Raw genomic sequence first — 215722 nt, 5'->3', positions numbered from 1 at the left:
ACCTTAGTTCCCTTAATATAGCCTAAAACACCTTGATTTACCTAGCTTTTCCTTTAAGATCTTTCACAACAGAATTCTACTTCCTTTTAACACTCTACAATTCTCATTGCCTCTCATCCAATCTACTTTATTAGCTAACACCCACAGAATCAACATTTGAATATCACATAACAATTTACTCATACATGCACTTTATCAAACTTCAATTCAAAATAGCAATATTTCCCCCAAATCACTTCGAATTACACTCTTCAACAAAACTTCACAAATCATGCAACCAAAGATTTATCACAAAAGAAAAGAAATATAGCTCCCCTTACCTCTAAACGGAACGCCAAGCTCACGAAAACCCCAATTGCTCACTTACACCTCAAGAAAGACTAGGATTACCTACAAATCATAAATTTGTGGTAGGANNCAGAATTAGGGACCTAGACAGACTTGGAAATTACAAAGAAGAAGTATAATGCTCATGCAAATAAAAATCTGGTGCATGTCGCACATCCTTGAGATGCATGGAAAAGGGAGGACTACTTACCGGCGACGGAACAAGAAATTGACCGGTCGGATTTGAAGCCCACAACTTCGAGATTACCTAAGCGGTCTCTGATGGTGGAATAGATGGATCAATGGAGGATAAATCTAGAGAGATGGTGGAGAAAGTTTGAGAAACAAAACTTTAGAGAGAGATGGAAATTTTTGGATTCTTACAAAAATCCTTTAAACGAAAATAAGATTGAAATTAGACTTTCTTTTTCATCCAAACAGTAAGTAATGCAAAGAAAAATTCTATTTTCTTGAATAGAGGAAATAGTTCAATGAATAGATATTAATATACATTAAATTTTCACTTATTATTTATATTTATATTTATATACAGAGATTTTATTTATTTTTTAATTTAATTTTCAATATTATTCTTTAAATATATTTTTTAAAATTAAAACAATTATTTTAATAATTTTATATTTTAAGTAAATGTTTTCTTAAATTTAACCGTTTTTTCGTTTTGAGATTTTCTTAAACTTAATAATTTTTTAATTATAAAATTACTTATAAAATAAATAAAAAATATTTATATTTAATTTTAAAATTATAACGATAATAATTTATTATTATAAAAAATAATACTCACGTCAGTAATATCCCTAATTTAAATAATTCACTTTTTCTTATTATCGAATAAGTTTATAATAATTGAAAATACTTATAATGTAACAATGATATCGCTTTGAAGTTTGAATAGAAAATGGAAAGAATCTTGGGAAGTTCAGAATACATTACTAGAAAACGATCAACGTTAAAAATATACTCTTACCAACCAAAAGCGTGTTCAAAACACGACAAAAGAGTTAGGTTTAAGTCTGTTCGAGTAACCAATAAAACCTTTCCAATTTTGAAAATCTCAATTTCGAATTTTATTTTTACTCTTTTAAAATTCACATAATAATATTTTTATATGAAAAAATTTCAAGATATGCTTTCATAGGATATATAACTGGAATATTTTTTTTAGTTTGTTACTGACAATGTAAACATTTTACATAATTATCAAATTATAATTACATGTTTGATGAATCTGTTAGCATTTATCGGAATTGCTTAAAAAGTTACATATAATTTTTATTGATTGATAATACATAAATATGTATACACGATGTATAAATTAAACTTTAACTGTATCAACCTATAGAAAATAAATAAATGTTTTAAAATAATAAGATAGAGTATTATATTTTAAAATAATTTGATAATATAAAAAAAATTAAATTCATTTCATTATTTATAACAGTACTATTTTTTTAAAAATTTTTCTTTCAGTGTTTTTACTCTTTTCTATAATTTTTCTAATTCTTAAATAATCTATTTAATGTCTTAAAAACTTTTTTATTACAATTTGGTGATTCGTAGATATTTTTAAAAGTTCATTGCAATAGATGTAAAAGGAGTATGTTTTTAGAGCTTTGAATCTTCGATGTGAGATAAGGGAAGCTAGACGTTTGATATTTAATTTTAATTGTCTTGTAATTTTAGGAGTTGTATATGTCTTAACTTGATTGAGTACTAATTTATAATATTTATGTTATGTCGGTTTAATTAAATGTGTATGTTTTAGCATTGGATGATCTGATTCTGATGTGATGAAATTTGAATGTCAATGTTGTCATGAATTGTGTGATATGAAGTTGTATTGATGTTTGAAATTGAATGCAAAGTGTTTAAAGTAATGATTGATCAAATCTTTGAGTTTTAAGTCTAAGAAGGAGGTTTTAATGGGCGATTTTGAGAGATAGGTGTTGGCGTGAGGAAACAACTAGTCCAGGTCTGTTATGGAGTCATTTTAGGTGTTTTCTCATGATTTGTTGGGTTGTTTATGACTCTTTGATTATGATCGGTGGTTTTATGTATTGGTATTCTATGTGAAAGTAAAGTGACATTCATGGTTTCAAAGTTGTGAATATGAGTTCCAAGAAGAAACTTCTTGGTATTGATTTCAAGTATTATTAGTAGAATGTAGAGAGTTCAATATTCAAAGTTACTGTGACACTCCAATGGTCATTCATTCTCAGATAGAGAAGATTTACACATGTGGTGAGAGTAGTAGGGGGTCTTAGTCTAGATGCTTCCAGAATGGCCTAAGATGCGTTATAGACTAACATTGTGAGCATGGTAAGGTGAAACCTGTTGGCAATAGTTTTGCAAAGCAATAAAGGTCACCACAAGTGCACAACTCGTCATAGCTCAACATTCATTTTAAAGTCCAGTCCAAGTCTTGACATGTTTATGATGTTTTGATTTAATTGTTATATTTGAACTAGGTGTGATGCTTGAAATGTTAATGTATTATATGAATTGTTTTTGTATCTAGCTTACCCTTTTGTTTGTGTATTGTTTGTATGTTTGGGTGTTTCTTTTCTTAGCTATGATTATCTGGTGGATGTAAGCAGAGAGAACAACAAAGTATTTTTGGAGTAGATTCTAAAAGGAGAGACGTCTCCTGTTTAGTTTTCTATAAATGATGTATATAGTTTTGTTTAGCTATCTTGTAAATAAAATTTTAATTTATAATTATTGATAAATAATTCTAAATAACTTTATTATTCCTCTCATTATCGATTCTTCCTGTTTTATTAAATATGTTATGACTCTTATATAATTTTATACTATATTTTATGATGTTACATTAATAATTACATGATAAAATAAAAAATATAAAATTTGATATCAAAATGTATCAAAATAAAAAATGTAGGTGGAATCTTATTAAGGAGACCCTACAAATAGCTCGTAATCCAGTAGCGGATGTGGTTGCAAGTAAGTGAGAGATAATCATCTTCATTTGAGTAAGAAGTTATGTATATTTTGTTTACTTTTACTATTTATATAATATTTTGTTTACGTCGACTATTTATGAATTATTTTAATTTACTTATTTACAACTGCAATATATATATATATATATATATATATATATATATATATATATATATATAACCGTGTTAGGTTGAAAAAACTAAATTAGACCGTTTTAAAAATTTTGAACACTAAATTGAATTAAAAAAATTAAGGATATAAAATTAACTAACTGAACAAATACGAAAACCAAATTATTTATATTTTTTAAGAATTTAAATACAAAACTAAGTAATTTTATTAAAAAATAATAAAAATTACTTACAATAAAAGAATAAATTAATACATTACAAAATTAGTTACAATAATAAGTTAATAATAAATTAAAAAATAAATAAAAACATTATATTCATAAAAATAACAAATAATTGTCAAATCACATAATGTCAAGAGTCTTCCAACTTAAAAGGTTTTTTTGAGGAAAAAATGATATTTGAATTTAAAAACTAAAAATTTTTTGTTGTATTTAAGCCTTGAAAAAAATATAAAAAAGTTTAGGTTCTTGACCTGGCCCGTGAATCAGTGTTGGGCCCAGTCCATACGATGAAGGTTAAAACCCTCCCTACTGCTCATACTGAGAACCATCCACGATGAACGTCCGAAAGCAGTTGCAACGACGATCGATCTGGTTTACAGTGGTAGTCGAAGGAGATCGGCCGGTGCCGGTGGGTGGCGATTGAAGAGTCTGGCGGCTGAATCTAATGGCGATTAGAGATTCTGTTTTTGAACATTGTTTGAATTAGAAGAGTAGAAGTCAGAGTTTGCACATACATTTGGTTATTTTACTAATGCATGTTTTTTTTATTTGATTTGACACCACCGATTGTTAAATAGACAACTAGGGTTGATTCAGTTAGAAATTGGATTACCCTAAGGTTATTTTTATTTATAAAAATTAATCATGAAATTCTACTAATTTCTACAGTCTTTTTTTTTATACATTTAAGTAATTGAAAAATAAATTACCTGCAATGAATATTAAATATCTTGATTTTTTTGTATGATTATGACATTATATATTAAGAAAAAATGTATTTTATAATTTTTTTTGGCATGGACTTTTTTATAACTTAAATATAAATTTTAATGACATTTTTCATTTTAATAATCTTCATAACATTTAATTTTTAACTTCTATTATTTAAAAAAGAAAAGAAAAGTATATATACATAAGAGTCGGTTGTGCTTCCACTGGTAAATAATAATGGGAACTGGGATCTACATTCATAGAAAAATATGCCATTTTTCCCCAACGAAGCTGGTAATATTGATCATTTATTTGCATTGTCTTGTTCATTATAAGGAGTGGTTAGGTGTTACTTTCATCAGCTCCATTCATACTTAATTTTTTCTCTATAATATGTTCAGAAATCACTTTAGAATTTTAGCATTTAGTTTAGCTTTTAACCAAAAAAAAGAAAATCAGATTTTAACATTTTTTTCTATTTGATCTTGCTTTTTTTAATTACATTCTTTTAGTAGTTATATCAAAATGGTATATTATTAATTTCAATAAACCAATTAGCTTTTAAGTTTAACATTTAATTATTATATATTTTCTATTTCTTGTTTACTTTTTATATAAAAATGTTTAATTTTCTTCAAATTTCAAGTCTTCGATCATATAAACATTACGAAATAATGTAATACTTTTTATTCATACTTTCATTTAAAAAATTATTTATTCAGCTCAGACAATTTTAATGATCTTCCAATATTTCAACTAGTTAAATATTGTATCAAATCGTTTCTAAAATACATATTTTTATCATTTTAATTCTTTCTAATATTTTTATTTGTTTTCTTTATAATGTAGAATAATATTTAATGACTTCTATACAATTATATTTATTTTTAAAATCATTATCATAATAAATATAATTTTATCATCACAATTATTATGTAAAAACATTTCATTTACTATAATAATTTTAATATGATTATCATTAATTTTAATAAATGAAAAATCTCTCTAAATTTAAATTACCATTAATTTAATCCTTTTTCTCAGTAAAAATTCATTTTAGTATATTATAATACTCATTAATGTATAAAAAAAATCATTATAATACTTTTCAAAATTAATAGATTATTAAATATTCTTCTATATAATTTTTTAAAGATATTTTTTTTTCATATTTTCAAAATTAATAAATATTTTAGTTATTATAAAATTTTATTTGTATTATTGAATAATATTTTATATAATTTTATTCAATTATTATTCAATACTCCAATTTATAATTTATATAATTATCTTCTAAAAATTTGATGTTAAATGTTTAATACTATCTTGTCATTTTATAAAAATTAAATAATCAATATTGAAATAATATAAAAACATAGATATAGATATATACTCAATTACTGGATAAGGTCGAAAATAGGACAAAGTATCAAATTAGTACGAGGATGAAAAGAGATATGAATTTTTATTTTGGGAATGAAGATCTGGAAATCCCTGCAACCAATGTTTCGGCAGGTTTGCTATAAAAATATCCACAGAAAAGATTGATCGTCTTACATCTTTGAGGGAATAAATCTAGCTAAACATAACGTTATATATATGATATAAATTTCTCCCATCTATTTTGAAAAGCTATTTAGGGAACCAACTAAAATTATGTTTCTTTAATTTGGAGAAAAACTTTAAACAAATAAATTTACATTAATTTTTATATATATATATATATATATATATATATATATATATATATATATATATAATAAATAAAATATATTAATTTTTACAATAACCTATTAATTATCAATGAAAACCGATGCTTCAAAAAAAATTGCCAATATACAAATTCAGCCAATAAGCCTTACGAAACATAATTGAATTTGTTCTCAATGTAAGCTTGGATTGATGGTTCTCTTCCTAAAAAGTCTGATAAGACATCATTAGGATCTTTCATTCCGACCGTGGCCAAAACCTGCAAATGTTTTTAAATCAGTATGGATATAAAATTAGAACAAACTAATAAATTGCTGCATGCTACCGTTATCCCAAGAGCAAAAAATTAGTACATAATATTAGAAATGAAAATTTTATACGAATTTCATATAAATATAATGCTAAATTTTCGGCTCCCAAATCAGGACGTCTATGCCATGACTTACCTTGTTCCTGAATTGAATGCCGGCATGCTGGTTTGAAACATCGTTGCAGAACTTTGAGGCGAATATATCAGCAGCACAAACCTGAAACATTTTAGACTTCAGCTTTAATTTTTCAAATTCAATGATCGGGGAAGACTTTTTTTTTTTCGAGAAACACAATAAGGAAAGTGAGAAAACTATCCATGGATCACTGAAAATTAAAAGATGCTTGCAATGAAACATGATTATCACTATTTTTGACAAGGGTATCACACAATGTAATGAGTAATTCAAACCTCACTCCATATACGACTATAGCAAGCTGCCTCATAACCTATGACAGTAGAAGGAAAATATGACGCTGGATTGGTTCCTTCTGGTATGGGCAAGCCCAACATCTCCTGCAAAATGAATTTAAACAAAACTTCCTCTCACTCTTTTATCACAAAACATTAAACTTATAAATTATAAGTGATGTTAAATATTTACCATGGGATGAAGATGCTTGAATAATTCCTGCACGTCTATGTTATCCGTGGAATGTATGATTTGGTCAAAAAGACCTGATAACAAGCAGATCTTAAAGTTAAATAATGAGACGTACTGATAGAAAGTAGTCAAAAGTAACTAAACAGTCCACGCACAAATAGAGAGTAGTGCTTATAACATTTTACGTACTTATCTAATTTCACTTCTACTATTAACAAAAGCACATTGAGAATACATTCATGCCTATATACGTACACACACACACAATATATATACAGCTATTGACTGAGGTATGTTTGGTTTAGTTTTTAGTAGAATTGATTATGAAGGAAATTATGCTTAAAAATCAATTTATGCTTAGGAATGACATTTTAAAAGTGAGTATAAACGAATCGATTCTATATAGATAGTATAGTTACTTCTGAAGGATAAATATAGATGTTTTAAGAATAATAACCAAACATTAAATCATTTCTAACAACCAGAAACAATTCCATTTACTAGAAAGCTACAAATTGCCACTCCTGTAAAAATCAATTTCACTTGCTGTATAATTCATGATGAAGAATACTAACCAAAACTGAAATCATTGTTCACTTCAAAAATATATATTTTTTTATATAAATTAACAGACTCTAAATCGAAGCCCAGACGATAAGAATTACTCTCTACTTTGTAGAGGTCAAACCATTGTATATGACAATGTAATCTAACTAACTACCATTTAAGAGGAACTACAGATTACAGCTTAAATGACTCTCCATACCAGACTAATATAATGCAAATAAGCATCAAGTAAGATAAGTAAAAGTATAAGAAAATTTAGAAAATATAGAGGTAAACTGAAACAATGAAAATGTATAGCATACAGCATAGAATATCTTGCTTCAATTTAAGTGCAGAAAAAGAAGTTCTCCATCTTTTAATTGAATTGCATATGTCATCCTTCAGCGGTTTTGTAATATCCTGCAAGTGACAGTTAATATATGAATACTTCAAAAAAGTATTTAGTAGTCGTGTCAGATTGAGGTTACCTAAAAAATGACGATATATTAAGAAAAATTTAACCTAGTTTTAGAAGATTGTGGAGGGAACAATTAGTGTAACTCACCTGATGGAATCCCGAAATCAACTTGAGAGAATAGCTTTCATAACACCTACAAGTAGGAAGTTAGAATCTATGTTTGATTAATCTTTTTATAATGTTTATCCTAAATTTGAATTAGAACACCGATGGATATATATTAATTTTGTTACCAGTTTTCTAACAGTAGAGAAGGAATTTCCACAAAGTCTGGATCAACACACAATCCAGAAACTCTGGCAAACGATGCACGGTTACAAATTTGTTGAACCTAAAGTGGTTTCAAAAATAACATCAGAATAAAGGTGAAAGGAAAATAATGTCATGTGCAAACAAAACTACATTTAAACAAGTATTATGCCACACTTGCATGAAAATACTGCACAATTTATACCCAAATTCAAGCTATTACAGAATGAATCTTACTTAATAACTGAGGTAGAGCAATTAGTAATCATAAAAATTGAGTAGATCATAAAAAACAATACACCCAACTCTTTAAATCAAGGGCATAGAGCACAGCATGCAAAGATTAAAAATCCAATTTCACAGCAGTATGCCCATTCAGTGCATTGGTGAAATAACAGACCAAATAAGAAACCCCCAGGATTAAATAATCTGACAGGAACATCTGCAAGACCTATTCACTCCGGGCTACAAGTTCATTGATACAAAACAAAAACCAAAATAAGGCCCCAGTTTGGATTAGTTTCTAGCTTATGGAATCATTTAAATGTAAGCCTTACTGTTGAGACTATTCTAAGGCAAAGAATGATGTTTCATGAAGTTTGCAGCACCCTAAATAGCCAACTAACCCCAAACCCTTTCTTAATCACGACAACGCCTCCTTGCCACACAAATCTAACAAATCTTCAATTTCTATACCCTAATTCTCCCAAAAAATTACAACTGACATTTATAATTGATGCTTTCAACAATAATTCCACCCCAAACTCACTTCTTAGCTTGCAATTTTGTGCACATTTGCACATGTTCACCAAGTCTACTGGACTTCAAAAAGAAATGAGTTTGAAAGCGAGTTAACTCAATGTCTCTCCCTAGAATTGCCAACTCATTAGTCAGTGAGTTCAGTGTTTGATAACAATGCTTGTAACATATTTAAATATCATAAATAAAAGGAAAAGATGTATGTAAAATACTGCCAAAAGAATGTCAATTATAGACAACTTCCATTTATTTTTACCTTTCCCCCAAACCCAAGCTAGCAAATAGAAGAATTATAAGGCATATCATGATACATAAAAATATGGTTCTGATTACGAAATCATGTTTAATGGAAGCAAAAGCAAACATACCACGTGGCCAAACTCATGGAAAAGACTGACCACTTCAGAAAACCGCAATAATCCAGAACTACCATCAGCTTCCTTCTGACACTGAGATATTAGCAATGCAACTGGTATCTGAATAAACAAAAAAGGAACAAAATTTAAGAGAAAGAAGCTCATGATTTTTTGTTCATACAATTCCCAAGGTCCTAATTTTATTAATAAACAGCCATGCATGAAGAGCATGTTGGTCTCTTATTCTCCATACAGATTTAAACAAAACAAAAAATAGATACATCACGGCAAGCCATGCATCAAAGGTCTGAGGTCAAGACTGGAACTACAAGGCCCTTGTTTTTCTCTTGACAACAGCTCTTGATAGAGTTCTGATAGTATCCTTCCAGTTGGTAAAGTTTCTTATAGCAATGACACACTTCAAAGGTTTGGAAAGAAGAAAGATAAAGACCAGAATTGCAAGGTAATGTGATTCATGCTGTTCCCATGGTATATGTGAGTAAAGGTGGACAGATAGCATGAAATTTCATGGAGATTTATGGACCCCTGACATGTTATGAGATAGGGTTGTGTCTACAACACCTCTTTGGTGTTCCTTGCATGGTCTTTTTTTACTTTTAAGCAGGCCCTTCTATCTGATAGTTACGAAGTGTCAACTTCTTAAAAAAAAAACATATTAAACTGAATATAAGAACCGACACATGCACCAAAACAGAGATCGAAACTGTCCCTTACATGGATAAGAAAAGAAATTTCCAAAGCCTACCCAACTACTTAGGAAATGGTGCTCACAATCAGAATAATTATAAACTTTAACTTTAATTCACAAGAAAAAAAATACCTGTTTTGCCCCACTGATTGTTAATGCACTGTTCTGGAGAGCCAACACACAAGTATGACCATATTTTCCTTCCCTGTAATAATAAACAACATGAAACTGTGCCCACCTTTCACTGGCAAACAATTGATGTAGCAGAAGCACAAATAGTTAAAATGTCTGACCTTGCGAACAAATCAAGGTAGCAATAACCTAAGAGTTCGCTAGAACCCAAGTCCAGCACTGTAAAAACACGAACATCACAATGCCAAACATCTCCTGAAATCTCCTCAAACCTTAAGCCTGTGAGAAAAATGCAAGAATAAGTATCAATATACATTATATGACGAAGAAATCAATATTTAGAAAAGTAAAAAAAAATAATGATAAAATATGTTCAGCCCCAGTTAAGCAGTTTAACTGAGTTGACAAATCGTTGCTCGGGAACCACTCTTTATGAACGTTATGTAAGATATATAATTACCAAATAGATCTTGGACAATTTTGAAGATCCCAGATAGAACCACACTAATCGGAAAGTATTGCTTGATTTCTCCAAAATCCAAATCGTAGCTCTGTTCTTCAATCCGTTTTACATAATATAGTAGGTCCTCAATTCCAAATGGAAGCTCTCCTTCTTCTTTTTTCTGATGTCATAATGAAATCAGTAATGAAATCAGTAATGAGATAAATATAAATTAATGTAAAAAGCATACACCAAAAAAATGTAAACCTTCAAATCTTTCAACATATTAAGTTCTTTCGTGGCCAAGTCAGTTAAACTTGCTGATATGTCTTTCAGGAACTCAAACACCTGGATGAAATTCAGAAGAAAAATCCAGAATCAGATATCAGGATCACCGAAAGAGTTTAAAAAACAGTGCAAAATTAAATATAGTAATCTCTCAAATTACAAATTACACTCAGATTATGGCAAAGAAACAAGTTCAACTCTGATTACCATTTCCTTTTTTATTTTCCCAGTATCATCTAGCATGCTGCAGTTATTCCTTATTAGACTAGACTCAGCTAATAAAATTCACAAAACATTTATTTTAATTTTAAATTAGGGTTGTTCTGCACCTGCTGTCATCAAAGAGAAACCCAAATGTAGCATATTTACAATGAATTTCTAATTAATCTCATGTGTGTCATTATCTAAGACATCTTTTGTGTAAACTATAGAACTACACTAGAACTTTGAGATACTCATTTTTAAATATTTTAAGAAAACAACTCATTTTTATTGTACTTTTTTTATAATAATTACTGACTACTGATCCTTGCTGCCTCCAACATTATGCACAGAACAAGGGCTCAAATTGCTCTTAGTACCAAATAACATCTAACAACAACTATCTCAATAACATTCTTATGATTTTACTTTTCAGCATAATTGATGTGTTAAAACCTATTCATATAAGGAAATACCTGATAGAAGAGAAAAGCTTAGTATAGAGGTAGGAAGTATAAACAAGTGAGTAACCAGAGAAGCCTGGTTGCATGATACATTGCCCAGTTTTACTTTCCTTCTTTCAGAAACATTTATCTACTGTGAAAAACTCACAAAAAAAAAATAGTTTCAATGGAATGCTCTTCCACTTATATGCAAACCAACGAAAACTAATTCATGGAATAATCTAACTAGCTTTCTAGTGTTTCTAATAAAAAAAAAGATTATTGCATTCCCATGATGAGATTACCAACCTTTTTTGGAGTCTTTGCCATTCTAACATCGATGACATACTCTGCATAGCATGAAAAACCAAGTAAACGAGCATATTTGTGACGCTGCTGCACCTGAATCAACCCAATGAAATATCAACAAGAACAAACTTTAAAATGATTATACTAATAAACAAGTCTAGAAGTAACAAAATTAAGAACCATAGATAACAATATGAAAGATGTCTTACAAACCTACAATTTATATTTGTCATAATTTGATAGTCTCATACAAATTTAAAACTGAACTATATCCATTCAAATCCAATACGTACCACTGTCTTAATAGTCACTACTATTTATTGGTAAAGTTGCTCACATTAGCAATATAAAACTTCAAAATTACATAGGAAACATACTTTTTCTACAAAACTTTTTGTTAATAAAAACAAAATAACCAGAGGTTTAATGCATGTCAAATTATCAGTGACCTGTAACACACTCCAATCACAAAATAATTTACAATTTACGCCTCTGAATTTGGATAGAAGTATTTGATAGAAAATAAATAAGTGGAATCCTTACTCCTCAATGAGTAATGCCAATGAATGAAAATTACCAGGCTTTCCAAGACAGAAATGTTGGTTTCCCCACACCGCTTCCCATATGCCCCTGCTACCATCTGCCTAGTAGTTCCAACCTTCATGTGCTCAATATAGAATTATAGACCTCGTCAGTATATTTCCCCAAATAAATAAAAATAAACACAAAGATCTACCAAGTTAAAGGAGAAAATACAACATTCTATAGAAATACTAAGATGGTCTAATGTTACAATGTTAGTGTTTTAGCAAAGATGTTCTGAGGTTGTGCTTATGTCTATTGAAATATTCAAATGATCTAACAGCAAAAAAAAAATCGTGTACTAAATCCCTGTACTGTTTAGCTACTGTCTTTTTGTGTCACATTAAGCAACAATTTCAATTAATTAATTTGCCAACCAAATAATGTATTAAAAAAGGAAAACTCAGTGTGAACTATCAATAAAAATAAAAAAACAAGTCGCTGAGGGAAAAAAAAAAAAAGCCTGTAGTCCTTTGTAAAAAGATGTTTAACGCAAAGGGAAGGACGTATACTAGCTTCTTCGTCTGGATGTTTCCCGAATCAAACTCACACGGAAAGCATTAGTCAAATAGTCATTCCTCTAATTTTAAACTTTTACGGATACAAGAACCCGTTTTATTAAACCATATACAAAACTTTTCTGCTTCTTCTCACTAGTAGTTTACATGTAGCGCAAGAGTCAATTTAATATCAATTATTTAGCAAAAAGTATTTAGTTACTGTTTACGTCCATTCCCCATACCTTGCAAAATTGAAGAACAGCTGCAACGTGATGACTTCTCAGGGAAATTTTAAATTTCCCATTTTCCGATTTCTCTAAATCCTGTGGAGAAATGCATTTAATTCAATAATATTACAACCAGAAAAAAAAATAGCAATTGAAGCCGATGCAAAAGCAGAAACAAGTCTCCATAATGCATGATCGCTTGATTAGAGTTAAATTAGATATCTGCATCACACTCGTCTGGAAGAAATATTTAATCAATCTGTGTAAGACATGGAGAGCGAACTAGTGCATTGCGTTATGCATAACCTTAAATAGTGCAGTCACTTAAATATCGTCTTATCTTACAATTTATGTTACTGATATTTCTTTTATACTCTCTTTTTTCAACCTCCGAAAATGGTTCCTTTCAATTCTTCTTTGTTAAGTCGAAAGATCCATACTTCAGAGCTGAATTTTGGATTTTAAATTCACTGTGGAGAGAATCGTTTTCAAAAGGAGATGGAGGGTATCATATTTTGTGGATGTATAATAAGTAAAAACTAAAAATATCACTGTTTACTTAGGAGTAGAAATAGAGTGGAAGTAAATGGAGATCAAATTATTATTGACCTATTTCCGCTGTGGGAAGGAAAGGAAAGGGGGCTGGTTTAGAGATATGCAAACACATCCTTGTAAGTAGAAAACTAAAGGCTCCATGACCCCACCGTTTTTAAATAGGACTCCCAAACCTACATGTGAGTGATATGATTGTCCCTTTCCTTTAGTTGTCCTATTTTGTCCCAATTACAGAAAGTGGAAAGTAGTGTGGTGTTTTAGGATTGAATAGTTCACTGAAGACTGAAGAGCAGCCATTCCAAGTCCAATCACAAATAGTGTTCAACTTAGAAAGACAATTAATACGAAATTTATGGATGAGGAAATAATAGAAGACAGAGGATTAAGAACAATTTAATTTGTCACAGATTTCAAAGCACATAATGCATGAGAGTATTAAAAGTTGACTTTGGGGAAGATGCAAAAAGGGAAAGGAAAAATTTCAGAAACATGCCTTCACCATTTAAGTGGATTGGTGAAAAAACACAACAACAACAACAACCAAGCCTTTTCTCATGAGGTGGAACTGGCTAATTGGATCAAATGAAGTCATAAGGTACTGTAGTAAATCATATCTATAGACAATTTATGAACCTCTAAATCCTTATTGATTGAAGGAAGAATAGTCATACTAAACCTTGAGAAACTCCGGAGGTAATCCAACTAACTCTGATTCACTGAAGAGGAAAATCTTCGTATCGTCATTGAGATTTTGGATATATTTAATGCTTAACTCGTCAATCTGAGCTCTTATACGCTGCAGTTCTTCTCTTTTGCTTGCAGTGAGGTTCAGTCCATTTCGCTCAAAGTCTCTCACCTGTCACTGATTGGGAAAAAATCAAATATGGATTTCATACATTCAAGGAAAAGTATAATAGGACACAGTGCAATCCTACATTCACCTTGTTCATGCTATTACTTTCAAAGAAAATCTTGTATAAAATAAATAAATAAATAAAGCTAGACTGCATTCAAACAACTCCTTGGCTCTTACCAGAGTTTGAACAAAGCGCCTGGCTTCAGCATTTGTCTTCTCGCCCCTTACTGCAAAAGCTTTAATGACAAGGTAGACATCTTCACGTTTGCTGATCCACTTGCATGAACAACAGATATTCAGTTTCATAATTTATGAGATGAAAAGGCATTTGATCTGGAAAAGTCAACCTAATAATATCCATGAAACAATTTTTGGCAGGTGGTGCAAAAAAATTCATAAAACCGACTAAGCCATGCACGCAGCTTAAAGTGTAGTGTGAACTTATCCTCACTCTCCTCATAATTAGATTTCAGTAAAATCTGAAACCACTGACAATAGGCAAGACTTCATCCTTGCCAAATCCATCCTATATTCCTCGATTGGTAGGGCATTTCTGCCCCATCAAAAACTCACGTCCAGCACTTCGTAGAGATCATAAATAGTGTAAGAAACTACAAATTAATGTTAGCAAACCTGCACGCATCAAAATGATCATCTATTCTTCGCTCTGCTTCTGCACTTGCCTTGCGTACATCCTCCCGTGTAGATACCATTTTCTGAAACACACAAGACTGAACCAGTGGAAATTGCTGCGCTTGCAGTTCTGCCAGAGGTTCTATAACATTTGCATATGTAACCTGCAGTAATTGTCAACACAAAACAATAACTGAAAATGAGTAAATGCATATCATATAAAAATATAATTTGACAAAAAAAAAAAAAAAAGAGAGTGAAAATGTAACCAGAAAAATGTAAACGTTATCACTTTACCCCCATAAAAGAATTCAAAATAAATGTCTTTTTTATCACTTTAGCTATGAACTTAGCTACTTATTGTCACTATAGTCCTTAAAACTATATTAACATGGTCACTTAAATCGCATGAATTTTCGAAACTTAAACTAAAGTCAGTGACAAATTAAACTTGTAAAAACCCTTTTTTAATTTTATTATTTTCAAGGACTGAAGTGACAATATCTCATATTTCGGATAACCAAATTGAATATTTACCCAGTAATATTATTACCAAAGTCACACATCTATTTAATAGTTGGTTCAAACATGATTGCACTTCCAGAGGCTTATTTGGAATTTCACTGGTTTCATGACTTGTTCTGCAGCAGTGCAGTATAATTTCCTACTTCCAGTTTAGGCACTAAAAGCGTATTCTACAAAAATAATGATGCAGCTTAACATTAATCTGATTGAAAAATTTGATAACGAACAAAATGCTACTACATCTCAAAGACGATGTCTCGGGTGAAAGAAAGAATACCGACGTTAAGTAACGAATGGGACGACATCTTTAACTAATAATCCAGTAAATCATTGAGATTCGACATAATTGTTAGAATGCGGAAGAGTGAGAAGTTGGAACAGAGATAAAAGCAACAACCGCTTTCCTTAACGCAGAGATAAAAGCAACAGAGAGAGAAAAGAGAAAAGTTAAAGTTCTGTATAGTAATCTGCATTGAAAACTCAAAAAACTGAAAGTGTACAGGTGTGTAGTTATATAGGATGAAAGTGGAAGCTGTCAAACCCTATTAACTATACAGCTGTTTAAACAGAAAGAAAATATATCTGACTTATAATATCTAATAATAATTAGATAGCAAACAGTGAGATCAGTATTCAGTACAGTATGTAGATCGAACCGACAGTACCTTGTCGAGAGGCACCGACGCTACAGAATTATGGACCTTCTTCGAGTTGGCAATGATTTGTTCAGCTAACTTAAGAATCTCAGGCGCAGATAGGTTAACACGCACCTTAGAACCTGCAAGATCTACAAGTTTCCACTAATGGCTTCAGTTAAACGATTTTAAAATTTAACAAGTTATTGACTGAGCACACGTTTCAGGTCGCTGAAAAGCGTAGAGTAAGAGAAAAATGAAGTGTTCGGGAAGAAGAAATACCTTTCTTCTTTGCATTTTTTTCCTTGTGGTGCTTTAATGCAGCGATGGCGAGATTCGCCGCAATCGCGAGCACCGCAGCACCTCCGGTGAAAACGAGGAGGCTTCCACCTTTCTTCTCTTTGAGCATTTTCGCACGCTTTCCTTCACTTTCCGTCATTTTCTCTGCTCTTTTTGTCTTTTCTCTTTCTCCCTTGACGAGCGCCAGGGAACGTTTTGTTTTGGGCGGAAAATGAGATGACGCAATTGAAATTTGACGTGAATTTCGAAACTCAAAATATGAAAGGAAAAAAATTATTATTATTATTATTTTCGAATTTATAATTAACTCTGCACACACATTCTGTGACAATGTGACATAGTGTCGTTTCAACATTTTTTTAATAGTGAATTAATAAATAAACTAAAACGGTATAATTTAAATAATAAGATTGCGATGAAAATTGAAAAACCTCACAAATATAATGACAGAAAAGCCAAAATACAATTAATGAGGTAGAAAAAAAAAAGAGGTTTTCTCTTGTTTGGATAGAACGATCTTTCTATTATAAGGATTTCTATAACTTACTGGATTATATCTGAAAAGGAATTTGTTAGTAAACATTTGAAAAATAGTTACAAGTTCAAATTAACTTTTAGAAAAAAAAAAAGGTTAGAATTCTTTTTATCTTCTATTTTGGTTGAAAATTTCAACTAAAACTCAAATTTTGATTTGATGTAATTAAATCTTCTAATTTTTAAATAATTATATTTTTTGTTAAATTGATATTATCATTACTTTGACATTATTAATTCATAGTTTTTGACTTTTTTTTTTATTTTCTTTTATCACGTGTTATTGTCATGTCACATAATCTATATTATTATATAATAATATCTTATATTTAATTTAGTTCTTTTAGTTAATTAAGTTTATTTTTTTTAAATTATTCCTATTAAAAAAGTATTTAAATTTAATTTATATATATATATATATAATATAACTAGGTTTAATTTGTAATTTAGTTTCATTTTGAATATTTTTTAAATTTAAAATAAAAGAATTAAATTAAATATTGTATATTGCACAATAGTGACATGTTACGTGATAAATGAATTACAAAAGAAATTAATAATATTACGAATCGATACTTGACCATATACAGATAGAACTTAATGTTAATATAACGAAAATAACTTGACTAAATTATTTTTATAAACTGAAAAACTTCTTTACACCAAATAAGAACTAAAAGATTTCTCTGCTCCAAATAACAATTAGGAGTGTGATTGAAATTCTTTGAGATGAATTAGAGGGAAAAAAAGGATTTTAGTCTTAAAAATATAAGTGATTTTACTTCTCCTTTTTTTACTATAGGCTCCTTTGTTTTTATCGGTGCGTTTTTATATCGTATTAATTTTTATCTTTCATCTAAATCAACAATATTTTCGTTTATAATTATATAATTGTCATTTAAACAGGAAATACTAGTTAAATAAAAATGATAATAAATAATTTATTTTTGAAAAGTTATTTTTAAGATTCTTAAAATAATCATAAAGCGTTCATAATTTAATTGATAAATTGCATTTAAAAAACCACTACAGTATTATTCATAGATATTGAGATTATCTGTAAAGGTGTTTTGTGTTGTTTTAAAGAGATTGTTGGGTAGAATGAATCAAAATTAATGGTAGGTTTGAGTCAGTGTCATCTATTATTTTAATTCATATGAAATGATTGAGTTCAATTTTTTTTTGTAAGAAAATATTCTTTATCCCTTTAAATATGGAAATTGCACTTGGTAAATATTATGATATCAAATAATGCCTTTTATATAATTTTAACACGTAACACTTCTAATATGAAAAATGAGTAAAATAATTATTATTTGTTTGTCTTAAAATGAGATATCAAGGATTAAAAATAGTACTTTTAAATTTTGAATAATTCAAATCAAATGAAAATAAAAGTTTTCACAATTTTAAATCAAAAAATATATTCATTTTATAAATACTATAAATAGTAGTTTTAAATTACAAATGAAAAAATGAAGTTCTTATCATAATAATAATATTTGTACAATATTTTGTGAATGAGTAATTAAAGATAAATTGTTTTATTCATTTTCTTATTACATATAATGAAATCTTTAACAAGACCAGGATCATCGTCCATTGTGTTGTAACAAGGAAAAATCTTAAAAGAAACAAAAATCAGATAACTTAAATCTTCAACATAAAAAATAAATAAATAAATAATTTAATTGAACAAGTTATACCGAGTCAAACTCGAATGAATTACATGTTTTAATTTGAACAAGTCACCAAACTTCTGAAACAATAAATGTTTTTTTTTTATGTCTTGGTTGTTTTTTTGCGGAGTTCTTTCACCCATTTAAAGTTCATCACGGTCTTTCCAAATTTGCTCTTACCTGACTCGTCCTTGCTCTTCTTCTTGTCTTTCTCTAATGTCGGGGATGGGTCTGGGTTGTTGTCCCATTGATCAGCCCACGACATACCAGAATCCATATTTTCGATGTCAAATTTCTGATGAGAGAAGAACACGAACATGCATTCAGGAACATTTTATACTTATTATTGTCTTGTAAATCTTATGCCACGTGGATCTTCTTCTTTCCAATGAATTCATGTGTATTTTTGGTATCAAGACAATTTAGGTGAGTCATTCTATTTTAGACACAATATATCTAAATTTAAATTAGTTATTTAAATATCTATTATCATTCTAACAATGTTATTTTCAAAGTTAAGATCCGTAACTATAAAAAGAAAAAAATATTATTTTATTTTTCTACTTAAAATTATATATATAAGTAAAAACTATGTTATTATGTTATTATATTATTAAACTTTATATTTGTTATTTTTATCTGTGATCGATAAATTTTCTCAAAATATATTAATGGGAATATATTTAAGAACATTTCCAATTTAGTATTATTTCTTCTAATGAGGAAATATATCCATATGTTATTTTTTTTTGTTGTTGATAATTTTTTATTCATGTGTACTAAACTTGGTATTTAAACTTAAAGATAGATCAACAACATATATATGTCGTTCAATAAAAAAATTTAATCCTCACATGAAACGTTTATATAAACTAGCTAAGACTTTAGATTATTAGAAGTTCATAAAGATTGTAACATGAAAAAAATTCTCATTAAATAAGACTATAGTCTTGGTATTTTAAATATAGTACTGTTTTAGATATATTTTTCCCAAACATCAAAATAATATTTTATTAGGGTCAAAGCTATAATATTATTTTCGCGTTATAATACTTTTATTTTTAGTACAAATGTATTGTTGTTAGGTTCTTCCATCACGTTATTTGAAATTACGTTAGGGTTTCTACGACTTTTTAAACTTTTTTATCCAAATTTTGTTCTATAAATTTTATTACACGTTATTATCAACTTGTAATTGAAAAATAAGGTTGCCTAAAAAATAGATCTCGATAAATTTCAAAAAACTGTCTTAAAAATTTGTCTTACGTTTATAGGAAATTATCTAATAATTTTATAAAACTCCCATTTTATTACTCGATCAAAATAGAACATAGAAATTAACAACTACTTCAATCTTTCGTATATTAAATTAAATATCCACACATCTTAGAAAAAGAAAAGTTAAAAGTCAGAGATAAATATATCTTTTAGTCTCTTTGATACATAATTCCAAAAAGGGTCTTTTTCTGTGATGAATAGTGTAAAAACATATTAAAATTTACGGCATTTTTGTTGTGATGAATAGTGTAAAACATATTAAAATTTACGGCAACATTATGAATTTGAGTCTGATTAAGTTTTAAAAAGAATTATAGATGTTTACATGAGTCAAAATTCAATTCATTTCGTTAGGAATTCAACTTATCTTATTGTATTTGTGGTAAATTGTGTTGATATCAACTCATTTATAAATTTTAAACTATATTAAAAAATAAAACTTTAAATTTAAACCATTTTATGTAATGAATTTATCTATATTTAAGATTAAAACATTATAGATCCATAAGCGATAACAATTATTTAATGTTAAATAGTAATTTGTTTTATATTTTTGAGTTTTTTCATTACACATAGAGTTTAATTTGATCATGTTATATATTTTTATTATATTTAGAATTTAACATCATTTTTTATTGATCAATAGTCATTGTTTTATTAGATTTGTTCAGAGTGGTTTTCAACTTTTTTCAACGTTTAAAGTAATAATAATTTTTGTAATTTTTATTCAATTCATTCATTTTCCTAATGACATTTAAATTGCTAAAGAACAAAGTATTTATGTCAGTTATCAATGAATGATGTGACCTATTTTTTTTCTGACAATGTTGCCCACCTCGTTTGAATGTTGAAAAAAAGTTGATGACGATTTTAAATAAAACCCACGAAAATAATAACCAGGTATTAAACATATTTTCGATTATATATATATATATATATATATATATATATATATATATGATTGTATGTAGAGTTTAATATAATTTTCGATTCTCTTTATAATGATTTTTTTCATAGATTTTAATTAGAAAAAAATGTTATTTTTTGACTGAACAAAACAAAAATTATAATTAAGTGAATTAATTAGTAAACTTGTTTAAATCACAATTTTGTGATAGTAGTCAGAGTTTAGTTTTTTTAACTTACTAATAAATGAAACGGATTGGATTAACTTGTTAAATAGTTAATCCATAATAAATCGTATTGAATGATCTGTTTAGACCACAGGAATCTTATACTGTATAACATTAGAAAATTTCAATACTTATGTGCGTTTAACATTTACTTTCTACTTCAAATGGAAAATTAATAAAGTTTTTATGCATAATTGTGTCTTGGCCGTATGAATTGATTCTGGATATTGATGAATTAGTTTGATGGATTTTGTGATCTCAATTAAAATGTCTATAAATTTGTGATATGGAAGTGATTTTTGATGGTTGAATTATCTAAATATATTATTTTTGAACTAAAAAACGTTCAAGAGTTGAAAGAAATTGCTTGAAAAAAAAGTATGAAATATATTAGTTAGAGATGACGTAATAATTTATCAAAAAAAAAAACTTGATGAGAAAATACAATAACTTTATAAAGTAATAAGAGTTATAACAAGTACAAGAAGACTTAGGTTTAGAGTCTGTTCACATGAGAGTAAGTTACTGTAGTCGAGTATTAGCGAGTGATGAATTACGCATATTACCGTGTTTACTTTGACTGAATTGAAAGCGATGATTTGAAGCGATCAGTGAGATTGTTACATCACTCGCATGTATGAAAAGATTTGGAGGTAAAAACGTCCCAATATCTGAAATGCCCCTATTCATAAAATAAATTTGCAGTTTTATATAATAAATTAAAACTGTAGATATTTGTCTGAGTTTCTTTGGTGGCCCTAAACAGTGGAGATTCCTCCCTTCACCCATAGCATTGCACACAAAAAAAAATGCTTGCACCATTGACAACACACTGAATGGTTTGTTTGTGTAATGTTTGCAGGCACCGTGGTGTATGAAGAAGCTCACGTTGGTGGTAGATGAAGAAAGGAGGTGATTGATGATATGAAAACAGTGGAGAAGAGGATGAAGGAGGTTACTGGAATGCTGTATTCGGTTACAACAGTACGCGTAACCGGTTACAGCGCCTGGAAGAAAAACAAGGAGAGGTGTATTCGGTTACACCATCCGCGTAACCGTTTACAGCGCCTAGAAGAAAATCAACCAAAGGTGTATTCGGTTACACCACCATTGTATCCGGTTACAGCGACTGAAAAAGGAGCTTTGACGGCCATGATGCAGCGTTCCATGATAATGTCCACGGCGCAGCGTTGGGATGGAAGGCTGAAGGTGGAGGATGCAGCGACCATGATGAAAGTGGTTGAAGCAGTCGATGATGCTGTCGTTGATGATGGAGAATGCTTCGTCGAAGATCACATGGACAGGGTGTTGGTGATGATGGAGGATGCATAGTCGATGATGAAGAAAAAGAAGGTGTCCGTCATGGTTGAGGATGAGCGATGATCCTTGAAGCATTCGAGCAGTGTTCGAAGGTGGAGGTCTTCAAGTGGAGGTCGTCGGAGTCTTCCGGCTGATGCTAAATGACACTTTAGAGGTTGAATGTAGAAGTCTTCCGGCTGATGCTAAAACCAAATATGGTGTGAAATCTTAAAGTGGAGGTCGTCGGAGTTCAAATACCAAAAATAGATGCAAGGGCTGCAGAAGTTATAGTTTGGTTCTAATCTATATACCTTTCGTTTTAGTAGTTCTGTTTTTATTTTACTTTATGCAACGTATGTGTATTTTGTGATTTTTTTTTCTTTTATCGTTAGTCAAACGTAGACTTTTCTTGCATAGCTTAGTTTACTGATATTAGTATGTTTTATATTATGTAACTATTATTTTGGCATAAAATATAAAAAGGACAAAATTAAAAATTACAAAAAAATAGATTTCATAGTTTTTATTGTTTATTTTATTTTATTATTTTATTTAATAACTAAATGAACCCTTATTTCATTTTAAACAATTATTTATATATATATATATATGATGAAAATTACATAAAAAGGACAAAAAAAATTATAAATATATAAAAATGATAAAATTAAAAGTTTAAAAAATGATTTTCGAGTATTTAATAATTATTTTCAATTTTTTACTCTTAATAAACATTTTTACAATCAAATATAACATTAACAAATATCATTTTATATTACTTTAATATTTAAGGGCATTTTAGTAATTTTCAATTTTTATCAATTAAACAAATTTTTTAAAACTGTCACATCAATCAAATCCTACACTAATTCTCACAAATTTCATATCCAAATCCACGCTCAATCACCTTCAAATCCACTCAAATAAAGACACAAAAAAATTACCCTAAATCTTCTCAAATCCACTCAATCACTCTCTCCCAATTACTCCCAAATAAACACACCCTTAAAAAAATTAAACTTAATAATATATATATATATATATATATATATATATATTATATTTCGGAAATAGAGTATAAAATATATATCTGTTTTAGAATGAGATATATTGATGATTTATTAAGCTAACGATGTATTAAACTTTCACCACAGCACTAAAATTATAGAGTTAATGAAAGTAAATGATATATAATATATATATATATATATATATATATATATATATATATATATATATATATAATCTTAATCATATTAAATCTTACTTTGTTAATCATGTGATGATCAAATTTTAAGATGGTCTAATTAATACACGTGACAAAATTTGTTAATAAGCGATAGTTTTTATTTAAAATTTAAGAGATGAGCAGGTAAATTTAATATTTATATAACTTTTTTAATCATATATATATATTTGGATATACCGATAAAAATTTAACCTCCTGAAAAGTAATTTCACTTAATTTTATTTTTCTGAAAATTTATTGTTTGCAGAAAAAAAAAAATTGAAACCACAGCAGTATATCATTAATTAAGATATAATAATAGTTAATAATAATGATGATGATGATAATAATAATGATAATATTGTCAAGAAAAGACAGACACGTCCCTCTTCCTCATCCCCTTGCTTTCCACCGCATCCAAAAAAGCTTTTACTTCACGCTGACACACACAACGCAAAACCCCTAACCTTCTTCACTGCTTCACCACTTCAAAATTTCACCCAAAAACCCAATCCCTAACTTTTACAATTACAATTACCATCGTCATCACTCTCTCTTTCTCAATTTTCCTTCTGCGATAGAATCCCTCAAACCAACAATTCACACTCTCACACATACAGCAACCAACTTACCGAACCATGTATTTGTCGGAGAAGCCGCGTCCGATCGATTTCTACAAGGAGGAAGGCGCGCGCGACATGATGATCGAGGTGGTCTCCAACGGTGAACTCGCGCCTCCGCCGCCGCACCACCCGCCGCCGATGATCCTCGGCGAGAGCAGCGGAGAAGACCCCGAGGTGGAGATCAAGGCCCCCAAGAAACGGGCCGAGACGTGGGTACAGGACGAGACGCGCTCGCTCATTGGCCTCCGCCGCGAGATGGACGCGCTCTTCAATACCTCCAAGTCCAACAAGCACCTGTGGGAACAGATATCCGCCAAGATGAGGGAGAAGGGTTTTGATCGCTCTCCCACCATGTGCACCGATAAGTGGCGCAACCTCCTGAAGGAGTTCAAGAAGGCCAAGCACCAGGACCGGGGAGGGAGCGGCTCTGCTAAGATGTCGTATTACAAGGAGATTGACGAGATCCTCAGAGAGAGGAACAAGAACGTGCAGTACAAGAGCCCCACTCCTCCGCCAAAGGTTGATTCTTTCATGCAGTTTGCTGATAAAGGTAGTAGTTCACTCGTTGTAATTCATCACTTCTGTGAACCGTTAGGTTAGATTAGGGAATCCTTCAATTGAATTGTGTTATGTTTGATTTTGTTGCACCAGGTTCAGATCACTCTAGGAATCTGACTTTTGAGGTGAATTAGTGTGAGAGTTAAACTTGTTCTTACAATGTTGATTCAGTGATAATTCTGTTGTCTAAAATTGTAGGGATTAAAAGGAGTAGTTTCTAGTTGTAAGTTCTAAAACGTTCTAAAATGAATTAGAAAGCTCACGGGGAGGGACTACACTGAATAGTTTCTAGGTGCAAGAACTAAACTGTACTAACCATGCACTGCTGTTGGGGCTAAAAGGAGGCCTGAAATAAGTTAGTCTGAAGATTCTTTCGGAATATTGATCACACAATCTCTGTAAGCAAATTACTTGTGAAGCTGCATCTCTAAGTTTGGCGGGAGTGGGGATGTTTGATATCTGATGTGGATACTTTTTTGACGGTTTGTTTAAAACAGATGGTGTAAGTGACATTGGTTAAAGCTGAACATTCTGGAGTTTCCCAAATCTGACAAATTTTGTCTGGAAACCGAGATACTTCATTATCTCTTTCAAACATTCTTGTTCGGGAATATTAGTTTGTGTGGGGAAAAACGTAACCGGGGAAACCCAAGGTAACTGCTTAATGGATTGCATTTTCAAAAGTCCAACAAATTTAATCCAAAATAATGGCATTTTGGTCTAAAATTGCTGGCACGAGGTGATTGATTTTTATGTTTCTTGTGAAGCACAGATTTCAAGGAGTAAAGAAGCTTTCAGTTTCCTTGTATAAGTTTAGTAAGCGTGATTGGAAATCACGTTTATTTCTTGGTTGAAAAGCCTTACCCTTAAGTCGAATATCTCTGTTTCACATAGGACAGTATAAATCTCGACAATTTGATAGTGGGGTTTAATTCCTGTGCAGTGCTGTTAAACTATCACTTTGGATATCTGTTGAGGTTATAATTTCACTCATCTCATCTTTAGGAACAATAATTTAATTGGTTGTCTTGCTCTACAGGTATTGATGATACTAGCATCTCTTTTGGACCTGTAGAAGGTATGTCATTGTAATCCAGCTTTCAGCTGCCTACGTACTCTGTATTGTTGTTTACTCGTGTCCTTCATCATTTTAAATTTCGAACACCCAAAATGAATCATGTGAGGTTTTAATTCCTCGAGGCATTTTGGTTTTGACTTGATTCTTATACTGGTAAGAGCTAATACACACCACATCCGAGTAACATAATAATGGTGGAATTTTAAACCAGTGTAAGAAAAAACCATGCTAATGTACGTACATAGTCACATGTATTGCATGGAAATTTAACGAACACTATAGACAACTTTTCAGCATTTTAATGCTTCTTTTTCAGGTAAATATTTAAAAAAAATGATAGGAAGAGCAACATCAAGGGTGGAATTTTACCTTAAACAGTTTGTTGAAATGATAATTCGAATGCTGTACTCTTCAGTATAGTTCTAGTTATCTTAATTTATTAGGAACTCTTTCTGCTAACGTGTGGCCATATAATTATTTCTTCACAATATGGGAAAAATTATTCTTGTTGCTTAATGCTTATCGTTTATCAGTTTCACTTAATTATAATGTCTAGTACAGTACCCAAATAATGCGCTGAAGTACTCATACTACTTCTTGCTATGCATGACCACATAAGGATGCAATTATATTGGTGGGAGGAATTATTCAGGGGCATATCGCCTAGCGTTATCATTTTTTGTATCATCTGGTGTCTACATTTTGCAGAATTTCAATGCCCAAAACTAGTTCTCTCAACATTGTAGAATGAAGATTTTAGGGTCTGTTCTCTGAGTAAAGAATGTTGCTTTGAGTGAAAACAATTTTGTTTTGTTTTGTTTTATCTGTTTCCTGTACAACTCTTTGAAACCAGGAAACAAGTTGAAAACAAGGTGACAACTTTGTTACTAGAGATGAAAACGGGAAATGAAAATAGAAGTAAACAAGCCCTTAACATTTCAGGAGAGGGAGTCTCTTTGAAAAATAATTTGGACATGCATTTTATCTCCTTTACCATAATTTTTGCTATTTCATTTACCATAATTCTTAAATACTTGCCATATAGCTACTGGAAGACCAACACTCAATCTTGAGAGAAGTCTGGATCATGATGGACATCCTCTTGCCATTACCACAGCTGATGCTGTTGCAGCTGGCGGAGTCCCTCCTTGGAATTGGAGAGAGACTTCTGGAAATGGTAAGTTATGTAGGGCTTCATAGTTTGATGCATGTTTGCTTTCTCACCAATGAAAGAGAAGATGACTGCAAAAATAAGAAGTTAATCATCGAGTCTTGGTGAATGTACATTGTGACAGCAGTTTTGATTAATTTTTGGAAAGTATTGTAGAACCTGAAAAACATGGTAAAATAAATTGTTATTTCATACCGCAAAATATGGAATCAGTTATATTTAGCGCCCCCGCCTCTTTAGCTTAATTGCTATCTTATTTGTGCAACCAATTCTCCTACTTTGGCAGGTGGAGAAAGTCAGTCATGTTGTGGAAGGGTTATATCAGTTAAATGGTGTGATTATACAAGACGAATAGGTATTGACGGCACACCAGAAGCCATCAAAGAGGCAATCAGGGCTGCTTTTAGGTTGAGAACTAAACGCACATTTTGGTTGGAGGATGAGGACCAGATTATCCGAAGTATTGACCGTGAAATGCCTATTGGAAGTTACACTCTTCACCTTGATGAAGGTTAGATTCACTGTATTCGTCTAATTACTGTTGTGATATGTACACATTTAATGGTTTTATTTAATTTTAACGTCTAGGAGCTTTACTCGTATGATGCAGTGCAATTTTGAAGTTCACATGTTGGTTTTGCTATGTGTGAAAACCGGACTGGTCAAACCGGTAAACTAGTTTAATATCTGGAATACTAAAACCACAAAAGTGGTTTGCAATTGAACCAGTAAATAATCGCTTCACAGCTGGACAACAATTTTTTTGAAAGGAAAAAATCTTTCTGAATGTTTTTTTTTCCCTTAGAAATAACATATATAAAATATTTGTCATTTTATTTTGCTTGTTACTTTTAAAGAATATAGAATCTTACAAAGTATTTTTTTAGGTTTTAGTATTAATAAGTTACGATGTTATATTTATCTAATTATAATTGCAGGAATGGCCATTAAATTATGTCTCTATGACGAGTCTGAGCACCTTCCTGTGCATACTGAAGATAAGGTATTTTACACTGAAAATGATTACCGTGATTTTCTGACCCGGCGGGGTTGGGTATGTCTAAGAGAATTTGACGGATATAGAAATATTGACAATTTGGATGATCTTCGACCTGGTGCTATATATCGTGGTGTGAGTTGAAACTTGAAAGTAGATGGTATGATTAAAATATTTGGAGAACTATGGTGGGTCTGTTCAGGTTTTTGATATATGTGCGACACTAACCTGAAATTGTATTAGTTTTACATTTGATAACGCTGTTTATAGTTTTTTGATAGGTAAATTAACTAGCCCTTCTGCACAAAATCCGTTTCAATCAATGCCGTTTACATGTCTGTAAATATGCATTTGCAGTGACAACATATTATTATTGTCTAGATTTTTTAATGGATCATTTTCGTCAAATATTGCTATATACTTCTAGTTCTGTGTAGGAACTTTGACAGTTGCTCGAGTTTATAACGTGTTTGCCTGTGCACAATCGAAGCTATTAACTTCGAACTTAAATCAGATGAATTTTTTTTTTTTTTGGAAATTATTACTTGCCAGTAGTATCCAAATCTTGACTGATATTGCATTTGAAGGGACGCAAGATGTGAAATAAATGTAATTAGCACATGAAGGGATGGAAGAAAGTGTTTTGCACCAGTGTTGTGAAAATCGGTTAATTCAGTTAATGGTCAGACTTTAATGTTTTCATGTATATCTAATAGATCTATTTTTAATTTAAATTTTCATAATAATTAACATATGCATATCATATGAAGTATTCATATAAATGTTCAAAACATTCTAGTAAATTAACTAATATCTAAAATGATAACTTTACCGATACGAATTTATAAATAAAAAATAAACAATAAAATGTTATAGTCTATTTCACTTTTAATGTATTTTACATGTTTGATACTCTTCAAAATTTATATATATATAAATATATATATATATATATATATATATATATAATACCGACTATAACCCTCGTTAATGATGACGTAGCTTTTTCCTTCAACTTTTTAAAGGGTATTTTTAATCTGGGTAACATATTTTTCGGAGGTTAAAATTTCCATTAATACTGGCGGTTTTTGAAAACTCCCGTTAATACCGGTGGTTTCGGAAAACCTCCGCTAATACCGACGGTTTTAACCTCCTAATGATAATGCAGCTTTTTCTCTCAGTTTTTCCAAGGGTTTTCCTAATTCGGGTAACATACTTTCTGGGGGTTAAAACTCTCGTTAATACCGGTGGTTTTAACCCCCGCAAATGGTGACACAACTTTCCATTCCAACTTTTCCAAGGGTTTTCTTAATTCGGATAACATGCAATCCATGGGTCAAAACCCCCGCTAATACTGCCGGTTTTAACCCCTACTAATGGTGACGCAGCTTTTCCTTCCAGCTTTTCAAGGGTTTTCCTAATCCGGGTAACATACTTTCCGGAGGTTAAAACCTCCGCTAATACCGGCGGTTTTAACCCCCGCTAATGGTGACGTAACTTTTCCCTTTAGCTTTTCCAAGAGTTTTCCTAATCCGGGTAACATACTTTCTAGGGGTTAAAACCCCTGCTAATACCGGCGGTTTTAACTCCCATTAATATCGGCGGTTTTAACCTCCGCTAATGATGACGCAACTTTTCCTTTCAACTTTTTCAAGGGTTTTCCTAATCCGAGTAACATACTTTTCGGGGGTTAAAATCCCTGTTAATACCGGCGGTTTTCGAAAACCCTCGCTAATACCGGCGATTTCGGAAAACCCCGTTAATGATGACGCAACTTTTCCCTTCAGCTTTTCGAAGGATTTTCCTAATCTGGGTAACATATTTTCTGGGAGTTAAAACTCTACTAAGGTTTTAAATATTTTAAATCTCTTGATATTTTAAATATCGTTTAAGATTTTTTTTTTCAAATCAAGATATTCAATCAATTTTAGGTTTAATAGGTTTGGAGGTGCTTATATTTGGAGGTTTGTTTCAATTGAGTCCTCTAATTTTTGAAGTGATCAATTAGGTCCCTAATTTTGTCAATTTGAATCAATAAAAGCCTTTCTGTTAGATGCAGTTAACACCGTGAAGTTTTTAAACATGTGGCACGCTGACGCTTCCAGGTGGCATCATTTCAAGTGCATGGGTGGATTATAAAAGGATGAAATCCCTAAATTAAAATGGTGTATTTGAAGGTGAAATCCCTTTTAGGGATTTCACCCTTTTATAATCCACTTATCCACTTATTCATTTTAGTATTTTTACAATGAATTCATATAAATAAATTAATAAAAAATAAAAATTAGATACAAATAAAATACAAATTAATATTTCTTTGAACTTTGCAAATGAGTGTGTTTTCTTTTTTCAAAAATAAAGAAAACGAAGGAAGTAAATGTTATTTACAGTAACACATCTATTTCACCAAGAAGTATAAAAGCATTTGTATTCCTTAGAGTCGTCAAAATGGGTCACAACCCGCGAGCCAACCCGGCCCGTCACGGGTTCGGGTCGAGTTGGGTTTGAAAAATACAACCCACTTATATGCGGGTCAGATTTCAACCCGGCTCATTTAGACCCGGCTCATGCGGGTTGAACCCGTAGTGAGCCGGGTTGGCCCACCAACCCACCTACCTAATTTTATTTTTTCAATTTATCATTTTATTTATGAAACCCTGAAAAATAAAATACTTTCTTCACTCATTATACCAAAAAAGTAATCCCTGCTCTCACAGTACTTGCTCTCATTTGACGATGCTTCACCCTCACTTCACTAAAATTCTTCAAAGAGCATGTAAAACACCCTTCCTTTTTTCTTCTCTTTTCTCCACATTTTTTTTTTCTCACTTCTCTTTTTTTTTTTTTCAAAAACCCTCTATAATGACAAAAATAGGGGTTTGCGAATTTGTTTTTTGTTCTGGGGGTTTTGAAGACATGGAATGATTTTTTCATGTTCTAACATGCTTGTATCAGATTTTGTTCATTTTATTTAAACAATTTGAGTATACATTATTTGAACAAGCTCTTTTTGATATTTTTCAATTTGAGAAATTATGTTACAGATTAAACTATTAATTTTTTGTTGTTGTTGTTGAGTACGAGTTCTCTTTCTTTTTACTAATATTTTTTTATTGATTGTCGGAATTGTTCTGATATTAGGAAAATCTTTATTAGTGAATTTGGAGACAACAAGAACAAGGGTCAAGGGTTACAACAAGAACAAAAAATCATGAATATAAGAAACTTATTTGTATGTTTTTTGTGTTTGTTTTTCAATGACATTCAGATTATATTGTACTTATTATTATTATTTTTAATTTAAATTACAGAAAGTTTATATTTTTTTATTTAAAAAAAATCTAATTAAATGGGCTAGTGAGCCAACCCGTTTACCACCAACCCGTGGTGGGTTGGGCCGGGTTCAAGTTTTTTTGGCTCGCCAATAAATGAACCGGGCTGGGTTGGCTCACTAAGTGACCAACCCGTGATGGACCGGGCCGGATCGAGTCGGGTTACCCGTTTTGACAGCTCTAGTATTCCTAAAGTAAATTAGATTTATTTAATATTTATATTTTTTTGATTTATTTATTAATCCATACTTATATTAAATTAAAATACAAATAATTAATTTTTTTAAAGGTTTATAATACAGTTCAGCCAAACATATTTTAACTAAATTTCTTATGCTTGATTCACCGTTAATAAAATAGCAATAGTAAGATAAAAGGACGCAATAAAAAAAGAAACAATTTTTTTAAAAATATTAATTGAAAAAGATATAGTGTCATATACTGAAATAATTAAGTGAATTAAGGAGGTAATTAAATTTAATCCGTGAAGAACAGAATAATTGCATATTTAAAAAATTTGGTGTTAGAGGAAAGAAAGTAGAGAGAAAGAAGAAGGCGTATAACAGAGAAAGGATAGCAATGGAGTCAGAGCAAAGGAAAGCAGAAATAGAGATGCTCCTTCTCCCCCATTCTTCATCTCCTCTCCAATCCAACAATGCTACAAACCCAAACCCAAAGCCAAGGCCAAAGCGTTTCGTAAAAAATCAAATTCCAGATTCAATCCTCAACGATCCGCTTCTCAAGGCCGCCATCTCCGTCCTCCCCTCCAACTACAACTTCGAGATTCACAAGTCCGTTTGGCGCGTGCTCTCCTCGGGCGCCAAGCGCGTCGCCCTCCAGTTTCCCGAGGGCCTCCTTATGTACGCTCTTTCCCTCTCTGACATCTTCACCACCTTTGCCGCCGTCACCCATTGCTACATTCTCGGCGACGTAACCTACGGCGCCTGCTGCGTCGACGACTTCGCCGCCGCCGCCCTCGGTGCCGACCTCCTCATCCACTACGGACACAGCTGCCTCGTCCCCATCGACGCCACTACAATCCCCTGCCTCTACGTTTTCGTCGACATCAAAATCGACGTCCCCCACTTCGTCGACACCGTCAGGTTGAACATCGAATCCCGTCCCCAAACACTCGTTGTCGCTGGGACAATTCAATTCGCCTCAGCGATTCGCTCTGCGAAGCCCCAATTAGAGGAGTTAGGGTTTAGGGTTTTGGTTCCTCAGTCGAAGCCGCTCTCCGCGGGTGAGGTTCTGGGTTGCACCGCGCCCAGGGTCTCGGCGAATTCGCTTGGTTGTGGCGTTGGTGAAAGCGTTTTGGTGTTTGTGGCGGATGGAAGGTTTCATTTGGAGGCGTTCATGATTGCGAATCCGGGGATTAGGGCATTCAGGTATGACCCTTACATGGGGAAGTTGTTTCTGGAGGAATACGATCACGTGGGTATGAAGCGGTCGAGGAAAAATGCGATTTTGAAAGCGAGGGAGGCTCGGAGTTGGGGTGTGGTTTTGGGGACTCTTGGGAGACAAGGGAATCCGAGGATTTTGGAGAGGTTGGAGAAGAAGATGAAGGAGAGAGAATTGGATTATACTGTGGTTTTGATGTCGGAGTTAAGTCCTGGGAGGGTTGCTCTGTTTGAGGATTCTGTGGACGCCTGGATTCAGATTGCGTGTCCGAGGTTGTCGATTGACTGGGGTGAGGCATTTGTGAAACCGGTGCTTACTTCTTTTGAAGCAGAGGTTGCTCTGGGAGTGATACCTGGGTGGTGGGAGAAGAATGAGGTTTGTGAAGATGGTCTGGGTTGTTGTAAGAGGAGTGGTTCTTTCTGTGAGGGGGATGCAAAGGGAGGGGAAGATTTTGGTGGAGATTATCCAATGGATTACTATGCTCAAGATGGTGGCGAGTGGAATTCATCTTATGCGAAGAAGTCTACTCGTCCCGCCAGGAGAGTTTCCGTCTCTTCTGATGCTGGTACTGCCATTTCGCAACAGTCCAAGGTTTTTCAAACAAAGTTAGGACTGTGAGTACGTCAAGTTTCTGCAGTTTTTCTGACACCACCAAGCAACCACAACTACGGCAGCATCGACTGTGTTTGATCATATTTTCTTGGAGTATCAAAGATGCAGCAACAACCACAATTGATTATATATGCATTTGGTAGTTGGTCAAGACAATACTGAAACTATATGCATTCTGAAATTTGTAAAACGTGGTAGTGGGTGGTGGAATTAGCAGCATACTTTTCTGATATGTTACATTCAAAATCTGTTAGGCAAGTAATTTACGAGTAATGCTTTTGGGAATGGTTGATGATCCACGTGTTGTGCTCATCAAGCTTGCAGATCGCCTTCACAACATGAGAACAATGTACTTACTCTGGGCTTCTTAACTTCTTTTCTTTTATACTTAATTATCGTTGGTCTTTTTTATTTTCCCTTTTCTGGCCCTTTATTTCAGATCTATTGTTAGTTGAAGATGAAATAAAAATTTATTTTAGTAATGTAGCCTTCTCAATTCTTCATGGTTTTTAGTAGTGAGTTTTTACTTCCTTGCGATAGTAGTTATCTTCAACCAGCAAACTTAAGCCACATGGGGCCTTTTGACTTTTTTTTGCTAAAAGGATTATAAGTTATGTTTCATAGGTCATTTTTATTGTGTGACACTATCTCTCTTTGCAGTCATGCTCTACCATTGCAAAAAGCTCAAGCTGTTGCTGAGGAGACCTTAATCATTTGGTGTTCACTTGCTTCAAGATTGGGTCTATGGGCCTTGAAAGCTGAACTGGAAGATTTATGCTTTGCTGTTCTACAGGTATTCTATCAGTAAATATGTTTCTTTGCTTTGAGAGTGCTCAATTATATTAATGTAATGTTGTAAGAACCTTAGACACACACACACATATGAGTGAGGAACAACTTTTACCTTATAAACCAGTTTTATATGATTAAATTGAACCCAAAATCAAGTTTTAAGGTAAACAACAAAATATCAGCATTATCAAGACTAGTTCCCTATTATAATTTATTGACATTGGCATGCCTATGTTTGTATTTGTTCCTCGATACCAGCCTCAAATATTTCAAAAGATGCGAGCTGATCTGGCTTCCATGTGGAGTCCTACTAGCAGAGCAGGAAACCTGAGAAGATTCTCTGTAAAAGGCAATTTGATACATTTGAATGAGAACAATTCAACTTCTTTTTACAACGGATCCTTGACATTCAATGGGGATGTGTGTACGAAGGTAATAGTTTTTAAGTGCAAGGGTTGATTACTTCATTCTACTTGTTTGTATTGTATGTATGATCATGAGATTTGACTAAATTTTGGTTTATGCTTTCCTTTGTGGTTGCTTTCTGTTTGTGCTGGTGCTTATTGCCATTGTAACGATATACACAAAAATGGTAGTTTTGTCTTTGACCGTGAAATATGAAGGAGTAAAAATAATTCAATGATTATACTGTTTGCTTATATATATTTCTGTTATTTTACAAGCTCCAATTGTTTTCTACTATTATTATAGAGAAAAATGATTGAGGAGAGGAAGTGAGGCTGAAAAGCATGTGAACTATGAAGTATTGTTACCTTCAGTTGCTTAACACCCCGTATGTAGCTCAATAGAAAAAGTATATTTCAAGTTAGAAGAAGCCTGTAAAGCTTTCTTTTGGTCCTTATTATCGAATATATTTTATTCAAAGTATACTATAGTTACATAAAATTCCTGAACATAAAAGCTATATGAAGTGAATTGCATCGTTTTATTTTTATTGTAATTGCATTGCTTTGTTTTTAATTTTACTTTTCAGGATCTTTTGGAAGCTGTAGTACCATTTGATATATTGTTGGATAGGAGAAAAAGGGCTAACTATCTCAATAGTATTGGGAGTAATCTTGGGACATGCACAAAACCAAAGGTTGTACAAGATGCTGGGTTAGCTTTGGCATCATTGGTAATTTGTGAGGAAGCACTTGAGCGAGAAATGATTATATCGTACATGGCAAAAGAATGGTGAACCATATTTTTGTGTTTTATGAAGCACTGTCTATTTGTGACTACTGTCTACTGTTTCATGGTATAAACGATTTTATAGTCCTTAAAGGATGTCTGTATTTGCAGTTATGTTCTGGGAATGGAAATCACCTTATCCAGCCGGTTAAAAAGCCTGTATAGTTTATACAGCAAGGTATTGACAAATTCATGTTTTACCTATGAAATAAAAATACAAGTCCATATGTATTTTTGCTATACCCAGTGTGCAATTGTATAGAATTGTGGCATCATATGTATGGTTAGCGTTATAATTGTAGAAACAAGGAGCATTCTTATATAACCAAGAATATATAGATTATTTATGTATTATTAAGAACATTTTTATTTATTAGCATACCATATCTTTATTATTAGAGGAAATTTTGTCTAGTTTGAATTGTGAATCATGTCAGTTTGAAAAACACATTTATAGTCTTTTCTTGATAATCTTAATAAAAATGTTTCATCTCCTTTTTCTTTAGTTCACTTTGATATTTGGAATCCTTCCAGTTTTAAATATTCTGTTATCTTTAATAATGATTATACTTGATGTACTTATTTAGTTAATGCAGAATCAATCAAAAGTGTTATTTCAAAACCGTTTTAATGAAATCAAAAACACACTTTGGTAGTACATGTTTTTCGTAGGGTGAGAATTTGTCTCACCAATTCCAATAGTTCATGACATCAAATGGTATTCTTTATCAAATTTTTTATTCTCATACCTCTCAACAAAATAGAGCAGNGGGNCCAAAAACAAANNTCTTATAGAAACTACTTGAACATTTCTTCATAATCATTTTCCTCACCGTGTTTGGAGGGATTTTATCCTTATAGTATGTTATCTCATTAATAGGATGTAATCGCTTATAAACCACTCTATCTCATTCCCCTCTATACAGTCTTCCTCCACGTGTTTTTANTACCACATGTTTTTTACGTAACCTCATGTGGTCGAGATAAACTTTCTCTTTAGTTGTTTAAATTGTCTTCATGGGACATTATTGTTCTCAGATACTATACACTTGTTCCTTCTAAAGATGACATATGTAGTCACTTTTCCACCACTATCAATCTTCCATCATTACCGCTATATGACTCTGCCATAACTCGGGATGCTTCTCCAGCACCTTTTCAGGTATATTAAAGTTTTTCACAGTCTATTGAAATTGCAGTGTGAGACCCTCTTTGATGGAGAATGATATAGTGGAGGTTCTGCCTTATTATCTTTCTCGTGTACCCAGTTCGGTCTCTTCTAAAAATGACTGACCTATTGCTATTAAAAAAGATACACGCTCTACATGTATCCCTCTTCCCCACTATATCATCAACTTTCCACCATACATTATATTTGTTTGTGCTTGTTATTTTGCGTTCCTATTCCTAGGTCTTCAGGTGAAGCTTTATCTCTCCTAGACTAGTGAGAAGCGATGGCTGATGAGAAATGTACCCTTCATAGTAGTAATACTTGGGAGTTGATTATTCTTCCAACTGACAAATCAATTCTAGGGTGTCAATGGTTGTACACTCTTAAAACAGGATTGTTATAAGGATACATACAAATCTATAGTCAAAGATTATTATGACACTTTCTCTGTTGTTGCAAGAATATCTGAATTATATATGTATATTAGGAATGTTTTTTATTTCTATATCATATCTTTATTATTAGAGGATATCAAATCTTCTCTATTTATTGCATAGATTCCATTTTCTCAATATAAATAAAGCATCCATGTTGTTTTAGAAACACGTGGTCTCTCTTTTGCATAGTTTAATAGTTAAGATAATTTGAACGGAGCAAGATGCTAGTGAATAATGATACCTTGTTAATGAAAAAAATTGCCATGAGTACTAAGGTGTCCTTCGAATTTTTGTTGCTGTAAATCTTTGTGGACTTAGTTTATTCTGTGGCTAACCACATCTTGTGAGCAAGAATTATTGTTGGAAGGACCGTGGATTTATTAGCATTTTTTTCAGCAGTGTTAACATGGATATCCGTACTTCAAAGTGTCCCCACAAACTATCATCTAGGCTTTTGATGTTTTGTCTTCTTTTTTTTCCTGCTTTGGTGAGTGTGAGTAAAACATTGAATCACATTTTCTTTGGAAAAGATTTGACCACTGTGCATGATGTTCTTATGGTTTGTTGGGAATGACTGAAAGTGGAAGGAAAGATGAAGCACATTGGAAAACATGATCTTTTTTATTTACTTTGTATATATATATATATATATATATATATATATATATATATATATATATATATATATATAAAGCCAAGATCTTCATTAACCCTAATATCTATTTGAATCCTTCGAATTTAAAAATGTAAAGGAGTACTGATGCTCCGTTCTCCCCAGTCCTCCACAATATGTATTTGAATTCTTCTATTCTCTTAACGTATTCCGCTTAAGGCAAGTTCCTCACTCCTCGTCTCCTTGTCTCCTTAGAAAAATTAGTCCCGCCTTGGAAATCTTCGTCTCTCCTACCACCTCCTTATTGTTCACGTTAGGCGTTCCAGAAGAATCCGGTTTGTTTACTCCCCCTAATGGGCTCAGCCACCGTGCCCATTCCCCTTAGTATCGGCTCCATCCCGCATTTGCTTCCACTTCCATCACGTCCAGCAGATTTTTTGGACGGTGCATCCTGACTTTTACGTGTGTCTCCCTGTAACCCGGCAAAAAAATACCCCCTCAACTGTGTATTGTTGGCTAGGTCGAGCATAATTAACTTATTTAGTAGTAAACTATCATAATCTATATACTATTTTTTATTTTATAAAAACTTTCTTCATAAAATCAATCTGAATTGCACACTGTTCTTTTAGTCAGTTTAAAAAAAAATCAAACTGTTTTAAATTAGGAACTGTATTTTAGATTGATTTTTAAAACTTTTATTTGCTGCTCACTTTTTTATTTTTTTATTTTTTTGACAACATAAAAAATTAAAAAATAAAGAAATAAAAATACATGCCCTCCGAGTTAGTTATCTATATATATATATATATATATATATAAATAATTATTAAAATAAAATAATAATATTAAATTATACTAAAATTCATTATATCTTTTAGAAAAACTAAATTTTATTAAAAGATTAAATATGTTTTTTCTCTTAATTTTTAATAAAAATTAAAATTGATCTCAAACTTTTGACTTAATTTAGTTGTAAACTTAATCTAAATTTTGTTAAATTTATTTAATATTTCAGCACAGCATGCATCCGAGTTTAGTTCCAAGGTCCTCCTCGCTAGTACTCGACCACTTTCGTCTTCAGATCTTGGCGAATACCCATATTATCCGCCTTTAGCTCCTCGCCTACACCAGTAAAACCAGAGAGAAGAAAAGAATCGTATATTTCTTCAGTATAATATTCACAAACGTACAAGCCTCCAAATAGGGAATAATTCCCTCCTCCACAGGATAAGACAGTTTGCCCTGTTTGCCCTGACCCAAACTAATAACTAACATACTATAACAGTTTATATTCTCTTTCTCCTCCTGTTTGCCCTGACCCAAAATTATCATTGGAATATTGCAAATAATTGGCTGCGTTTTGGGTTTAGGGATTTCTTCTGCATATGTAATGCTGTTTGACTTTTAACGATTCACTAGATAAAGTCAACCAATATGGCTGCAATCCTCATTTACTATGACAGGATACTTAGATGACGAACAACCATAATACTTACTATCTTATAAAACTGAAATGATTGATGAATCCAGCCTTCTAAAAAACAGGAAGAATTCTTGAGATGGCAATTCTTACCGCCACAACAAGCCAAACATACAGAAGGAAGGATTAAAACTACGTACAAGTTGACACACAGCAGTACACACATATAACGTTGTGAATAGAAAATTCACTGCAAGTTGAGAACGAACAAAAGCTGAAGCTAAGAGATAGGGACTCCTCTACTGTTCATCCCATTCGTCATTCTTGTATGATACGAGTGTGTCAACCTTGTGAATCTGCGCACAGCCAAAACGAAAATATTAGTAATAACCAAATTAAATGTGAGTCCAATAAATTAACCAAACTGTGGATCCAAATTCACCTTAGTGTCGAAGGAATGCAATTTCACCATTTGTGGATTTGCAATAAGTTTTGGATCACTTTCAATCCAAGTGAAAGGAACTGCCACATCTGTGTCAGTGTACGCTAACACATCAAAAACACCTGAAAGAAGATAGTCATGCCCAGCTAGGAGAGATAAAAGAAACTTTGAATGAATAAGAAGATGAAAAACAGAAAGAGATGCACAGGGCGTGACAACTCATTCACATGATTATTGCGTAAAGCATATGTGTCTTACAAGGTTCGTCCAGGCAAGGTAAATAGGTGATACTTGAAGCAATCTGCCTCATAATCGCTTGTATCTCTCTCATTATTTCTTTGTCACTCTTCTCTCGAGAGACACTGAAAGTTTAAACACAAGGAAAAAGCATAAACCAAGGGCCAGTGTAAACACTTGAAGAGTAGAAGTTAAGGCCAAATTTGGCACATTAGTGTTCAAAGAAAAAGAGGCAATGTAAAGATCAAATGAGTTAATTAACCCAGTTTGCTCAGGAGTGTTTTGAGCAATATGAAGTTTATTTACTGAACAAGACTTTAGTTATGAGATTACGCACCCCTTTTCAACAACTTCACCGTCGGTCTCAATGCTGAAGTTCCACCTTTCAAGCACTTCACTGGTGGCCTTGCTCATTATAACAAGGACCACCCTCTGCAACTTGCCAGCCTCAAGCCATTCTTTTCAACATTCAAAAGCAATGGTCAACAAGAATACCACAAATGAACTGCTACTAAAGCAATAAGAAAATAAGTAAATCCCAGCATTGACTCAAAAATCCAAGCTACACCTGATACTATGATCAATTAAATCCAAAAACAACAATCCCCAGTTAATAATGGAATTGTTTCGGTTTCTTCACAGAGGAGAGAACCGCAATGAAAGGAACAAATCAGTAGTTACCAGAGATCTGAGCAGTTAGATTGGCTATAAAGGATTTGACACCCTCGTCTTCAGTGAGCAACATGGGGAGCCCATATTTCTTCACCTTCACAAAACTTTCTTCCGGATAAACTCCGCGATTGTAAAGAATGCTGACCAAATTCCCATGTTAAAAACATCGCAAAACTTCAAGCCACACGCATGAATTGAAATGTGAAAAACAAAGGTTAAAATATTGCGGGACACGAGGATCAAACCTGTTGGCAGCATATCCTGATTTGAAAAATAACCAACAAAAAATTCAGACATGAATTTATCGATTGCAAAATACACTAAATATGCTCAAAAACAAAAAATCAGCGAGTAGGGAATACCGAAGAACTCGCTAACGATTGCTGCGGAACCACGAAGAGTGATTATGTCTTTGGCAACTGTTCTTGCAGCCATTCCCTTTGTTCGGTGTCTAATTTCCAACAAAGAAAAAAACGTTAAAGGTTGAATGGATTTGATGAGAACGATTGGGAATGATTGCGAGGAGAAGAAAAATGAGAACGATTTTATCTGGTGAGCGTAGTGACTGGTTTGGGAAGGGGAAATGGATGGCAATAAATAAGGGATTGGAAGTGGAAAAGAAGCTTGACGGGGAAGATCCATAACGGCTAGTTTTTGTGTTTTTTTTTTGGGAGTGGCTTGTTATTGGGCCTTCGTTGGTCCAATATGCAACGTCAATATTGTTTAAAAATTTCCAATTTAACGGTCATGGGAAAGGAATCGCCTTTTCAGATTCCCGATCCCATTAATTTTAAGTGCAAGTCTACGTGTGAGTGTTATATATATAAAAAAGAGTATTTCTATAAATTTAGTTTTTTTTTTTTTGTAAATACTCTTAGGCTACTGCCTAATATTTGCTTTTCTACAATTTATTTATTTATTTTATATTCAGAAGCTTAAATCATTATAATTAAAATATGTATAAATATTAACAATAATTTATTATACGTATTGATTAATTTATTAACAATTATAGTATATATTTCAATCACAAATAAATCTATTTATTTAATAACTTTATTCTAATTCTTATACTGATTATTTATAAATTATAATGATAATAACTCTTTATTGATAATATAAAATACCGTAATTGTTTATATATATATATATATATATATATATATATATATATATATAAGAAAAGAAACTGTAAATTTTATGCATCGTATGTATAAATATGGGTTAAACCAAAATTTTCTAAAGTTGAAGGACTAAATTGTACCATAGTTTGAAAATGGACTAAAACCAAAATCGCCTAGGGACTAAAAACATATTTAACCCTATAAATATGTGTGTACTGTTTTGATAAAAATCATTTTAAAAGTAATTAATAAAAATTTAATTGACTTGACAATACCTTTTGACATTGGACATTTAACTGTGTACCAAACAAGTAAGCCGACTAACAATGGAACACAAGTAACGCCCAACCTCTACTTTTATAGGCCAATGTTTACCCGGCAAGTTCTTATGTTTATGATAGACTTAAACATTATTAAAACACAATGAAAACTGACGAAGATAACTTGATAATGTGTAAAGTATATAATTTTATTATAATTAGGTTAAATTGAATGTCATCCATCAACAAATTACACGATCATAGTACATGTTGGAAGAAAAATGAAAGATCTGATTAATGTTGTCTCCTACTTCTCGATTCCCAATATCCAAAAAGCCAAAATTTGATATAACTGAAAGGAATATCGAAAATGAAACAGAAAATTTGGCATCTGATTTAGTTTGATGGTTCAGAGAAGAAGTTGTTGACGGATGGCATGATCTGAGGGGTCCTCCCACGAACATACTTCCTCAGACCATGTTGTGAATATTTCTCTCCCTCCTCAAAGTTCTCGAGAACTCCTGCAGCTCTGTTGCTCTTGGTCACCCTGAAATCATCAAACCATAACCAAATTCAACAACACACACCAGAACAAATACTTATGACAGAACAAACATTGAATCTGAACAATGAAAAATGAAACCATAATCAAACAAAAACATGAAACCATACCTGACTTCAGGATTGGTGGTTATGTTCCTCACAAGTTGCATACCGCAGATCCCGACAGCTACACCAACTGCAGCGAAGAGTGGGTATACCTATTCGCACGTAACAAGAACCAATTCAATGTTCAAAAAGTGCACCAGTTTAACCAACTTTATGAGATGCAATTCATGAATATACAAGAAACATAAAAGTACCTCAGGTTTCAACCATCTGTTGGCGGCCATGTTGAGAAGAGAAGCTGCAGAAAAGAGAAAATTGAACGAAGGAGAAACAGAAAACAAGAAACAGGCTCCGCTTCCAAGGAAACTTAACAAGAAGGATGCGGAGCAAAACTGAATGAGGAATGATGAATGTGGTAACTGGTTTATATGTGTGAATGTGATGCGAAAATCATGCCCATTTTATGGTTCATGCAAAAACCCTACAAATTTGGCTACCAAATTCAAAGAATTTGGTCAACGATTGCTTGTTTTTCTTGAATTGTAAGTGAATGAATGGTTGGGTTTCTACTTTCTTGGTTCAATTTGGACCCTTCCTTTTTGGAATATTATTTTTTTTTTCTATTTTTCAAATTTTGTTTCATTTTAGCATTGGCCAAAGTGAAACTTTCTTTGAAGAATACATTTTTTTTTTTCTTTTTTAAAAGCAGAAAAACTAGAGCATTCTAAATATGCATGCAAGGTGGAAGAATCGTAATTGAACACCTTGTCTCTGTGTATGACCATGAACAAGCTGTGAAATATATCAGGCCATGTATTTTTAAATATTTTGATAACTGCCGCGTGACCAAAATGTTTTTTATAATTATTTTATTAGAGGATTAAATTTGGTTTTCTTCATTCTTCCATCTTGAAAATGGAGATATTTGGATTTTGAAAAATATCAAATTTACGTATTTTCTAGACAAAATATTTGATTAAAATTATTTTTTTTAAAAATGAGATAAGATATTTTTATTTTAAAATACGGGGAGCAAAACCATATACTAAACAAAAAATTGTACTTCAGTATTTATTACAAATAAAATATTTTACATGTTGAAGTGCAAACAAAGTCCCACATTGAGTGAAAGAAGGACTTGTCAAAGGTTTATATACACATAGATATCTCCAATGGTAAGAGTCCTTTTGGAGTGGTGCAAAAAGCAAAATCATGAGAGTTTAACTCAAAACAGACAATGTTTTACCATGTGTGGAGTTTTAGGTGTGTGTCGAACCTCCCCCAACAAATCATATAAGATGTATTTTATATTATTAGGCAAGAACAAATTATTATCATTATAATAAATTTTTATTTTTACAATAACTACTATAAAATCATACTTATCATAATTTATAATTAATTGATAATATAAATATTTTTACACTGAAATTGTATAGAAACTAATCTCACGTTTTCATTTTAATATTTGAGATTAAAATTGTGTAATAATAATCCTTTTACGGAAACGGCAAAAACTGCTAGATTTAGTTTTATACCTAATTTTAAATTAATAAACTGAGCAAATATGGTGTCGTGGTGTAGTTGGTTATCACGTCAGTCTAACACACTGAAGGTCTCCGGTTCGAGTCCGGGCGACGCCAAACTGTTATACAATTGATTTTGTTTTATATTTTTTGAATGTAAATGAATTATTTAAAAAAAAGTTACAAAACATATTTCTTTTTAAGTGTAACATTTTGGAACCACCTGTGACGACTTTCATGTTTCATTAATTCTGTTCTAATTTCAAAACCAAATTTTTCTTTGATTTCGACTTTCTGGAAGTTTCTTGATGTTTTGAATACCAACTCTTTGTAGGTATATGAATACAGAAATAACTCATCGCATAATTCACATAGTAGTTTTAGTCACAACACAGTTGTCAAATATTAAGAAATGTAAAATGGAAATTTTTTATAAAGGAAGATCCTTGTTTGACTTTGCTTCCTACTGTATGATAGATCTAGAAAATTGAATTTGTTGACCAAAATTCCTTAATCTATGTTTTACGTTCTCTGCACAATGTTTCAAATTAAAGTTAGTGGCAGTGTTTGAGCTGTGAGTTCATGTTCCATGCCCTCTTAGTAATAAAAGAATTAGCATGACATTCATAATTGAAACATATGATTATTGATTCACAGGACATGAACATGAAGACTGATGTCAAGCATCACGCTCAAGCTTCACCATACATAACACCATGACATCAAATAGGTGAATATAATAGAATTAATGGAAACTAGTCAACCAAACAAGTGAATGATAATTGAAAGAAGAAACATATGATAATTAAGCTCTTTGATTAGTTAGTTATTTTAAATTTGACTAAATAGTTGTTAGCTTTGTATATAAAATATGTCTATGATGATTTAGGGTTTAGAATTTAAAATATAGAAATATTTTTTATCCAATTATGTCATCAACAACTTTAAATTGGATTTTGCTCATTTAACATTAAAAAATAATGAAACTTATGAAATTGAGATCCATAAGTTAGGCGTTGAAATAAATAGTTTATGATAAATTTAGATAGAACGATTATCAAAACCCTTTTATTTAGGCGATTGACCTAAAACAAAATTAAATATTCAGTCATCATTTTTATAATGCTAACAAATACTTTTTTTTAATTAATTTTGTTTTAATTTATACTATTTTCTATTTCTAGAAGACTTGTGTATAGAAATAATATACTAGACAAAAAAAGGAAGGGTTATTTATTTATTTATTTATTTATTTTATTAAGTTTCAAAGTAAATAAATTTCCAACATTGAAACTAGATTGGAAGAGGTTTTGCTTTAATATATCACCATGGTATGAGACGTGTCTTCCTTACCTCTCTATAAAGTGTTTTTTTTTTAAGTTTTATTTCCATATATGATTAGTGTATAAATTGTAAGCTAATTAAAAATAATCCCGAATATAAAGTTTTTCTTTTATTGTCCAATCCACTATTTCACCCATCCCATCATCAACCTCCTCAAAACAATAAAATAAGCTTAAATTTCATTAAATGTTTTCGAAATTGATTAAAATAATTCAATTTGCTCGTATAGAAAATCTAGTTGTGAACTTTTTGTCATATGAAATCATATTATAAATATAATAACAAAAATAAAGACCATGGTAGAAAAAAAAGTTATTATTTTATCTCGTTGTTACTTTTAATTCACACAATATCCATTGAAAGAAAAATTAAGACATGTAAGCATAAGAAAGCGTCATGTAAAATACTTATAAATAAAAATAAATGGTAATTTTTGTCATAAAATCTAAATAAACCGTTTTAGTAAAATATATAATAAATTACAGTGATATAAAAGCAATCTGATGGTAATATATTTCAATTTAATAAGTTATCTTTATTCATAATGTTAATAACGGTTTGAATTGCAAAACATTGTTCTATAATTTTTAAATATTCCTTTACAATATAAAATCTAATGCTACAGTTTTAAACTGTTAAAAATTAAACGTAGTCAAAATGGTAACGTCAATCTCTTGAATTCTTGTGAAATAGGATGTTGTTTTTTCTTTATGCATGGCATCATAAAGTCATAGAACAATCTAGAAATTGCACCGTCCATTTTAAAACTCTTTCCTATTTTCTCCATTACCTTATATTTATTATGGAATATTTCTCTCTTAATTTACTGGTCATCATAAATATTAAATATTTAAATACCACTTTCACACCTCTTATAGGAATGTATTTTTGACAGCAAATAAAATTAACTGTAATTTTAAATGAATATGATTCATAAAATGTTAATGAAGGTTTGAATTGTAAAACATAGGTGTTAAAAAGAAAAACCTTATTTAACTGTGTTCAGGATCAATATAAAGAATCCATTCGAAACTTGACAAGTCTCGGCATAAAAACAGCTCAAACCCCGAATATTCTTTAATCCCAGTTTATAATTCCGGCAACAGCTACCAAACATCATTAAAAAAAGCAAAATAAAGTGTTAAACAACAGACACTATTACTATAAACATTAAATATTTAATAAAAACATTAAACAATTTTTTAATTTCAATATAGATTAAATAGACTTAGTTACATACTTTACCATTTTTTGTTTTACATAATTTATGGATTTAATAAACTTTATCATATGAATTTTAAAATTCTTCACCTTTTACATTTATGATGATTGATTATCAAATAATTAATGAAATCAAACTTTCAATTTCGTAAACTTTACCATTGAATTTGCTATATCTTAAATTTTACCATTAAATTTTAAATTTTCAAAATCTACCACATATAAAGTTGACATATTTGTTATCTAATGTGAACTTCTCCTTTTTTGAAGACATCAAATTAGTTATTTAGTATATATATATATATATATATATATATATATATATATATGTTAAATTTAATATAAAAAAATTGACACACGAAAAATACTCGTATTATGTTAGTTTAATTTCTGATTAAAGCAATGATTATTAGGAAGGTCCAAACCAACATGATGCAGCCAAGTGTCTTATCAGACATTTCTAGATGGTAGTGGCAACCAAGGTTGAACCAGGGGCAACCCTTGGTTTTCATTTTTCAATGCAACTAAATCAGCGGCTCCAAGCTGCCACTTTTTTCTTTTTCCCCAAGCAGAACGGTCACGGTCATCACGTGATCATCACGTGACACACTGCTTCTTCAGACATAACCCTCCTTTAAATACCTCTTCCTAACCTTCTTTTTCTTCACCAAACCACTCTCTAATCACTTTCTATCTGCTTTCAAATCTCATTCCAACTCAAACACTCTCATGGGTAACCACTGGTCTATTCTTCTTTCTTCTTTCCCAGCTTCATATATCTTTGCACACTCTTAATAATCTGTTGTTTTTGATGTTTTTTTTTTCTTCCTTGTATTGAACAGCATCAGACAAGAAAATTAGGATCGGTATCAACGGTAATTGGTTTTGTTTCGTGTGACTTTTGCTATTTTTTTTTTTTTTGTTTTGTTTTGTACTTGGATGTTTTATATGTATCTATATCTATATTTGTATACATGTATATATGTATAAACTAAAGCATATGAATTATTTGCATGTAGGATTCGGAAGGATTGGCCGTTTGGTGGCCAGGGTTGCCCTTCAAAGGAACGATGTTGAACTCGTTGCAATCAACGATCCTTTCATCACCACTGATTACATGGTAAATCTATATTGTTTATTCTGTTGACTTTTTCGAGAGAGAATATTACAATATTGTACATGAGATTAGTAGCTTTTGGTAACAATCTGTGTTGTTGTTTAATTACAGACATATATGTTCAAGTATGACACTGTTCATGGCCAATGGAAGCATTTTGATGTCAAGGTGAAGGACTCTAAGACCCTTCTCTTTGGTGAGAAGCCCGTGACAGTTTTTGGTATCAGGTAACTCGAGCTTTTAATTTTTGTGTTTGATTAAATCATTGATTTCCTACTGTAATTACTAGTAGTATACTCAAGGTTTATTTTATTTTATTTTTATAATTTTTATCGGATTATTTGATTTTGCTCCTCAGGAACCCCGAAGACATTCCATGGGGAGAGGCTGGTGCTGACTATGTTGTTGAGTCAACTGGGGTATTCACTGACAAGGACAAGGCTGCTGCTCACTTGAAGGTTCACTCTGATTTCTGATCCACACAATTTTTCTGTTGTTATTTGATTTTTAGATCTTTTTATTTTATCCTGAATACTAGAAATGAGTGTGATTTGGGGTTTGGTTGCTCTCAGGGTGGTGCCAAGAAGGTTGTGATTTCTGCCCCAAGCAAAGATGCACCCATGTTTGTTGTCGGTGTTAACGAGAAAGAATACAAACCAGAGCTTGACATTGTTTCCAACGCTAGCTGCACCACCAATTGCCTTGCTCCCCTCGCCAAGGTTTTTTGTTTGATACCTTTGTAATGATATATTTCCTGGTGCTTCTCTCTGCATTTTAAAGTTGCATGCGTGTTTTTTAATTCATAGTTTTGATCTTGAATAGGTCATCAATGACCGATTCGGAATTGTTGAGGGTCTCATGACCACTGTTCACGCCATCACAGGTCCGACAATAGCCTCTGTTTGAATAAATCCATGTTCTTGTTCAATGTAAGATGACGATGATGTTCATTACTATCTTCTTTTTGTGATGAATCAGCGACTCAGAAGACTGTTGATGGTCCATCAAGCAAGGATTGGAGGGGTGGAAGAGCTGCTTCCTTCAATATTATTCCCAGCAGCACTGGAGCTGCCAAGGTATCAATTTTCATTATATCTAGAATGATTCATATTACTCTTTTTGTTGGATGATGCTGATTATATTGTTCCTAAGCTTTTTCATTGTTGAATGATGAATTTGGGATAAACAGGCTGTAGGAAAAGTTCTTCCAGCACTGAACGGCAAACTCACCGGAATGTCTTTCCGAGTCCCTACTGTTGATGTTTCAGTTGTTGACCTCACTGTCAGGCTAGAGAAGGCAGCAACCTATGAGCAAATCAAGGCTGCTATCAAGTAAGTTTTAAGGTTTTGAAGAACTTATCATTTGATTTGAATCGTGTTTTTTTTTTTTTGGTTCCTACTGACATCAACTGTTTGTGTTGAAAATCCAGGGAGGAATCAGAGGGCAAATTGAAGGGTATTTTGGGTTACACTGAAGACGATGTTGTGTCTACTGATTTTGTTGGTGACAGCAGGTGAAGTTCTGTTCTGAAGCAATGCTTACTTCTCCGACAATCTTAGTTGGTGGAAAGATGATAAATTACGATGATCAGTTTTTGTTGTCTGAATCTAATTACTTACTATATGCATCGGTGAATGTTAATTTCATTTACAGGTCTAGCATTTTTGACGCCAAGGCCGGAATTTCTTTGAATGAAAACTTTGTAAAGCTTGTTTCGTGGTACGACAACGAATGGGGTTACAGGTAATGGTTCTACACCATGAGAATCCTCTGAACACAAGTTCGAGGAAACATGTTTTTTTTTTTGTTTGTTTATCTAAATCCTTTCTAACGAGGATAATGTTTTTATTTTTTGCAGTACCCGTGTGATTGATTTGATTGTCCACATTGCATCCGTGGCATAAGAATTGAGGCTGAGCTTGGCTGCTACACCGTTCTAAATTTTAATCGAGTTTTAGTGTGAATTCGGAATAAGAACACTTGTGTTGCAGTGAGTAATATCATTGTAATACAGTGATTACAATTTGTATTTACATTTTTGAAGTTAGTAGACGGCCTTAGGGTTTTTCTCCTGTTGTAACGAATGGTTCACTCTTCTGTTTCGTCACCATAATCATCCATGACACAAATCAACATTTTGTTTTCCATGACTCTTTTGTTTTCGTTTACATATTATCAAAATCATCTATCTTGTGGGAAACCAAGTTATAGTTGAATGCTGATTATATTACTGATTTATTAATTTTTATGTAATTTGGTCCTCTTTTTCGATCATTGGGAAGGGTCCAAGCCCAACATCATGAAACTATAATGCTTGGTTTTGAATATTCAAAAATAAATGTCTGTTTTTCACTTTATCTAGAATGCTGATTATATTACTGATTTATTAATTTTTGGAGTGTCAAAATTTAGTTGGGCCAGATTGGAGAGGTTTGGTACGAGATGGAAAGCCCATAAATGAAAACCCAGAAAAAATGAAACGCACACCTAATGTTATGGACACGAATGAAAATGTAGAAATAATGGTCGAATGAACATTTTTGCTTTGATTGGAATTTTTTCTCCTAACTTCCTATTTCCTACTAAAGCATTCTTGTAGGTGAAATTTAAAATGCATGCCTAACTTGCATTTTTATTTATTGATTTTAATTTTTTTTTCTTTCGAGAATTCTTCTAAAAAAAATCACTGTAGAGCAGGCTAAATCATGTTACAAAATGTGATTTTGAAAGTTATTTAAAAATACATAAAAATAATGTTATTATTTAATATAAATTCCACTTAAAAATACTTCTTTAAATTTAAGTAGTTGATGTGAATCACTTATATTATAATTTTTTTTTTATAAATAATTTTATTGATCACATCAAAATGTTCTTAGCAATCATTCGGTCGTAGAAATGTTTGTTTCACACCTTCTGCCCCTTTTTGCTTACCTGTTTCAGTTATCCCTATGACATTTAATTTATATTAATTGTATTAATTTTGTGCAATAACTTAGTCGCCTTAATCACTGTTAATGAAAATATTATTACTTCTTTATCTGTGTGAATCTAAATTGCAAAATTTTAAGGCACAGCCAAAAGAGTAACAAGTAATAAAATTCAATTAGTTTATTTACTAAAAGTAATATTGTAAAACTAACATACACAAAAAAAAAAAAGTAGTTTCTTTTTGTCAGATTAAAAAATTAGTATATTTATGCAAATAGAGTAAGAAATGTATGATGTAATGGTTAATTGGATTCAATCTTTTTCTAATAGGAAGCAGATTTTTGTCTTATGTAATTTGTTTTTAAGAGTTGTTGCTGTATTTATATTATCATATTTGTCGGTGGCACATGGATGTTGCTCGTCTCATTTGACTAAAGATAAGCTAGACAGATCGACATGTTTTGAAATAGTTTTCAACAAATTTTGCATTATGAAATTGATTGAAAATCATAAAGAAATTGTTTTTATTTAATATATTTTTTTTTTAATTTTATAGTTCTCAGTTCACTAGTATGTAAAAAAAAAAATACTCAAAATCTTAAGAACTATTTGTAACATTTATTATTTTTTAATAACACATGTAAACCAAAACAAACCCATTAAATTTGATATCTCTCTCTCTCTCTCTCTCTCTCTATATATATATATATATATATATATATATATATATATATATATATATATATATATATATATATATATATATTACGAACAGATACAGTGATCTTATGATGCAGATTTATCAGAAAAAATGCATAAACAGAGAGCAGAGAGTGGGTGAGTGGTGAAGCCCCACAGTATTCCTCGATTCCTTCGTCAGAGTCACCTTCCACGTGAAAAGAGATGAATGAAGGTGTACCAAATAGGATTATTCATGTGCATAAATTAATTTCTTTTTTCATTTTATTTTCTGTTTTAGATATAACATTAGTATATATTATTATTTTTTTAATTTTAAACTTTTATCATGGTTTTATTTTTGTAAAAGTCTCAAAAATGAAAAAAAAAATGTATTCAAACTATCTTTAGTTTCACGAGATTAATGGATATACTAAACAAGTTTTAAATTAAGGTTAAGATATAATGAAAACGAGGATTCGCTTAACGAACAGCTTTTTCATTCCTTTAAAATTAGTACTAAAAACTAGAGTTCATTTCTTAAATCACTTTTTTTTATCCTCTTGAAGAATATCAATCTGTCTTTAAGGCTATGTTTTTTTATGGAAATGATTTGGAGGAGATAATTTGAATGAATTTAAGTGGATTTGAGGGTATTTTTTTGTTGTTTTTTTGAGTGGAGTTGTGAGTAATTGAGAGTAGATTTAAAGGTAAAGTTTGTGAAAATTAGTGTAAGATTTGATTGATGTGATATATTTAAAAAATTAATTTAATTGGTAGAAATTTAAAATTACCAAAATATCCCTAATTATTAAAGTAATATAAAATGTTATTTTTTAATGTTATATATAAATGTAAAAATGTTTATAAAGAAAGTAAATTTATTAATAATTATTAAAATTAATTTTTAATTATTAAAAAGCTACTCTCCTCATGTGCAGATCGCAAATTTTGGGTATGAAATCCTGTAGTTGTATTATTTTATGATGTAACTTAATTATTTTATGTTATTATATAAATGGTATTTTAAAAATCTACGTGGACAAATATGAAATTTTGATATGAATTCGCGCAAATCATCGCAGTGGAACGAAGAAGTCGAAATTGGAAAATCCCGCAAATCCACTGCTTTCCATCGCCTTCAATCCATGCAAATGAACGCGTATTTAAGCTGAATTCATCGCTCGCAAAACCGTCTAAATAATAAATTATGTGCAAACGAACACACCATAAACCTTTGTTTTTGTTATCACATATTCCAAAACATTTTCCGAAAGAACAAAAAGGAGAGTTATTTTTTTAAGTTAGGAAATGCAGCTTTTTGAAAACACTAAAAAGGATCTAAGCCTTTAATTAAAAACACGTGTTTAAGCTAAATTTTATTAAATGTTAAAAAATATGGCACCAAAATAAATTAGAAGAAATACAATATCAATATTTAGCATGTATATTATGAAAATACAGCAAAATAATCTATAAAATTCAAACCATCCCCAGTAAAATTGGAGATTTGGTATCAGTTTTAATTCAATACAGCTATTTTCATATCATTTATATTCTTTAAACTGCAAAGGACAAGTGTTGGAAGAGTCAACATGTGTGATGTAAAACCTTGGATCTATACAACATGCTGATTTGTATTTTAAGCAAGAGAAACAATGAATGCTACTTTTTCTTGCATTTAATTGTCACTAACTAACAGTTAGAAGGTCCGATTTTCACCAATTCATTTATAATCCTTGAATGTACAACATTGACAATCCTACCAAATGGTTAACCATGATATCGGAGATATTATCTTCAAGATATATATAATTAATTTGTTTTAAATTAAATTAAATATAATATTTTATTATTTAAGTTAAGAAACATATAAATAAAAAGTTAATTAATTGTTCAAATTTTATTTTTAAAAAAATAATTATCTTTTTAAAATACTTTTCCTTTTTTTAAAAGTATTTTTTCATCTATTTATATAAATAATTTAATCTTACAAAATTTGGATTAAAAAGTAATGCTTTTATTAAATATCTTACAAATATGATGTTTCAATTTTTTATTTAAAAAACTTAAATTTGATTAAATTTATAAAGAATAGATACATTATTGAATAAAACAATGTTTTTTATTGAAAATCCGGTATAAAAACTGCATATAATATATAATTCATTAACGTCTATTTGTTATATCATCTCTCACTCAACTCTTTCATTGAAAACAAACAAACAAACTGTACCTGAAGTGGGACAACTTACCTGAAATAACAATGTCACAAAATTAACTTCCTTATATTAAATATTTTTTAGTCTTTATATTCACAGAAATCTACATTAATTTCTCAACGAAAAAATTGCAGTTTAATGAAATTTTTGTTGCAAGTTTATGGGTATATATTCTTATTTTTCAAAGAAAAATGTGTCCTTTAATAGTCCATTTATGAAAATAGAACTATTATTGATACATTTCCATATATAAAAACAAAAATAAATTTATAAATTTTTATGTAATGGTACACTCACACGACATATTTATTATCTAATGAGTGTATAAGGTGGTAGAGTATTTTTTTTTTTTCATTTTTTTTATTTTTTTGAAACATTGAAAAGTTCAGAATCCCAAAGAAAGAAAGAGAAACAAGAATTACTTAAGTTAGCACTTTTCTCAACCAGACAAAAGTCAAACAATGATGTGTAAGTCTCTTTCTTTGTTCTCTCTTTTCTGCTTTCACAATTTTCACATTTACCAGCCTCAAAGATAAGAGTACATGAACTAGGTAGGTTTGTCCCAATCTTAAATGACTGAAGAACAGCTCTATGAAGTTTATATCTTTATGCTTTCAGCACTGCAATAATCTTTATTCTTTGCTGCACAGATAATGCAGACAAATTTGATTTGTCAAAAATAGTCTGTGCCCTCTGTCTTCATTTCTCTGCACACAATTATATGTTGTACCACATCTCCTCTTTCAAGTGAACACAATCCTTGAAATTTCCCAAAGTGAATGGAAACAAAATTTCACAGCAACCTGCTTTTAAAATTACAAGATTTTTCATGATTAAAAATGACAGAACAAATTGACAACCTTCAATACTGTTACAAGGTGGTGCTGATAACATCTAAAAATGGTCGGGCCTAAATTACAGACGATTTTAACAACAGATCAAAAGTTTAAGATGCATTAAACAACACTGTTATAACTGCTTATATAGTATTTTTACAAGCAATTGTTTAAAGTTACAAGTTGGTTACTGGGTCAGATATTCATGAATAAATAAATGTCCTTTGGCCATATGCTCACGGATCAGAGAATCTTAATCTTTCTATGCTCTCTTTCCAACTTTTCTTCTGCACCATTGACAGAAACTCTGTCTCACTCACACACAAACACACTCAAACTCATGTTCATCTAATATCATAATTTATAGTACGGTGTGTGACGTGTGTTTTCACTGTCTCTTTTAACATTTTGCCCTCAATATCAGCAGAAAACGGTAGTTAGATTCATGTTCGCAATTAATTAGGCCACCCCCACCGACCCTTTCCTCCACTTCTTCACACTATCAATCTCACACCAATAATTTTTCATACAATCTATCACACCTTGAGAAACTGAAATAAGGAAATACATTGAATCAGAACTGAAAAAACTACCACTTCCCAACACAAGTTTGATGCATTCTTACACTTACTTTGATTGATACTGGTGTTTTGCACACACAAGTTTGTTTCTTTAAGAGGGTGAAATTGCAAATGTGCAATGTCTCCTTCACACTTGCCTCTTCGCTGGGAGAGCACCGGAGAACAGTGGTGGTACGCTTCTCCGATCGATTGCGCCGCCGCGAACGGCCACTACGATCTGGTGGTGGAACTTCTCCACCTCGACGCCAACCTCCTCATTAAGCTCACTTCCCTCCGCAGAATTCGGCGCCTCGAAACAGTGTGGGACGACGAGGAACACTTCGAGGACGTCGCGAAATGTCGCTCGCAGGTTGCGAGGAGCCTCATGCTGGAATGCGAGACGAGAAGAGGAACCAACTCTCTCATTCGCGCCGGGTACGGCGGGTGGCTCCTCTACACCGCCGCCTCTGCCGGTGACGTGGATTTCGTCCGGGAGCTATTGGGGAGGAACCCTGCGCTTGTGTTGGGAGAAGGAGAGTATGGAGTGACTGATATACTGTATGCTGCTGCGAGGAGCAATAGCTGTGAGGTGTTTGAGGTTGTGCTTCGTTCTGCTCTCTCGCCGGCGGCGCAGATGGAAGAGGTTTACGAGAGGGATATGACGAATAGGGCGGTTCATGCTGCTGCGAGAGGAGGGAACTGGGAGATGCTGAAGCAGCTCGTGGAAGAGGGTTGTGGTGTTTTGGGGTTTAGAGATGCTCAGGGTTGCACCGTTTTGCATACTGCAGCTGCCAGAGGACAGGTTCAGGTGAGGAATTTGGTTACTCTACAAAACTCAGACACAGTACCATAAACTTTTCTATTTTTTGGAGATAATCAGAATTAGAATTTCATCTTAATAATTGTCTTCACATGTTACCGAGGTCAAATTTTAAATCTGATCGAAGAATGGTACTGATACTTTGCTCTTTCAGGTGAATTTATCAAGCATTGTGCTCTTTTTCTTTAAGATTATTCTCATTCCCTTTAGACAAAATTTCGATGCAGATTTGTAGATGTTTTTGTCAAAGAGGAGAGTTAGAGATTTATTTTGGTGATTTGTAAGATAAATGTTTCCAGAAATGTTAATATAAATTAACTAGAAATGTTTTGTGGAACTGTATCTCAGTTTTATCTTCTGTTTAACACCTGAAACAAAAATGTTTTCGGTGACCCTTATTTTGATCATTTTAATGATGCAGGTGGTGAGAAATCTACTTGCATCATTCGATGTTGTAAACTCAACAGATGGTCAAGGGAACACAGCGTTACATGTAGCATCTTACGGGGGTCACTTATCTGTGGTGGAGATTCTGATTCTTGCATCCCCTTCATTAGCATTGTTAACCAACCACTATGGAGATACTTTTCTTCATATGGCAGTGGCTGGTTTCAGAAGTCCTGGTTTCCGTAGACTGGACAAACATGCTGAACTCTTGAAGCAATTGGTTTGTGGAAAGATTGTGAACTTAGAGAACATCATCAATGCCAAGAACAATGATGGAAGAACGGTTCTTCATGTATCAGTGATTGATAATGTTCAATGCGAGCTAGTGGAACTGTTGATGTCTGTGCCATCAATTGATCTGAACATTTGTGATGCTGATGGGATGACCCCTTTGGATCTTCTAAAACAAAGACCAAAATCAGCATCTTCTGATATTTTAATCAAGATGATAATTTCCTCCGGAGGGGTCTCTAATGGTCGAAAAGCTATAGCAGAAAATGCACTTTGCACTCATCACAAAGCTCATGTCATTGGAGGGAGTCCTGGCACTTCGTTTAGAATACCAGATGCTGAGATATTCCTGTACACTGGAATTGAGAATTCATCAGATGCCAATTATGATCAAGCAAGTGTGGAATCATATTCCTGCTCGAACGAACCAAGCAATTCTGACTCGGAAAATTCTCCACACACCAAGAAGTATGATAATTCTGCTAATCGTGCTGTAAGGCGTTCGAAGTTTCGTCTCAGGTGGCCTAAAAGAAAAGAGACAAAAGCAGCTGCATCAGAATTAGAAGATGACGATTCTCTTAATCCTTTTAGTTCAAGTGGAAACTTGGAAGATTTTCCAGTTCCATTGCGGCAAAGATACTCACAACCATGCTCCCTTCCAAACAGCAAAAGAACAACTTCTCTTCCAAGTCCAACCTCCAGAGTGAAATTCAGTGCTGGTCTGATGCAAGGTGTGATTCAAGCAAAACAACATTATTCTCATTCAACTCCAAGTCCTTTCCAAGAATTATCTGTGGCTTCTCTTTCTTCCATCAAGAAACAAAAGGGTACTGATATAAAAGGACCCTCTTGCTCTAATAATCCACCATTGGAGGACAGAGAACTTCTGTTGAACTACAAACATTGCTCCCTCAATAAAAAATTGATGAATGGGTATTTTTCTTTTGGGGCACAAGGCCTGGCTGTTGAAAATTCCAATAGCTGCGCAAAGTCAAACAGGAGTTACAAGCGTTTGAGTTCCATAGTTGCCTGAGGATTATGATCAGTTAATTTTGGTCAGAAGATGAAAATAAGATATTACTATTGATCTTGTAATGACAAGTTTGTAAAGATTAGTGCAAAAATATGCACATAGGTGGTGATGATATCTAAAATGTTTGGCGTACAGTACAAAAATAACCACCACATCCAAATTCCAGCAGCAATACCAGTTGATGCTTGTTTGCTTCTTGTGGGACACATGTTATCTTTTCTGTATCTTCTTACAGCAATTTTTTTGTAATCTGCTATTGTACTCTTCAAGGTCTAACACGTTCAGATTACACGACTGACAATAAAATAAAAGTGTAAAACTGAATATATCCCTATAGTTTCATAGCATAATCTGCCAAAGTGCTGATACTCAAATTTTCATTCAATAATGCTCTGATAATGAAAATGTACAAATTATAGTAAACTATGTTAAGAATTCCCTATAAGTTGGAAGCCCGTTTGTAAGATAAAGACTACATAAATTAAAAAGACTTTATAAATTTATTATTTTGAAATTTTAGATTAGAAGTAGTGTTATAGTTTCTTATACCAATTTGCTTACTCTCAATTAATTAAATTAGTTAGCTTTGACATTTTCGTAGTTTTGCCAACTACACCTATGATTTTATTGACGATGGAGACATTGGTCATTACAGTTTATTTTTTCGTGAAACATAATCTGATTATTACTTGAAAATAATAATAGTTTTGAGTGTTTAGTTTCTTGTATATTGTTAAACTTAAAAATAGTTTATTTTACGTACTTCCACAAGCAGAAAACACGAGAAGTGTTTGTTATACAAGAATTATTGCATGAATAAAAAGCTTTTTGAACAAATTCTACGAATTGTGAAACAAGTCTATGACCCATTGTAAGTTTTTAAGGTTGGATTATAACAGAGAAAACTCGTTGAAATTCTTAAATCTCATGTGACACATAAATATTATAATAGTTAAAGGGAAATTAGGTTGGCAAAACTGTTTTATAATATTAATAGTATTTTATATTTTACTATAGTAAAAAAATACCATCTTGATTTATTTCAATATCATTTAAAAATATTTAACAAAAAAATATAAAACACAAATGAATAGACAGCACAAGTAGTGCTTTCCATAGATTATAACAATTAAAAATAACAATGTTTTTAAATTATATATTATCCATGTGGTAAATTTTACACATGTATTTATTATTAATTTACTGAAAAAATGTAGTTTCAAATTGGAAGACCAGGTAGAATTCATTAAAAGATAAATTTTTCTATTATGCATCAATTATATTCTGTGAATTCATTTTTTTTTGCAAGTACTTTGAAATGTTAACGACAATGATCTAATAATTCATTAAGTAAATATTCAACCATCTGGAGAATTAGTTTTTTTGTTGAAGGAATGACCAAAATTAGATGGTATTGTTTATTTTCTATGTCAATGCAGGTCATCTTTCCGCCAAAATGAAACAGCGTTTCAAAAGAATATGCAACCCAAGAATCTATAGTAAAAGATCAACTTCAGTTTTTTCTAACTATCTTAATTCCCGTTGCCTATATATACAGCCAAATGTAATGTAATTGGCACAGAAACATTAAAAAACAGCGTCAGGGGTTGGAAAAATGAACCACTCTGAGGAAAACAATGATGTTGATGTTGCTGCTGCTGCAGCTGCCAGACAGAAGAAAATTGACGATTGGCTTCCAGTGACTGCTTCACGAAATGCGAAATGGTGGTATTCAACTTTCCACAATCTCACAGCCATGGTTGGTGCAGGTGTTCTCACCCTTCCCTTTGCCATGTCAAATATGGGCTGGTATACCTCCATACTCCACCAAACCATAACATATAATAGATAACACAAGAAACATAGCCCGAGACAACGTTATATATATGCAAGAGTGTTTAATATTTATTGAGATAAGATGTATTAATTGAACATGTTTGTGTTTCTAATAATTATAGGGGTCCTGGAGCTACCGTGCTTTTGTTGTCATGGATTATCACCCTTTATACGCTGTGGCAAATGGTGGAGATGCACGAAATGGTGCCTGGGAAGAGATTCGATAGGTACCATGAATTGGGTCGGCATGCCTTTGGAGACAAGTTGGGTCTCTGGATTGTGATTCCTCAGCAGATCATTGTTGAAGTTGGAACATGCATCGTTTATACAGTCACTGGGGCCAAGTCATTGAAGAAAGTTCATGATACCATTTGCCCTGATTGCAGAGATATTAGAACTTCTTACTGGATTGTTATCTTTGCTTCTGTCAACTTCGTTCTTGCACAATGCCCCAACTTCAACTCCATCTCTGCTATCTCTTTCGGTGCAGCTGCCATGTCTTTGATGTAATTCATGTTAACAAGTTAACTTTAAATCTGAAAAAAAAAAAAAAGCAGATTATAAGATGAAGTTTGTACTATCTTATGCGTGTTTCTTCAATTTAAACAGGTACTCAACCATCTCTTGGTGTGCTTCAATAGCCAAGGGTGTTGAACCAGATGTGAATTATGGTCTCCGAGCCACCAATTCCACTGATGCAGTGTTCAACTTTCTTTCTGCATTGGGCGATGTAGCATTTGCCTACGCAGGCCACAACGTGGTTTTGGAAATTCAAGCAACCATGCCTTCAACTCCAGAGACACCTTCCAAGAAACCCATGTGGAGAGGAGTTATTTTGGCATACATAGGAGTTGCATTCTGCTATTTACCAGTTGCTTTCATTGGATACTATGTCTTTGGAAACTCGGTTGATGATAATATCCTCATCACACTAGAACGCCCCTCTTGGCTCATTGCCACCGCTAACTTGTTTGTTTTTGTTCACGTTGTCGGAGGCTACCAAGTGAGCTTCAATTTCTCTGATTTTTGTTCTGACTATTACTTCTAAAACGAGTTGTCATATGATGATTATTGCTGTCGAATAATTTTTAGTATTATCGGATTGTAATTGTAACTGTTACGTAAACATATATGCAACAGGTGTTTGCCATGCCAGTGTTTGATATGATCGAAACCTACATGGTTACGAAGTTGAATTTTCCACCTTCTGCTGTTCTACGAGTAACAACTCGAAGTGTATATGTTGGTATGTGATTAGTGATTACGTTAGTGGGTAGATATGGCTTGTATGATTGGTTTTTATACATACTTATCTTTGTTTTGATATTGTTTCTTCAGCATTGACTACGCTGGTTGCCATATGTATCCCTTTCTTTGGATCTCTTCTTGGATTTCTTGGAGGCTTTGCCTCTGCTCCAACTTCATTTTTTGTAAGTAGAAAGCATAATTTTCTTATTTTTTTTAACTTTTAAAAATAGTTATTGAATGAAAAAGTCTCGTTTACAATTTTTTTTTACAACTATTTGATAATGTATATTTGATAATGTATACGTGGAAGATTGTGATTAGTCTGTTTCAAATATTTTTTTAAAATAAAGTCAAAGAGATCAATAAAACAGTAACACGTGTCCTATTGTAAAAAAAAAAGTTGTTAAAATATCATTATTTTGTTTAATAATACTGATAATCTATCATGCTAAATTGTGTGCATGTTATCCTTCTTGCAGTTGCCCTGTGTCATATGGCTCAAGCTCATTAAACCGAAGAGATATGGCTTGTCTTGGACAATCAACTGGGTATGTTAATTAACAATTATCACTTTGGTATGTTTTAATTTAGGACAATGAACAATCATATGTACTATAACTTCTTCTTTTTTTATATATATAATTTTGATACATCACACCACGGTGTCCTTCTAGAATACATTAACATAATAATAAATAAACAATGAATCAATAGAAAAATAATTTGTATATTGTGTTAAAATATTGTTAAAAAAATATATGTAAATATTTTTTTTTGTTTAATCTATCTATCAAATTGCTCTTGCTTTGACTACTTTTCTTTTTCATTTCAGATATGCATTGTTTTTGGGGTATTGTTGATGATACTATCTCCTATTGCTGCTATGAGAAATATTGTTATGTCAGCCAAAGACTACAAGTTCTTCTCATAATTATTGATCTGATTTTAAAGTTGATGTGGATGAAACTAAATACAACAAAAACTTACACTCCTGCACTGTACATGGAATATACATTGAGTTACTAGGATTTGCGAAAGAAAAATATAAGCATCCCAGCAGCATCTTATATGTATAAATTATTTGTTAATTAAGGTTTAATTAAGTTTTAACTCTTATTTTATCGTAATTTTATTTTATTAACATAAACGGATATATAAACATTACGATGGAATAAGATACCATCAATTAATTGAATGAAAAATATTAGAATTTTAAATATTTAAAAGACAATAAAATTATTAAGAAATTATTTAAAAATACTCAAATTTATGAGATAGTTAAAAATTTCTTAAACTTTAATTAGTGGAAAAAATTATTTTACATTCCACTTTATTAATTTTTTTAAGAACAACTATGGTCAAATTTATATAAAAAAACTTAAATCAATGATTGAGATACACTTCTAATTTCTAATGTTTTTTTTTTTTGTCAGCCATTATTCTAATTTGCAACTTACACTACTCCTAAAGACAATAAGGGAGCTATATTGAAAAAATAAATAAAATTGAGTTTTGTATGTGATTTAAAATCAATGAATAATGAGTAAAAATTAATTGACTTTTAATGTTTTAATGCGATCGTAATAAATTAATTAATTTAACTCAATTATATAACTTAATTTTGTATTAGAATTTAAGAATTAAAAAATATTTAATTCATTAATAAAATATTTTTAATTTATTACTGATTTATATTAACTTTTGTTCATTTTATATATATATATACATGTGTGTGTATGTATGTATTAATATATATTTAATCATCTTTTTAAAATCATTTAACTTTTATATCATTATTTTTTTATGATTTTTTTATTACGAGATTGAAATAATCAAATATGTCCTATTAATTGTTACCTTCCATTATAATTATTAAAGGTAAGATGGACCGAAAATAAACATTAATTTAAAGAAAGTATTCTTCCAAATTATGATAAAAATAAAACATTTCTATTAAGAATAAAAAATTATAAAAAACACGCATTAATTTTTAAAATTTCTGCTTGCCAACTAAATACCACGCTCAATCAAAGTTCCTTCTATTAAAATTTTTTACAGCTTTTTTCTTCTTTTGACCGACACATATTTTGACCATGCTTATTTATGGTTATTTACCATTGAAATTATATATGTCTGATTTTCTTAAGTAAAGTTTAATATTTATTACCTTTTTTAATGAAAAACTGTAATTCAGAAAATTAGTTTGTTTTGTTCGGAATGACATTTTATGATAGGATAATGATATTTAGACAATATTTTTTTGACAACATTTAAACATTGATTATATGTCAATTTGTGATTAGTCAAAAATTACTCCACAATCAATAATAATAATCATAAACATTATTGTGGAGTAATTTTTGACCAATCACAAATTAACATATAATCAATATTTAAATGTTATCAAAAAAATGTTTTCTAAATATCATTATCCTTATGATATACACCCGTTTATAAAGGGCATATTATAATCTGTGATACACGCGTTATAAAGGGCATAATCAGAATAAAATAAAGACAATTTCTATACACTTAACCGGCAAAGTTCCCGCCATATTTCTATTTCTTTTATTTCTGAAGTGAGAGAAACCCTAGAGAGAGAGAAAGAGCGCAATGGAAGAGGAAATCAAATCCGAATTCAAAAGTAGCGGTTTCGACATCGAAGACGAACAAGAAATTCTCAGAAAATGTAAGTGATTCTTCAATTTTTCTAGTATTCATGCGCAACAGTTTACCGGTTAATCTTCTGAGAATGCGTAGGTGTCACTTTCTGCACCAACTACAGTTTCACTCCTTCTGAACTCGTCTCAGGCTGGGAAGTTCATTACCTCAATAGGTTTGCGTCTTCTTCTGCTGTTTTCATTCAGTATTTTCACTAATTGTTATTTATTCAGTCCTAGTTTGTTGATTGTTTAGTCTACACGAAGGTGTACTCTGTAACGAATATACGGAAACTACGATGCATCTTTTGTTTGATATGAATTTTAAAGAAAAGGTGTATTGCTCGAAACACTTCTGTTCCTCTTATGAAAAATATAAAAGTACAAATGGAAAAAAAAACATCGGAGTTAGTTCATTCCATTTTACGAGAGGAAATGTTGATTTAACGTTTTGGTTCGGAAATAGGTGTTTTGGTTTATTAGATATTTCATAGTTAGTTCAGATTTTTTTTTTTTTTAATTTGAATTTTTCAATGTTTTGATGATTTTAGGTGTTGATTTAATGATTCGGTCTGGAAAATAAGCGTTATCATTTGGTAGATAGTTTATAGTTTGAATTTAGTTGGTTGTTTTTGACAGACAGCTGAATGAAGCAATTGTAGAGAGTGCCGAAATTGATGGCTTTCTGTTGCAGCTGCAAAATGAGAAGAAAGAGGACATTATAAAAGAAAGGGAAGAAGGTGGCTTGCATATGTACTCTATCGGTGATGTAGAAATGTGAGCATCTTCTACGATTTTGTATTGATGTCCATGGTTCTTTGGTGCTTTGTGCTTGAATTGTTTCTATTGGTCTGCCTAAGTGTCTTCTCGATTGAATCAAGGGCAATTTTATTGCCAAACAAGAAATTCCAAGCTCACTGAAAAGAAAAAGTGCACATAAATAAAAAAGATAATCATGTACCTCCATTAATATGTATTTATAAGGGTGCTTGCTCACTTGATTTTGAGTGACTTTTGATTTTTTTTTTTAAATTTAATTTGATTACTATTGAAGTTCAAGATAAGTGATTTATGTTTGAAACTATTGAGTCAAAAGCAAGTTTGAGGCAAGATTCAGTGTAAAATTTTCAACTAAATTCAAGCCACCTATAGTTACCTTTTGTCGTTCTTACTTTTTAAGGCATAATCACGATGTGATTCCTTTTTACAAGTCAAACGTCTATGACTGATTCTCTTTGAACCTTCCCAACCTATTTTCAAGCATAACTCAAATGGTGTTTGAATTTGCCTTCCTGAAGATCACATCATAATTGCAGACGAAAATGATCTTTTGACCGCATATTTTCAAACTTCAATTTCTTGTCAACTAGCCTCCCTTTTTTCCTTGGAATTGTGTTTGATCTTTCTCTCTACCTTTTTTTTTTAATATAAAGGCACATGCATTTTGGAATATAATACCATGTACACTGGTTCAATTGGTGTTTGTTTTTCTCAGTATCCTATATGGTTATGTAATAGTTGACAAGAACTGTTAGTTAAGAAATCATTTTATGCAGGCACTTAAATAATGATGATGATACAAAGGACGATACTCCTGGAACTCCAATAAATCACCATGATCTTTTATCTCCTTCAACTGATCCGACATCTTTAACGTATGAGAATGTTTTATCTTCTGGGAAAGCATCAAAATCAAAACTAATAACACCCTTTTCAAAGCGAACAGATAGATTTTCAGTGAAAGTTAGCATCAACACTCTCCCTAGTGTAGAGAATGGTAAGCAGGAACCTGATCACGAGTATACTGAGAATGATGAAGATGATGTTGTCAGAAGAGTTCCACAACGTGAAAGGTGTTCATTGGTCATTCGTGGATCAGGACTCAAACCAGGATGTAAATTCATGTATGATAGATTGGAGGATAGGGTATGTGATGTATAGTATGACTCCTAATTAAATCATTACCCTTTTACACTATTTTTGTTAAAGTCTGATTATTTTTATTTAGCTTGATGCAATAGAAAACCGAATAAGAAAACATTCAAGGGCATTTGTAGCTTCTGGTCTCTATGAAGAACCAACAGACCCCACATCTGCTTCACAGGTAAATATAATACTTCCTTTTTGTCCCATGCACACACTGAAATTTGAAGGCAAAATTATGTTTTGTCATGTCTATACGACAACATTTTGAAGCACCAAAATTTAATTATGACTCTTGGATAACAAGATTGTTAGGATCTTTTTTTAAACTTGGGCATCAGATTTGATAATCTGATCTGAGACTGCATTGAATTATCTTTGAATGCGTGTAGATTGTCTAATAATTTGAATTTATATTATTTACCAGAGGAGCATTTTTGCTGTTGGCACAATTTTTTGTGATGCCGAAGGACGTTTAAATGAGAAGTCAGTCATGCTGCAGAGCAGGTAATAGTCTCCACGTGCCATCAATACACATGCAACTGTTATCTCATCCGAGTATCAGACTGATATTTCTGTGTGCGGCGTGTTGGATTTCTTTTATAAACATGTAACAAACATTCACAATAACAAAGTCAGACTATTCAACTTGACTAGAGCTTTTGGTAATGAGTGGAATGCTGTGATACAATTCTTAACAATTTGTGATTCATTATTTATAAAGGGAATTAATGGGAGATTGTAGGTTAAATAATGTATGGCATTGACTGTGTTTAAGGGCGACATTATATTATATTTTTGTCTTTTCAATTATATCTATCATACATGGATCTGTTTCTAATAACTTGGCAGTGTTGAGCATTCTGGAGGGGAATGTGTTCGCCTTGACTTGCAACATTTAGACCACTATTCAATTTTTCCTGGCCAGGTTAGTAATGTAAATTTGATGGGTTAAAACCCTGGTTTTAAATGTGTAAATATAGCATATTTACAAGTTATAAATGGAAGATTTTATGTTGATAGGTAGTTGGTATTAGAGGACATAATCCGAGTGGACATTGCTTTATTGCATCTAAATTGGTGGATCCTATACCTATATCCGTTGCTGACGAGAATTTGAATCCTATGAAGAAGCAAGCTATTGATAAGGAGAGTCAGTCTATTGATACGATTCATAAACAGAGAGAGTTATCAATGGTTTGTATAATGCATCTTCTTTATATTGTGCTATAGATTTCATTTTGATGAATTGTCAGAACATTTTTGAACTTTTGCTTTTACAGTTTTAACAATGAAAATGTTTCTAGGAATGGTCATAACTAATACGGCATTCATGTGGCACATGTAATATTGTATCCCTTCCTACAAGTGACAGTTGAGATATAGATTTTGAAAGAAATTACAGTCTCAAATACTTTTGGTATAATGCTATACATCTTGCATTTCTGGTAGTATTTTATGATTTACTCTTGCTTGTGGTGCTTAACAGATTATTGCCGCTGGTCCCTTTACTACAACAGACAATTTATTGTTTGAGCCTCTTACAGAACTGCTGCAATATGCAAAACGAAGACCACCACAGTTGCTTATATTGGTAAAAACACCTCCTATACTGCAATCCGCATATTTTCATCATAAGTATTTTATTTTGCCTTTGACAATATGTGCTAGATCCTATAATCATGAAAACTTGATGTTGACAAGTGGGTTTTGTCTCAGCTGGGACCATTTGTGGATTCTGAGCACCCAGATATTAAGAAAGGAACCGTAGACAGGACTTTTGATGAAATATTTCATTTTGAAATCGTGAGGAAGGTAATTTAGAAGAAATGATCTGTTTTGGAATTTTTTTTATTTTTTTTTCAGTTTTCTTACTCCTGCGGGTTACTTGCCATTTCCAGTTGGAAGATTATGTAGAGCGCGTAGGTTCTGGAACACGTGTTCTTCTTGTTCCATCTATACGGGATGCTAACCATGATTTTGTGTTTCCTCAGGTATTTGATTAATTGGATCAATTAGGATGTAAAGATTTTTGTTTCTCTTAGTGTATTGTTTAACCGGACCTGAAATATTATTTAATAATTTGTTTTTGTAGCCCCCACTGGAAATCAATATATCTGATTTCAAATCTCAGGTATGATCATTAGATAAAAAGAAACGGCATAATGATTTTAAAAACTTAAGAATTAATCTTCAGTAGCTGAATATCGTTCAGCAATGGTTCAGTTTGGCTATGATGCTTACATAATTATTTTTTTCAGATAGTCAGTCTCACTAATCCTGGAATCTTTGAGGCAAATGAGGTATTGTATCGGGGTCTCATTTTTGAATTACCCTTGTTGTTTTCTCTAGTTCTGTAATATACGTCATGGATTTTATGTAAATGAAACCTTTACTTTAAGATTCAGTAACTTCTGGTTTCAACCTAGTGTGACATCTATGTTCAAGAAAGATCTTGTAGGTTTTTTCTTGCCACTTGCTGATTTTCTTTTAAACTTAAACAAGAAAGTTAAGTCACAGGTTGAGCAAGTGGGAGATTATTCATCTAGAATTGGTTTTCAGGTTAAGGTTGGTTGCTGCACGGTGGATGTTCTCAAGCAAATCAGCGGAGAGGAGATATCACGAACTGCAGCAGATGGGAAACCAATTGATCGTATGAGTAGACTTGCAAACCATATCCTCAACCAACAAAGGTAATACTTTTTTTATCTTGTGATTTATTTTGCTTGATGTTGGGTTCAGGAAATATCAGAAACAACTAATGTCCTTGAATTTTTGAGTCAGCTTCTATCCACTTTACCCACCCGCAGAAAGTGTCCCCTTGGACTTTTCGCTTGCTCCAGAAGCCCTTCAACTTTCATTGGTTCCGGACGTACTTATCCTACCTTCAGACATCAAGTACTTTGTCAAGGTAAAAAAATAGTCTTCAACCTCATTAGATGCTTCAGTTTCATGAAACCCCAAATAAGCCGGTAGTTTTGGTTACTATTTTATGTAGAAAGTTTAGAAATAAACTCTCCACCCTGCAGGTGCTTAGCAGCGAAAGTGAAGGCATAAATAACACGAAATGCATAGCTGTCAACCCGGGTAGACTTGCCAAGGGAGAAGGAGGCGGAACTTTTGTCGAGCTTGATTATTGTGGGGATTCCAATCTAATTAATGCGTCAATTGTTGGCATATGATGATGAAGATTCGTTTTGTTAAGGTAACCACTGAATTAACCTGCATGACGTTAGTTATTTTGTTGAATCGAAACAGTAAAAATGTCCTCTACTAACCACACCGGCCTGACCAGCCCTTTAATTAATCAATACATTAATCATATTTATTACTTTATAAAATTTTTATTTTTTTGTATCTACACTAATCATATTTTACTTGTCATTATATTCAGTTTTATACTACAATTTTGATAATTTAATTAGGGAATCTAGTTGCACCTTGTAAAACTTATTTGTCTTTAGATTATATAGATGTCTTAAAACGAGGAACACATAATTTGAATTACCTTCGTTATAAAAATTAAGCAATAAAGTTTAGGTGTTTGTTTTTTACACAATTAGATAATTGATTCATGCGATGAACCAAATAAATATTTAAGATAATATCGTATTGAAACGATAAATGTAAAATAGAAACTGTTAAAAGATATTTTAAAGACAATGCAATATAATATTAAGTTTAAGATATAATAAATTATGTCTTAATTATATTAAATTCTGAATAACTTTCTTGTAATGTAAGCATTAGAACAAATAATTTCATGTGAAAGTTATTATAAATAATGATTCTATTGTATACTTGCACCGTTTTAAATGTAAATTATTTGAAATAATTCAATTTACTCATAATTTTACATATGGATTGTGTAAAATTATATCGTATATACATAAGCAACAAATCACTATATAATATTTTATTATAGGACTTCTGCAGTTAGTCATTTAATATTTTTTTACTATTCATTCCTGTTGAGATTCTCTTGGTCTTAAGTTTCAGTTTTCTTGGAAAATTTTTACGATTCACCATGCAAGCAACTGTGAAGCATTTTTAAAGTTAAATGCTAGTCAAGTCAATTGGAAAATAAATGAATGGGTTGCGTTTAACTTTGTTTAACTTCATAAGCAGATGACCTTCTTTGACAAAAATTTTCGTACTTTTAAAATAAATGAATTTCCCTAGGCAGATATAAGTTCAGACATTTCCAGTGATGAAAATTTTAACTTAATTTTATTTGAAATTTATTTATACTTTTTTATGATCTAAGTAATAAATAATAAAACTCATCACTTTCTATAATCGGTGTCTAACTATTGTACTTAAACCGAAGTATAACTTAATAGCTTTAATTAGTATGGTTTTAACTTTAATGAATAAATCAATGTGTATCAGTATATTGTCATAATTTTAATGACATTTTCACATTTTTTTTTATTTTAAATTTTATGTGAATTGGAAAATACACATTATGCGATAAATGTATTAAAGTTTTAGATGTTATGCGATAATTTTAGTGACATTTCAAGGATGATTACATTTAGGAAGATGTCAGCTATAACAATAAAGTTTTAGATGCCGATCTTAATTTTTACCTTCAATCATCACAAATTTGGAGAATATGCGAATACCTCAATAAACTTGATAACTTGTTAAAGAAATTTAAAATTGTTTTCATAAATAAAAAATACTTTCTTAAATTTGGTATGTTGAGAAGATTTCTAACTTCATACGAAATCTACAAAAAGAATTATAATTCCAATTAAGATCCAACATAACTAAATCTTTTGCTATCAAAGAAAAGAAATCTAACTATTTTTTCCCCTCTAAACTAAAGTTACTTTTGAATATAAACATAAAAATTAAAAATTAAGATATTTAAAAGTGATCAAATATTTATAATTTATAATTTAAAATCTACAATATTTTTAAACAGACTCGCATTATAATTTAGCATGCTTCCGTAATGGGCAGTAACTAGTTAATAAACATTGCAGTTTCCGTAATGAACATCCAAGAAAGAAAGAAAAGCTAGGGCAAAAGCGACAGAGTTGCTTATCAGAATTATGCCTATTCCGCGAACATGACCATAAATCCAAAAACGGAACAAAATATGCAGAACATCTTGAATTTTACCATGAAGTTCAAGTAAGACTCTACTACGGTAAAACTAACTTAAACAAAACTCGGGCAAAGAACAAACTATCACCTCAGCAGGAGTGTGCAAAAGCTCACGTTGCCAGTGTAAACAGATTGTTGGATTACATCACCATGCCTCCATCAATGGTGAAAACCTGCGCCAACCAATTCTAGTCTCTAAATAAATGCTTTATGTGATAAGTGGAAATAGTGTTAACTCCAAAAAAAAAAGGAAATAAACGTAAACGATGTAAGCTATGGAACCCTAATGCATAACTTGATTTTAACTTATAAAAAAAAGGTTTGATTAATTTTACTTCCCTATTTACCTGCCCAGTGATGTAACTAGAAGCTTGATTAAGAGCCAAGAATTCCACCAGTCCGGCAACTTCCTCTGGTTGGCCATATCTTCCTGAATCCAAGTTGAAAACGGCAAGTTAACAAAAAAATTCAACAATTTTGAACCTCCATTAAAGTATTCCCGGTGTTCACCTAATGGGATTGTCTCCAATATCTTTTTCTCAATGTCCTGTCCTAACTTGGCAGTCATGTCAGATGCAATAAACCCGGGAGCAACTGCATTAACCTGGCAAATGAAACCAGGTTCAAGTTAACTCCGTCAACTGACATTGCAAACCTGTGATGCTAGAATGAAAATGCATAGATATTTGGTAAATTACGGTGATGTTTCTGCTAGCGTATTCCTTTGCAACTGTTTTTGTCAGGCCAATTACTCCTGCTTTTGCAGCACTGTAATTGGCTTGCCCAACATTGCCAACCAAACCAACAACTGACGCAATATTGACAATCCTTCCCTGCAAGAAACAATTTACATGAAAGTGAATATCTTAGTTACCATTAGCTGTCATCTTGCAAGCCATAAAATAAGATAGCGGTAGAATGGATGCTAAAAGCACTAAATTTACAAAAAGGAATCGTTGAAAAAATATTTTCACTTTTGAATAATTAATCACTTCACATATTAATGATATTAAAATCATTAATGGGTAAACCGTCATTGAATTAATTAGCCACTAGAACTGTCCACTGAACTTTTTCACCAAAAAGAGAATCATAATAAAAGAACAGTAGTTTAGCGGTATGTCACCTTCTTTTTCTTCATCATAACTTTAGCAGCAGCCTGCAAAAATAAACTAGCTCAGATCCAATTGAAAACAAGAGAAAAAACCAAGCTTTTGGGTTTGAGACAATGCTTTCTTGATTTATTTATTTATTTATTTAAAAAATAATTACAGAAATGCCTCCCTATTTTAAAATTGCTTGTCATTGTTTCCAAAGATTAATACATAACATTTTAAGCAGGGCTTTTTCAAAAAAAAAAATATATTTTACTTACAAATCTTCAAAAACAGAAATAAGGTTTTAAAGAAGTGACATTTTTATAATTATATTATAAAACAGAATATTATTTCTCAAACTAAACATGAATTTCACACAAACTCTGATTGAAAACATATTTACCTGTATGCAAAGAAAAACACCAGTTAGATTTAGATCAATAACCTCCTGCCATTGAGATTTCTTCATTCTCATTAATAAACCATCTCTAGTTATTCCTGAAAGACATTATAATATTTATTTGAGAATGACTGGAGAAGAAGAGAGGGGAAGGAAGGGGCTAGCTCAACCACCGAAGCTTTCCAACTTACCTGCATTGTTTATCAATACATCAACTGTTCCCCACGCATCCACTGCCTGTAGATGTAAAAGTTACGAAGCAGCCAAAGTAGAATAAGGTAAATCTAATGATTCCAGAATATTTGCTCACAGTTTTAATCATAGCCTCCACATCAGCTTCGTTAGAAACATCTCCACCAAATGTAAGAGCTTGCCCACCAAGTTCCTCAATCTAAAAGAAGAGAATCAAACAAATAATACAAAATTAAAACAATGTATAAATGCGTAACCAAACAAATCAATGTAATTCAGGCAATCACTCCTTTCTCCTGAGTAAGAGAAAAAAGTTAGGCATCCATGTGTTATCGGGGCAATCCTCTAGCATGGCACCACCAACTCATAATCATAACAAGCATTTTAGACAACAAAATTGATGATGACTATAATAACAAATATGCTGATATTGTAGGATATCCGAATCTCAAGTATATCGTCAATGAAGAAAATGTATAATAAAATAATGAAAGTAATCTTATAGGTTCGGACCTAGTAAATAACTCTAAATTATGGCCCAAAATATGACATCTGCACGAAAACTATATCACAAACAGCAACTGTGCACACAAAAAACTGTTATCGGGAGGAAAATTTCTACCTCCTTGGAAACCTCCTCGGCTTCCTTCGATGACCTTGCATAGTTGACCAGAACCTGCAATACAAGGCCAAGTTACTAAACATCAGGATCCCAAAGCAAATCACCAGCAATGTAGACAACTTTAAGTTCTTATAGAAAATTCCATGGAATACTCTAAATCCTGTCAAAAATTGAAAAATACAAAAAACAGATTTAACAAGAGAACTGCGTATCCAAAAACCTGGATCTTCAACATTGCGTCACAATCGCCGGAAGCATTTTCTTATGTGTCAAATTTTAAATCTAAAGAAGTTCAACTGACTTAAACTGCACATCATCACTCGTAGTCTCACGCAACTTAAATCGCAAATTCAAAAGCAACAATTTGAAAATGAGATACATATATATACATACGTACACTGTGAAATACACAAAAATAATCAATAGTCAGTTTCATTTTAGTTTTTCTACGACAGTGAATTGTTCGTTATCAGATTACGCTCAACGATTGGCGAAGACGAACCTTGCAACCTGCTTTGCCTAACGATAGTGCAATTGCTCGGCCAATGCCTCTGGAAGCTCCAGTCACCACTACAACAGGCGCTTCCACTTTCTGAGTTGCTCCGGTTCCCGCTTCCTCCAGAGTAGCAACCTGCGCTCTCACACCTGCACTCACACGTATCAAATAATCACCAAAACTGAACACGCAGACATAGTAACGATTGAAAAGCAAAACGCAAACAAAAAAACAAATCGGTACCAGAGAATCTAAACGGAGCATTCGATTGGTGACGAAGACCAGAAACGGAACTGTGATTCGTGAGAACCGGAGACCATTGTCGGATCTGACAGACTTTCCGGTTACCAGAGGCGGCGAAGTTGGCGGTTCGAAGAGCGACACAATTGGATCCGGCAATAGAAGCCATGAGTGTTCTTAAAACGCAACGAGAAGCGAAAATGGAAGAAGAAGCCAGAGAGAAAATAAACGTGAAGGAGAGAAAGAAAGTGTGTTGCAGTTTTTAAAACAGATTTTGGTTGTGGTTGTTAAGATTAGTGTTTGCGTTGGGAGCTCCGCAGAGAGTGAATGTTGCAAAAGAGAGGGCGATGGTAACGAAGGGAGTGTGGTCTGTAAGAGGGGAGGCTGCAATTACCGTGTGGGCCCTTGTATTAAGAGAGACTACACGAGTATGTAGAGGGTAAAAATGTAAATGAAGGTCTACTTTATACTTGGAAGCATCGTTTTCGTTGGTGGCGAATTGATACACCATTCACCTAAACTAAACCCGTGTCTGACTCACCAAAACTATGATTAGAGCATACAACAATTTATTTTTGTTCTTCTTTCTACATCATTTATTACATTACATGTGTCTATTGGTAATAAAATAAAAGAATTTAGAAGTAATTTCCAAATTTGTGTCCAAGCTTATTTTATTCAATATAGTTAATAAAAAAATAATAATGAACACGTCCGTTTTGTATTGGGTATTAGTATCTCCCGCGTTGTGATCCAATAACATGTCTTCAAGGGTTTAAGCAAACAAGATTGTTAATGACACGTTGATGATAGTCTTCAAAATGTGGAACACAAAGAGATGTTTGGGGTATGATCCTGGAAACAAAAATGTCAAAAGTTTTCTATTTCGTAAGTATGATGACGAAGAGCACGATACATTCAACATCTCAGTGTCACTTTTTTTAATGGGTTCACATAACACTTTTTTGTGCATTTAAGGAAAAGGGTTTGTTCATGCTTATGTTGTTTTGGCACAATCTCACTTCGCTTTAAGGAAAGATCGATTACCTATTACCTAAAGTTGGAAAAATAAAATAACATGTCAGAGGAAGTCCCTACATTGGATTGTTTTACTGTAATGACTCAAGGCCGATTGGAAAAGGATAAAACTAATCGAAAGAGAGAAATGGCAAACCATGCTTAGAAGCAGATTATTTTTATAAATTATTATAATTTATAATATCATGCTATCTCATAAGACTTCAAATAATACATTATTTCATTGATTAATTTATAATGTATTGTTACAAAAAGTTATGCAAATACAATAAGTAAATATATATATTATTATTTTAAATTTATTACGAATGCAAGTACAGTTAAACTTACAACTGTAAATTCTAATTTTAAATCGTAAAAGATTAAAAATCTAAAAGAATTTAGGAAAATATTGACAAATTTTAAGACATCAAAGTTCCTAATATACATTAAAAAGAGTATTTAAGAAATAGAATTTCTTGAAAAATTTATTTAAAATTATTTTCTATTAGCTGAAATTTTTTCAAAATAATTTACTTCGACAGAAAAAGAATTCAGAGGTTAGAACCATTTCTCAAGAGAATTATCTGACTGTTAAAAAAAAGTTAAAGTTGATTTCTATATTAAAAAATATACTTTCCTCCGTTGTCATCACTTTAAGTTGAAAATATTTCATTTTTTTAGCCATTTTCCAACTCAAGTAATGTTTGTCACCTAGGATAATGAGATGTATGTTTAATATATATATATATATATATATATATATATATATATATATATATATATATATATATATATATAATATTTTCTGTTTGTAAACAGTTTTTTTAATTCACATATTTATGTAGGTGATGTAAAAGTCCAGGCTCCGGTAACGAGTCATGACTCACCAAAAATAAAAGTGGAGTGCATGATGACGGACAGCTTCAATTTTACCTCTTTTATAACTTTGTCATTGCAGCAAGACAACCCTAGCAAAATTAGTATTCAAAACAACTAAAATAATAGATCAGAAAACCATGATATGTATACAAACTTCTAGATTGTCTACATCAGATGCAGTCAGAAGCTTCAGTTTTAAAAGGTTGTTTACATTGAGACACCAATTAAGCATTCTTTTGTGCAGGTTTCTTCGAATTGTTTTTTCGACGAACCTTCACCAAAGCTTTTTGTAAATCCTACAATCAGTAAAAAGAAAAATGGAGATCATTCGAATCATTCCTCCTACAATATTTATCTCAAGAATACATATTCATCATCATCATCATCATCATCATAATAATAATAATAATAAAGACATATGTCTATGTAATTGCTCAAGCCCAGTTGAACCAAGCCATATACACTAACATAAGCCTAATCAGATAACTCACGCGAGCCCCCAAAAACCGATCAAATGCCTGCTCTAAGACCTCCACCAAGAATAACTTAAGGTACCATTTTGAACTACTTTTGACACAAACTGGTACATGAATTGGCCTCGATCACAACGCCTAATCCATAGGAGGATTTGGTGTGGCAATACCATCATAATATAAATCCAAGTAGTGTATGAAAGTTAAGGTGGCAAGCACAGAAGTAAGAAATAGTGAATTCCACTTAACGGTTTTCAAATTGAGTTTTATTTGGTGCGCTGTTATCTACACTATTAACCAATAAAAAATTTGGTAGGTACGACAGTGTAAATATAAGCTATAAACCAAAAATTGATTAAATAGTAAACCTGTAACAAACCCAAACTATATCTAACTATCTTACAAGTTAAAACAATATAAGCTAGCCTCGTACTTACCCCATCGGGTTCATTTTGAATTGTCCCTCGGGTCCAAAGACCCTCCAAATTGTAGTAAGCTCTGGCCTTTTCATCAAGTGCATGAACTATCACTTTGCCTAAACATAAAAAAAATGAACCAAAAAGGGAAAGCAAGGCATGTTAGAACTATAAATCCAAATGATTGAAAGTTTTTATAACATAAAAAGCAATGTTCACCGGTCTAGCAAATCATACATAACCAAAAAGAATAGATTGATAGAAGGAAAGTGACAGAGAAAAGACCTACTAAACCTAAAAACTAACAAGGCACTTTTTTCCCCGAAGCCTTGTCAAGCGACCGCATGCGCTGAGCAATGAAAAGTTAACATGAAAGAATCATTAAATTGCAACGCCTCCCGAAGTAAATAAAAAGAATTAAACCACAATGTTAGATTAGTTGTAACAGACAAAATTCAGTTAATTCTTCAATAAAAGAGTCAGCTCATGCATGTTGAGGGGCAGGCTCACCGACCCTTTGGCCCATGGGCTGCAGGTTATACTGCCCCATGCAGATTGACGGGCTTAAATGTCCAGCCTACCCACACCTTTTTACAGCAGGTTGTGGGCCGGCTCACGACCCGTCTTACCTTGTCATCCCTAATCACCCAAGAATGGAAATTCGCTGGCTCCAATTACCAGTGAAGAAACTGGAATAAGTGCAAGAAAGAAAATCAGAGGTTGGAGAGTGTAGAAACTGATACCGTGCTGAGACTAAACTCATTATCTTGTTTGATTTAATGAATATCACGCAGAGAAACATATGCTAAGACAATAATGTTGTGGAACCAACAACTTAATTTAACAAATTTCTAGTACTAACGAACTAGTAATTAATTAGTCACATAAGTAGCATAATCAATTAGCTAGGATAGAGTATAAGTCTCCACTTAAACTGCATCAGTAGCTCTCTGATGTGAGTTTCAACCAGTATCTGCATACTGGTTTACTAATTTATAACATCACACAACATCTAACGTGTGGATGGAATAGACGTCTCTGAAAAAGAAGACCCCATTAAAGATAGTAAACTAGTCCTTCGTAAATATTAATTATTGGAAAGTCCTGTGAATACCTAACATTCCTAAAAGAACAGAACATTTAGCAAATGCAGTCAAGATGCTAATTCATGAATTGTATCTGTTATCAGCCATTATCACTACTACAAATTTCTTGACTTGGAATTCTGTTTGGACAAAATTTCTTCAAAATGACTTTAGGTCAGGAAAAAAAAAAGAGAGAGAGAGAGAGAAGAAATGAATTTATTAGTAAGTTAAATTAGCTTATTGCACAAAGTAAAGGATAAAAAAAAAATAGATAAATTATATAAGAACAATTCTACAAATTTGGGTATGTATAAATTAATTTTAACCGAAAAAACTATCTATTGAAGAAGATTATCCAAACGACCCCTGATGGATTTTCTAAAATCAACAAAATGAACACAAAAATGATTACAAAAGCACGATATACCAGAGTCAATGACTATCCACTTTCCTCCCTCTTCCCCTTCTACACTCGGTAGCATCATTCGTTCAGCTCCTCTCTGTTTCTGTTTGGCCTGGTTAATTACAAAAATATACATAAGTCGGAAGAAAAACAAAAATGAAAACCACTTTTGAGTTTCAATCGAAAATCAATGATGAAAATATAGCGACAAAAAGGACGAAGGAAGGAGGGTGTGGTGCCTTATAAATTAGGGCTTGGGCTATGTTCCTGACGTGCCAGGTGGACCTGCCAGTGGCGAGAACCATGAAATCAGCCCAATCGCAGTGCTTGGGAACCGGTATCACCTTAACGTCGTCAGCTTTGATATCCGTCAGAACCTTCTCGATCTCCGGCAGATCCAGGAGGCAATTACGGCCGTCAACGGCGGACAAAGAACAGAACCCCACCTTCTTCTTCCATGGTTGATGAAGAAGAAGGGCTTCTGAATATCGCAAACACGTTCTAGTTCGAAGAAGCCCCCACATTTGAGTTCCACGCTCAAATCAAACCAGAGCAGTACGAGTGAGTCTGTCTGTGAATAACCCCTTGGTAACGCGACGACGCCGTTTTGATTTTTAGGTTTTTTTTTTCGCTGCATTAATCTATCCGCATTTGCAATTTTTCTCTGATTCGGGTTGAATTTGATTAAAAGCGTTATTTAAATCGTTCAATACCATTTTGTTCATATTATCAAATTATGTAAGTAATCTTCTAATTTTTTTTTAATTAAATCGGTAGTAACTTGTTTAGTGGATAATAATCTGATTGAATTATTCAATCTGAAATAGATCTTTTAGCATTATATGTCATTTATATTACCATATTATTTACAGCATGACAATGTGGCAATATAACTGAAGTTAATGTAATTGAGTTATTCAACTTCGTATCAATCTTTCATTTTTACGTATTGTTTCTGCTACCACGTTATTATTAGCACGTTATTATTATTATTTAAATAGTACCAACTTCAATTTAACATAATAAATATAGATTCTTTTTAATAAATATAAGCATTACATTCATCAAAATAAATTAAAAGATTTTATTGAATAATTTCAATAAATATTGAGTTCAAGATAATATTAAACCTATTTAAATTCACTAAAATGTTAATTTTGTTTTCTATTTGTCTACTGTGTATATAGTTTCATAGATGCGATTCTCTCTCACGAAGAAGAACTTAGGTTTCAACATTTCCCATACTTGGTCCTTGATGCAGTAATAAAAAAACTAAAATAAATATAGTTATACTATTATATAAATAGAATTTTCCATTTTTTTATATATTTTTTCTATTTTTTTCATTAAACATCTTTTTTAAATGAACTTTAAGGGTGTGTTCACTTGGGAGTGATTGGGGAAGAGTGATTGAGCGAATTTGAGGGCAATTTTTTTCTTTTTGTTTATTTGAGTGAATTTGGAGATAAACGAAAGTGAATTTTGAAATAAAGTGTGTGAGAATTGGTGTAGGATTTAGTTTATATGACAAATTAAAAAAATTTACTTCAAAATTCATTCTCATTTATCTTCAAATTCATTCAAATAAACAACAAAAAATATTATCCTCAAATTCACTCAATCACTCTCCTCCAATCACTTCCTATCACCCCAAGTGAACACAGTGTAACTATTGTCCACAGTTTTTTTATGAGAAGCACATACATAGAAACGTATAAGAAGAAGGGAATGATGACAAATTGAAAGAGATATTTCTTTTGGAAGATCTATGATGCAACCATGCGACAAAGGTCAAATTTACATTTATTTGCATTCGTGCATAAGCAAAAGAGCTTTATCTTATGTCAACGTCGATGACCATTTTTCAATAGAAATTCTTCTGGCATGGTTTTCTTTTTTGTACTAAATATTTTCCACAACTCCCATGTTTTACTTTGAAAGTTTAGTAATGTTGAACTAGCCCAACTAGGAATCCCCGCGCTACAATTGTAAAATTGAAAAACATGTTTTGTATTGTTTTATTGACTATTACTTAGTTTGATGTTCGTTACCTATTAAACGTGGTTTTGCATCTCAAAAGTGTTTTAACCTATTTTATTAATGTATTTTTAGAAAGAAATGAATCCTGCATTAAGAAATTATTGTTTTTTTTTTCTTTTTCTCTTCCTGTTTTTACTAAGTAACAATATTTTAGTTGTGACTTGAAAACAATTATTGATTAAAATGGAATCTCTTGTTATTCAAAGAAAAAAATTCATTTTCAAACACTCAAATTATTATAAAAGTCTGGGATCTTTATAAATATATAATAAATGTAAATGATTATTATATGAGTTTTTCTTTTTAAATAATACTGTTTATATTTATTTAATTAATATGGATCGTACACTTATATTTTAAATAATACTTATTTTGAACCTATAATAATAACATTATAATTAATAATAATAAAATGATATATACAATATCATAAATAATAATTATAATATGAAATTATTAAAATTAATTATGATATATAAATACATAAGTTTAAATTACTCCATAATAAAGGATTTAACTAACCTTGTTAAATTATGTTATTTAATATATATATTAAATTGGTTGGCAACATAGCAATTTCTTCAAATAGTTAATCATAGCACCGGACTATTTAAGTTACCATAATAGGTTTTGTGGCAAAGAGAGAAAAGATGTAAAGTCTTAATCACATTCACCAAAAGCATATTTCACAGACCTACGATAAAGAAATTTTTACAAACTGAATTTTCGAAAGTTCACCCATTTGCTAGATGTATGATTACATTAATTTATTATATATGTTTTGTCGCATCTTCCACATTTGAAATATTTGTCACGATATTTCGAAAAAAAAAATACAGAATTCATCTGAAACAGCAAATTTTAGTCTTTAAACAAGTACAACAAGTTTACAATATTTAAATTTAGATATTACACTAAAACTCAATTTATAACAAGAAATTCCAATACATTTAAAAAAAGTTATAATTTTATGAGTACCATACACATTTTTCATATTTTTGAGATAAGTAAGGATGAAACGACACATTTTTTGATTCATTTAATATGGGGTATAAAAGTAAAATGATTATAAAAAAATAAATTTTTATATTTTTTGAAAAATAAAAAAAAAGTAAAAAAAAAATAGTAGCAAATGAATAAAAAAATTATATATATCAAAACATGTTTCTTTTATAAAATTTCGCTATCAATATCTAAATTAAATTCAAAAGTATATTTGGTTGAGTAATATGTTTAATTTTTACAGTTGTAAAAAAAAATCAATAAGCCTGTTATGCTAATTTCGGTGGCAATATCCAATTCATTCTAAAGTATATATATTGCTCACGCAAAAAATAAATTGAATGATCAAAATTCTTTTGCATGGTATGTTTAAAATTATAACAAAATAGCTCTGGTTTTGAATGTGTATTTTTTAAATGTTTTTTCATAAAACAAACATGTTTATTTCTTGCGTGTTTAATCTTGAAATTAAACAAGAAAAAAATTTATTTTTTTGAATTTTTACTTTTAATATTTATACACTTTAAAGTTTATCAATAATTTGTTATCACACAAAAAAATCATTAAAAAAGTACAAAGCATAAGACAATACTAAATTTATGATAAAATTTATACTTGATCATACATGGACAAATTATATTTATTACAAAAAAATATAAAAATGGAGGTAAAACATTAAATTACTTTATTGTTTTATATAAATGAAAAATAAAGTGTCTAACTTATTACTACAATCATTTCCTTAAAAAAACATGAGAAATTTTTTAATTACATATACATATAAAAAATGCAAGCATCAACTTCATCTCATTCTAAGAATATGGTGAACCATTTGTTGATTAAAAATATTATTATAAACTAAATAGTAATAACTTTTCAACTAAAGTCTCTTAAAACTTTCCCTCAAAACATGTTATAAAACATAAATGATTCACATAAAGTCAGTATAAATAAAAGTTTGTGTCTAAAAGTCTATTCACATATTCACCTTGATTTACTTTAAAAATATCATCACACGAAGTCAAATTAGGACAACTCTTAATTGTCCAATCAATGTTCACCATAAAAAAATTAATAGATTGAACCTGTCATATTATGTCCATAAATAAAACTACCATAGTTGAACATTGGAAAATTTTCAACACAAAAAAATTAGAGACAATATTAATGACATGCTTCTTAATTTTTTTTTTCTAACCATTAACTCCTTGATTTGAAAAAATATCGTTAGAAAACACGATTGGATCCTTAAATATATTATCACTTCTCATCCTCCAAACCATCTAAATAATAATGACCACAAGAAGATTTATCAAACTAAACAACGAAATCCAAAGAAAATTGCAAGTTTTGAAAAACTTTCTTCGACTATTCCCACAATCGTATAATAATAGAAAATGAAGAGAACAAATGAGAGAAATATTCAACATTATTACCACACAAAGGGCATCAACCACTTCTTTTTTTAACCTCTAAATTAACAGGTAAACAACCATACAACAATTTTCAAAGAACTAGAGTTTTAGGTAGTGGCACATCACCCAATCAAATCAGGCTTTCCTAATCCTGCACATTTCATACTACAAGACCAAAACTGTGTGATAAAGTTCAGTTAAGTATATCATAACCTTCATTAATCATTAACGAAGAAAAATCATATAAACTAAAAATAAAATAAAAGAATTTTTAGTGAGTTCTTATCCGAACTAATAATAAAATATAATCTAACTATATCAAAATAAATAATTATAACCAATTTATATATACAAATATCAAAATATCAACAATTATTAAGAAAAATTAATATAACCACCCTTATGTAGTGTAAAAAAATATTTTTCAAAACATTATGTTCATTTTTAATATCATGTGAAATTAATAATGATTTAAATAACATATTTTTTTACTACATCAAATATACACGTCATTTTATCAATAACAAATTCACAAACTAAACGTAATACATGTTTATTTATTAATTGAATATTAATAATCTATAAATCATTATTCAACTTATAACCAGGCAAAATAAATCATTTAACAATGAACAATTATTATTTCCTTTTATCTTGAATCCAAACAAAACTCGAAATCGATTATTTTACTTCAAAAATTCAATAAAGCATTTGTAAACTTAAAAATTATAAAACAATAAGCAATACTTATTAAATTTATTAACTAAAAAAGATTTCAAATATTACATTATTAAAATATCTTTTCCAAAAAATTAAATCTATCCTCATCATTATTTAAATTTTAAACCAATCGAAAGCGCTTGAATAATTAGCATGTAGCCTTTTGAGTTTCCTACATCACCTAGGAATCATAGAATGGCATAATTGGAAAATCTTGGAGTTAGGAAATTAGGGTGCATACCTAGCTAGCTATATGTCTGGTTAATGATAACAATGTTGTTCTTCCAACTTTATCCCACGTTGTCCCACAAAAATCTATCTACTCTCCAACTTTGCCGCTACATCTGTTTTCGTGTTTAACACCATTTAGGCATTATATAAATATTATTATATAAATATTATTTTAGTTGGGAGAAATTTTAACTTGAAATAATAATTAGGACATGTCACTTCATTATTTGACAAACTCACCATCATGATTCCACTGACTGTGATAGTTCAAATATTTTGGTGGAGCTTTAATTTTGATTAATTGACAAACTTCATTAATTTCGATTAATTATCCTCTGATAGGAAAATAGTTAAAATTAAAAGTGAAAAATATCATGATTAATAATAGTTCTTAAATTTACCAGTGGTCTGGCTGGAAGTGGTACATTGGTATGTCCGAATTGATAATTGGGACATGTTCTGTAAGTAACTTTATTTGATTTGATATTGTCCTTGTTGTTTTGGAAAAAAAAATCGATAATTTTGATTTTTGACTCACACTAATATAACTCAGAACCTATATATTCCTTGTCCAACCAGATTAGTTAAATGGTAAATATATAACAGTCAGAATATTAAATTGAAGTTATTATTCCACAACTATTCTCACTCATAGTTATGTAATACGTCAACCCATACCAATCCAAACAATAGAGTGAGTAACATTCACCACACATTTAATACAGTTTCTTATAGTTTTCATTTTTACGCATGTTTTTTTTTTATCCACTTTCAGATTTTTGGTGTTTTGAACGTGCCAAAATGTGTCATTGCAGCATTTATTGATTTTTGTTAAAATTTTTACATCGACTAAAGGAGACAAATTCAATAATATATATAAAAGTGATTACAAATTTTATTTTAAAAGTTCCGTGAGATTAAATTAAATTTAGATTTGTTTTATAAAATAAAACCAGAGTTATATATTAAAGTTTATACTAATTATTTTTTGTTTGATTGGGTTATTATGTCATTTATTATCAAAATATTTGTTATTTATTAGATATATTATTTTATTTGTTATTGGTTTATCTATTAATATTTAGTCACATGTTGAAAATGTATATATTTTGATATAAAAGATAATACATTAAATAAGTATGAATTTTATTTTATGAATTTTAGAAGTTAAATTAGATTTAAAATATATTTATTAACTATTTTAATTTGTTTTGTAACATTTAGATTTAAATTGTATCTCTTAGCCATTTTAGTTTAGAATCCGATAATTTGTCCCAAACTTCATCCTAATCAATTCAATATCTTATTTTTTGTATGCAGCCACTGTGTCAAGGAGAGGGTCCAAATCTTATTTTTAGATTTGGAATATATAGCAAACATTAATGCAACTTTTCACATCCTACCACTCTATTATTTTAATTTCTAAAAAAAAAACAGTGTCCTTTGAAAATAATCTTTTATTAGTTTTAGTAACTCACCCTCTTACATTGTCCCAACAAAATAAAATACAAGAAAAATGTTCAATCCAATATAATATCAATATCATATTCTACTTTAAATACTTAAATTTTCAAAAGTAAACACTTTTTTCAGCAACTACAAACAAATAAGTTATAACATGTATTTTTAAGAAGTTTGAGATAAATTCATCTTTTATTATGAAAACTAAATTAGTGACATTGGTGTAATATTGCTAAGAAGAAAAAAAAAAGAACTTTATAAAAACTAATTATAGAGTAAAAGGAAGAGAGACACTCGATGATGTTTTTGAAAAGAAAAAAGTTTTTTTAACAATTTTTTTACAATACATACGTGACAGCTTATGATTAGTTCGTTTCAAATAATTTTTTTTTAAATAAATTCAAACAAACGAATGAAATGATAACACGTATTTTATTATAAAAAAAATGATTAAAAAATGTTGTTAAAATAACTCGATCTTTTGAAAAATACTTGATAATAAATACTTGATAATCCTATGGAACCAACTTTAGATCCACTTTATCCAAATATTCACATTGAAAAACTACTCTTAAGCTTACTTGTAATCATAATTGTTACCCATTTTCAGCAAACAAATAATGAATATCACGAAACACACAAAAAAGTGTATGAACAATACCTTTCATCTGCTCTACATATCATCCTTCATTATCTCTCTACGTGAGGAAATGCTTCTTTCTACACGTCACTGTTGAGCCAGATATAAAGCAACTTCAAGATCAAGATATTTTCATACAATTTACCAACAAAAATTGCATGATATTTTCCAAAGTAATAAAAAATACATCTTAATTAGTTTCATACAGTAATTTAGATCGATAATATTTCATTATGATTAATGTTTTAAATGACACGTTATTCGTATTTGTGAGTGTTTAAAGTTTTTTACGGAAATAATTATTATACGAATAAATTAATCATTGACTTTTATTCATAGGGAATAATACAAGTAATATAAGTGATTCTTTTTGTATCGTTTAATATATATTTCATAACTAATTTTATTTGTTTATATTTTGATAAGATGTTTGTTTTTAATCATGGATGATTCTCATAGTTTTATTTTAGTTTTTTTTAATAATTTTTTTATGTGATGTGATAACTATTATTGAATTTTAGGAATGCCAACATAACTAAAATATTAAAGTTCAATAATGCTTAACATAAGTTTATTTTAGATTAAAAAAGTTCTATTTCTTTTTTAATAGATCATTTTATTTAAATTTTTAATTTTTTTATAACCTGTATGGATCAATGTTAGTTTATACGAAAAGTAACTTTATTTTTATTTCATATTTTTCGCTGATCAAAACTGTATGGTAATGAGTGCATAATACCATAAATTGTATTACTTCTCCATATCAATATTGTAGCTGGAAAATTAAATTATATGCTTAGACTAAAAAAACCATGCATGTAATGATTGGTTAGTTTAGTTTGTTTCGGCTCACATTTAATATTGTACCATCCAAAATAAAATATAAAAGACGTGTTTTTTTATATATGTTCCTCAGATATTATTTTATCTTGAGTCAACAAGTATGGTAAGTTCAGTAATATTATATATTGCCAAATTATGACTTCATATTATTATAGTCTATAGTTTTTGTTTTACTATCTTTCGTTGTTTAATTGGTATTACAACTAACGAATGTTGGCTCGTTAATATTAATTGTAAGTATAGTTTTTTATGGCACAATAACATCGTATTTCAACTGTTTTATAAACTTTCCTACCAAATTCTAAGTATGCAAACAGAGAATGTTCGAACTAGTTAACTAACTTTTATACCGAAATCCAGGCATTTTAACCGACTCAAAAAAACATAGTATGTGCTTTTTGACTATTTCCCTATGATCCTATTTCTTCTCCAAATCACTCCCAACTTGATTGTTCGACTATTATATGTGGGTGAAAAAAATAACAAATTGATCATAACGCTGTGATCACCGTCATATTTTGATCTATGCGTCATTTTGCCCCAAACAATTGTTAGAAAATAAAAAAATCATGATGAAACTTTCAAAATAATGATTATAGCAGTTAGCAACGGTAACCTATATAATTACATACGTTTAGTTGCCTAAGTAAAAATGGTGTGTATTTGATTAAGTTCCTAAATTTATACGGTTTATATTGGTCACGTATCTAAGTTGATTTGGGAAGTATCTTTGTATAACGAATAAGGATTAAAGAAAACTAAAAAGAAAAGGAAAAGGGGTAGAGAAAGAACTTGGATGCTTGCTGTTGAGGGAAGCAGCGAAATCCAAGGACAACAAAAACAAAGGTTTTTGGGTATTATTCTTCCACTCTATAATTGTGAGTGTTTTTTAATAGGAAGAGTTAAAGAATTTGGCAGGGGAGAGAATAATGGATCAAAATTTTATTTTTATTTTCACTTTGATTGCTTTTGTTGTAACCGTTGGATCATCCTAGTTTTCGATCTGTACTTTGGTCGCTTGGACATGGCCATGAAGGCTATAGATCCGAGTGTCTAAAACAACATTCTTCGCATTGTAATTGACATTTAAGCTCTGTTTTATCTTCGAACTTGGGATCTTAAGCGCATTCTTCCACATTCCACACTCTTTGCAAGCAATTTTGGCTTGGAAATTTGGTAAGTCAAGCTCAACTGCTGCTACTACTGTTACTCATTACAGTGCTCAATTTTACTACTTTGCTTTCAACTTCAATGGCGGCTTGGTGGGTCCCAAGCTTGAATTTTGAGTTTCAATTAGGTTCCTTTTTAACTCTCAACCCCATAATTGGGATCTGTAACTGGGAAATGTTTTAGGGTTTCTGGGTCAATTTGGTTTTGGATATTTGCTGCATATGAATTGAACGAATGCCGAGGAGGCATTGCATTTTAATGGCACAGTTGTTGCCACCACGAGTCACTATTTTAATGTGCCCAATTTGCTTTCATTCGGATTGACTCTGATGGCAATGTGTATTGGGTATTTAGGGGTGCTACTCATTTAATCTAATGAACCAAGAGAATATAGTAAGTGGGTAATTCTTTTCTGGCTGAATTGATGGTTGGTGCTTAAATTTGTTGTAGGCTTGAGTTTAATTATGGGTTGCTCGATGGGGTGTAGAAGGTTTATTGTTTTGGCTTGTGTGGAGAGCTTGGGGTGACACTGTATTTGGTAGTGGAGATGCCACCTTCTCCAGCATTGAGATTCTCTCCTGGGAGAGAGCCAAGAGCAGATGGTCACAAGCGTGGGCGCAGTCTTGAGAGTGGATTGCTCATCCGGGAGAAGGATGAGGATCTTACTTTGTTCAATGAAATGCAATCCAGAGAGAAGGAGAGCTTTTTGCTTCAGTTGACAGATGATTTGGAGGACTCATTCTGTAATTTTCTTTACTTACATCATACGAAGAGAATGTTCCTATTTTTGGTTGCTGCTTTTGGCTAACATTCATGCATTTTTTTTTCTGGGGTGTTATTATACAGCTACAAAGTTGAAACATATTTCTGATGTCAATCTTGCAATCTCCATTCCTGGCCGAGGAGAGAGCAGCGAGCTGCTTAATGATGGTGACAAGAATGATTACGACTGGTGGGTCATTTTTCATGTTCTAACTTTACTACTAGATTGCATTTGTTTAATGTGCTCAAAATATAAAATTCTGATTCTGACCGTATCCAATTATGTGTATTTCATGCTGTTAGCTATTCAAGTTTCTTGATCACAAAGCTTGAGACTTTGTTCTGAATCAGTTTATTTCTGATCATTACCATTTACCTCACTGATGTCATGTTTGTACCATTCATTTTAAAGGTTATTAACGCCCCCAGACACACCACTGTTTCCTTCGTTAGATGATGAGCCATCGCTGACTAGTTTTGGAAGCAGAGGAAGGCCTCAGAGTAAACCGATTTCCATATCAAGATCTTCTACGGTGTGCTTGAATGCATTTATATTGTTATATTCGTGCATGGTTATGTCTTTAAGGGAAAAGTTCCTCCAATTTTTTTTTTTTCATCTCAAAAAATGTAGCTGTGCTTATACTGATCATTCATCATATGTTCAACGCCTTCCTGTTTTAGATGGATAAAAGTCACAGAAGCAGTAGGGGCAGTGCAAGTCCAAATCGCTTAAGTCCATCCCCTCGATCAGCAGCTAACACATTGCAATCAAGGGGAAGACCTTCATCAGTGCCAAATTCCAGTCCATCCCCAAGTGTGCGATATGCCACTCCTTCCAGAAGACCATCTCCACCTCCAAGTAAGCCCATAACACCTGCTTCCAAGCATTCCACTTATACTCCCCGTAGGATAAGCACTGGCTCCAGTGGTTCTGGTGTCTCATCAGGAGTTAGGGGAACTTCTCCTGTGAAGACAAATCGTGGAAACTCTGCTTCACCAAAGATAAGGGCTTGGCAAACCAATATTCCTGGCTTCTCTTCTGAAGTTCCTCCCAATCTTCGTACTTCATTGGCTGATCGACCAGCATCATATGTGAGGGGTTCATCTCCAGCATCCAGAAATGGTAGGGACTCTGCTTCCAAATTCAATAGGCAATCAATGTCTCCAACTGCTTCTAGGAGCAGTAGCTCTTTTTACAGTCATGACAGAGACCAATTGAGCACACGCAGCAAAGGTTCCATTGCATCATCTGGTGACGACGATCTAGACTCTCTGCAATCGATCACAGTGGGTAGTGTAGACAGATTAAGTTCAAGAAGAGGTGCTTCACTTTCAACCAACAAAAATCCTACCATCTCCAAGAAATCAGCCAGGATTGTGTCCCCAAGTTCAGCTCCTAAAAGATCGTTTGATTCAGTTATCAGGCAAATGGTATTTTTTCATCTCATCACTTAAAACAACTTCCTTGGTTTGTCAGTGTTATAAATGGCCAAAGATGGTGGAATGTGGCAAAAGGCCAAAATTCCGCCATACAAACATGCCATTGCAGCCAATGGCGGCATGGCAATGCCATAGCTGGTCTCCCTTAACAAATTGCTTGTGGTTATTGGCAAAATGTCCGCCATGCATTCAACCATGGTGATTATGGTGTTGCTATCTAACAACATTGGTTGACAGAAATCATGAAGTGTGTTTAATTTTCATGAAATTTGAGATTTAGTTCCTTTTAAAGCATTTTCCCCGTGCTTCTGCCAACCCTCTGTCTCCACCCTCCTATGCACTAGCACACTGTCTCCTTTTCATACGGCTTTTCTGATGTGTACCAGTTTACGACATTGAAAGTTGACTGTTTTAGTTTTCTTTTGGGATTGCCAATCTTCAAAATATTTTCTTTTTTTGGCCGTGCTTGCCATGCTTAATTTCTAGAGCATGCATGTACTATCTGCATAAATTTTTAAATTATATTTGATTACACAAGTATTCCGAAGTAATGGCTTCTTATTAAGTTATCTTCTCTCTTGTTTGAGGATCTGCATACGGAATAACATATTTGCACCAAGCATAATCATTATATCAGGGTTTTTCTGTTGGTTGACACTTTAAAACCTCTGCTGATCTTTGTTGCAAAGAAGTCAAAACTTGGTGAACATTAAGAACGGAAATCTGGATTTCTATTGGGTCTTTTATTTGCACAACTCACCTAATTATCTATTGCCATGATTAATAGTCAAATTTAATAAAAATACTAACTTTTGTTTGTTACCATTAAAATGCTATGCAGGATAGAAAAACTCCTCAGAACATGTTCAGGCCACTTCTATACAGTGTTCCAAGCACAACCTTTTATGCTGGAAAAGCAAATTCTGCACATCGTTCCCTTGTATCCAGGAATTCATCTGTTACAACAACAAGCAGCAATGCAAGCTCTGATCAAGGTACAACCTTTGCACTGGACACTGAAGGAAGTGAACATAATCAAGATGATATGACAAGTGAAGCTGATAAGATACTATATCCTGATATGCATGAAGTGTTTGTCTTTGATAAGGTTGATGCATTAAATGCAAAGATTGAGCAAGAGATTAAAAGGGAATCAGTACGTGTTCTGCAAAATGAAACCACAGACCCAAAGAATGTTTTAGTTCGAATTGGATTTGCGGATTCTATATCCCACATTCACATTGACACTAGAGTTAATGAAAGTTCAGAAATTTCACCAGTTAGAGGTGGTGTTTCGGACGCTGATAGTTTTGAAAATTCTGCTCGCTGTTCTTATTGTGGTTGTCGTTATGAGGTCACTAATCATGCTGAGAAGAATATTGGGCTGTGTCCAGAATGCAGCAGGAAAACCTCATTGTTGCGAGTCATCTTCCCTGAGACACCTTTGACAGTATCTGAAGACCCTCCATTGATTGAAGCCAACATTCCTCAAGAAGAAAAATCATTATCTGAAGCAAACCAATTGGAACTGCATGAAGAGACTAACGTGGGCAACTTAAGGTTTCCCTACGGTGAGCAGGATGCTGAGGAAAGTCAAACTTCTTGCAGTGAACTAAAGCAGGATCACTCACAAAATTCTTTGGGGGAGGGAGGCAGACAGACATCTGGCAACCAGCTAGAGATTAACCAATCAGGAGTTGATTACAATAAGCCTAATTATGAATTTGGGGATAAGCATCACTCAAGTGATCGCCCTAATTTGAATGTGGGCCCCACAGAAGGCACTGGCATTTCTCTATTGCTGAAAAGGACTAACAGCAATAAAGGGCCTGTAGTTCAGAGCAGGAGTTTTACTGCCACAACCTTATCTTACGATGATTTGTCTCTTGCTAGAGACAGTGTAAGCAGTTTTAGAAGCACAACAAGACCTGGTAGTTATTCTGCCTCATCATCAATTGATCTTGGCTCAACTAGGCAAACGGAGTTTCGTGTGCAAAGGCAGTTGAGTGCCAGGAAGCTGGATGTGGACTATGGATATGACTTGAGGATCAAGCCTCTAAGCACTGCTTCATCCTTTTCTGGAACTTCAAACCATTCTCGCCATGAGTTAGGTCTTGCAACTCAAGAGACAGGCAGTACAGAATATGGCTTTGTGGAGGAGGTATCTCAACTTTTTCAAGAAATGCCAGCTTTGGGAAACACGATGTCGGAGATAATTGATGCTTCTTCCATTGATTTAGTTGTTGAGGAAGATGAAGTTGAATGTGATGATAGTACTAGGTTGAATAATGCTTGCAGCTCAGAATTATCAAGTCAGGCTACTGTTGTCCAGTCTGATGAACTAGTCACATCAATTCCAAATCACGGGGATAGTGTGCCACACGAAAATGTTGATGATCGTCCAAATAATGCCAAGGGTGACTCAGACACAGAAACATCAGCTAAGACTCCAGAATTATCCAGTCAAGAGAAACATGATGTGCAGAATTCTGATGTTAATGAATTGGACGCTTTGGTCACAACCAACTGTCCCCCTATTACAGAAGCAGAAATAGAAGGAGAAAACTGTTGTGACAATATGGTTGACATGGTTAATGATGACCTGTCAAAGAGGGCCCTTGATGACTTTAGGGAACCTTCAGCTCAAAATCCTTCCAGTGATTCTTGTCCCGCTTCTGTTTCAGAGGTCAATGTCTCCGAGTCCCATGGCTTTGGTATGATATCTACTGTGTTAAAATTTCAAATGAAAGATATTATTACATTTACTGATAACAACCGAATAATAACTTCTCATGCTTCTCTCAGAGATGGACTTGTTTATGAGTACGCCATACATTGCATAAATTTTGCGCAATTTTCTGAGATATGTTAAAATGTGCAGAATAACAATCTAATGTCAGATAGTCATGATTTTTGGAAATGTTGATTCATGCTGTGCAATGTAAACTCAGTGATGTAATTTTTAGACTTTGTATTCTGATACTCATTCATGTGTTCTGGGCACTTTACAGGCAGTTTATTAGCCTAGTTTCCAACTTCTCGGTCAAGAGTAAGACTTTCTGTGGTCTTTCTGGCTACCTTTTTAAAACAGCATGCAATTTTAATTTAGGGTCATTTTACTGAGGATTCACCGGCAACGTAGCTGAATTTATGTTTTCATTGTTGGGGGGAACCTTAACTGAAATTCATGGAGCAAAAAAGGCCTATTTAGTTTTCTATCGCTTAAGATTCTTCCTCTCTGTGTAAATGGTGCCTGCAATATATTCTATCAGATGAAACTTTCTTTGGAGAAGTATTTGTTCAATATATAATAGTTCTTTAATGCTTTATGCCAGAGGGATCAACAGTTACAGTGGAGTGTCAAGGTGCAGGCAATACTAGGAGCTTGACTCTTGAAGAGGCAACAGACACAATCCTTTTTTGCAGTTCCATTGTGCAGGATCTTGCATATCAGGCTGCGACACTAGCAATGGAAAAGGAATGTTCCGACCCATTTGAGGGTTCTGAACCGACTGTGACCTTTTTGGGAAAATTCAATTCTGATAGAAATAGTCGCAGCCGCCCTGTCAGCAAGCGCACTTCAAAATCCCAGAAGACCAAGACCAAGCAGAGGAGGGTGGAAACTGATGTCAAAACCCCTTCTGGCAAGGCTGAGAATGATGAAAATATTGGTGAGTCTTTCACACACAATGTTGGGCTTCCTAACAAAGTAGATAGTATGAAGCCCCCAAAGCTGGAATCAAGGTGCAATTGCATCATAATGTGAGAGGACAATGTTAAGGTTGTGCCTTGAATGAATTCCTGGCAGCATTTCTGCACTTCCTTTTGGCCACACATGGGAGCTAAACCAAGTGCTTGTGCATTTATGGTTTTAGGTTGGAGGCTGTTTGGGATAATAACCACTGCCAATTGGTTTGTGTTGGTTCTAATATATTTTGTAACAAATGCCAAGTTGTGTTTGACATAATTGTAAAGTTATTTTTTTCCCTCCTTATTTTTGTTGGTAGGCCATAAGCTAAAAGGCATTTTGGAGGACTATGATGTGCCCCCTCCACTTGCTGCATTCTTGTTTGTTATTTCCATCTCAACTAGCCATCCATCAAAGCAAGTGTGAAGTAGAAGCATTCATATTCATTATTACATTGTTGCTTCTCAAAATTCCTATTCTTTCTCACTCAAGTCAGTGAACAAAACTTCACGTGCAGGTTTCTCAGTGAAACAACACTCTGTCACCACATGCAGATAGATTGAAATCCATTCATGTATTTCTTTTTCATTCACCTCTCAACCCTACAGAATTGTAGCATTGACTGTTACACAATTTATCAAATACCTTATTTTGAGAATGAATCAATTAAAAATGAATAAAGGAGAGAAGGAGTACGCTATATTGTGCCCCTAAAATTAGATCAAATGTTAGAAATTATTAAACACAGTAATTAAATGTTAGAAATTATTTTAAAACAACAAACATTGAATTTTTTTTAATATTTATATATAATAGATAAACTTAATAACGGGTATAACATGTGTTAGTTCACATAACAAATTCAAAGACTGTTTCATCTGCACTTCCAATTATTTCAATCTACACCTCTAATTTTTTTTTTTTAATTTTAAAATTATCTTCTGCAATTCAAAAAATTTTACATTTCAATTTTTTGTATTTTATCAGATTTTAAAATCTGATGATTTTTTTTTCTTTATCAATCTTTTGAAATTTTTGAAAAATTCGACAAAATCTTTCATCTGATTTTGAAATCTGACGAAGAAAAATATAACCTTTTAAGACTATAATTTTAATCTTTCATCTTTAAATGTTAGAAATTATTTTAAAACAACAAGCATTGAATGTTTTTTTTTTTATATATATTTATATATAATAGATAATCTTAATAACGGGTATAACATTTATCAGCCAAATTCAAAGCGGCTGTTTTTCACTCTGCACTTCCAATCATTTTATTATATACTTTCAATTTTTCTTTTTAAAATTCAAAATCGTTATCTGCAATTTAAAAAATTCTGTACTTCATTTTTTGTGTTTCATATGATTTTAAAATTCAATAATTTTTTTTTCTTTATTAAATTTTAAAATTCAATAAAGAATTTTTCGTTTTTTTTATTGAATTTCGAAATCAGTTGAAATATTTTAAAAATCTTTCACCAAATTTTGACATTAAACAAAATCTTTTATCAAATTTTGAAATTTAATAAAGAAAAATGTAATTTTAAAATTATTTTCGAAAATTAGAGATGAAGATTAAATGATTGAAAATGCAGGAAGAAACAAAAATCTAAAAATCAGAATCCTATAAACGAAAGTGGAAATGGTACTAGTGAAAACATTTATAAATAAAAATTGCCAATAAAAATTGCCAAAAATGATAGTTTCTGTATTGAAAATCACGGCAGAAATACATTGATAATATTATCCTAAAGTTGAATTTCTTAACCATGTTCAAAGGACATTTGTCAACATTTTTATAGAATAAAATACCAATTTGCACATGAACGCTGTATGTTATTTATCAGTCGTGCTTAATAGTGTCCAAATTACGCAGTGCGGAATATATTTTACTATTTTTCATAATGAAGGAAGGTAGCCACTTGCTATAAGAGAAAGTTAATTCGTTCAAACTATATTTCGTCAAATATTTTCTAGATGGCATTTCGTGGCATGCGAGTTTTCTTTGCCAAGAACTTTCAATTATATGAATTTCCAAATTCCAAATTTTGGGTCAAAGCAGAATAAGTTGCGTTGCCGAAAAGTACTAGCAAGAAGAAAATAAATAAATAAATAAATAAATTGAACAAGACATTTTCGTTAGCATACGAAGGCATATTCTTAACGTAATCGAACAAGGGAAGCATGTTTTGAGAAAGCTAAGCTGAGCTGAGCTAAGAAAATAAACAAGACCGTTACTGTAACAAAAAAACATTTCATAATTCAGAGGATATTCAATTTCTGTTCCTGCTTGCGTTTGCTTGTAACGTTTCTCAAAGGAGAAAAAGGAAAAACTGCAATTAATTTGTTTATTTATAAACAAAACTATTTGACAAATAAGCAGAGAAGGGAGATGGGTGAGGTGGCAGTTACGACGTCGTCAATAATGCACAATTACCCTCTCGTTTCCGCCATTGTTGCTTTTGTCATCGCACAAGCCATCAAGTTTTTCACTACCTGGTTCGTTCGTTTTGTTTTTCTTTCAATTACTGTTTTCTATCGTATTTCACGAATTCAGTGTAGAATACAATAGTTTAGAAAAATGATTTAAGTTTCTGGTTGGTCAATGATGTGTGAATTATATGGATCTCTTTGGAAGAATTAAATTCTAACAGTTGAATTGGAGCTATTTGGCTTATGATGTGTTTAATTGAGGGTTAATAATGATAATTTTTATTCTTATTGTTATGATCATTGTTAATATATAGGTATAAGGAAAAAAGATGGGATCCGAAGCAACTTGTTGGATCTGGTGGAATGCCTTCTTCACATTCAGCTACTGTCGCTGCTCTTGCCGCCGCAATAGGGTTCCATGAAGGCTTTGGAGGACCTCTTTTTGCGACTGCTTTGGTTCTAGCTTGTATTGTATGTCTTTAGTTCTTCAAATCAATCATTTTATGGATATTTCATCAAGAGCTTGGTATTTTCTTCTTTTCAAATTGTGATGTTATGATGGAGATTCAATCTATTATTTTTCTTTTATTTCAAGGATTTGATGTCCTAAAAATTGACTAGATTACACAGCAAGAAACTAATTGTTCATGACTAGCTTATCGTTGGGTGAGTTTCTGATATGGGATATTGCTGGCAGGTGATGTATGATGCTACTGGTGTAAGATTGCAAGCTGGACGCCAAGCAGAGGTACACTCTTCTCCTTCTTTTACTTGTGTGCACCATATTCTGTCATATGTATTTCTTTCTTGCCAAATGTGAGAGTCGAAATGCCACAAAAGCCTTTTCTATTTGCCTGTGATTCCAGCAAAAGAAACATTTATTTTTTGTTTGGTTGGTTTCCATTTATTTCTTTTACTGAGTTTAAATGACTGAATTTTCCCAGATTTTGAATCAAATCGTGTTTGAACTTCCTGCTGAACATCCTCTAGCTGAAAGCAGACCACTCCGGGAACCACTTGGGCATACACCCCCTCAGGTTCACCATTTTTTATATGTTCGCCTGTCATGATTATTTTATGGATCTTGTTCAAAGGAATTTAGTGTGTCATTTACTTGTTTAAACACTTGATAGAATGACATTATTCTTTGGAAAGCTGTTTAGTATAAACATAAGAGATTTTTATGTATACTATGAAGTCTTTTATTGATACGTAAGGAAAGCATTACAATCGTAGATTTAATCAATGGAAATCAATCGGAATCATGTAATTTGATCTGGTGTAATGAGGATCTGATTTTATTTCTTTTTATCTTTAGATTAGCTTTATAAGAAAGAATCTTTCCAGATATTCAATGGGATTCTTCTCTGATATTTAGGCAGATCTTTCCTTGATATTTAAGCCTAGATTAATGTACAGTATTAACTTCCTCTTCCTATTTATTACTCCCCTTTGAATTAATTTGAATAAGGAAAAATATTCACTTCTCTGAATGGTATCAGAGCATGATCTAAACCATCTCCAGTCTCATTGGTGACTCAGCCATGGAAGGAAACAGATGGCCTGCCATAGGTGGAGACAGGTACACTCCTTAACAGCTCCACTGAAGGTCCTCCACTTCTGGCCACAAATTAAGTGGTCAGAACTATATCCAATGCGTCGCAAAAGGAAAAAGGAAGGCTACATTAAAGGAAACTCCAAAATTCCCGAGGAAGGAAACCTAATTTTCAAATGGAAATTAGAGGACAATTTAGTTATGTCATAGCTCCTCAACACCCTTGACAAACAAAATTGGGGAAAACTTAATATACTATGACACCACCAAAGAAATGTGGGATGCAGTTAAGAAAACATATTCCAATGTGGATAACATTTTCTCAATTTTTGAATAAAAGACTACTTCATGAGTTGCAAAAAGGTGAATTTTCAGTCATTGAGTTTCTTTCTGTTGACATTGGTAGAAACTGGATATATATGAGAAAAATAAGTACAGAGTACTGGTGGAGAAGGATAGAATCTATAATTGTTTATTGGGGCTTAATAAGGATAATGATGAAGTACGTGGAATGATTCTGGGAATCAGGCCACTTGCAAAGGACAGGGAAGTATTCTTAGAACTTAGAAGAGAAGAAAGATCATGTTGGGAAAATATATTCCAATCCCATTCCCTAAAATTTCGGAAATGGTGCATTGAAAAAACAGGAAAGAACATCTACTTCAGAAAAACCTTAAAGAGGGGCATTGAATTATACACAAGTTCAGATTTGGTAGGATGTACATTGGATAGGAAGTCAACTAGTGGTTATTTCTTATTTGTACGGGAACGCGTTGGAGAAGCAAGAAACAGCTTGTGGTGGCTAGAAGTAGCATAGAAGCTGAATATAATAGAGTCATGACCTGGGGTATATGTGAAGGAATTTGGTTAAAACAGATGTCGGACAGCATAATTCCTATCCCTTATATAATGACGATATTGTCTGACAATAAACTTGATATCGAAATTTGAAAGAATCTGGTCTTCCATGATATCACAAAGCACGTGGAGATTCACCGACACTTCATAAAGGAGATAATTGACCATGGCATTATAAGTATTTAGCAGGTTCCATTATGCAAACTGAACAGCAGGTATCCTGAGTAAAGCTCTCTCAAGAAATAGTTATGGAAGCATCAGTTGCAATCTAGGAATGATAGATTTCTACCACCCAGTTTAAGGGAGAGTGTTAATAGTCAAGGAAAGAATCAGAATCATAACTTTGATCTACGGAAATCAATCATACTCATAATTTGATTTGGTGTAATTAGGATCTGATTTTATTTCTTTGTTTTTTAGATTAGCTTTATGGGAAAGAATCTTTCCTTATATTCAGTGAGATTCTTCTCCGATATTCAGGCAGATCCTTCCTTGGTATTCTGGCTAGGATTAGTGTACAGAATTAATTTCCTCCTGCTATTTATTATTCCCCTTTGTATCAATTTGAATAGGGAAAAGTTATTCACTTTTTCCGCAACTGTTTTTATTAAATTATAATTGGCGGACACCATGTTATTTACTCAATATGTAACTGCCATTACTTAAAATTAGGTTGTGGTCGTGTTAATTTTTGTCTTTTACGAACATTTGAATCTGTTTTATCATTTTATATTATACCTTTTTTGAAATGTTAAGGGCTGGGGTTTTCTTTGTTTTTAATACACTGTTTCAGTACCATCAGGATTCTATATATTCAAAATATCTGATATAGTAGTATTAAGTGAATGACGAATCACACCATACAGATTAGAATGTGCCAAAACTATGATTTCGAGTTATTACAAAAAAAGATTCATTGACAAGATTATGGCCTTCTCGTTGGTACACATTTTGGACACGCTCTACAATACTTTTGGTTTGAATTATTTTCTGTTCCACTTATCTCACTGAATCTCACCCTCTTATCTCTCTGAATATTAAAAACCCAATTTATAAAATCTTTAGAAGATAAGACAAGTAGTTTAAATTTGTTGTATATTTTATAATTTATTTTGAAACAAAAAGGAAGGTCAACTAGGTAGTCTAGTATTTTAGATTAATGGTTTCCATGATCCGAATGGTTAAGTTGAGTTGAGATTCATTTCTTTTGGACTCTTCAATCGTTGGTTTTCCTTTTTAATATTCTCAATACTTACTGCAGGTTGTTGCTGGTGGGGTACTTGGAATTATAACAGCAGGTATTGGTTATCTAATAACCATGGCTAGTACCTGAAGTTGAGGATTTGTTGTTTCATCTCCAGAGGACCCTTGTATAGGAATCAAAAACACCAGTGTCTTCTAGAGCCTTGTTCCCTCATAAAGTCTGATATGTGCTCCTTCATTCTTATCCCAGCCCGTAATCACTTAATCTTGTTGTGATTTCAACAGTGGCGATAAATTCAATTGTATTGATTACACTTGATAGAATGGAAATATGTCTAATGGGATCATTTTTTAGCCCTATTGTATGCTTCTTAGCATGTTCAGTTTAAGAATTTTTTAATGGATTTATCTCTAAGCATTACATTAAGTCATTTTCTTGCTGTGGTCCTGGTTATATACAACTCTTGCGATATTACATGCTTTTTTTTCTCTTTCCTTAGTCAAAAGTAATCTCATTGGTTATGACATGTGAATATGACGTTCTTTCAACCTATTTACACTATCAATTTAGTGTATTTGTGTTAGAAATTAATATCATGTTGAGAATATTTACTTGATTTTTTTTTTATTTAAATTAGTTTTTACGAAAATCTTCGGTTTTAAAAATATGTTTCAATTTTAAAAATTAATTATCATTTATATTTACATTTTACACTACATGTAAAGTACATTAATAAAATAAAATAATTTTTTCTATATAAAATTATCTCTTATAATCCTCGTATTTCCAAAACTCTTAAAAATCTCAACATTTCAAAATGATTACGAATAACCCTTACTGTTAGAGGATGGTGTTTTTCTAATAATGAAACTCAATTCGGCTTTTATGGTTTTTTCTAGACATGAAACTCAATTAGAAAGTTTGCTTCGGAACCAAAAGAAGTCATTCTAAGTCACTATTACAAAGGGTAAAATTGTCATTATCAAAGTTATGAGGGTACTGGAAGAAAAAACCTCAATTTCTTCCCCTCTAACTTATGCGTCTTGTTAAACGAACTGTGCACATATATTGAGATTGTCTAGGAAAAAAAAAGAAGAGAAACAGGACAGTTTATTCCTGCACCTTCATAAATTTCTTCCCGTACTGTCATAATAAAATTTCATTTTTACTGAATTGTACAATGCAAAATTCATTTTTTAAAGGAAAGAATGATTTTTGGAGTGTGCAACTGAGATGTAAGAAATAGCTTTTGGATTCTGAGATTCATTGCCGAAAGCCAAAATTTACCAAGAGCATGTACAAATGACCATCAAAGAAAAAACACGAGTAATGCTAACATTCAACGAAAATTCCATAAAACACACTGTATCTTGTGCAGTGATATAATTTTTAAAGAGAGGCACTTCAAATTTGGTCTAAATGGTACAGAGGCGAACCAGGCAAGAGCACACAAGAATTGTTCAAATCAAGATAGCTGGGTCCACCAGGCTCCTACCATTGAAGGTAAGAGGAATTGAATGGCCAAATGTATGCTTCTAACCCTTGGAAGCAGAGAGGTTATTCATTAAAGTGTTGAATAACTGTAAAAAGAAAAGTATTCTTGAAAGAATCAATACAAATAATCTATCTGTTTATTTTAACAGTGCACACTCAGTGTAGCAGAAAAAACCCTTTGTATTTTGCTCTAGGATCCCCACCAAGTTCTGAAATGTAGTATGCCATGATATCTACTTGAAAAAATCAGTATAAAATTATCTTGTGTATTTGTTTATTTTAACGGTGTTCTCCGAGTATAGCAGCAAAAACCCTCTGCATTTCAACTCTAGGATCCTCAGCAAGTCCTGAACTTGTACGCCAGGCAATATGTTCATCAGGTCTGACTAAAATGGCCCCTCTGCTCGTCATGTTACACATATCCCACCAATTTGAAGTTGATGACTGAGCTTCAACAACATCTGCATAATTCTTCCAAGGTGATAATGCAGCTTCACTTCCTTTCTCAAGTCCTTCAACAGAATCGGTAGACCATAAAATACACACTTTGAGAGAAATTTCTTGTTCCTCAGCCACCTTGAATGCTTCACGAGCTAGATGATAAGATTCCTCCACAGGTGCGATGATGAGAACGAATTCAACTTTATCCACTGACACAAGATCCAGTGTAGAAATAGTCTCCTACAAAACATCCTTGCACTTTAAGAAAAGAAGAAACTTGGCGTTTTAATCAGTAAACATCCACTATCTGAATAACTATAAAATGAAAATTCAAAATTTTCAGGGAGGAAAAAATTGTATATTTAAGGCGAAAATTACTAATAATTATTTTTTAAATAAAAGTAAATAATGCATACCGGAAGGAAGACAAAAGAACTCTAATAATTTATATCAGGATGAGTAGTCATGGATTATATATGTATATAGTGCCACAAACCTCACATAACGGGTTTACTTTCACAAACATATGAGGCAGTCTTGATCCTGGCTGCGCTGAAGGGGTGTAGTCCCTCCGACGCCCTGTTAGTACTTCTGGAGGACTCTCGGTATCATTACTCTCTGGTACAAGTGCTCCTTGTAGGTACCTAAGTTCAGAAGCTGAGTTATACGTCCCTCAAATAATTGATTCTCTAATAATAAAATTGGTCCAACTGACCAATATGAACAAAACCTTATAAATAAATAAACTGATAGAGTTAGAAGAATATGTGAATGGAGATATATAGCTCAATAATACAAAATGTGGAAAACTAATTATTCACAATGATACCTAAAACCAAGATCTTCAGCAGGGAACTGAAGTTGAAGGCTTTTTCCTTCTTCAAATATATGTTTTAGCTTAGCCAACCTTGAGGATCCAAGAGGGTTACTTTCATTTAGGACAAATTCTGAGAGCTGTGCACGACCTATACCAAATATTCCATCCAAAGCTAACTTCTGCAGCCCGGTTGGTAAGATGGAACCAATCCCATTAACAATAAATTGATGCACTGCAATTAAATAAGGACAAACAGTTCAATTTCAGTTGATTAGCAATTGAAAGTGTTGAGCATCGTTCTCTGTAAGATTAACATATTGATGATGAAGAAAACAACGGAAATCATTAGATATGCTGATTATAAGTACCTGTGTTTGCAATAGTTGGATCAAGACCAAGTGCAGCAGGAACAGACATGGCAGCTTTATAGTTTTCTAGACTTAATCTTGTATTGAATAAAGCAATCTGGAAATAATAGACAGCAATAAATTTCAATCAGTTTATCTAACATCAATATCTATACACATTCAAAAGATGTAACAGGAGATAAAAGCACTACCGGTTTACGTTCAATTTCGTAGGTATTTAGCATTGAAGTTGGGGCAATACCCTTAATCACAGAAGCAATTTTCCAGGCAAGATTATGGGCATCCTGAATGCCTGTATTCATTCCTGGCATATCACATAAATATTATATGTCAAATTGCTTCATCTAAACTGCATCAACAAAAAGGAGTTTAAATCCTAAAGCTGACAACTTTGGGGAGTATTGTTTGTACCAAACCATCAGCCCCTGTGCCACGAGTGCAGACTCTTGTGTACCCAGAAATAGAACAGACAATAAATCTTGGCTTTAAGATCTTCTAAAACCACTTGTTATGGTTAACCACATGTTTGCGAGTGTACTTTATTTAGTAACTTTGAAAATAAAATACAGAACTGCTGCTCCAATTTTTTTTTTTTGAAACAAACATTATAATAAAATACCCACATACTGACTTTAAAGAAGTACCTATGATCTGGTAAATTCATCCTAAGTACATAGATATGCCTTAGCTTCGTTGAAGCCCCAATAGCACACATCTAAGCAGTATTCACTTGAGACACTAGATATTTACAGCATGTTCATTATTCAACATTTCAATTATTGATTTCCTTTTCCATATTGGATTGGATTCCTCTCCTTTTCGTTAGGGTCTTTGAGGTTGGAGGAGTTTGTATGGTAAAGAGAAGAGTTAATTTTTCATTTCTAAATTTAGAGAATTATTAAATATTCATAACAAAAATAAGGTATGTTTAGAAGGGCACGTGAAAATATCTAAATTTAAAAACATTGTGAAATATGGAAAAATGACAATGCCATGCCCATAAAAGAAATTCTTAGAATTTGAACTTAGAGTCTAACTTTATTTCACAAAACCAGTTTGTAAGATGAGAGTTATCCAAGCCTTATAATACTAGTTAAGTCATATCTCTATCCTTTTAAGCCCAAGGCATAAGGAAAGTGTTAGAAAGTTACCTTAATTGTGGTCACTCCTACCTGGCCTCTACAACTAGACATATTACTTAAGTAGAGCTTACAAAGCATGAATAGTCATCACCTTATAAAGCAGTTTTGTACTTTTATGGTTTTGAGTTAAGCCATAAGCCCAAATTCAAAGAAAAAGATACAAGCAAGTTCTGCAAATGAAACATGAATCTGTCTCTTGAAGTGACACTATCATGCTCCCAAGAAAAAAGAGAGTAAAAGTTCAGATTCTGCCCTACTTTGCATGGATCAAAAGTAATATTAATACATATTACTTTTACTTATACCATTAGACATCTACTATCCACAATGAAGATAAAGCAACTAACCAAATCCACCAGCAGGAGGAAATCGATGAGCGGCGTCACCGGCAAGTAATATTCGGCTACCTCTACATATAAACCTCTCGGCAACTTCAGCATGCATGATCCATGGTTTTATATCTATTATATCTACATCTCCAAACTCTCGACCAACAAGTTTGCCGATCAATTTCTCACATGCCTACTATAAATCAAATATTACTTACATAAATGTCTTATGCTTAATCATATCAAAAGGAATGAATAATATCATGCATGCTAGTTTTTTTTCTTTATATGCATACTACAACATATTTCTGTCCTCCCACAAATTCTAAATTTTAATGTCAACACAGAAATTTTATCTATTATATTATGACAAATTTATTGAATAAAGGGTATATAAACCATCTTTGATGGGTGAATGATACCTTTGAACTGAAATCCTCAAATGTTTGCTGAGGTGGATAAAAGGGTATCTGCAATCATATAATTTGATTCACAATAAATCAGTTGAAACCAATACAGTAACATTTTTACAATTACAATAAAGCATATCATACTCATATGGCACAGTATGGATGGATCTTAGTGAAGGCTATAGATGGAAGATTGGGGATAGATCTAACATAAAGGTTTGGGCTGAACCATGGTTGAGGACGAGGATAGGCTTCGAAAGGCTTGATAATCCACTACAAGATAGTGAATACTTGATTGTCAAAGACATGATGAACAGGAAGCAGAAGTATTGGATGAAAATGTGATACAAGTTCTATTTGACAAAGATGAAAAGAAAGGATGTGTTGAACACACACTGTACAATTTGGTCAGGGAGGATGCTAGGATTGGGCTTGTGAGGAGGATGGAAATTACATTGTTAAGAGTGCGTATAACCTGTTCCTGAAAAAAGTGATTGAGGCCACTCATCTGCAAGTGTATGGGAATTGAATGATTATTTGGGATATGAAAATACCGCCTAGAATCAAGGTGTTTCTCTGGAGAGTATCCAGGAATGTTATCCCTACCCGCATGGGCCTTAAAGATAAAGGAGTCAAGATTGATGGAAAAAAAAAAAAAAACTGTCATGAAGGATTGTATCAGTGCTGCTGTGATGCCCAGCAGTCTACAGCAGATATTGTGTTTATCATTTTCTGGATAGATTCAACCTTGAGCAACAAGCTATGTTTAGAAATGAAAATGTGGGAAAGAAAGAACAATGTGGATGTTCAAGTAATCTATATGGGAAATCAACTTCTGCCTGAATGAAATAAAGCACGTGCAGAGGCAGACAACAGAATGGACCTGCAAATTGTGCAATGGTGTCCCCCAGGCCAAGGGATCATAAAATATAATATTGATGAGCCTTCAATGAGAGAGAGGGGATCAGTAGTTGGGGCATGTGCAGTAGAGATGAAAATGGAAGTTTTAGAGGAGCTTAAACAGAATGGCAGCATCCTTGTATTCTGGTGCTAGAAGGGGAAGCAATGGTGCTACTAAAAGTTATATGTTGGTCTGCAGAACAGCAGTATACATAAGTCATTTTTTAGATGGATTGCAAGATGGTGGTGGACAAAGTGTCTGGTAGTATAGCTGATTCTTCATAACTTGGAGCTATTGTTCTTCAGTGTAAGTACTTATCTCCAACATCGAAGCTATGGAGTTTAGTTTGTAAAGAGCCATGCAAATGTTGTGCCCCATTCCTTAGCTTGGGTGGCAATAAGTTATGCAAGGCTCAACATTCATCATCACACTCTTACTTGTGTTTACATTTTGATCATTAACGATATAAGGTGTACAGATTCTGTCAGAAATAAAGCATAGCATACCTGTAATACAAATTCCCCTTGCCTGAGATCATGAGCAACAAGGACCCCGATAGCTTCAGTGTTGAAGATAAAAAAAAGCATACCAGGATTTTCCTCAAGCAAAAACTGGCCAAGGTCTCTGCTAAAGAAATGGACACTGACTAGTTTTTGCAAGTCCTTCTCACCTCTCATTTCTATTCCTACAAGCTTTCTTACAGTACTACCTGCACCATCTGTGCCAATAAGGATGTTACAGTGAATATTCTGTTCTACACGCTTCCCCTTAATGACAGAAGATGCAGTTACTGTTATAAAATCATCACTGGCATCAATAGATACACACTCGTGGCCCATCATTATTTTCTGTTCACAAGACTGTTCATTCCCTTCCAAGATTTCAGGTGTACATATTTGAAAGCCTAGATTTTCAAGTTGCTTGAGTAGTAACATATTTAGCTTGTACTGTGAGAAGTGTGCAACAGAGACTGGGCTGAGAACATGCTCAAGATCTGATAACAAGTACAAGATATATGAACATTCTAAAGCTCAATTTGACCAAAATGAACAAATCATGCAGTCTGTTTGTTGATATACCGCATATTTTGAATGCTATGTATAAACATTGTCAAAACTATACTGAAAATATATATCTCCCTATTGCTATGAGACCAGAAATCGACTCTCAAAGTATGGAATAGCACCTTGAGGTTGAATGTGATCTACAGATCCAAGAATTGAACCAGAGAGGGAAGTACAATATATAAATTTCCTCCATAAGTCTACTGGTGGTTGAGACCTTTGGATCTCTTCAACAAGGCCATCAATTTTGCGGAATATCTAAAATTGCACCACTGATCAAAGTAAATCACAATGCTCTTTTGGAAATAAAATAATTTATCAGAGAAATTTTTTAACCTCCATGGATCGATTGTTAATAAAGTGTGCTTGAGGATGTTTAGAAAATGCCTTGTTTCTCTCCAAAACTGTGCAATTAATACCTATAATGAAAAAGCGATACAAATGTCATGAGCAAATATCAGCTTGAATTAAAGCATAGGAGTAATTCTATAAACAGAGGAATAACTTTATTGAAGCTAATTGTCAAACCTACTATTAATATCTTATGCAAATAAGTAGTCGATACTATTATCACAAACAAACATGTAGTATTTCATGTAAGCAATTAGATAACATGTATACAATGCACGGAAATTGCATAATTTTTAAAAACTCAAGAATCAAATCTGCCATTAAAACTTAATAAGGACCAAAACTGCACACTCATAAGACTACAGGAACTAAAAGTGGATTTAAACGAAAAATATATATGAACAAGAACAGTTTCCTAACACGCACTTTAATGTCAGATTTACCACAACAGAATCCAAAACATGCAGCTGGTATCAATCAATAGGAATGCCTTTACCATTTAGAGTCTACCTAATTTTGTGAGAAGAATAGAGAGAACAAGACCCACAGGTCCAGCGCCAATGATCAGAACTGGATGAACTACATCATTGCCATTAGGAACTCCCTCCTTTGAGAATCCTCTGCTTTGCACATGCTGAAGTGCGTAAAGTCTGATTCGAGTTTTGTCCCTAAGGGGACCATACCGTCTTATAAACCTTAGAAACCCCATGAAACTGCAATTTAAAAGCTGGTCTTAATTGTTCTCCAAGAACAACAAGACTGAAGGCTTAAAAGTAATCTGGATAAAAGAAGAGCAGAAGAATCATGAACAAGCTACAGTAAAAACCTCACTACCATCACAAGCTATCATCATAACAATCAGGACATTAAAAGAAACAACAGTTCATGTCATTATTTGAATTACGAGGGTACTTGTAACAGCCCTGAAAATGAAAGTTAAAAACTGTTGAGCGACTACAGTTTCCAATGAAACATTGTCAACACACAACACTCTGACCTTCTATGATTCAGACATTATATCAAACATGTTGTGGGAGCTATAGAGCCAAGCAATTTGACTACCTCAACCCTTTTCTGTTTTCGCTGCTTGGAAATTGTAGAAGGGTAACCAAAATGTTGAGAAAAGCTGATAACACAGTTTTCCAAACTTGTTTAATAGTTTTCTGACATTTTTAAACAAAAAAATCTGTTAAATTTTACAATAATTAGTTCAAAGTTAAATGAGTAACAATTTATGATTGAATGAATAAAAGTAACCAGAAATGTAGCACAATAAAACCTCTTTGTATTTTGGTTTTGAAATGGCATTTTTATTAATTTATTAGAGGATTTGTTAAGAAAGTGTAATAACAAAATTTAGAATTATGGTAAGGAATGTCTTATTAATACATTTCTTTTTCTTTTAAAAGTGAACACCTTTAATTCTTAAGATTTACATTAAGTTGATTTAATAATCAATTTTTAAAATAAAACTACATGTTATTAACTTTTAGAAAAGTGATTAATGTATTTTAATGCATTATTATTTAATTTTATTTCTTGTTTCTTAAATCTCCAACTTAGTTCTTATATAATAAGTTTTTTTTAATCGTGATAAAATAGATTTTGACGTAGGATTAATTTTTATCTGTCAAATGGTAAGTCTATTGAATTATCAAAATTTGATAAGTCTAATAATTTATCAAAATTTGATAGGTCAGTTTTTAGATTTATCAAAATTTGAAAAGTCCAATTGGTATTTTTAATCGATCAATTTATTTTGATATATTTTTCCTAATCAAGGTAAGAACAGGATGCTAGTCAACTTTTATAAATTAAAAAATTAAAATAAAAAATAGTTTAAAAGATAATTTGTTTTGCATTGTATTATTTAAAGAATACAAATATATAATGATATTGTAAATTAAACCATTAACATCTACAAATTCATTTATAATTTAACATTTAAAAATAACAATGATTTTTATTTATTCTATTAAAAACATTAATTAATTAATTAAAAATATATAAAAAATGTTTATATGATTTGACGTGTTTTTAGTATATGGACAGATAGATAAACACGTGGAAATTGGAGAAAGGCAACCACATGTTATAGGTTGCCCATCAAATGTTATTAAATGAATTGATTGTAAAAGTTCAAGCAATTGTTTCTGCACCTCACAATAAAATACTTAAATATTCTTCATTGAACCGTTACTGCAAAGAAGAAGAATAGAAAAATACTAAAAGAAATCATTTCAAAAAGTATTTTTCCAAAAGATTTAATGTGTTTGGAAATATGCATTCGGGAAATTTGTTTTAGGGATCTATTCTGAAAAACGTGTTCCAAAATTATTTCACGAGTTTCAGGAATTTTTATATGGATAAAATTGTCATTTTCTAAAATTGAAGAGATGCGGGAAGAAAGTGAGGGAGTGCAGGAAGAAATTGCCTTTAAGATTTTTCTACCTAATTTGGTAGTGGACCAGCCCAGGGTATCTCATTTTTAGAGTGTCAGACCAGGTTTAAACTGATCAAAATAACTATCTCTATCAAGTATTGATAGAAGTTTATATATTTAGTAAAACAAAAACTAAATATAATAAAATTTTATTAAAATTTTCCAAGGCTGATTACTTTACACTTATTTACTTATCTTTCTATCTTAGATAAATTCTTCTAAATTTATGAAAAAAATACACGATTCTTACAATGCTAAATAATTCTATATCGCTTAAAAATTAAGTTTAAAATAATTTAAATATTTTTTTTCTACCTTCTAAGATAAATTTTAAAAATAAAACTTTGATAAGTCCTTTATTTTTACAATTACAACAGGAGAAACGGAAGCAACGAAAACAAATCATTATCACAGATCTTTTCGCTTGTCGAAAAATACAACTAAAAATAGTAATTTGATCTGATCTGATATAACCTGACAAGCAAGCTTGATGCCTAATAGGACACACAAACTTCGATCATAAATTACTTATAAAATGAAATATAGTCTAGTAGTAGGATGCAATCATGCAACGTAAGGTGGAAGAAGGAAAAAAAAATTATTGATTTGAATATCTATCAAGATGATAATTTTCATGCTTACTCAATGTTTCTTTCAATAAAATTGTGTATTGCAGACGCAGTTTGAATTCAAAAGAGGAAGTAATTTCTAGAAAGAGGAACAGTCTTGGCTGCTGTGCAGGTGAGAACCTCTCCATCTGCTGTAACTTTGTATGTTTCGGGATCCACAGTGATTTGTGGAAGAGCATCATTCAGTTTCATGTCTAGCTTGGTGAGCTTCCTTACATTTTCCACAGCTTCCACCCTCTTGTTAAGCCCATACGAAGCTTTTACCCCATCGGCCAAAGCTACCTGCGTGTGACAGAACAACATGTAATGTGAATTTTGAAGAGAAACAAACATATGCATGCTGTTAATGCACGAGTCCATGAAAGAGAGAGGGGTTTGATACATGCCTTGTTCACAAAAGCAATGGAGTGTGCACTACCAGCCTTGCCAAATGCACCGAACATAGGTCTCATAAACACCTAGAACAGTTTGTTTCCTAGTTTAGTTGAAGAACTTCTATTTATAGATTGACAAAATTAACTTTTTTTATAACGTTATAGAAGTGTGATTTAACGAAGTTTGACATACAATTGGTAATTGTACATATAGTCAATACTTATGAAAATATTACCGGTTCAGGTGTTGGAATGCTTGCATTTGGGTCACCCATGTTAGAATATGCAACCGCACCACCTTTGATCACCATTTCTGGTTTTGCTCCAAAAAATGACGGCTTCCATAATACAAGATCAGCTAACTTTCCCACCTGCAAAAGTGGACCTAAATGAGGGGGGCAAGATGATACTACTATTATAAGGATCAGGTTTATAGCAGCCAATTTGATATGACAATTGATGTAAATAAATGAGGACAAAAAAAAAAGAGGAGTGTGGTATTTAGATGCACAATAGAAAGCTATATAGGTGACTCAATCTGAATTCCAGAAAGTTGAATTGCACTAGGGAACATTTATACTCCAATATTTCCATGTCTATAACTCACTGTTGAAGTGTTGTGAAATTAGCATTATTAATGCAGCTTTGTTCACATATAGAGCGAACTACTTATCTAAAACAAAATGTTAATTGCTGAGAATCCGCGCCTAGATGGATGAAGTGTCTGATTCACTTAGTCTTGATTATGAGAATTCATTTAGGCTCAGACTCTCAGAAACTAACTTTTTGTTTTTGATATGTAGTTCTCTCCATATTTGAACAAAGCTGCATTAGTAATGCTATTTTTTTTTCCGTATCTTTCGTAGGTAACTGAGTACTGATAGCTGTTGGTCACAGGAAAGATGAACTTCCAATTATCAGTTTTCTTGGAAATTCATGTTCAAATAGACATAGCACCATGCATTCAAACATCATACCTCAACTGAACCAACATACTGCGAGAAACCATTTGCTATGGCTGGGTTTATAGTGTACTTTGCAATATAACGTTTGATCCGAACGTTGTCGTTCTGTTCACCTGGTTGCAGTGGTCCTCTTTGTGACTTCATCTTATCTGCAGTTTGCCAAGTTCTGCATATCACCTAAGCAAGAAAATGATTTAACAATATAATCCTCACTCCCGGTGATAACAAAAATAGTTTATCTATTTTTATGAATATACTAAAAAAATAAATAAAAAGACAACTGTGAAAGTTCGGGGGTGTCATGTCATATTAACAACTGTAAGAAACGAGTGCATTGTTCCACAGACACTTTCTGCACAAAACAATAACAGAGACCTGAAAACAAATTGAGAGAACTTTCACTCGTTTTCTGGATTTAATTTGACAGCACCGATCATTCTATTTCCTTTTTCATAATTAATGAGCACAACTAAGTGGTGTACACATAGGGTAGCTTAAGTTAAGGAAGGACCTCTCCAATTCGACCCATAGCCTGTGAATCAGAAGATATAATGCTAATTGCCCCCATATCATGCAAAATATCTTCAGCAGCAATTGTTTCAGCCCTTATTCTTGAATCTGCAAAAGCTACATCTTCTGGAATATCGTTATTAAGATGATGGCAGACCATCTGTACATCATGAGTGTAAATTAAGGAATGAATAGCACAAGATATGCACTATTAGTTCTTTGATTCGCTATTAGTTCTGTGATTTAGTTCATACCAACATATCATGATGCTCATCTATGGTATTACACGTATAAGGGCGGGTGGGATTTGTCGAAGAGGGCAGGACATTCTTCACACCACATACTTTTATGATATCTGGAGCATGGCCACCACCTGCACCTTCACTGTCCAATAAAATATTGGAGGAAAGTCCAGAATCAGCCAACTTAGACTGGAAAACACATCCAAATTCAGAGAATGAATGGTAGAAGGGGAAGAGAAAATTCCTGGTCTATTTACATCAATATCCTTCAGATGTTAGCAAAAATATAATAAACCACGATCACCTTGAATACCACACAGAACCGGAAAGAAGAACCGGTGATTAAAAAAAGACAAAGAGCAGCGATATGCAAATGCATACTAGGACACCTATTGATGCAGGCATTCTATTGTGGGAAAAGCAAAGGTTTAACCTATTGCCTATTTCACATTACAGAAAAGCCCCGATGTTTCCAAGGTTCATATATACTAGCTCCTTTTCTCAGTGTTAATACTTCTATGTAATGAATTTTACAAATAAAGTTAAGGTGGATATTTTTCCTCAGCAGCTGTTACAAACAGTACTTAACAAATAACAGCCATGTTATGCCTATGCTTTATAAAATATTTTAAAGTTAACACATACCTGTGATAAGCATGAATGGTTCTTCCTTTAAATGCAGCAATCGTATGTTCGACAAAACCAGATTCATTTAAGGTGTCAGTATGTATGTTAACCTGTTATAATACAAGTTCTCGATAAAAGTCATCAAAAAATAACACAATTTAATAAGTAAGCCAGAGAAAGTTGTGCCTGGATATCATATTGTTCTGCAACAGACAAACAATTGTCTATTGCAGCCGGTGTAGTTCCCCAATCCTCATGCAGCTTCAGTCCCATAGCTCCAGCCTTGATTATTTTATGCAGTTCATCAGGTTTGGCACTATTCCCCTGAATCAATAAATGGAGGATTTAATTGACTTCAGTCATATATCAAAGCTTTTTAGAGGTCCAGTACCCAAAGTTAGGCAAAAAAAAAAGGAAAAAAACTAGACAAACAAAAACTCAGAACAAGCATTATATATGAATAAAAGGGAAAGAATAATAACAGACTTTTCCAGTGAAACCAAAGTTTAGAGGCATGTCATCTGTCGCTTGTAGCATCATTTTCATATGATTTGGGGCTGGTGTACAAGTTGTAGCACGTGTTCCCTCAGCGGGTCCTGTTCCTCCTCCCACTAATGTTGTGATACCTATAAACAATGCAATGCAGAAAAGGACTGAATAAAATAGGTTGGATCAAGAAGGATGCTTGTAAAATAAGTAATTTGGTTACTGAAGTTTTAATGCATAAAAATATAGCATAATCACAACCAAACTGTCTCCAACAACTTCCAAAATTTCCATTTATATGCTAGTCATGAATGCAGCATACTACATGCATTAAATGTTTACAAATACATGAAATGCACACTCTTAGAATAAATTGCTTCAAGTTTTGAAACTTACCACTTGTTACGGCATCATTTACTAACTGGGGGCATATAAAATGAACATGACAGTCTATAGCCCCAGCTGTCAAAATCAAGCCCTCTCCAGCAATAACTTCAGTATTAGCCTAGATATGAGGGGTGTATTTGTAAGTGGTATCACGATAATGAGGTAGGAATTCAGCTCATTGCCTTTGATATCTAGAAGGGAACTTACCCCAATTATCATATTAGTTACATCATTCATAATGTCTGGATTTCCTGCTTTTCCAATTGAGAAAATCGATCCATTTTTAATACCGATATCTGCTTTGATAATTCCGGTATAATCAATGATCACAGCATTTGTTATAACAGTATCCAAGGAATGCTCAGGTTTACAACCACATGATTGACCCATTCCATCTCTTATGACTTTGCCACCTCCAAAAACACATTCATCACCATAGACAGCAAAATCTTTTTCAATTTCAGCAAACAAGTCGGTATCACCAAGACGGATTTTGTCACCCCTTGTAGGGCCATACTTGTTGGCATATTCCTCTCGAGGTATGACTGTAGTTAATGAATAATCTTCTCCAGTAATACCTTCCCTGAGAAGTTCATATTTGTGGTGAGAAATCTTCTCAGACATGGAATTGTAACACATCTAAGAGAAGTTATATAATAATCACTTCAAAAAGAAAATCTTAAACCTAGCATTTTCCTCTTCAACATGTCTAAATCCCCTCGTGGTCACAGTCTCCATGGCTGCAATGCAATTGGAATCATTACCTCGACCATCAGCAATGTTATTACCTCCTCTGATGATTTTGCTACCTCCAATGCTGACAAGTACAACACTTTTACATTCCCCTGGCTAAAGGATTAAATATTTTTCAATTAATCATTTGAAATATAATAAATGAATCAGTTCAACTACTGAACATGCGTAGCCTGTCCAATGATATTGACAACCGATAAAAATTGACTATAATGCAAACACTCAATGAACTAAACATTATAAATTAATATGGTAAAATTTGAAAAGTGATTTCAGCAAAGTAGAATTTCACCTCAAAGCGTGTGGCATTCCCAGCAGCTATGTTGAGGCGCATGCCATATGCTTTCCTTCGATCAAAGATCAAGTAAGGATTTACTTCAATAAAATGATAGTGGCTTCCAACCTGAAATTTTCAGAAGTATTATGAAATGGTTGATATTTTTAACTTATTTTTATGTAGGAAAAGGAATCAACTAATAGATTAGCTGGGATATTTAAAACAATTATTTACACTCATATGTGGGAAGCCTATCACACTGAATTCAGAAACAACGGCACTCCATGTAAATAGAACATAATCCAACCATTTTTATATGGAAAAAATGAATTAATCATTTTAAAGCAAAAGAAAAAAAAATGATAAGCTGCAAGGTGCAGCACATAGGCAAACACCTGAATTGGCCTGTCTCCCTTGTTGACAACTCTGAGACTTATTGCACGCCTTCCAGGGTTAAGAATCAGATTTTCACCTCCAAATATTATTTGTCCTGGAATTCTATGATCTTCTTCGTTCTCTGTAAACTTGTCCAGTGAAGGTACTGTAAACACAGTTTCCACCCATAAGAGAAATACAAATGTTAGTAGAGGCTTCAATTTACAATTAGTGCTTCTGTATGTCAACTTCAAAAGTTCTGAAACGGCACGGTAGAAGATTGCAAAATTTCAATCTGAACATTATTTCACCATGGATAAACGATAAATAAAAGATATACTGTAACTGTAAGTCGTGTCAATTGAACAAAAATAATAAGAATTTAGTTACAGAATAGCATTCTTAGAGATGGAAGCACTTCGTAGAGACATGCATTAAGATTTTAAGCTAGTTTCTTCGCAAACATTTTTAAAAGAAGAAAATAAAAAGGTAACCAATCTTCTCTAGTAACTTATCCAAAAATTGATGTACATAAGCTGCTTTTAAAAACTTAATTTATTTTACCTTCTTAGCCTAGAAGTATTTTCAGGAAAGTTTATCCAAATAAGTTTGAAATCATCTACTTTTTTACAACAAAGTAGAGACATACCTGGAAGAAAAGAACCAAATAATGCTAGTTCAAGGTTTCCATTCTCGGAAGCGATTGGGTCATGAATGGTGACTAACTTAGTTCCATCACGAAAGGTGGCTTCAACCTACATTGAATTTTACTTAGAAAAATTATGGCAATAACATGTGGCAAATTCTTTCTTTCTGAGCATGGGTGAGAGAAAGTAATTTATAGCAAAAATTGAGCTATATCTTTTTCCAGATTTAAGATCCAAAACAGAGGTTAAAGAGGCCATAAAATAGTTTTTTTGAAAATGAAAAAATATTTTAAAATTATTCTTCGCACGAAACGTTGAAGACCCTCTTATAGTAACAAATTGAATGATTATCTAACTTCATGCAATATGCAGAAAGCCATTTGGGAAAGTGTTTTGTATGGTATAACTACAATGCCATAATGATACATACCTGAACACTTTCCACGAGATGTCGAACAGCTGGAAGAACTTGTTTCCTGTTAAAGTATCAGATAAATTTAGGTCTGTTCTAAAAAATAAAAAACGACTCCCCGTTTCTTTTCTAGGGTACGAACAACACTATATCAATTTAAAGAGAAAAAACTATAATCCAGAAAGTGCAAAACAAAAATAAAACACCAGAAAGTGAAAATTAACACAATACCTTCCCAGAAGTTCTCTCCCAATGGACATTAACTGTGCAACAGTCTTGTCCCCATCACGCACAAATTCCAAAATCTATGCAACAAAAAAGATAGTAACATACAAACAAATTAAAATAATTTCTAAAGGATTTACAGCAAGTAGAGAAAAGATAAACTGCTTAACAGATAACCCATATTGTAACATGGAATTAAAAACATAGAAGAAGAAAAATTAAAAGGGTTGAAATACACCAAAGAGGAACAGAAGCAAACCTGAGTTGCTATGAGAGCCACAGTTTCAACATAATTGAGTCTTAAACCACGAGCAAGACGCTTCTGGGCAAGGTAGCCAGCATTATGAAGGTCTAGTTTCTCGATCTCCCTTGGACTTAGTTTCATTTTTCAGTCTAAGCAAGGAACAGAAGAAAACAGAGAAATAAAATCAACAAAATTGACTTGTTCATGAATGCTGACTACAATATAAACTCGAAGAAACAAACATGTTTGAGGATAAGAACAGTACGAGATTTATGGTTCTTACGCCGACTTCAAAGTGTAAAACATTACAGTACTAATGTGATCAACAAATTTTTTGTTTGTTTGACGAGGAAGGAGGATAAAATAATATTTGCCATGTTTTGTGCAACGTGACCTGGAGAATCTGAAGACATAAAAGATAAATTTTCTTTTGGAACGACACTGGTTCACCTCTTTCGAAGTTAATTTTCTAGGCATTAAAAATACGATTACCGAATCACCAACTGCCAATAGTTGGTGGGTTATATTATAAGTGCACAGATCTAGTTGCTGGGTTTCTCGGGTGTATAACTGTAATTTCTTTTCATTTTATTTTTTAATAAAAAAATAATTTTTTTAACAATTTATTTTCACAGTTTATGTGATAGCCGTTTATATGATATTTTATGATTAATTTGTTTCAAATATATAAATCAATAAAATAATAACTTAATTTATTTTCAAAAAAAATTATTAACATATATTATATTGCATCTTAACCATAAATATTTAACTGATATAAGGTTATCAATTACTTTATACGTCTCCTTAGTTTTTTTTTACTAAAAATATGATGACAAAAATATAGTATAATTATAATATTATGTAATAAAATATTAGGGAACATTATAATATAAGAAAATAATTATTTTCTTACATGTGTTTGTTGTGTTGATTTGTAATTGTCAGTTAATTAATCATTTAATATTTTTAATTTTTTGTTTTTCTTTTTTTGTTACATGTCTATAGAAAAGTAATTCTATGATTTATATTGAAAGTACTATTTCTTTTATATAATTACTTAATCATTTAACATAATTTTTAATTATTTGACTATTTAATATATTCTACTTTTATTTCATAATATAATATTATTTAAATCAATTAATTAATTTGATTTTGATAGTTGAATTTGTAATACTATGCCTAATTTGTTCCAAAATAATAAAAATATGATTCAATGGAAATATTTTAACTTTTTACTCCTAAAATACGTAACATATTAATATTCATCTTAAGATTTAAACAATTTCAATATATTTAAAAAATAAATATTTTTTACCAAATATTGCCATTACATCACGTTCACATTCCGAACATCTATAATTAGATATCATCAAAACTTAATTAACTTTTCTTATCTATTAAGATTTATTTGTTTCTTAAAGTTTAAGTTTTCAACTTCCTTACTCTAACAAAAAAGCTAAACACTCTAATCAATAGTTAAAAAGTATTGTTATGTTTTCATCTTAAACTTCTTTATCCTTCTATTATTAACTAAAAATTTAAGAGAATAAGTTAGGAAATCAATCATGATAAAAATTAATTCTCTCTTGATTTTCATTTAAGGTATACTTATAAAAACGTTTAAATATATTTTAATGTTATAATAAATAAATAAATATCGATTTCTAGTTATATAGACTTTGTTATTTGTTTTTCATTAATGTAAAATAAAAAAAGTTACCTTTTTTATATCTCCGATATTAATACAATCTTAGCATCTAACATTTTTAAAGATCGAATACATTTTATAAGACAGTGATCACTGACTTTATATACAAGTTTATTTTTGTAAATTCCACCCTTAAATTATAATTTTGTATCATTGTAATAATATATGTAAAATCTCACTTAAAAATAAAGTAATTAAATTATTCATATCTTAAAATATTTTGAAAAATATCAATTGTGATGATTTTGATCTATATAAATATTAACATTAATTTTGTACATAGGTTAAATGATAATTTTCTATGAACTTTGAAAATGAAAACATGATTAAATAAAATATATTAAATGATATAATATTTAATAGAAATTTCACCAATATACTTCATTTGGACATAAGATCTAAATAAATTTGCTTGTTGCTAGTCAATGGTCCGTTAAAATAAAACATAACGGTTAAACTTTCAGGGCATATTTTCTGTAACATCTTTCTACTTTTATTAGGTAAAGCAAGTGATTTAGTTTAAATTCTATTAATGCTGTTTTAAGTATAAAATAAATCATGTTTAACTTTTTCTTTTTTATATTTTAAAACTTTTATTTTAAATTTTAGAATATATGTATTTAAATTTCAGTGAAATAATCTTTTGGATATGTTGGGGTGATTGAGAGGGAGTAATTGAGTGGATTTGAGGGTAATTTTTTTTTTGTTTATTTGAGTGAATTTGGAGGTATTTCAAGAGTGTATTTTGAAATAAATTTTTTTAATCTGTCATATAAACTAAATCTTACACCAATTCTCACAAATTTTACTTCAAAATTCACCCTCATCTACCTCTAAATTCACTCAAATAAACAACAACAAAAAAATTATTTTCAAATCCACTCAATCACTCTCCCCAATGACTCAGTGAACACACCCTTACTGAATATATATATATATATATATATATATTAAAAATGGAGAGGATAATCATAACATTTAATCTAATTTTACTAATGTAAATGCAATCTATTTTTCACTTCCTTTACACTCTAACATTTAGAAAACAAAATCTTTTCTATCATTTTTCACTGATAACATGGCATTACATTATATGTTTAAAGCTGAAATGGATATACATTTAGAACACAGAAGTACATCTACAATACAACCTTCTCCAAGTTTTTCTTTAGCCATGGTCCCTTCAAACCTCAGGAGCTCTTCTACCAGAAATGGCTTCTCTAGTTACTAATTGAATCCCCCTTACCCACAAATCAGCCATTTCAATCCCACCTTCACACACAAAATGTACCTGTTTATCTTTTGTAGTAACAACGTGGAACAATCCTGGTTCCTCAACATCAAACTTCCTCCTACGATTCCATCGAAATTTCACACTAGGCCCAACCTCAGCCTCTTTACAAATCACATTTCTCTTACTTGATTTTCCCCAACGTAAGATTCCAGCAGCACCAATCATCTGTAGGAACTTACCATGAGGTGAACCTTTGCCACACTTCGTATGCTTCTTCACACGATGTCCACCCAAGACCAGTTTTCTAGCTAGCTCATCCAAAATCACACGTTCAGCATCATTTCCTGCACCATTTTCTCTGGAAAGTGAAAGGGCTGTCTCATGTCTCTCATTCTGAATATCACATTCAGCTCCATATGAGATCAAAAGCTCACACATTTCACCACGGCACCCTCTTGCTGCTAACATCAGAGGGGTATATCCTTCACCATCAAAAGCATTTACTTCATAACCCTCTTTTAGTAGTTTGTGAACAATACTTATGTCTCCGTAGCAAGCTGCACGGTGGAGAGGGTTTGCCTCGATTGAACCATCGCCTCCCCCTTTAAGTGCATATTCAAGCATCACCTTGTGGAACGCTTCACTGTTTTGGCTCACATCAACGAGGTTCAGTGCTGTCAAACCATATTTGTTTTTAAGCCTAGTCACGTCAGCTCCTGCATAAAGAAGCAACTTGAAAGCCTCCACGTTACCCACTACAGCAGCTATCATAGCAGCAGAAAATCCGTTTGCATTTTGCTCATTCAGATTTATGTTCCCATTTTCAATGAGTTTCTTCATACCCTCCATGTCATTTGCACGAGTTACAAATAACAATGCGGAGAATCTAGCGGCATTGCTTGATCTAACAATCTTCCCTGCTCTGATTACATCCAATATCACTTTCTGGTAGACTTTAGTCCACTGAACAAAGTTTGCAATTGAAGTTGCACATTGGTCAGATGAATTTACCATTCCCAAATCAGCACCTGCTGATGCTAGGACCCCAAGGCACTTCTCATGTTTGTGCCTTGTGCAGATCATCAGTGCTGTATCTCCACATTTTGTCTGGGAATCCAAGTTACAACCACCATTAATCAGGCACTGAAGAATGTTGCATGATCCAACCCGTGCAACAATGTGAATAGCCCGTTCACTGGTTTCTTCAGTTGTTTGCACGGTCACTTCTGTATCAGCACCATTGTTTAGAAGAATATTTACAGCTCTTTCGTTGTTACAGATGATAGCATGGTGCAAGAGACTCCTCCCAATGTGTAAGATATTAGGTGAGAGATGGCAGAGCAGCATATGCAATATAGCACCAGTGGACTCAAAATACTCCACGGCACACCAGGTGATTGGATAGGCCTCAGCTAGTCCAACACCTACACGAAATTCTTCTCCTGTATCTGTGTCCCAGGACCAAGCCCCCAGTTTGACCTTCATGTCAAGCCTTACTCCAACCTGTTTCCAAAAGTATAAAAATTATCATGATCATACAATAGAAAATAAGTGTACTTGATGCCATAATATGACCAACACAATTAGATTTGTATAAATATCAGTATAATTAACTGAACCAATTGCAGAACAATCATAATATCCCATATTGTAACAATAAAAGATTATGCTTAATTATGCCCTTTTCATTTTCATATGACAGAGCAATTCGGTAAAATTGCCAGTAATGAATACATTTTGATCATACAAGGGTCTCTCGACCCATTTCAAAGTTAACAGACATCAAACATGGATGAAGCTTTCTCACATTGTAACGACACAACCGGTATTAAAAAAATAAAAAAAGACTTGCTAATCAACATCATTATTGCTTTCAAAACCAGACATGTTTTTTTCCATGTGAAGGTTACTTATGCAAGTTAGAGAAGCCCACCTGCAACAGTAATCTAACAACATCAATCTGCCTGCTGACCACAGCAGCAAATAATGCATTGCAATCGACATTAGCATGAAGAAATGGCTTTGAAGATTGAAGCAAAGTCCTATCAATTGCATTGGCATCCACTCCATGCTGACAACATATAGAACAGTGTCATTCAATAATCAAATATAATACTTTGCATACATGAGGAGCTACATTAACACATCCACTGTTCAGAAAAGAGCACACTACACAATCCGTATTATTATCAAGCATAATGGTGTTACCTTGATGAGTACATCAACAACCTCAACGAAGCCTCTGCAACAGGCAGAGACAAGGGCATGAACTGCAACCTGAGGACGAATCATGTTGGATTGCATGAGTAATTCAACAAATCTGGCCCTGCCCAAATAGCTTGCTTCCATTAGAGCCTCCTCGCATGCAAGTTGTGATGCCCCAGCATTGATGAGGACCTCCAACACTTTTAGATGCCCTTCTCTCACTGACGCTGTTGTGGCATAGCCCCGGAACATTCTCATATTTACATTAGCTCCAACGTTCTACCACATGAAAACATCAAAACAAAGTTTATTATGAATGACATAACAAAACATAAACCGTGTCTCTTCTTGTTTCATCCACAAAAAATATCTACCACGTGAGCTACATGAATAAAATACTTTCTACTATTGCTAGCTTCATTTGCTTATCAGGTTTCTAGAAGGAGATTGAACACTCTGAGATGAAACATCTCGTTCCCATTCAGCTTTCTCCAATCTCTATCTCTCGGTGCACCATTCTATTCCATACAGTGCTGATAAGATCTAATTTAAGGGGACAAGAAAAGACTTCAAACTGCATCATCACTAACCAAGATGTCATGGACTAACATAAAAACTATAAGATAAAATTTACTATTAAACACATGACACCACAACTAATATTCTAGAACTTTTCTATGATTAGTGTGTACAAATATTTCAGAGTTCAAAAGCAAATTTATGGAAAATAAATAGACAAATTAATGATATTGTTCCTACATCGCCCTTCGAGTAATGCCAGATAAGATGTACGACATATATTGATGAATATCTCATAACAACATTTCAATATGTTTTGGTTCAAAAAGTTTAAATGGAGTTTAGCGTTAGATAACAAGATCAAATTTGAGAGCTGACCAGTTATCCGAAAGAATAAGGATGAAAGATACTGCCAAAGTAGATAAAAAATGTCAAAATCAACCCACCCCACAGTTTGGATGTGTAAGCTAAATCAAACTATACGCATCACAAATCAGCTTAGTTTTGCATGTCTTTATCAAAAAAATAATGACATTTTGTACAAAAGTTTTAATTTTACTAACCTAATTAAAGTTTCATGCGTAAATTTTACATTTGACATCGCAAATGGCTCCTTCTACTTTGAAATTTTGTGAAAAGCATATTCAACGGGGCGACTCTATGCATTAACACACTAATAGGGCAAAAGAATTTACTCTATCATCATCAGGTAAATTAATACGAATAATAAATTCATTAACTTTTACCATAATTATCTCTAAAATTATACTAATCATATTTTAGTAAATAAATAGTACAAAATTTTCTTCAAGCACAATATATAAAAAGTAAATTTAGATATCCAGACCCTACGGAATAGTCACATGACTCCATGTGACTACAAAAATTAAGAAATGAGGGGAGAATTATATATACATATATAAAATTAAACATACGTTTTAAGTTTTTAACTTAAAAAAAAAACTAAGATAATTAGGTGTACAGTATATTTTTTGAGCCTCATTGAGGAGTAAATGCATTAACCGCTAAAGGGTTTCTTCTTTTACGTTTTTTCAACACATGCAAGAAAACGATTGGTTACTTTCTTATCTAACTTGATTAGTGCAAGCCGAAATTCACTCTAAGAAATTAAATATAATTTTGGTTTCGGGTGAACTTTTTATTTTGGGAATGTGAAAAAAAATTATTATCTAACTATTGAATGCAGTTTTCATCCCAATAAAATAGTATATTTTTATTTTATTTTCTTGTAAAAAAAAAACATCAACTTAAATTAAATCTGAAATATATTTTTTTTTCTTTTGAACATTTATATCCAATTAAATAAATAATAAAATTTAGGAATGTCACGTGATACTGCAAACGCTACTTTGTGTTACCTGGCATTGAGATTTTGCTCAGCACAAAAGTTAACGAGAAAAACATCATAATAAAAAAAAAAAAGAAAACCTATTTGATTTTAGTTCATAATTTCACAAAGAAAATCCAAAAGCTTTTCTAACAAAAGAATCAAAAAATAAAGTTATCTATACTCCTTAATTTGGTTTAATTCTTCAATTTCTTGAAAATGGATTGGTTTTCAAAAATTGAAAAACTGGTAAATCAATCAAACGGAAAGAAAACGAAAACAAATATCGAGCATTATCACTCCCAATCACCCATAACGCAAAAGCAGGCACTGAAGTATCAACAAAAACAACAGCGAATATTTGCAAATAACAAAAGAATAAAACTTCGCCAGGATTCCAGAATCGCGTTTCGAGAAAACAAAACAAAACAAAAGGACTGTCAGAACAGCTTCATTTGGTTGTGTCGAATGCTTCGACGTCGTTTTGAGAAACAAATCACAACAAAACACAATGAAAACAGCATTGAGAAGCGTTACCAGAAGCTTCCGAAGAAGTGTCAAATTCCCTGTGTGCGCGGCCAGGAACAGAGCGGTGAGTTCGGTCTTGAACTCCTCGTACGCCGAGTTAACTCGGTGAGGCGACTCGTCCTGCAGCACGATCTCCGTCGTTTTGAACTTAAACGACACCGTCCCGACGAAGTTAACGTCGACAGAGGGATTGTCAACAAAGTCAAACGCAGATTCGGTGTCGCCGTAATAAGCCGCTTCTACGAGACGCTGCGAAAGCTCCGTTTCATAGTCCACGGGAAAAACCTGTCTCCGAAGGCCCGAACCAGAATTCGCCAGCACCATCATTTCTTTGTTCTTTTCCTCGGAACCTACGAATTTTGGTGCTTTGTTTTGTGAATGAATGTTGTAGCTTGCTGTAACCAGGTGCAGAGCAGGGACTGCATGTTTTTATATGCAAAGAAACGTTTCGTTTTACTTTTAGGGAACTCAGTTTCACTATCTGAATAAATTAATTAATTTTTTATTTAAATAAATAAATAAATAAAGTACAGCTTGGGTTTTGGCTCGGTGTGGTTAAAATATTTTGACGTAGTATGGAAGATTATTTGGTAATTGGTTGTTGGAGCTACAATTACGTGAGATTGGTATACCGGTTTTACTCATTGTGGAGGGTAATCAGAACTTTAAAAAATTATTTATTATTAATTAACGTAGTTTATATATATCTATACATTTTTCACTTAATTTTTAGTGAAATTTAATTGTTATTTTATCAAATTAATAATGTATTAATTTTGTCTAGAACTATCTATGATTTATTCATTAAGACTAAATAATTAATTAGAGAAATTAACTGCATTTCTTAATGCATGTATCCATTTCTTACTTTCACAATTAAGTTTATTATTAATAATCTATGTTCTACAATATATATATATATATATATATATATATATATATATATATTTCGATTTGATATTTTACGTTGGTATTTAGTAAAAATATTTACTATGTTATTAAAGTCAAATTTTTATTCTCAATAAAAAAACACAAATTACATTTATAAAATTGTGTTTAAGTTTTTTCTATAAACTTATTATGAAATTATTTAATTAAAAGAAGTGTAATGAGTTTACATATTCATGGATATTAATAAATAAGAGTATCGGTTTAAAATTATTATTGAAGTAGTTGTAGATATAGACATTTCTTAAAAAGATGTGCATGTAGAACTGAATTTTACCAAAATCCAAACAAAATCATTCCTAATAATATAAACGGTGGGATCTGAGCTTTAATTTTTTATTTAAAAGCTTCATTAAATTCACATACGTATTATTCTCTTACAAACAATAAGCAGTTAAAGTTACTATTAATGATATCTTAAACCTTATTCATTCATATTTTATGAATGCAGAAAAACCAATAAAATATTTATTATTTTCTTTTTCAGTGATCATCTTTCTTTCTTATAACCATTTCAGAACTATATCATATTCTCTTCATTTTTCTTTTATTTATTACATACTTTTATACATCAATTAGAAAATAATTAAAGTATTGAGACTAACATCATCTTGTATTAAACTACGTAGACGATATTGTGTATATAATATCGAAATTAAAAACTAGTAAATTACTAAAATTTTAATGAGGTTGATATACTCCTATTGAGGTAAAATATTCATTAGGAAAAATAGATTGACATTTTCAACTATATTATTTATTTATTATATACTTATTATTCATATAATATTTTTAAAACAGTTAAAGAATAAGAGAAATATCACCATAATAAGATCTATGAAGGTCTCAATCACATCAAAAGAAAAGACATAGTATCGTAAAACCATATCATCTCTTGTGAACATATTTCATCACATGTCACCTATATTTATGTAATTAATATTTTGTTTTTTATGGGAATTTTTCAATTTTCAAATTTACCTTTCTATTTTTTCAATCCAACATATATACTTACTCTTAATTAACATGGGTTAGCCACACGGAAAAAAATAACAAAAGGTATTTTTTAAGAAAATCAATAAAAATGGAGTGAAAGATTTCTTTTGATAAAAAGATTTATTTGAGTAGTATCGTGTTATATAAAGATTTCACATTGTATTTGTAGTATTTCTTTATGTAATAAATGTAAAGTCTTTTTTCTTTTAAAGCAAAATATAAAAATCTTTTTACACACGTATACTTAAGATTCTTTTTATTTGTCATAGTTAAATTCTTTTGTTTACTAAACCAGTTCATAAATACGATATTTTTCTTTTTATGAGTCAATTCTGTCTCACATTTCGACTTTTTCTTTTTCTACATATAAATTTTAAAATTGTCCAAAGTTTTTTATAGTGTGAAATCAACACAACATTTGAATCATTAATACATATTTGGCATTGATTTTTATAGAATTAATTATTAACTTTTGAACGGATTTTTTTTTCTTCTTAAAAGTGTTTATTTTATTATATTTTTATGTTTTTTTTTTATCGAACTTGTAAGCATAAAGTCAAGACAAAATAAAATATTTTTTACTATCAGATGATAAAAAGTCATCATTAATGTCTTTATTTTTCTTCACTATAAAAATCAACTATTTTTTGCAGAATTATTTTCAACTAAAATTTAGTTTATATATTTTAATAAGTATTTTTTTTAATATTGAAATGATAAAAAGGAGAAAGAGATAGGTGAAAGGAGACAAGGAAAATGGATGTTTTTCCAATGCAAAACATTTTTCAACGTATGATAGCACCATTTTACCATCATCACCCTAACCGGATTTAGCCTGCACTTCTTTTCTTACAATGCACAAGTAAATCAAATAATAAAACACACTTAAGACTTTGACAGTGTCATTATTTCTTTTTTAATCTTTCGTACAGTGATTCTGACAGTGATTAACAAATAATCTATCCACATGGCTACCAAAAATTTTGCCAATCACTTCACCCTTATTTTATATGTATCTATGTTTGTATTACTTTGTATAGTTAACATTAATTTTTTGGATTTTTATATTATAATTATTTTTAACTAGTAGAAACTCATGGGTTTTCTTTTGTGCGTGCATTTTTATTTTTTACTGTAAGTAGACAATTTAGTTTAAAAAGATAATTAAATTAAAATAAATGACCACTTAAAAGGGCAAAATATTAAGAAAATTATCTTGGTTTAAAAATGAATAAATTTAAATAGATAATCACTCAGAAAAGTTTGTATACGATCGTCTTACAATAAGATAATTAGCTTAACGATTAAACTTAAATAAATAATAAAAAAATCATTTTACTCAAAAGGTAAAATTTGAAACGTGCGTATCAACAATTTCCTTTATTAATGATGTAAACAATATTTTTTAGTATATTCACAGTTTTATTTCAATTCAACAATTTTAATACATCAATTCCACTATTAAATGTTGGTCTGAATAAATTTGGAGGGACTTTTTTCTTTTTGCACTTTACAGATTTTTTATTTCTACATCTCAATTCTTTTTAAATTTAAAATAATCTTTTGACTTTGATTAGGTAAAAAAGTTATCTAGTCTTTTTTTTTTTATTTGATTAGGATCGTATAAAAGGTTAAATAAATTTGGAACATGTAATGTGTATATTAAGAATTTTGTTATCAATTATTGTTTAATGTATTTGTATAATATTTTTTATAATAATATTAATCTTTATTTAGATGTAAAATAGATAGACATACAATTTTCATATGACCGTCACATTAAATAATATATTGATGTTTCTACATCTCATATAATTTTGTTCAAACATATCTAATGAAATGTTCAGACATATTTTCACTGAGTGTCATGATGTATTAAAATATTAATTGTGTATCGATAAGATTTGTTAAGATTATTTATTATTTACTTATATATTCAATAGAACAAAAATTACACCATGTTTTTGCAAGGAAATTTTAATTGAATAGATGAATAGAATCTGAATTTAGGAAAACAATTGTTAAATGTGTGGAAAGGTTGGATTTTATTCCTTTTTTTCAATTACATTGCTACCATTCTTTCGTATTTAATGGATGTTATGTTTTAATGTTTTAAGGTAAAAATCATCGTGATTTAAAAGCAATCTCAATAATATGCTTATACACATCAATTAGTGATTTTATATAAAATAAAAGTAAATAAAATATTAGTTACTTATTTTATGTTAAAGAAGAAAACATGCTAACTGAATTGGTTTCAAGAAAAAAATTAATTCTTTTAAGGTTTAAAAACATGTTAAAAAGATTCTTATGAATATTTTTTACATAATTGGAATGAGATACAGTATTTTATATCTCTAAATATTAAATATCGTTCTAAAGTATATAATCTATTTTTTTTATATATTTCAAAATATAAAATAGGATTAAATATGTTTTTAGTCCGAGTGATTTTGGTTTTAGTCCATTTTCAAACTATGGTACAATTTAGTCCTTCAACTCTAGAAAATTCTGGTTTTAATATTTTTTACCAATTTTTGTTAACTTTATTTGTTGTTTCAAGCAGGTTTCTTAGTTAACATTGAAACAAAAATGTATCAAACAGTGTAAACAATCCAATTGAAACAACAAATAAAGTTAACAAAACTTGGTAAAAAAAATTAAAACCAGAGTTTTCTAAAATTGAAGGATTAAATTGTATCATAGTTTGAAAATGGACTAAAACCGAAATCGTCCCAAAAGTATAAGAACTAAAAACATATTTAACCTTATATTAATATTTAACGTTATAAATTATATAATCTATAATTTGTTCTAGAATACTAAATCTTGAAATTAAAAATCATAAATTATTATGTAAAATTATGGACGGCAGAAAGAATTGTGGGGTAAATACTTTTTTTATAGCCGCATTTTACTACAATATTTTCAAATTGAGAAATATTTTAGCAAATATTATCGGTAAATAATGAAACTATCTCCATTCCATTTTACTTTCTTTAAGTTCTTCTCCGTATTTCTTTCATTAGAGTCTTTTAAGAACATGTTTTTTTCAATATCTTTTTCCATAATCAATTTAAAAAGACCTTTATATTTAAGGATTAATTTATATATAAGTTTTTTACTTAAAAACCTTATTAAATGATGTAACGTAATTACTCTAATACATACTTAATTGTATTGTTTGGATATTTTTATAAATAGTTACAATAAACTAATAAATTTCAAAAAATATAGTATGGTATAAATTTTTTCTCTATCATTTAATTAAAAATCATCACAAATTTTCTAAAAATCATCATAAGTTTGCGTATATTTGTAGTAATTGTCTTAAAAACCATATCAACAAATATTTTTATTTTTAACAATGAATAAAAGTTAAACTTTTTTTATCTTATTGTAAAATTAAGATAGGAACTAAATTACCCTAAACCCTAAACGGCAAAACATAAAAGCCGTGGGAATTCTCCGAAGAAAAGAAAGCTCTTGTTTTGAGTGCGAAGCGAAGGCATGGGGTTGACGAATTTCGTGCTGACCGTGGCGGGTGTAAGCGCCGTTGTGCTTCTCCTCAGGAGTGACGTCAAGCAATCTGCCTCCATCTTCCGCCGCAACGTCAGGCACATTCGCAACTGGCTTGAAGAAGAATCTGCCGCCTCTTCCAAGTCACTACTTCTACTCTCTTTCTTCTTCTTATTTTTAATTAGAGTTTGAGTTTTTTTCGGGTACTCGTAAAAGAGAGACTGAATTGGAATTTGGGTTTTGGAGAAGTGAAATTTTATCTGAGATCGAACATTGTAAATAATTGAGTAAAACATTTTAGGGGTTTTGTTTTTTAAGCTAACATATTGATTATCTGGATGTGTGTTATGTGTTTTCTTCCTTAATTGATGGCTAAGAGAACCCCTGAGAATTGACAGGAGAAATGAAACTGATATTTGATTTCAATTCTAGAAACATGCTGACATAGTGAGCTCTATGGGATGTAATCCTTCAGATGGGCTGGTGTGGTACTGATCGTTTTGGGCCTTGCATTAGTCAAATGGCCTTTGGTCTGATTTCTAACAATGAGCTTTGGGGTTAGTGTGTTAGCAAGGAGAGAGACCATGGAACTGATGGCAACTGGGAACATTCATTTGTGCTATGCAATGCTGCTGCTGCTGATTTTAGATGCTGAACTAACACGGCATGGTGTCTAGTAAAAGGGATTAAGAAGTGATTGGTCACTGAAATTATAATCTAGTAATTCCAATGCAGAGTGGCTATTTTGGTATGTACGCACTCGTGTGAGATGTAATTCTATCATGAGCAGGTAGGTGCAGTGTGAATAACTAATTTACGAGAGAAAACAGCTGAGATTGAAATACCAAAAGATAGCAGTTCTCTTAAGCAATAACTCCTTTAAAAACCCAATTAGCAGGAATAGGCAAAATGATAAAAATGAGCATGGTTCGTGTCTGTATATATTATTTGAAGTTGTAGGGTAAGTATTAATAGATCCCATAATGCCACACCTTAAGTATTTACAACAATAAGAATACTAATAATGTACTTGCTATAGTATGATGTTTAAATATTAAAGAAAGAACCTGTATGGAATGATTCCTGAAGCATATGCTTGCTTTAATGAGTCATTGATTTGTGGGTAAGATGATAAAAAAATATGTGGAAGCGTAGATTGCCATGTTTGATCATTTCAATGATTATGATATGTCAAGATTTGTTTGATGGGTAATGGGATGAAAATAAGGGTTGAGTCATGCATTGCAAGGATTGCACAGACACATGATTATTTATGCGTATTTTGATCAAGTAGTCCTATTATTTAGGATAATGGTCACTACCTGTAACTAGTGACTCATTCTGTGTGCGCAAAGCTATCCTTGACCAATATCACTGGGTTGGAGAATGTTCTTCGATCATATTCTGCCTCAGACAGATAACAAATCCTTCATGAAGCGGATATGATCAGTTGACTGATCAATGAATTAGTTGAAATTGGCTAGTGAGCACATAGGACGTCATATCTATTGGCCTCTGAAACTGTTGAAATGTGCTGATTATTTAAAAATGAAAATTGAATTCTACAATGACTAAGATGTTTGTGCTGATTGAAATTTATTGCCACTTGGATTATCGAAATGTGTCCATGAAATCTGTTTTGCCAGATTTGGATATTTGAAATTATTCTCTCCTTTATGTGCTTTGTGGGTATTTTTGTTATTTATCTTTTTGAGATTAGAGAATTCATAGAAAAACCCCTACGCTCTTTGCGTAATAAAATAATGCTTTAAACGTGTAATCTTGTTGTACTAGTAAGAGTGTCTCAATGCTTATGTTGTAACAGAATTTGTGTCATCTTTATAGGTCAATGGAGAAGTCCACTCCCAAAGAACTTGATTCAAAGGTTCCTCCTAAAGACATTCATAAGGAGGACAAACATTAATGTTTATGCAGGTGATGCGGATGTTAATGCAGTAATTATGTTTTTGTGTTTCTTACTGTCTTTTAATGGATACATGTTTTTGAGTCTTTACTACATAGTACTCTTGAATTACGTATAGTTGGAAATAATATGGCATGATAATTTTGGTTATTCCTCATTCTACTTACATCTGGCTGTAAGTTCTTCGAAAAAAAAACTCACATATATCTAAATTTACTCTTATTTCCCTCTCTTTTTCTTTTCCTATGTTGGCGTCTATAGTGATATGGTTCAACTCCGGACCAGTTCAAAGCAACCAAGAACAAATGTTGAGTTTGTTTGGATGTGATTTAGATTTGGTCTGATCTGAAATCACTTGACCATTGAGCTTGGGTCAATTTTCAGCATGTCTCAATCCAGTTGAACATTCATATCCAAGTTCTAATCCTGTTCAGGTTATGGGGACTAATTGGGCATATTTAACGAGGGGTTAGGATCCATTTACACCAGTTGTAGGGTCTCTGGAGAAACACTTATGAAATTGTTAGACATCCTAAATTCACTAGAAATATGACAAATTTAAATTATATAACTGTAGAACTTACCTTATTTAAATTAGGTTTAAAATTTATTTTTTAATATGATATCATAAGTATTTAAAACACATTTGAGATTTGTTGTTTGTTGAATCTGTTATGTCTTGCTATTGAATCATTCATTAGTATCTATTATCATACTAAAATGTTTATGTATAATAAATCAATTGTAGTTTATGACAGTTTATTTTATTCTTTTTAAATATTTTTTTTTTCTGAGTTGCTTAATAAATCTATCCAAATGTGCCTAAGTTTAAAGACAAACACTGAATCTCAACTTTTAATTTTATCAAATTTGTGGCTTGGAGTTATTCACTTTGGTGTTTCTGAGTAATCTAAATACACCAAACATACAAACAGCTCACTTAAGTGAATTAATATGAATTGCGCTGTATAAATGATAAATATAGGTAAAGATTAGCATAAAATGTCATACGAAATTAAAAGGAAAGGAAGAACTAAGTAAAAGGAAAGAAAGGATAAAATGTTGAAGAGATACATTCTAAAAAGAGTTTATTTCATTTTTTGTCATTACGTAAGAGAAGTAAATATTTTTATAAATATATTATTGGTTTAGAAAATGTTTATTATGACTTATATATAATGTAAAATATGATGGCTTTGAAAAATAAGAACTTCCACTAACCTCCACTTCATACCTTCAAGTTAATAAATGTCCTCAACATGATTATGGCTATGGAATTTGTTGTGCTTGTAATTGTTCCTTGGTTGTTCATTCTTTTAATAATAATCATTTAATTTTATATTTAATTATTTTAGTTAGTTTACCTCAAAGTATTTGAATTTTTTAGGTCTATTTTTTAACTATGTCTTTTCAAATATCTTTAAAAGTAAGCCTTATTGACTTATCTATCTCAAAGTCTAAAGTTTCAAGAAATACATAAGCATTATTTTAGGCTTTTCAAATTTCATAATTAGTTTTATACTCTCTACGTGATTTTGGAATAAAAATATCTTGGAAAAAATTTCATGAATTATCTACTCAATTTATCCACTTATTTATTTATGAAACGGGTTTGGGACTTATGGTTATTGTTTATTGCCTTATGGGCTAACAATAGTGTTAGGATTGATAATTGGATGGTTTTTCCTTCAAATTTTTAAAAGATTTGAATATATTTTTAATTCTTAAATTTTGATGTAAAGTTAAAATTTATCATGTTGAAAATTTTAATACAGTTTTTTTTTTCTAAAATTTAGAAATATTAACAAATCCAAGTTAACATCATTTTTATAAAATAATTATATTCTTTCATTTTTAAAATTTGAAACATAAATGTATTAAAATTTGGGATAAAGACATATTCAAAGATTGCATATAAACGTAGAGATTAAACATATTTAATCCTATTCAAAATAATCAATTTACGTTTTGTAAAAGTGATTTATGTATTACATGTTTTGAAAATCTTTTGGAATAATATTTCCATAATAAAATATCAGGAACAAAATTTCTAAAATGTGAAATGCATTTTGAACAAACTTTTCGGAATAGAATGTTTTAATCAATGTTCTGAAATACACGAAGTATGTTTTAGGAAGAGTTTCTTAAACTAAGCTTAATTTGTTTTTCTCGTTCTCTCTTTTTCTTTCTCTACAGCGTTCTTCCTCTATAGTAGTAGCAATGATAGAAGCGGACAGCAGTAATAGTGACAACAACGATGGTGTGGGTAGTTTAGTCTTTCTTGTTTGTATGGAGGTGCAATTCATAATTGTGGGCCTGCAGGAAGCAATAGCCGAATTTGATTTATGTAATGCAATTAAAGGATAAATTTATTACGGTATTTACTCTTAAAAGACAAAGACATATTCACCCATTTTAATGTCCATGAATTAACTGATCCAGAATTTTTATTATTTTTAATTGTCTTATAGTAAATCTTTAAAATACACTTATGTTAATATATTAAAAGAAATTATTATATTTTAAAATATCAAAATTAGTATATATTAATATATTTTGAAGACATAATAAAATAATGAAAACTTGAGAATTTCAATTAGCTTCAACAGAGACATTGATGTATAATATAATATGTGCACATTCTGAACAGTTATTGGAAAGCTAAAGCTAGCTAAGACTGCTCTTCAATAATGCATCGTAGTGACCATAACCATCATAAATCACTCCAATAGGGTTGTCCTTCCCATATTCCTCGCCATATTCAGCTATAACTTTAAGGTTACTCGAATTCTTATCCTGCATTACCACTGTTATTGGCATCCTACAACCACAATCATTATCAGACATAAAATAATCATAATTAGCAACTAATTAACTCATACTCATGCCACTTACAACAAATACACTTAACTGTAAAACATGTGAGGACATTAGAAGCTCAGGTTCTCCTCCCCATATGTGGGGCTTTCGCATCTGTATAGTATACGTCTCAAAATCACCTTCTAGAAACCTGTTTTACAAGTTAATAATCACCAAAAGGTCACCATGAAACTTCAAAATTATGCCCTATTATAAGTAAACATACATGCTAGCTACAGTTATTAGTTATTCTAAATTGATGTTATTCATCTTATCTTTAGTCGACGTAAGACTTCCAACAACTAACATTTAAACAAGTAAGAACATGAGGACAAACAATGTCGAAAAATGTTTACCAAGTAGACAAATATAAATACATATTTTTTCAGACAAACAGTAAGATCTACTAAAATACATATGAAATTCATGAAAAGGTTTTCTCGAATAATAATATTTTTTCTTTTTATTTAATATGAAACTTAGAGTTAGCTTTGAATTTTATGAATACGAAACATTTCAAATCAGAAGATTAAGATGAATTATAATCCTTTTTAGATAACTTACCATTCTGTGTCTGCCCTCCTCTTGATGAATTCATCAACAACCTGCAGAAAAACAAGATTTGATGTTTTCCCATAATTTGGAAGATGAAACAATCAATTTTCACGGAGGATATACATGATCATATATTTGAGCAGAAAAATAGTCAGAATCTATTTGCAAATTGTAGGTAGATGAGGGAGAAAACAGTACTTTGGCTCTAAGTTCATCTGCAAGTTCTCTTTGCCTACTAAGACTTGGAGACGGTTCACCTGATCTGAGGCATGCACCGTAGACCACAGCCCTAAACAAACATCTACCGTCTCCTGGAATGCCTGCAATATGGTGCAAGAAGTTAATCATAGCAAATTTTCTATTGTAATCTTGCAACATGCAGTGATGTATATGCATACTTTTCAAGTTGATCTGCAGTTACAGTGTACTAAAAAAACTACATGTAGCAAACAAACACCATAAGCATGCTTTTGTAGGAAAACGGATTCGACTATTGCAGTTCAGAAGCAATTGAAGCAGAATAATATGGTAGCGACAAAATGAAACTAGCAAAACATACGAATTATTGGAAGGTTGTTACCGAGCGATTTTTCTGGCTGTGGCATCACTTGAACGGCAAACTAATGCCAAACCAGCCACTGCATAAATTAAGAAAAAGAAATTCTTGTCTTTTGAGTTTGGAGTTTGGATTATTAGGCATTTCCACCAAACTTTTCATCTATTCTTTTGCTTGATTTGTGGCATAAATTTCAGCACCAGAATCTGGTTCTCTTTTCCTTCTTTTTTCTTTTTACTTTTTCTTTATACCCAATTCATTCTACCGATAATCAAACGTTTCAAAATCAATGGAACAGATGTATTTTTTATTTTCTTGAAAAAATTCTGCATTTTGTTTTCTTTTTGGCCGTGTGTTTAGCTTCACATTAGAATCGTCCAAATGTCTGAGTTGAAGAATAGATTCTCCTTCTGTATTTGATTTTGAATTGAAACAACTTTAGATGAAAAAAAAAATATATATGAACTTTTAAAATTGACTTGTTTATAGAATTAAAACGTCTAAACACTTTTTACTTTATTTAAAATCAATTTTGATATTGCTCCCAGAAATACACATTGAACACTAAGTCTTTTTAGAGGTAAGATCTGTCCTGAAATAAGGATTAGTCTAATGATTTCAGGACTGATTTCTAAAATAGTGTTCGTTCGATAAAAATGAAATCCCACCAAAGCATTAATTGTTGTTTGTAAGATTTTTTTTCTATATAATCATTTTCATGAGAAAAGGAAAATGACACGTTGTTGGTTTGAGCTGTTGCTTATTAGATAAATGCATTTTGAGTTAATATTTGAATGTCACTGTGATGCCCGCCATGTGAAACTTCTTCAGAATGGAGTAATGATTTCAAAATTGGTGGGTGGCTCACACTAAAAGATTGTCAAATAATACAAACTCTGCAGCATGAGATATTGAAGATGTCGCTTTGAAATACACGTTTTGATGCAACTATCAACCAAACTGGTTGGACCCCCCAATAAATTGTGGACAAAGCTCTTCAACAGTGTGAATATTGGAATCCTATTATTCTCTATTGATAAGGAATCGGTTCTTTGGCCTCCACCTTTGTTTCTTGTCTTGTGTGAAGTTGTTGTATTTTGTTCTTTGATAATTTTAATAATTTAGTAATTTGTAACTTTATGGAGAAATAGGCAAACTATAGAAATGTTTCACTGAGTAATATGCCATAAAAGAATTTGCTTTTTCCAAGTATTTTTTTTCTGAAACAGAGTCGAACATTAGTTGTGCGTTTTTCTAAAAACATATATAATTCCCCTCCATAAATGTTTCGTTTGTATTAGGATTTCTGTCAGCATTATGTCTAAACAAACAAAAAGAAAAAAAAAATCATTTTAGTAGTTAGAAAAAAACAAAAATCAAAAGATACCTTGCAGCTGGCACACTACCAGGAGAGTAATGTTTCATGCAACAGCATCTATCCTAAGATACTAGTTAGTTTCTTTGCTTTGGTTTCCTCGTCGTTAAGACATAATTCAAATTTACCTCAAATTTTAGAAGGGAAATGAAAAAACTCCCTTTAATGAGATCGATATAAAAGGATGGATGAGACAAAAAAAAAAAAACATAAATAACACATGCCTGTACATCTCTTCATTGGGAACCAAAAAGTAAGTAGCACCCGTGGAAACGGGTGAGAAGGTGAAAAGCAGGGCCATAAAAGTTAAGAATGGAACAGAAATTTACATGAGACTTAACACTGATAAACAGAATAGCTCTTGCTTTTCCAGAGAAATCTAAAAGCTTTCCCTACCACCTTTCTTCTGGATATTGATTTACATAACGGTTTCGTTTCAGGAGGAGGCATAGAGAAATCACTACTTTCAGGTTCACATTGATTTGTCTCAACAGGTGAATGGTCCCGTTGACGCTGCTCTCGGAAGACCGTCAAAAGTTTTTGAGCCTTTTCTCTTCCTCTCGAGGTTCCATTTACAGATAATGACACCAACGCAGGGATAACGCCTTCTTGCAAGACCATCTCACAGCATTCCTCACTCCTGTTACACAAAATTAGGAGACAAGAGGCAGCTTGCTCCTGCTCTGTGAGCTTACCAGTATCCAGCGTGGACGCCAAGGCACTTATGAGTGCAGGAGCCAAAATCATTTGCTCTCTTCCTGCTGGAGAGACAGCCAAATTTATCAAAACAGCAAGGCATTTTTCTGTAAAACTGCAATCATCCTGGCCTACAAGAAGGGATTGTAGGCTTCCAATGATGCCAGATGAAAGGAGATGTGGAATGTTGGAGGACAATGTAGAAATATTATAGAGTGCATGGAGGGAATCTATCTTGCACTGGACTTCTGTCTTGGCGTGAAGAATCTGGATAAGGAACTGGACAGCTTGACTCGTGCCAATCACGTCCTTGGCTTCTTCAAGGCAAGAAAGATTCAGATACAGGGCGGCTACACAACCATGGGAACTAGTTTTTGATATCATTTCCTCCAACAGCGACAAGATTCCTGCTGATATCATCATTTCCTTATTTCTGTCAAAAAAAGAAAAAATGGGCAACCTTGTGTTATTGATGATTAAAAAAATAAGAGTAGACATTGAGCCAATTACATTAATTCTATTATTTCTCAACAAACTTGATTGCGACATGCTGACTAAAGGGATTATCAATTTTCATCTACACTTGTGCACTGTACACGTCTTCTGTGTTGTTCTACTATGATAACATTTCTTTTGGAAATACATAGTAAAAAGATGCTTCAACAAACCAGAAAAAGGGATTTTTAATTTTCGAAAATAAGTTTAAAAGGCTTTGCTGGACCAATGCCACTGTACTTTACTGATATACAGGAGGTCAACCAAAAATGGCAGCAGCGGATATATGGGGTAAAGGCTATTTGAGAGCGATATGAGGAGCAGATTGTTGTGATACTGAAGATTGTTTAACCACAAGAAAACAAAGCAATTGTATGGAGTAAGTACAAGGTGTCAATTTTGAAATAACATAAGTTTTAATTTTTTAATTGTATTAAAAAGCAGTTTTATTTTACCATTCAATACACACCTGTTGTTATTCACAGCCAGGTTGAACAGAGCCATGGCTCCATTTTCAAGAGCCATCACATTCCCTTCATGCACGGCTGATTGCAGAAACTGCATAAGTGCATCAACAAATCCATTAGCCCCCATAAAAATCCTGGCTTCCTCGTCGTCCCGCAGCAACAGCCTCAACTGTTCAACAACTTTGTACTTCCTCTTCCAATTGTTCCCTTCTGACAAGACTTTAAGAAAACTAAGATACCGTTCATGATCTTCTTCCTCTTGTGCAGAAAGGTCCTCTGCTGCATTCCCCCTCATTTCCTCTGAGATACCACTCTCTTCTACAGGAACAACTTTGATACCCTTCAACTTGCAAGAGCCAACACTGTTTGCAGATCTTGAATTTGTGGATTCAGTATCTGATAACGCCAACCTCCAGTAGTTAAAATCAAGAGATTCAGGAGGGCCTTCAGGAATAGGAACTCCATTCTGTTCACACCAACTAGCCACAAGACCCTTCACACAGTAATTAGGAGTCAAAGAAAGATGTGAAAGTTTCTGTTGTGTCTTTGGGCAGGTCTTGTGCCCATCTCTGAACCATTTCTCAATGCAAACCCTTTCATATGTTTGCCCAGAAGCAATTATAACAGGATCACTCATAAGTTGCAGAGATATTGGGCATCGTAACTCTTCAGGCAAAACGAGCATCTGCCCTGATTCCCTATTACTAGGCTTAAAGTTAAAGGAACTAAGTTTTGAAAGCTGTCTGTCAAAGACATGACAATGACCACCAGTAATGCCATCCTCAAGAGATCTCTGAACAGTGGGAGAACAAGGTTGAGAACCCTGAGAATCATTATCATCAGAGAACTCACTTCTAAATAATTTGGAATATTTCCTCATAAGGTGTAAAAGGTAAGCAATAATTGATTCTTTCCGCTTGTCATCCTCAGCTCGAGCTCTTTCTATGAGTTTTCTAAGAGATCTTCTTTCTGCAAGGGCCGCTCTTGAAGAAGTGATTCCTACAGTAGTAGCAGCTAGATGAAAGCATTCAAGTTCACTACTGTCATTAGAATCATTAAGCTTTCTTCCCTTTTGAAGCAATGCAATTAAATCATCCCCAACTTGCTTCTCTGATGGATCAAGTGCAAATACCGTATTTGCAAGTTCATTCACAATTTCATCAATCTGAACAAGTGCCACTTAAAAAAAGTCAAACTATGAAGATGACTTAAAAGTGTGCCATTGTGCATGTACATGTTTGTTTAGATAAAAGTGTCAGAATGCTAAGAAAGCTGACTTCACAGTATTGCAAATAACATGCCTTTTGAATATCGTGTAAATAATACGTGAAAGCTCATAAATTAGGTTTCCCCTTGCTCGGATAATCAGAAAGCAATTAGCAAGGCGGAATAAAAGTGTTTACTTAATAGAGCCGGATTACAGGATCATGAACCCAGAATGGAGGTTACAAACATAAAAAAGAAAAATATAGAGAGAACCGAATGCCATTTTGTTGAAATTTCTCACCTGACAACCAATAGATTGAGGAACAATATCTTTCACCCCATTAAGACTATCCTCAAGAGCACATTTAGCCTTTTCAAATTTTAGAAGAACAGAATCTGCTGTTATAGCCTGCGTCATAAGTGAAGTTATATATAAGATACTCTGCAAAATGTCTTACACATTAAATAACCTTCTCAACCAACATAAAATAACATGTACGGAGAGCTAAGGTAAATTAAATCTGCTCACACGTCAGGAGACAAAAATCAGAGAATAAAAGTGGAGTTGTACAATAATAATCTTACCAAGTAAAGTTTACTCGACTCTGAGCAGTGTCGAAGAACATTCTTTGTCTTTTCTAAGGCTACATGCAATGAGCATAATGCCTGAATTCCAGATTTGCTCCTAGGCCTAGCTGCTTCTAAAGAAGGGAATAATAACAATATCTTGCAGTGTATTGCCGAAAGAGACTTGCACATTTCTCCATGTAACTTCACAAGGAAAAAATATATATTTGTTAGGTGATATATTACATCTTCACTTAAGTCACACATTAAAAGAAAATTATTCAAATGAGCTTCAAACAGTGCTTGTACCCAAAAAGAAATTGACTAATACAAAGCAATTTGTCTCCTTAGTTATACCTTAGTATAAACACCTCAAACAATCCAAGTACTTGCTTTACAAGGTATTAATTTACAAAATAGCATTAGAATCCAGAACATAACTTGCAATAATCAAAGATATATCATCATACCTTGGCATCGCTTGGTGCAAAAAGATTTTCTTCAACCTCGGGAATATCCATTATCCACATTCACTGTGTAAACTTAGGTGCTAACTAACCTCAACTGTATAAAGTAAGCAGGATCAAGACGATGACAGAAATAAAGTTAGTAAAGTAGGATAAAAAGAATCATAAACCAGTTTAGAATAAAAAAATTTAAAAATCAGCCAAACTGCAGCAGCCAACTAACTGAACATTCTACTACCAAAGTAGGTAGCAAGTTCGAGATATTAACCATAATTCAGTGAATTCAATATTTAATAAGAATTGAGGAGACAAATTCTTCAATCTCTTTTATTATATTCAAAAATCATAAAGTTCACGCTATCTTCCTCACAAACAAATTTTAAAAAATGGTTGTTACGAATGCGCATTCAGTTTATGCAATGAACACGCGCCAAAAAAACTTGTAACCAAAAAGGATAAGGTCAAATCAGTGAGGAATTAGATTTGATAAACACCTCTTAAATTTAAAATAAACAAATAACTGTCACTTTCTTTTTCAGCATTTTCTCTGCATCCAAATAGACCACAAGACTGGTAAAATATAACTAAACAGGAAAAAAGAATGTGTCGACATGACATCACGAAAAACAATACACCAACGGCTAAAATTCCATAATACACTGAATTAACACAAAATAGGAAAACACAACCACATCAACTAAACATTATTCCATCGAAAGGAGAAGCGAAACGTTGATTGAAAACAAATTCAGGACGTGCAAATTTAAAAAATACATTTATGTCTTCATAATTCCCGGAAAAACCACAAACACACAATCACGAGCTAAGATCTTCACTCAAATTGACAACACCGAGGTACCAGATCACCTTCGGCAGTCGAAATCGAAAAACATGTTAATCGTTTATATTCAATCTTCTGAAAGAGAGAGACAGAGAGAGAGAGAGAATCAGAATCAGAGAGAATTAGTTAGGGTTTAGAAGATAAAGACGCACCAGAGGAGAGAAGAGACAGAACAGAATGAAACATGTGAAGGCGAATAAAAAGATGGGTTCTCAGATTAGCAGAAATTGAGGATCTATGAGCTAAGGTGGTTTTCGAGAGAGACAGGTATTGAGGTTGAAACCAAACAGCGAATAGTTGGAAGGAAGCGCACGAGGACAGAGGGGACAAAGGGAAAGAGGAAATGCAAACGCAGAAGAATGTGAGAGAATAGATCACACGTTACATTTCGCTATTTCCTTTCCCTTTGAACCATAACAAACTCTGCCAAATTTTTTCATCAAAAAGATTATACTTTTCGTTCTTTCCTCGCTGACTAATCTCTTCAACCCTAAAGATAACGTCTTGTTTTAAGTTTATTACCAAATTAATTACTTTAACTAATAATTTATTTCTAGTTATAATATTTTTCTAAAAACATATTAAAATTATCGGGACAAACTGTATTTTTATTCGTTTCATTATTCTTCATTTAAATAATTATTAATATATATAAGTATACTCAAAATAGTTTCATGGTTAGGAATCGAGACCAAAAGTATTTAAATATATATTTTTTCTTTTACAATATTTCAAAAGTTATAGTTTTTTTTTTTTAAAATAAATAAAGAGAGACATCTCATACATAAAATATGTTTTTCTCAAAAATTTCATGTTATTTCATACGTTTTAGTTCTTTTGACTGTTTTAGCCTTTGGATTTTAAAAAGTCCACGGTTTTGTTCTAACTTTAAATTTTATATATCTATATTTTTAATTTAAAATAATCAGATCACTTTTATCTTAAATAAACATGCTGTCTCCAATATTCAATCAATACAACTGAAATAAAATAAACAAACAAAACATACATAACCCTAAAGTTAGACTAAAATGATGAGTATCTTAAAATACGGAGATTAAAAACACAAAAACAAAATATAATGATAAAAAACTATAAAGCAAGAACTCATAAAAGAAAAAAAATAACTAATGTCAGTATTTAAGAACCAGTATAATTGAATTATGGAAAGTGATATTTTGACACCAATTTTTGACATCATTTTGACACTGTATACGTGTCAAAATATGGTTAGACGATTTCAAATTAAAGAAGGTTGAGGGAAAATAAAATTTTAACACCATTTTTTGACACCATTTTGACACTGTACACGTGTCAAAATGTGGTTGGACGATTTCAAATTAAAAAAACAAACTTTGGTTTTTTTTTTTTTCAAACATACCCCTGTCTCAACTTTTTTAATTTAAAATCGTCCAATCACATTTTGACACATGTGCAGTGTCAAAATAGTGTCAAAAAATGGTGTTAAAATATCATTTTCCAAAGTTGAGACAAGGACATATTAAGAAAAGAAAAATCATTTTTTTTTTAATTTGAAATTATCCAATCACATTTTGACACGTATGTAATATTAAAATGATGTCAAAAAATTGATGTCAAAATATCATTTTCCTTGAATTATTTAATTAAATATAACTAAGATAAGCATATAAGTTGGGGACAAATTTTGGCTTTTTAGGAATTTAGGAATAAAAATAATGTTGTCTTTCTCTCTCTCTCCCGCTTCACCGGCCGACAGTTGCCGACCTCCATGTTTGTCGCTTAGTAAACCTGTCATTTGTCATTATAGTTGCTCGGTAACAAAATTGTCCCTTTCGTTGCTTTTTTCTTTTCAAAAATAACCAAATCTTCAGGATCTATCCGACAACTACTTTTTTTTATGATGTAGAGTACACAAATAATGGATCAAAAAATATCTCCTTATGTTTATTGTTGTAACATCGTTTAACTGCTTGTAATGTCGATACTATGTTCCTAATTCGTCCTTGTTTTGCAATCTAACGTGATAGGGCGGTGAACAAAATTTGTCTCCACCCTCGCATGGAAACTTGTGAATTCAATTATGTGCTTGTTTTAAATTTCACCCATGATTTTCTTTATTTAATTAAGCAAATTATTCATGTTTTTTAACTTACATCACCCATACAACATAAAAACACACACATGCAAAAGAAATTAAAAAACACAAAACGAGAAATATAATAGAAAATAAAAACGTATTCGAAACAAAAACTTACTCAATTCAAAGTATATTAAGCAATATTATATTACTTTATGGTCCCTTTGTACGTTATAGTCATACATAGGAAAAGAAATGAATAAAAAAATGTTTTTGATAATAAAGATGGAGATATCCTCTTTTAAGATTTTAATGGCTAAGTCAAAAATTAATAAAATAACATGCATGCTTTTATAATTTATTTGGTATTTACGTGCTATAAAGTGATTATTCATAAAATTCAATGAAAAAATTGTTTCTATTGTGTCTAATAATATTACATGGCTTAAAATCGATGTATAAAAAAATTAAATATTTTTTTTACTTTTAGAAAAAAAATTCAAGAAATAAAATTTCATATTCTAAAACTAACTATACTTTAAATATATGATAATTAACTAATTAACCCTGATTCGATTTCTTAAGCCCTGAAAATACTTTTTTATTTTTCATTTTCTAAAACAATTATAAAATTATAATGAAATTTCACGTTTTAAATAAATAATACATTATATATATATATAATTATATATATATATATATAATAATAATAATAATAATAATAATAATAATAAACTCAACTAATAATACTCACATCTTCTGTAAATTTTCCGTTTATTATTTTCTAAAGTAAGGTTTAATGTTCAACCCGTCTCAGGTTTGAAATTTATTTGCGAGGATGTGGTGAAAAAATAAATAAAGAGAATAAACAAAGATGAAAAATAAAATAAAAACAAAGATGGTTTGATAGGTCAGAAGACAAATGAAAAAAAAAATTATTTTTCTAACGCAATATTATTTTATTTATTATTTATTATATTAAGCAGTATAAAAAAGTCTTTATTTTGATTTTGTTTAATTTTTAAATTTTACGCCCTAATTAGATTTTATTTTTGTGTTTCTACTATCTGAAACAGAGAAATGGATCTTTTTAATGGCAGCAAACGTGTCCACGTAAGAGCATGAAAGAGCAAAGTGACCATACATTAGTCTCTATATATTTCAAATGTGGGCACAGACCATACCACATTGCTCTGATTTTAACCACAAATATCACACAAATCATAGTCACAAATCCGTACGGACGGTGCGTTTGTCTTTACATTCTTGAAATCTGAGAGGTGAAACTTTCAAATCATAAAATTTCTTATTCGGTTTAATTTCACATTCATCTTATTATCACATTAGGAAAATTTAAATTTAATTTTATAAAATTAGTTTATTGTAATGATAGTTGCACATATTTAAATAAATTTATATGTTATAATTGATAATATTTTTAATTATATGATTTTTCAAGATATTTCATTTAAACAAAAAATATTATACGTGAAAATAAATTAATTATGATAAGTCCGATTAAGATAAATTTTTAATGATTATGATTTCATGGTAAAATAATAGTAAAATAATAAAATTTAAGTTTAATTCGATTTCATAAGATTAATCAAATAAAATTTACATTTAATTATATATTCTAATTTTACTTTATTTATAATTGACATGAGATGTAACATTTTTATCAAACTTAAAACTTTTATTATCTCAAGTTGAGTGGATTTTAGATCACTGGCATTTTTAATTTTAAACACGTGTAATTTTAGTTTTTTTTTTTAGTTCTTTAATTCTCTATGTAAAAACATATTTTAACATAATTTCCTTTTGAAATCCATAATATTATTTCAATTACATAGTTTAAGTATTCAAATTTAAAATATAAAAAAGTTTAACTCGAAATTGATGTCAAATGCAACACGTTTAATGATTTTTTATTTCAAGTAATCCACGTTGTAATATAGAGAATAACATTTTCAGGAATATAACGTTTTAAGAGATTGATTGTGACAAATTACATTGAATAATTAAGATATAATTTGACCATTCATAAATCTTGAATAAAAGTAGTTTAATAATAATTTATTATATTAATGTGTAACGTAAAAACACCTTAAATGTTATAGATATAAATATCTTTTCTTAATATGTTTATTACGCGAATTAATTCACTTTCTTGTGGTGGGATGACATATTATTATGATTGAATAATGATATTTAGATAATAATTTTTTTTTATAACATTTAAATATTGATTATTGGTCAAAAATTATTTCACAATAATATTTATGATTATTATTATTGATTGTGGAGTAATTTTGACCAATCACAGATTGACACATAATTAATGTTCAAATATTATAAAAAAATATTATCTAAATTTATGATTATAGGATAATATAACTCTTCACATAAGTAACAAGGATAATAAGGGTATAAGATAAAGTTAATAATAATTTCTTCACAATTTATATATATGTATATTCTTTTTCAAGCTTTTAAACTCATAATTATGATGACGTGTAATGTTGACGGTGTTAACTTTAAACATATCATTATGTCACATCTGGATCATATAACTTTCTTTATCTAATCTAACCTTAGATGTGATTTGAATATCCTTTCAATAAGCACATCCAGACACCGGAATCCATGCCTCAGGATATGGTACAAACAACGTGCATGTATTAAAATTTCACAGAAAAATTTCAGATGCACTTAATTTTATAAAAAATAGTTATAGTCATTATACAAATTTTATCGGTGAAGTAATTATTTCAAGAAAACTGTGACATATATACAGTCAAAAAACTATAAATATAAAAAAGTTAACACTTGCTACTAGATAAAATATGTTAAATATTATGATTAATGTTTCTTTAATGAATGCGAATTTGTTAGTATAAAATCTAGAAAAATGTTAACCAATTTTTCTTAAATATATTTTATTAATATTTTTAATGCAAATATTTTTATATTTGTTAAATTAAAATGAATTTGGATATTTGATTAAGTAGGTCATAATAATACGCAGCGTCTAGCCAAATCTTTACTTAAACTGTCTTCCGATGTAGCTCATAGATAATATGAATACCTATTATTATATATATATATATATATATATATATATATATATATATATATATATATATATATATATATATATATATATATATATAGACATTCTTAGTATAAATGTTTGAATGAAGAGATAATATTATAACTAATTAATTTAAATTTACGATAATTTTCTGTTTTTACTATTATATTGCTTAACTTTATATAAGAGTTATCTATCTCTTATATTATTATTGTTGTATGATCAATAATACAAAAATATAATTTGTGTCTATGTTTTTGTGAGATAACCTTTCTTCCTTTTACAAATATTCAACTAAAGAAATTTAGGTTACTTTATTATAAAGTATATATTATTTGATGCGTATAACTTATGTAATTATAGAAAGGGAAGTAAAATTTATGCTAAATCACAATGAGTAATAATTATATTTTTAATTGGTAAATCTACAAAGGAGCTGGTTTGCCCGAGAGGTTAAGGGGGAAGACTTAAGATCTTCTGCAGTCAACTGCGCATGGGTTCGAACCCCATAGCCAGCATTATTTTAATTTTACAGAAATTAATATTCAAAATGGTTCAAATGTCTAACAATACTAAATATAATAATCACTCAATTAACAAGAGTTAAAGTAGTTTAATTAATTAAGTCAAATATTCTCTCTATTTTCTTTACCACCTCTCTATTTTGTGTGGTTTGATGACATTTCTAGAAGTATCAAGTTATAGGTTTAAACCTCATATAAAGAAAATATTTAATTAACATATGCTTGTTATTTATATTGATTTATTATGGCTATTTAGTTATGTTTTATAAAATTTAGTCAACACGCTTTTACCTTTACGAAGTGAAAATAAACCCTTGAAAAAAAAAGAAATGAAGTGGGAAATAAAGAAAATAACTAAAATTAAATTAAGTTTCACTTTACTGTTTTAAAATGATTGTATTACAATAGGATACTTTTTTAAGAAAATAAAAGAAATAAGTAAGCCATAAAAAAAGTGAAGAATGGAATGCATTTTTTGTTCATTCTTTTAATTTTTAGTTTAGATTATGGCTCGTGTTTTATTTATTTTTCTTTATTTCATTAAAATTGTTTTGATAGATTGAATTAGTATTTATATAAAGCAAAAGAAATATGACCAATGAGGCTTAAAAAATTCGACAATGATATTTTGACAACACTTTTTGACAACGGGACACGTGTCATCATTTTATTAGTTTATTTGAATTTATGTTTAAAAAATATTTAAAACGGACCAATCACAAACTGCCATGTATGCGTTGTAAAAAAGTTATTAAAAAAATGTTGTTAAAATAAGTTTTTCCTATAACCAGACATAAATAAGACGAGGAATTAATATTTTATTTTAACCTTGTTTATGCAGTTAAAATACATATTCTCCAACATTTAACTTTACAAGATTAAAATATGATGGGCAAATATGTTTGAAAGAGTCATAATAATATAATTTTATAAATGTAATATTCATTTGATGTATACTTAATATAAAATGATAATAAGATGAATAAACATACATTAAGATCTTGTGGTTTGGACAGTATTCTCTCAAATTCTAAATAACACAACTTCAAACAACACATGTCCTTTAAAAAAGAAGATATTAAAAAATTAATTAAAAGATAGAAAGATTATCACCGAGATAATTTTATTTATTTTAAATTTTTTATAAAAGTTTACTCTTTCACAAAATGAAAATAACCTCTAAAAAAAACTAAGGGAAGCCGTGAAGTAAAGAAAATAACTAAAGACTAACAGAACCGAAAGGGTATTCTTCCGGCGAAGAACCTCGACTTTGTCACCGGAAATTCTAACGCTCACATCTCTTCTGCCACCGGAACTCGCAACTTCGATTCGGGTAATTGATTGATTCGTTTTGTTCTTTCTCTGCTTTTAATGAAAATCACTGGTTTTTCGCTATTTACGCTGCTTCACCGTTTTTTCCATCTATAAACTCATTTTACGTAGATCCATGTTCGATTCAGCTTTGACCTATTGTATCCTAAATTCGCAATCTCACAATCCTTTAGCTATTAAGGATCTACTCGTTTCGTCATTGTTGTTCTTATTTTTAGGGTTGGCTTTTTAATCGTGTTTCGTGATTGAACTTGATTTGGACACTGTTCAGTTACTTGCACTATTGCATATTGTTGTGGATGAGAGGCCTAATGTGATTGTTGATGGAATCTTTTGTAGGGAGGGAAGACGGTGAAGATTGGTAAATTCTAAGAATACGTTGAGATGGTGAGGAAACTGAAAGTTTTGAATCGTTGTCATTTAATCCGTGGAATGTTTGCTCACTGCGTGTGACATCCGTTGTGTTATGTTTCAGTCAGCACTTTTCAATTTCCACTCGTTTCTAACTGTGATACTTCTGGGGATATGTGCCTGCACTTATTTCAAGATGCAGTTTCCGGCCATCCTAGATCAGAAAACTGGGTATATATCTCTTCATCTCTTGCCATGAGTAAATATGAGCTGTCATGTATATTCAATTTATGCGTATGTTGACAATGCTTCATTCGAGTAGCATAGCTGTGTAACAGAGTAGGTCTTATTTTCAATATTGGTTTTGGTGCACTGTTGTTTCTGGTGAGCAATACCATCATATGCCATGTTGTTGTGCATGTTTGGATTGAAGACAATAAAGGGAGATAAAGGGAAGGGAAAGGAAATAAAAGTTTACCACGAAACTGCCTCTTGTTTGGGAGTTTATGAAATGATTAAAAGAAAACGGGGGATTCTCATTTCATCAATGAAAATCCTTGCCCTTGCTAATTTTTATGAACGTTTTAAAGTTCCTCCATAAGTAATTTTGAACATCCAAACAAAGGGATGGAAAATTTCTTGTTAACCATGCATTTTTTTCCCTCTCCGTTCCTTTTTATTATCAAGTGTTCTGGTAATTTGTACATCTGAATTTTACATGTTCAAAATTCAATGTATCATAAGGTTTTTACCCTTGTTCCATTAGACGTGCAGCTCGCAATAGTTTTTTTCATTCTTCATATCAGATTTTTAGAACTTGCTGACAAGACATACATGCTCTTCCTGACAGATTTCGTGGTTTCTTCTGGAAGGCGGCGAGAATAGGTAGATATCCCTTGTTTGATACGCTACTACATTGTTATTGTTTACATATGCTTTTGAATGCACTTTTAAATCTCTCTCTCTCTCTCTCTCTCTCTCTCTTTTTTTTTTTTTTTTTTTATTTATTTAAGCTTTGGAAAAGTAAGAATAGAACCCTAGAAAATTTCGATTGATATCTTCTATGATGATTTTTTGCTTTTGCCCCATATAATACCTTAACGGCATCAGATTTTTCAAGTTTAAAATATTGAATTAATTATCTTGAACCTAAGAACACACTTGTGTTGATGACTTGCCCACTGGCAGCGAAAAACTCGGGGTAAAGGATGAGTGATGCAAATATAAAAAATTTGGGTTACGGTTCTATCCTCAATTTACTTGTATACTACATCGTGATTATGACTTTTACATTCTCAACCTTTTTTGTAAGTATGCTTCATATGTATGTCATTTTTTTTTATCAATCCTTTAGTTATAATGAAACTACTTTCTCAATTCTTATTTCAAAATTCATCATTTTGAATGATGGTACTTGTAATTTTCATAAATCTTCTTTTGGTTGTTATGGAAAACTCATTCTCAATAGTTCTAGATCCTCGATTCCTTGTGAGCTTCAAGATGCTATAGTACAGTGTCATACCAGAGCTGTTTGTGACATGGGCTACTAGATTTCTAGCTTGGCCATGTAGTTCTTGAATTTGTTGCTTCACATTTAGTCCTGTACCAGCATGTTTGGTACGTTGTGGAATAGAATATGCAACAAAGCAAGTGAAAACAGAAACATATTCAAATCAGTTGCTCATAATCACCTACTGGGGAATTTTTACTCCCTGTGTTGTCTACATGTAACACTTTCTGTCTAGGTGTATGTCTCATTTAGAATTATATATTTCATGAGATGTGGAATTTAATCTTGATTGTACACGTGGTTGCTAATACAGGTGAACGGTTAAGCCCGTGGGTAGCTGCGGGTTGCTTTATGATGGGTGTTTCAATAATCTTCTTCTAAGCTTTGTTTACTCAATAGTAAGTTATAATTCTTTTTCATGTGCCCAAATATGATTGCTGTCAGAAGCTAATGATAAGGAACAAATATGCGTAATGACTAATTTTCTGGCGTACATCAAATATTAAGAACAATTTCTAAGCCGTCTATAGGAATGCACCTCCTTTCATTGATGTCAACAATAATTTTGAAATTTGATGCATTGCAGGGGCGTCCATTCTATACCGCAGTTTTATGCGCAAATTGCAGATCTACGAAATGAGAGTTTGTACTTACGATTTCATCGGAGCCCTTGACACAAATTTGTTCCACCATATTGTTAATTATTTTTTCTTTGTTGTTGAAACTAAGTGGAGTTTTTGCCATTAATCCCCGGGGTAACGTCACTACATGAAATTCAAATTGCTACTTGTGATGGGGGATCGTGCTAATGTCCATAGCTTTGTCCAAATTTTATGAACATGATGCCCTCGAATCTGAACCAAGCTGCTGATATACTAACTATATAGATTAATCATATAGCAGCTACAGATATTGATGGCGTGAATGCTTTTAATGATGAATAGTTGAACATTTCCAACAGAACTTGAAATGATGGTGCATTATTTTCTTTCGGAAATTATAGAAATTAGAAAAAAAATGTGGTTGTTTCGAAAATTCTAAATTAGGAATGATTTGATTAGGCTTGATAAATATTATAATCAAAGAATGTTTCATAATCTGGATCAACTCAAATATAAATTTCTTGTTATAACGGCAGGTAAAAGTTTCAATATAAATAATTACTAACTACTTTTTAGAAAAACATAATTTCAGAAATGTCATTTCGAAAATCATGTTTCATTAATTTCAGAAAGTTTGTTCTAGAAAATTTCCAAAACAAGTAGTCTGAAAATCACTTCCATGAAAAATAAAATAGCCTAAGGAAAGGCCCAACCAATTTGGACAACGTTTTCTCCGCCGATGGGAAATTCCATCAGCAGCGGAAGGGAGTACATTATATTTTAATGAGCTGTCGTTACATTAGTTCCCACTAGTAACCAAATCATGATACATTGGAAAAAAAAATACATAATAAAATGTGAATACAGCGCAAGAATGTTCTAGTTTTTCTAAACAAAATTCAAATTAAATTCTCATTTTCAATTCTTCCTGTGTCATCAGTGATCATAATCTCCATATTCCGTATATCTCGTTTCAGAACACTACCAAGTCTTGCAATGGCTTCCATTTGCTGTTGTAAAACCTGTTCGCACAAAATAGGGCATCGTTATATTGAATTCTTTGAATGTATCATGCGCATTATCTCATACAAGAATCAAGATGTTAAATAATAATCTATCACCTCCTGTAGGTCAGCAAGACTTTGATCATGAATTTTGGTTGAACCTGGAAGGTAAACGGAGCCACCAAATCCATTGCTATTAGCTTTAACACGAGATACAGTTAGTAGATTTTGTACCCTTCTAGACAATTCCGCTCCAGATCCTTTAAGCTGAGAACATATTTCCATATAAGTTCCATCTCCAGCAATAGAGAAAAAGGGCAGAAAATGGTCTTGGATAGAAGTTTTACCTGTCTAGTTATTGTGGCTAATTTCTCAGCAAGTTCAGCTTCCCCTTTCGTTAAGGGTATGCGGCAGCCTTTTCCTTCCAATGCCTCCACTACTCTCATTACCTTGAAACACAACATAAGAAGATATACTTAAGCAACAAATCAAAATCCAAAGCTCGAGATAAGCTAATTCATCAATTTGACTTTCAGAACATAGATCCTACAGTCGGGGCAGATAATTGGAGGGGAACACTAAGACAAATTAAGAAATGTAAAAACTTTATATAACTGCTTATTAAAGTAGCTAATTCTGTGCAGGGAGAATCAATTCATTCTACAATCGGGAAAACGGTTTCATTCACAAATACATAGCAGTTGTCCCTACTCTTAAAAGACGTTGCTGGAGAATTTGTTCCTTTTGTTTTAGTCTTTGAATCCATGGAAGAGTATCAGCCTGAAAATGTCTTTGGAGCTGCAACAGCATCAAACAAATGGAAAGAAAAATCAACAACAATGCATGGTAGAAAAACCAGAACCACATTACGACTGCTACGAGTCCAAGCAAAGGGGAGAGCAGTACCATTTTAACATTGCTTTGGGTTATACGCAATCTCTCTGCATCAGAAACAATGACTTCATCTTGTATCTACATGACAATGTCAGCAAAAATGTATCCTCAAGGCTTAGATTATATCCAATCCAGGTAATTCAACAAATTTTATATCAAATATTGAACTATTCTCCCTTTTTCACATCAAATACTGACTTGGGGATACATCTAAAAATTCAATACTCAAAGCATCTCTTAATAATGTCTACAAAAAATGTTTGACACATTTGATTAGGAAACACTGTTTTCTTTCTCAAGATCTTGGTCCTCAGCTAATCTTATAAACAACTTTTGCATATATAACGATGTTCACTTGCCAGGTATCATCAATGCTAATGATGTGCACTAAATTTTGAAATTGATAATCATTTACACGGGATATCTAAACACGGAATTACAGAAACTGGCCAAAAAGTTCAAGATAAACCTTGATTTTCTGAAAAATCATATATTTAAGTTACTGGTACCATTCTAGTGGTTAACCTGTCAAAATCTACATATTTCTAGAATATACAATCGTTAGAAGTTTATGTTTTGTTTGGATATCCAATGGCAACCGAAGTGGAACTAAATACGTACATGACATAAATTTGTAATTAGTGTTTCGATATTATGCAATGGGATGGAAGAAAATTATCATTTAATTGTTTGGGAAGAGTAAAAATTGTGTAAGGAGATCAGGAAACAAGAAAAAAGTAAGTTTCATCCTACACCCCAAAATTGGAAGGATTAAAACCAGGGATTGGATGGAATGAATAGGAACTTTGTATAGCTTACAAGTTTAAACAATTCAAACAACTGCAATTAATGTCATGTCATTCCACTTTCCATTATATTCCTTTCTTTCAATTCAATTCAAACACAGCTTAATAAAGGTTACCTTAAGGCGTTGCGAAAGATCCTTAAAACCCTGGACAAGCTGTGGCCACAGACGTTCTCTATCTGCACTGTCCATACCTTCAAGCTTCCCCATTGCCTCCGCCCACATGATCTAGCAACCATAAACTATTCCCATAATTAGCCAGTTCTGGAAAATGGTAAAAGAATCTCCCAACTATAATGTTTACTAGAAAAGAAAAAAAAAAAAAAAAACTTACGTCTGATACACCAGCAGGCTTCACTCTGAACTGTGGTTCTGTTACACTGAACAACAAATGCTGAACAATACAAATGTGAGAAAAAAAAATGAAGACCCACAAGTGCAATTCTAATTTTCACCACATGGCATCAGAAAATATCACTGATAATGTAGACTTGGACTTGAACCCTAATTTCAAAATTAGGAAGGAAATAAAAAAGGCGCATAGCATGAAATACAAACCCAAGTATACCTTAACTATGCTCATTGCACAAACGAGGCAAACACTAAACACAAGAACTTTACAAAGGAGACATTTTTATATTTATTTATTTTAATTAGACAGTGAGGAGGATACCTTGAAAGCGTACTTGGGGTTTCCAGGATCTTCCTTGTAAGCATCAACGATTGTCTTGCGGCACAACATGCGAACACAAAATTAATCAACGAAACAACAATGCAAAAGCAAAAATTCGAAAAATGGATTGTGGAAGAAAAAAGAAAAAAAGATACTTGAACATCGCGATCGGCGAGAGAGAAAGGAACAGGTGCCACGTTAGCCATCTGAGTGGTTAATTGCGCATTTGAGAAAGGCGAGGGTTGCGGCGCTGCGAGGGAACTTTGAAAGCCGAAAGGAGAAGACGTTGGTTGTTGTTGTTGAAACAGTGGAGTTAGCTGTTGTTGCTGCTGCTGTTGTGGTTGAGAAGAAAAAGGCGTTGATAAAAGGGAGGAACCGAAGGCAGGGGTAGAAGAAGCGCCAAACGCCGGTGTCGAAGATGGGGTTCCGAATGCCGGAGTAGAAGATGGGGTAGCAAAAGAAGGGGTGCCGAAGGCAGGGGTAGAAGAAGGGGTTCCGAAGGCGGGGGTAGAAGAAGGGGTTCCGAATGCAGGGGTTGAAGAAGGGGTGCCAAAGGGAGATGAAGAAGGTTGAGCGGAGCCAAACATGGTGTTGTTGTCAAAGCGACGATAGCTTGCGGAAAGAGCGAAATGGAAGATGAGATTGGTTTTGATTTCTCCCTCCCAAGTTCAAAGAAAAAAGCGCGGTCGAGAGGGTGATGCAGTGCGGAGAAGGTGTTCGACGAAAGGTTTTATCTATTTATTTTTTTCTTCTTTACATATTTTTTAAAGAGAGGAAGATAAAATAATATTTATGAATATATAATAAATAATAAAAAATCTAACCAATTGATGCTTTTAATTCACATATATTTTAAATTAAATTAAAAAATACGGAACAATGCAATCTGTAAAAAAAAAATAGTAAGAGTAGGCATTACTATGTTAAAGAATAAGTTGGCCCAAAATCACATCAGACCAAAGCAATCATGTTTGGGCCGAATTAGGTTAGTCCAGACAATTTGAGTTTGATTTCAACTTGATTAATGATATTGTCTTCCTTCTATATAATTTCAAATACGGAATATACTTTCAAGAAATTATTCAAAAATATTTTAAATTGTCTCATCTAATATATAATTCTGAAAAAATTATCATAAATTATCTAATTACTAAGATAATAGTTATAAATTTTTTAAAATAACAAATCCAAAAATATTTAAGAAAGTATAGGAAGCATGTTATTCAGACTATTTTATTTAAGTAGTGAATTTTAAATATAATATAACTTTATTAAACTCACCTCACAAGATGAAGTTTCTCCCATGGCTTAATCATGTAATAATGAGTTAAGAACTTAATTTTTAGTATGATATTACAAGCAGTCATAGTTTATCGTAGTTGAAATTACTTTATGTTATCAATAAGATAAGATAAGAGTATAAAAAATCCTAAATTAATTAAAAATAAGATAAAATTATAATATATAAGTGAAGTTTAGAGAAATTTAGTTAAAGTAAGATATAATAATATCAATATTTTAGTGAATAGGTTTGAAGGGACCGACATATCAGACCAAACTTCACTTTGGATAAATTTTTAGGGACTCTAAATTGAGATATTTTATCGTTAAACAATGACATTTTAGTAAAAGCACTATAATATAGTTATGGGTGAAAAAAACATCATGGAAAAAAATGTAATTTGTACTTGCATAATTTTTAGTTCAACTTTTATCTTTTATGGATTCATTTTATTAGAAATGAAAAAGTAGGTAATTTCATATTTATATAATTTGATTTTTTTATTTAATCACATATATATGTTCAATTGTTTTTATTAAATATAAAATCTTATAAAGTAAAAACCAGACACATTATATTAAGTTTACTAACTAGTAAGAAAATTATGAAAAATGATTTATAATTGATTGATGGAAAACGTTTTTATATGGGCAGTAAATATTTTTAAATTTGTATCTCTATCAAGAAATACTGAAGGATTCATGTGAATGGTATGGTTGAAATTCATTGGGCTGTCGCTGTCGTATCTGATATTTCAGCCAATATGCTCAACTTATTTCCGTCTCAGTCATAAAGTTTAAAAGCCAACCAAGTGCACCAACCTCTTAAGTATTAGATAAAAAATTCTAAGGTTGTCACTTTAACAAGCTAAAAAGTCCAAAATAGAACGACAAACGAATAGCTCACCCACCACAGTTTTAAATACTGCTAATAAAAGTCGATAATCACAAGACCATAGACACAAAGGGCATTCATGATAATGCCAGAAGCCAAGTATCTCAATCAGTAATAGACAAGAAAAAACTCAACTAAAATTACATAAAATGTGAGGAACACTACTCACCTCAATAAGACAAGTTATTACATGTACGAGATCATGTTTTGCACCATGTGACATCAGATCATGTAAACTGAGTCAATCTTAGTAAAATGCTGCTATATCCAGCCACAGAACATGGTTTCATTTCATGCCTTGATTGTTACACAATACAAGCACAAACCAGATGGCCTTATGTCACAAGTCCGCCACTCTGACCCCAGAGCTGCATTTGGATCATACGATAATGTTTGATGAGCATGTTCTGCCAGCAGAGGGAAGAGCAGCAACTTGCCATCCAGCATCCCAAACCGAAAACCAACACTTGTGCTACCTGTCAATGGAACTGGAACCATTTCCCATGAATTGTCCTCTGGACTGAATATAGCCAGCTTCCGCTGGTTCTTCCATTCTATGCAGAACAACTTTTTTCCAACTACTGCATGAGCTGTGACCATAACACAGCCATTCTTAATCTCACACCAGGCGTGTCTCTCAGGGTTGTATATATCAACAAACTTGGAGTTTCCAATGGTGAAGCTTGACCTTCCACCCATGACATAGAGCTTACCCTCAAATCCACAAGCAAAACAACCCCATCTCGGACGGCGAAGGCTCTCTATCAGTGTCCATTCGTCAGTATCTGGATCATACACCTCAGCACTGGACAAACTGTCTCCATTCTCCCCATTGCCCCCAACAGCATAAACCAGGCCATTCACTTCAGCACAAGCAAAGTCATAACGAGCCACATTCATGTTCGACAAACTGCTCCAGCTGCAATGGCAGAGTAGAGAATGGAGCAAGTCAAAACAAAATCAAAACACACACAACTATACCTATTGCCAATTTTCATAGAGTAACATAACAAACATTTATGTTTCACAATTTCTAGGTAGAGTGCTTAAGGAAACAATACCTATTGAGGCAAGAATCATATTGGTAAACCTCTGCTGAGGCAAAGGCAGTTCCTTCAGTAGCTGAATAACCAGCCATGACAAGAAGCTTTCCATTAAGAACCACCACTCCAAATCCAGCTTTTTCTGGACCCGGCATTGGTGGAAGAGATCGGCATTTACGACCGAGACAATCCATAACCTCCCAATGACTTTCCTTTTCTTCACAGTCTGTTGTTAAGAAATAGAGCCATTCTTCAAGCATTCCAGCCAATTTTCGCACAGTAGTGAATGCTTTGCTTTGAATAAACGATCTCCATCTCTTACAGACACCCCCCATAGCAGGGAAATTGGAACGAGGCACAAGTGCCAGACAATACTCCGCCACATCATCAGGCAGCCCAGGTAGAATTGGGCTATAATCTTCACTCAGTGCCTCGGAGAAGAAACAATTATCACTTTGTGAAAGAGTTGATTTATCTTGATCGGTCAAATTGGCGAAACACGTATTTGGCTGGATAAATCTCTTCTTTCCAACAGTAAGATCAGGCATTTTTTAAACCAGAAATTATACAGTAAATATCTAGAAGGTGTACAAGCTTTTAGTAGAGATCTTTCAACCAAATAGTGTGCAAATGTGTTGTTGAGAAGCATGTAATGTAACTAAAGAAATTCATAAAATCCTTCAACAATTGGGATTCTACGAGACCAAGGCATGAACGATGTTGCAGAACTAATCACTTGAGCAGTATGAGCAGATGATTTTCTATGCTTTGTCCAGTCTGATTCAAATTCCATAACAGTTATTATTCTGCTCCCACTGTGATTCTTCTTAATTGTCTTCTGCAAACTGTTTGTTAAATTGCCTACGCTGTATCCTCCCTCACACATTGCCCAGATACCTATCCAATACGGCAAAGATGATCATGTTTTGAAGTCAAATGCAAAAACTAATTAAAGTTAATCAACTAAATTATAAAGGCATACCAGAGTAGGCCATAGAAGTTGCCGAGACTTAGCCACCGCAAACTTCCATTTTCTTCAAGTTCATATGCTCTGAATCAAACAGGACTTAGAAAAGTTCACATAAGAATAAGAAAAAAGTTAAGTTATAAAAATCAATGAGAAAAAAAGGTTCAAAATCTGCAGATTTAAAATTGTAAATCGCAATTATTTTTAATACAAATATTTACTTGCACAAGAATGCATATTAGATATTAGCATAACCCTTGATCTAAAAAAACAAAACTAACAAAGACAAGCTTCCAGTGTTTTCTACAAATCTCAGCATACAACATAAAAGGATTCCACCAAATATTAATTACCTACAAATTAATATTTAAACTAACGATAAAAAACATAATAATGATAAATTTACCAGCACCTGTTAACTTTCTAAGATGAATAAGAGGAATCAAATATCCTATACCTGAAAAAAGAAAAATCCAGAAGCACAGACAACCACCAGATCTGGAAATAACCAGCGGTTAACGATGTAATTCAGATTGTTTGAAAATAAACACGGTAGGCAAGAATCAGGAAGGGGAAATATTACAATCTATTGGTAAATTCAATTTGATTTATAAACTGAAGCATCACAACGCACCAGAGCCTGATAGATTATACATACATGTATGTTTCAATTCAGAGAAACAACATAACAGATATAAATAAATAGCAAAAACAAATAGCAGCGCTCGGAAGCTGAAAAAAGCTTGAGGAAAGAATTACAATACACAAGCATGAAGGAAGAGAGTCAAATGTTGGTAGATCTGAAGTAGAGAAATGAAAGCAGAGGAATATAACAGAAGAAAAAGAAAAGGAAAGAGAGGAACTGACAAAAGTAGAAGATCGAGATTCAGAAGAAAAGAAGAAGTGAAGGTGAATTCATAGAAACAGATAGAGTGTATGGAGAATGGATATGAGAAGGTGTTAAGAAGAAACGAAGAATATTTATAGGATTAGGAAGAAAACTTTAGGAGAGAAAGACACTCACATTATGCGACCAAGTCAAAACCAGAAAATGGCAACGTGATGAAACCAAACCAAGCTTAGCCTGTTTGTGTTGGAAGAGGTTGTGGTCGTGTTCCGGAGTAAGAGGAAAATAGTTTATTTTATAGTGCCAAACAAACAGTAACCTCGTGTCGTAACATTTCTGGTCAAGATATTGTTACGCTAATTGATCAATCAATGGTGGTAAATGTTTCGTTGACAAATTGTTACTCTTTAGGTACATGTGTTTCATTTTACGAATATAGAAAAAATAATATATAATAATAATAATAATAATATTAATAATAATAATAATAATAATTGATTAGCTGACCTGTTGCATTGTTGGTGATATGCACTATTCGTTGTCTTTATCTTTTAAAAACTTCCCAAACTAGTTGTGGAGTGTAGTAAAAAAGTCACTTTTGATTTTAAAATATTGAGTGGGTGGGTCATATTTATAAAAAAGCGTGATAAGAATTATTTTTTAAATATTAAATAATTAACAAACGTGAAAGATATTCTTAAATGTGTAATTCATCATTCAAGTTAGTTTTTCATAGAAATCTTTTTTTGCTAATTAATGCTCTCGTGGGTTAAAGATTAAAAATAAAATAAAATAATACTATTTTTTTTTTACTTTGAATAATTGTTAAAAGTTACGAGTGTAGAGATTTTTAATTTCTTAATAACCGAGTTACTTTTTTAACATTTAACAAACTTTTATTAATTTTAATGTTGTGTTTGATTATAAGTGTTTTTTTTTTTTAACTGGAAATTGAAAAATTGAAAAGGGAATAAGAGTATGATTTGGTTAAGAGGATTTGGAGTGATAAAGATGAACTTTTACAATCTTTTAAAAGTTTTAAATTTCTTTTAATTTATTATATCCATCATATTATATACAAAGCTTTTAATTTTAATATATTCAAATCATAATATCTTTTTCTCAATCAAAACATTTTATCTTCACTTTTAAATTTAGTTAAATTCAAATCTATCTCCATTCCAAAAACAGGAAATTAATTATTTTATATAGGATGTAGAAAGTATATGCTTATATAATTGATTTAGGTTCTATGATTTTTTAGAGATGTAAATCATTTACTAAAGGATGAAAATACATAGCTTTGATTAGTATTACGATACAACATTACCTTTTTAAAGTGTGATTTAAACTATATTGTAATTTATATAAAAGTTATATCTATAACAAAAGTATTTAAAGAGCGCTTAATTCATTTTTAAATATTTAATTAAACAGGTAAAGTTGTTAAAATAAAAACCATTGAAATAAGTTAGACTCTAACTGTTTTTGAAAAAAAATAATAATAATATAAAATCTTAACACCAAAATCTCATTTCAGTGGGGAAATGTTTTTTTTTTTTTATATTATATGCATTAGTTAACAATTATGGATATTTTGATTATTAAAAAGTTAATTTTTATATTTATAAAAAAATTAAAAAATAATAAATACAGAAATTTGTTTTATAGTGTCAACGGACGACGAATGTTTTGAGTAATGTTTAATCAATTCATTTAGTTAAACAAATGGGAAGCGAATCAGACAAAAAGAAAGTGAGAAATGAGACTTAAACGTGCTTTTATTTATTTTATTAACTCCAATTATTGCACCATTTGACCATAAAACAAAGTAAGAGTAGCTTTGTATATTAATCTGAAATCTCTTGCAGATGCTTTACAACTTCACACAAACACAAACTTCATATTATAAAGAAAAAAAAAAATCTTAATTTCATATCCTTTTACACCAAGCAAAAAATTATATCTATTAATTTTTTTTTATAATTTCCATATTTAGAGGAATAATAAGAACACTTTTAAGGTGTGTTTTGTATTGATAGAAACTGCCTACCATTTCAACCAGACAAAAAAGAGATTTCTTTATCAGGATTTTCTATGAAACACACATACCTAAAAAATTTCTTTTAATATTTTTTTCTGTTACAAATTAAACTGATTAAAACCCGCCAATTTTAGTGGATCTCAATAAATTAAAATTAATAGAATATAAAATGCTTAAAAAGAAAGTGTTAAAGATAATACTGTCTGAATCTATCTTTTAATTGTTTGTTTTCTAATTAAATAAAAAAGTTAATGAATTTTTTTATATGTAATTTAACTTTATCCTTTATACACATATATATCGAAACATGTTAACCATGTAATGGATATTTTTAAGTGACAACAATTATGTAAAATAAAATTTTCTATGAGTGTTTGGAAAATGTTTTTAGTGTGTTGCAATTTTATTTATTCAATGGCAGTAATAAAAAAGCAAAAAAAAAATAATTTTACGTAATACTATAAATTTTGTTTCACCAGAAATATTTCTTAGGTGTTTCTATGATGAAAAGAAACATGAGACATCAGAACCTCTTATTTATTCATTCATTTTAAGGTTCAATTCTGACAAATAACATATTCTGTCTGATTATAAGTTGCACCAGAAACCGAACCAAAAGAAACAAAGAATCACAGATATTTGGTGTGTTATTGGGACGTGCCACTAAATTAAAACCAGTGGCTCCGAGAATCGGAACAATGTCCGAATTACAATGTTTCCCATGTTAGGGCTTCAGTAATACGGGCAACCTAGGCCTGTCACTGATTTCACGGAACAGAACACCACACGTTTTGCAGTTTTGTGAAAGTTAAGAATTAGTGCAAGTTCATTGCAAAATTGCGATTTATTATTTTTATTACAACGCTCAATACTCTCACACCTAACTTAAAAATCGAGGCTAAAAATAATTTAAATATTTTTATATTTATCAACATGTTTTGTTAAAAATAAAATTGATTTTAAAATAAATAATACTTTGAATATACGATAATGAATATTGTTCAACTTACTTATAATTAAAATACTCAGATGAACTCATCTTGTTAAATATTCTTAAAGTGATAATGTAAGTGTTTGGATAAAAAAATAGATGTATTTATCAAATTAATCAAGAGAAAAAAATATATATTCAAATTAAAAAAAAGGAAAAAAAAAATGGAGTGGTTGACATCAAATCCTGTCATTTTTTATAAAACTAATATTTTTTATAGTTCATATATTTTAGTTTTCATAGTTTGAACTTAATTTCCCTAATTCTTATAAACACTTATTTTAACTTGTTTTAGTTCGTACACTTTTTTTTCCTGAAAAAAAATGTATATAGACTGAAATACATTTTGAATATAACAGTTGTATGTATGGGTACGCGAACCATGTAATTTAGGCTTGAATATGTTTTTAGTCCTATATTCTGAGACAATTTTGGTTTTAGTCTGTTTTTAAATTGTGGTACGATTTAGTCCTTCAACCTTAGAAAACTCTGGTTTTAGTTTCTTTTACTAATTTTTTTAAACTTTATTTGTTGTTTCAAGTACGTTTCTTAGTTAACATTGAAGCAAAAATGTGTCAAACAAATGTAATCAATCAAAATGTTATAATGAAACAGCAAAAATGTGTCAAACAGTGTAAACAATATTTATAACAGTGTAAAAATGGAGTGGTTGACATTAAATCCAAATGCTATATAAAAACTTAAAAGATATAAGTTAGCGTTTTTTTAAACGTTGATTCGATATATACATATAACAATGTTAGAATCTAATAAAATAGTTTATCCACTAAACTGTTAATTAGCTTAAACAACTTTTCAACTAATAAAAAGATTTGGAAAATAACTTAAAAAGTCTTCTCAAACGTATCTAAGTGTATAATTTTAAAAGTCAAAGCAAAGTAATGATTTCAATTGTATCTTTATGTTTGATTTGAACCAATTGGATTACACATGTACTTAAATCTGAGTCTTATCAAATTTTCCATTACAGTTTTTTTTTTTTTTTAAATATTTCAGCGAGTCAAGAGACAATTGTATATTTAAATTATTTTTAATCGTGATTATTAATGGAGAGATTATTTAAGAATGATAAATATGAGATTTTTACTTTGTTGATCTGTTTTGGTCTGAGCTTTATATTTTGTAAGTTGTGTGTGACAATTATGGAACGATGAATTGATATACATAATTTTCAACTGTATAAAAATGACATGTTTTTACCATTAAGTGACAAGATAAATTTTTCATCATCAACAATGGTGATTTATAATTATTAAATTTGTATAACTATAAAGGTTATTAAATATGTTAATATAATAATTTATAATTTCATGGAAAAGGTCTTAATAATTACAATTGGAAAAAAACAAAAATTTTAAAAATATAATTGTTATTTTGTTTGAAATAAATAATGATTACATTTTATTTTTTTACACAATGCATTATGTTTTTTTTTACAAAATGCATTATGTTTGTTAATTAAGAGGTTAAAAGTTTTTAGATTTTAACCGTTTTACGTGAAATTAGAATGCTTAAAATTTTGATATAATTTAATCTTTAAAATTTAAAACAAATAATTATAGTTCTCTTGATCTAATTATTTCACATTTAATATCGAATGTTAACTACATTATATTTATTTATTTTTAAAATTTAAAAACTAAAATATATTACAGTTTAAGATATAAATAAATTTTAATTCTGTATGAAATTTTAGAACGCATATTTAATCCTTAATTTAAAATAACAAAATTAAAAAATAAATAATTTTAGGTTGACCGATACACAGACATACAAGTCAAATGTTACAGGGGATGAATTAAAAAGATTATCTTGAATTTCTTATAATATCGATGTATACTTTTTACATACCACATATCAGACGACGAAATTGTCACTCCTATTATAATGATTACATCTCTTATTTTATTTTATATCTTACATATATCACTAAAATTCACCCTAACTATTAATTAAAAGGTTTAATGTCTCAATAGTTCATATTTTTTTTTTTGTCGTTGAATCCTAATTTTTATAAAATTAAATTAATTAGAATTTTTTTGTCAAATTGAGATGATACCTGTAGTTTTTTATTATGTGATATTAAAAACTTAAATTATATTTTTTTAATATTTGAATTAAAAAATGAAATTAGTTCATTTTTTAATTCAAAAATTAAAAAAATACAATTCAATCACATTTTTCAATATCATGAAATAAAAAATCACACGATCAAGATACCGTCATTTCAATTTGACGAAAAAGTCTATTTGACTCAATTTTAAAAAAATAAAAAGTTAACTAAAATATAAAAAAGAAAAAAAATCTATTTAAGATCCGGAATGAAAATAAGAATTTATTAAGCCATTAAACCTAAATATAAAAAGTTCCAAAGACAACTAATTCGAAATCAAATTACAAAAAATAATAATTTAGACTAAATTAATTATTATCTTTTTATTACATCACATTCTCAAGAAAGGATAAACAAAAAGAGGTGGCCGTACTGACAATGGAGAACTCGACGTCGTTTAAGAGAAAAAGCGTTGTTGATAGACGTGCCTAGAAGATTGAAGGAGAGGCAGTGCCGTTTTGTTTTGATGAGTATGGTTTTTAAACGTCGTTTCGATAAAAAGTGCCCAAAACGGTGACGCTGATGACCTTCTACTGATCTGAAAACTGTGACTAAAACTCTTTAACTCACTAGTATTCCACGCAATAAATACGCTGATTGATTCGTTTGTTCCGTTCCATTTCCATGTCATTGGCATCATCATTCTCGATGCTCCGGCACCGCGCGGTGGCTTCCGCCGCTCCTCTCCTCCTGCGCCGCTTCCGGTCACTCCCAATTTCCGGCCGGCAGCAGCAAAACCCTAACAAGCAAGCCGCCCCGAGCCGCAACCTTCTGAAGGCGAAAAAAACGTTGAAGGAGTTTTCCTCTCTTGCCCCTGTCCTCTCCCTGGAAGACAGCCCCCCGCTCACGGAATCACAGGCCATCGGCGTCGTGGCGGCGTCGCAGGCGAACTTCATGCGCGTCATCGTTCCCGAAAACGACCAGCCTCCTTCTTCTGGAAGCTTCCGCGGGGTGGAGCTTCTCTGCGTGGTGAGGGCGCTGTTAAAGAAGATTAAGCGCAGGGTCATGGTCGGGGACAAGGTTCTTGTCGGTTCCGTGGATTGGGTGGATCGCAGGGGATGGATTGAGAACGTCTTCCACCGATCTTCTGAGATTCTTGACCCTCCCGTTGCCAACGTCGACCACCTTCTCGTGTTGTTCTCGCTCGAACAACCCAGACCTGAACCGTTTACCCTCACGCGCTTTCTTGTCGAAGCTGAATCCACCGGAATCCCTCTCACGCTGGCACTCAACAAGACCGAGCTTGTGGATCAAGAGGTGAGGTTCACGCGCTATGCATTGTCGTTGTTTGTTCTGCCGTCATAACTTTGACGTGTAGGCACTGCTTGAATAAATTTATTTCAAATCCACAACAACTAAAATGAATTATGCTTCTTGCAAGCCAAGATCAATTTACTATATACTGCGTTTGGATTCAATTTTCCCATTATCAATTCCAATTCCATGTTGAATGCCCTAGCAACAAATAGTAGCCGCTTTTTTCAAAATTTCAATGTGATTTTTGTTCGGGGGCAATAATTGATCTTTTTGGCTATCCAAACACGGTGGTAGTCTTTTGTGTATAGTGTTGATAGAAGTTGAGAAAAAAACACTTAGGAATTGGAATGCACATTCTTGAATTTCAAGTCACAAAATGTAAAAGAAAGAATTTATTATTTTTTGGAGGAAAAGTACTTTTGAATCCTTATTAATAGAATTGAAAGGTGCTCTTAAGTTGTTGTCTTTCACTTGATGAATTGGCGAGTTTTTATTCGGCATGCTGCAAACTCCAGTATGGTTCCATTCGATCCCAAGTACAAGTAAAAGAAGAGGGTTTTGTTAGGTCCTTGATAGTCATGGTAAAACTTGTTGATGCCAAATATTAATTTGTGCTCGGAAATTTGATTTGCAACCGAGTGAAATGGTGTGATGTATGCAAGTAAATCCATGGTGCAAACTCACCTGATGGGAGAATTCATTTTTTGCCCAAGATTTCAGTTGTTTCAAACTCGCAATCCAACGTTTAGTATTTTCTGGTCTAAAGCTATTGCTTGATTTTGCTTTTGTTCTTGCATAGGTCATTAGTTCGTGGAAGGCCAGGCTGCGTAGCTGGGGCTATGAGCCGGTTTTTTGCAGCGTTGAATCTGGACATGGACTTGATCTTCTTGCATTCAAGTTGAGGGATCAAACGACAGTGATTGTGGGGCCTAGTGGAGTTGGGAAGTCTAGTTTGATAAATGCCCTTAGAAGCAATCCTTCTGATGTTGCGGAAGGGGAGAATTGGTTTGAGCCTGTGAGTTTTCTTTGTTTTATTCTCTTTTTTTTACCTCTACCTACTAGAGTTTGATGTCTGTGTCACCCCTGGATGCGCCTTACTTTTCAGATTTCTGGAAGCAAGTGGCTTGAGGATCAACGGGTTGGGGAGGTTTCCACGAGAAGTGGTAGAGGAAAGCATACTACTCGCCATGTCTCTTTGCTTCCAGTATCTGGAGGGGGCTTTCTTGCTGATACTCCTGGATTTAACCAACCTAGTTTATTGAAAGTGACAAAGCAGTCTCTTGCACAGACCTTTCCTGAAGTTAGTAATGCATAACTTGTATTTTAATAAATCCAGGGATAACAATGTTTTTCCTGTTTTGATTGATTGATTTTATCATCTTTCTTCTTATTCAGATTAGGAAAATGCTCAGTGCGAAGGAGACCGAGAAATGCTCATTTAACAATTGCTTGCATCTGGGAGAACCTGGGTGCATTGTGAAGGGAGACTGGGAAAGATATTCATTCTATTTTCAACTTCTGGATGAAATCAGAATCAGGGAAGAGTTCCAACTTAGGACATTTGGAACTAAAAGAGAAGGGGACGTCAGGTATGATGTGCCTTTGTTGATTGCGAACCAACGCTTTTCAGTTAATTGGAAAGTATGGTGCTTTGATCAAAGATTTCAATGCTGGGAATTTTATCCATTAGTGAAATTAACATTTTTTGCAGTTATTGTGATTATGAGGGTTTTACACATTTTTAAAAGCTTATTCTTATCATTTTACATGTTAATGTATAGATGCAGACATGAATCCCACGACATAATTCTAATTTATTTATGATAATTATCAAGGCACTGGCATGTAAGCCCATGCTTGAAAGAAGCTAATAAATTGCTTTTCCTTGTTGAAGAATGTGGGGAAAACAATAAATTTGCTGAAATACCAATAAAAGTATATTTCGTTGAATATGTAGTAATGCAAAAAAGATCTGCCACGGATTATTGTTATGATATTCCCGACAAGCGCCCTGTTATCTTTTGCAGGTTGAAAATGGGAGATATGGGTGTTCAGCAAGCGGAACCACGGTTGGAACCTAAAAAGCACAGGAGACAATCTAGGAAGAGGATTAACCAATCAATTTTAGACGACTTAGATGATGACGAAGACGACGACATTGATGAGGAAAATGATCCCATTTTAAGGGCGCTACGTAATGAAAACTCTTAGAATTTCGTTAGCCCCCAAAGTTCTCATTGTAAATAGTTGCTTTCCATGCGATGTATATCTCGGAGTGAGCTAAGTTCCTATCAATGAAGTTCATTTGTGTTTTTGTTTGACCCAAATCTCTATCAGGTTGGTTCAATCTTGTTTAAATGTCACCGATCAATACACTTTCGAATTCTGATAACTGAAATAGTTGATTCTATACACAAATCAGAGTTGAAGTTATAGTTACGATTATTCGAGACACAACACGGGAAATACTAAATGCGATAGCCCATGATATTGTTTTGGTCATTACCAAAACTTACATTTGGAAACCTGTAGGAGATTCATGAATACAACCCTATAAGCGTCCCTTTCTCTGTAAACAAAAAGCTACAAACAGAACTTAAGGCCATTTGGATCATACTTAATACCCACAACAATGTTTTCGCGATAAAAATTGAAGGGCTTTTAATTCCCGCAGCTGCAATATTACTAACTACACCTCATAAAAAAGAGAGAGAGAGAGAATAAAATACTCTCCTTTACTGTATCACCCACAAGGGCCACCACCATGGCCTTGCATCAAGAATATCAAATGTTGAAAAGTGTTAAAGATTATAATACTATCAAAAGTATCACTTAATTGTCTGATTTGTAATTTAAATTCAAAATTAACAATATCACGGCACACTATAAATTATTTATTATAAATATATAATATAATTTATAATTCATGTCTAGAAATCCCAAAACTTAAAAGTTGGAGGCTGAAGATAACCATATCAAGTCATCCAATGCCAAACAGAAATTTTCACAAAAATATAACATCGAATTTTTTTCACAAAAATAACACAGATGATCTCAATAGCATGCTATCAAATACTAATGAGTAACACGCTTTTTTAATTAAAATTTGATTTCTAAAGAGTCAAATTCTAAACGAGCAAGAATTCCATTTTTCAATAAGTCTTAAATAAGTTTTTCACTTTTCTTTTACTTTTAAAATAATAAAAGTAAACAAAAATTAGAAAGGATTAAATGAAAGATTATAATATTACAAAGTGAGGTAGCCGATAATAATAGTTATAAATTGAATACCGAACGAATTGTTTCAAATAGAAATAGTCCTTTAAAACATGAATATGCATCAGTTTGTTAGTCAGTATAATCTCACTTTCAAGAATTAGAAGGCGTGTTTAAAATGAAATTTAAATAAAAATTAATCTTCAAATAATACTTCCGTAAAAAATTAATATACACAGTTTACGTAAGCATAGCTTTCAAACCATGGTAACAATTATTTATGACAAACAATGCCCACAACATTTACATAGAACTTGAACGGACAGATCAACAACATTTACAATAACTCTTATGCAATTAATGTTAATAAAACTTGTTTATTTAAAACCAATAGAATTTAACAGAATTATAATTACCATGAAGAGCATTAATCCACACAACTCAGGTCGATTTCACATTTTTAAACAATAAAATACTCACTGGCTGATTTGATCATTGATCCACTCAACTATGGTGGATTTGACAATATAAAACATTTATAAATAACCACAAATTTAAAAGAACAAAATCCATACAAAACTCTTTAAAAATATATTTGATTAAAAAAATATATAAAAAAAGTACACCAATGAGATGGGAAGACGGTTAGTGACAAAAAAAATGACAGATTAGAAAGAAAGAGCAGCATTAATGAAATAAAAACCCAAACAAAATACCTTTTGAATTTGAAGTTCTCAATTAACTTAAAACATAGTATGCTCAACAAAAAGGTGCTGTTCAATATTCAAATGCGGCTCATCACAAATATTCAAATTAAAAAAATGTAAACGATCTTCAAAACTGACATAATCTAAGGTGAGTCCCCCAATCACTAGCTTCAAGAGCAATTTAAGATGAAGCACCACTTCGAAGAGCACCCTTCTTCTTGCTTGTTGCCAATTGGGTCTCCGGCTACAATATCAACAGTAAGTAAGATTTTAATACAAAGAAGGAAGTGAAGATAATGTTAACAGAGAGATTGGCAATGTTACCTCTTTCTTCACAGGCTCTTCCTTCTCAGATAATATCAGCTCAATATGGCAGGGAGATGACATGTAAGCTGCAAAAATTGAAGTGTATTAGTAATCCATTAGGCCAGCCACATATATGAATAAGTTCAGAAACATACGGTTGATTCTTCCATGGGCTCGGTAGGTGCGGCGTCTTTGCTTCTGTGCTTGATTAACCTGAATATGAGAAATATAAAGAGCATCTACATCCAAACCTTTCACCTGTGGCAATGCAATAAGAAAGTTAACGACTACAAAAGTTAACATGAAATATTTTGTAAAGCAAATGAAATAATACAAAGGCCATACTTCAGCATTACTCTCGGCATTTTTCAGCAAATCCAGGATGAATTTAGCTGATTTGACGGGCCAACGTCCTTGTCCATTAGAGTGTCTGTTTTTGGCCTGAGCTGTCCTCCCAACACCACGGCAGAAACGGCGGAAAGGGATGGCTTGTTTGTGGGCCAACACATCCTCCAAGTATCTCTTAGCTTTAACCAAGGGCAACTTCCTGATGGCAAAGGCAGTCTCCCTAGTGTTCTGTAAATGAAACAGAAAAACATGAGAAAAAAATTAAATTATACAAGTCAATCACCACTACTTTCAAAAAAAAGTAAAACATATTATCCTAAAGCCCAAGGTTTTTATAAGCTATAATGTTCAAAAGGAACCTACTCATACAAAGGGAATTTCCTTTAAAGATAGGCATAAGGTATTCTTTCAAACAAATTTTACAAAAACTACAAGGATGTAAGTGTTGAGTTATAACATATTCACAGCTTAATATAAGCATGAATAAAAGAATATATTCCATGATTCACTGAACCTTCAGTCACAACAAAAGAAAGAAGGTTCACCAAATACCAATGGACATTATTGTATCCTTCAAGTTTACTAAATATCGGCCAACATGACTGACAAACCCCTGTTTTTTTCCATCAGGTTTTTCACAAACAGCAGTACAAAATGTGTACGCACATGAATATCACATTCAATTACAAGGATTAGGGTTAGTATAATGGTAACAAATCAAATTACCTTGAAATGCACTCTGAGGTCAGCACCCCTTGCCTTGCAAGCTGCAAAATACATTAAAGACAAACAGAGTATTAGTTTAATCAACCTAAAATTCAACCCTAATAGAAAAATCATTCTTATTCCAGTGAACAAGCACAACAAATAAATAATCATTATCAAAACTTAAATAGAATGAAAATTACAATTTTGTAAAATAATGATAATGAAAAGGAACTTACACTTGGTGGGATTTTCAGGTTCTCTGGAGTACTTCACCTGAGAATAATAAAAAACGAAAAAAAAAATATTAAGAAACAGAAAATGATGAGATCTGACAATGAAGTTCATAAGGAAAACCTGAAAAACATTGGTCACTTACCATGACGGCTCCGGCTTCTTCTTCTACTTCTTCCAAGGAATTGAAGAAGAACAACTGCTGAAGGAGGAAGCAAACTAGGGTTAAACTTAGTGCTGAATCGCTTTATATATAATGGATAACTGAATCAGAACTTGTCCGCTTGATTATGGGCTGAACCAAGTTCCGGCCCAATAACTACTATAAGTTGTAAAGTAATTGATCGATTGGGCCGAACCTACTAATGTCCATATTAAAAAATTAAATTACCAATAACAAAATTATAACTTAAAACAAAAAAATAGTGAAAAAAAAAAAGAGAGTTGTATTTGTCACCTTAAAAGTAATAGATATAACATAAAACTAAAGTTATAACCCAAAATAAACTCATGATAGAGTGTTTATATATTTAATTTATTTTTAATTACTGGAATAAATAGAATCTATAATTATTTTAATTTCATTGATAATGTACACTAACACGTCTGATTTAGAATATAACATATATACGATGAGATTCATAAAGTGAAAAAGAAAAACTCTTTAAATTATAGATTAATATACTCAACATATATTTAACAAACTATTATTTTAATACTCTATTAAAGATATTGATTATTATAAAATTATGTAAAATAACAATTACATATACTATCTTAAAATATATTCTACCAGTGAAATGACCATAAGTATCAACTCACATGGTAATATGTTTTTTAGAAATAACTAAGTAATAGTTATAAATAATATTAAATTTAAAAGTAATATAATTGTTCTATTGCTATTTTAAAAATCATTGAGAAACATAAAACAAAATAATGTATTTTGTTTTTGTAACATATATTTTTGTGTGACAATTTTTTAGTTTTTTATAGTTGTTAGTTTCTAAATTATATTTTTTAGAAAAATATTAATTTAGAAGTTGATAATCATTCTTACACAATTTATAATTATTATTAGTGTATCATTTGAGTATAATAAAATAATATTACATATTAATATATATATATATATATATATATATATATATGATATTATTTATTTAATAAAATAGCATATGGTATAATATTCATAATATATCATTTCACAATATATTAATAACAATGTGAATTATATTAATTTCTTAATCACTGTTTAACAAATTAAGTATATATATTTTATTTAAATACCGTATATTTTTATCTTAAAAGACAAGACACCCATGACAATTATGTTCATGTACATGCAACGATATTCGTTAACACAAATTCTCCCTGGAATAATATGTCTGGTGTCTCTTGAAGTTGTGCTTCCCAGTCATTTGAACTTAGACATTAATACAATATTGATAAGAGTGAGTAGAGTACGAATGTTCACAGCTCATTATCTATAATGCCATTGTAAGTAGTGTTAAAAAATAAAAACAATGTTTGTCAAAAGATGTTTTTTTTCTACTGATAACGACCACTCCTGCACGCAAAAAATAAAACCTGAAATGGTATTGAGTGTTTAAAGAAAAATATATACTTCTGGTTTTCAAATATGTTAAAAATACATATAAGTATATTATTTATACTTTAAATAAATACTTTCTTGAAAAAGTAATTAACATTTGTATTTTGATCCTTCTTTAGCCATGCTATCTAAAAAGATTTTATAACTTAATAAACTTTAAACTGAAAATTAATATAATAATATTAAAACATGTTTTATTCATCTTACTAAATATTCTCTTAATCTTTTCTTTTTAGTTATGTTTTCTTTAATAAAAACAGTATTAACCTGAAATATCAGGTTGTACATCCCAAAACATCAATATAACAAACTTTTTAATCTCCCTCGTGTTAGTTTTGCACCTTGTCATGTTATCTTTTAACTTTATTCTCTATATTAAAGTGTATGTGTATGGTAGATAATTACATCTAGTTGAATTTCTCTATACAAATATTATTTAGATAAGTTTAGATTAAGATATTAATCTTTTTCTTGGGTCTACAGATATAAAATATTTAGAGAAAATAAAAAAGATTAAAAAGTTGGAACACAGTGTGTGAATAGGGCAAATGACTAATGTCTAATTTGGTAAAAGGAGAGGCAGAAGAGACAAAGTCCAGTTCGAAAAAGACAGGGTAGTGTAATACAAGAACACTTTTGTTCTTACTTCATAGAACAAGTACTAGAGTACCACCATCATCCAAATCAATACCATTTTGCAGATCCCAGAAACCAGACCATTGTTACATTAGGTTCACTACCAAGAATCACATAATATGGGTCTCCTTAGCTTCAATGCCACCTTCATTCCCATCTGTGCTTCTTCTTCTTCCTCCCTTTCTCAGACTTCAGGTTCTTCTCATTTCCTATTGTTTCATATTATATTTCAATGTATGATTTGATTCTGTTTGCCTTAGTATCATTCTCTAACAAAAACTCCTCCATGCAGCTTCAGTACTGTTTTTATTCTATTATTTAATACGTCATTAGAGTTTTATCTCACTAATAAATGGAGTAGTACTGCAGTAAAACTTAAATTTTAAATTCTGTGATGTATTATAATTTCATTTTCGGATTAACCATGTAAGTTAGGAGCCATGCATTGTGGATAACATTGGGTTTTGAGATTAAAGAATAATAATAATAATAATAAAAATACAATGTCTCCACACTTTGAAGAATCCAATGTTACCAAACCAAAAAAGGAAATTAATATAAAGAGTTGGTAATAAATGAAATTCTGAACAGAATCGGTGTTTTGAAGCAGACAGTGTTTGTTTGTTTCGTGACGTAAATAATCGTGAGGGTCCACTAAAAGAGGAACATGTGTGAAACTAGTTAAACCAAACTACATAGGATATGATTTAGGATTGCTATGGAGTTGTTAGTTGTTACAGTGAGTGAGGTCTGATCTGATGTAACAAACAAGATAGTGGGAATGGTGGGAGTGGGAAGTTACCAAACCTCGAGAAGAACTGAACTAATAACCGGTCACAATTACAAACACAGAAAAAAGAAACATTATAGGCCAAAGACAAAAGGAAAACAAAAAAAAAAATTATTTTATTGGTCACATGGATAGGATAATAAAATGTATGACTATGTAATGAATCTTGATCTTCCCACGTGGTCGTATAGGGCCCTGTAGGCCCAACATCACAGCTCACGGTTTGTCTAAGTCATTTTGCTTTTTAGTTGGTCGGGGCAATAGACGACAATGCACACTATTCAAATTACCACTCCTTCTTCTTCACCATACGCAACTCCCATTGATTATGTCCCCTCCAAAGTTATATGGTTTGGTTCCACCCAAAACACAACATTCTGCCACATCTCTGTCTGATTGATTAGTTCATTTGATTTGGTCATGGGCTGCCTCTTCAACTTGTGATAAAAAAAAGGATAAAGTTAAGATCTTTTTAGTTCCTTTCCTCAACCAAGTGTCTAGTGACATTGTTTGAGAAAGGTTAAAAGAAAAAAAGGGTTGAATGGGGAAGTCTCCTGATTGGTTGTATACAGATAATGCAACGTGTGGCTCCCCTGCATGGATTGGTAAAGGACTCACTTGTGTTTGCTTCAAGCGAAAGGGAAACTGTCAACGAATCTGCATCAGTTTGACCCCCTTACAGGTTGGTGGTTTGTAATGTAGACTCTGCTGTTTTATCTCATTCACTGGTTATAACTGATGTGTCATTTTAAAGCTTTTCTTTGAGTTTCTGGATTAGTTCACTGTAAGTTTATGAGTCACATTCCTCTACAAAATTACTCTCCTAGTCAGGGCATTGTTAGATTTAATTGAACCTGTTTTCTGTTTTGTCACTGGACAAGCTTGAATGCTAGCTTTCTGCTGATGTAAATGTTCATTCAAATTAGAAATCCACTCTTCCTATGTTATGATTGAAGTTATCCAAGTTGGTTTTTTACCAAATTGTGTTTCTTTATGAGTTCAAGAAGTTGAACTATTTGCATATTGACCCTTTTCATATGTAATTTACAAATGTGCAACTGTGTCAATGACACAGCTTATGGTGTTTTGTGAAAATATTTTTCAAGACAATTTGAGAATAACAGGAAACATTGGAACAAACAAACTGTTAATAATTTTCAAAGGTAATTTAAAAATTTGATCATAACTAGAATGTCGAGTTATTGAAATCTTAGTTTTTGGTTTTTGAGAATAATTCACAAACAATTGTTGAAAATGCATTGGACATTTGTGCCTCGGTGTCTCTGTCTAGTGTTCTTTTTTTTTTTTGTCATAAATGGTTCAATATTTTTTTTCTCTTTTATATTTTCTTATCATGAATTCATTGAAGACAGAGAGAGCAGTGAAGAAAACAAGAAAATAAAAATGAAAAAGTAATTCATTAAGCATCAATCTGTAAAAAATTTTGTAGGAGGAAAGGCTAAGAAGACTACAGCGCAGAATGAAAGTTTACTTTGATGGTTCCAAGCTTGATCACCAGGTATAAGTAGTTGTATTATTTTACTTTGCATTGGTGTAAGCATTTATTGCTGACGAACTTGCTGCAATCCTATTTTCTGTGAAATTTATACCAGCAAATTGACATCTGAAATTGATGGTCCAAGCCAAATTAATCATTAGTGAAATTTTACTTATTCACATATTTTTAGCCTTCTTCTGCAAGATACTCATCCACAAATTCTTTCAAGAACAGGAAGCGTTGAGAGCTCTGTGGTCTGCTTCATTCCCTGGACAGGAGCTTCAAAGCTTGATTTCTGATCAATGGAAAGAAATGGGATGGCAGGGTAGAGATCCGTCTACTGATTTCAGGTTATATTTGCCTTGTCAAGTTATCACCCCTTTTTTTTATGTTTTTGTGCTGTTTTCGCTCTTGACAAGTTCATTTCTTTTGGACCAATTTTGTGAACAGAGGAGCTGGTTTCATTTCATTGGAGAACCTACTTTTCTTTGCAAAGACATTCTCAGTAAGATTCTGAGTTACTCTTGGTGACACCATTTCAATCTTAGACTCCCAAATAAACAATACTCCGCATCATGAAAGAGTTTTTGCCCAACTTCTGCCAAAAACCGATTTATTTGCTAATGCTCTTGTGTCCCTCTACATGTTGCAGACTTCTTTTCAGCGCCTATTGAAGAGGCAAGGAGGAAAAGAAGCTGTTTGGGAGTATCCATTTGCTGTTGCTGGCGTTAATATCACATTTATGATTATGCAAATGCTGGATCTTGATGCCAGTACGTGATCAAAGCATTTTGAACCTAGATGTAGTTCTTGACTTGATATAGTAACACTCACCCAGTTAGTTACACGAGTCTTGTGGCCTAAGTCTCCAAGGAAACTAAACTAAATAGAAATTGCCATCTTAATTATTATAACAATATCTCTAATACCAAACTGTTTCTTCACTTGCAGCCAAACCAAGGACTTTTGTAAGAGCAGTTTTTCTACAAATGCTTTCAGGTTAGAATCAGCAACTGTTCTGAGATATTATCTGGTCTGTTATGGTATTTACCCCAAAGTTCAAACTGTTATCATACATCTGCAGAGAATGAATGGGCCTTTGACCTGCTTTATTGCGTGGCATTCGTTGTTATGGACAAACAATGGCAGGAGAAAAATGCTACATACATGGAATTTAATGTAAGTCCCAATGATGCACTTGTTAATCTATAGAAGAAAGTATAGTTTTTGAATAATCAACAGTAAAATGCAATATGTTATTACTATAATCAAAGGGGTTTCTGTTATTATTGCAGGATGTACTGAAATCCACGCGAGTTCAACTAGAGAAAGAGTTGCTGATGGATGATGTTCTACGGATTGAAGACATGCCTTCTTACAATCTTCTTTGTTGAGAAGTGATTCAATTGGTTATGGTGAGATACGTTCCAAGATATTCTCTTTCACCGAAGCATAGTTTGTGTACATCCATCCCTGTTCACTTGCGTAATGAATCCCTTTACTTTTTAATCTGTGACCATTAACTAGTAATTTATTCTCATCATTCCTCACATTATAGCTCGAAATCAAGATGAACACTACTTCTTGACTAATGAGTGATTAGAAGTGCTAAAGAATTTTGCACATTTCGGGAAAGATTTGAATCTTTACATTGATTGTTCGAGATTTTCTCTTTGAAGTTTTGACTAATTAGTGATTGGAACCCTAGATTATGGTTATCTATCAATTGAATCAATCAGTCAAACAAGTTCATTACATTCTAAAGCTACAGTTTTAGAGTTTTGTCGTACCTCGCTGCCAATTCTTCAAGAGCTCCTCCTTATCGTTGTGCCCACAGGTCATTTCTTATTCTGGTATTCTGGAAATGTTTACAATAATTTCACATGAAGAAAGACATGTTAGAGTGTGTAAACAAAATTGATTCTTAATAAAATTTTAAAACGGTGATTCCAGTTAAAGTTAATGTTGAAACGATGTCATTTGTTTTTGAATATTTTTATTATGAAAGGAATTCAATGAGAAAATTCTGTATTTTTTTCTTTTTACTCAGCACAAGTAATTCTAAATTGTTTTAATTCAGAATAGACTTTGGAGTCAAAACTAATATATTTCTACTGATATTTCAACGTGATTTAAAAAATCCAACTTGAAGCTAAACAAAAGCATAATTAATGCACTTTTGCCGATATACAAAGTTTTTCCAAGTGGATTTTGATAGAATTAAATGTCATAAATGGTAAGTTTAATTATTTGAAATAATTTAATATAAATTTGAAAAAGATTATTATAAAATTCACCCATTTTAATATATATAATTTCTGGAATATCCTAAAAAATATACACATCATTTTTATAAAATATTTGTTTATTTTCTTATAGTTAAGAAGCTTATTTTAGTTTTGATAACACGAACTGTATACTGATCAAGGGAAACATATCTTCAAACTGCTGACAGCCTAGTCAACAGGTTATTTGATTAGCTATAACATCTCTTTCCCTAAATAATACTATCCTCCAAGACAATGAGTGATTTTTTCTTTGACCCTTATTATAAAAACGATTTTTTCTGAGTTCTTAATTCTGCAAAAATATAGCAGTATCTTCTGGTATCAAGACTCTTTACCAATAATTGATGAATCTTAAAATTTCAAATTTATAAATCTTTATCAATGTGTTTAACCTTCACACTATGATTAATGTTTACAATAGTATTTTGTTATTTCTAGAAATTTTATCTGAGTCAAACATTGTGTTCGTAAATAATATATGTAAATTAAAAAGAAAAAACAAAAAGGGTAAGAGAATGAGGTGTTAATGATTGCTGTGTTCCCATGTTTGATGAAGTGGAACCAAAGTGTAGCGTAAAATTCAGCTTAGCTATAGCTACCAGTACATGGGAGATTTCAGTCATTATCATTTACCAGCAACTTAGTGTTTCTGATATGTTCTCAAGTGTAAGTATTTCAGAAAAGTACACATTCCACCAATCAGAAAATCAATTTAAATTAAAATATAAAACCCAATTTTTAGACCTTGATGTGTCTTTTGGATACATGTGTTGTGAATTGTGATGCTAAACATTTCCTTTTTACCTGCTTAATGCTAAACCAAGGACTTAGTAGGAATATTATGTTTCTTTCACCTTTTCATTTTCTTGTACCCTTTTTAGCAGGGATTAAATAAATCACTTAAAAGGAAATCTCTGTAACAATAAAGATTCTTTAGTATTACCCAAAAAGAACTCAACAATCAGAATCTTTAGTTAATCGTATTTATATGTATAACAGAAATGAAAAAGAAACACCAACAAATCTCTGCAATATGCAAAGAATTGTTCACAGGTTTATACTATACATAGGTCAATGTGTAATGTGTATAACACATGTATACGCGCAGCCGTCGCATGCAAAAATGATATTGCTTAAACGACATCATAATGATTTGTACTCTTATTTGTTTCTTTATTAGGCCATCAGTGTGTTAAAGCAAACCTTATTTTTGGGTAAAAGACAATTGATATATGGTATTATTCGTGAAATAATGTTGTCACTATACAATGATTGAGAAGGTAACCATATTTGTGTTCATTGGTACATGCAGATTATCATAACAATATTTTCAAGAAAATAATGTGACTAAAGTTCGGTGCTTCTTCAAATGAAATTCACCAATTATTCAATTATGTGGCAGGTGGCTTCTATGTTTTATGATCTAAACATGTTAATAATATACTCTTTAGAAAACCCATTTTAATATATATTTTTATTAGTAATTAAACTTGGCTGAAGATTTTGAAATCGTAAGACTTGTTATATAAAAGAGTAAGAACCATAAATTTAAATAATTTGTAATAATCTTAACAAATAACAAAAAGTGTGCTGAAAATGCATTATTTAATATATTTTTTCTCCCTTAATTTGATCAAGAGTAATTCAAAGGATGACGAATCTTAAAGGGTGTATTGTAAAATTCATGAATGCAATATTCTCGTTTAATAATTTCATCTTTATGCCGCCTTTCGTCCTTGACAAGACACAACTCAGCTTTACTTTGTTGCTGAATGGGTAGAACGTTTTATTCAGAGTTTTTATTAGAACTCACAATATACGTGATATTGATGGCGTACTAAATTCAATCTCACTTCTGGAAGCTTGCAAGAAAAACAATCAACTTTAAATCCATTACAAAAGGAAAAAATAATTATTTCAAACTTATCTATCCCAATCAAGATCAGCATCATATATTTGTGAAAGATAACGTAGGAATCAAGTCCTGAAATATAAAAAGTGCTACACTTGACGGAGCCTGGTGCAAAACACATTTCACATCTGACATCACTGAATAAGGAAGTCCATCAATTTTAGGTTTAAAAGACAGAGACATATGTAATGTAATACAATTGAAAAATAATAAGAATAAAAGAGGGAGGAGGAGGGGAAAAGTTAAAGCCTGAAGGATCAAATGACTGGTTGATTCTTGAACCCAAAGCTTACATTACCCACTTCTGCCATCCTTGTCTTTTAAGCAAAAACTAATACCAAATGCAAATACTACCCCCACTCACACCAAAACTTCTTTCTCAACATTCATGAATTTTGCTTCTTCATTCAGTTTATTATCCAGGACTCTCTCTCCTCAGTAGTCTAACTTGTTTGATCTATACTGAAAGGTATATTCAGATCAAATGGGTTCATTCCAGACACCAATTGGAATGAGAAGTTCCACATTGCTGGAGACTTCGTGTGGGTTCCTGTTACAGGAACTGCAGGCAAGAGGCTTATTTTTTTCACATGTATTATGTATGTGTTTTGATAACTCCTGTTACATTTCATGTTCTTCTTATCCTGAATGAATTTAGATTATATGGGATGAAGTTGGAGAAGATAAGTTCGAAAGGGAGAAGGTTCTTCTGGATTTGGAGCAGGAGTGCCTTGAGGTTTACAGAAGAAAAGTTGATAGGGCCAATATATCCAGAGCTTGTCTGCATCAGGAAGTGGCCGAGGCAGAGGCTGAATTTACTCACCTTCTTTTGTCCCTTGGTGAACGATCTCTACCTGGACGGGTATTTATTCCTTTCAATAATCTGCAGTTGGTGGTTAAACAATCACAACTAACAGCAATGATAAGCAAATAGGATCCTATTTGACACCATCTAAAATGAACATGTCCTAGTTAATTAGTGTCAGTTAAAAATTATTGATCGAATAACATTTATGCTTTTAAGTACTTCTCACTGTTCAAATTCGACACCATCTTCTATTATGACATAAATTTGAAAAATATATTAGAAAATAGATAAGTTGTTGAACCGAGCTTTAGGACGAAAAAATAACATTTGCAAGAGAATTTTCTTAAATGTGACTTCCGTGATAAAATTTATGCTTTCCACAAGACATCATGAATCAGTATGGACTGATGGCAGTACTAACTGAACAGCCGGAGAAAAGAGCAGGTTCACTGAAAGAGCAGCTAGATTCAATCACCCCAGCACTCCAAGAAATGCGGTTGAGGAAAGAAGAGAGGCTAAACCAGTTCCGAGCTGTGCAAGGTCAAATTCAAAAAATTTCTGCAGAAATTGCTGGTAACTCAGACAAGGAACCGTCAACTATTATTGTAAATGAGAATGATCTTTCACTAAAAAGACTTGAGGAGTATCAGAATGAGTTGCAAAGGCTCTACAACGAGAAGGTACCTGACGCCATTTATGTTTTTAACCCATCATTGAGAGGGATGGTATCCTTCAAAATTGTGACGTTTCAAATAATTTCATGTGATTTCATTTGAAGAATGAAAGACTTCAGCAAGTGGAGAAATACATAGACATGATACACAGCTTGTCCACGATCTTGGGAAACGATTCTTCTGCAATCATCATGGAAGTTCACCCAAGCTTAAATGATTTGTGTGGAATAACAAAAAATATAAGTGACACTATCTTAGATAAACTCAATATCACAGTGGAGTCCCTCTTTGAAGAAAAGAAAAATCGACTGGACAAGGTACTATTTTTTGTGTTCTATGTAAACATTGTTAAATTTGAAAAGCTTTTCTGTTATTAAAGGAACTTGAAAACATCTGTTAGCTCAAATGGCTATAGTGGTGACAGTTTTTTTCCTTCAAAAATAAATAAATAAAAGAGACATCTGGGGTATAAAAGTATTAAACTTTTGATATATTATTGGAGTACTATCCAGTTGGTTGGCTACTGTAAAATAACTGCGTAAGGAGGCTTCAAGTATTTCTGTATTTTCCATTTCACTAGTTTGTCATATTTTTGATATATTATATTTTACAGCTTCACCATTTAGGCAAAGCACTTTCAAATCTGTGGAACCTTATGGACACACCATATAGTGAGCGACACCCATTTTCTCATGTAATCCATCTGTTGTCACTCTCATCAGCAGAAGTAACAGACCCGGGAAGTCTTACTCTAGAAATAGTCCAGCAGGTAGGTATCTAACTTAAATGATCCACAAAATATCAGAAACTCAATTGTTTAAGAAACCCGTAACTTTTTACAAGACTGAAGCTGAAGTCAAGAGACTGGATCAACTAAAAGCAAGCAAAATGAAGGAGCTATTCCAGAAGAAGCAGGAGGAGCTGGAGTTGATATGCAAGAAATCACATGTGGAGATTCCTTCAAGGGAAGAGATGAACAATATCATTAACCTCATAAACTCAGGTGAATCTAAGAAACTAAGTAATGTGTGCCTATTTCCTTTTAAAAACTATACATGCTTATTTATTTTAGAACATCAGACCTGAAATTCACTTACATTTTCCACAGGGGAGATTGATCATTCTGATCTCCTCTTGAGCATGGATGAACAGATATCTAGAGCAAAAGAAGAGGCTTCTAGCAGGAAGGCTATCATGGAGAAAGTGGAGAAGTGGATGCTGGCACGTGATGAAGAGCGCTGGCTAGAAGAATATAGCAGGGTTAGAATTTTCATTTGAATCGATCTTCATAACTAGGTTTAAAGGTTAAGCTATCAATAGTATGTTTCACAATCCAAGTGTGCTATCAGGATGAGAATCGATACTCAGTCAGTAGAGGAGCTCACAAAAACTTGAGACGTGCTGAACGAGCCCGCATAATGGTCAGCAGAATACCAGGTACATCTATGTATGATTAAAACAGATAATTTAGATCAACCGGCTGCAAACCCACATGTACTTACATACCATGATTGAAATTTCCAGCTTTGGTAGATATGCTAATAAAAATGACCAGAAGTTGGGAAGAAGAAAGAAACAAAGTTTTCTTGTATGATCAGGTAAGATATCTTACACTCAGCAACACTCAGAATATTTATGCTCAAAAGGTATAGAAGAAACAGTCTAGATAATTCTTATAAGAGAAGAAGTGAGATTTTGAATATTCAGAAAACATCCAGCATTTATGCGAGGCTAAATAAATATGCATAATGAATCTCATCATAATATATTTCTTGATGTTATAGTCGTAGACACTGTTAGTGCCTCAGATAAACTGATTGATATCAAGTATTAAAATAGAGAAAACTTGCAGGTGCCATTCTATGAACAATTTGCTTTTATCATATAATCAAGCCATTTAATATTGAAGATCGAACTTTCCTTTATTAAAAACACTTAACATACGGATACAAATGGGAACCTCTTCCTTATAAAGCCAATGTTAAATTCTAGCATATATAGTTGTCAAATTCTTAAGATAGGAGCAATGATGAAATTCTAGCATCTTCTATTATGAAATGTGCCACGTTGCAAACTCAGTCAAACAAGTAACACCATAAACCATCTTATATAGCAGAGTTAGCAACTCCAGAAAAAAAATGATAAAAGAAAACTTAAGCAAGAGTCAAATCATGCAGCAAACTGCTAGACTACTAGCTTTATTTATGTTGACCTGAAACGTTTTCAGAAGCCGGAGAATGTATCAATTTCTTTACTCTTGGTCCAGCATTTGTGAACTCCCTTTAATAGTATGATGCTGTGGTTTGTTGATTTGATAACAGCATAAACAAATGATATCTACGTAGGTACCTCTGATGGCTATATTGGAAGAATATAATGTACTACGACGAGAAAAAGAGGAGGATATGAAAAGACAGCAGGTGGGTGTTCGATAATACAGTACAGACAGCTTCATACATCAGTTTGAATATCAAATTTTGTTGAAATTAATTTGTTTGTGAAAAGGTTCTTGCCACGTGAATTGCTATGTCCTAACAACCTTATCCCTACCTCATTTTTCGTGTTTGGTTTTCAGCCCTGGGAAAAAAAGAGGATTCAAATCCAAGTAGTTGAGCGAGAAAATACTTATACGTCAAGACCCAGCACCAGCAGCAGACGTCTTCCAAGTAGAAGCTTGAATGGAGCTTTAGACAGTTCTGTGATCATGAACAAAAGGCTTTCTATGGGAATCCATCAGCTGCCACCCAACACCATAAACTCAGGAAATCAAGGCGTGTCCTTCATTAAGGATGGAAGCAATGCCCTAAGGAAAAAGATTTTTGGCGACCCTGCTTTTACCTCTCAAATGCGATGAGGCATCATCTGCAGTGTCAACACACTATATACCATTTTCCCCTTACTTTCTTTGTCATAAACCTAGATTTTTACTGAAATTGCTTCAGAAACCTTCCTTTCCAAGAACACTATTGTGGACCTGCAAAAAAATAAGCATGGAGATTTTAATGTACTTGGATTCCTAATCTTAAATTGCCGTCTCATTGTTTCACTTGCAATTTTTGCATCGTGTGTTCCTGTTTCAGCACCAAGATAGCAAGATGCATTTCTTGATGTAGATGTACTTTAATCACAAAATAATCTCACGAATTTGAATAATTATAACTGTTCTTGTATTCACGTTGCAACACATTGAACATGATTTCACAGTGTAAAAAATTCTCATTCAACGTGTACTGAAAGGTATAACTGCTCCCTTACAAAGTCGTTATATAATCTTTGCCAACTACAAACAAGCAAACCAAAGCAAAGTTGCCAAGGACCTGTTTAGATACGACGTCAGAAGAATTTTTTAGCGCTGTTCGACCACACAAAATATATATTTCAAGTCAAGAATACAAACAAAAACTATATCAATAACCAAACAATCTTCATACATAAATAATTATAATCCCTCTTTCGCATTGTTAAATGATAAATGTTATACCTGATTATGATCGGATACAAAATCTTAATTGGGAGTATAAACAAACATAACCCTAAGACTCATCTACGGGTAATGGCAATTGAGTTTGAGAAGGAGCTTCAGGCGATTGAGATTCAGAAGGAACTCTAGGCGATTGAGTTTCAGAAGGAACTTCGGGCGATTGAGGTTCTGAAGGAACTTCAGGCGATTGAGCTTGAGAAGGTATTTCGGGCGCTTGAGCTTGGGCAGGAATTTCAGACGACTGAGCTTGGGCTGGATTTTCAGGCGATTGAGCTTGGGTTGGGTTTTGAGGCTCTGGCTTTCGGAAAAACTGATCGATGCGACGAGTACCAGATGGCGGTTCATCAAGTTTGGGCCGAACCACGGGCTTGGCAGGCCCATCGGGCTTGGCGGGCTTGGCGGGCTCAGACGGAGGCGGAAGATCATCGAGGAGAAAATCCCTGGTTGGTTGGTGCCTCTTAACGGCCATTCTCACGTGTTCCAGATTCACGGTCTTCCGTTTCTTTTCGATAGCAACTTTGGCAGATTTTTCAGCCAGAAATTGGAGGAACAACTCTGTGGAGCGCGACACCAGGAACAATGCTTCTGAACTCACTCTCTTCACATCCTTGTCCAGCGTCATGATCTTCTTAACCCGACTCTTCGGGAATTCGAGTTGAATCGACACCCCGTTCTCTTCTTCCTCCGCCATAGCAATCATTCAGCTCTCTCTTTCCGTATAAGGTGAAGTTATAGATAGACAGGGTTTTCGAATTGGCGGGAACTAGAAATTATCAGGGGTAGTATAGTCTTTCGGACTACCCATTCCCGCCATTCATAAAAGAAATATGAAGTGGGCCGTATTAGGCCTTTTTGAATTTTTGGCCCAGGCCCTGGTCTAAGTCAAGTCTCTCTCTGCTTAGTTTAATGGACTGCTGGAGTTTGCTTTGCAGTTGCAGTCACGGGCATTTGGCGTTCTGCGATCACAGAAGGGAATGGAGTATTCTCAAGATGATTTCGATCGGTTACTGTTATTCGAGCAAACGCGGAAGACCGCTGAAGCAAACTACGCTAAGAATCCTCTTGACGCTGATGTATGTATTGTTCTTCGCTGACCTAATATTCCTTCCTTACACTTATGCATGTGAGTTGCTTTGTTCATACTCGTGCATGAAATGAAATTGTTGCTAGTGTTGTTTTTCTGTTATTAGTCAATGTCACATTACATTATGTAAAATAGTAACGCCAAAACATAAGTATAATGAAATTATCTTCGAACTGAACTTTCACCTCAGTAATGAGCAAAATGTAGGTTTGGTTTTACGGATTATGCAGATTATTGAGGTGAAACTTCAATTCTGATTGGAGAATAACCCCTAATTAACTGTAACTAAGTTTTATTGGAAATGATTTTTATGAAGTTATGCGTTTTTGTGGCTTTGTAGTTAGAAAATAGCTTAGGTTTATTTTTTCTTACAGAAATAGTTGGAACAAAAGTAAATGTGTCTAAACTTGTATATGAATATTCATACAGAATCTGACCAGGTGGGGGGGAGCTCTGATCGAGTTGTCGGCTTTCGAGAAGCCTAAGGATTCTAAGGCGATGATTAATGGTATATAGCGTGATAAATTGAGCAAAATTTAGAAGTGAATTTTTGTTTTGGTAAAGTGATGGGCGAGTTACTATGATTGATTGTTTTGGGTTTTGGTGGGAACCAACCATCTAAACAGATGCCCTTTCAAAGCTGGAAGAGGCTTTGCTGATCAATCCAACGAAGCACGAAACTCTTTGGTACTTGGGAAATGCACACACGTCATGTGGGTTTCTAACGCCGGATATCAGTGAGGCAAAGGATTATTTTGACAAGGCACATGAGTATTTCCAGAAAGCTTTTGATGAGGTAATGATATGTTTGATATATGTGCATTCTTCTTCGTTATTATTACAGGCTGTTGCAAATCTAGTAGATACTTAGTGGTGGTTTCTGAAATTGTAGGATCCTGAAAATGACCTCTATAGAAAGTCCTTGGAAATTGCTGTGAAGGTAATGGAATTGCTATGACCACTTTATCAATATTATTTTTGCACCTCATTTAATTCTCGTGTTCCAAACTTTACATAAAAATATCAAACCAGCTAAAACTACCTCGTGATGTTTGTTGTGACCCAATGAACGTTTAAATATGTTCTCAACATTTTGATTTTAGTAACATCAATTGTGTTAACCTTCTTTTCAACTCAAAACATCGTACCCTTCCTCAACTCCGTAAGCATTTGTAAAAGAAAACACATCATCATTCAACAGCATGGAAACACTATGAACCATATATACCAGACAAGCTTATACACTAATCCACATTGTACAAAGCCTCAAATATCCCCTCAGCCATTGCTGGAGAAACTACATGAACCAGCCCTGTTTCCTCATTTTAATCAAATCGAAATGCCACTAACTCATATAACCCCTGTTATCCAAACTGCAACATCCATTTATCCACAAATGTTAACCGACCCAGTCGTGAACTGTCACCCTGAGCAGCCATCACACTTCCTTATCTGCACTGCACCACTATACCCAGAATGCTTAGCTTTGAATTTTGATTCCATTGAAAGGCCCAACATCCATTGCCTTTTATGTCATTCATTCTTATTATTTACTTGTCAATGTATGAAAAACTTTAAGATTTAAGTGCATTTAAATTGGGGGTTTCCGTAGTATGAGTAGTCAAAAAGAGAGATCATATTTTAATATTGGACTTAACATTACATGTGTACTTAAGGGAACAATACTAGTTGTCTAATATATCAGTTCTTCTTTTATTTATTATTGATTTTGCTGTAATCGCAGGACTTCTTTGAGACTTGAGTTTAGGTAGGTACATATCTTTTTACATTACTGTACAAAATAATGATAAACAAATTGAATATTATATCTTTGTTTAGAGTGAAAACAATAAAATAAACCAATCAAACTATGCATGTAACTAAAATACAAAAAATCACATGACAACTTGAGAAGCCAAACCTTTTTTTTTTAATTTGGTTTTTGCTTGTTTGACTATATGGCGATGGGTGTAACCGTTAACCACATCAAAAGGTGACGTCTTTACTTTGTTTGTTGAAAGTTCACTCTACATGAATTATGCAAATAATTTCTTAATTGCTGTTCTTGCAATAAGAAGAAAAATACGAAAGTGTCAAAAACTAATTTTCTCCAATTAAAACAATTAGCTAGGGTTTGATTAGACTACTATGCGATATTTATAAAGGGTCATTTGAGCCACAATGCGGTGATCCAGATAATTCATAATTTTGTTTTGATGTGAAAAGTAAACTATAATTTGTTGAAATTGTATAACTCGGTGACTCAAAATTTGTAAATTCAACCAAATCAAATGAACTTTCGAAAATAAGATCTTTACAATTTACTAAAATTAAAACTAGTTAGTCCATAATCCTTTTTTGAGAACGCAACTGAGTTCTCCATTCCTTCAGAAAATACGTAGATGCAGAAATTTTCTCATTAGGCTATATATTATGTTCACAATTTGGATCTTTTGCGAATAATTATTTTGTTTCCTTTGTTTTATTTCATTTTCAACAGTAAAACGAATACTTAATCTTTATTAATTATTTTTAAATTTAATTTTGGTTAACCATTTCTAAACGGGAATATCTTAAGGGTACAATGTTATAATATGTCATCATTCTTTGTGGAAAATTACACTTTTAAGCTTAATATCTATCTTTAGAAGCTAGTTTTCCAAATATATATATATAAAAAAATAAAATAAAAACTGATTAATAAAAAGTGATTGCTACTGTATATATTAATTTAAGAAAAGAAAAAGTTATTAGTTACTTATTGTCTTTACACCCTCCAAATAGGGGATAAAGCCTTGCGTTTGCTTGTGTATGTTTGTGATTTCACATTTCATAACCTTTATTCACACTTATGATAAATAAGTCTTACTGGTAGAACAACTTAGGTATTTTTTCTATATGCAATCAAGGCAATTGCTTTCTTCATTCCTTTTTTTGTTCTGATAATATTGTTTAATTATATATTTTATACTCTGACGGCTTGCTGTGAACCATGCTTCACAGGCTCCAGAACTACACATGGAGATCCATAATAACGAGCTTGGTCCGATGAGTAATGCGGGATCCTCTGCTACTTCAAAAGGAAAGGTTGTATATATCGAAACTTTATTGTATTTAATTAAAGTTAGTCTTTGTAATACACGTGCTGATTGATGGCCTAAAATCAACTTCAACCTGCTCTGTCTATTTAATGGAAGTGGCTTCTTGATAATTTCAAAATGCTCAAAGCAGCTCAAATGGAGTTTTTGTTTTAGTTCTGTGGAAAAAGCCTTGTTTGAAAAGTTACTCATGATTATTTTGTATGGGATTATATGTATTCAATAATCTATAATGGAGCATGTTATTTCTGATAATCAATCCATGTCTACTTTAGCCTTTTTATGGAAGAACCTTAATGTCATCGTTTGTCTCATCTCAGGAATCTAAAAGGCAGAAGAACAATGACTTTAAGTATGACATATTTGGATGGATTATTCTTGCGGTGAGTATAGTAGCATGGGTGGGAATGGCCAAATCTAACATTCCACCGTCACCTCCTAGATAAACATTTTTCTTCGATGCATCATTACCTAAGAAATTGGTGATAGGTTGTGTATTGTAGACTTGAACTTGTGTGGTGTCTACTTACTGACTTCATTTATCATTAACTTCTTTTTTTGCCGTCCAAAAGATTGGCTTCTTAAGAATGAGCTTTTTTAGCATAAGTCATCAAAGTTTCTCCATACTGATTTCATTTGTCACTTTTTATGTCGACAGCCTGATTTCATTCATTTCTGTATGTCTTGTTATTTTTATTTTTATTTTTTTGTAAGATTGTTAATCACTGGACAATGGTATTTTGATACCTAAAATTTTTAATACCCATTTTACCCAATCATTCACAATTTTTCACTTTCTCTTTTACTTACAAGTACAAAAGTTTAGTATTTTATGATTATTTTACCGGTGTCAAATGGTTGGGAAATGGTGTCAAACAACCTTTTTTCCTTAACTATTTGCCTAGTAAAAAAAAGTCTGTCAACCTTTTGTATGAACTAAGCTCAAGGCCTACACGGTGGATATGAATTATCTCATAAAAGTAGTGAGAGAATAACCTATATATTTTATTGTTGCAATTCAACAAAATCTCGAATTATGTGACGTATATTTGTACAAATACGGACTAATATCATTTCATAGTTTTCAAACAATGAAAAAGTCTCTTTAACAATTCTTTTCTTATAATTTTTTATAATGTATACATGACAATTTATGATTGATCTGTTTCAAATATTTTTTTAAAATAAATTTAAACAGATCAATAAAATTGTGACACGTGTCCTGTTATAAAAAAAGTTATTAAAAAAGTTATTAAAAAAAATTGTTAAACCTCAATAATAATACAAGGACATAACACGTTATTGGTAAGTAACTATTCTTGTATATTTGAGTTAAATTAATCCATAAAATTTGCAATTGAACCATTATCAAAACAGACATCAGATTGTATACTCATCAAATCGTACTTCAGATTGTGTCCACATCATTGATTCGGCAAAACTGGTTGAAAAACACTGTGCTTGTTTTTTTTAATTGATTACACTACTTTTTTTCAACCGCCTAAAAGTACTTTTCAACCCTAATTAATCGATTAGATTATACTTTTAAAAAGAAAATTAACCCAATTCAATCCGTAATTACGTCCAGAAAAACTTGAAGTCCTCAAGCCTTCAAGAACTACATAGAACAAAATCTGGATAACCCTGAAGCTTTTTGATTCGCAATCGAATTTCAAATTGGTTCATCAGTTCGTGGTTCGTATTTTTAGTACATAAACAACTATTTACACACCCCCATTCATGGCGAAAAGGTCCACCACTCTCTTTTAATGGTAAGAATAATTTGAGGTGGCAAACGTTCATTGGTCACCATGCCACTAACACACATCGAAATTGGTGTACGTACGTGTCTAACGTGTGTCCTATGATACACCATGTAACGTTAAAACGTCAAAAAGTTACATAAAGAAGATTCCACTTACATTTATTTTCTTCACCTAAGTTTCTTCTAAATTGTGACGAGCAATGTTTTCTTCTATCTCTTGGGAATTCTGCAAAGACGACCTGCTTTATTTGCTTTTTGTACTAGCTAATACATTTTCTTTGGAGATTGGATTTGCAAATAATGGTCTTTTCCTTCAGCATGGGATTAAATAATCATTATAATCACTTCATGGATCATTCATATGTATTTGGTGCTTTCGTCCAATAATCACTTCGCTCCACAAAGTATCTATTGTTAGTGGGTGTTCGAAAATTTACATATATTTATCCTATTTGAAAATGACCCTCTCAATTCAACAAGAATAATAATAATATTAATAATAATAATATTAATAATAATAATAATAATATATAGTTTGAGTGACTAGATTCATAGGCATGGGCGGAGCCACGCGTTCTTTAACTTATTTATAGACATAGAGGGGTCAATATGTTTTATTTTATTATTATTTTTTTTTAAAGATGGTAAAAGTTACTTGCTTTACTTTCAAGTTGTTCTTATATTGTGTGAGTTGTACTTTTCAATCATTTAAAACTATGTAATGTGAGAAAGATTTGTGATTTAGATATTATGGATGAAAAAAAAAAAGAATTCAAATAAGATATACACAACACGTATTCAAAATGAGAAATAAAATGTTTAGATTTTATTACTATTTAACATATTAAAGAAAAGTATGTATCCACGATAATTTCTCCTAAAATAAAGTATAAAATATAAACTATTAGGAGCTGACTGGTGCACTGTCTATCAATATTCTCCAAACGGCAGAAATAAGTATTAACACTGTTATTTTCATCAATTAAAAAAAAATAAAATGATATTTTAACACCAATTTTTTGACATCATTTTGACACTATCAAAATGTGGTTGAACGATTTCAAATTAAAAAAAAAAACTTTGGTTTTTCTCTTCTAAATATACCTTTGTCTCAATTTTTTTTAATTTGAAATCGTCCAACTATATTTTGACATATCTGCAGTGTTAAAAATTGGTGTTAAAATGTCATTTTCCTTATTTTAGTATTATCAAAACTCACCCAATCACTCACGGATGAAGGTTTTGGGAGATCTCTAGTGAATCACACCAACCACCCCAAATGTGTAATGAACAAATATGTATGCATACCTTGTTTGAAAACAAGAAACTGAATGGTTTTGATGGTAAAACTTACTACTTAAGCTGTCAAGGTCACAGTTTTAAGTGAAACATTGTTGCAAGTAATGGATAAACATAGAGAAAATTATTAATACTACTTTTGTTATTAAATATTTTTTGTTCAAATGACTCAAAAATAACACACATATGTGTTCATTGGAGTTATGCAATGTGTATGTTTTGTATTAATTGGATCAATAATTTTTTTGGAAAAAGTTATTTTAACAATATTTTTTTAACAATTTTTTGATAACACATATGTGGCAGCTTGGGATTAGTCTATTTTAAATATTTTTTTAAACGTAAATTCAAATAGACCAATAAAATGATAACACGTACTCCGTTGTCAAAAAAATTGTTAAAAAGTGTTGTCAAAATATCATCGTTCTTTTTCCCTCAACATTAGCTTACAACATCAAATCTTTATTTTACTATGATATTAATTTAGGGTCCCTTCAAAATAAGAGGTTTTAATGTAGTTCCACGTTGAATGAGAATGTGGTAATAATTTAAAATATTACAAATTGATGTAATTCTCGTAATTAAATAATCTTATTTTGTTTAATGTTGTATTTATAATAATCCTGCAATTATATTATGTGATATACCATTTTGTCTAATGTTTGTTATTCGATCGATGACATCGTAGATGAGAATATATGATTGTATTTGTTATATTTCAATTTGGCGAGTAAGATGCTTTGTACTAATTTTCAACATTCTACCTTTGTTTGCTTCATTTGCATAACTCATGAAGTTATTGTTTTAACCAATACACATGTGTTCCTAAATGTAATTAGATGATTGTTCTTAAATCCAATTAGATCATTTAGTCAATGTACATGTATTTCTTCCTAATATAATTAGATTGTTGTCCCTAAATGCAATTAAATAATCGACCCACAAATAATTATGACAAAGGCAATAATAACATATTTGAACAACATCTTCAAATTGTTGAAAGACCGAGAAACTAAGCAAATAACTAAAATCAATCCTACTTGAGTTTTTCCTTAAAAGGCACAATTCCACGATCAACTAAGTTCATTCAATAAACATTAATACCTTATATTTTTGCATGGGAGAAGATATTCTTAGTCCAAACTGAGGAAAGTCATCAAATCCATCTTAACAAACAATTGAATCTAGCTTTATAATAAGTTATAAATTCAAGTGTCAAAGTGTATATCTAATGGCATGGTGTGAAGCTCTTTGACATGGTTGGAGAGGTCAGTAAGATTGTGGAAGGTAATGTTAATGTCACTCAATATTGAATTTGTGTTGGATTGAACAATGAATTGTACAATATAGTTGTAATCATTTACGGTGATTGGAATAAATACAGTATTTGATGAGATAATGATGTATATCTGTGAATGTATAGTCTTCTAATAATATTTAAAATCATTACACTTGATAAGTTCTTATTAAGCACACGTTAAAAACACCAAAACATTTTTTTTAACGTACCAAAGCAATGTCCATTTTACTATATAATCCTTAAAGTGAGAAAAACAATAAGAAGAATATTACACTGTACATGTAGCTATATTTCAAGCATGCAAAACTATTTCTATACTTATTATTATTATCATAGCAATTGTTTCAAATTCTGAAAATATTGGAAAAAGGTTGAGAACTAACTTTTAAATTTCAATTTCATAAAAGTTTGGTGTGAGACACAATACAAATTATATCAAATTTTCCGAACATATACAAATTAAGTTATATCCATTCTTTCACAAGATAAACATACTTACGATCCATTAAATTCAAGATTCACTATTAAATTTTTTTCTCTTGATTTATTAGGTTAAAAATAGGTGAGTTTTTCTGGTATTTATTTTTCGTAACATTTTTTTAATGTTTTTTGGAATTAAAAACAAATCAATGTTATATGTCTTTAATGAATGAATTGAGAATGTTGGATCAAAATGTAAAAATGTTAAAATTATGTAATATCATTATTAACTATCATCAACAATTGACAATAAAGTCTCACAAGGTCCATCTAATAATCACTTTATAAAGTTAAGATATATTAAATACAAACAAAAACATCCTCAACTCAACTAAACAAGTAATAATAATCACTTTATTATTAAAGCATCATAAATTTAAATAAGAAAAAATAGATTATTTCAAGGAAATAACTAAAAACTATATTATTTACTCTAAAAAAAAACTAAATTAACTTTAATTTATAAACATTGACTTAGAAGTTCCAATATATTTTTCATAAACAAAGACTCACAATTCATTTATAGTTACATGTTTGGGGATCCTAATTTCAAACCAAAAAGATAACTTCAAACTCATATAATAAGAGTTAAAGAGATATTTCACCTGCAAAACCTTATTTAATTTTTTTATGGAGATGAACAAGCATAATGAAATACTAAATCTCAGTTTATATAATTTACAAACTGATGATCTCTTAAATAAAATAAAAAATATATCACAGCACATCAAATAATGTAAAAAAAAAATCATAATTTTAAATTTTGTAAAAAGTTATATATATATATATATATATATATATATATACACTTATTCTTTAATTTTTTTAACTTATGTAACTTTCATACAAGTTATTTTGTTAGTAACTTTTGGCGTTTGAAAAAAACAAAATAAAGTTTTAACGAGAAAAAAATTAATAAATAAAAAAATATATAAATGTATTTTTGTTTTAAGTTAATAAATAAAGTTTTTCTAAATTAATTTTATCCAAAATTATATTATCAATATCCTGTCATTATCTACCTAATATCATCTATCTTTTTATAGAGACAATATATTTAGACACCAACATGACACATTAAATATATTTAAATATTTACTAATATAAAAATAATATTAGACAATGTGAAAATATTTTTTTGTGTAATAAAAAGTAATGAAAAAACATATAATTGAAAGATAAACTTAAACAAATTTTTTTCTCACAAAAGAAATTAATAAATTTCACAAAAGGAAAACCAAATATATAAAATAAATATTTTCACCTCTAAAAAAAAATAGTAGGCAATTTAAGTATGACTGAGTAAATGGAAGAATAAATACATGAATCTAATTAGTTCAAGTAACATCTTAAACATTCTATAACTTGCTAAAGAACAGTTAATCAACACACTATTAATAATACCAAATAAACTCATAAACTAATAAAAAAGAAGTCAGATTAAATGATGCATAATCAATATTTGAAATTAAAATGTGACCGAATCAATTTAAACATTTCACCATTATTCTCATCAAGTAATTATATTAATTTAAATATCATACATGCAAAATAAATGTAGGATGTACTATGACTTGTTTAAATTACCCAAGAACACATGAATTTAAACTACACCAATTAGATAAGTTGAAAAAGGGAAAGATATTGTTTGGCTGAAAAAATGTAATTAAATAATACATTTAAAAATAAAAATACAATCAGTAAATTTATTGTATAATAAATTATATATAAATTTTTTAAACATATTTTAATACATGATGGATTATGTTAAATTTATTCTTACTATTACTGTTCATATCTGCACACCTGTGAAAAAAAATGGAAACACTTTTTGTTTCAATAATTTGTTAAAATGTAGGAGTCTTCAATTTTCTTTAAACTATTCAAAGGAAGGGAATGGAGGGAAAAATAGGTCTGAAAATTTGATGAAATTTGGAATCACTTTTGAAAATTTTCACAATATTAATGAATTGAGGCATCTGTGAGCAATTTTAGGAAATTTGAGTGTGTAAAGAAAGTAAATTAAGAAAAGTTCATACTAGGAAAACTTGAATCTGGTTTTGAAATTCAAAATAGCACTGGCCATGTTATCACTACCACGGTGACGGCAAGAGAGTGAGTCTCACATCCTCAAAACAGTCAGTGATATTTTGGTGAAGAGACACGTGTTGGTCTAGATGAGCGCGTAGCTTTCATTTGATCAATCTGGCAAGTATCCCAAGACAATAAAGAATCATTTGAAATATCGGTGGACAAGAATAAATATTTTTAATTATCTTATTTAATCATTTTTGTTCTGCATTATTATTTATCAACGCATCCCTTTGTGCTGCGAAAAATAATTTTTCATCCTTGATTGTTTTCCCTCTCACTCTCTCATTGGAGGGAAAACATCCAAAAGAAATTTTCGGACAGGGAAGGATATAGCTTCTCCTTCAACCACTGAACAAATCTAGGGTTTTAGCCATTTCCCTGAGCTCATTTTCTGTGAGTTGATTCTTTCTCTCTCTTTTTGTTCTTTCATCTGTTTTTTCCTGTTAAAGGAAAAGTCTCTGTTAATGCATGGGCTGCTTACTGTGAGAGAGTTCATAGCATTTGATCTTGGTACCATGTTTATATGGTGTGAGCTGGGACTTATTGAGATATCACATGCCTGTTGCCAAAACTATTATGCTTTAGGGTCTGTTTCGTTTTTAGGGTTTTGTTCTATTTCAATGGAAATGTTCGCAATTATCTGTCCCTTGTTCTGTTCTACGCTCTGCAATTTGGATACTGACAAACCAATTTATGTTGGGTAGTGGATTTGGTGTGCTTTTAGATGTTACTGGTTCCAGTCATTTCTTCTTGATAATTTTATGCTGTTCTGGGGACCTCAATAAGGAATAACTAATTCATTAAAGGCTTAGTCTGATGATATAATAGCTGTTGTAAATTAGTGTGGTTGCTTTGGAATGGATTTTGAGTGTGATCATACTTTTTTCTTTTCTGTTTTTAGTTCTGCCTGATATCAATGGTATGGATCATTGTCCCTTGCGATTAGGGGTGTGGGTTTTAAAATTGGAACTCTGAAGTTTTAAGTCATTATGAAGATTCATCCTGGTTCTTAGAAACTTACAAAAAGTGTTATTTGGTGTTGAATTTTGGATCTCAAAATGGTAGTGATTTTTGAATTTTGGTTTCTGAATGCACTGTATCCGGGTAGTCTTTCTGGAGCTGTTTTTGATGCTTTGATTGCTTTCACAAAAATTAATTAGCTCACCACATATTCTTGTTGAAGTGGATATGCAAACTAAGAAAAAAACTTCTAGGCGAAATGCCAGTCAAGAACGTGGCAGTCCTAAGGTTTCAAGATCACAGAGGAAGGTCTCTGAAAATGGAAGAGCTGCTCAAAAGAAAGTGACAGACCTAATTACGTCATCTGCTAGAAAGAATAAATCTTGTAAGTGCCATTGATGGTCTGGCAGATCTTTTCAGTTTTTTAAGATGATCTACATCATTTTTTTTTCTTTTGTCTAATTTATCATTTAATTTTATTGCTATGATTTCTGCAACATATGACTGATAACCATGTTTTTTTTTTTTTTTTTTTTTTTTTTTTTTTTTTTTAATTTGAAATATCTACTATAAATATACTATTATATCCAATACAATGTGTCTTTCCTTAAGAAACTGTGAAATTATCTGATTTTACTTCTCATCTTTGTGGTGTAACATCAGTTAGCACTCTCGAGAATAAAGCTAGAGAGCCTGTTCCATCAACAGATTTGAATTATGAATACCAGTTTATGGACAGTGGGACTTCCAATCTTTGTCTGGAAAATGATGCAGTTGATGGTGTTTCACTGGATTTTATGGTATTTTAACTATACTGCCTTTCTACTTGTCTTGGTTTGGCTGTTGTACTTTGTGTGTGTGTTTGGGTCTGCATGCTACTACATAAGTCTCTCTTTTGCTTGATAGTTGTTTTTAACCTCTCAGACTTCAACTGCATAATGGCTCAAAGTCATTTGGCAATTTATCTCAAATGTAGTATTTTAAGGTTCTCATGCACACTGAGCATGTTTAATATAAATCATTTCTGAAAATTGAAGTGATGATTTGAAGGGATTTGTTTTAAGGTTCTCATGTACACCTGGATATTGTTAGCGAATTATTTTTTTTGTTTTTCTAAATGTTTTGAAATAATGCTTCAGGGTTGTAACAATGAAGCTGCGCATCTTGAGTCTGGAACTATATTTTCTCCTGGGTTTCACTTATCCAAAAATCCTGGAGGAAAAGTTGTTGATAGAGGTAAATATCATTGTATCATTTCAATCATTCTTAGCTTTGAATTTCTTTTTCTATTTTCCATGAAATTTTCCTATATTTTGAAATTAATATTTAATCCTTTTTTTTTTTTTTTTGTTTCTATCTAGTTGATTTTATCAAAATTTTTCAGAACGAAGACCACAAGAGAATTTCTCCATGCCAAGAAATAAAATCACTACAGGAAGATACAGTAGATGGTCCTGGCAGTCAAGACTTTGACACTGCAATGGAAATAGACATGAACAATGCATCCAACTACTCTAATTCAGGGAGCTGTGGCAATCAGATGCATGCTTCAGGCACAGAAAAGGTGAATGGTTGCAATTCTGATTTTGATGGAAATGGTCTTTCCATGGAAGTTTCTGCCATATATCTTGCCATGAAAAACTCAAAGCTAGAATGTGTTGACGAGCATGGTCAGGATCCCATGTCCTCTGAAATATGCACAGAGGAGGATGAGTTCGAGGACTTTGATGATTTTGACCCATACTTATTCATAAAGACCTTACCGGACCTGTCATCAGTGGTTCCAACTTTTAGACGATTGTTGTTACCTAAGCAGACACGTAGTTGCCCTTCTACTACCCTTGTTCTGGATTTGGATGGTAAGAAAAAAAATACATGTACATTTTTAAGGGGCATGCTTACTGATAAAGTGTGCATCAGGAGCTTTTGTTTTTTTTTTCTTCCTTTTTTGGGGTTTATATATTATGGATGGTTTGTCTATCTGTTGCAAAAGAATCATGCTAGTGTTCCCTTCATTTCGGTTTTGATGTCCTCCGTTCCAATGGCCTTTTCTTATCCTTTTTTGGGTTATCTGTTATTAATTTATTGTTAGGCAATTATTTGGGTTTTGTTTTCTTATTTTACTATCATGCATTTTTTTATGTCTTTTTGTTACTCAGATCCTTTAATTAAAGTGGTTATGTGGCAGTGAACCATCCACCTTGGTGCAATATTAAGGTTGCTGCTTAGTGACTATTTTTTTGTTGGTTCTTGCTCTTTGTTGACTGTTCTTCCCTTAGTTGAAGCAGACTTTTATCCCGAAATTATCATTCTATGTGATAAGTTTGCTGGAGTCTATAGGTAGAAAGATGTTTTTTATAGTGCAAATTGTAAAAGTGGTTTATTCTTCTACCATGTGTACCAAGCTTGTTTAACTAGTCTCATTTACATTTTCTGTTATGCAAAAAGAACTAGTTGTCGAAGCTCATTTTATACCATATTTTTCCCTCTGCAGAAACTTTGGTGCATTCTACACTGGAACCATGTGAGGATGTTGACTTCACTTTTCCTATTAATTTCAATTGTGAGGAGCACATTGTCTATGTACGCTGCCGCCCTCATCTGAAAGATTTCCTTGAGAGAGTTTCTGGACTTTTCGAGATTATTATATTTACAGCCAGTCAAAGTATTTATGCTGAGCAACTTCTAAACGTTCTTGATCCAAAGCGGAAGATATTTCGCCACCGTGTATACCGTGAGTCCTGTGTTTATGTCGAGGGAAATTATCTCAAAGATTTAACAGTGCTGGGTCGTGATTTGGCACACGTTATAATAATTGACAATTCCCCACAGGTATGCTTATACGATCTATTGCCTAAGACCAAATTGATCTTCTCATGATTAACATTTGTAATGTGCTAGTTGCATATGGATAGATCTTTGTTGTGAAATCATGCTCAAACACCTCAATAGACGTGTTATGATCCCAAAGACTAGAATCTTTGATGACATAAAATTTGGTAATGACTTGTAATATAAGTTATTATCCTATTATTCATAGGAAAAAGGTAATAAACGTAGTTGTTGAAAATACCATGTTAAAGGTTTACTTACAACTTTTTCTGTTAATTTTTTTCCACCCAGGCATTTGGATTCCAGGTGGATAATGGAATACCTATTGAGAGTTGGTTTGAAGATCGTTCAGATCGAGAATTGCTTTCATTACTGCCGTTTTTGGAGAGCTTGGTTGGTGTTGAAGATGTCCGGCCACTAATTGCAAAGAAATTCAACCTGCGGGGGAAAATTGCAGCAGCCGTGCATCCTCTAAACACAAATAGAAGAGATTTCTTATCAGAATGAATTATGGGTTATAGAATATCGGGGAAGGGAAGTTATAGCATTCTTGCACTATGATTTTAACTTTAGCATTTTCTTTGTTGTTGAAATTGTAATGATATTCAAACTCTGAACCAGCAAAAAGAAAGGGGGATGATGAGAATGTAAAGCATGTGTCGAGAATAGAAACCGATTATACAAAATAACTTGTGCGGGCGGATACATGGTTCTCACTCTCCTGTTAATAAAAGTTCCCAATTATTTTTATTTAGTTTTAAGCATTTATAACGTTCATTTTTCGTTCTTCACAAATCTCCTAATGGAAAAATAATTATTATAATATTTTGTGAACTTTTTTTTTCTAATTTAATAATTTTTCTCTTTTAACTAGGTTTAAATCTATATTAGGTTTATTGTGATATCTGTTATCAAGTATAATTTGTAAAAGTAGCCATTTGCAATTGAATTTGTTATCCGATTATTAAAAAAATTAATTCTACACTAAGATATTCAATATTTAATGCGAGAAAATATGTTAAAATTTTTACTTCCAATGATAAAATTATAAGATATATTGCAAAGTCAATGGCGTCATCGAGACATTTCTGTAGCCCAAGTATGATATAGAACGAAGGAAATTAGCGTTTGCAAGGAATTCAAGATTTCTCCGTTTTCTGGCGCCAACTTGCGTGACTGTTATGATGGATAAAACGGAGGTATAGAACGAAACTCAGAAAAGAGAAAACTGAGGAGAGAGGATTTAGAATACCCTTCTCATTGCTATTCTTCATGACATATATATCTAATGGGTAATACAATTTTCTTTTATAATATTTTAATATTACACACAATAATAAATAATTAATAAAAAATATAAATGAAACATGTGTGTCAAATTGTTTGTAAAAAAAATCTGTTTGAAAATATTTTTTCCCTGTCTAATTCAGCCCTCACGTATTATCCCACCTCACTAACAGAATTATCAGAATAGGAAGAATTTTCAATTCAGCTCTTGCCTCACTTTTGATGTGATTTTAACGGCAGTGAGTGCCAACTTCTGTGGCGCTGCATCGTATCGTGGCCCCTAGCTACATCGGATTCGGCCTATAAATATCACTCCTTAGCTTTCATTCCCTCCCGCCACATTCTACATTCAAATTTTTTATAAGTGAGCACACTCTTCTCTCGGTTTTTTTCTCTGGAATTCAGATACCATGGTGAGACGAGAAGCCTCTTCTTCATATTCTTCATCTTCTTCTCCTCTGTCTTCTTCTTCTTCCTCTTACTGAGTCGGTTTCTTAATTTTCCATTTCGTTCTTGCAGGTCGTTGCGCAGAAAGTCAAGGAAGCTGAAATCACCGAGCAGGATTCACTTCTTCTCGTACTTAATTATGCGTTTTAATATAATATTTCTTAAACCATGGGCATCTGATGCTTTTACTGTTTTCGTTTGAGTTTTCTCATTGTACTTCCAATGCTGCATTTCCTTCCCTGCTTAAAATTTATTGCATTAATGTATTTTAGATTTCTTCAGTACACGTAGTTTTCAATTTTATTTAACAGTAATATTTGTTTTGTTGAACTCTGAACCTGAGATGATTTCGTTTACACTATATGTAATGTTTCCCGTTCCAAGTTTAATTTAGTTACGTCGTATGGAAAAATTTTAGATCCACATTTTACTTCAATTTGATGTGCTTTAGTAAATTTATAGTGTCTGAATCACCTCATTTTCATTATCTAATTGAAATTTCATTTGCAAGACGAGGAATCTGCTTCGAATTGCCATATTCAATATCAGTTATATCAGAGGACTATTTCCTGAGAAGTATTTCAATGATAAGTCTGTTCCTGCTTTAGGTAAAACCTGTCTAACGCTGCAGTCTTTTTCTTATAGTTTCCACATAATTTTCTAATTTTTTTTTTTGACAAGTGAATTTCATCCAAATCTATTCGTGAAATGACAGAGATGAAGATAAAAAAACTGATGCCGTTGGATGCCGAGTCTCGTAGACTAATTGATTGGATGGAGAAAGGCACGCTAGAACTATTGTCAAAATGAACTTCTAGTAGAAGATTTTGTGTTGCTTGCAATGCGTGTTTCATTTATTCTATCCTATTTCTTTTGCAGGCGTCTACGATGCCTTACAGAAGAAATATCTGAAGACGCTTCTGTTCTGTGTGTGCGAAGCAGTGGACGGACCAATGATTGAGGAATATGCATGTAAGGCTTAAGTATTTACGACATCTGATTGCACTTTTGGTTAGTGGATATGATCGAATTCGGAATTGTAGTTAAATGAATACCGCATAACTTTTTGTTTTAACAAAAGAGAGAATGACACCTAATTGTTACTCTAAGGATTGCTATGATCAAATGGAAAAATGCGGATTCTAAATTAATTTATCTCGAGATTTTGTGGAGGACTCATCAATCTTGTTTTCCGCAGTTTCCTTCAGCTATTCCGACTCTGACAACCAAGAGGTTTCAATGGACATCAACCGTACTGGAAACAAAAAAAACCGGGGGGCCTTCAAGTGTAATTCGAATACAGAAATTACTCCCCAACAGATGAGGTTGATCGCAAAAGAAAATATAATTTACATCTGTGCCGATCTTATCATGTTCACTCACAATCAAACTAATATAATTTATATTCGATAACATCTCTAGGAGTTCTGCGTGTAAAATGATCCGTACTCTGGTTCAGTTGATGAGAACTCTGGAGAAAATGCCAGATGAGGTAAGTAAATAAATTCAAAATGCTTTCCTTAATAATTTCGCATCGATATATCTTAATGCTCTAGCGTCTATTGCCTAATCTGACTTCTGCGTTATTTCCTCAGCGTACCATCCTGATGAAGCTCCTCTACTACGATGATGTGACGGTATGGTTTTTTTTTTTTTTTTTTTTTTTTATCGTAAATAGCAAATCTCAGTCACTCTTATCTCTTTTGTGAATTTCTGCATTGATCAGACTCGAATTGCTTTTTGGTCAGGTTGTTGTTTAATAGAGAATGGTTAATGACGTTGGTCATATACACGCAACTGTGAACATTTGTATACTCTGTTATGCCAAAAACAAAGCCTGATTTATTTATATACAGGGTCGGGGTGGTTTCAATATAACTATTTTTTTTTTCCTGCAGCCTGCTGATTATGAGCCTCCTTTCTTCCGGGACTGCACAGGTGAAGAAGCTTATCATCCATGGGAGAAAAATCCGTTGAAAATGGAGGTTGGGAATGTAAACAGCAAGCACTTCGTATTAGCTCTTAAGGTAATGGAAGAATATCGTGTTTACAGATAACGTTCTAAATCTACAAATGTTTTTGCCCATCATTTCCTATTAAATTTTATAGGTGAAGAGTGTACTCGACCCTTGTGAAGATGATAACGAAGGAATCCCGGACGATATGAGCAATGGCGATGATTCAATGCAACAGAATGAGTATTATGATACTGACAGTGAGGTAAATGGCATGGTGCTTGACATGGCCGAAAGTGATTGACATGTGTTTGAGACAATCGTCTAATTTAAATATGAGATTTTACAACTTTCAGGTTGATCTTACTCAAGGGAATCGATATGTAGTTGCTCCAATAGGTAACTAGTATCATTTTTCTTATTACTGCACAACTCTATTTTCTCCATTGTTTTCTTTTAACATGGACCAATGAAAACAGATAAGCAGCAAGAACAGGAAGACAATGGCACGATTGATGAAGGTAAATTTTATCATTATGCTTGTTTATATATACTCAACCCGGAGGAATCATATTTTATGTGTCTTTGTTAGTTGACAAAGTGAATAAGTTCTTATTTTTGTAGCTCTTTAAAACTGTTAATTCAGTTATTAGCCTGTAACTCTGAATATTTAATGATCTATATTCTGTTCAGACAATACACAGGATCCGGTGGAAGATGAGCAACAGCGGGTCCGGGTCAAGGAGTGGATCAACTGTTGCCACCGTGACACCATTGAACTTACTGATGTTCTATCGAATTTTCCAGACATCTCCGTGGTACTTATTTCCCCCCATGAATATTATAACACTATTATGCTTTTTCGCTGGCCATTATTGTATCTAACTACAAATTTTAGTTTATTTTCACATCTTCTGTAAAAAATAATATCAATTGAATTGTTTTACTTTCAGGTTCTAACTGAAGGTATGAACGTTAATCATGCTCGACTGTTCGCAGATTTTATCATTGCAAGCTTTATTTATCTTTTCCTTGATTGTCATTGGTTCTTTAGAGATCATGGATAAGTTTGTTGAGGAAGGTGTGGTGTCGAAGATAGGGAAGGAATCCTACGCCATTAACAAGGACAAGGTTGACTTTTTTTCTCAATTGACCTTTGACCTTTACCCTTACCTTTTTTTCCTTGTTCAATTACTCCATTCCCTTATCAACCCCTTTCTGATGAAATTGCAACGTCAGAACCTTGAATATGAGTTCGCCATTGTGAAAGAAGAAATCGACGGTCAGCTTCCTAAAGTTTTTGACAGAGCTTTGCCAGTTGAAGATCGCTTATACATGAAAGTAAGTTTTTATTTTTCCTTATATTTTTTCGTGTTTCCTATGAGGATCTTTGGCTCTTTTGCTGACTTGTAATTTGTACAACGTGTGTTCACAATGAATGATCTATAGCTCAGGTACAGCAGAGTTGTTTCTTTGGGCTTAAGTAAAGTACCTCTTAATTAATACCGATTTGAAATGAATTGAGCAAGATGCTGCTAGTATTTAGTATCATAGCAAATACTAAAGGCGTTACTTAATGTGAACTATCTCTATCTTTCAAAACACCATGTATCATCTGAAGATGGAAGGATGGAGTTTCTTGTCTAATCTGTACAGTACACGAATTATTATCACGGACCTCTTAAATTGTTGACTTATCACAGTAGTTGTTTACTCAAATGACAGTTTCTTTACGTTATAATATATCCTAACTTATGAGTAAATATCGCAGGCTCTCTATCATGCTCTTCCGATGACGCACGTGTCAATCAGTAAGCTTCAAAGTTTGCTTGAGGGAGAAGTAAACCAGACGGCAGCTCGAAAGATAATTGATAAAATGGTGCGGGATGGGTTTGTCGAACCCAAAGGCAGCAAAAGATTAGGTATCAAATTGAGTGCGTATTTTTTTCTGCATGTTATACGCGAGTATTTGATGTGATTTAGGCGCATTCTTTTTCTGGGACCAAAAACACATTAGATAATAATCATTCTGATTTGTTTGTCTGTTTTTTTTCGGGTTCCTTTTCGTGGCTGCTGTGCCTCAGGGAAACGTGTTATCCATTCTGAGTTGACTGAAAGGAAATTCATTGAAGTCCAGAAAGCTCTAAGTGCTACGGAAGCTATGGTAACAACTACCGAGTATCTGTGGTTTATATCACCATTTTTTCCATGCATGTTAACAAATTTCACGTTTGTAAATTTCACAGGATGTCGATCACTGTGAACCAAATAGCAAGTCCAAATTAACTGATTTTCGTTTAAATGGTAACAGATTAAGGCCGTTAATGTTTTTACATTCCGATTCCGTAGATGTTCGATATTAGAACTTTATCATCTGTTTATGCATAAAATAAAAGAGTTTGTGAGAAGTGGAGATATGGAGGTCTTCTATAGTAGCTTTCTTTCTAAAAAGACTCTATAGTCAACTTAAACCATCTTGTTCTTTCTTGTTGATCAGGAAACAACCATGACGTGTCTACATGTGGGGTTCTTCACTCCATTGGATCAGATCTAACCCGAATGAAAGTGACATCTGAGACAAACTATACTGACTCCGGGAATGGACAGAAAGCAACAAAGGCAAAAGAGCCCGGAAACACCCCCATAAGCAGGGTTGAGGCTCGTTATATTGATTAAATTTCCATTTTCTTATAGTCGAATATTGTGTACATACAACTTACGTAAGCTATTTTGAAATTGTACAGCCAGTTATTTCAAGAGAGAGTTTCGCGATAGGCAAAGAGAATGGAAGAACACACGGAATTGCAAATCAAGGGGACGAAGGTGATACAATTATATGCAGTAAGTCTTCCCAAGAGAAACGGTCAAGGAAAACTAGCGCGGTATGTTGTGGCTTCTTTATACCTTACACAGTGATATTATATTTTCTTTCTTTGATTTGGACATGTCAGTAGCCTGAAAGTAATTTTCTTCTTTTGCTACTTTTACTCTTTTGTAGGTGAAGGAGCCTATCCATCAAAATATAAAGCGACAGAGATCCGAGGTCCTGTGAACCTGAATTTGGACCCACTCAGTATTCGTGGATAATTCAGTTACAGAAACAAACTTGTACACGCCTTCGGCACTATCATGTATGGCGTATAAAATAAATATTTGGTAGTAGCAGTTGATGCAATGACTTCATAGAAATCCCAATGGCCTGCTTTCTAGCCCACTGTTTTTCATAATTTGTTCACGTCAAATACTAAGTAATGATATGTAAATTACTTTTAAATACAGATACTTAATTCATATTCTTTATCTTCTTTCCGTCACATACACAAAAAGAAAACCTCTTTTATATTCTTATCTCATTATATTTATTTGTTTGTTTCGTTTAAGTCAAATTGATGAGATGTGATCATAAATTATTTTTATTGCTATTGGTACGTTGTATTTCTTACAAATTTTATTTGGTGAAAGTTGTCCACTACATTTCCTGATCTTTATTCAGTCGTTACCTCGTTCCATTTCATTTAGAAGATGTAGATTTAGTTTTTTTTTTTTTTTTTTTTTTATCGAATACTTATCATCTCTAACTAGAAACACTAAATCCATTGAAATTTTAGGAAGGTATGATTGGAACAATGGCCTCATAAGAACTTCAAATTGACGGCCCGAGTTCAGATAAAAAATACAATTTGGAGAAATAAGTTAGAAACTTATATAATATGTAATTTGAATGTTGATAATTATAACATGTGACATATTGTCATCTCTATTCAATTTAAAAATTGTTAAAGGTCAGTTTAGTGATTACATTTCATGTTTTGGAATGGAACACATTTTTAATTTTTTTTTTCATTTTAGATTAATATTGGATTTTTTTTTGTGATTAATTAATTTTAACATAAATCTACTTTGTTGGATAAATATTGACTTAAAATGTCTTACATTTGGGATAAAATTAATTACTTAGTATTATGATATGAACTTATATATTAATCTATCCATCCCAATATCATTAAAAATTTATCTTGCATGACTTGCAGATCGCTTGTGTAAAAGCCTATTTTAGAGTATTTATTCTCATAACGTTTAAGTTAATTTTATTTTAAATAACAGAAGTAAAACATAATTTTTAAATTTTTAAAAACAAAAATAACACCAAATTTAAAGGTGTGCAAAAATATTTGAACCATATAAAATAACTTTAATTTTCCTAAATATCAATTGCTTTATAAGTTTCCAACTAAGTTATTGATTGATTTGACTGGTTTGTGGTCAGTTTGTGAGTCTTGACATAAATGTAGATCCCGGTCGCTCCACTCCGAAGAAGGTTCTCAATTAGCAACGAAGTGCCACGTGGCTTCTGGAAATAGCCAGTTTGGCCTAGAGAGATCCCAAGGAGTCGGTCCGAACGTAGACCCCACCCTTTGCTTGACGAACACAGAGACGTGTGCTTTTGATTCTGATGTGCCATGCGATGAGATTTAGATGCGCATAATATAAGGTGCCCTTCCATTACCCATTTAAACCAATTGCCATCAAACAAAGTTGAAGCTTTTCTCTCCGACACCGTCATCTCTGTCCATCCTGTGAGTCATTTTCAGTTATTATTGTTTCATTTTTCTTCCTCCATTCTTTTCTGTAAAACATAATTGAACTCTCCACTTCTTAAATTTTAGTACCGATTCAGTTCTGACACGTACAAATCAATGGCCAAGACCGAGGTTAGTTGTCTTCTGATTTTTTTTCGTCCATGGTGTTTGAGATTGCAAATATTGTAGTGTAAGTAATTAATTTGAGATTCTACTTTTTTTCCTGCAGTTGGAGGTAACGATTGACAGGAAGAACAAAGACCTAAAGCACCTGGGGTTTGTGAGGATTGCTGCTATTCAAACCTTTGTGTTTGTGTCAAATCTGTATGAGTACGCAAAGCAAAATTCTGGGCCTTTGAGATCTCCTGTTGGAACGGTGGAAAACACTGTAACCACCGTTCTTGGTCCAGTATGCAACAAGTTCAAGGGCTTCCCTGATGATGTCCTGGTTTTCGTTGACAAAAAGGTAATTTTTTTTATTCCTTTACCCCTTTCTCATTTCACATGTACGCGTTAAGTTAAAATGCGTTGTTTTATTTGAACGGTTTTTATAATCTTTCTGGTTTCTCTCGTGGATCTGATGATAAGGGTGATGGCAAAATTGGGAGAATGGTTGTTAATGATTCATACCCTGCTTGTAATAATCAATTGGCCTATTACTTTCGATCTTGATCATCAGATGTGTTTCTTGAATAGCCAATAAGGAAGCGGTTGCTGCCTGCAGATAAAAAGTAGATTGTGTTAGTGGGTAGGTATTACCTTATGAAGACATAAATAAAAGGTTGGAAATCAATAACTTAGTTATGTTGGCCAAACTTTTGATTTAATGGTGGTGGAAAGGTTAAACATCTCATGAGGAGGAGTTTCCTTGATTGATTGGCCTACTATTTGAAGTGAAGATTGACTTAATGATGCTGGAAAGGTTTAACTCTTCGCAAATTGCTGTTTTTCTTCAGTACAACTTATACGCAGTTTGTTAGGTGTTATTTCTAAAAGCTCCTCGATAAGAATTGGGATTTCTCTGCTTTAATCTGAATCCTAAAGGCTTGAAATAAAGGATTGTTTGTTCTTTGTACCTTGTACACTTGAGATTCCATGTTAATGTTTGGCAGACATTGTTAATTTATTGATCTAATTAACATAAGATTTGGACAGGTGGATGAAGCTACACAGAAGTTCGATGAGCATGCTCCTCCTGTTGCTAAGCACCTCGCGAATATAGCCAAAAGTTTGATTCAGAAAGTGGCAAACGAGGCAGGGAAAGTTGCTGGTGAAGCTCAATCCGGGGGGCCAAGAGCAGCTGTGCATTATGTGGCTACAGAGTCAAAGCATTTTGTGTTGATAAATTCAGTTAAGTTGTGGAATGGACTCAACCACTATCCACCATTCCATGCATTGGCAGAGATGGCAGTTCCCACTGCTGCTCACTGGTCAGAGAAGTACAACCATGTGATCAAGGGCATGACTCAAAAGGGTTACTGTTTCATTGGGTATCTACCGTTGATTCCCATTGATGAGATTGCGAAAGCATTTAAACAGTGTCAGGGGAACTTGAAAGGAGATGATGCAGCCTATGTTGAAAAGAGCTCAGAATCATCATCTGATTCTGATTAAGTTGAGCTTTACGTCTTCAAAACATTTGCTTCTGAGTGACCTTGTTTCTGTGGGTTGAAACATTCTAGGCCATGTGGTGGTAGTGACTAGTGACTAGTGACTAGCACTATTGAAGTTGGTAAGACTTGGTAAGACTGTATAACTAATCCATGTAGAAGATAGGGTTTATGTAAATGGTCTGAATAATGCTCATAAACTGTGTTTCCTCCTTCTATATGCAGATAAAATGTCATTCCTCCTCAGACTCTTCAATTTGATTTCTTTGAGTGGAACCGCTAAAATTGACATAGCTTTTGGTTTTTTATCATTCCTTGTACGACTCGCTAATCAATTCTTAAAAGATAAATATATCTCAACAAATCTTCGTTCTTGTTGCGTCTTTACCCACTGAAACCATATACACATGTTCATCATTTCTATCTCCACATCTATATTGGACCGTTTGTTTTAACTTTCTTTCTATTTTATCAAAACAGAAAACAGTTATTATCGGCTTCTACTTTTGGTAATTGAAATTTAAAAATATAAACATTATTAAAAGAATCTTATTTACCCTACAAGCTATAAGTATAGAGATGACATTAAGAAAAAGTAAACAAAAAAATTCCGTAAAACGTAATCAGTAAAGAATTTATTAATAGAGTGATTAGTTTAAATAATTATGCTGATGTCCCACAAATTATCATTGAGAAACTACTATATTTATTCAGTGTGAAGAATCATCCACCAATATTGAAAAACATGTATCGATTTCAATTACTGTTAGAAAGAGATCCATTTCAAGAAATAAAAAAAAAAACATCATATAGTTAAAGATATGTTCTGACAAAAAAAAATTTCTTTTTGTCAAACACGTCTTACCATAAATATACACTAATGAGATATATTTAACGGAAATATTTCAATGGAGTCATAAAATTCCTCTGAAAATATTTTTAACAATTATATAATATATAGGTTTATGTAGTTAGAAACAAATGTGAAATTTTAGAAATGGATTTTTTTTTTCATCGTTTTATTAATATTTGTCGGTGGCTTGTGTGTGGATGATGTTTTATTGGTACAATGGACTTGTTAGTAGAGATGTGTCCATCACCAACTTTTTGTTATAATATTATAACTTTTGTGTATTATTCCAGTTATTTATTCTTTTAATGCCTTTTCTTTATTTTGTTTCTTCTTTGTTAAATAGTATTGTGACTAAAGAAAATGATATTAAAATAATAGAAAGAAATATAGACTTAGGTTACCAATAGAAATGAACATTCACAGTAAAATTATGAGTTTAAAAGGTTGGATCTAAATATCGATTGGATCAAGAATAAATTAATAAAAGATAGTAAATAAATAATACAAAAAAGCACCATTTCCAGCAAAACAATAAAAAAAAGGCATGAACTATGATCAAGATATTTCTATAAAGGAAAATGGTTGAAAAAAAATTACGTTTCATGAACAAAATATTGCCACGTGTGGATCTAATTTAGCATTTTATATGGCTCTTAATACACCAAATGAATATTTCCAGTAGCATTAACTGGCTTCAGTTAAGACATAGACTAAAATAACCGACAGATTAAAGACTTGGTGTTATATTAGATATCCAAACATTGTCTTAGTTTTGGAAAATGAAAATAGAAATTGTAATAATGGGCCTAATCGAAGTGGGCCTGGACCACCATAGATATGTGTAGCTTTTAAATGAGCGTAAATATATATATGTTCATAATGAGTGGCTCTCCCACCACACCCTCACACGACAATATTTAATTCTCATAAATTCACTTCTTTTTTCTAAAATGCGCATCAAACACTGTATGTGAAAAGACACATAACCCCCCCTCAACTCAACCGCCAAAATTGAATTGCATCCCTCTTTTCTCTTCCACCACAAAAACCTAATTAATATTTTTCTTTATTAAAAAATATAATTATATTGTCAAATAACTGTTTAACTTCCCATGTTGGCAAACGCCAAATTGAAAAACTATTATTTAAAACCGAAACGAGAGTTAAGATAAAAACTGTTTTTTTTTTTTAATGAAGAAAAAGTGATTCTAGGATTCCAAGTGCTATTATTAATATTCCAGCACTCTTACTTTCCAGTTTTTTTTTTTTTTGTATGCAATTATAGAAGAATATCTCGAAAATCTTTCCTAAAGAAGATTGATAGCTCTTTGAAACAGCAAGTGAAAAATAATTATCGAGAAAAGAATCGGTGCAATCAAGTGTTTGGCACATTTTATTGTCAGTTGTCATAATCACTTTCATAAATGGTGGAAATCGGTGTTCTGAGGGAGGCAAGATTGTAAAACCCAACTCCACTTGTCGTACCCTTTTTGACCTCTTTTCTACCACTCATTGTCATTCTTCTTATGTGCATTCTGCAAACCTCGTTTACTTTTCTTCTCTCAGATCTCATTTCAATTTTCAAAAGCTTTTTTTTATAAGAGACTTACTTTAATAAAAATAACAATAAAAATTCATATATCTTAATTTATTAATTATATTAAAACAAAAAAGTATCTCCTTTTTTTGTTTTTAAGGAGTACTAATCAAGGTTCCACTGCCGTAATACTATACAATATTAAAAGTGAAAGGAAGTAAAACTCTGTCATTGAAGTTTGCATTTTGCATATCCAAGGTAATAAATGAGAGTTTTTTTTTTCTTCCCATTTCACCCCAAATGAAAAAAATAGATTCTTACCCCTTCATTCAAACTTCCAGACAGGCTTTGTCCTAACGTTTAATTTAATCTAACTATTTGCCATCATTACGGCGTCGCCGCCGCCGTCCTCGCCGGCGACTTCTTCCCCGTCGTCATTGAGCCACCTCTCAACGGGAGCACATTCTGCCTTGTGCCGGAATTTCCAATCAAGCGCCTGACACGCGCGCGAGCAATAATTCACCACGCCGCAAACTGAACACCTCCGGAACTCGTGCCTCCTAGTCTCGGGTCGTCCGCAACCCGAATGTGAACACAGTCTCATACCCGGACCCAGTGACCCGCTCCGAATTTCAAACCACTCCGACAAAAACTTACTCGCCGGATGAGTCTCCGACGCCGGCACGTTGCAACCGTAATCACTCAACAGTGGACAACCCGTCCCGGTCCCAAAACGGAGTCGAGGGTGCGGTACTGGGAGGTTCCACGGAATCACCCATGGACGCTTATTGCTCGAGCCGGAGAGCACGGCGGCGAGTTCACGCGCGTTGGCTTGCAACAAAAAACGTCGACCTTCCGCTACGTTCTGCTTAACGCCGTAACCGTCTTGCAAACAATGACCCAGCTCTCGCAGCGCGTCGATGTGACCGAGAAAAGCCGCGCGTGCGCAGAGGGCCACTCCGGCACGAAGGTCCTTGTCGTTTTTTGTACCGCCGCTTCCGTTGAACTGTATCACCGCAAGAGAATACAGCGCCGGCGCGTGAGAATTCATAGCCGCCTTCGCCATGAGCGACGCGCCACTCCCTCTGTTTTGCAGACAATAAAACCGAATCTGCAAGCAGATAACATTCCAAGACTAAAACTTTCGTCCAACATTTTAAAATAATTTAAATAAAAGGAAAAAACAATGAGATTTCTTTAACGGTATATGTTAACGAACCATGCCGAGAGTGTAAGAGGCTTCGATGTTTCCGGCATCGGCACAGTGTTTGAGGAAACGGTGAACAGAATCACACCAATTTTGGGGTTTGACTGAGAATGTTTTGTGGGATGCTTTTGATAACACGAGAGAGTGAAGGCCTAGAGAGTTTAGTCTCTTGCACCTGTTCAGTTTCACCAAATACATTCAAAACATAAACTTTTTTGTTCTTTTGAAGTGATTGAGAAAAGTGAGTACATACGTTACTAAGACATTGATAAAATCTGAGGGTGAAGATGCTGTGGCACTGAGCTTGCAGAGGATAGAGAGGAGAAGATCGTCCGGCAAAGATTCGAAGAAGTCAGAGGTTTTATCCGGCGATGTTTTTTGTCTTTTGGAAGGGAACGGCATGTCTGAAGACATGGTTGGAAATGGCAGAAAAGAGATGAAAGATAAGAAAGAACTCTGTTTGTTGGCATAATATGTCAAAGTTAAATCTATTTATGTGCGTGGGTGCGCTCTTCCATGTATACTTGCTACACCTCTGAATATTTCTTATAGTAAAAATTAAATTAAAATTTTATTAAATTTAATTTATATTATATATTTTTTAATTTCATTTTAAAAATTTATAAAAAAATTTAAATGTTTATGAATATATATTACTAATTTTTAACTACAAACTTAATCATCAAAACAACCCCTGAATTCTCGTTTTCATGGTCAAACTGCGTTGACTCAGACCATCTTGCATGATACGGCATACTGCGTTTTGATCCACATGAGAATGTACGTTTCTAATTTATAAAAATACAGAAATTGCATTTTATTTTTCTCTCAACTAGAATTGCTGATATTTAAAACTACCCTATTTGAATAAAATTAATATAATGGCAATAAGATTAATGTAAAAAATAACATTTATTTTTCTAACCATCAGTAAGACACTTCATTTCAAAAATTAGGGTAAACTTTGATGACATATACTTTGAATGAAAATTGATCCTTTGATTCGTTGCGATCTTGTTTGATTTCATTCCAACAAACAATAAACATCCGTACCATGTTGTTGTGTTATGAGTGTCTGTGGTAAGGAAGAACATGTCTTGTGATAAACAGAGTCAAAGATTGCGAATAAATGGTGTAAGTGATTATGGACAAAATCATACATTCCATAAAAAATGTTGTGGCATCATGCATCCAGATAATTTCCTGCTAATTACCACAATTTAACCCCATATTTTATTATTTATTTTCTCTATTTATTGATCCATTATTTTCAGAAACCATTATTATAAGTGCACTGAAATAAAATAAGATTATATGTGTAATCTTACTGAATAAATTTTTCCCTTTCAACTTAATTATAAATAACACTAACTTTTCATAACATTATACTATCTAGTGTTGTTGTAATATTTGGCACTAATGTAGTCTAATTTAATACAACATTAAAAAAATCGTCTAACAAAAATATACATATTGTAAATAACTGATTAAATATATTTTATAATAACCAATGATTATAATTCAAGTGATAATACAATATTTAATGTCGCCACAGAATTCATAATACAGCATTTAACATTTACTTTTTTTTTTACTCTCGTCTTATTTAGCATTTGACTTTGACTTTTACTAAATTTTTTTAATATTAACACCTATCTACATTATATGGGAATAACTTTTAAACAGAATTTTTTTATTTAATGTGTTTAATATCTAAAGTTACTAATTAAAAATTATAAATTTAATAACAATACATTAACAATAAATAAAAAAATAACTGTTTATAAATGAAATATCAAATTCAGATTTGAAATGCTTCTTTGATGGGTAATTTCTCCGTTGCAAATAAAAACCAATCATTTATGAGTGAAATATCAAACTAACAATATGAAATGTATCGTTAATATATATTTTCTCCTATGCAAAATTCTTGTTGATTTAACATTTTTTTATTTGACTGTTATTTTCTAAAAGCACTTTTTGTCATATATATATATATATATATATATATATATATATATATATATATATATATATATATATATATATATATATATATATATATATAAATAAGAAACAAAAGTTACCTATAATAAAACTGTAGAAATTATTTAAATTTGTAACATCCCAAAAATACGCCTAAGACATATCAATTGGATGCAACATGTTATAATAATGTAAAGCAGTTAGGAGTAGAAATTCAGATGAAATATATATATAATACAGTCATCCAAAATACAAAAGAAGGGCTAAAGCTCTACTTATAGCATAGAGCCTTTCAAAAAGAAGAAAAGGAAAGAATACCAAGTTATATACAATAGATAATAACTAAACTATACTACTCTGCAGCATCTGCAGTATCTGGAACGTCTAGGACATCTAGAATCTGCTCCAGAGGGGCCTCTCCTGCCTCTGCTCACATCCATTATGGATGATCATTGCAAAAGAAAACAAGCACATACAAAACAGGCAGCAAACAAAGCAAGGGTAAGCTAGTATTCAAAACCATACAAGTTCAGTACATTTTTAATANACAGCGTATATAAACAACCACAAATCAAACATATAATTTCCTAATTGACCTAGACTCGTCCGGACTAGGAATGTATATAGAGCTGGGGCGGGTTGTGCACTTGTGGTGGACTCTACTGCTTTGCAAAGCCATTGCCGAGGGGTTTCACCCGACCACACACAAGGCGAGTCCGTTACCGCG

General features: G+C 31.9%; 34 protein-coding genes, 1 long non-coding RNA gene, 2 other non-coding genes and 1 pseudogene across 60 annotated transcripts; 20 read left to right on the top strand and 18 right to left on the bottom strand.

The window, feature by feature from the left end:
- Nucleotides 1-6173: 6173 nt before the first annotated feature.
- Nucleotides 6174-16946, bottom strand: LOC106755630 (probable thimet oligopeptidase). 3 transcript variants are annotated; one of them, XM_014637817.2, is made up of 20 exons: nucleotides 16713-16946; nucleotides 16461-16582; nucleotides 15271-15434; nucleotides 14815-14905; nucleotides 14458-14637; nucleotides 13242-13322; nucleotides 12495-12575; nucleotides 11918-12010; nucleotides 10944-11024; nucleotides 10695-10857; nucleotides 10396-10513; nucleotides 10235-10307; nucleotides 9406-9513; nucleotides 8263-8360; nucleotides 8117-8162; nucleotides 7875-7971; nucleotides 7006-7079; nucleotides 6813-6917; nucleotides 6538-6618; nucleotides 6174-6350 (listed from the first exon to the last, which is right to left on the bottom strand). In XM_014637817.2, exons 1-20 carry the CDS (start codon nucleotides 16867-16869, stop codon nucleotides 6240-6242), a joined length of 2124 nt encoding a protein of 707 aa, XP_014493303.1. In that variant the 5' UTR covers nucleotides 16870-16946; the 3' UTR covers nucleotides 6174-6239. The 3 variants fall into 3 exon arrangements, with proteins under 3 accessions (XP_014493303.1, XP_022634548.1, XP_022634549.1); XM_022778827.1 differs by having other exon boundaries at nucleotides 16461-16573; XM_022778828.1 differs by lacking the exons at nucleotides 16461-16582; nucleotides 16713-16946 and adding an exon at nucleotides 16077-16427.
- A 2092-nt stretch (nucleotides 16947-19038) lies between these two features.
- Nucleotides 19039-19221, bottom strand: LOC106753386. Its single transcript, XM_014635188.2, has one exon. It carries the CDS (start codon nucleotides 19218-19220, stop codon nucleotides 19047-19049), a length of 174 nt encoding a protein of 57 aa, XP_014490674.1. The 5' UTR covers nucleotide 19221; the 3' UTR covers nucleotides 19039-19046.
- A 5057-nt stretch (nucleotides 19222-24278) lies between these two features.
- Nucleotides 24279-28724, top strand: LOC106756456 (trihelix transcription factor GT-1). 3 transcript variants are annotated; one of them, XM_022778826.1, is made up of 5 exons: nucleotides 24279-25054; nucleotides 26102-26140; nucleotides 27186-27317; nucleotides 27598-27822; nucleotides 27922-28207. In XM_022778826.1, exons 1-5 carry the CDS (start codon nucleotides 24520-24522, stop codon nucleotides 27930-27932), a joined length of 942 nt encoding a protein of 313 aa, XP_022634547.1. In that variant the 5' UTR covers nucleotides 24279-24519; the 3' UTR covers nucleotides 27933-28207. The 3 variants fall into 3 exon arrangements, with proteins under 3 accessions (XP_022634547.1, XP_022634546.1, XP_014494379.1); XM_014638893.2 differs by lacking the exon at nucleotides 27922-28207 and adding an exon at nucleotides 28250-28724 and having other exon boundaries at nucleotides 24283-25054; XM_022778825.1 differs by lacking the exons at nucleotides 26102-26140; nucleotides 27922-28207 and adding an exon at nucleotides 28250-28724 and having other exon boundaries at nucleotides 24281-25054.
- A 3438-nt stretch (nucleotides 28725-32162) lies between these two features.
- On the top strand, nucleotides 32163-33696 carry LOC111241302 (annotated as a pseudogene).
- Nucleotides 33697-33859: 163 nt separating this feature from the next.
- LOC106756551 (putative GTP diphosphokinase RSH1, chloroplastic) lies at nucleotides 33860-37296 on the top strand. Of its 7 annotated transcripts, XR_002667274.1 has the most exons (7): nucleotides 33860-34002; nucleotides 34314-34446; nucleotides 34704-34877; nucleotides 35440-35642; nucleotides 35751-35817; nucleotides 36678-36801; nucleotides 37051-37296. XR_002667274.1 is itself a non-coding variant. In XM_022778824.1 (6 exons), the coding sequence occupies exons 1-6, from the start codon at nucleotides 33926-33928 to the stop codon at nucleotides 37060-37062; spliced, it is 666 nt and encodes a 221-aa protein (XP_022634545.1). In that variant the 5' UTR covers nucleotides 33860-33925; the 3' UTR covers nucleotides 37063-37292. The 7 variants fall into 7 exon arrangements, 6 of the variants coding, with proteins under 6 accessions (XP_022634545.1, XP_022634541.1, XP_022634542.1 ...); XM_022778824.1 differs by lacking the exon at nucleotides 36678-36801 and having other exon boundaries at nucleotides 37051-37292; XM_022778820.1 differs by lacking the exon at nucleotides 37051-37296 and having other exon boundaries at nucleotides 36791-37039.
- A 1963-nt stretch (nucleotides 37297-39259) lies between these two features.
- Nucleotides 39260-41392, bottom strand: LOC106755568 (mitotic spindle checkpoint protein MAD2). The gene is made up of 7 exons (XM_014637742.2): nucleotides 40997-41392; nucleotides 40880-40895; nucleotides 40644-40774; nucleotides 40300-40420; nucleotides 39984-40087; nucleotides 39726-39847; nucleotides 39260-39639 (listed from the first exon to the last, which is right to left on the bottom strand). The coding sequence occupies exons 1-7, from the start codon at nucleotides 41274-41276 to the stop codon at nucleotides 39583-39585; spliced, it is 831 nt and encodes a 276-aa protein (XP_014493228.2). The 5' UTR covers nucleotides 41277-41392; the 3' UTR covers nucleotides 39260-39582.
- An 806-nt stretch (nucleotides 41393-42198) lies between these two features.
- On the bottom strand, nucleotides 42199-43207 carry LOC106755937. The gene is made up of 3 exons (XM_014638171.2): nucleotides 42882-43207; nucleotides 42691-42779; nucleotides 42199-42565 (listed from the first exon to the last, which is right to left on the bottom strand). Exons 1-3 carry the CDS (start codon nucleotides 42909-42911, stop codon nucleotides 42415-42417), a joined length of 270 nt encoding a protein of 89 aa, XP_014493657.1. The 5' UTR covers nucleotides 42912-43207; the 3' UTR covers nucleotides 42199-42414.
- A 989-nt stretch (nucleotides 43208-44196) lies between these two features.
- Nucleotides 44197-44270, top strand: TRNAV-AAC. The gene has a single exon. It is a non-coding gene; the product is annotated as a tRNA-Val (tRNA).
- A 3054-nt stretch (nucleotides 44271-47324) lies between these two features.
- Nucleotides 47325-50036, top strand: LOC106756453 (glyceraldehyde-3-phosphate dehydrogenase GAPC1, cytosolic). Its single transcript, XM_014638891.2, has 12 exons — nucleotides 47325-47451; nucleotides 47561-47593; nucleotides 47738-47838; nucleotides 47947-48062; nucleotides 48194-48293; nucleotides 48408-48554; nucleotides 48658-48718; nucleotides 48814-48911; nucleotides 49025-49167; nucleotides 49266-49349; nucleotides 49490-49579; nucleotides 49695-50036. The coding sequence occupies exons 1-12, from the start codon at nucleotides 47448-47450 to the stop codon at nucleotides 49738-49740; spliced, it is 1023 nt and encodes a 340-aa protein (XP_014494377.1). The 5' UTR covers nucleotides 47325-47447; the 3' UTR covers nucleotides 49741-50036.
- A 4724-nt stretch (nucleotides 50037-54760) lies between these two features.
- LOC106776249 (serine/threonine-protein phosphatase 6 regulatory ankyrin repeat subunit A) lies at nucleotides 54761-57918 on the top strand. Its single transcript, XM_014663642.2, has 2 exons — nucleotides 54761-55871; nucleotides 56305-57918. Exons 1-2 carry the CDS (start codon nucleotides 55203-55205, stop codon nucleotides 57592-57594), a joined length of 1959 nt encoding a protein of 652 aa, XP_014519128.1. The 5' UTR covers nucleotides 54761-55202; the 3' UTR covers nucleotides 57595-57918.
- A 1223-nt stretch (nucleotides 57919-59141) lies between these two features.
- LOC106755926 (lysine histidine transporter 2-like) lies at nucleotides 59142-61609 on the top strand. The gene is made up of 7 exons (XM_014638160.2): nucleotides 59142-59403; nucleotides 59553-59936; nucleotides 60040-60433; nucleotides 60571-60676; nucleotides 60769-60860; nucleotides 61158-61226; nucleotides 61511-61609. Exons 1-7 carry the CDS (start codon nucleotides 59210-59212, stop codon nucleotides 61607-61609), a joined length of 1338 nt encoding a protein of 445 aa, XP_014493646.1. The 5' UTR covers nucleotides 59142-59209.
- A 1613-nt stretch (nucleotides 61610-63222) lies between these two features.
- On the top strand, nucleotides 63223-68620 carry LOC106755147 (DNA polymerase alpha subunit B). The gene is made up of 16 exons (XM_014637254.2): nucleotides 63223-63367; nucleotides 63439-63514; nucleotides 63978-64115; nucleotides 64895-65264; nucleotides 65347-65442; nucleotides 65689-65768; nucleotides 66114-66189; nucleotides 66285-66458; nucleotides 66751-66855; nucleotides 66981-67076; nucleotides 67163-67255; nucleotides 67357-67395; nucleotides 67523-67564; nucleotides 67824-67954; nucleotides 68046-68172; nucleotides 68291-68620. The coding sequence occupies exons 1-16, from the start codon at nucleotides 63292-63294 to the stop codon at nucleotides 68441-68443; spliced, it is 1872 nt and encodes a 623-aa protein (XP_014492740.1). The 5' UTR covers nucleotides 63223-63291; the 3' UTR covers nucleotides 68444-68620.
- A 1563-nt stretch (nucleotides 68621-70183) lies between these two features.
- On the bottom strand, nucleotides 70184-73595 carry LOC106776194 (3-oxoacyl-[acyl-carrier-protein] reductase 4). Its single transcript, XM_014663574.2, has 11 exons — nucleotides 73430-73595; nucleotides 73193-73335; nucleotides 72691-72744; nucleotides 72187-72267; nucleotides 72068-72113; nucleotides 71880-71974; nucleotides 71506-71538; nucleotides 71078-71212; nucleotides 70890-70983; nucleotides 70727-70809; nucleotides 70184-70552 (listed from the first exon to the last, which is right to left on the bottom strand). Exons 1-11 carry the CDS (start codon nucleotides 73593-73595, stop codon nucleotides 70520-70522), a joined length of 963 nt encoding a protein of 320 aa, XP_014519060.1. The 3' UTR covers nucleotides 70184-70519.
- A 1767-nt stretch (nucleotides 73596-75362) lies between these two features.
- Nucleotides 75363-78329, bottom strand: LOC106754770 (protein Iojap-related, mitochondrial). Its single transcript, XM_014636837.2, has 4 exons — nucleotides 77942-78329; nucleotides 77727-77814; nucleotides 76236-76333; nucleotides 75363-75621 (listed from the first exon to the last, which is right to left on the bottom strand). Exons 1-4 carry the CDS (start codon nucleotides 78224-78226, stop codon nucleotides 75550-75552), a joined length of 543 nt encoding a protein of 180 aa, XP_014492323.1. The 5' UTR covers nucleotides 78227-78329; the 3' UTR covers nucleotides 75363-75549.
- An 8405-nt stretch (nucleotides 78330-86734) lies between these two features.
- On the top strand, nucleotides 86735-93566 carry LOC106756218 (microtubule-associated protein futsch). The gene is made up of 7 exons (XM_014638539.2): nucleotides 86735-87230; nucleotides 87675-87967; nucleotides 88071-88176; nucleotides 88399-88519; nucleotides 88668-89417; nucleotides 90268-92140; nucleotides 92762-93566. Exons 2-7 carry the CDS (start codon nucleotides 87772-87774, stop codon nucleotides 93190-93192), a joined length of 3477 nt encoding a protein of 1158 aa, XP_014494025.1. The 5' UTR covers nucleotides 86735-87230; nucleotides 87675-87771; the 3' UTR covers nucleotides 93193-93566.
- Nucleotides 93567-95253: 1687 nt separating this feature from the next.
- On the top strand, nucleotides 95254-99594 carry LOC106754621 (uncharacterized membrane protein YuiD). The gene is made up of 5 exons (XM_014636662.2): nucleotides 95254-95613; nucleotides 95862-96018; nucleotides 96245-96295; nucleotides 96492-96584; nucleotides 99222-99594. The coding sequence occupies exons 1-5, from the start codon at nucleotides 95507-95509 to the stop codon at nucleotides 99291-99293; spliced, it is 480 nt and encodes a 159-aa protein (XP_014492148.1). The 5' UTR covers nucleotides 95254-95506; the 3' UTR covers nucleotides 99294-99594.
- A 919-nt stretch (nucleotides 99595-100513) lies between these two features.
- LOC106756528 (putative polyketide hydroxylase) lies at nucleotides 100514-107675 on the bottom strand. Of its 3 annotated transcripts, none has more exons than XM_014638993.2 (12): nucleotides 107479-107675; nucleotides 106992-107259; nucleotides 106467-106549; nucleotides 106253-106388; nucleotides 105573-106060; nucleotides 104178-104225; nucleotides 103774-103948; nucleotides 102476-102588; nucleotides 102285-102381; nucleotides 101929-102148; nucleotides 101596-101743; nucleotides 100514-101339 (listed from the first exon to the last, which is right to left on the bottom strand). In XM_014638993.2, exons 2-12 carry the CDS (start codon nucleotides 107188-107190, stop codon nucleotides 100938-100940), a joined length of 2109 nt encoding a protein of 702 aa, XP_014494479.1. In that variant the 5' UTR covers nucleotides 107191-107259; nucleotides 107479-107675; the 3' UTR covers nucleotides 100514-100937. The 3 variants fall into 3 exon arrangements, with proteins under 3 accessions (XP_014494479.1, XP_022634538.1, XP_022634537.1); XM_022778817.1 differs by having other exon boundaries at nucleotides 105573-105784; XM_022778816.1 differs by having other exon boundaries at nucleotides 107544-107675.
- Nucleotides 107676-109502: 1827 nt separating this feature from the next.
- Nucleotides 109503-116528, bottom strand: LOC106756429 (urease). Of its 2 annotated transcripts, none has more exons than XM_014638856.2 (19): nucleotides 116361-116528; nucleotides 116093-116226; nucleotides 115840-115913; nucleotides 115627-115672; nucleotides 115199-115304; nucleotides 114570-114715; nucleotides 114190-114300; nucleotides 113830-113993; nucleotides 113352-113727; nucleotides 113154-113262; nucleotides 112758-112897; nucleotides 112458-112595; nucleotides 112290-112381; nucleotides 111657-111786; nucleotides 111404-111562; nucleotides 110905-111069; nucleotides 110164-110298; nucleotides 109940-110011; nucleotides 109503-109835 (listed from the first exon to the last, which is right to left on the bottom strand). In XM_014638856.2, the coding sequence occupies exons 2-19, from the start codon at nucleotides 116216-116218 to the stop codon at nucleotides 109614-109616; spliced, it is 2511 nt and encodes an 836-aa protein (XP_014494342.1). In that variant the 5' UTR covers nucleotides 116219-116226; nucleotides 116361-116528; the 3' UTR covers nucleotides 109503-109613. The 2 variants fall into 2 exon arrangements, with proteins under 2 accessions (XP_014494342.1, XP_014494341.1); XM_014638855.2 differs by having other exon boundaries at nucleotides 116343-116527.
- A 2272-nt stretch (nucleotides 116529-118800) lies between these two features.
- On the bottom strand, nucleotides 118801-124084 carry LOC106755684 (ankyrin-3). Of its 3 annotated transcripts, none has more exons than XM_014637884.2 (4): nucleotides 123635-124084; nucleotides 121234-121509; nucleotides 120959-121096; nucleotides 118801-120528 (listed from the first exon to the last, which is right to left on the bottom strand). In XM_014637884.2, the coding sequence occupies exons 1-4, from the start codon at nucleotides 123950-123952 to the stop codon at nucleotides 118975-118977; spliced, it is 2286 nt and encodes a 761-aa protein (XP_014493370.1). In that variant the 5' UTR covers nucleotides 123953-124084; the 3' UTR covers nucleotides 118801-118974. The 3 variants fall into 3 exon arrangements, with proteins under 3 accessions (XP_014493370.1, XP_014493371.1, XP_022634536.1); XM_014637885.2 differs by lacking the exon at nucleotides 123635-124084 and adding an exon at nucleotides 121605-122266; XM_022778815.1 differs by lacking the exon at nucleotides 120959-121096.
- Nucleotides 124085-129008: 4924 nt separating this feature from the next.
- On the top strand, nucleotides 129009-131603 carry LOC106755586. 2 transcript variants are annotated; one of them, XM_022778814.1, is made up of 3 exons: nucleotides 129009-129231; nucleotides 130934-131023; nucleotides 131274-131603. In XM_022778814.1, the coding sequence occupies exons 1-2, from the start codon at nucleotides 129080-129082 to the stop codon at nucleotides 131010-131012; spliced, it is 231 nt and encodes a 76-aa protein (XP_022634535.1). In that variant the 5' UTR covers nucleotides 129009-129079; the 3' UTR covers nucleotides 131013-131023; nucleotides 131274-131603. The 2 variants fall into 2 exon arrangements, with proteins under 2 accessions (XP_022634535.1, XP_014493252.1); XM_014637766.2 differs by lacking the exon at nucleotides 131274-131603 and having other exon boundaries at nucleotides 129012-129231; nucleotides 130934-131242.
- A 1979-nt stretch (nucleotides 131604-133582) lies between these two features.
- Nucleotides 133583-135207, bottom strand: LOC106755920 (OTU domain-containing protein At3g57810). Of its 2 annotated transcripts, none has more exons than XM_014638152.2 (5): nucleotides 134986-135207; nucleotides 134625-134746; nucleotides 134436-134476; nucleotides 133924-134022; nucleotides 133583-133833 (listed from the first exon to the last, which is right to left on the bottom strand). In XM_014638152.2, exons 1-5 carry the CDS (start codon nucleotides 135029-135031, stop codon nucleotides 133680-133682), a joined length of 462 nt encoding a protein of 153 aa, XP_014493638.1. In that variant the 5' UTR covers nucleotides 135032-135207; the 3' UTR covers nucleotides 133583-133679. The 2 variants fall into 2 exon arrangements, with proteins under 2 accessions (XP_014493638.1, XP_014493639.1); XM_014638153.2 differs by having other exon boundaries at nucleotides 135007-135203.
- Nucleotides 135208-136560: 1353 nt separating this feature from the next.
- LOC106756335 (U-box domain-containing protein 45) lies at nucleotides 136561-141568 on the bottom strand. 2 transcript variants are annotated; one of them, XM_014638722.2, is made up of 6 exons: nucleotides 141030-141568; nucleotides 140259-140352; nucleotides 139807-139992; nucleotides 139523-139630; nucleotides 138018-139180; nucleotides 136561-137486 (listed from the first exon to the last, which is right to left on the bottom strand). In XM_014638722.2, the coding sequence occupies exons 2-6, from the start codon at nucleotides 140316-140318 to the stop codon at nucleotides 136694-136696; spliced, it is 2310 nt and encodes a 769-aa protein (XP_014494208.1). In that variant the 5' UTR covers nucleotides 140319-140352; nucleotides 141030-141568; the 3' UTR covers nucleotides 136561-136693. The 2 variants fall into 2 exon arrangements, with proteins under 2 accessions (XP_014494208.1, XP_014494207.1); XM_014638721.2 differs by having other exon boundaries at nucleotides 141249-141568.
- Nucleotides 141569-146684: 5116 nt separating this feature from the next.
- On the top strand, nucleotides 146685-146767 carry TRNAL-UAA. The gene has a single exon. It is a non-coding gene; the product is annotated as a tRNA-Leu (tRNA).
- Nucleotides 146768-147946: 1179 nt separating this feature from the next.
- LOC106755653 (protein kish) lies at nucleotides 147947-150936 on the top strand. Of its 2 annotated transcripts, XM_014637840.2 has the most exons (6): nucleotides 147947-148106; nucleotides 148445-148492; nucleotides 148581-148687; nucleotides 149307-149341; nucleotides 150280-150364; nucleotides 150553-150695. In XM_014637840.2, exons 2-5 carry the CDS (start codon nucleotides 148490-148492, stop codon nucleotides 150345-150347), a joined length of 213 nt encoding a protein of 70 aa, XP_014493326.1. In that variant the 5' UTR covers nucleotides 147947-148106; nucleotides 148445-148489; the 3' UTR covers nucleotides 150348-150364; nucleotides 150553-150695. The 2 variants fall into 2 exon arrangements, with proteins under 2 accessions (XP_014493326.1, XP_022634534.1); XM_022778813.1 differs by lacking the exon at nucleotides 150280-150364 and having other exon boundaries at nucleotides 150553-150936.
- Nucleotides 150937-151295: 359 nt separating this feature from the next.
- On the bottom strand, nucleotides 151296-154685 carry LOC106755567 (nuclear pore complex protein NUP54). Its single transcript, XM_014637741.2, has 9 exons — nucleotides 154100-154685; nucleotides 153945-153998; nucleotides 153606-153665; nucleotides 153389-153499; nucleotides 152479-152544; nucleotides 152284-152370; nucleotides 151920-152021; nucleotides 151690-151839; nucleotides 151296-151590 (listed from the first exon to the last, which is right to left on the bottom strand). The coding sequence occupies exons 1-9, from the start codon at nucleotides 154529-154531 to the stop codon at nucleotides 151468-151470; spliced, it is 1185 nt and encodes a 394-aa protein (XP_014493227.1). The 5' UTR covers nucleotides 154532-154685; the 3' UTR covers nucleotides 151296-151467.
- A 1463-nt stretch (nucleotides 154686-156148) lies between these two features.
- LOC106756441 (F-box/kelch-repeat protein At1g67480-like) lies at nucleotides 156149-157739 on the bottom strand. Its single transcript, XM_014638874.2, has 2 exons — nucleotides 157182-157739; nucleotides 156149-157039 (listed from the first exon to the last, which is right to left on the bottom strand). The coding sequence occupies exons 1-2, from the start codon at nucleotides 157709-157711 to the stop codon at nucleotides 156412-156414; spliced, it is 1158 nt and encodes a 385-aa protein (XP_014494360.1). The 5' UTR covers nucleotides 157712-157739; the 3' UTR covers nucleotides 156149-156411.
- A 53-nt stretch (nucleotides 157740-157792) lies between these two features.
- LOC106756442 lies at nucleotides 157793-158235 on the bottom strand. The gene is made up of 2 exons (XM_014638875.2): nucleotides 158146-158235; nucleotides 157793-158060 (listed from the first exon to the last, which is right to left on the bottom strand). Exons 1-2 carry the CDS (start codon nucleotides 158156-158158, stop codon nucleotides 157822-157824), a joined length of 252 nt encoding a protein of 83 aa, XP_014494361.1. The 5' UTR covers nucleotides 158159-158235; the 3' UTR covers nucleotides 157793-157821.
- A 6284-nt stretch (nucleotides 158236-164519) lies between these two features.
- Nucleotides 164520-167724, top strand: LOC106756647 (small ribosomal subunit biogenesis GTPase RsgA 1, mitochondrial). Its single transcript, XM_014639147.2, has 5 exons — nucleotides 164520-165403; nucleotides 166203-166418; nucleotides 166509-166703; nucleotides 166799-166992; nucleotides 167431-167724. The coding sequence occupies exons 1-5, from the start codon at nucleotides 164771-164773 to the stop codon at nucleotides 167612-167614; spliced, it is 1422 nt and encodes a 473-aa protein (XP_014494633.1). The 5' UTR covers nucleotides 164520-164770; the 3' UTR covers nucleotides 167615-167724.
- Nucleotides 167725-169306: 1582 nt separating this feature from the next.
- LOC106755565 (60S ribosomal protein L17-2) lies at nucleotides 169307-171149 on the bottom strand. Its single transcript, XM_014637739.2, has 7 exons — nucleotides 171065-171149; nucleotides 170925-170961; nucleotides 170707-170747; nucleotides 169978-170208; nucleotides 169788-169890; nucleotides 169651-169718; nucleotides 169307-169570 (listed from the first exon to the last, which is right to left on the bottom strand). Exons 1-7 carry the CDS (start codon nucleotides 171065-171067, stop codon nucleotides 169508-169510), a joined length of 546 nt encoding a protein of 181 aa, XP_014493225.1. The 5' UTR covers nucleotides 171068-171149; the 3' UTR covers nucleotides 169307-169507.
- A 2805-nt stretch (nucleotides 171150-173954) lies between these two features.
- On the top strand, nucleotides 173955-177213 carry LOC106755693 (ELMO domain-containing protein A). Its single transcript, XM_022778811.1, has 8 exons — nucleotides 173955-174642; nucleotides 175411-175479; nucleotides 175693-175808; nucleotides 175909-175963; nucleotides 176111-176231; nucleotides 176410-176457; nucleotides 176543-176637; nucleotides 176754-177213. The coding sequence occupies exons 1-8, from the start codon at nucleotides 174502-174504 to the stop codon at nucleotides 176850-176852; spliced, it is 744 nt and encodes a 247-aa protein (XP_022634532.1). The 5' UTR covers nucleotides 173955-174501; the 3' UTR covers nucleotides 176853-177213.
- A 2471-nt stretch (nucleotides 177214-179684) lies between these two features.
- LOC106756505 (65-kDa microtubule-associated protein 8) lies at nucleotides 179685-184193 on the top strand. Its single transcript, XM_014638966.2, has 11 exons — nucleotides 179685-180226; nucleotides 180317-180520; nucleotides 180895-181146; nucleotides 181245-181457; nucleotides 181754-181909; nucleotides 181984-182143; nucleotides 182249-182400; nucleotides 182490-182577; nucleotides 182665-182738; nucleotides 183486-183560; nucleotides 183716-184193. The coding sequence occupies exons 1-11, from the start codon at nucleotides 180143-180145 to the stop codon at nucleotides 183992-183994; spliced, it is 1737 nt and encodes a 578-aa protein (XP_014494452.1). The 5' UTR covers nucleotides 179685-180142; the 3' UTR covers nucleotides 183995-184193.
- LOC111241300 lies at nucleotides 181986-183769 on the bottom strand. The gene is made up of 4 exons (XR_002667273.1): nucleotides 183353-183769; nucleotides 182526-182583; nucleotides 182238-182382; nucleotides 181986-182098 (listed from the first exon to the last, which is right to left on the bottom strand). It is a non-coding gene; the product is annotated as an uncharacterized LOC111241300 (long non-coding RNA).
- On the bottom strand, nucleotides 183998-185349 carry LOC106756506 (IgA FC receptor). Of its 2 annotated transcripts, XR_001375480.2 has the most exons (2): nucleotides 184622-185349; nucleotides 183998-184114 (listed from the first exon to the last, which is right to left on the bottom strand). XR_001375480.2 is itself a non-coding variant. In XM_014638967.2 (1 exon), the coding sequence occupies exon 1, from the start codon at nucleotides 185319-185321 to the stop codon at nucleotides 184674-184676; it is 648 nt and encodes a 215-aa protein (XP_014494453.2). In that variant the 5' UTR covers nucleotides 185322-185349; the 3' UTR covers nucleotides 184337-184673. The 2 variants fall into 2 exon arrangements, 1 of the variants encoding a protein (XP_014494453.2); XM_014638967.2 differs by lacking the exon at nucleotides 183998-184114 and having other exon boundaries at nucleotides 184337-185349.
- Nucleotides 185350-185524: 175 nt separating this feature from the next.
- Nucleotides 185525-189445, top strand: LOC106755719 (mitochondrial import receptor subunit TOM20). Its single transcript, XM_014637929.2, has 6 exons — nucleotides 185525-185694; nucleotides 186135-186213; nucleotides 186332-186501; nucleotides 186598-186645; nucleotides 188709-188792; nucleotides 189124-189445. Exons 1-6 carry the CDS (start codon nucleotides 185596-185598, stop codon nucleotides 189247-189249), a joined length of 606 nt encoding a protein of 201 aa, XP_014493415.1. The 5' UTR covers nucleotides 185525-185595; the 3' UTR covers nucleotides 189250-189445.
- Nucleotides 189446-195962: 6517 nt separating this feature from the next.
- On the top strand, nucleotides 195963-200287 carry LOC106756063 (CTD small phosphatase-like protein 2). 3 transcript variants are annotated; one of them, XM_014638318.2, is made up of 7 exons: nucleotides 195963-196134; nucleotides 196902-197086; nucleotides 197365-197501; nucleotides 197841-197937; nucleotides 198063-198560; nucleotides 199196-199533; nucleotides 199825-200287. In XM_014638318.2, the coding sequence occupies exons 2-7, from the start codon at nucleotides 196930-196932 to the stop codon at nucleotides 200038-200040; spliced, it is 1443 nt and encodes a 480-aa protein (XP_014493804.1). In that variant the 5' UTR covers nucleotides 195963-196134; nucleotides 196902-196929; the 3' UTR covers nucleotides 200041-200287. The 3 variants fall into 3 exon arrangements, with proteins under 3 accessions (XP_014493804.1, XP_022634531.1, XP_014493803.1); XM_022778810.1 differs by having other exon boundaries at nucleotides 195964-196134; nucleotides 196956-197086; XM_014638317.2 differs by having other exon boundaries at nucleotides 195964-196134; nucleotides 196925-197086.
- Nucleotides 200288-201072: 785 nt separating this feature from the next.
- LOC106756066 (meiosis-specific protein ASY1) lies at nucleotides 201073-206529 on the top strand. The gene is made up of 22 exons (XM_014638321.2): nucleotides 201073-201233; nucleotides 201340-201396; nucleotides 201779-201875; nucleotides 201983-202051; nucleotides 202147-202239; nucleotides 202466-202592; nucleotides 202690-202759; nucleotides 202863-202904; nucleotides 203166-203294; nucleotides 203377-203487; nucleotides 203579-203621; nucleotides 203702-203743; nucleotides 203916-204040; nucleotides 204176-204188; nucleotides 204277-204353; nucleotides 204462-204563; nucleotides 204994-205144; nucleotides 205307-205386; nucleotides 205469-205526; nucleotides 205720-205874; nucleotides 205967-206104; nucleotides 206221-206529. The coding sequence occupies exons 1-22, from the start codon at nucleotides 201231-201233 to the stop codon at nucleotides 206272-206274; spliced, it is 1836 nt and encodes a 611-aa protein (XP_014493807.1). The 5' UTR covers nucleotides 201073-201230; the 3' UTR covers nucleotides 206275-206529.
- A 1115-nt stretch (nucleotides 206530-207644) lies between these two features.
- Nucleotides 207645-209787, top strand: LOC106756065 (REF/SRPP-like protein At1g67360). Of its 2 annotated transcripts, XR_002667272.1 has the most exons (5): nucleotides 207645-207799; nucleotides 207890-207934; nucleotides 208032-208268; nucleotides 208958-209544; nucleotides 209638-209787. XR_002667272.1 is itself a non-coding variant. In XM_014638320.2 (4 exons), exons 2-4 carry the CDS (start codon nucleotides 207920-207922, stop codon nucleotides 209414-209416), a joined length of 711 nt encoding a protein of 236 aa, XP_014493806.1. In that variant the 5' UTR covers nucleotides 207645-207799; nucleotides 207890-207919; the 3' UTR covers nucleotides 209417-209718. The 2 variants fall into 2 exon arrangements, 1 of the variants encoding a protein (XP_014493806.1); XM_014638320.2 differs by having other exon boundaries at nucleotides 208958-209718.
- A 2216-nt stretch (nucleotides 209788-212003) lies between these two features.
- On the bottom strand, nucleotides 212004-213496 carry LOC106756064 (F-box protein At1g67340). The gene is made up of 3 exons (XM_014638319.2): nucleotides 213263-213496; nucleotides 213022-213184; nucleotides 212004-212913 (listed from the first exon to the last, which is right to left on the bottom strand). The coding sequence occupies exons 1-3, from the start codon at nucleotides 213421-213423 to the stop codon at nucleotides 212173-212175; spliced, it is 1065 nt and encodes a 354-aa protein (XP_014493805.1). The 5' UTR covers nucleotides 213424-213496; the 3' UTR covers nucleotides 212004-212172.
- Between the last annotated feature and the right edge of the window lie 2226 nt (nucleotides 213497-215722).

This window comes from Vigna radiata, chromosome 2, assembly GCF_000741045.1.
Source record: "Vigna radiata var. radiata cultivar VC1973A chromosome 2, Vradiata_ver6, whole genome shotgun sequence".
Classification (NCBI taxonomy): Eukaryota; Viridiplantae; Streptophyta; class Magnoliopsida; order Fabales; family Fabaceae; genus Vigna; species Vigna radiata.
Note: the sequence above shows the minus strand (reverse complement) of the source record. Positions and strands in the feature narration are given on the sequence as shown.

Coding starts and splice junctions, on each gene's coding strand:
- LOC106755630 (XM_014637817.2), bottom strand. CDS start 16,869: ATGACGGAAAGTGAAGGAAAGCGTGCGAAAATGCTCAAAGAGAAGAAA. Junction 7,972..8,116: donor TGATTTCGGGATTCCATCAG/GTGAGTTACACT, acceptor TGTCACTTGCAG/GATATTACAAAACCGCTGAA. Junction 7,080..7,874: donor GAAGCAAGATATTCTATGCT/GTATGCTATACA, acceptor GCTTGTTATCAG/GTCTTTTTGACCAAATCATA.
- LOC106753386 (XM_014635188.2), bottom strand. CDS start 19,220: ATGGATTCTGGTATGTCGTGGGCTGATCAATGGGACAACAACCCAGAC.
- LOC106756456 (XM_014638893.2), top strand. CDS start 24,520: ATGTATTTGTCGGAGAAGCCGCGTCCGATCGATTTCTACAAGGAGGAA. Junction 26,141..27,185: donor CTCTTTTGGACCTGTAGAAG/GTATGTCATTGT, acceptor CTTGCCATATAG/CTACTGGAAGACCAACACTC. Junction 27,318..27,597: donor GAGAGAGACTTCTGGAAATG/GTAAGTTATGTA, acceptor CTACTTTGGCAG/GTGGAGAAAGTCAGTCATGT.
- LOC106756551 (XM_022778819.1), top strand. CDS start 33,926: ATGCTTTTGGGAATGGTTGATGATCCACGTGTTGTGCTCATCAAGCTT. Junction 34,003..34,313: donor CTTCACAACATGAGAACAAT/GTACTTACTCTG, acceptor CTCTCTTTGCAG/TCATGCTCTACCATTGCAAA. Junction 35,643..35,750: donor TCGTACATGGCAAAAGAATG/GTGAACCATATT, acceptor CTGTATTTGCAG/TTATGTTCTGGGAATGGAAA.
- LOC106755568 (XM_014637742.2), bottom strand. CDS start 41,276: ATGGATCTTCCCCGTCAAGCTTCTTTTCCACTTCCAATCCCTTATTTA. Junction 40,088..40,299: donor GGTGAAGTTGTTGAAAAGGG/GTGCGTAATCTC, acceptor TTAAACTTTCAG/TGTCTCTCGAGAGAAGAGTG. Junction 39,640..39,725: donor TGCATTCCTTCGACACTAAG/GTGAATTTGGAT, acceptor GGCTGTGCGCAG/ATTCACAAGGTTGACACACT.
- LOC106755937 (XM_014638171.2), bottom strand. CDS start 42,911: ATGGCCGCCAACAGATGGTTGAAACCTGAG. Junction 42,780..42,881: donor ACAGATGGTTGAAACCTGAG/GTACTTTTATGT, acceptor ACGTGCGAATAG/GTATACCCACTCTTCGCTGC. Junction 42,566..42,690: donor ACCACCAATCCTGAAGTCAG/GTATGGTTTCAT, acceptor TGATGATTTCAG/GGTGACCAAGAGCAACAGAG.
- LOC106756453 (XM_014638891.2), top strand. Junction 48,719..48,813: donor CACTGTTCACGCCATCACAG/GTCCGACAATAG, acceptor GTGATGAATCAG/CGACTCAGAAGACTGTTGAT. Junction 48,912..49,024: donor GCAGCACTGGAGCTGCCAAG/GTATCAATTTTC, acceptor TGGGATAAACAG/GCTGTAGGAAAAGTTCTTCC.
- LOC106776249 (XM_014663642.2), top strand. CDS start 55,203: ATGTCTCCTTCACACTTGCCTCTTCGCTGGGAGAGCACCGGAGAACAG. Junction 55,872..56,304: donor CTGCCAGAGGACAGGTTCAG/GTGAGGAATTTG, acceptor TTAATGATGCAG/GTGGTGAGAAATCTACTTGC.
- LOC106755926 (XM_014638160.2), top strand. CDS start 59,210: ATGAACCACTCTGAGGAAAACAATGATGTTGATGTTGCTGCTGCTGCA. Junction 59,404..59,552: donor GCCATGTCAAATATGGGCTG/GTATACCTCCAT, acceptor TAATAATTATAG/GGGTCCTGGAGCTACCGTGC. Junction 60,677..60,768: donor AACTCGAAGTGTATATGTTG/GTATGTGATTAG, acceptor TTGTTTCTTCAG/CATTGACTACGCTGGTTGCC.
- LOC106755147 (XM_014637254.2), top strand. CDS start 63,292: ATGGAAGAGGAAATCAAATCCGAATTCAAAAGTAGCGGTTTCGACATC. Junction 66,459..66,750: donor AACAGAGAGAGTTATCAATG/GTTTGTATAATG, acceptor GGTGCTTAACAG/ATTATTGCCGCTGGTCCCTT. Junction 67,565..67,823: donor GAATCTTTGAGGCAAATGAG/GTATTGTATCGG, acceptor ATTGGTTTTCAG/GTTAAGGTTGGTTGCTGCAC.
- LOC106776194 (XM_014663574.2), bottom strand. CDS start 73,595: ATGGCTTCTATTGCCGGATCCAATTGTGTCGCTCTTCGAACCGCCAAC. Junction 71,975..72,067: donor TGTATTGATAAACAATGCAG/GTAAGTTGGAAA, acceptor AATGTCTTTCAG/GAATAACTAGAGATGGTTTA. Junction 71,213..71,505: donor TTATGATGAAGAAAAAGAAG/GTGACATACCGC, acceptor TGTTTCTTGCAG/GGAAGGATTGTCAATATTGC.
- LOC106754770 (XM_014636837.2), bottom strand. CDS start 78,226: ATGTGGGGGCTTCTTCGAACTAGAACGTGTTTGCGATATTCAGAAGCC. Junction 77,815..77,941: donor CCCAAGCCCTAATTTATAAG/GCACCACACCCT, acceptor GTAATTAACCAG/GCCAAACAGAAACAGAGAGG. Junction 75,622..76,235: donor TTCAAAATGAACCCGATGGG/GTAAGTACGAGG, acceptor TACTGATTGTAG/GATTTACAAAAAGCTTTGGT.
- LOC106756218 (XM_014638539.2), top strand. CDS start 87,772: ATGCCACCTTCTCCAGCATTGAGATTCTCTCCTGGGAGAGAGCCAAGA. Junction 88,177..88,398: donor GACAAGAATGATTACGACTG/GTGGGTCATTTT, acceptor TTCATTTTAAAG/GTTATTAACGCCCCCAGACA. Junction 88,520..88,667: donor CCATATCAAGATCTTCTACG/GTGTGCTTGAAT, acceptor TTCCTGTTTTAG/ATGGATAAAAGTCACAGAAG.
- LOC106754621 (XM_014636662.2), top strand. CDS start 95,507: ATGGGTGAGGTGGCAGTTACGACGTCGTCAATAATGCACAATTACCCT. Junction 96,019..96,244: donor CTTTGGTTCTAGCTTGTATT/GTATGTCTTTAG, acceptor TATTGCTGGCAG/GTGATGTATGATGCTACTGG. Junction 96,296..96,491: donor AAGCTGGACGCCAAGCAGAG/GTACACTCTTCT, acceptor GAATTTTCCCAG/ATTTTGAATCAAATCGTGTT.
- LOC106756528 (XM_014638993.2), bottom strand. CDS start 107,190: ATGGGGTTTCTAAGGTTTATAAGACGGTATGGTCCCCTTAGGGACAAA. Junction 106,389..106,466: donor TTAACAATCGATCCATGGAG/GTTAAAAAATTT, acceptor GTGCAATTTTAG/ATATTCCGCAAAATTGATGG. Junction 101,744..101,928: donor GCTGAAGATCTTGGTTTTAG/GTATCATTGTGA, acceptor TTCTGAACTTAG/GTACCTACAAGGAGCACTTG.
- LOC106756429 (XM_014638856.2), bottom strand. CDS start 116,218: ATGAAACTAAGTCCAAGGGAGATCGAGAAACTAGACCTTCATAATGCT. Junction 114,716..115,198: donor ATTTGGTTCTTTTCTTCCAG/GTATGTCTCTAC, acceptor CTGTGTTTACAG/TACCTTCACTGGACAAGTTT. Junction 112,898..113,153: donor AAATGATGCCGTAACAAGTG/GTAAGTTTCAAA, acceptor CATTGTTTATAG/GTATCACAACATTAGTGGGA.
- LOC106755684 (XM_014637884.2), bottom strand. CDS start 123,952: ATGATGGTGCTGGCGAATTCTGGTTCGGGCCTTCGGAGACAGGTTTTT. Junction 121,510..123,634: donor CACTTCTTCGGAAGCTTCTG/GTAACGCTTCTC, acceptor TTCATGTGGTAG/AACGTTGGAGCTAATGTAAA. Junction 120,529..120,958: donor TTGTTAGATTACTGTTGCAG/GTGGGCTTCTCT, acceptor TTTTGGAAACAG/GTTGGAGTAAGGCTTGACAT.
- LOC106755586 (XM_022778814.1), top strand. CDS start 129,080: ATGGGGTTGACGAATTTCGTGCTGACCGTGGCGGGTGTAAGCGCCGTT. Junction 129,232..130,933: donor GAATCTGCCGCCTCTTCCAA/GTCACTACTTCT, acceptor TCATCTTTATAG/GTCAATGGAGAAGTCCACTC.
- LOC106755920 (XM_014638152.2), bottom strand. CDS start 135,031: ATGCCACAGCCAGAAAAATCGCTCGGTAACAACCTTCCAATAATTC. Junction 134,477..134,624: donor CAGATGAACTTAGAGCCAAA/GTACTGTTTTCT, acceptor GTTTTTCTGCAG/GTTGTTGATGAATTCATCAA. Junction 134,023..134,435: donor AGGAGGGCAGACACAGAATG/GTAAGTTATCTA, acceptor CTTGTAAAACAG/GTTTCTAGAAGGTGATTTTG.
- LOC106756335 (XM_014638722.2), bottom strand. CDS start 140,318: ATGTGGATAATGGATATTCCCGAGGTTGAAGAAAATCTTTTTGCACCA. Junction 139,993..140,258: donor TTGCACCAAGCGATGCCAAG/GTATGATGATAT, acceptor TTCCTTGTGAAG/TTACATGGAGAAATGTGCAA. Junction 139,631..139,806: donor AGTCGAGTAAACTTTACTTG/GTAAGATTATTA, acceptor CTTATGACGCAG/GCTATAACAGCAGATTCTGT.
- LOC106755653 (XM_022778813.1), top strand. Junction 148,688..149,306: donor ATCCTAGATCAGAAAACTGG/GTATATATCTCT, acceptor TCTTCCTGACAG/ATTTCGTGGTTTCTTCTGGA. Junction 149,342..150,552: donor CTGGAAGGCGGCGAGAATAG/GTAGATATCCCT, acceptor GATGCATTGCAG/GGGCGTCCATTCTATACCGC.
- LOC106755567 (XM_014637741.2), bottom strand. CDS start 154,531: ATGTTTGGCTCCGCTCAACCTTCTTCATCTCCCTTTGGCACCCCTTCT. Junction 153,666..153,944: donor ACCCCAAGTACGCTTTCAAG/GTATCCTCCTCA, acceptor TGTATTGTTCAG/CATTTGTTGTTCAGTGTAAC. Junction 152,545..153,388: donor ATCTTTCGCAACGCCTTAAG/GTAACCTTTATT, acceptor ATTGTCATGTAG/ATACAAGATGAAGTCATTGT.
- LOC106756441 (XM_014638874.2), bottom strand. CDS start 157,711: ATGCCTGATCTTACTGTTGGAAAGAAGAGATTTATCCAGCCAAATACG. Junction 157,040..157,181: donor TATGATTCTTGCCTCAATAG/GTATTGTTTCCT, acceptor CTGCCATTGCAG/CTGGAGCAGTTTGTCGAACA.
- LOC106756647 (XM_014639147.2), top strand. CDS start 164,771: ATGTCATTGGCATCATCATTCTCGATGCTCCGGCACCGCGCGGTGGCT. Junction 166,419..166,508: donor GGGAGAATTGGTTTGAGCCT/GTGAGTTTTCTT, acceptor CTTACTTTTCAG/ATTTCTGGAAGCAAGTGGCT. Junction 166,993..167,430: donor AAAAGAGAAGGGGACGTCAG/GTATGATGTGCC, acceptor TATCTTTTGCAG/GTTGAAAATGGGAGATATGG.
- LOC106755565 (XM_014637739.2), bottom strand. Junction 170,209..170,706: donor ACCTCAGAGTGCATTTCAAG/GTAATTTGATTT, acceptor TTTCATTTACAG/AACACTAGGGAGACTGCCTT. Junction 169,719..169,787: donor AGCCCATGGAAGAATCAACC/GTATGTTTCTGA, acceptor CAATTTTTGCAG/CTTACATGTCATCTCCCTGC.
- LOC106755693 (XM_022778811.1), top strand. CDS start 174,502: ATGGGGAAGTCTCCTGATTGGTTGTATACAGATAATGCAACGTGTGGC. Junction 175,809..175,908: donor GATCCGTCTACTGATTTCAG/GTTATATTTGCC, acceptor TTTTGTGAACAG/AGGAGCTGGTTTCATTTCAT. Junction 176,232..176,409: donor AATGCTGGATCTTGATGCCA/GTACGTGATCAA, acceptor CTTCACTTGCAG/CCAAACCAAGGACTTTTGTA.
- LOC106756505 (XM_014638966.2), top strand. CDS start 180,143: ATGGGTTCATTCCAGACACCAATTGGAATGAGAAGTTCCACATTGCTG. Junction 180,227..180,316: donor TCCTGTTACAGGAACTGCAG/GCAAGAGGCTTA, acceptor GAATGAATTTAG/ATTATATGGGATGAAGTTGG. Junction 182,144..182,248: donor CATTAACCTCATAAACTCAG/GTGAATCTAAGA, acceptor CATTTTCCACAG/GGGAGATTGATCATTCTGAT.
- LOC106756506 (XM_014638967.2), bottom strand. CDS start 185,321: ATGATTGCTATGGCGGAGGAAGAAGAGAACGGGGTGTCGATTCAACTC.
- LOC106755719 (XM_014637929.2), top strand. CDS start 185,596: ATGGAGTATTCTCAAGATGATTTCGATCGGTTACTGTTATTCGAGCAA. Junction 186,214..186,331: donor TTCTAAGGCGATGATTAATG/GTATATAGCGTG, acceptor CCATCTAAACAG/ATGCCCTTTCAAAGCTGGAA. Junction 186,502..186,597: donor TCCAGAAAGCTTTTGATGAG/GTAATGATATGT, acceptor CTGAAATTGTAG/GATCCTGAAAATGACCTCTA.
- LOC106756063 (XM_014638318.2), top strand. CDS start 196,930: ATGCAAACTAAGAAAAAAACTTCTAGGCGAAATGCCAGTCAAGAACGT. Junction 197,087..197,364: donor TGCTAGAAAGAATAAATCTT/GTAAGTGCCATT, acceptor GTGTAACATCAG/TTAGCACTCTCGAGAATAAA. Junction 199,534..199,824: donor TAATTGACAATTCCCCACAG/GTATGCTTATAC, acceptor TTTTCCACCCAG/GCATTTGGATTCCAGGTGGA.
- LOC106756066 (XM_014638321.2), top strand. Junction 204,564..204,993: donor AAGATCGCTTATACATGAAA/GTAAGTTTTTAT, acceptor TAAATATCGCAG/GCTCTCTATCATGCTCTTCC. Junction 206,105..206,220: donor GGTCAAGGAAAACTAGCGCG/GTATGTTGTGGC, acceptor ACTCTTTTGTAG/GTGAAGGAGCCTATCCATCA.
- LOC106756065 (XM_014638320.2), top strand. Junction 208,269..208,957: donor TGGTTTTCGTTGACAAAAAG/GTAATTTTTTTT, acceptor AGATTTGGACAG/GTGGATGAAGCTACACAGAA.
- LOC106756064 (XM_014638319.2), bottom strand. CDS start 213,423: ATGTCTTCAGACATGCCGTTCCCTTCCAAAAGACAAAAAACATCGCCG. Junction 213,185..213,262: donor TTTATCAATGTCTTAGTAAC/GTATGTACTCAC, acceptor GAAACTGAACAG/GTGCAAGAGACTAAACTCTC. Junction 212,914..213,021: donor CCTCTTACACTCTCGGCATG/GTTCGTTAACAT, acceptor ATCTGCTTGCAG/ATTCGGTTTTATTGTCTGCA.